We start from the raw sequence: 243,793 nt of genomic DNA, 5'->3' as shown, positions 1-243,793 counted from the left end.
ACTTCTCTCTTTTTTCCCATACACGCTGAATCTTGCGATGCAGTACTATACGCACGTACTAGACGACGAGGAAATTCGCTTCGACCGACACCCACATACCAGAGTATAGCAGATAGGCATCATCGCGGAGCTTTGTCGCGGAAACTGCCGCGCGTGCCTGACCTCATCAGAGAACCTCTTGGCGGCACTTGGTCGTTATATATATTGTCTGTGCGTGTGTGCGTGCGTGCGTGTGTGTGTATCTCCCTCTCTCTCTCTCCCACTCCCGCGGCACTCGGCGTCGCCCAGCTCCACCCCTGTAAAATCCAGGCCCGCTCGCTCACGCTCTCTTTATTTCATGCTTTAAACACTTTATGCACGGCTTTTTTCCTAAAACGCCGCCCGCGCGCAACGACGACGACACGACCTCTTCCTGCGCGACGCTCGCTCTTCGCATGTGTGTGTATCTTATAATGTACATAGGCATATATACCGAAATCACGAGCTGCTGAATCATTGGGACTGCGTAGGCCATAGCCGAGTGTAAATATTTCAAAAGTGCGCAGCTGCCCGAAACGTATGCGTCAAAATTTATGGGAAGACGTATATAGCGCACGCTGCACGCGCTAGCAACTGTGTGTGTGTGTGTATATATATAAAAAAAAGCGGCTTTTCCTTTCGAATGCGTTTGTACTTCATACATACGCGCACAGTGTCTGTATTTATTTTGTTTTCAAGCCCATGGCGAGTAAAGCTCTGCTTCGGGGTTTCTCTATAACGAACGTATACATATGGAGCGTCTGATTTAAATACAGGAGGAAGCACATTTTGTTCAATTTCTAATGCTTGAGCATTACATCACTCAGCAACCTGTACTAATCTTTGCTGCAAGCTCCCAATTGTTTGTTCGTTGCACCAGAATTATTTGTTGTTGGTGTCGAGTTTGAATTTCAAAGCGCGATAACTACTTCGAACTTGCCATTTTGTTACTGCATGGCCTGATACCGAAGCCACCTTGACGCTGCTGACACCTAGTGCTCGAGTCTCGAACTGCGCCGAACTCGCTCGATAAAACTATAAAAGCAACGTATTCGAATTCAAAGTCGCAAAACGTTACAGACCATGCGTAAGTTTGCAAATGATTATGAATTTTGAAAGCAGATGAATATGCGGAACTTTTTTCGTTTATTAAAAAATTAAATAAATACACTGATGGGACAGTACACAATCACCTTCAAAATCCTCAACTACTGTAGATAATTTGGCTTAATATTAAAAATCACATGCAATGTCGATCGATCCGAAACCCGTCGAATCATCGTGTATAACCTCCGAATGCCACTAAAAGTATGATTGCTTACAAAAGTCTCGACTTAAAATATAGTCAAACTGGTCCTACTTCGTCATTTCACTCGGTTCATTTTTCATTTTTCTCGTGTCATTCGACGAGTCATTGGTATTCAAGCTCAGCCACTGGTCTCAATTCAATTCGGCGGAACGTCGTGACGCTTTCCGCATCTCTACGGGTGTACACGCGTCCAAAGGATATTTCTTTAGTATCAAGTCCGCAGTGTCACGTACAGCGTTCCGATAACGAAATACATTTCCACGTACTTTTCTACCGAGACCAGACAGTGCGCAGCGTCTCCGCGACTGCTTAAAAACCTTACACAATGCTAGTATACGATATACGAAATGTTACGATACGCGATTATCAATAAGTTAATAACGCTCTCTTCTCGTGTAGAGAATGGAAGAAAACACACAGCGATCGGATGAAATCACCCCGATCGATAGAGAGAGAGAGAGAGAGAGAGAGAGAGAGAGAGAGAGAGAGAGAGAGAGAGAGAGAGAGAGAGAGAGAAGCGTTGGTAAGTGGGGACTTTTCTGCCAGAAACATATTCGTGAGAAACTAATAACTACTTTTCTCCCGGCTGGCCGCTGGCAGCGAAAGAAAATGACGAATTCAATGGCGGAAATGAGCGTGCCATACAGCAAATAGGCATAGAGGCTTCGCGCTGCAGGCTCTACGTTTCAGTAATCCAGCGTGACCTGACACATGCAGCCGTGTGGAAACCAGAATACGTCGGTGTAGAGACGATTGCCACTCCCCTCCAGGGCTACCAATCTCTTCTGCACGTACTGCTGCTGGCATTTGCTCGTGTAGCCCAGCGGCAGGGAGCACAGCCCGTCGCATGTTTGGCTCCTTCGAGAAAAAAAACGAGAAAAAAGCGAAAATAATTCCTGAAATCCATCAGCGCAGTAGCGTGTCTGCGTACATACGAGAGAAGAGAAATCCCGCTTACATGCAAACTTCGCTCTTGACAAGCTGCGAGTGCTTGTTCTGGTCCTCCAGGTTGACGACGTACATCCAGTTCCCCTGATTGTTCAGGGCAGCCTTGGGGGTGACGAACTGCGAGCGCGTCGGGCATAACGAGACGTCGGCCGATTCCGATTGTCTCTTGGCCCGATTTCTCGTACGCGAGGCAAATTCGAGCAGCGGATTTTGAAAGCGCGTGCGACCCCCTTGCTGCTGCTGATGGTAGCCCGACTCGACTCCTCGGGAATTTCTAAAGAGACAGCGCCGGCGATGAGAACGGAATACAGATAAAAGGAAAATCGATGAGTTATACGAGAGAACTTTATAGGTTCTGCTGCTTTACCTGAGGGGCCAGGCTCCCTGATTCGGAAACTGAATTAAATGCGGCTGGACGCCGTGCTGATATCCGAAACTCTGATGAGCACTTATCGAGGCGCTTTGCGAAACGAACGAATTCACGCTCTGCGAAGGTAGGTATCTGCAAGATCAAAACGATTGCGCGTATCGTTTATCTTCTATTCGGAATTTTATCGAATTAGTCCTTACGTACCTGTTGCGGCTCGCGTTTAATGGCACGTCGTAGTGTAACATCGCGGCTTGATGCGCGTGCAGCGAAGTCTGCGGGTAAAGATCCAGAGGAACCTTAGGCTTCGGATAGTCGTATCCGTAATCGTACTCGGGTCTTTTCCTGCGGGCGAAGGAGAAAAAAGTACGGATGTATAATTGTTAATTATGGAGGACCGTTAATATAATCATTCGTCGTACCTGTACGCATTGAAGTCTTCCGGGGATTCGTCTCGGAGAAATTTCTCAAAGTCCAAAGTGCGCTTGCCAATTAGGAACTTGATAAGTTGCCTGGAAGAGAAAAGTAATGAATGGTTGTGCCATATTTGCTCTACTGATGATACTCGTTTGAGAGTTAATGCTTTCGTTCGAGGTGTAAAATGATGGATAGTTTGAATTTTTTGCCATTTGCTACTGCCAAGGTACCAATTTGAGATGCTAATTTATAAGAGCTGCCAGCTTCGGTGGCCTCTTTAAAAAAGGCTTATGGTTAAGCTCTTCGTTGCTGAAGACGCGAATCTGTCACGATTAGATGTATAACTTTCAGAGAATTTAAAAAAAACGGTTAATGACGCTTAAAGATGGACTACTGGAAAAGCCAAGCATTAGCGGAGGTCTAAAGTTAGAATTAGAGACGAATTTATACAATATACATCCAAAGTCGATTTAGCCATTATAGAACGCCTGCTCATCGGTAATTCATTAAAGCGTATAGTGGCACGATAAAATTAAGAGGTACCAGCATTTCCGCAAGTCCCGAATTGATTCCTAAACTTTCACCGATGTGAGCGACGACGGGCAAACGTACGATCGATGTTTAATTCAAAAGAGCAAGCGTGTATAGAACATCGTTCTCATCTTCTATAGATTTTGGACAATATTCATCCGAGTAACTCTTGATTAAGATTTCTGCGGGAATCGAATTCTCTATACAACTCGAACTAGCTCGACACGCATACATGTCTTCATTTATACGTTGATTGAATGCACGTCAACTTTATCCCAAATAGGATCTCCTAATATTTGCACTGAGGCTTGATTTTATCTGCGATTTTTTTCTTCCGAGAGGCATGCATGACGAGTACCGAATATATTGAATTCGTATAATAGAGAAATTAACCGTGATTGATCGAAGTCGCACATTTCCGACAGTCACATTATTGGCTCCGCTTCATATTTACCAGACAGCAGTGATAAATATCTTGGAAGCAAGGTATGCGCGACCAGTGTACAAGGCCACGGTCACGGCAGACTGATCAACGAATGTCTTGATACGTTTTACGTAATTGCTCTCTAAGCTCGTACATTTTATGACTCTCGAGCGCTTCTGTTCTTGCTCGGCTAAACGCGCATCTGCGACGCGAGTTTTTGCGTTATTTTATAGAATTTTTCGGCAACAACAAAAACCGCGTACTGTTCCATTATTGCGTCGTGGAAAAACTGGGGATTCCGGATGTCATCAGCTCGGTGAAGCGACGTGCACGTCTCGTATTCATGAATTTTTTTCCTCCTCGAGTACGCGAACTGGTCTAGATGTTTTGGAACTGTCATTTTAGATCAATCTGGATAAGACTTCCTTGGCGGCGCAAGGTCTTTTTGATAAACATCGTACACGCGTCATATATACGTTGTTAGAACCGTTTCTTTTAGAAACTTAATCGGCGATTAGAAGGTATGGCGCAAAAAAAATTTCCAAAACCCACGCTTTTACGGCTCGCTGACGAGAATGTGTCATATTAAACCGAAATTTATTGCTCTTTTGAATATGGCAGGACAAAGTTAAGAGTATTCTTTTAATACCGGTTTCGGCAACGTTTGTATTTTGCGAAAGACTTTCTAGAATTCATCAATTATTCTAGCAAAAATAAACCACGTTGCGCATGATGCGCAGTACAGCATCTCTTATGTACTGTTGCATTGGATCGGCGCAACGTTTTTAAGCTATATACTCGTGATTAAATGCACATAAATCGAAATCTCACTGCGGATATCGCTCCAAAGATTCGCAGAAGGTCAGTCCTGGCTTGGCGCATTTCGGTGTGTGTCCCGGTGGCGCAGGCACGAACGGCTCGTGAATCGGCGGTGCAAGAGGACATCCGTACTTGGAACACGGCTCGTTGTGATGATAGCCGTTCGCCGATACCTGGAAATAGAAATTCGCGATGCGTCAGCTTGATCGATCGTTTCGCGCAATTATACATCCCCACGCAATATTTGGACACTCGATCAAAGAACTTTCGACTCGCGAGTATGTATTCATTAGAAGAGATAATGAGCGAAATCTATCGAAAAGAACAATAGCTTGACCTATATGCCTGTTTCGAGGCGCTTTCTTTTTTTTTTTTTTTTTTTTTTTGCTACAGCCAGGGGGTTTCCAGGATGATAACTCGGATTTGGGCTTTTATCGAGGCTTTAAAAGAGAAATTTGGCTGCTGGGCGAGAAATTACGAGTTCTCCCGCGGCGGCGGCGGCGGCAAGTGCATGACACATTTAGGATCCTCTAATGAATGGCCGGCGCTCGATCCTTTGTGCGTTCGCGCGCGCGCGATAAAATAATCCCGGCGACAGAAGACACACGCGGAGCGAAGAGAAAAAAGAAGGAGGAATAAGGCACCGCGAGAAAGTCGACGCGGCATGTCAACTGGTCGGATTGAGCTCATTAAGCCTCCGCAGCTTCTTCTCCTCCTCCGTGCTTTTGCCATAGATGTGCGCGCTTTGATGACAGAAAAGAACGAACGAGAACGAGTTCCCTCGCGGAGACGAACATAATTTATGGCCAGCGAGCTCTTTCTCTTTCTTTCACTCGGCACATAAAATTGTGTGCTGTTCCTTTATTCGAAAACGATGGGCCCTACTCTCGTGCGTGCTTTTTTCTCTTTTTTCTCCTTTTTCTCGAAGCAGCCCGCGCGTATGCTCACTTTCACGCGCGTGCGACGCGATTTGAAATTCGTAGTGCGTCTCCCGAAGCGCGCGCTCGCGTGAGTGCGATCATTCGTCATTCGTCATTCGAGCGAGGATATTATAACGGATGGGAAGAGCTGTAAGCGCTATGTATGGGCTTTCGGACAATTTTCCAGAACGAGCGTAACACGCATAGCTCGTGTCGCTTGGTCATTTGCATGGGTAAAGGTAAAAGCGCTGCACAGAAGAATGGAGAGAAAAGATACTTACGCGACTGGAGATCAGCGTTGAGAGCAGCAGCAGCGGCAAGCACTTCCACATAACGAGGCGCGCGAAGTATTGACAAATAAACAAAGAGTATACACTCCCCTCGAGTCCGCGAGAGCGAAGCATAAAATTCGGATTTTCGAAAGAGAGCCGCCGATGTTGCATTAGCGAGTTTCACCAGGGACAGGCACGCGGGACTTCATCGTTGCGCTTATACCGCCATCGGTGACTCAACTCCGGGCGCACTTTGATACAACGCGTACGAGTACACGCGAAGAGAGAGAGAAAGAGAGAGAGAGAGAGAGAGAAAAAACAAGTCCCCGTCAAACTTTTAACGTTTACTCGCTAAAGCACACAAAAGGAGTCCGCGCGGTGCACTGTTACAGCACGGCAGCACATGGCACATCGTACGGATCGAATCGAGACGTCAAAGGCGCACGTGTAGTGTGCCGGTGATGCTCCGCGCTGACGATACGAGTATACACACGGAGCGATGTCTCTCCTCCGGGTCGAGCGGCGCGAGACTACCACGAGGAGCCCGCGCGCGAACAAGTGCACGCGAGCATATACTTAGAGCTGGCCCCCGATCCGCGCGAGCTGCCCAGGGTGGGGTTAAGAGATAGACACTTTCACTAGACGTCCCTCTTCTCTCTCTCTCTCTCTCTCTCTCTCTCTCTCTCTCTCTCTCTCTCTCTCTCTCTCTTTCTTCATCTCTACGTTGCTCTCTCGCTCGCTCGCGCGCACATAATATACATACGGAATGAGGGCCGCCGCCGGCGCTCTCTGAATACGCTTATTACGCGCGTCGTCTCTTTCTCTGCAGTGATACTCGCGCCGAGCCGCGACCGCCGAGTACAACAATTACGCGCGATCGCGCAGGGGAAGCTACTGCAGCGATGCGCCGCGCGGCATTTCCTCTTGGCTCGCGGCTGCGTGTACGTGGCTCTCTGCGTTACATACCAGCGTTTCCGCTATTATATGCTGCGATAATCTCTCTCCCCCCCCCCTCTCTCGCTCTGTGTGCGGCGCGCTAATGCGTCCATATACTTATGTATGGATATGGTTATAGCTATTATGTGTCGCGTGAACAGCTGTAGAATGAGTCCACCGCGAGAGCCGATTTGCATATTTATATAAAAGCTTGCAAAAGACAGCTCGCTCTCCGCTGACGATGGGTATACCCCGAGGAGAGTTTTGCCATTACCTGTGCACGCGACGACACCCTCTCGGCAACGCTTATACCGATATGCGCGAATTTTTACCATGCGACGTGAAAAGCCACGTTTTTCCCCTTTTATGACACGGGCTATTTGCATGCATTACAAATTGCAGATCGAAGAGAAAAATGTCCTGCAACGGCCTTACGATGCCTGGATATGCGACGCGTGCTTATGCACGCACGACGACGGAAAACGAAAGCAACATTCGAACCGCGTTTAAATATCCCCGGCTATCTCGTAGAGATTTATTGTTACACATACGAGTCATTCGAACGATTCAATATGCATATGGTTCGACTCGCGTGTCGCGAAACGACTATACAAACTGAGACGTTATACGGCCGCGTCGAGAGAGAGAGACAATGAGTCGCGCACTGAATCGAGCAGCAACGAGTTAATTAATCCGTCTACTCTTAAGTAGTTCGACTATGCCTATACAATACATTGTTGTAAGAATGTTACGTAAAACGGAAACGGTCAATGCTGCCGTTAAGCGGAGTGGCATAACGGCCGGAGGCCTGTACGAAGCTCAGCCGCATGAGTATAATGAATTTTTTCACCTCGGCTTTTTCTGCCGCATTGTGCGCATATACTATTATACTCGCGAACCGATTCTCATAACGATCGCATAAGCGCGCGCGCGCGCTCCTTTTACATAATTGTACATTGTAATAATAAATTCAGAATTGCATCCATAATGAATGCCGGCTCGTTTTGCGCTACGATGAGTATCAGCCAAAGTCTCAATCGACTTACCTATAGGATAGGCTACTATACAGTCGCGCACCGCACTGGTGGTGAGGAAACTCGACAGCAGGTGGCGACACGGCTCTCAGTGTTTATACTTTAGGAACCTCGCGATCATCGCTGCTGCAGCAAATAGGTGACTGGCTCGCGCGAGTAGCCCCCGTCAATGGCCCTGCAACTGGCGGCCCGAAACAAGTATCAAGCCACCGCTTCGGAGCGGATCCGCGCCGTCAAGTTCAAGAGCAGCTGTATCGTCCAAGTCTCCCCCGCGCGCAATATGTGACGACGCAAAATACGCAACTCGCGCGAGCATCGTAGTATCCCGCGTACACGCATTGCCAAGAGAGGTTAGGTCGCGACGGCCGCATACAACAACGCTGCACCGATACGGCAACGTCATTACAAGGCTGCCCGCTGCCACCGAAGAAAGAGAGAGAGAGAGAGTCGGCCGAGTGCAATGGCGAGCGGTAAACTGTGCCTGTCGCCGCGCGGCGACGAGCTCGTCCAGAGTGTGAGTCTGCACAACCCGCGCAAGCTCCTCTTCAACGGCTACGTGCTGCCGTTCGTCCTGACCGAGCTCGTCTGGATCTACGCCTGGATCTTCGTCTACGGGCTGCACGACTACTACGAGCCCGGCCTCGTCGGTATCGCCGTCATCGGTGTACTCCAGATCTTCGTCTGCCTCTGCTGTCAGTGGTCCGTGCACGTGCACACCTTCCTCAACTGCAGTTCCGTGAGTTTCACCACAACGCAGCGCAATATGCTCGCGATGGCTCCTCTCACGGCGACGTCTGCTTCGTGGCACTCGCCGTGCGGGTCACGTGGCTCGCTCGAATTCTCGAATGCTGATGCACGCTTGCTTTTCTCGACAGCTGATCGCTCTCTCTTATTCAACTCCTTTGCTCTCGTTTTGTTGACAATTTTTAGTAGTTAGCTAATGATTGATCCTTGCGACTTTCAGGCCAGCGATCCTTACAGGGCATCCATCGCCAAAGTGGTCCCAACTCCCAACAATGGCAGTACCGAGCTGGTCAAGTTGCACCAAAACAAGAGTCAGGAGCCCTGGTTCATCTTTCAGAAGACCAAGTACGTCTGGGATCCTTCGACCAAAGAGTTTCGGGGACTTGAATTTCCTGTCAGTTATTCCGTCAAACATTACAGTCAATGGAAGGGCTATGCTGATGACAATGAAATCAAAGAAGCCGAAGAGAAATATGGCCAGAATAAGTATGCTATTGAATCTAGTCTTGCTGATAGAATTTCAGACAATCTCTCTAATAGCTGCATTGATTGTTTTTCAGCCTGGACATGGTGGTGCCAGAATTTTGGGAGCTCTTCAAAGAACGAGCCATTGCGCCATTCTTTGTATTCCAAGTCTTTTGTATGGCTCTGTGGTGTTTAGATCGATACTGGTATTACAGTTTTTTTACACTTTTTATGCTGGTCATGTTCGAATGTACATTGGTACAGCAGCAGCTTAGAAATATGGCTGAAATAAGGAAAATGGGAAGCAGGCCATACATGATAATGGTTTATAGAAATCGACGCTGGAGATTAATATTTACTGACCAACTTGTTCCTGGTGATATTGTTTCAATAACAAGATCTCAAAATGACAATCTTGTGCCGTGTGATATGCTTCTCTTACGAGGACCTTGCGTTGTAGATGAAAGCATGCTAACAGGTTAATAATATTCTCATTGATATCTTTGAACAATTTAGTTATCCCGCTAACTTTCTCTAATGTGCTTCGTTACAGGAGAATCTGTTCCTCAGATGAAAGAACCTATTGAGGATCTTGATGGAAGTAGGATTATCAATATTGAAGAGGATGACAAGCTTCATGTGTTATACGGAGGTACAAAAGTAGTTCAACATACACCGCCATCGAAGAACTCTGCTGGTTTAAGAGGTATATTAAGTAACTATTGCAATAGATTCATGCAGTCATTTATGCTGTACCTACATTGATCTTTCATTATTGACTTTCAGCAACAGACAATGGCTGTGTGGCATATGTATTAAGAACTGGATTCTCTACATCTCAGGGAAAACTTTTGAGAACTATTCTCTTTGGCGTGAAACGTGTAACAGCTAATAATTTAGAAACTTTCGGGTTTATTTTGTTCCTCCTTATCTTTGCCATTGCTGCTGCAGCATATGTCTGGGTCAAAGGTTAGTTTCTATGATACAAGTAAAATTTTACACGCAAAAATAATCTATATCAAACAATTTTTTTCAGGAAGCGAAGATCCCGAAAGGAATAAGTACAAATTATTCCTGGAGTGTACATTAATTTTAACATCTGTTGTGCCACCAGAGTTGCCAATAGAGTTATCATTAGCAGTAAATACTTCTCTTTTAGCGTTATCTAAATTAGGTAATGGGTTCAGTTGATTTCTCGTCAACTCAAGTTTAATATGCATAAATTTATCGTTGTATCATAATTACAGGTGTTTACTGCACGGAACCATTTAGGATTCCTTTTGCAGGAAAAGTTGAGATTTGTTGTTTCGATAAGACTGGCACCTTAACTAGTGATAATTTAGTCGTCGAAGGCGTAGCGGGAGTTAAGTAAGTGTGTTTATATTAACGCTATCCATCATATCCAAAGAAATGATACATTTAAAAATTTTAGTGGTAACTCTGAAGTAGTTCAAATATCAGATGCACCTATGGAAAGTGTTCAAGTATTGGCAACTTGTCATTCTTTGGTGCAATTAGATAATAGTATTGTAGGAGATCCTCTGGAGAAAGCAACATTGAAAGCAGTTAATTGGAACCTCACCAAAGGTACGGAGAAAAACGTTTTTTATCACGGCGCACTGTACCATTACGATTGCATGTAAACCTTTTTCTTTGCCTGCAGGTGAAGCTGTCATTCCCGTGAAAGGAAAATCACCAGGTCTGAAGATTTTCCAAAGACATCATTTTTCATCTTCCTTGAAGAGAATGTGTGTTGTTGCTGGATATACATCTGGCACATCATCAGATGCCACCTATATCATTACCGTGAAAGGTGCCCCAGAAACACTTAAAAAGATGGTAAAATATTTGAATTTATTATTTGATCCAATGTAATGAGCGTTACAGCAACGAGAATGTGAATCTTTTTTTGCAGTACTCTTCAGTGCCGGATAATTACGATGATATATATTTATCATTATCTCGACGAGGTGCGCGGGTTCTCGCATTAGGTTACCGAAAACTTCCTAGTTCAACGACACTTTCAGATTTACGCAACTATTCTCGCGATGATCTGGAAAGTGAACTTACTTTCGTTGGATTCGTCATCATTAGCTGCCCTCTGAAAGCAGATTCTAAGAGCGTCATAAAAGAAATTTTAAATGCCTCCCACTCGGTAATTATTATTATTTATACACATATCGAATTGTGAAAAAGTAGAGCGCGTATTTATGTAAAAATATTTTACAGGTCGTTATGATTACTGGCGATAATCCGCTCACAGCTTGCCACGTTGCACGTGAATTACACTTCACAAAGAAGCCAGTCACATTAATTTTGACGAGTTTAAAAAATGCATCCTGGTGTTGGGAAAGCGTCGATGGTAAAATTCAATTGCCCATTGAAGACGATTCAGAGAAGACCAATGTTTGGGAACAATACGCTTTATGCATAACGGGAGAGGGCTTGACTTATCTTAAAGACTCTAAAAAGGATTACCTCTACAAGCTTTTGCCACATGTTGTTGTTTTCGCTCGTTGCGCACCAAAGCAAAAGGAATACATCATTACCATGCTGCAAGAAATAGGATTTACTACGCTTATGTGTGGCGATGGAACTAACGACGTAGGAGCACTCAAGCATGCTCAAGTTGGTGAGTATCTGAATAATGAGAGCTGTTTGTTCTATTTTTTTTAAATAACGATTGTTAATTCGTGAAATGGTATTGTAGGAGTTGCCATACTGTCCAGTCCACCAAAACGTGAAAATACGCCAAAATCAACGCCTGTGGCAGGCGATGCACCGCCACCTGCGATTAATGGTCCAAGATTAAATCCTCGACAGCAACAACTGAATAATACTAAGAGCAAGATTGAAAAACTAATGAAAGATCTGGAAGAACAAGAGCAGTCTGTTGTTGTAAAGCTCGGAGATGCATCCATTGCTGCTCCGTTTACGAGCAGATTTTCATCAATTCAATGCAGTAATTAACACTCTTTTTATTTAAATCTATAGGTTTCTAAACAACAACTAAACTGACTGCTTTATTTTCAGTTTGTCATGTAATAAAACAAGGCCGTTGTACACTTGTAACTACACTTCAGATGTTTAAAATTTTGGCCTTGAACGCTTTAATTTTAGCGTACAGTCAATCAGTTCTTTATTTGGATGGAATCAAGTTGAGCGATGCACAGGCTACCCTTCAAGGAGTGTTGCTTGCTATTTGCTTTTTATTCATATCTCGTTCTAAACCGTTAAAGACCTTATCAAAACAACGACCATTGCCAAACATTTTCAACCTGTACACCATTTTAACGGTACTGCTCCAATTTGCGGTCCACTTTTGCTGCCTAGTCTATCTTGTCAGAGAAGCTGCGATTCGTTCACCCAAGTAAATTATCCTACTCATTCAATTATGTGCTTCATGTGACAGAAAGTAATAATACATTGCTTGCTTTTCTGACGTTTCAGGGATGACAAGTTATCAACAATTTTAGGAACAAATACAAATTCGACAGCTACTTCTAGCACGGATGAGAAAGAAGAACCATTCGAAATGAATTTGATAAACAGTACCGTTTATATTGTATCTATGACTCTGCAGGTGTCGACATTTGCTGTCAACTATAGAGTCAGTACAGATTTCGTTACTATGAAAAAATCTACAATCTAAGAACCAAACTAAAAAAAAATAATTAAATTTTACAGGGTCAGCCATTCATGGAGGGTCTAATAGAAAATAAGCTACTTATGTACAGCCTGCTAGGTAGTACTGCAGCTATTTTTGCATTAGCTCTTGGGATAGTACCTGACATTGCCTTGCAGTTTGAAATTGTCGACTTCCCGAGTGATGTAAGTATAATGAAAGTACTGAAAATTACAGAGAGGGTGAACACAATAAATATTAATTAAAATATTTGTTTGCAGTTCCGAAAAATTCTTGTCCTAGGACTAGTCGCTAACTTCGTGCTGGCATTTTTGGTGGATAGGGTATGTCGATGGTTATTTGGCGAAGGAAAATATCGTAAACTGTGATGAAACAATCATTGACGCATTTAAGAATAGAAGTGTGTTTTGTATTCAGTATAAGTGCAAATACGTTTTATGACGGTTGTCTTGCATAGGTAGTTACCAAATGGTGTCATAACACCGGTGCGTACAAGTGATCTAATGTGCCGACATATTTGTTGAAGAAATTTGTTTTGTGTCAAAGCAATAGTGTAGGAATGTATGCCCATTTCGTTTACGAGTGAATCTTTATTCAAAATTGTACAATCCACCTAACATAATCAAGTTTCTTTATTTGTTTCAACACTTCACATGTAATATGGTGATTAGAGTCGACAAACAGACATGTCTACGAACTTGAAATGGCAATTTTTCTTTAAAAACGTCACGTGTTCAAATAATATCTATATGAAAATTTTGTGTTAAATTATCGAAACACAGTTCAATTGTGTACCTTGTTCATTATTTTACATTAAATACGGCAAGAGTATGTGAACGAATGATCATTGTGTGAGACATTTATGCACTTTATCTATGTTTCACAACTGCGTGTATCTTTTTCATTATATTCACTGATAAACTTTGACTCTTTATTTCGTTAAAAACCTGTTAGTTGATGTCACAGTGCATACCATACCATAAGTGTAAATATCGTCCTCACTACTTTTCTTCAAATTTTGTCTGCGTCAAGAATGAAAAAAATTGTCTATTTTCGAATGGAATCAATCGATGTATAAGTTCATTTAATAATAATATGAAATAACGTATTCTAGTTTGCATTTTTCATAGTTTGTAAGACAATTTATAAATAAATATTTGCGATGAGATCTATGTATTATATATTACATAAAAATAATCTGCACGATTGAAAGAAAATGTCGCGAGAGATGTACCGCGAAAGACTCATTACACAAAGTTTAATTGTAAGCTACTGTACTGTACGTATACGCACTTTTGAGCTGTATCGGACATGTGAGAAATACTTTTTGAATACTATATACTTATATAAATGTATGGTACATAGAGCAAACGATGAGTTTTTCAACTTGATTTAAAAGAATAAAACTGATGAAACGCAACGGGCAGGCACTTTATTTATGCAGTCAATAAAATGTAGCCGCAGCGCAGCGGAGTGAATCACGCTAAAACGCGAATTGTAAAAAAAAATATATCGCTCTATTCAACACTCCGTAGAGCAAACAATTTTATCGCCTGCATGTCTTATGGACTCGATTTACGTAAAAGCATCGGTGCATGTATGAATTGCCGTGTGGCTTTCGCGCCATCGAGCACGAACTCGTTGTATATAAATGAAAATTGAATTTAATCAAGGCAAAAATTCGTGTATCAGAGGACATCACGAAAAACTTAATATCGTCGACGACTGCTGTAACGCAGGTTTTCATCGCTTTCGCGTCAACTGATCGATGATGTGTTTGCGAGTAGCTGATGAAAGCAGAGGTACCGCAGCCTGATCGAAAAAGGCCTCACAGCCGAGCGCAGTCCTTCTTTCTCCACGAGAGACCGTTTTCGACAAATGAGAACCGGTCAGGCCCGCGCGCGGACGGTGGAGAACGGCTCTGCAGCATTACGTACCCACAGACGTCGGCGCACACAAGCCTGTCGCGCTACCGCTGATTAGACTCGGACTCGCGTGCGGGATAAACTATCTCGCGTGTGCGCTCCTCAAGAATTCGAAACGTCTCCTCTATATTAGCTGCCTTCTTGAGTGTCGCCGGAAAAAACGTCAGTCGTCGTGCAATCGCTGCTCGCGAGTGAACGTGACTACTTGTGTCTCTCTCGTCCCCCACCAACTCGCCGAAGAATAATGTAGCATCTTGTTATGTTTACGGTCGACGTCAACAACAACGCGTCGTGCACCAGCAGCCAGCGCAGCAGGAAGCAGCTACCGGCATTCGAAAGTGCGTCCACGGCGGAAAGCGGAGCAGAAGGTAAAGTCGACGTTTCAACGATGCACTGTGTCGACGAACACGTGCGTAAACAGAAGCTGTTCCTAGTGTGCGTGTGTGTGTGTGTGAGCGAGAGAGAGAGGGATCGAGAAAAAAAGGGATCGCTGCGGAGATAAAACGCTCGAGGTTTTCCAAGTGTATAATAGCCGCGACGATCAAGGCCGAAGCCTTCGCTGCACGCACGAGTTTTGCGCGATTCTTTATTTCTCGCGGTCGAGTCGAGGCCGAAATTTTCGGAGCGACCGAGAGGATTGCGCGAGAGCACTGTGTCACGTGGTACACGCGCGCAACTTGTCTGCAGAGCGAAAGAGCGCTCGTAACGAATAGACTAAATATAAAAGGTAACCGACTATTAATAACGACCGCGTGCTCGATCGCCGGCTCGCTGTATATACGTATTATAATGAGAGTCTTCTGCCGCAAGTATGTGCACACACGTCCGCGCGGATATATCATCTCGCGTTATCGCAGAGACGCTGGGATCATCACACTGGGCTTTTAATCGCGCTGTAACCCCCTTGTGGCGAGAAGATATATATAGCAGTCGAAACGCTGTATACATGTATGTGTGCGTGCGTGTTTGTTCCAGTGCCCTCCCGCGCGCTCTAATTCGCGTCCGTTTAAACAAATATATACCTTGCGCTGCTGATGCTGCTGCTGCTGCATCTCGAATAAAAAAGTCGATCAAGTATATGGCCGACCGATCGAAGCTCTCCGCGCACGTGTTTCTAATTCCGCTTCGTTGACAGAAGCACTCTCTTCGCTGGGTTCAATTAACGAGCCGCTCGTATGTGTGTATGTACGCGGCGCATTCCTCATCCTCGGCGCGGACGCGCTTTTGTGCGTGTATTCTCTCCGCCTCTCTCTCTCTCTCTCTCTCTCTCTCTCTCCCGCTTAATTCGTTCTCGCTGTATATCTCGCGATCTATGCCTTATATACACAAATAACAGAAATGCCAGTAGTATCAGTTATCCGAGAGCGCGCGACACACTCCCTGCTGGTCCGGCGGATAATGTGCACTTTGACTGTATTTTTTACTCTGCATTCACAGTGGACGTTCGTTATTATAAGTGCGACAGGGACATTGAAGAATGTCGACTAACGTGGAGAGATGGTACTTCCACTGGATCGACTGGCTGATCTTCGCCCTGATGCTGATGATGTCAGCTGGAGCCGGTCTCTGGCATTACAGGAAACATCGAAATGCAAATACCGACGAGTATTTGCTGGGCGGCAAAGACCTCAAACTCTTTCCCGTTTCTGCTTCCTTAGTGGCGAGGTAACGTCTATACAAAAGCGCGACTCAATAGATGGAATTCGGACGGCTCATTTTTTCTCCCTCCACAGTTTCATATCCGGAATAACGATTCTCGGAACGCCTTCGGAAATTTACAATTTCGGAACGCAGTACTGGATCACGATCATATCATTGGTCTTCTCGGGAATCGTCGTCGCCAATGTCTACCTTCCGGTCTTCACCACTCTCAAGCTGCACTCGGCTTACGAGGTTGTTCTTTCATAATGTATAGCGCGCACAAATTATGCATTAGTCGAATCGAAATTGAATGTGTAATCGTTTTGTTTTTCAGTACCTCGAACTGCGATTCAACCGAGGCGTGAGAATACTGATATCCCTCATCTTCGTTATTGACGTGGTAATGTATATAAAAATGCGAAGCTTCTTACAATGCAATGAAAAATGAAATTTAAAACAATGTTTACGATGACTCGCGCTACTGTCGAATGCAAATTAGCTGTCGCTCGCTCACTTTACATGCATAGTCGTTTTGCATGTGATTAAACGAGTCGAAGATTTTCTCGCATGAATGTTAAATAAACGCGCTTTCGGAAATAATTGTTTCCGTTGAGAAATCGAAGTCAACGAATGTGATCAAGTATGATAAACAGCTGTTTTGCGAGCAAATATTTTTCTTTGTCCATAGGTAATGTACCAGTCGATAGTCGTGTACGTTCCTGCTTTAGCTCTTAGTCAAGGTAAAGTTGACGTCTGAATCATTTTAAGTATTGGTGGTAGTCCACATTGATAATTTATTCATAACGTTTCTCAGAATTCGAAACAATTAGTCATTGCGTTTTTTCTAACGGATTAAAAGCGGTCGTTTTTTTTTTTCAAATTGGCCACTCGGCTATTTGCATGCAAACAAATACTTTTAGCATCAGCAATCACCCTTGAAAACTTTGCACACAATTCAAAGCTATTTACGACGAATATTTCCCTGTATTTCAGTTAGCGGTATCAATATCCATCTGATCGGATGTATTGTGTGCGTGACGTGCGTTTTCTACACAGTCATGGTGAGTATATCAGAGCCATCCGCCCCATCGATCGAAACAATCGTCGACGGAATGAATAACGCAGTCCCTTGATTCACCTCATAATAAAATAATTGTCCAACGTACAGGGCGGTCTAAGAGCAGTCGTCTGGACGGATGCTCTGCAAGTTGGAGTAATGGTAGCGGCTGTGGTGGTAGTGACCGCTCTGGGCACTTATCAAGTGGGCGGCCCATCTATCATCTGGCAAAAGGCTACCGACGCGAATCGAATTGTATTTTTAAAGTTAGTATGGCGCGTCGCAAACTGCAGCGCACAATGACGCAAATTATACAACTACGGTTCTTTACGATACGCGATGTAAATTGATCGTTTTACTCGACTAACAATGTCTATGCATCGCAGCTTCGACTCCTCTCCGTACACCAGACACACAGTATGGACCGTTTTGATTGGATCCTTTCTCTATTCCACTGCCTACATAGCCGTCAATCAGACGATGGTACAACGATATCAGTCGCTGTCGAGCACTAAAGTTTGCAAACAGTAAGTCGTCGATCAAATTATATTGGCCATGAGATAGCTCGCTTTGATTGACGAGATTTTTTATTGATGCTTCATCCGCCTCTAATCGTTCTGCCATTATTATAGAGCAGTGGGCTTGTTTACCATCGGCACTATCGTCTTCATTTCGCTGTGCTGCTGGTGTGGATTGGTTCTACTGGCGTACTGGTCGTCGCCCAATTGCGACCCGAGGGCCTCTGGTCTCATAGTGGCCGATGATCAGTTCTTGCCGGCTTTCGTCATGGAAATAGCCGGAAAGCTACACGGCATTCCTGGACTATTCATCGCTGGCATTTTTGGAGCCGCCCTTAGGTAATATTTTCCTACATCAGTATATGCGTATAACGATGAACTTTATAGATATGGATGCTACGACTTTTACATTATGCTTTCCAGTTCCTTGTCGGTCGGTCTCAACTCCACGTCAGTTGTGCTGCTGGAAGACTTCGTCAAAGGATGCTTCAAATTGAAACCCAATGAGAAGTGGGCGAATATATTTGTCAAGAGCGTCGTCGTGATCCTGGGCTTGGTTGCTCTAGCTCTAGTATTTCTCGTGGAAAAACTGGGAGGCGTTCTATCCGTAATTCATTCAACTTTATATCAGACTCGTTGATATTGTACAGCAACGGATAAAAAAAGTAATGCAATTTCAGGTGACAAACAGTTTAGCTGCTATCGCTGCCGGAGTGTCCTTTGGAGTCTTCACTCTCGGCATGCTCTTTCCTTGGACAAACTCTAAGGTAGTTACAAGTAGTTGATACTTCATTTTGCTATGGCCATTCTAGTGCCTTCATTCGTTGTAAAGAGCAGCAAAAAACGCTATTTATTAATAAGAGCGCGCTCACACAAGGGTGACGGGATCTCATAAAAATTAAAAAGACGTCGTCATTAAATTCCTTTCAGATTCCTCGTCGCTTATCGAGACATTGCGACAGGCAGTCTGTGAAAAATTAAAAGTATGCGAATTTTCTCTGTTACCGGATAGGGTGCATTTGTGGGTGCCGTTGTAGGATTTGTGATAGCCGGATGGGCGAGTCTCGGCGCTAACGCGGCGATCGGAGCAGGATACATAGTTCCAAAAAAGCTTCCTGTTTCGTTGGACCATTGTCCTGTCAACATCTCCGAGAGCTTTTTGAAGCAGTTTGTGCATTCCAAGTAAATATTTTCAAATTTCGCTTTCTTTATTATGTAGGTTGACAAATTGACAATTCAATGCGAGCTATTTTGTTGTTGACTCTGCAGCGAGGATGACATCTTCCCACTTTACCGGTTATCCTACCACTGGTTTGCTGGCCTCGGTACCATCATTGTCATTCTCGTCGGAGGCGCGGTTACTTGGATGACTGGACCAATCGATCCTTCGTCTATAAACAAGGATCTGCTATCTCCTGTGATACATAGGTACGATTTTGAAAGATGACGAGCCTGCATGATTCTATCAATTATTATTGATATTTCAAAATTACGTCGATTAAAGGTGGCTTCCGGAACCCACCATCTACAACGAAGTTCATCTCAGGCGACCCAACGGCTCGTTCAACCGAACAGCATTGAACTCAAGAAATAGGCATTCGAGAAATAGTATTCCACTTTCTAGAGCAAGTTCTTCACTCCATATCATGAAAATTCGATTGGCCGATTAGACAGTGTTAATAATTTTGTTTATCATTTGCAGGTAGATCCAGATTTACCATCCGAGAGAACGGAACTAAGGACACGGAATTCAGACTCTTGAATTTGAGCTTATAAGTAACACGTTGGAGCGTCTTGAAATCTCTAGGAAAATCGCCAAATGTAAAAGAGAGCTCTCTATTTTCGTATACCTTCCACTCGGTTTTTATTTATAAACTAGTACTTAAAGCGGCGTCGAAATGGTTTAGCAGGTTAGCCGATATCGTATTCCAATGTAATTTAGCGAAAGTATGGGTGTATATACCAATTGTTTGCTAACTCATCGAACGCAAAGACTGAAATTTGAAACTTCAGTTATTTTTTATATGATGTACGTGAATATTTTATAATGATGTGGAAAGTATTGCACTATGTTTTGTATACTATACTATGATAAGCTAGTATTACTCTACAGATGATTTGTACACGCCCTGAACCCAATAAATCTAATATCCTGTATACAAAATTGAAATACGTTTGCGGAGAAATAAATGGTCGAGTCGCCGCGGAGTATATAGTAAAAATTGGAAAGAAAAAAGAATCCGAGTTCCGGTGCATAATTAATCTTTCGGTATCTTGGTCCATTTGTCAAAGACACGAGCTGTCGTAGTAGCGGTAAATTTGTTCCCGTAGCCTCCTTCTGTTGGATACGAGCTGCAAAATAGTCGCAGAGAGCCCGTAGAATATACAAAGAGAAAGCTTCCACTACACAGTCCGCGAGCAGAGAGGCGAGGATATTGAAGCCGGCAAGGCTCGAGAGTGGGAGTGAGAGAGAGAGAGAGAGAGAGAGAGAGAGAGAGAGAGAGAGAGAGAGAGAGAGAGAGAGAGAGAGAAGACAGTTCTCTAACTGAGTTTGTTCGGTTTTCAAGCTTTGATCATTCCCCTGTTTTGTGTGTAGATGCCCGTCGGAAGCGCCGAGGATGAGATGTGCGCGCATGCGACCTCTGGCCCTCAGGATATTAACCGGTTTGTTAACGCCGAGCAGCTCAGTCAAACGCTCTTATTAACACGGAGCGGCATATTGGATTTTCGCCCTCCACAACGACGCTGCGTGCGTACCACTGGGTATACTTCTTCTCGCGACAGTTTATACTTTCTTTTGAGCGATTTTACGCATCTCTCGGCTGCGGCTGTAATGGTTACAAAAATGTCGAGAGCCGCGGCTATATGTATGCTAATTGCGGCTAATGAACGACGGGTGTAAACGCGATGCATCGGGCGACGACGACGTACGTGCATCGCAGCAGCCCCGTCGCTCTATATGTGTACATATAGCACAGCACGAGGCAAGCGTGTGGGTGTGGAGAGAGTGAGGGGACATGGGGGGGGGGGGGAGGATAGGTCGCGGTTTGAATGGGGTTAGTTTGAGATAGTTAGCGGGCCTTCAGGGCTACAATCGGCCGCGATTGCCGTGCCTACAATCACAGGACGGATTATACGTCTATTACCTGTGTTGGCGCGCGTCTTGCGCTCCCGCGCGCACCGCTTAAATGAAGCGTGCTGCTGCTGCTGCGAGCAATTTCATTTTTCCGAAGCTCGCACACTCGTTTGGCCGGCTTTCAGCGGCGTTTACACAGGCTGCGTGTGTACACGCGAGCTTTTTATACGTGTATATATAGCAGCAGCCGCGCGAAAATCGACGGATTTACGTAGGCCTTAATGGCCACGGCGCGCGACAACAAAGCGCCGCTATCGACTAATGGACTATTGTATACGCGCGCGGGGCTCTCATTTTTACGAGGCAAATTGCCTGTACATTGTCGCTTATATATTACATCGTGGCTGGATGAAAAGCTCTACAGCTGTGCTCCTTCCAAGAGGCATCGAGTACACGCACGTCTTGCAGGAATCACCGAGATTTGTTCGTCCAATTTTAAAAGAGCATCCGATATCACGCCAGCTCGGGCGCGAGGAGCCGTTGCAAATAGAGGCAGAAAGTCAAAGCTCGCAGCGACAAACGGACAGCGGGAGGAGCCATTCCCGCGGTCCTGCTACAGATCAAATACATCCTTGAGAGTATTGGCGGAGAAGCAGCAGTGTGACGACTGACGGAATAACTAATTTATCAATTCTTCGCTTCGGTTGACTTCGATATCCGACTATTTGCGCGAGAGTCGTATGCAAACACGCGCCCTTCGACTGCCTATAGCTACAGCTCGCTTCGTCTCTCTATCTCCCCGGAGGTATCGGCTGCACGGCCCCTTCCTTGGCTAATTCAACGAGCTTCATCCTATGTACTCGTACGTAGCTCTCTCTACCCACCAATAGCGGCTACGTCTCTTTCGTTTCCCTTGAAAACACTCGGGGGCGCCGCGGACGCCGCGGACGCCGCTGACACTCGTTGGCTTTGGAAAATATGCGGATGAACGGGCTGGTACGCTTCCCGTGAACGGAACGCCTGACCAGTCGCTACCCTTTCTACTTCGGTGCCCTCGTGTGGTTTTACTCGACTCTGCGATCCCTTATAGACGTATGTAATTTGTCGAGATCGATATCGTCGTCGCGCAACCGCGGGATGAAATTTTCGAAATTTTTCAACAAATTGCTCGGCGAAACAACTATGCGCGATGATAAGATTTTCAGCGTTATTTGCTTATTGAAAATGCAACTTTCGCGGGATAATTGCACGGTATTTGTTATTTTATGGCCTGTACGAGTGGAGCCGAATATCGAGCGTATTGTTGTTTGAATAACTAAAAGAGAAATTGCATAAACTCGAGTGAAAATACAGAATGTATAAAAGTTTTAATTTCAGTCAAAAAATACACAGACACTTGCAATATGTTTTCAGAAGATAGCTGTGTTTTGTTTTTTCTTTCCCGGTTGAGGGATAAAAACGTGTTCTTTTATTCATCGATCCCATCCTCTCAAAACCTCTATTGTGCAGTTAAATTTGTGCAGTTTTAAATTTTATTCATATTATTCGTTTAAAAATAATCTCGAATCAAGGAGGTATCAAGCGGCAAGCGCACGTATGTCTAAGGAAACAAGATCTTCCTAAGCATTAATATTTATATTAGAGCAATGAAATCTCCGCACCTCCCTCCCTCCCTCTTTCTCTCTCTCTCTCTCTCTCTCTCTCTCTCTCTCTCTCTCTCTCTCTCTCTCTCTCTCTCTCTCTCTCTGTGGCTGCGCTAAAGCGATAGGCAAACATCGGATGTAGTCTGTCGGAAGTACACGTACGCACCTAGATCGCGCGTGAGAGAGCTGCACAGTACACACAGCATGGCAAATCTTACGCGAGAGATGCTCCTTTATGGAAACTCGCTGCGCGCGCGGGCGTCGAAATTCGTTGGGCCGCCGGCAGAATTTACATTGGCCCCGTAACCGCAGTAGCTCCGCGCGCAGTTCCTCTCTCGCTGCGTCAGAGTGTGCGAAAAGACCGAGAATTAAGGACTCGCACTTGCCAGCCCCCCATTGTTATATAAGCCCGCGACACGACGAGGCTACGCTGCCTCCCTCGCGGCGATGTATTACGAGACGGAAGTAAGACTGCCGCAGTAAGACGCGGGACAAATGTGATACTGTGGGTAAATAAAGTCGCTACGCTATTCCGCCGATGAATCTTCAGGCCACACTTGTATTATGCAGGCTTATGGCCCTGCTGCAGACTGTTTTGCCGTAATATACACCGCAGGGTCGCGGAGGAATTTGTGCATCGTTTATGAGTATAAAAAGATGGCGCCGGATCTAAATATACTTGCAACATTTGTACTCACCGTTCGGTGTTGAGAGAGTTTAGGCGATATAGATACGTCTTATAAGAACGGCGTTGCTCGCGAGGCCCGCTTTGCATATCCAAAGCTCGAATTAAGTGTCAGCTCGCAGGAAGCACCTTCACATGCACTCCGCGCACTGCATAGGATCTTGCTGTTTCATTCGACAAATGCAGTCAGTCGAGCCACATGAACACACGAATCACGAGAGCACGTCGCAGGTTAGAATTTGCGCGAACGATTCCTTCTCCGGTCGGTTGGAGGTTTACGCGATCGCTGTCACGCAGTACTTGTTGAGTGTATAAAAAAGAACTAGAGAGTAGAGACTGGCCGTTGCTAGTTGTAGAAGGACGAAAAAAATGTGGTTCGAGGACCAACGGACGTGGACCGCGGAAAATTCGCGACTGCAGAGTGCAGAGCTAAGGTGGCGCCATCTGCCTACAGCAGCGAGGCGTCGGGCGGCGACGCCGTAACGGTTTTTTCAATTTTCGCCGAGTTCGGACCGGCCGCCCCGAGGTGTTTTTATTGCGCGGAGTGTATTAGCGATCGGGACTTTGGAACAACACCGTGTGTAGTTGTTCACAAGTGCAGAATAGAGACAGCCATCGCCTGCAGGAAGCCGAAGGACGGCGTCAGCGGCGAGAAGGCATACGGATCAAAAACAAGGTTGGGACGCTCGTGGACTCTCTCCTGCCCAGAGAGGTACGTGTTTGTAAATACTGTAAAAAGTGGGATAGGGTCTACATTCCCGTTCGCGAGAGGTTGGAGGCATCGAAGCGTGTTAACCTCTAGGTATTAGGTACAGGCCTATAGGTTACGTAAGATGCCGCTACGAGAGAAGGAGACGTTTGTCGTGTACTTGGTATTAAATCGAACTTATTAATTAATCGCTGTATGAGGACCTTTTATCTCGTTCGAACATTGGCATTTCCACCGCCGATATCAGGCAAACTCTCGCCGCACATACACCGCGTATCGCGTGTTTATGTGGAAACACTCTCGTCTTTCAATTTTTCAACACACGCCGCAACATCGCGCAGCCCCGCGGCAATCTCGCAATCTAGCAAAGTAGCAAGCCCGTCATAAGTGCATTATACGCGATTATAACAACAAGAGTCCGGTGCGCATCATGATTCAACAATGTGTATATTTTACGAGCTCTCTCGCGCGCGCAGCGACCAGCAACAAGCAGCAACAGCGTAGCAGCACACCGGGGCTACATAATCGATTATCGCGAAGCTTAACGAGTATACCTATGTCAATATATAAATATAATTCGCTTAATCGCCTCCTAACGCAGACAACGGATAATAACAGCTGGTTGCACCTGCGAATTCTATTAATGCTGCAGCGCTGCTGCGTAAACGAGCGGCCCTCTCTCTACTACTCTACATTATTTCAAACACAATTAGCGCCGTTCTTTGTAAACCTGCAGTGAGCTTAATGCGTCATCGCGGCGGCTAAAACCGCTTGCATATACTAATATACACCCAGAACTAGAGCTATTCGGCAATTCGGATACAGAGGGGGAAATAAAAGCGCTCGTAAAGCAGAGTGCATAACGATATAGATATGCGTCTAGGCGCGCACATTATGCACGGCGCGCCGCGGAGGAGAGAATAAGAAGGGCTCTGCGCCGAGGGCGATAAGTACGCTTGTAAGCAAATTGCCCGCGAGTGTAATGTGCCGTTGCTGCTGCTGGGCAGTCCCCCGCCGCGCGCACGCACCGCCCGATGGAATCGACGACGACGGCTGAGTGAAGGCTCTCGCTCTCGCACTTCTCTTATCGGCCCGCCGCGATCTTCAGTCCAGGCTGCACTGCACGTAAAGGTGAGCTGCGCATGTTTTTTTCCTACCATAGGCAGGGCGCATTATGCAAATTCCGCCAAATTGCCGCCGCTCGAACAGTGCAAACACAGCGCAGGGAAAACGGACAATTATCGAACTTTCCGATGCAGCCAAGAGCTACTTTCGATGCGTATTCTGCAGACGTTATTATATAGGATATACGCGCGGCGAAAGGGTAATATTTCCTTTTCGAAATTGGCTTTGTCAGCATGATATCCGCGCCGGCGAGGGAGGCTGGCCATAGCTCATCAATATACCCACGCGGCCGCAGCTCGCGCGCCGGGAATTCGCGATTGATCGAACGCCTCTAATTAGCGTAAAGTGAATTATCAATGTAGCCGACTCGTTTAACCCTTTCTGAATCTGAAAGATATCCCCGCTTGACGCTATGCACGCGTTGTACAGGATTCCCCAGCGGCGCGGAGGACGATCATGAGCTAGACAGTCGCAATTAACGGTAACGATTCCCTCGAGGGCTGCCGCTGTACCGCGACGCTGCTGGTGGCTCCGGTGGCGGCGGCGGCGGCGGCGGCGCGCACCGCTAATTAATATGACCAGCGACGATTTGTTCGCGATTGACAGGAAAACGTCGAGCTGCTGCAGCTGCTATATCTTGCTCTGATGCTCCGCTGTATAACGCTGCTGCAGCGCGGGGCTTCGCAATTTGTCGGATGACGCTGGCGGAAATAAACGGACAATTACACAAATACAAATGTTTGAACGTTTGACGTCACTTCAATGACGCTCGGGAGACGCGCGTGATTGATTGTTAATTGCCACGGTTTGTTAGTCGCGCGGACCGCGAGGGAGAACCCCGACGAGCGCCGCTCGCTCTCGGAAATTATTTTATTCTGCAGTGCGGTGAATTTGGAACGGCGAAGACTCGCGGTTTGGTTTTTTTTCTGCTAATTTGGGTACGTTTTTAACACGCGAGCTCGCGATGTAATCTAATCATTCGCGCAATTGTTGCATGTTTCCAACTGCGTTGCACCGATGCATCATCCATTTGCGCGCGTGAGCTTAAATGCGTGCTGGTAAGCGCGCACTGATAGCGCGTCAACGTGTTAATGGAGCTATCAGTCAACACACGCGGCTGACTGACGTCTCAATCAAACACCAGTGCGCGTCCGAGCGCGTAATCGCGCGCACGAGAGCGAGTACCTCTTGCGCCCCAGCACTCTGTGCTCTGCATATAGCTGCGGTGTATTTGTACACGCGTTCGACCCCCTATTACTTTCTCTCCTTTTTTTCGTTGATTGCTTGATCTCCTCTCGATTGCATAATTCCAAGAGAAGCAGCCAAGAATTAGGGGACTCTGTCCTGCCGGCGGAGGATGATTTTCGCGCCGGAAACAATTGCTCGCGTCGAAGTTGTTCCGCATGCAAATTCGTTTTATTGTCAGTGAGGGGATATGTACCTCGCTCTCTATTATAGATATATATTAGGGAAGGCCAAGAGACGCTGGCTTTGCGCGAGAGTTAGAGGGAAGAAAGGGAAAACGGGAGAGAGGAGACACGAGAGGCACACGAGGGACGACGGGCTACACATACGCGTATACAAGTGGACCCGTGTGATATGCGTAAACGCTCGCTTTCCTGGTCCACATAGCCGGACGAGTCAACTTAATTTTCCTCTTGCTCCGTCAAGCCCCCCTCCTCTTTAATTACCACCCAATTGTCCGGCCGCGCACGCGAATTATGTTATTTCGCGCGCAGGCCGCTGTCGAGAATTCGGCAAAATTCCCCGGTGGATAAGGGCTGGCAACGGGACTGACGTTTGCTTATTCAAGATGTAGATTTGATGCCTCGCTGTGCTCTCTCGTGCGCGCGCGAGAAAGACTTCGCTACTCTCTTTTTCGCCTTTTAGGAACGATGAGGCTGAAAAATAGATGAGAGAGCTCCGCAGGATGTGCGTGTCGCTTTTTTTCTTCTTCCCTCTATTTGACATGAGAGTATATGCGTCACGTATAGATTATAGTGAAATGATTCGGGGTACTTTGAATTTTTCAATAGATGCGTACGTTGCGTGTGTGCCGCGAGTATATAGGGGTCGGAGAGCCCGTCGGCTCGGAATAATAGCGCTGACCGCTGCAGCCCTCATCGATACAAGGCGGCGCCCACCGCAGGAGTGAAGCGCGCGCGCGTGGTGAGCAAATTCAATCATCCGCGCGTACATGGAATTTCGTATGCGCGCGCGCGTCCGAACGTCGAAGAGCGCGAAGAATATAAGCCAAAAGCGACGGAGCTTCTTGGCTTATTCATCGGCACCGCGGCTTTTCTCCTCCTCGCTCGCCAGGATAAAAAATCTCTCGCGCGGACCTTCAACTTGTACTTCTCACTTTGTTACTTACTTACTTACGTTCTTACTCCACTTAGTTTAATCGCGCTCGGCCTCCTTCGCCGCCCCCTACATCCACTTGTTTTTCCGTCTTATCCCCCGAGGCTAATTCATTACTTAATTTCGTTAGCTTTCTCTCTCGCTCTCGCTCGCTCCTTATTCTCGGCGCGTGTTTCACTATCCCCCCCCCCCCCCCATCTCTCAACCCCTTCTAACGTACACCTAGACCAACCTCATTAAGCTCGACTACTTGCTAATTAAAGTAATTGCTAAATAAATTGCAATTACACTAATGGCCCGCCGGAGCCATCGTCGCTCGCTTTAACTCGCGCTTTCTTTCTCTCGCAGCCCTATACATATTTCTTCCCTATTTCTCTCTCTCTCTCTCTCTCTCTCTCTCTCTCTCTCTCTCTCTCTCTCTCTCTCTCTCTCGCTCGCTCGCTCGCGCTAAACGACTAATTGATTTTTTTGATTTATTTCCAATCGCGCCGAGTAGCTGCCTATGTACGGCCGATCGAAAAAATAGCCTTAAAGCGCCTTGGAAAATAAAAAATATCGCGCGGGTCGGGTGCGGACATAAATCTCCGCGCAGTGTGTCGGCCTTTACCGAAAAAAAAGGGACGATTCCGGGCGTGAAATATGATGGCCGAAATAAAACGTTACGGAGTAATATCGCTTTATTGACTGTAAGTTTTTAAATGCGCTCGGCGGTCAACGACGACGCAAAGTCGGCTTCCCGCCGCACGAGCTCCGTATATTTTTTATGCTCAAATCGAGTTGTTTTTTAACAATATTTTTTAATACTTTGGCAAACGCAATCGTGAAACTAGTCCGATGCACCTGGTCACACATAGCGCAGGCAGAGCGAGCGCAACGCTTTGTGCTCTTGTATGCGTACGCGGCGCGAGGCAAAAAGGAAATTCAATGTTTCCGATATTTTTTGGCATAATCGCGCGGGGGAATATCTGTGAAATCGAACGTGCAGTGCGCAGTTTTGCGCTTGGCCACGCGCACGGGACGCGTAATGGGCTCGATTGGTTTTTAATTATTGCGCGGAAAAATATTCGAAGGATCGCGCGCCGAGTCTTTGATCAGACTGTTCATATCTCTCTGTATAACACACGGTGGTTCATATATTGAGCCGTCGAGCGATTCGTTTGTTGACCGAAAAAAAAACCGCTATGCCATTAACGCGGTGAACTGTGTGCTGGTGCGCTCTTTGATTGAGCATAATTTTAATCGCATTCGTTCGTTTGTGTTTCGCATGCTTGTCCTCTGCTTTTTTTTTTGATAATTTTTTATTTTCTGCTAGTGTATAATATACAATAAAAATATTCACGCAATTCCGCGCTTGCTCAATTTCGGGCAAGGTAACGAAATTTTTGTTTTAATAACGGTGAGATTGTTTTTACGGCTTCTGAATTTTCCCATTATATTATTATCCCATTATGTATAGCATATAGATCATTCCTATAACACACATTCTTCCGCATACAAGAGTGTAGCTTATTGAACATTTTACGATACAAATACATCGGGAGAGCGCAGGCTCAGCTCGTATACCATTTTAATTAGTTTTGCTGCTCCTAAAAGCAATACCGCTCTCTGCTTTTGTTGAATATCAAAATATTATATTTGCTGTAATTAAATTTCCCTTCATTTTTGGTTGAAGCACAGTATAGCGCATCGTATATGGCGTGGAAATTCCGAGAAATAAACGCTCGTGCAGCATTTAAAATTAATTATAAAATACATAATATAACACGCGCGCGCGCGCGCGATGCGGATCGCGCGCATAGTTTGATGAATTCGCTGGAAATGAATTTAATTTTCATCGTTCTCGAAGGGCCGTCTGTATTGCTCTGCCGCGTCGCGTCGCGCGTTTTTCAATAAATGAAAATTCATGCCACGAGCTATATGATATTACGCTCTAACTACATCTGTATAGCGTCGCCAAGATTCGAACGCACCAGGTGTGTGCAAAATAAGTGTATTACGGCGGCGCATCGCCCGGCTGCCTTTGAAATTAAATCGAGCCCTATCTCCGCAAGCGAAAATGCTCCTCGCTCGGGTTGTAAATCGATTGCAGATAGACACCAGAGAGAGAGAGAGAGAGAGAGAGAGAGAGAGAGAGAGAGAGAGAGAGCGCGGCGGCGTTTGATCGCGTCGCGGGCCCACTCGAGCGAGCTAAGCCTATACCTGCGGGGACGTGGCGGATCGTCTCTGTGAATAGCAGAAGCGTCTGCGAGACTCGAGTGTGTATACACGTTCGTCGATGTACAGCTATATATAGCCGTATAGCCGACGAGGCGCCGGTATAGCTGTCGGAAGTTGGAATCGGGGGCGCTCGAAATGAATCGGACAAACGGACAGACGTGACGGGCATAATTCCGCGCTAAGCAGTACTCTGGGGGCCCGTCCTGCTCGCGATCCCCCTCCTCTCTTTTGCTCTCATTGCTTGCTCGGACACCTGTCAATTCGCCCGCGGAAAATATTATCGGACGCTGGAGCGATATCGGCGTCATCATCAATTCGACCTTTATCGTCGTTGCCCATATAATTGTTTACGCAAGGTACATATAGCGCAGCTTTCGGTAAAAAAATGATCATAAACAGAGTGCATAAGCCCGTAATCGAGAATCGCGTTATATCGTTGCGGCGAGATTATGCTTGCGAGAGGGATCCGAGCGCGCGGATGATACTTTAAATAAACTCGGAATATGCTTATCGGGTGCGCGACTCTCGCCTGCAACTTTCCTTATACACACACACACACACTTGCAAATGATATCTCTCTCTCCGTGTTCTTGCGAGGAATATTATATGTCAATACGCCGGCGCTAAGCGGCTTACGTACAGCGCGCGGAGAAGGCGGCGAATTGTCCCCTAGATAGATAGATAGATAGAGAGAGAGAGAGAGAGAGAGAGAGAGAGAGAGAGAGAGAGAGAGAGAGAGAGAGAGAGAGAGAGAGAGAGAGAGAGAGAGAGAGTGAGACGCGCGCGCGACGACGGGAAGGAGAGAAAGAGTATATACAGAGTCGTCGTCGCGCGGGGATTACCTTCGGCGCATTTCCGCAAGCTTACACGCCCGTGTGAAAAGGAAACGTTCTTCATTGCGATTGTCAACGCCTGCGCGTGACGCAGTGTTCGAACATCGCCGGGCGCGAACTTTTGGAGCCTCGAAAGTTAAAAGGATGCAGTCGCGCGCACAGAAAGGGGTATCGCAAACTCTTTCTCGACACCGGATCCGCTCTCTCTCTCTCTCTCTCTCTCTCTCTCTCTCTCTCTCTCTCTCTCTCTCTATCTCTATTGCGCCGTATTTACCGCTGCTTAACATTTTCGGCAAACAAGTCAAGTGCCTCTGAGTGGTGGGCTTAAAGAAAGATATGACGATCAGCTTTTTTCTTTGCAAAAAACATTTGACGCTAAAGAATCGATGTGTATGCACCCGAGCGCAATAATTTATTGTACGCGTGAAATGGCGCGGTCGACCGGTGTGTGTGTGTCTGTGTATTTTGAACTATTTCAACGATTTCCATGCCGATGGTCTTTCCAGGGAAATACATGCAGCGGGGCTCCCTTGGATAAACTTTCGCTCTTATCGCGCGAGCTATACGGGCTAATGGAACGTTGGAGATCCCGCGTAAATGATTGCGTCGTGTCAATGTTTGCTCTCCCTTACGTATAGAGAGTCGCTGTACTGCGGCCGCAGGGCGTTTAAAATAATCTTTCTTCCTTTTTCAATTTCCTTTCTTTCTCTCTCTCTCCCGAGAGAGCGTGTGCGTGTATATGTGCGCAAGCCATACATAGATATATGTATATGTATACACACACAGCAGCTCGTCGCGCTGACAAAAAGGAACCCTTTTCCAATTGCGAGCGGACTATTTGCCCTGTGCCCCGCGCGCTCGCCACCACTACTGCTCCAACCTCAAATATCGGGCTTTGACATTTGTAACTCTTTCTCTGCCGTTCTATTTGACCTAGGACCGTTTTCAATGTTTATCCGTCCTGCGCAGCGCGCGCAGTTGGACTAAGAGACTGCATAACTTTTTATAGCGCTCGATATAAACTTGGCTCCTTTGCTACTGCCGCTACTGCTGCAAGGGAATGATAATGACACGTGTAGTGCGCGCACGAGAACGAAATTTGCACGTCGTTCGGGAGAGAAACTAGTCGTGTCGCGTTTATAAGGGGGAAAAAAGGAGGAAAATGTTTGCCCTGCTGCTCTCAACGCGGGGCCTGCACATCCGCGCAAGGTTATAAATAAATATCGCGTACAACGAGCATTATCGTGCGAGCGGACACGGATAATTTAATTTAAGGTAATGAGAGGCCGGTACGAAATTGTGGCGGGGCTCTCTCTCGCTCGCTCGCTCGTATACATATATACACGAAAAACGGCTCCATCATTATTTTGTAATTGGGCCATTATTCGTTAAACGAGAGAGAGAGATAGAGAGAGAGAGAGAGAGAGAGAGAGAGAGAGAGAGAGAGAGAGAGAGAGAGAGAAGGCGCTGCAGGTGCTTCGCCGCCGCTGCGCAATTAGTACTATTCCGCGGTGTGTAATTCGCGCCTAGTCCTGCAGCTCATCCGCAAATTGTTCTCGTAAATTCAATTACACCGATGCTTATTTTCAAAAGACTATAATGTACAAACTCCATAGTATACCGGCCTGCACATGCATACGTTAAGGGAGCGATGAATACGTCAAACTCGATACATCGTATTATACGCACTGTGCACGACGAATATGTATAAGGTATACATGCACACATTCGATGATGGCGAAAGAGATCACTCGAGCGATACATACGTTTAGCACGGCAGAGAGCACCGTCTGCTCCCTCGACTATATATGTATATATCTATATATACAGGTACACGTTTACGCGAGCTTAGCGCTCTCCTTCTCCTAATGCACGCCCCCGCGCTTTTTTTCAATTAATAATTCATAAGCCCGCTGTGCCCACGCTCTCTCTTGTATTTTTATGCGCATGTACTCACGCAGAGAGTCCCGGCGACACCTAATGACGCTCTTTCCTCCGCACACAATACTCGAGCGCCAGCCCAGAGCCCTCGTCGCATTTGCATGAACGAATACACTCGAATCGGGCGGATTACAATATTAACGCTTTGCGACGCGATTAATCATTAGCATCGCGAGTCACGTCCGTTAAGTCTTATTAAACAAACGCAGCTGCACGTGTACGCGATTGCCCACGTCGAGGCGAGAGCACTTCGACGATGGACTAGGCAGTGCAGGGCAACCGCGGAACTATAGACAGAGAAAGAGAGCGAGCCATATTGAATAGAGAGAGAGAGAGAGAGAGAGAGAGAGAGAGAGAGAGAGAGAGAGAGAGAGAGAGAGAGCGCGGCACACACACAGACATGAAACGCAGATATCAAATTGTTCGATCAGCGAGTGCGACAAAGAGAGAGAACGAGAAAGAGAGGGGGAATTCGCCAGTGGAAAATTGATTTTAGCGCGAAGCTTTGTGAAATGAAACCTGGCTGAGCCGCGGCGGCGCGCTGCCATTAACAACAATAAAAATAATCCAATCCGACGTTTGTTTGATCTATCAGCGACTATATTGCTTCCTCAAAGAGGCCCCGGCTTTGTATCGCTGGTACACACGCACACACACACACACATTTTTCGCCGAATTTTCGATGCCCCCTACTGCGTGCGCGCTGGCTTCACCGCCGCCGCTGCGCATATCGAGGCCGTAATTTTTTAGAAAATATCTCTGCCGCCGAATTCTACGTATGGATGCAGTGTTTCCGCTGTGAACGAAAATGAGAAATGGTCGTCGCTGGGGAAATAATAACTCGATATAGCGTAACACGAAAGCGCGCTCTGTTATTTCTGCCAAGGTTGTTTCGCCCAGCTGTTTAGTTGCAATATTTTTCGAATATAATTTGTTTGTTCAAGCTGGTGGCGAATAAACCGCGCGTATCATAATTAATTTTCGATAAACGCACGCGATGTATGTACGCGGCCAAGTTTTCATCGGTAAAAAAGATGTTCAGACGAGCTGCGAGAAGGCGCGTAAATTGAAGCCGTAGTAGTAGTAGCAGACGCGCAGAACGAGGTAGGAAAAATCGTGGGCTCGCAGAGCTCTCACGGCAGTGGCGGCGGTGGGATCTCCGCAGCGCGTTTTAACGACGTAACATCGCGCGCGCGGTATTTCGCGTTACTTGTCGAGAGTAGCTTCGCGTTCAGCCTAGCCGGGCGTCTAATCGGAAGTTTATTGCCCGAATAAAACGGAGAGAAATTGGCCGGCCGTTTTGCTCCTCTTTGTGTTTTGTACATATTCCGGGCGCGTATACACATAGCTCCGCAGGCGTCGACGAGAGGACCACGGAACATTTAACGCCAATGTTTTAACGTCCCTCTAGCAGCAACAGACTTTTGCGCGCATTCCATATTCGCGCGCGGCAGCGGGCAATCTCCTTTCGAGCCCCTCCCGTAAAAGGACGATGAGTCGTATTTTCGCCTCTGCGCGTATACACTCGTCTACGCGTTCGCCGTTTCTTCGAGTACGAGCGTGTCTTTCTCTCTCTCTCTCTCTCTCTCTCTCTCTCTCTCTCTCTCAATTTTTCGCGAGGAAAACGGCATAATGCGCGCGGTATAACCCAGCTTGGTCCTCAAATTTTATTTTCCCGAGGCTCTGTACAACGCCCGCGCAAGCGCGAGTGAGAGCGTTCTGTTATTCCCCTGACGTTTCTGCAGCACACGATCATACGAGTTTTGCCAGATTTCGCTTTTTTTTTGCTCCGCTCTCGTCGTGTCCGCTTTTTCGTGCGCGCGAGCGAGGAAATAAAGCACAGAGAGATAGAGAGAGAGAGAGAGAGAGAGAGAGAGAGAGAGAGAGAGAGAGAGAGAGAGAGAGAGAGAGAGAGAGAGAGAGAGAGAAAAAGAGTACAGCACGGGCTAACTACCGCGGGATTTACACACGAGTAGAGCAGCAGCAGCAGCAGCAGCGCGAGCTGAAGAATTTTTCTATAAAACGCTCGAAATTCCGAGGAATTACGAAGGATTACACGTGCAGAGATTACTCTGCCGCTGCTGCTGCTGCGCACCGTAAATCGCGAGTGTATGTGTCGCCGCGTGCGTTGGTTTTTTTTTTTTTGCCCGAAGAGAAGTTCGACCGGGACTGGATAATTCAGCGCTTCCGCTGTTCCGCATCTGGATTATGCGATAATACGCGTGATAATTTTGCCGAAGCAAAGATAAAGCCCCTGAGAAAAGCCGCTGCTCAGCTCGACACAGAGTATATTGCCGCAAATAGACTGAGAGAATTCATCAGTAATTCATAGGCTCCGCGCTGTTCCTGCTCTGTATACGTGTACGGTCGGGCCTATGCGCGCGCTTCCGCCCCCCCCCCCCCCCCGCAAACCGCGTCTATACCTGCGCCGTCAAAACTTCTGCGGATATCCGAGGCTCGTTCTGTCAACTTTCGCGTTGCACGTCAAGTTGTTCATGGAGCAGCTCTCCGGCTTTTACCACGTATCGCGAATAATAAAACTCGAAGCCCGTCACACGCATACGCGCGGGCTGAACTTTACAGTTGCGCGAGCTTAAATTATTCTCAAAGAACGAATCGGTCGCGCAGAGCCCAGCGCAGCGCATCGATAAGCTTCGAGAGGAGGTCCTGCGCGCATGCAGGTGTGTCGTGTTATATACAGCATCGGAGACTCCTCGAGGCGACTCGTGTCCTCGTCGTTTTCTTCTTGTTGCATTGTTCGTCGCGCATCAGGACCTGCCCCCTTGGCGCGCATACTCACACACGCGCGCGCAACCTATACTGGCGCTTATTCTTGCTCCTCGACTCTCTTTTTCAGAGCCGAAGAACTGCGCGCGCGAGGAGGGAGAGCTCGATGCGCGCCCGAAAAGCCCAAGGCGCGAGCGTCCCTCAGTTCGCGCTCTCTACTTACCTCGAAATGAATCAAGTCTCTGCTTTGCGAGACTGCGGGCAGGTGCTTATTACCTGCGCAGGAGAGCGAGCAAAGCCTCCTCCGCGCCGTACCGAGACGCATCAATTCCTGCGCACGTATGTGTGTAAGCTAGCCTCGGGACATCCCGGAGAGAGGGGAGGGGGGAGCGCTCTTTTATCGCTACGTGCAAATCCGACTTTGCGCCGGCTGCGGCGAAAGTCTCCGCCGATATCTGAGCGGGATATCTGCGCGCGAACGTTGCCGGCGGTGCTGGTGCCGCTCTGGACTTGGCGTGGCTTTGCCGATTAGACGCGAACTTTGAGCCAAAGCCCCGGGAGCTGCGCGATTATACGTCTCTGCGGCTTTTTCTACTACGACGAGCGCGTTTAGCGGTATATCACGCTGAGTTTGCGTCCCTCGGAAATTAGTGCCGCCCGCGCTCTTTTTCTACGCGTAAGTCTTCTAGGATGGCCCGTCGCCATGTTTCCTATCCTGTTCTCAGCGTGGAGTAGTTTCTGCAACAAACTTAGTTCGGATCCCAATTTTGTAGACTGTTGAACCAATGTTTGAATAAATTCATTCTGTGATGCGTGAAAACACTTACTAATATGAACCATGCTGATCGTACCTCCAGATTATTAAGTCTGAATTATGGTTCACATCATAGAATAATAATCCATCGTTTTATGATTATTACCGCACTTTTAATTCATTTTAAGATAGAAAAAAATCTTCCCCAACCAGCCGACGCTTGTCGAACCTAAAAATAATATTTTGTGCATTTTTTATGCGGCTTATATCTCAAATCAAAGAAAAGTCGATATTATATACAGATATAGAAACTCAACTCTGCGGGAAAATTCAAAGAACGTTTATCGGCTGCGTCGTTAATTTGCACGTGCACCTAAATCCTGAACAGCGATTTGCAAAGATATGTACGTAGAAATGAAGACCGAGAGAGAGAGAGAGAGAGAGAGAGAGAGAGAGAGAGAGAGAGAGTGTCTAAAGCTTCTATTGTCTTGAGCGAGGGTATTATAGTTGCGTGCGGTAGCGGACGCATACCGATCTCCCTATCTCGAGTGAGAGAAAGAGAGAGAGAGAGAGATAGAGATAGAGAGAGAGAGAGAGAGAGAGAGAGGGAGAGAGAGAGAGAGAGACAGAGAGAAAGCCCAGACGCTGCGTTGTCTTCTCCGACGAGCGAGCTGCACATAAACATGTACAACGGCTGACATTAATGGCCGTGTCTTCGGAAATGCCTCTTGCGGATTTTACTGTGCGAGCTATGCTAATTTACCCTTGCAAATTATATTGCTGCCGCTGCTGCTGCGCGGATTTTGCATTTTATCGCGCGAAAGCCTACGACTTCCAAACTATCTGGAATAGCAGCCTCTACGGGCTTACATTTTTTACTCAACCTTCTTCATCGACTCGTTTCGCTTGATTATTAGAAAGCATAAATTTCGCGGACGATGTTCATCCTCCGGGAAGACGCCAATAAAATTGTGCGTCATAATTCAGTGTGAAAATATTTACTGGATGCATTCACAGTCGCGCGTCCATCACCTTCCGGCAGATTTCGACGGCGTCCACGAAGGCAAAGACAATTGGCTGCGGGTAATTACGAGGGCTTTCTGAAGCCGCTGCGCGCCTCGAACTATTAGCGCGTCGATACGAGCTTGCAGGACAAGAGCAGTTGCGGACGCGAAACTACAATCCGCCTAGAGCGGCGACGATTATTCTCGCGTGTGCGATAATGCCAAGAATCGAGACAGCCCCGAGAGTTGGGAACAAGAGCGTATAACTCGGATGTATAATAGCCGGCGAACGTACTTCCTTCCCTTCATTTCGCGTTCATCAGATTAGCATAGTTGGCTTCGCCGAATCCCACACGCTGCCGCCGAGCTACTCGAACGTTATTCGCGCGTGACTACATTCTCGAGCGTTGCAGCAGCGCGCTTCAGATGTTATACCCGCGATAATTCGATGAAAAGCTGCAGATTCACAGAAAGAGCGGAAAATTCCCGCAGAACACATCGTAAAAACTGCGGGCGTAAAACTTGCTCCAAAAGGCTTTAACATCCTCATCACGCCTCCAGCGCGTGTATAAAACGGACAATTGTACATAAGTAACGCGGGCTAAAGCGGGCTTTTTCTCCCGAGGACTACGCGAAAGAACAATGGCCAGTAGATTTCGTGCGCACGCGAAGCTCCCCGGGAATATATAAATGAAATAAAAGCGTCCACTTATCCCGAGTCTCTCTCTTGCCGCTCGCGATATTAGCGTCGTCGTATACGCGCGGAGGACGTGCGGAATTATAATGGCGCGCATAATGCTTGCGCCCGCTCGAGAGGCTTTACTCGCGATACTGTCTGAGCTTTTCTAGACTGAATAGCCGAGATTTTAGCCGGATTTTCTGTTTGCACGAGGGCCCTTCAGTGCACGGACGGACGCTCGTTACGCTATTTTGCCTGTGCGTACGTTGCAAATCGCGTTATTCTACTTCCTAATTCTGTAATAGCGGCCAGCTCTGTAACCTAGATCGTCCGGGAAAAATTTAATCGTTTCAACTATGAGCAACGGCCGCTTTTCCTCCCAGCTTTTTTGCGTTTGTTTAAACAACGCTCGCGAGCATATTCCGGGCCAACACACGCCCGCTTGGAAATAAAATGATTACCCGCGGGCGCTCCGTTCCGTGCCCCAAGCGACGGAAATAATCCCCGGTAGATACGTATACCGGTCGGTAGTAGTCGAGAGGGTAGCTAGCGCGCGCATCTTGCCTCGCTGCGGATTTTTCGTTTTAAGCTTTGGACTTTCGAGTCCATTATCCTCCTCGAGTCCATTCCGGAGAGCAGAGTCCAGTCGCACGGCTCTCCCCCATTCGAGCTCGCGCACTCGAGAGAGAGAGAGAGAGAGAGAGAGAGAGAGAGAGAGAGAGAGAGAGAGAGAGCAACTTGCCCGGCCCGGCTGCGCGATTTTATACAGCTCTCTCTCTCTCTCTTTCTCTCTCTCTCTCTCTCTCTCTCTCGATACATTTATACACGCGTACGCGCTCGCGATAGTTCGCGACGTTAATCCCTCCCACCCCCGGATCGGCGAGCGAATTAAATGTAGAAAATGTTCGCTCTCCGCTTGGCTTTTGAGCTTTTCCTCCCCCCAACTGTCCCGGCGTTGTTTAACTCGTCGACCGGAGCACGAATTTCGCGAATATTATTTCTCCTTTTTTTCTGTTCGTCCCTGGCTTTTCGAGCGGTGCAGCAGTTTTTTTCTCGAGTCCTCTTTTTACTATTAGGTGTATACACGAGGAGGAGGCTGCGCGCTCGGTTAGACGATTTCGAGCTCTCTCTCTCTCTCTCTCTCTCTCTCTCTCTCTCTCTCTCTCTCTCTCTCCGGTGTGCGTTTATTCGTCCTCCGTTTCGCCGGTAAGGATTATTCGCGTTTCTTTAGCACTCGCTCCTCGTTGTTTGGCAGGCACTCAATCGGAGATTTCGTAGCCCCCCGACGAGGCCAATGAGCGTGTCTCCCGTTGTCGCATTTCCGGTCGCGCATAAAGCCTGAAAAGTTTGTCCGCGTGCGCGCTTGCGGGAAGAACGCGGCTGTGCAAAAATACACGGGAAAATAGCGTCGACGTCGTCGTTCACGTTGTTGTTCTCGACTAGCCAAGCTGAAATGCCCTCTGCTGATGATGTGCACGCATGCAGCAGTTTTCTTTGGAATACAGGCCTTTGCGCGCGATACGTTCGATGCTGCTGCTTCTGCTGCTGATGTGCGCATCGCGGCGGAACTTTTTTTCCTCTTTTTTTTCGAAAGCCGAAGCGGAAATTTCGTCGGCCGGATCGGCAATTAAGTGGCTTAAACGGCGCTCGCGTAAGAGGTATTTCATAATATCTGATGCGTAAAATCCGCTTGCGAGTCGAGAGGTGCTAGATTATCGCTCGAGTGGCCGCTCCTTTCTCGATGATTTCGTTTATCCGTCTATTTCCACTCGGACTACTGATATCGAACGGTATTCCATAACTATTATACTAGCTACACGAAAATAGTATTTACGGACCGTAAAAATTTTTATAAATAAAATTCTCATTGCAATGTTTTTACACAGGATAATTATTCGCTAAGTGCGCGTAATCAAATAGCATGGGCTATGTACCCCCTTTCACACACATGATTTGAACGCCCGTCAAATCTTTAGAAAACCGAGCTAAAATTTCCTTCGAGACGACACAAAAGCTATTTTCGGGATTTTCTCCTCGTACTCGGTCGCAAATCACGGCGTCGCGGATTTTTCAGCCTCGCCGCGTATTATCATACGTCCGAGTCGGCTCGTATAGGTGCGGCAATTGTTTGAGGAATGATTTTTTCATTCATTCTTATGCAAATCTTGACCAAGTCCCCGGCCGACGGCCAGCGAATATTTGAGCAGGGTAATTATTTTCCCGCTGACTTGGAAGGAATCCCGCTGGAATTTCCCGCCGCGCGTCGTTTAGCTCTCTCTCTCTCTCTCTCTCTCTCTCTCTCTCTCTCTCTCTCTCTCTCTCTCTCTCTCTCTCTCTCTCTCTCTCTTTCTCTCTCCTCTCGCCGTCCGAGCGAGCGAGCGAGTCCAGCCTTATCTCGTTATGAATGCCATTGTTCTTTTTCCTACTTGAATTCTCTCTCGCGGAGAGAGCTTCGCTCCCGCTCGCGTATACTTATGAAAAAATGTTCGAAGCTCGCGGGGAATAAATTTCGCAGGTGTGCTTCTTGCGCGCGCCGAAAAGCTGCTCAGCTTGAACGAGCCGGAGAAAAAAATCACTGCAGCCACACACTAGTCCCGGGGCATTTTTTTGCGGATTAAAAAAATATTTTTCCAACTCCGGCGCATAATCCGCACTCCTCTAGTTCTCGCCGCGAGAGGGAGCAGCGCGAGCATGACGGAGCCTGCAGCACGGGCTTTCCCTCGTAATTTCGAGGCTACTCGCGCGTTCACAGCTGCTGCTGCTGCAGATTCCTGGAATTTGTGAAAAAATGGAGCCGCTGGTATAATAGTTGGCTAGTCCTCCTCTCGTCGTACTCGTTGTAGCTTTTGTCGCGGCGGGACTTTTCCGTGACATCGCGAGCTTAGCATTTCCGTGGAGCGAAAGCTGTAGGTATATAGGTTTATATATATATATATGCCTACGCGTGCGCTGCTAGGATTTCCCGCTGCTCGCCGGAAGCCAAGCGATGCGCAAGCGAGCCCTTTTGTTTTCGAACAAAAGCATCCGGCAACGTGTTTTACACTTTTAAGCGGGACGTCGCACGAGCAGATCGGCTACATAAAGACACTGCCTCCTTTCTGTCAAACCCCTTTTATTAGACTCTAGCAGGCTTACAAGCACGAGTTGGCTTCCCAACTTTTACATTCGAATAAAGATCGCAAATCCACATCTCTGTGCCGAGGGTCCTGGATGAATTTCAGTAGGATATAAGGGCCAATTAACTTGTGCTATTGCACTGAGAGAAATAGTGCGTAAATTTTATTATATGTTCATGATAATTTACTGGAAAGTTTGGTAATCTCGTCACAGACTGACAAAACTGACCTTTTTACTAGATTTATATCAATTTTTACTAAACTTCCATATAAAATTTACCATACTCAATAGGAAAGATTAACAGAAACTATAGTGAAAATCGCCAATGTATGAATTTTTACCTGACAGTATAGTAATTTTTAAAAGAATGTATAGTACTTTTCATCTGAAAATCGGAACTGATACGCGTATTGACGCGTTATGCGCATGCGCGTTTAGCAAACATGGCGGCCGCGAGAAGAAGCACCTGAAAATAAGCATCATGGCAAGACTCGACTTCAGAGCAGTAGTTTGAAGACGGTGCTGTTTCAAATAAAGTCAAACTGTTTTGTGTGCTGCCGCTAGGGGGTGCACGGGAAATAAAACCCGCAAGCGGTAAGAGGTTAGCTCAGTTAGTATATAAGTCCGTTTAGCAACCCTGTTGTAACAATTGCGAGCGTATAAACATATGTACTGCGAATTGCGAATATGTATAATAATTAAGCGTTTAGTTGTAGGAAATGTATCTAGGTTAGATTAATGTCTCTAAAAATCAATTGTGGCGAGTGAATCGATAATGTTCTCTGAATGAAGTGCGTTAGAAGAGTAACCCTCCATAACCATAAAAATTTAGAGCCATATAATAATTGAAAATAATTTTTCCACTATGTGCATTTTTATATTTAATTTAGTCAGGGTAAAAATTACTACTCAGTATAGTAAAATTTATAGTTTTATAAAATTTACTATACAGTTTAGTAAAAATTACTAGACTGTCAGTCTGTGAGTGGATTACCAAACTTTTTATTAAAATTTCCTATCCAGTATAGTAAAATTTACTATAAATTTCTCTCAGTGTGGATTTCGTTAGGTTTTTCGTCATTGCAGCTGGCGGTTTTAACACGAGAGGCGCAATTGTATAGCCAAATTCACTAGTTACCTGATAGGAGAGGATGGGGTATTGTCGGTCACCTTAGCAAATTTTTATTCGCGTTCTATAATCACCGTTTTTCTCAAAAATCATCGAGATTCTCGACTCGTCCATGAGACGTACAGTTCACTACCGATCTATATTATAAGTTACACATTCCCCAGTACAGAACCCGCTGGCTGCACACCATGCAACATCGGTATACCGATGCCGTTGCTTGCACTCTGTTACGTCTCTATGAAGCTCTATACCAGTAGTCACTCTTATCGGCCGATCGTCGTCCAGTCAGTTTTCCTATACACTATACCTTCGCCACGTAAAGCCGTATTATTCCGCAAATACCGGCGGACCCTTGCGTGTTCCAGTCGCTTACGTGCTTCGTCGATTTTGTGCGAGCACTGGACTGCGGTAAACACAAGGCTCAAACCGAGCGGTATTTATTTTATTGATTTCGAAACCGACAAACAATGGGCGCGTTCTCGTCCTCGCGAGCTCGCCAGCGTCCATATCATTACCTTATCTCCATCTACACTTCTCGTCCGCGCATCAGGCCTTTTTTCTTCCTCTATACCCTACTGCGATTAACATCGCGCGCTTACAACTCTGTCCCGCGGCGAACCATCAATCATTTCCTTTCCTCTGAAAATACATAACGAGATAGAGCGAGGAAAGGAGGGGACTTTGGAAGTTGCTATTTTTTTAACGCTCCTTTTCCCCTTAATTTAAAATCCAGCTCCATCTCGATAACATCAACCAATCAGTTTATCAGTGACGAGAAGCTTCGGAGGAACAAATCCGACTATACGCAACAACGCGCGCAGGAACTTCTTACTCGATCGAGTACGTATAACACAACTCTATAATACAAGACTCCAGCCATAGTGAAGAGGGAACAAAGTCGATTAGCTCGGACCTTACATGCAGCGTCGGCGTATAGGTGCAGCACAGCCGGAAGCCCGGCGAACATCAAAGAGCTCCGCGCGAGCTACAGGCTTCCTCTCTCGCTCTCTAAGCGCGGCTAATTAATTCCTCCCATCAGCACAACACACACTGTACGATGGCCGGGGATGAGAGACGCGAAAACTCTTCCGGTACGAGCAAGACGGCGATCGCTTTTTCCCCCTCGAAGCTTGCGGCAGTCCTGCTGCGACAGCGCGCGTTTGCCAGTAGAATAACATTTTCGAATATTATTTTGGCGACCCGGCCGTGACGAGTAAATGCGAGGAGATACGATATTGTTGCGTAGAGTACAGGCTCGCGGGTACCGATCTTCGCAGCTATGCGCGAAGCTCGGCATAGGCTACGGCGAGAGCATGTGCGTATATGCTACGCGCATATGTGCATCGGCAGCAGGGATATGCGGGGGTGGGGTGGGGGGAGTCGTATCAGTGACGTCACGCAGGTGCATAAATAGAGGGTGGGGGAGCTCGCTCGCGCAGGTGAAAGAGTCTCCAATGGCGAGGGACTTTCCGACCGGTCCCGCGGCTCGCTCCTCCTCGCGAAAGCTTGCGAGGGCGTGGCGTACGACAAGTGCGCCTGCGCCTTTCCCTAGCCCTCCTTTCCCTCCCGTTTAACTGAGAGAGAGAGACTCCTCTTTCTCTTTCTCTCTCTCTCTCTCTCTCTCTCTTTTCCTCTCTCGTCGTCTCGCGTCATCAGTGCTGCCGCTGCCGATGCTGCAGGAAGTGCTGCTGCACGCGGATGCCACGAGGTCAGACTCGCCGCGCCTCGTTTCTCTCCTCTTCTCTCGGAGAGACGGACCCTTGCACGCGCGGTATACAGCGATGCTCGTACATCGAATCGTTGATTTTGCGCTCTGTTTGCTCGTTAAATAGATATGAATACCTGGCGAGAGGTCGCAGCTGTATGCGCACACGAGAGCTGGCTCGAGATTATTTGAATGCCCGGTGATCGATTAACGATTTTTAATTCGCAACGGTCGCAGGTAGCCGCGAGCGCATGGTGCCATTGAAGGTTGCGCGCACTTGCTCCGCCGCAGCACTTACGTATTCGGCTCTCGGGCGCAGATCACACATTCAGCTAGCGCTTCGAGCGCCTTCGCTAGATGGCGGCTGGATCTCGCTTAGTAAGGCCTTTGCCTCTCTTGGCGCGCATTCGTTCTCCGCGAACACTCTGATTTTTCAAAGCGAAGCTGAGAGTCTCTAAAAGTCATCGTTACCCCGTCGATTCATCGTAGAAAAAAAATCGAACGATTCGAAGCGTGTACGTTTCGCCTGAAAACCAACAGGAGGCGTGTTCGCCAAAATTATTGCCTCCCTCCCGCGTGTGTTGTACCAAAAAAAAAAAAAAAAACGATGATTCGTCGGCGCACAAAAGCACGAATATACATAGGCATACAGGTATACGGCTAAAAGGTTGCCGCGCACTCGGGAGGAATTCGGGAGGAAAGAGGAACGTGCGCGCGCGCCGCTGGGTATATAGCATATAAGGGGAAAGCCAGAGGACCGCTCTGGTAGGGCCGGAGGGAGTAGGAACGAGTTGGCGCGCGCTCTGTTGCTGCTGCAACCCTCACCCCCGCGCGCGCCAACTTTCGTGGCCCAGCCGCCAGCGGCTCTTCAGACTCCGGAGTCCAGTCTGCCGCCGGCAAGCGTCGCGCATCCACCTTCGTAGCCGCGCGTTATCGCGTATTCCCGCATGCACTTCGCGCGCTCGAGATATCGTCGCTGCTCTCACTTTCGTTGACGCGACGGGTCGAAAATTGTTTCGTTGAGTCGTTATTCCGCGTGCGTTGTCGTGATAGATGTTTTTTTGTTTTCTCGAGGACTGGTGCTGAGTAGTCGCGATCAGTGTACTTCAACGCGGACGAGTGCAAAAGACACTGCAGCATAGGAGCTTCGCCAGTATAGGAGAAACCAGCGGCCGAAAGCAGTGAGTACACAAACACTTACAGCGCTAGCGACGAGAATGAATTCAAAAGCTCGCGGGAGATGATGATTATAATTAACGCGAGACTCCCCGTCGATCCGAACGGCAGAATAGACGAGAGCATGGCTTATACGCACACGTGGTCGCGGATCTCGAGGCTGTCGTTTGCATTGGATGACTCGAGCCGAACAATGTTGTGCGGAGCAGTGGCTCGTCGCAAGCTCTCTCGCGCAAGTTTAGGCTGCGTTTAAACGACTTAAGCGCGGACAATCTGCCCATTAACGTGCGTCCATACGGCCGTTAATGGAAGCCTATTGTTCGCGGAAGCTATCTCGTCGGTAATAGACGTCAGAGCAGCGCGGCAGCGAGCCACGTGTGTGCGAGCGCGCGCGCGGCCGAAACACGTGTAGTAGCCGGGAGAGAGAAAGCTTGTCGCGCGTATAGTCCCTCTCGGCTATATCTATACTCGCTGCAGCCCCGAGACGAGAGCGAGAGAGAGAGAGAGAGAGAGAGAGAGAGAGGGAATAGTAGTAGGGGGAGAGAACGAGCTGCTTGTATTGTGACTCAAGATGAGATCCTATTAGGATTACGTTAATTAATCTAATAAGTCGCGCCTGCGAGAGGGCCCTCGTAAAACTCCCCGCCGCCGCGTTATAGTGTTCTCCACCCCCTCGAGGCGCCGAGAAAGGATTCAACTCGTCGCGCTCGCGCGAGGAAGCTCTGCTTTCCGCCTCGCCGCGTTTCTGCTGCGGATCGATTATATTTCCTGCTCCTTTGCCTCGACGAAAATTGAATAGAAAAAAAATTGAAAAATTTATCACTACAAAATAATAATAATCCCACGAACGAGAGCGCTCGACGCGCCGCGAGTGTCCGCGAATTTCGTTGTGCCGAAGAGAGAGAGAGAGAGAGAGAGAGAGAGAGAGAGAGAGAGAGAGAGAGAGAGAGAGAGAGAGAGAGAGAGAGAGAGAGAGTTCCGAAATTCCGACGCGCTGCTCGGTGTGTTATACACAGCGGCGGCGGCGGCGAGTCGAGGGGCAAGAGCCGCGTCCTGGCGCGATTAGGCGCGCAGCCCGGCCGAGAAGGTGGCACAGGACTAAACACGCGCGGCGCAGAAAGTCCGCCTTGGCGAATAGAGGAAGGAAGGAGAGCAGGAGCGCCGCTGCGTTGCCTCTCACTATATACAAGCGCGTATATCGCGAATCTCGTCTGCCCGAAGGACATTGCACGGCCAGTGACCGGCTCTCTCTCTCTCTCTCTCTCTCTCTCTCTGCCGCACTGACTCACTGTATATATTCAACGTTTCCCTCTCTCTGCTACACTCTGCACTCCCTCACCTTCGGCGAGCCGGGACGCTCTCGAGCTCTCAAGGAAACGCAGCCTCCTCTCTCCGCTTATCCTCAGTGTCATTACCCTCTCGCGAGGAGGCGATATTCGCGAACACCAACGCGCGGAGATCGATGTATTTTCGTCTCTCATCGATCGCTCGCCGAGAGAGAGAGAGAGAGAGAGAGAGAGAGAGAGAGAGAGAGAGAGAGAGAGAGAGAGAGAGACAAGGCCGGCATACATTACACAGTCTTCGCTCTCACGTGCGCTCGAATTTTCGGAGACTATATGGCGAAATCGAGAGGCAGCCGTGCGTGGCACCAAAGTTGAAAGTTGATTAACGCAATACGTCACGGGCGCGAGACTTGTTTTCTAGTCGGTTAGACGCGCTCTCTCATATTACATCGGGTCCGCCAACGCGCGCCGGAATTAATATTAAATTTTACACGATGAGTGCAATTTCATTACGCCATTCCAGGCTCTCGCCTCGTCGAGCTATCATCCTCGCAAAAAATTGCCTTTCAAATTGCCATAGTGGCCCGGGCGAAGCACCTCTCTCTCACTCTTTTCACGATGCAGCCCGGCAGATAAGAGCCGGCTCCGAGAGATGACGACAGCTCCAAATTAAAAAGGCCTTCCCTTAATTAATTACCTCTCCGAAACGACTTTGATTGCATTTTTATCTCGCGCGACTCTCTCTCTCTCTCTCTCTCTCTCTCTCTCTCTCTCTCGCTAAATTTATAACTCGCTCTCGGAATTACATACACCGGATCCTCGCGCGAACTTTGCCCTTTCGCTGATGCAGTATAAAATCTCGCCTCGGAGAAAAGACAAAGACGCGTAATCGCGTTGCCGACGCCGCAAACATTCGCATGTAGTTGCGTATGACGAACGACGAGCGCAAAGTGGCTCCTGCACTTTTACGCGCGCTGCCGCCTGTTTATACAGAGGCGCAGGCTCTTACTGGCACGCGCTCACTCTTTCTCTCTCTCTTCGAGTCGATCAATAACAACACGGTGAATGCATGCCTATATGTACACACACACACACGCACACAGGCACGCAGGCAAGCGACGACTTACCCATTGCTATGCCGCCCCCGAACGCCACTTTATATTTTAGTGGAAATGTTCTACAGCCCTCTTCTAAAGACGCAGCTCGCGCGCCGCGCTCTGCTCTCTATGCGTGCGCGCAATCGTCGAGCCTCTACTCCTTTGCCCCTTCGCACTTTGCCGCGTAATCCTCTTTTTCATATGTATGTATAATATTGCTTTTCGCTCGTCTCTCGCCGCGGTCTATGGATGTATTTTTTGATTGACGAGCGCGTTACGTTCGCGCGCAAGATTAATCCGCGACGAGCCACGAAAGTAGGGCTGAGGAAACGAGGCTGTGTCTATAGAAAGAAAGAAGGATAACGACGCGTGCTGGAGGGATGAAAAAAAAGAAGTTATTGTCTCGGAGGAATACACAGGCGATAGTTTCCGGACTCGCGTATTTTTTCTTTATATCTCGGGCATTGTTGCGCTTCCTTTTTCTTCGCGACGACCGCCGAAACTTTTCTTCGACTTGGCCTCCTTCGTCTCGCTGGGACGGAATAGTTTTCTGCATTCATCCTTCGCGCATCGTCATGGCCCGACCGCAGTAGTGTCACTTTTTTCGCTCTTCTCGAGCAATTAAAGAAAACGTTTCTCGGGCGGTATACGCGACTATATGAAATATATATACGTATAGTTTGACTCAATTTCCATCCGGTCGCGCGTTAGGATTTCCTCGGCGTGGATCTCTCTTCTCTGTGCATGTGTATATAGGTATAGAGAGCGACTGTACGCCTCCCGCTTCTTCCGCACCTCGCTCGAGCTCTCCGCGCGCTTCTCGTCACCTTGGGATTTGATTGAATTTTTTTTCACACAGCCGAGAAATGTTTCCACCAAATGAATCCGTCGAAATATTGCATTCCGACAACAGCGTTTCCAATTTTTCGTTTAATAAAAGAAATTTCCCCGCGTCTATATACATACGCGTCTTCTTCGCAGCTATAGTACTTATATACACGCGGGCACGACGTCGTTCTCATTCCTCGCCGGCGTCTCGTCGCTCATCTCTTTCTTCCTCGGCGTAAAATCGCTTCTCTATGGTTTCTCGATTTAAATCATCGGCGTATACGATTGTCCGCGCAGCGATCGTTAGCGGTGCGGCTGCAATTTTTTCGGACGATTTCACACATGTATTACGCGGGAGTACACACACTGAGAAAAATTTGATAGTAGAAATTACTATTTGGGATAGTATATTTTACTGATTTTCATAATAAATTGGCAACAGACTTTTAAGATATTAGATTTTACTATCCAAAGATAGTAATTTTTGATGAAATTGAATTTTTAAAAATTTAATTTCAATTTCGCTCTGTTCTCTATATTTTACACCTCTTAGGTACTACGCGCTATTATTACTTTATTATTTATTATTTTTATTGATTATTATTATGCTGTTTGGAAGAACGAAAGAGATTAAATTTTTTTTTCGGCGACGGGAATCGTACCTGGAGCTCCGGCATGAGAGTCGAGTGCGCTGACCATTTACCTATCAATAGACACAGAAACTCATTATAATAAAATAAACGTAAAATGTCAACTAAAATACTGGTATACCGCAGAAAAAAAATTAAATTCAAACCTTCCCTGGTAGAAACATTAACGGTTAATAAGCTAAGTTTTGGGCCACTTAGCTAAGTTGTGGTTAACAATTTAAATAAATAAGAGTTTAAACATTATAAATGCATAGATATACACATTAACTCAAGATAAAACAGAACATTTGCTTGAAATTTGTCAAATGACTGTTACAATCCAGAAATTATAGAAAAATATCTTGCAATTGTGAAAAATCCAAATATTTGTAATAAAACATGCAAACGTTTTAATGCAAGAAAAAAAGGACTTAAAAATAATACTGTGTTGGTATAATAGACACGCATCATTAAAATATTAGCAACATTTTGCTTTATTTTTTTACATTCAAATTTGATAATAATGGTCAACTAAACTTAACTTTTTAACGGTTTTCACTCGTTAATTTTCTACCAGGGTTACCGACTGAGAATATTATAATTTTTCCCAAATTTTATAGTACATTTTACCATCTCAGATAGCACAAATTAATATCTGGTATAGTGAATTCTACTATAAAAGATAGTAAACATTACTAGCTTCCAAGTCTGTTACCAAATTATTGTCCGAGATAGTAATTTTTACTGTCCAATTTTTCTCAGTGCAGGGGCGCGCGGCATTTTTTCCACTTTTTTTTATTTTAATAAAGCTCGGCAGCGCTTTGTGTGTGCACAGGCAAAAAGGAGAATTTTCCGGGCGCCGTGTCAAATAACGCGAATCGCGTCATGCGCGAATTTTAATAGCGCCCGGAAATCGACGCGCTTCTGCTGTGCGTATGTGTATTCCGCGAAATTAATAACCTGTAACGGAGCCGCCGCCGCCGTCGCCGCGGGCTACATTAATCCGCCTTGTCAAGCGCGCACGTGAATCGTCATAATCCTTCTCTGGACTCGAGCTGATATATATATTCAAAAAATCTCGACGCGATTATTATAAATCGACAAACAGGCCTGTGTCCCGTTATGTATAGGTATGCGTGTACGTGTGGGTGCGCCTGTTCTAGTGTATAATTAGAGAAGCGAAAAGCAGGATCGAGTGTAGACGCAGTGACACAGCTCGCCAAGCGTATAGGTATCAGAAATTAGGAAACGGCTCTTCCTCCGTTTCGTGGCTTGATCCGCCTCTCTCTCTCTCTCTCTCTCTCTCTCTCTCTCTCTCTCTCTCTCTCATTTAGCAGAGTTGCAATAAGAGTACTGTCCAGTTTCCCAGGCCGTTCGCTCGCGGCGAACTTTGCGCGTTGCTCCCTCTCTCTTTGCTCGGGTATTCGCAATTCCAAGCCTGAGTGAGAGGAAGGGGGGAGGTGGTAGGGGCCTCGGATTCAATTATCCGATATTAAACTGCCCCTAACCACGTCCGTGTCGGTCCGGCTCTCTGTGAGTGTGTGTATTTGTGGCTGTGGGTGTGCGTGGGTTCAAATGGCTGGCCCTCGCCTATACTGCCCTCTGGCAGCTACCACCGCGCCTCTGCTACTAGTATTAGATTGAATGGACTTGCTGTTGTAGTTGCTGCTCTGATGTGTCCAGATACGTTTGGAGGAGCTCACTACGTCTAGTTGGATTCTCACTTCCCACGAGTTTTCTTCGGAGTATAAAAGGCAGGACAAGACAGCGTGAATCTGTACAGCTACAACGGCGCTGTATTATGGGTTTACTAGAATATATTAAACGACAGCTTGATTTTGCGACGCGATCATCGATTCGCGCGCACCTTGTTCTTTCCTCGAGACAGGGAGGGAGCGAGCTAAATTACATAATAGTCGCTTAATTGTCGTATACATGCGCATAATACGCGCGGTACATATATAAAGAGGCGGCGTCAAACATGGCTCGATGATGATTAAATTGACGCACGCCTGGGTGCACTGACTAAACAGTCATTATAACGACTAGGTCATAATTGCGTGGACCGGTAACAAACACGTCAGCAGATAATCGCGCTTGCTCTCCCCGCCGACGCTCTCCGCTACACATACGCATACTGCTCGGTCTATATACATTACGAACACACCGTTGCAGCTCGCGTGTGTGTACACGGCGTTTCGTCCTTCACGCGTTGCGCATCTATATACTACAGCCCACGCTATAGCGTATGTACACCTATATATACACGCCTAGGGCCTCCGTTAATTTAGCATTATAATTGATTTGCATATAGATTGAATCAGATAAATCCAAGGCGACGCGCGCGATTATCACAGCCTGGACAGACGCCGCTTCTATATTATATAGGTACGTGTAGCAGTGTGTCGGCTGCATACCAGCTCTGCGCCGTGTGTGTGTGTGTCGTATTGATTCGAAGAAAAGTTCCTCAGGCGCATACATCTACACACTCTCGCGCGCGGAGATTAGGATCGCTGGCGATACCGTGTTTATGCGCTCGCTATATAGTCGCGACGCGAAAGTTCATTAAAGCAGCCCGGGCTGATGGACACGTGCATGCATTAATCAAGATTTTAATTACTGCGACGTGTAAGCGCGGGGGCAGCGGCTAAAAACTAAACATAGCTTCTCCGGCTTCATTTCCCCGCGACTCTCTCGCTCCTCTTTCCTTGTCTGCAGCAGCAGCAGCAGCAGAGAGAGAAAGAGAGAGAGAGAGAGAGAGAGAGAGAGAGAGAGAGGGAGAGAGAGAGGGAGTCTAATTAGAGCCCTCTCTCTCTCTCTCTCTCTCTCTCTCTCTCTCGCGAGAAGCTCGAAGATTAAAAGCTGACTCTAAGTGCCGGGGCGAGCGAGCGCAGTGAGCTCTTGTCTGCGCAGCGGAGCAGTTTCTCCTGTCTCGTTTAATAGCGATCAGCAGCCATTCGCGAAGCAACAACGAAACTGAGAATGCATCGAGAAAATGAAAGTGGGCTTATGTTTGCATAAGCGCGCGCGCGCGATGTGAGAGAGGGAGCCGTATCGATTCGCGGACGATTGCAGCGCTGCGATACACGTAGTGGTACACGCGTCAGGTGTACTTTTAACGGCGGGGGCTGCGCTCTTATATATAGCCGATAGTCCTCAAAAGTGGGTTAAGTAAGAGGCCGTGTAGCGTCTTTGACATCGGTGCTATAGACAGACGCGCGTGCATACTCTCTTGGCCCTAACCCTGCGCGGAATATCCGAATGTATATGCAGTATACCCCGGCTGACTTTCACTCGGGAAGACACTAAAAGCTTTGCCGGTGTATCGCCGAGATTTTGCTTTTAGCACATGCGGGATAAAACACGAAGACGACGTAATACCGGGCTCTATGCTATATACGCATACACTATGTAAAAGCCCACTTGTGCCGGAACTTGAACGAGCGGTGCTGCTCGTCGCTCGTCGTCGTTGCTGTGTTGTTGTTGTTACTCAGCGGCGTCATTAAATCACGCGCAACGGCCCCTGCTATTGACTCCGCGGACAAATTTATCGTCGCGCGCTTCGCGCACGCGAACACACAACCCTTGCTCTCTCTCTCTCTCTCTCTCGCTCCCTGTTTTCCGCTCCCTGCTACGCGCCGCGCGCGCGCGTCATTGTTCTGCTTTATTCGCTGATTTGTGGATTTTACTGACCCCCTCGCTCTCCCTCTACATAGCTATATCTATCTTAATCCGCCTGTATACTCGAGGGGCAGAGAGAGAGAGAGAGAGAGAGAGAGAGAGAGAGAGAGAGAGAGAGAGGGGGAGGGAGCTGCACCTTCTTCTGCCGCCGCCGCCGCTGCACTCGTGTACCGGCGTTTTATGGCTCTCCGTGTCTGGCCTGCCGCAGATATCTTAATGTCTCGCTATATTCCCCTCGGCCTCACAACTGTGTGTATAGGAGGATTTCTCTTTTTCAAACTTGATAAAAAAACGAACGGCGGGATGTGCATTACGTAAAATCCGCTGCAGCGCAGGATCGGCAAATGGAGCGCGCAAATTGCAGATTGCCGGCGAAGCAAAACTTGGACTTTGGAGGAATAGTTAGGCACTCGGGTCGGCGGGCTCGCCTCTCTCTCTCTCTCTCTCTCTCTCTCTCTCTCTCTCTCACTCTCTCTTGGTATTTTGTGCAGACGCCGCAGCTATTTCACGCTTCCTTACCCTTTCCATCCCGCTCTCTTGTCTATGGCGTTCATTAGCCGGGCTAAATCTCCCAAATTGAATCAATTATTATGCTAATACACGCGCGGAGGGGGGGGGGGGAGGCCCCAAAAAGCCTCTCGCCGCTCCGAACTTTGAATCTCGCGATGAAATTACTCTCTCGCGTCAAGTCGAGCTCGTTTTTGTTTACGGAGTATATTATGGAACGGCATCGGCGTCTTCTCCGAATCCCCCTGCGACACACCGGGTTGATTGTTTCCTCGTAACTCATCTCATTAGCATACTCGACGAATGATCGTACACCGATCGGTTGATTGGCTCGTTTGAATTTTACATGGCACGCTGCCGCGAAAAAGATCGGACATAGTCACACAGCGTCCGCATATAGGCGTGTATTGTATACCCACACTTTTGTATACTTTTAATACGCGCTATCCGTATACATACTCGCACGACTTGTACGCGGCGCGCGACTATTGGCTGAGGCTTCGGTCTTATCTGCCGCAGATAAGGACCTGCCAACCCTTATAAATGCTTCCATTATGCGTAGCCCCTCTCGCCTGCGCTATACGGCGGCCGGTATCTCGTTTCCCCCTTTTCCACCTTCGACGTACACACACAAACACACGCACGTACACAGCGTGATAGCGCAGAGCGGCGCATCGTTGTCGCGTCTCTACTCCGCCGACTGCGGCGTATCTGATGAGAACACCGCGCGAAATTAATGTAACGGTTCCTCAAATAACCGCCTCTTCTGCCTCGGCTGATAAACGAAGGCCGAACAGCGCGCAACTTTGTCATATACACCCGCGCGCTCATTATTTTTAATAGTCCTTGTATTCCTCCGCTCGCATGCGTGTGTGCGCGTAATACGCGTGTAAACGTGAATCGTAGCGGGCGACGGTATAATTGCCGCTCGTTCGGAGCACACAGCATATACAGGTAGATATACGCGACTGCTGCGGCTGGCCGGACCTATTGTTATTCCGTGTCAAATTTCGAGCTTTACCGTCCGACTCATCCTCTCTCTCTCTCTCTCTCTCTCTCTCTCTCTCTCTCTCTCTCTCTCTGTCTCTCGTTATTGTACCGCGCGCGCGAGCCTTTGATTTTTCGCGCGAACGCGACGAGCATAATGGCGTTGTACTTAGCGCCGACGCAGTGTGTATCGCGGATCTTTTTACGTTTGGATGGAGAGTGAGAGAAATGAGATAAATAGGACTGCGCTGGCCATTAAAGACACACGGCATTATGTCGGCGGGCTGCTTCAGCTCTGTATCGGAATATAATCTGGAGCGTATAGTCTCACGCACGATTGGTATCGTCCGCATGCAGCCCCGTGCATGTGCCGCTGACGTCTTATCGGACGAAACCGCGCCTATAATTGGTCCATTGTTAGACCCGATGCTCCTGCAGCTGTTGGTCGCGCTCGCGCTAGGCTCCCATAATACCCCTGCAGCTCTTATTTTCTCACACCTTCTTTATTCCGATACGCGCGTAATTCTTCCTCACATTCGCGCAGGCGCATATAATGTACATCCCCGCACGGAGAAGTCCTCGCTCGACTGCAGCGGGCTGCAATTTTAGTAAAATACACACGAATAACAATAGTGGCGGATCGTCGCGCGCGATAGCCGCTCGTCGACTTCCGATCGGGATATTGAATTCGTGACATTTGCGCGCGGGCTTTTGATACGCGTACACACACACACACACACACACACACACACACAGAGCTATATGTGGATAGGATTCGCGCGCGCGCGGCCGCCGTTTATACTCGGCGAAAGGTGGAGAGGAAGTGATTTTTTACTCTGTATACAGCAAGCGCAGGCTTTTGCGGCTTGGCGCGTCCATTTCGAGCGAGTCGTGTGCCAGATGCGACAAAGCCCAACGGGCCGCGAGGAGTGCCGAAAATTATCTCCCGGCGATCGTCGTCTATTTTTCATGTGCGTGCAGGCTCTGCAGTAATGGAACTTGAACCGTATACACTGCAGGCAATAAGCGATAATCGGCGCGAATATGGGCGACCGTGCGGTTATACTAGATATACTATGGACTCTCTGGCACTGGGCAATTTTCATCGGTACTGTTCCGAATACGCGGGCTTCGCAGCCTGCACTTCCAGCACCGCCAGATGAACGCCGACTGGTGCGCGGGAACTCGCGTCGGCCTGGAAATTACAGGGGAAATTCGAAAGTTTGCGTCATAGCCCTCACTATATCCTGATGGCGCGAATTCGAAATGTTCGATCCGCTATATACGGTTGATGCGACTATTGCAGCCGCTTATCTTCCGCCGCGCATTTTTTTTCCAACTCGAATAAACGCAATCCGAGCTCGGCCGAACTTTGCAGAGGACGCGGGCGTGTCGGAGATACTTTATGCGACGGGCAGTCGATATAATTTCTCGGTCGCTGGGCGAAAACAAGGCTTGATTATTCGCAGGCAGAGAGGAGAGAGAGAGAGAGAGAGAGAGAGAGAGAGAGAGAGAGAGAGAGAGAGAGCGTGGGCGAGCGATCGACTCGCTCGTACACACACTCGCGCTCGTCGCGGAGAATTAAGTGGTCGAGATAAAATGCTCACGGGCCGTGTCGCTGCTGCAGCTGCTCGAGAGATCGAACCGGTAAAAACTTAATTATGTGCATTGACTCTCTTGCGAATGTTTTTCTCGCGGTATACCTATACTTCCTGTCCGTCAAACATCGGCGGACATTGACGTAGCGGTACGTGTGTGTACGCGGGAGTGCGATACGCGCGATTTCAAAAGTACAAAAAACAATTAAACACGGGTCGATGCAGTTATTTCCCTGGAGGCTGAGCGGGCGGTACACCGAGAGTGAGAGACTGATGCTTCGATCCTGCATGCGCGCGTATGTGCGAAGAGGCATTAAAGCGATAGAACGGCGACAGGGCGCGGAAAAATAAAGCGCGGCAATGAGATTACAGAAAGGCTGCTGCTGTGTACTATAATCGAAGGGGAAATTCGCGTGCGCGAGTGAATGAGCCGATGCCGCGGGGTCGGCGTGCATCAACGAAGAGCCGAACTGAGAGGCCGCAATGTTCGTTAATGGAAAGGACCTCCGGTACACAGAGAGGCAGAGAGACAGCGAGAGCTCTGGTGCAGGCAGCGATCGATTTATCGATAGACAGATAGACACACTCTTGCTTTACAGGGGTGGCTAATTACGTTTATTACCCCCTGCCGGTTATGTGTTTGCATCGCACACATTTACCGCTTGAATCCCCGGGAGACGGGCTTGCGCGCAGGCCGGGCCTCTACTCCCGCCTATATACATATAGCTGTCTCGCTTCCTCAAGCCGAGCGTGCAAAGCAACTGCCACTGTGCGGCTACTAAAGCGCTTCCGATCGTCTCGTTATTTTCATTTCTTTCTGCTCTCGATGCTGCATACGCAATGTATACTTACGACAGTCGAAAAGGAATGTGATCGCGCCAGCGTAATCAAGCTCGGAAACCTTGCAGTTCGATATCGCGCTGATGTAGGTATTATACGCGAGACACGACGCGACGCTGGTACACGAGAGAGCTGTGGGGGAAATGAGAATGAATGTAATAATATATTTAATATTCGCCGGCTCTCCCGGTGGCTCCTCTTCACTCTCGGTATTACAAGCCAACCAATATTCTCGCCCCCGCGTTCTCCTCCCGCCTCCCCGCAAGCCCGCAGACTCGCGCCAGCCTTCTATCTCGCATCCTTTTTCCCCCGCGCACGGCACACGTGCTCCTCTCTCTCTCTCTCTCTCTCTCTCTCTCTCTCTCTCTCTCTCTCTCTCTCTCTCTCTCTCTCTTCCTCCGTATCCACAGTTTCTATACCGTGCATAATATACATGCGTATATGCGCTAACGTTCAAAGTACACCGACATTATTTCCGCTCTAACCGACAGGCTCGTCGTTTCTCCCTCGCGAAAAATTCCTACGATTTTCAGCCATTCTATGCCCCATACGCGGGTGTAATCGGTCCCAATTTCGCTGCAGCGCCTTAACGTGTCGTTAGAACTTCCGCCGAGGATGTATACGATATTCTTTCTCATAAGCTAATATCGCGCGCTGAACCTACAAAAATTTCATTCTCTCTTCGCGGGGGCGGCTGTCTTGAAAATTCCTCGCGGCGCAGAAGCAATCGCTTTAAGTGCGCCTCTCTCGGCTCCTGCACAATCCTCGCGGCTCCGTATATACACTGATACACGATGCACCCTTCTCTCTCTCTCTCTCTCTCTCTCTCTCTCTCTCTCTCTCTCTCTCTCTCTCACTCAGCCTTTCTTCAATGATTTTCCCGAAGCTGCCTCTCTGCTCCTCTGGGAGACTGATGCCATTATACTCAGCGCGCCAGCAAATTATACAAGTTTAAAGCGCCGCAAGCCCCGGTTTCGTGTGCACGTTGAGTATATTGTGCTAGTAGAAAAGGTCGAGATGGGCGAGACACTCGAAGATTCGCGTTTAGAGATCGATATTAGCGGCGTGCAGCCACCTCGGAATAGATAAAGCAAACTCGGCGAGGCGAGAGGAAGAGGCGAGAAAAAAGCTAAAGGGATACAGGAACGAGAGCCGTAAAAGAAGAGAAAAATTACTTCCTGCCGAGTTATTGGGTTATCGTGTGTATGATTAGCGCAAAAACGTGGCTAACACGTGTGGCGTGCAAAAAGCGCGCTCCGCCGCCGCTGCCACCGTTGAAAAAGGAGGAACGCGTGCAGTGCATATATGTATACATGTATATAGTCGCGCGGGAGCACGTGAGAGGACGCCCGGCTCTATATAGCGACGACGGCAGTAGCGGCGAGTCTTGATTTACGCGAGGTGGGCGTGCCCGCACGGAAGCTACAATTAGTTTATTAATCCCCGCGTCGGACTGACAGAGAACCGTCGCGGCTCTGATCCGGCATTACTCCTCTCGCTTCGCGCGCACTCTCTCTCTCTCTCTTTCTCTCTCTCTCTCTCTCTCTCTCTCTCTCTCTCTCTCTCTCGCTCCCTAAATATAACAATCAAATAAACGTGGGGCCCGCAACTTTTATACGGCCAATTAATTTGAACCTCATTAAATCAATAAAACTTCGCGGACTATCCCTGCTCGTAAAGCATCGTTCCTGGAAGCTGTATTGCAGCTGCTGCATGCTTCAGAAAGATAACTTTATTATTGCACTCTGATGATACTTTTATACTTTTAATTATAATTACATGCAGCATGTATAACATCGGTGCAGAATTACACCGAGTGCTGTATAATTGCATGCTTTCTACGAAATTTTCATTTTCAAAATTAATGTTTATTAAGCTACTTATTTTGATTACATTCCCTATGATTTTGAGAACTTGCCAGAATTGCGAACACTATACCAAAAGAGTCCTACAATAGCAACTGACGATTTCTCATTTTGTATATCATATCAGCTTGTTAGTAGAAAAACTGCGTTTCGCGGAGGTAGCATGGCTGGGCTGTAAATCTTGTAAAATCATAGATCGACGATGAATTTTACTATTGAAATCTCGTACGCAAAAAGATTCAATACAAAATTCTTTCTCGCATAAGCGCAAAACTTTCTAGGATCAAATTGCGAATTCCTGGATATTTCCTCAAAATAAAAATCCGGGAGAATTTCCCGAGTCCGTATAAACCCGGTTTATAGCATGTTTCTATTATATAATTTTATACCGCCATCGATGAGCCACATGTCGCGTGAGCAAAGTGTCGCGGGAAAAAATTATTCCGCACGTTGCGAGGATAAAGAAGAGTAAGAGACCGCGCGAGCTCTTTTCTGCACCGCGAAACTTCTCGTCGGGCGGCGCGTGCGTTACACATGTGTGTGCGTGATGCTCGTCTCTCTCTCTCTCTCGCTCTCTCAGCCTCCTCTCTTTTACGAGCTTTATTCATAGCGTCGCCTCGCTAATAAAAAGTGCGGCTGCGCGCAGAGACATTAAACTCCTCATAGAAAGCTAGTCGTCTGTATACACCTGCACTCGTTAACAAAGTATACATTATATTGCGTAAAAAAAGGGCGGAGGAAGAGACTGAACGAGCGCGCGCGCGCGAGAGAGAGAGAGAGAGAGAGAGAGAGAGAGAGAGAGAGAGAGAGAGAGAGAGAGAGAGAGAGAGAGATACGTGAGTCGGCGGCGGCGCGATCGTAAAAAGCCGACAGCGGCTTTTTTCGTCTGTGTTTTCGCAGAGTCGAACACGTACGCGCGCGCAGCTCGAGGGACGCGCGGCTGCAGCAAAAGTGCTGCGGATGGATATACAACCGGGCAAATCGGCCCGTAGCACCCCGCGATGCAGCAACAGCAGCCGCAGCTGAGGAGGCGCGTGCGAGAAAAGTATACGCTGATATCCTCCGCTCCTGCAGCCTCTTGAATCCTAACCGCCGAGAAGGAGAAAGAGCGAGAGAAGGAGGTAGAGGGAGGATAGTAGTGGACTGTTTTACGATCGGCTCGATTTTTCCCCTTTCGCTTCGATTTATGATACGCCAAAGAGAAATTATTGATCGCGGCCCCTCCTCTCTTGCCTCTTATTTGACTAACGCGTCTCTTTTTATGTCCCAGCCCTGTCCCACTCCTCTGCCTCTTCTCGATTCTCATTGGCCGAACGACGAATTCGAGTTTCAAAAGACCTGCAATGGGTCGCTTCTTAATGCGCGCACAATCGGCGCAATCGCTCGAGCCTTCATTTCGATGCGTTGCTGCCATGGAAGAGAGAGAGAGAGAGAGAGATAGAGAGAGAGAGAGAGAGAGAGAGAGAGAGAGAGAAGAAATATTTGCCTTTGCGTAACGCGCGAAGCTCTGATGACGGGATCACAATAATGCCGTAAACGCATTCACACAGATCCGCTACGCAGCAGTCGCGCCTTCTTTCCACGCGAGCCAGAAGCGTTGACCCCATGATCATTTATCGCGGCGTCTCCATACACACACACACACACACACACGCACACAACCGTCGACCTCTCCCCCAAGCAATTGCCGAGTCATGGCTATGCTAATGAGCCGGATAAATAATTCACCGACTACCGCGCTCGATATACTCGATCATTCTTATTGCGAGTCAATGGAATCAAGATTTTTCCCCGAGATAGCTTGGATTTCGCTTGAAATACGCTCTTTACATGTATACCGAGAACTTTTTTTTGGCTCGGAGGATACAAAGAGCCAACTTTCTTGGTTTTATTTTCGTGCCATACTGCTGACGTTGACCCTACAAGAGTTCTATTTCTTTTCGTTTGTCCAGAATTATAGCTGAAAACAAGTTGGCATTTAACGAGTAAATTTTTATTTACGATTGCCTGATGTGTTGAAGCATCGGTAATCAGAGTAAATAACTCATCAGGTCTACCAGATAGATGTGGCGCGCTATTAATTCCACGAGAATTCAGACTTTAAAGCCACGCTGTAGAACGCTTTCTTCGGAATAGAATTAGCTCCGATCGGATCAATAGATACTAATCAATAGATAATAATACGCCGGGCTGTGCCGTCATTCCGATGAGGCTTATAATACCGAGTTACTCGTCTTCAGCGATCTTCATCTGTACTGGGAATTTCATTTCATACATAAACTATACAAAGCAACGGTATTTTGGTGCCGCCTGTACGACACGAATATTGGAATTGCTTCGAAACCTGGTCTGCTTCATCCAACATTTTCACCTTAAATCTGATGATAAAGAAAATTTAAGTAGATTTTATATTTCTGGCATCACTAAATGAAATAGTACACTTGCCGGTTTGAGCATTTCGATGCGGAAATTCAAAATAGTCTCAATTAGAGCTAGTGATAATTTTTACGTTTACTTATACATAATTTCATTATTGATTTTATTTTCTCAAATTAGAGAAAGCTTTCTGTCCTGAATATATTTCTGTTACAGTTGTTGCAAATAGACTATTTAATTCTACATAGCTTAAAGTATGATTGCAAAAGACAAAAATTACTTGAATGCTTAATATATTGATATTTTTTAATTAGAAAGAAAGACCAAGTTGGCGAGTTGTTCATGCAAAGCGTAGGCGATTATCGTTCCAAACTCCCATTAGAAGTCGTTAAGGTAGTATTGGGTCGATGTATTTTCGCGGATTGCTTTGCGCTTCTAACTTTCTTTACTTTTTCTCGAAAATTGTCTATTTCAAGTTGGCTCTTTAAAAAAAAAACACGAGCATAACGCATGACTCTGAATTAAACTTCAGAATGATGTTCGCTATTTTATTTTCGATTCCGACAAGAGCCAATAAAGTTCTGCCGATCAATATCGCATAAAAAGCTTTTGCTCACTGTATTCGGCTTGGATTGCTATACGGAAGTGCTATACATTATTTGCACGGATAAAATTCTATAACAATCCAAGCAAGAACTAATTGCTCCCGAAAAAAACAAACAAAAAGAGATGGCTCGATTGTCTTTTTTTTTAATTTTCAGCCGGCTAACAAGATTGAAATGGACGCGGTGTATACCCGTAGCATTACAATTAATCGGAATAGAAAACAATGTAAAAGAATGACTTACAGCATCGTAGTGTCTGATCGATGTATATATCAAAGTTAACAAAGTTAAATTGATTATTGTTGATTAGAGCATCAGATATACAGCTTCGTATCTCTTTTTATCTCCTCTCTCTCTCTCTCTCTCTCTCTCTCTCTCTCTCTCTCTCTATTGCACTTGCAGGGGCTTTAATAGAATATCGAGCAATAGCGCCTCTTCGGTTCTGTCGCGCTTGCGCGAAAAAAGGGAAATTAACGGCTATAAATAAAAGTTGTAAATGACTTGTTTTTTTTCCTTCTTTTTTTCGTTCCCCTATACTGCTCCTATCAAATTGTTTGCGATCCATCGAAGCCCTGGCGAATCTGTACATTTGAAAAATGAAAAAAGCATAAAACCTCAGTCATAAATTGGCTGATCGGGCGCGAGTTCTGGGGCGGAGTATATGGCGCGCTCGGGCGACGCGCGATGATAAAAATCCGGTGGTGCTAAAGCTGCAGGGAAAGAGAGAGAGAGAGAGAGAGAGAGAGAGAGAGAGAGAGAGAGAGAGAGAGAGAGAAAGAGCGCTCGCTCGTTATCCGGCCCCATCCCCGAAACTTTCTGTAAAACTTGCGCGCGTGTCCACAGAAATAAAACTATATACGTCTCTTTTCCGCTGATCGATGCGGCATTAGACCGACAATGCTTCTCTCCGTGAAATCGCGTCTTTTTCAAAACTGCAGCACTGGTGTGTACGGCGGCGCACACGGACGAACCTCTCGGGTGTGTGTTCGTGTGCGGCGGCGACACCGGAGATACGCCGTTCTCGAATTTCCATACACGCTCGGACAAACCGAGCCAGACAAATGCGCACACATCCAGGCCAGAGTCGCGCGGAATATATTCACTTCCGGCAATAGATTTGCCTGACCTCTCCCCCTTCTGCGCGCGCGAGTGCGACGCATAGTTAGTTAGGGGTTAGGATCCCGCTCGCGCTTGTTTGTCCACGCGACAGAGAGGGAGATACTTGAGTCCGCGCCGCACAATCGGCCCATTGTGCCCCGTGATTTGTGAGGACGATTTTTTGACTTCCGCGCGCGGGGGGCGACGGCGCTGCAGCTTCTATATACTATGCGTGAGAGAGAGAGAGAGAGAGAGAGAGAGAGAGAGAGCCGGAGGTTCTATACCGGTTAAGGGTTGATCGATTTATGGCTCGGTGACGAAAGTTCGGGACACACGCGCGAAAAACTTACGAGGTCGACTGAATCTTCTTATATTCCCCACGGTTCCAACTTCCCTATTTTTTTCCTCGTGCATTGTTCATTAAAGCTGGCAAATCACTGAATACCAGCTGTATATTATACGCTCGTATATAGTCGCGACAACGCTACCATAAATTACCTGCCACCTTAGCGCGATATCGCAGGCCGATTAGCTGATACGTCCACCTATAAGCTTTCCACGGCGATCGGTTAACGATCGTTAAGTCGCGCGCGGGCTTCGTTCCAGACTTATAACGGGTTATTACGGAGGAGGGAAAAAATTCAATAATTATTCATCTCGCTTAAAGAGCTATGCAACTCGAGAAGAGAAGAAACGGTCGTTCATTATGTGTCACACGCTCGCGCTCATTAACGACACACACACGCACGCACGCACGCACACACACACACACACACACAAACACAGACGTATTATGTGTACAAGCGAGCAAGCGCGCGAGCTTTTACTTTCCGTCTAATTGGCTTTCGAATCCGCTACTTTTGCCTCGCGTTCCAGCCTTTTTGGATTTACCTCTGTACGTGTGCATAAGTCCGCCGCTAATTGGATGCAAGCGAGAATACCTCTCTCGTCACCGTAGGTATATCACTTGAGAAAAATGGTAAAGTCTGCTTTGTTGGACGGATGGAAAACGCGCGTGCTATCTTTCGGACTCATTCGATATTCGAAGCCGGATTTCGAGTTCGACCCCTATTTATTCAAGAGCATTTCGACACCTCGAAGGCACTTAAGAGGCTCTCTCGCGAGCCTCGAAAAGTCAATAGATCCCTTGGGAGTGCCAACGAGCGTCTTTCGCGTATACACATTCAGCCGGAGATCAAACAACAGTTATGCAGCGGTCTCCTCGCTCTCGACGACCAGTGCTACATCTTGCCTCGCTGCCTTATTATCCATATCTTACATACTGCACCGCGAGAATTTCGTTTTTTTCAATTCGAAAATACACGGCGGGCTAATCACGCAAGGGGATTAACGGAGTTGGGCCGGATTAAAAAAAAGCATCGTTCGTCGAGAGTTTAAATAGATTACTCCGAAATTCCCTCGCGTACGCGCGCGTGATTAGCTTTTTATTGCTAGGACAAACTAGTCCCGTGCGAGCGCGCGCGCGCGTGAGAGAGGCAGAAATAAAAATCAGAGCTGCGCCGCTGAAAAAACAAAACATCGAGCGAAGAGAAAAAATCCGGCTCCCGAAAAAGGGTATTTCCGCGCGCGCAACAGCGTCGGCATCAGGCTTTAGTTCCCGCCTCGTAAATTCGCGTGCCGGTGCATAGAGCGCAAAAATAATTAGCCGCGCGCGAGGTCTTCCCCTTATAATGGCGGGGACTACTGCGTTAGCGCAATCCAAACCGAGAGCGTTACCGCGCTGTTTTGTAATTTAAATTAATTGAAAAATATGCACTGTGTGCGTTGTGTACGTTCGATTGCGCGTGGGCTACAACAGCAGCGGCAGCGGAATATAACGGGACACACGTACACGCGCCGTACAGCCGCCGGCCAATCATTCGCGCCAGCCGGCAATAGCTTATTGGTTTTTCGCGCTGATTTGATTCATTATCATTCTTGTTATTTATATTTGCACGCTCGATTGCACCTCGCGGCGCGGCACAGCTGGCAGTCTAGCGAGGGGAAAAAAAAGAATTCCGCGGATTACGTCCGCGGCTATAGCAACGCCTGTCAAAATCTCGCTCTGGCTTCCCGCACGTATAACTTCTAATTCCAAGCGCCGGCGGACGGCCTATTATTGTCCCCTTTTCTCTCACGCGCGCGCGCGTCAACGAGATTTTACGTTTAATATTTTTGCGATGGTGACGTAACATAAAAAATGCTTTAGCGGGACATACAGCCACTGATATGCACCGGACGCTTTTAATGAGATGTACAAATATTTCTAAATTAACGCGACAAACGAGGATTGAAGGTCGGGAGCTACAGGGTGTTTTGTTTTTTGTACAGGTAGGAAGAACGTTTTTTTTTTGTTTTTTTCCCATTTTTTTTGCGCAGTGCGCGCGTACGCTCGTTAAAACGTTTGAAGCGTGAATAGCAATCATTATACCATACGCACGAGGCCCGAGTGCGTTGTTGCGTCTAAAGGCTTTGTGTAAACAACGATAATTCACCTAGTTGCTCAGGCAGGCCCAAGCGGTCGGAGGTGGCTGATTGTTTTCGAAGCTCTCGCGCGACTGCATCGCCTCTGTCTTTTTGTGATTTGTCGATTCTGAGACCGAGAGAGAAAGTGGACTCCTTTTTACTAGGTGAATTACTTCGACTTCGTTTTTAGAGTGGAAGAAAACGCTGTAATCATATTACAATGTTAGAATCGTATTTACAAAGAGCGATTTTGTGTACCCCAAAAATTTGATTTTGTCCTTTTAATTTCACACCGTGCGCGTACACACTGCAAATTTTAGCAGCCGATGCCAGGAGAAGAAGAGCTGCGCGTGTGTGTACGTATACGCGGGAGATGGAGACCGCAAGGCTGTCGAATAAGTCCGTAGCACACGCGAAGAGTGGACAGCGGCGCCGCGATAGGATGCGAAAAAGCAGAGAGAGAGAGAGAGAGAGAGAGAGAGAGAGAGAGAGAGAGAGAGAGAGCCGATCGGGAATTGGCGCGTCCGGTTCTTTGCGACTCCGCGCGCGCAGGGTAGTTTTCAGGCGAGAAAGGAAAGGAAAAGAGATAGAGCGGCAGCAAGATGCGTCTTTAATCATTCACGAGGGCCTGTCGGCGCGCGTTCTCGCGAGCGGCGGTCGAGCCTTTAAACGGTCCTGCTGAAATTCGTCTGGACGTCGTCACGCCGAAGGAAATTTAAATCCTCTTAAATATTGAAAGAGCCTTGGCTGCTGCTGCTGCTGCTGCTGCTGCCGCTTCTGCAGAGCGACGTCTATATGCGCTCTGGCTTGTGCACTACTGTCATGCCTAATTCATTCCTCGACTCGATCCTCTTTTCGCTATGACTTGTCGCCTCCTGAATGAAACATACGACTTATTTTCCAACTGCTCCTCGTGCGTTTCTCTCTTACTCTCCTCTCTCACTCTTACCGGTCTGCCTCGCTCGACTTTTACGTCGTCGGTTGCTTAGAAAAATTCAATTCAATCCTCTCACACGGCACACACTACAGACCAGCTAGACAACTTTATTATTGATGCGCCGCAGTCGTGCGCAGTGGAGCAGTGTGCGCCACTGTCCGTTGAATTAAATCCGCGTTTATTTTATTCAAATTCAGCCTGCGAGAGATCGAATGGCTCTAGTAAAAAATCTGCGAAATCCCACGAGGGAGTACATCATACGAACACTCAAGGAAGATTGTCTCTGCAGGCTGTGTGCGTTATACACTCGTACGCGCGCAAAAATAGGCCCGAGTAAGAGGTGAGACTGCGTCGAGCCGTAAGAAAGAAAAAGGAGAAACACGTTCGAGTAAAACGATTCAATGGCATTCCAACGAGAGCAAAACGCTCTCGGAACATTATACCGGCGCCGCGTGTGATACCGAAGTGTCTGAGTAGCTGTGTTCCGCGTAGGCTGGGCGAAAATTTGCATACGTTGTGCATAGGCGAACGAGGCTGAAAAAATGATTCCGTTCGGAAGAGTTCATTCTCCAGTTTGCAGTTCGCGCGCCAACGAGGCATTGTCGTAGACGTCAACCTCGCTCTTTCACTCTCGCGCGCAAGCTCTGAAATTTAATTAAATAATTTCACGGTTTTTCTCTCGCTATTAAGGAGTGCGGCGTTATAGACTGTATACGAAAGTGGCTCTTTCTATGCACACTTGCCGAGCTGCCGTCTCGAGATAATTAATTTCTCGGCTATCAAAGCTTTAAACGCGGCGATTTCGGTATCTCGTGAACAACAAAACGCGCGCGGACGTACATAGTCAGAGGACGGAGATTATTATCCGTACGTACGTACGTTCTACACGACGCGTATCAGACACAGCTGCAGCTCCGGGTGATGATTAGTTGCCGGCAGCTAAGAGGTTTCTCTTGCCGGGGGAGAGAAGAAGCCGCCCCGACTAGCTATCAAAGGACGCGCGTGGGTCTGATTAACCTCTCCCTCTGTGCGCGGGTCGAGTGCGGCTTTCTTTCTTACGTCCTGCGCAATCTCCATTGTCGATGCAGCAACGGATTCGATGCTACGCGGGAGGAAAGGTTTAATTAGATAGAGCCTGCCAAGTATTTCATTAGGTTAGCCCCGTTTTCAGGAAATTCATTAGAGCTGCGCTTTTCGATTTCTCCTTGATCGCGCGGCTCGGTCCGGTCGAGGTGATGGAGCTGCCGAGAGAAGATGAAGGCGGCAGAGGCTTTGTGTCGCTCACGTGCGCAGCGCGCGGCTCCTCTTTTCTTTTTTCTCACGTAGCTAATCGACAAGTCCAATCGAAAAGCGCGCCCGGCAAAGGACGCCGCTTGGCTTGCTTGCTTACTCTCTCTCTCTCTCTCTTCGTACGTGGGCATCTATTTTGCAGTCGTCGCCCGCTTCAAAGGACTCGCCCTTAGACGATCGCAATTAATTCGCGACTGAAGGGGGTTAATGGATTTCCATGACGCCATTGCGAGTTGAGCTGATCCCTGCCAGGCACCGCGAGCTCGTCAAGGGCTCCATAATGCAGCGCTGCGTGCAATTTTAAGCAAGCCTTTATTCCGCCACCTCCCTCCCGGCGAGTGTTCCTCCCCTCCGGGCCGGCACTCCACGAAATCCCGCCGCCGCCAGCACCTCGCACACGTATATAAGACTCCGGTCCAATTACCTCCTTGCTACGCCGGCTGCTGTTGGAAAGGGGTTGCATGATAGTTAATTACACCCCCTGCTCGCTCTCTCTCTCTCTCTCTCTCTCTCTCTCTCTCTCTCTCTCTCTCTCTCTCTTTCTCTTCGAGTCTTCCCCTATATAGGCAGCTCCTCTCTCTCTCTCTCTCTCTCTCTCTCTCTCTCTCTCTCTCGTTCCCCCCTTGTACCCGCTCGCACACCGCCACTGCTAATTACTATTTTTAAAACATTAAAAGTAAAGTTTGTTAAATGAGTGGGAGTTAATTATGAAGCTACCGGGTTGGAGGTAATTGGAGCGAACGACAAACAAAGGCTCGTACCTGCAGTTCTCTCTTTCTTCCTCTTTCCCTCTCGTAGCTGCCGCCGCCTCCGCCGCCGCTGCTCCCCTGTCTTTGTCGTTATTTCTCTTTGGCCTCTCTTTTCAGCCGAGGCGGCACTTTATTTTCACGGAAAATTTCTGATCCATCCCGCCGCCGCCACCAGTGCCGCCGTTAATCCCTAGCCACGCGGCCACTCGTTGTCCAGCTTTTTCATTCAACTTTGCCAATTAACTTGAAAGAACGCCGAGAGCTTTTTTGCCTTCTTCTTCTTCGACAACCCCCTCCTTCCCCTACAAGTGCAGCAGCAGCGGCTGCAGCGGGACTTTTTGCAGCGCCGCTTTTCCCAAGCAGGAATGCGACGCGTTAACGAGCCCCGTACGCGTTCACCTCCTTTCCGCAGCGATATTCCCGAAATAGGCCACGACTTTTCGTTATTTCCGCCGCGGCCCCATCAGTCTGCAGACTCGCGCGCACGCCCCGCGAGCAGGCGTGCAATGTCTCTTCTTCCTCCTCCTCCTCCTCGCACCGGCTACTCCGAGTTATGCCTCTAAAGAGCTTTCTATTTACGCTCATCTCTCGCCGGCTCTGTGCGCTGTGTGACGATTCAATTCGAAAAAGACAAATTTGTCTTTCGTGCGCTCTCTCTCTCTCTCTCTCTCTCTCTCTCTCTCTCTCTCTCTCGATGCCTTCGATTCCGACCTCTCTCGCTCTTCCTCTGCACTCTGCAGCGACTCTGTCGTGTGGCATGCGGCCGTAGTCACGTCGCGGCGGCGGCGGCGGCAAGAGGACAAAAGCTGCAGAAAATTAGAGGGAAAAGAGACCGGTGCGCCGAGAGTGGGACTGCGTATACGCGGAATGAAAAAGGTCGAGCGCGTGCTTTTCTGAGAAGCCCGCGCCACAAAGATGGAACTTGACGTATGTCCCGGCTCTCCCATTCCTTGTCCTCGTGTTTAGTTAATAGCCAATATTCCTCCTCCTCCTCCTCCTCCTCCTTCTTCTTCTTCTCCTTATCTCCCTCTTCCTTCTTCTCGCGCTCTTTCATTCCCAAAGCCTCCATACTCGGCTCGCCCAAAGAGCCTCTCTTATAATGCCTTTTAATTCGGAGGGCATTTCTCAGCTCGTGCGTCGTGAATCCATCATCCGTTTGTTTCGCCTCGCACGCATACGTGAGCACCAACTGTCCCCCAAAAAGCATTTTAAATTACGATTACCGGACTATTACCGAGCGCTGCACTCTTTCGAAGCTGCTTTAGCTCGTCGGCTTAATCGCCGCATAAAATTAAACGAGCGCCTTCTTCATTCGGCTACTTCGCATGATTTCTTTTCCCTCCCCTTCTCGCACGCGATTTGCATAATTGATGACTGAGTAATAAGTATCGTGACAATGGAATGCACCGCGTAAAAATCGTCGACTCGAAAAAAATTACGTGCCCTCGATTATCACAGCGAAAAGTGCGCGGAACCCGCCCGTTATAGCTACCGGTCATTACAGCCGTGCGCTCTCGAGTATCAGTTAATGGTACGCCATTATTGTTATTATTATTATTATTATTATTATCATTATTATCATTATTATCATTATTATTATCACCGTCATCGGCCGTTTGGGGTCATTTGAGCGCTCGCGATTATGCGAACGTCTTTGCACAAGCGTCCATTATCGCGGGCCCGTATTATCGTCATAAGTGGGCAAAAATTGCTTATCTCCCGAAAACGTTGCTCTTAATATGCAAACGGAAGCTTCTGTTTGCGATGTCCGCCTTGCCGTACCTGCAACACATCTACTTACACGTATACTTCTGCAATTTTACGTACATCGAGAGTGGCTCTGAATAATTGACGCTAAATCGTTAATTTCGATCGCGGTGCATTATGCAAAAGAGTACAAACGTAAAAGCTGCACGAAGCACGGAGTGCGCGGCATTAGTATATAGAGAGCCAGGCGGTTTCTCTTTCGTTAGCTTTTATTTGTCGGAGTAGTCGCGGGGGGCAGCTATATACACTATACACAGCAAAGAAAGAGACGACGCGAAAGCAGAGCGATTCTGAAAGAGTAGAGGAAGACGCGGCGGCGGCGGTGGCGGCGGCGGTGGCGACGACGACACTCGTTCCGCGATTGGCTTTGCCTAGCGAATTTATCGAGATCGACGTCGAGTCGAGTACAATTTGTTGGAAAGCTTACGTGCTTCCCCTCTCTGCGTGTACTATACCACACAGCTGAATGAGTTTCCTCGCTCGAGAGTGTGTCGTATACGTGTATACGTACACAGGCTTAGAAAGGCTCGCGTCGATACGCGAGAGTGTATAATGCATTAGATGCGAGAGAACGAGTGGGGGGGTATATCTACAGTACAGTCGTGTAGATTATACTCGGCTGGTATACGTACGCGTGGGGGGAGAAACGCTTTCTTAACGCCGCACTTTACTTTGGCACAAATTAATTGGCAATCTCCGGAGAGCGCGCGAGGGCTTAAGTGGCTTTTTTCCCCGGCGGGGCCCGCGCTGCGTATTATACCGATATGCATTATATTACGCGACACTCGAATGCGTGAGTGCGCGTGTGTGGCGGAAGAATATAATACGCATCGAGAGGAGAAGTGCAGTTAAAACTCGCTTTCGAGCCGCAACGAGCCTCGAGTCAGCTGCAGCGCCAAAGTGAAAGTTTATTACTCGGCATGAAATTATCCGAACGAGCCTTGTATGAGTGAGTTTCATCCGTCGTCAGTATTACTCGCCGCGCGCAAAGATACACAGCTGTATGTATAGGAATGCTCAAAAGAGAGAGAGAGAGAGAGAGAGAGAGAGAGAGAGAGAGAGAGAGGTGAGTGATGAGGTCGGAGATTAAAGCTGCAGTAGAATATCGTGTTGATTTATCATTAGCGCGGCATTGAGGCGGAGCAGGAGCTGGCACAATAGGCCCCATTGGCCCCCTACCGTCTATACGTGTGTGTGCGAGCGCGAGTATCCCTCTCACTCTCTTGTCTCGGCGTCTCGCCCCCGCTCGCGGACGGCAAGCTCGTCCAAGGATGAATGCCCCAGGTATAGCCGGGGAGCTGAGGCAACAGCGACGGGCCTCGATAAGCATTCAGATTAGTGTGACGCCTCGAACGTGTTTACGTTTAATTACGCTAAGAGTCTCCGTTAGGCTGGACCGCTGCCAGCCTCGCGCCAGTCGCCGCGGCCTTTCACGCTGCTGCGGCTGTATAACGTATTCTTTTATTTTCGGATTTTCCCCGTCCTTCCGCGGCAACCCTGATGATTATGTCCCATCGTCATCGGTCGCTGCTGTATTAACAAGGTAGCTTCCAGGGTGCGAAAACAGCGCTTGTTACGTGGCAGAGGTACATGGTCGGGGATGAATATTTAAGACGCTCAACAAGTTGCGGATTTTTCTTTAATCAGAGCCCGAGCACCTTCGCTGCAGCTGCCGCCGCATCGAGCTCGTTTTCAGTGGAGCGCTGTACTACTCCGCCCTCTAAACTGCTGCTTATGCCGCAATAGCTCCTCTTATACAGCGGCTAACTCTCCCGTCGTCCTCGTCCTCGTTGTCGCGTTGCGGTTTTAAATTTATCCCTGTTTTTCGCCTAATTGAATAGCAGGAATATTTTTTAGTTATCCAATCAATTAACTTGGCTCCGCAGACGCTCGGCGCGGATTCCCGTATAAAATAAATCCACAGCGCGCCGGTCTACGATCTATTTAATTTCGCGCTTTTTTGCCTCCGATCCACTCACGGCTGCATGTGCTTTTTTCTTTTTATTTTATTAGCGGGATTGCAATCGGCGAAAATGGCGAGAGCTTTATTTGTGCCGCGTCGGCTGTAAATCCAGAAGGTATAAACACTCTTTTTCCCACCAGCCGATATACTCTCTAAATTTGAAGCAGCGAAAGCTCGCTGTTGTATGCACTGTTCGCAATACCTATATGTTGCAAAGAGATTAGAAACCGAGTTTTCGCTCTCATACAAATCGAGGGATTCCTTACAAACGCTTTGTGTGCACATCTGCTTACACGTATAAGCGCAGTCTACTAGCTCTCTTATGCTCTTGCCGCTACACCACTTTCACTTTTACTCTTCTTACGCGTCTACGTCCCGTTCATTTCCTCCGCCGTTGCGCCGACTACTATACCACTACTTCTTACTCTTCTTCTTTTGGCAAAGAGAGAAAGAGACGCGATCGCTTACAGCACGTGAAAAGGTGCCGCGGCGCGTTTGTTTGCGCGAGGAAAGCTCGGCCCGCCGCGGGCTACTGCTAAAGTGAAGCGAGAGCTTTTAGCGGAGTGGCTGATTTATCAATGTATTTATTCCGAGATATTGAATTCATTTAGTTAAGTAGTGCGCGAAGCCGGAGATCTCGGCTACGGCTGCTCCACTTAGCGGCCGGCAATCTCACTCTCCCGCAGCAGCTCTTAGCCGAAATTCCGAAGGAACGGCGCTTTATTTCATCCGAGCAAGCACAGAGCGCGAGCCTTGAATAGAAGAGCAGTGGCGGAGAGTACGTTATCGAGCGGACTCCACTCCGGCGAGTTGCATTCGGAGAAACTCGCACGACGTTTTGTTTTAATTAGAAGGAAAATCGAGATGTATAAGCGCAGTGTAAAGCGCGCTCTCCGGAACGTTAATTGACCGGTCGGGATCGCGATCGGCGCGAGTTTACACGCGCGCGGCAGCGTTCCGGGACCACAGCTTCAAAATAAATATCGCACTCGGCTCTTTCTCGCGCTCGCCTGCAAAGAGAGCGACGCGAATAAACCAGACGAGGGAGAAAGAGAAAAAGCTATACACAGCTCTCTTTTATTTACCCTATCCACGTCGTGCGCGCGCGGTTTATAACCGGGAGCGATCGCGCGTCTGCCTCCGTTATTTATTTATTTTTCTAGAGATTTTTCGGGGAAAATTCAATTATGAGATAACACGTGCGCCCGCGCGCGCCAGGGAGAGAGCACGCGGGCTTTTGTATAATCGCTGAAAAATTGGTCGACGGGGCTCGCGCTAGTAGCTGTGTGTGTGTGTGTGTGGGTGTAGGCGAGAAGCCCCTTTTAAAGCTTTTTCGGCCCGACGGCGGCGACGGCGTCGCACCCCTCTTAGCCGGACTGCACTTTCTCTCTACCTCCCGCGCTCACTGGCGAGCGCCTCTCGCTCTGTTTAATGCAGTCCATTAGAGTGCATTTAGATCGGGGGATAGTTAAAGCGCTGCGATGCGCCTATACCGCCCGGCAGCGCGTCCATGGAAAATTGTATATTATACAACCTTCCCTGGTAGAGAAATAACCTAACGAGTTAGCTAGCTTAATAACGTTAAGCTACTATCAGTAAGTAAAAATAAGTTTAACGTTAAAAAATTGTAAGCTTACAATAAGTTTACGGTACCTTAAACGTAGGGCTATAATACGAACATAACCTTTTTTGTACTTATAATAAGATTTATAATAATAAATAAAACTACTTCATTACTTTGTCTCCTACGAAATTTTATGCTAACTACTTAGTGCGTGAACTAGAAAAAATAAAGTTTCATTACTACAGTGCAAGTGAGAAAGATAAATATAGTAAGAGAGAATGGTAGGGAGAGAGAGAAAGGAAGTGTATACATGAGCACACAGCACACACACAAGCATAATATGGTTTAACCGTCGGTCATCGTCGCGATCATGTGGCATGCTGTTCCAAAATTCGGAAATTGTTTCTATAGCGCAGTTTGAAACAATAAAAGTATAATTAATAGTGAGTGAATAGTTAGTAAATAAAGTTTTTGAAAGTGTTTGTAATCGACTGCGATAACAAAAGTTTTTATTAAGTTTGGAGCAAATGACTCCATAACCTAAAACTTTGAATATATTGTACTCTTTTTTCAAGACATTAATAAGATAAGATGAGCCCAAAAAGAAAATTGAGTAGCAAGATCTATCGTCAAAAAAAAGAGAAAATAATGGATAATTTATTAGAAGAATATAATGCAATAATAGAACTAGCAAGTGTAAGTGATACATTAGACACAAACCAGACTTTACACAGTGAATCATCAAGTCATTAAGGTTGTCCTCGAGAAGAGAATAATAGTTTTTCAGATGAGTCTGAAGAAGAGTTACTAGAGGATCAAGATTCGCAATCAATTATGGCTCTACAATTACAGCGCTGGATTGTGGACACGAAGACACCTCAGGCACATTCCGACAAACTCTTAAAGATTATGAGAGAGAGAGAGAGAGAGAGAGAGAGAGAGAGAGAGAGAGAGAGAGCGAGAGAGTGCTATCTTGACATTGCCAAAATGCACAAAAACTTTTTTAAAAAGTGATGTCAAGTTTAATGTGGAAGAAATGGAAGTGGCTGATGGTACAAGTGGTGAATTTTTTCACTTTGGATTAAAAAAGAAATTAGAAGATTCTGTGATAGTTGAACTGCACGAGTCTAATGTTATAGAATTGATTGTCAACATTGATGGCTTTTCGCCATTTAAATCTAGTAATCTTTCTGTTTGGCCAATTCTCGTTAAAGTATATACAAAAGGTGATCAGTGTTATAAACCTTTCAGTGCTTCGGTGTATGCTGGCAATGGTAAACCCAAAAGCTCGGCTGAGTACTTGAAAGAATTTGTTTATGAAATTCAAGATTTAATGGCTGATGGACTTACAATTAAGAACAAGCATTTAAAAGTGAAAATTAAATTCGTCTGTGATACGCCTGCAAGATCATTCATAAAGTGCATAGTTAGCCACGTAGCACTTCATGCATGTGAGAGATGCAGAGTAGTTGGTGTACAAGTGAATAGTGTCACAGTATTTTTAGGCGTTGACCGTCCAAGAAAAACAGATGATGATTTTCGAAATTTTGTTGACCCACAATGCCATACCGGAGTGTCATTACTCAATAATTTAAATCCACCACTAGGTTTGGTATCCCAGTTTGTTCTGGATCCAATGCATCTTCTCTACCTCGGGTGTGTTAAAAGGATTCTGGAATATTTTATGCAGCCTTCCAAACACAAAGTTCGACTAAGTGGATTGGAGAAAAATGAATTGGAACGACGGAGTGTTCAAATTCATCCAAATATACCAAAAGAATTTCCAAGAAAATTAAGACCAACAAAAGACTGGACCAAATATAAAGCAGTAGAGTACAAATTTTTTATACTCTATGCGGCACCAGTGATTTAAAAAAAAATTATTGTCCGTTGAACTGTATGAACATTTGATGCTGTTCGTTGTAGCACGCAGACTGATGTCCAGTGAGAACCCACTTGTGCACATTCCTCTAGCTCGACAATATTTGAAGTGCTTTGTTGAGAAGTCTGTTGACTTTTTTGGAGTGACATTTATGTCACTAAATATTCATAATCTTATTCATGTATGTGATGATATACAGAATATGAATATGAGTTTTAACGAATTGCATTTTCTTTTGAGTCGTACCTAGGAAAAATGAGTAGTGCTTTACGGCCACCAACACATATAGTGTCTCAGTACAGCAGAAGACTTCAAGAACATGAAATGTTTGATGAAGAGACGCCCAGTAACAGTTCAGAAATTTTAATTCTACAAGAAAGAAATAAGGAGATTATAAAAATAAAATATGGTGGAATGATTTTATCACCTCAAAATCCAAATAGTACAGTTTTGTTAGATGACAGAAGTATAGCAGAGATTATAAGACTATATAAAAATGGTGACAATATTCGCATGATAATTAAAAGATATTTGAAAAAGGAAACAATTTTTAACTCTCCTTGCGAGTCCAGTATCCTCAATATGTGGGAAGTCAGTCGGCTTTCATCTACAATAATAGATTTACCGTTGAATTCAGTTATTAAAAAATTTGTGAAACTACAGATCAACTACTGGATCACAGAAGAGACGAGAACATTTGTAATGCCACTCCTTCACCAAAACAGTTTCAAATAAATACATATAGTTGTGCAAAAATAAAGTGCATTTTGGCTTACTATAAAATACTGTTTTTAAAGAGTATTTTTTGCACCACGTAGGTAAGTCAAAAAACAATTTCTTAATTATATATATTTTGTTTAAATTTTATAGCATGATCAATTAGTATGCACAATTCAATAGTTTCAGTTAATAAAAATCAATGAAAGATAAGGCTTTAACAAACTAACCTCAATTCCGCAATTCAAATTTACCCGCGTTTAATTCTAGCAGAAAATATACAAAGTCGATTTAACACCTCTTCAAAAGTTTTCTTTTATAGTTGTGCAACACACGTGATTCTTGTTTGAATATTGTGCACACATTTTATTTTGTTCATTTCAAATAAATATAGCAGCTAGATAATAATGTTACTTAAATATTAATTTGTATATACAGAGAGAGAGAGAGAGAGAGAGAGAGAGAGAGAGAGAGAGAGAGAGAGAGAGTGCGTGTGTAGTGTATAACTGTGACCATAACCCCAAAATTTTGTTTATTTACAGGATGTCTGATAAGGAGTATGATGAACATTCAAGTGACAATTTGCAAGACTTCAGTTTTGTTCAATTTATTCATAGAGGGAGAAAGAAGAAAGTGGAAGCTATTGACATTGTGCCTAGCAAGTGGCTAGATTATAATAAGAAGAACAACCGGATGTTTACCAAGTTCCTCGATAGCCCATATACTGATGAAGATATTACAATGCTGCACAATTTGGTGAGAGATAATGTTGATGCACCTGAGGATTGGCCAACGTATCCAGTCAAAGTGTTGGGACGAGCGACTACTTATGCTCTTGCTATGATAAAAATCAAGAGATTGGAGACAGAAGAAAATGTTTTTACGGCAGATTCTGATGAAAGCGCTTCTGGAATACAGGATAAAGTCTGCTGTTCACCAGAATGCAGCAAACGATAGTAAGTTAAAAAAAATCTTATATTATTTTTGAAGTGTCATTTAACAAAATTATTGCACTTTCTTGCAGAATCAATCACATCAGAGATTTCATGTGCTTCAGTTGCTAACAGTCATTCAAATCAGAAAAATCCAAACGATGAAACGGTGGAGGATGAAGCCTCTGCAACTAATTCACCTGCTGCTGCTGCAACAAACACGATGGAACCAAGTGAGCCAGACAATGGATCTGCTGTGTCATTGCCTCATTCAGATTTTGCCGTTGAAGATGGAAATATCATCCATACAGAAGATGGAACTGCTATGGAAGAATTACAATTCCCTGTGGTTGAAGTGGAACATTATAAAACAAAATCAGGTTTGACTTCCGTTTATAATCAGTTACATTAAGAGTCGCTGCTATATTGTAGCATATAATTTTCATTATCTTTATTAAGAGTCGCTGCTATATTGTAGCATATAATTTTCATTATTTTTATTAATAGTATATTGTGCAACTGGGGGGGGGGGGCGATTTCTAACCAGGGTGAGATTTGAGCACGAATTGGAGTCGGGGCGCCGAAAGCGCCCGAGACAGAGACGAGTGCTCAAATTTCACCCGACGTAGAAATTGCCCCCCCCCCTTGTTGCACACTGTACTTTTTTTGACAAGTGCCTGTAAAGACCCGTTTTCATGCATATAGAGTGAATGGTAAGTTGCGCATTTTGAGTCGTAAACCACTCTCTTTAAAAAAATATCAATATTTTTCAAAAATTTTCAAAAATTTTTTTATTTTTGAGTGTTTTTGAGTTATTATGAGTAGCGGGAGGGAATAGCCATTCTCTCCCGCATGCTCGAAATGAGCAGCTTGCCTTTCACTTTAGTGTTGAGAAAAATGTTTTATAGACTTTGAGACGATAGTGTTGGCTCGGCTAAATAATATTACCAATGAAATTCAAGAGCTAAGAACCACTGTGGAAAGCTTAGTAATGAAGCAAAATGAAATTACAGAGTATTTATTGGACAAAAAAGTTGTCCAAAACAAAAATTCAGCAATCGATTTCTTCAAAAAATATAATTTGTCACTACCGATTGAGGATATGGATAAATTTCATGCATTCGATGATGAACTGAGGAAGAATGCATTCCTTAAAATAGATGTGGTGAGTACGAGTGATAAAATTGATTTCTAGCTATTTATTTGTTTCTATTAATAATTGGATTTTTATCGATTGCAGTATTTAGAATTGACATCGCTGGTTGATCCTACAGGCTGTATCCCAAAAAGCTTCAATGCGATACTAAAAAAATTTATAGCAAATAGCATTGCTCTGCAACTGACAGCAGTTAGGAAGGCTCATGACCCAACTAAGGAGCAAAGTCATACCAAATTCAAGGATACTGAGTTATATCAATATATGTGTGGTACGTTCTTTTTATTATTAATAAATATCATTTGTTTTCTTTATAGATGTATAGATATGTATATTTATATATGTATTTATTACTTTTCAGTTGTAATGACTGCAGCGATGAAAAAAAGAAATCTTGTTCCTTCGGATAAACTGATGATCTCTGGACTGAGTTCCGTATTGTGTAATGCAAAAAGATGGGACTAGGATTATTACATTTTTGCTATTGTTCAACTATGTGATTTCGGAAAGTACGCGTATGCTAATGATCAAAAACCAAATATTACAATTTTAAGTTTATGTACTTATATCTAAGATTATAAGAATAATATATAATTTATTAACTTATTGTAGTAAAATTATACTTGTAATAAAGTAAAACATATAATATAATTTAAAAACTGTCTTTTCATTTTATAATTTATTTTATCATGTCATTTGTAATGAATACAAAAAATATTTTGAGGTTATATTTACTTTTCAATTGCCCAATTAAATAATAAACTGCAGGGGTTGCAGCTTTACTTCTTTTTATTATTGATTATTATAAAACTAAGTTTTTAGGACAATTTTTTTTTTAATTTAAATCAAATAATCTGTTTATTGATAGGGTTGTATTTCATATTAAGCTTCTGTTACCTACTATGTGCCTTAAAACGGTGACGCTAGTAGTTCGTCGTAAGCTATTTTTCGAAGCTTCGGAGAGCTAATTCTGCAACTATTAGGTAATTCGAACCTTATAAGTAGTTGCGTTCTCTACCAGGGTTGATATATAGCCAGAGCGTTTGTATAAGAGTGTGCAGACGTTGATTTTTTTAATTGCGATAGAAGTCGCTTAAATTCGCGTATACCTGTAGTAAAGTATGATATCGAGCGGCGCGAGCTCAGTGAATTAAGGCTCCGCACAGCTAGCTGCGGACTGGGCAGAATTCGGCATGTTCTATTCATTATAAGCGCGCGCGAAACTTATAGAGCCGGACGCTTAGGAGCTAGCCGCTCTGCCTATGCCGCCGCTGCCGCTTCCAGCTAGTAGAATATTAAAGCGATTTCGCCGCGATTAATGCTCGCGAGGGAGAATTAGGAAAATGTGACCGAAAACGAAGAGACACGTTAACCTTCACTTATTTACCGAATTCGCAATGCTAATCTGAATTTCCGAGTCGCGACAAAGAAAGCTTGCAATCTAGAGCCGCGTTACACGCGCGCAAAAAGCTCCAGGCACACGCATAGACAAACGAGTGTGTGTATACTATATAAGACGCGCTGAAGGAACATTTGCGCGCGCCAGGCGGATTTAATCCTAGCAAATTAATTCCATTTTCTCAGAGCATCGCGCATTCTCTCTGTGTTTCGTCCTTCATCAGCTCAGCTATGTGCGCGGGCTGTGCAGCTCTATGCCTCCCCCCTGCGCCTTTCCGCTCCACTACCTTTTCCATCCGCGCCTTGTCGCTTGGCTCTTTCTCTCTCTCTCTCTCTCCCTCTACAAGGAATTGTTAATTGCTCGTGCGCAGCACCAATTTGCATTGATCAATTTTAAATCAAGAGCTCGACGTGTATCTAGCCGAGCTATATATACGCGCGAAAAGTGCGCGCAGCTTCGATCCAAAGACGCGAGCGCGCGCGCGTTACGACATAGTCGATTGAGTTACTCTGCCGCGGCGAAGAAGAAAGTATATATAGTAGACGATGTGCGCGCAAGAGCGACATCCTCGCGAGCGGAATTATTGCGCTGCAGCCGATGAATATGGAGGCGAATTTTAATTACATAAGCGCCTGCAGCTTCATTACTCAAATCACTCGCTTCCTTTATTCATAATTCTCGACGCAGCGCGCGCTGTTATTTGCGCCGAACGGAGAGAATCCGCGGGCCTGATGGTACCACGACTATAGTACAATGTAATAGGGAGCCGATAATCGAATGTCTCCGCAGTCGATGTGATCGAATCCAGCGCGCGCGCGGATATGTATAACGCTACTCCCGAAGCTTCGCCAAGACTGTTTAATGAAACATAGCGCGAGCTTGAGCGCTCTGTTTTAATTATACAGCGCATCCTTCGCGCTCAGACAGACTTAAGCGGTAAATCTTCGGGATGATTAGACGCAGCCGTTACGAAATCAGCGCTCGCTGCAGCCGACGAAATTAACGAACGTATATCCTATAGCGCGCGTGGCCGATCCCATGTGCGCGCATAATTATAACGAAATTCTCTCACTGCTGGCCGTACACCGAGACGCGCTCTTGATAAAAAGTCGACCTGCAACGCGGCTGTGATCGATGCACACGCAACTCTCGGGAAATTCCACGCGTCAGCAAATTCAGTCGCTCTCACCGAGGAGGCGCAAAGACAAGGGAGGAAGAAAGCTCCTCCGTAGGAATGTAATAGCGAACCAATTACTCTCTCTCTCTCTCTCTCTCTCTCTCTCTCTCAAAGAACGCTATTTATTTTCTGAGTACCCTCTCACATAGCTCCCTGCCTCGCGCGCGCGCGCGCGACACAAATCAATCATCTTTACACACAGCCCCGCATATAAACTTTTTCATCCGCGCGCGTCCCAAACAAGAGATTATTTACGTAGCGGCACGCGTCTGCTTGACATAAGGAATGTGCTAATGAGATCATTTAACGAGCTGCCCCCCCCCCCCCCAACCCTCTTCGATGTCCTAAGTCTGCGCGTCGCCGTTAGGATATTTACCATCCCGTTGATTTACGCTTTCTCCGCTTCGCTCTCAACGCGAGAGAGGAGCTGCTTCGGTGGCTGATGCTCCGTCACCGAACTATACGTCGCGTGCGCGGGGTTATTCTTGGGCTGCTGCTGCGGATTTCGTTGTTTTTCGCTCATATCCCGCGACGTACAGGGCGCACATTATGCACTCGTCGTCACGTAAACGAGACGCGGAAGTCGCGCGTCGATTATTCGCGCAAACTTCTGCTTTAATTATTGCACGAGATACATACACACGCGGCGCGTAAATCAAATCTATATACGTGTATAATATCTATAAATACAGATGTTTATTGGAAGGTAAATTTGAGAGGCTCGCTCGTAAAACGCTAGAGCGAGAGCCGGGCGCGTCTCGGAAGATTTCGTTCAATTAAGGTATCTCGTTAATTAATATCTCGGCTGCGCGGCGGCGGGCATATATGAGAAATTCGGGCCCGAGGAGCTTAATTCCCCCCCGCGGCCCCTGCTCCCCGCGAAAATCTCATTGGCCTCGTGATTTACGCGCGGGGCGAGCTTCTTCTTCTTCTTACGAGACTCTCCCCCCCCCCCTCCCCCCAGTCTCTCAGGCTCGTTAGCATAGAGGGACAAGTACTCGCGAGAGGGAGAGAGATAATCGTTTCCTGGGCTTCTTTTCTCTACTCTCCTTCTGTGCGAGCTCGTGCCCCTCCCGCGGCGCGTCGCGCGCATAAATAAAGCCGCAGAATTTATAATGACAATTACCATAAAAATTGTCACACAATAAAATATTTGCCGAAATTTACGACACAGGCGCAAGCCAGCAGAGCGACTCCTCGAACAAGGGACGACTAAGCGGTTATGGCCTCTCCGCCCCCACCACACCGGCAGCAGCTACACGCGGCTCCGGAACTTTACAGCCAATTATTTTATACGTCGTTTTATTGCGCGTCTCATCTGTCGCGGCCGCGAGTAGTCTCTCCAGCTCTTTCTCTCGCGCTGCACTTCTTGCAAAATGGAAATCTGCTGCTATTCGCTTATTGTCCGTCGAATTTGGAGCCTCGTATTTTAGAGCGGTTTATCGGGGCTAGGGCAGCTTACTCTCTATACTCCTTCTCACCTGTGGAATCTATAGATGTTTGCATTCTTTTTCAGCTGCTGCAGGCTCGTTCTTTTTTTCTCGCGTTTCCTCGAGCCTGGCGCAGCCAACAATCCATGCCACGGCGTCGTGCACGAAAGGTCTTGAAATGCGCATACATTAGGGGCACGCGATCCCCCGAATAGGTAGCGAAAATTACAATTTAAATGCGACCGACTGCACGCGTGTCCCTATACCTGTATACACTGTGCCCTCGGCTCTCGCTCTCTCACCTCTGTATCTCTCTCTTTTCATCTAAACATCTCATTTTTATGCGCCGCTCGAATTCCGCGCCGGGCATTCTTATTGTGCCACTGCTGCTGCTGCTGCTGCTGCTGCTGCTGCACGGGGACGAGTCGAGCTCTCTCGAATACGGTCACGCGATATTTGTGCATCCGAGTGACCGCGCTGAGATTGCGTATACTACATCGTGTACACACGCCGCTCATAATTACCCCGCGCGCGCGCAGTAGTTCTCGTGATTGGAATATCCAGCGGTACATATACGCACCTATATACACATAAAGGGGGTGTAAGTTGCGGGCGCGGCGGGATATATAGGGCTTAGCAGAATTTCTTCGAATCAGGCGAAAGCCAATTACAAGTTTAACTCTCGCACACGCGTACTTGCACAGTATAGTCGTCGAGGCGAGAACTAACTGGCTGCGGATTGAATTTACTTTCTATTCGTTTCAAAACAATCGTGCGCGCTCTCGGGGAGTTTCAGCGGCTGTGTGCCGCCAAAATCGCGAAAGCTACACACGTAAAGTATAAATTACACACGCCCGCGCACACTGCACCGACAACGTCATAATTGTTACACTCGCGCGTTTTAACGCTGTAAATGCGCGGGGCTGATGTTGCCGTGGGCGCTGGCCGTTGTTGCTCGCATTTTCGATTAACCGCGCGCCGGAAAAGCGGACATTAATATAATACGTAAGCGGCGATAAACATTCAATCGGCCGAGCTCGTAAATACTTTCTATTTGTACACACGCGTGTGTGCTGCGGCTCGTGCATCTCATTATTGCACGTTGCCCGCATATACTTTCGACTCCGCGGCCTTATTGCGCCAAGCTTGAAAGTTATATCTTTGGAAAGATCGATTGGAAAGTTATATCTCTGAGACAACCGGTCGACTAACAAATCAATCGATGCGCTGTCCCGGAGCCGGATGCGACGCTGCTCTCCGAATTTCCGTGTACTAATTCAGAAGAAAAGAGAACGGAGACGAGTAGTAGTAGGCGTTGCGCGCAATCTCCCGGTAATTAACCGCTTCCTCGGAGCAAGGCGTTGTATCAGGCCCCGTCCATCTGCGCGCGCTCGGGCCCGAACAAAGAGCCATTTTCCTCCGTGCGGCGATCGCAACTTGTTGCACTATACCGCGCTTGACTGTGATGCTTTTCCTATAACACGCTCCGTTTTGAGTGATCAGTACTACTGCTGCTAGTGCAACATGCGATTGAGAGCAGCGAAAAGAAGGCACATCGGAACTAGCGCGAATGGAAGCAATTTACCTCTGTAATTTAGGCATTAAAACGTAGTCGCTCGACGAGCGAGAGATAGAGAGTGAGGCGCAGAGCGTTAAAGCGTTCGCGCATCCGTGAAGTTGGCCGACGACGTCACAGGACACGTCGCTCAAAGCAGAGGCGGCGGCGGCGGCGTAAGCGCGCGAGAATGGCCGGAAGTCGTGAAATGGGATTAACGTACGTTACATACTTACTTGCCGGCGCATGCACGCGACCGTGCCAAGGTGATAATTGAATAGATAGTCCGACACTTGTTATATGCGCCCTATCCCGCCTCCACTTATTCCACTCGACTTTCCTCCGCTTTTTTTGCACACGTGCGCCCGCGTTTTATATGGCCTATCGTTTCTATTATGCTAGTATTATTATTATTATAGATTTATTTTGCACTAGTCAAAAAAATACATATCACAATTATATTATGCTTTGTCATATCACAGATTTTTCACACAACGTAATCTATAAAGTCAATACAATATACAATAAAATTAGTATGCATGGGTTACAATTTTTTTGACAATCCATTTACTTGGCTCCTATCTCGGGGAGATTATAGAAAATGATTGTTACGAACATTTTTCGAGGTAATAAAGTACGCAAACCTCGCTTTTTATTCAATGACCTGCTGTCCAAGCTCGCCCGCTATCATGCGGAAATTCATAATCCAGCATACGAAAGCCCGCTCGGCTTCTTTTCCACAACGGTCAGCTTTGTCGCGTATCGCGCCAGTGTTTCTCTGTGAGCATCCGCAGAGAAGCCGCTGCATTTTCATCCTCTTATACGCCATCGTATCTCAGAGTCTTTAATGCTCCGCCTCGTTACTGCCCGGATATACGCGGCGGCGGCGGCGGCGGCGGCGGGGACCGGACTTTCCTCGCTGACCGTCATCGATATTTTCTCTTTGCCTTATATTCTCTCCCCGTTAAAACGGACCTCTCCCGGGCGCGGCCCTCATTTGTATGGCTCTCGAGGACAAGCTCGGCCGCTTCGATATTCCGGCATTTCTTTCTTCTTTCGTCGTCCCATGCGAAGCTCTCGTCTTTTCAAGCGCGCGCTGCAGCATCCTTCCCGTATACAGCGGCTCCTATATATACACACTGCGCGCGGCCCTTTATTGCCGGCGCGGTCTCTTCTTTTCCTCCAACTGCGCGCGATGCCGCTGTTATTCTGTCTCGAAGCTTTTGAGCTCATCCAGTTATAGCCCCCGCACATACAGCCATTCCGTCCAATTTATTAAGTGCCGGACTCGCCGCCGCGTAATAATGATATCGTCGTTGACGAAGCACCGAATCATAGTCGCTGCTTATTCCAGAGCCGAGAAGCTCATTGTGAGTAGCCGCTGCGATGCCAATGCTCAGTCCGCTTTGTGTCCTTAAATAACGAAGCCTCTTGTGTGTGTACACAGCGAGCGTACATCCATACTGTTCTACACGGCGGTCTTGAAAGGTTTCTCCGGTTTTCTCCGGCCGCCGCTCCTATGCACTCCGAGAGCTCAGCCTAAAGGATCGATCACCACCGTGCGGCTGCTGCTAACTGCTAATGAATTCTCGCCTTTTTTCGTCTCACCTGCTCATTAGCGTCTCTCTCTCTCTCTCTCTCTCTCTCTCTCTCTCTCTCTCTCTCTCTCTCTCTCTCTCTCTCTCTCTCCTCTGCGTAGTCCCGTTCTTCTCGCGCCTCTTCGACACTCCCACGAGCCGCGCGTGCGACTGAAAATTCGTAGTGCGCATCGCTCGGGCTTCGGCGTTGAAGAAGAGCGCGTTTATCGGCGTATCTCGCTTCTCCTCGAGTCGTTCACCTTTAAGGGACTCCTATTCTTCTCGATGGCGTCGCTCCTCTCTTGAATATTGAGAATACCAGGAGATAGCTCTGTAATCGCCTCTAACATCGCGTTAAACACAGCTGTAAAGAAACGCGGAGTATCTCGATTGTATACTTAGCGCGAGTCTAGATGTACGTACAATTAATATACGGCATATACTGCACACAGTGTGATTCTCATTTAGATAGAAACGTCGTCAACGTAATAATTAATCTTGCGAGAGGTGCTGGAGGACGGGCCCTTTGTGCATACACAAGCGACGGTCGATGATTGCAGACTTCGCGGCATACCGCTCTCGGCCGTGTGCATTATACCAAGAGAATGAGGCAGATTAATTGATTGATACAGTGTTTATTAAAAGCAGCGGCCTGTATTTTTGCCGCAATTAAGCCGCGAGATCGTATAGCTTTTGAACTGGAACGGATGTAAATACGTGATGTGCGCGGGTAAAACGAGCGCAGCAGTCGATCTTCGGCTTTCAGGTGTGTCTAAATAAAAGGAAGCCTCGGCGCGCAGGGCGAAATGTGTTTTTAATGATTCTCAGTCGCATCACTCGAAACTCCCCGCTAAAATCACGGTTTCAGAGTCTCATTTGCGATGTCGTTTAAAGCGTGCGTGTATACGTAAAAAAAAACAGCTGCGGAAGTCTGAAAAACACGAATGTTGACGACGAGGGATATGGAAGCATCTGCTCGTGGTTGGAACGTGCTCGTGGCCGCATACATACCGTACGATAATCGAAATTCATCAGCGAGATAAAGCGAGATAACACTCTATAACGGGCTGCAAACAAAGCTCGCGTCCTCAATGAGTAATATATGTGTATAAATACGCCGGAAGAAGTGAGAGCGTCGCGGCGGTGGATATTAACGATCGCTCCTCGTTTATTCCTTCTTATTTCCTTATACGTTTATTACTTATTAGACACACTGCAGCGCGGATGCTTTCTCCCCGCGAGCTATATAGTGTGCCCGGCTGTAATTACTCGGCTGTCGTAAGCGCGTATCTCTGGGCGCTTCTCCTCCGCGTACATACACGCGTATATCTGTATACATACAGACGCTAGCACGTAGAGTCACCTACTCGCTTGTATAAACGGGATACGAATGAGCAGCGACGCGGTTATATTATCCGGCGAAAAGTTTCGCAATTTATCGAGGATCGTCCGCGGCTAATTCGACGCAGTAGATATTCCTGTTCTATGTACGGGGAAATGTCGCGTATCTTCGCTTAGCGCGTTATTTCCAGCCCAGCTATTGCTGGGAAAAATGGAATCTCATCGTTCGAGTCGACTGTAGTTGCGGTGTGCTGCAGTATTTTCGCAAAGCGATTTCTGAGAGTATGGGGCGTATGCAGATACATCCGAGATTTCGATCGAACTTATTATCACATATATTAGAAGTAGAGAGGGGGGGGGGGGCGAAATCCCTTTCGTGGCAGAGTGAGAGAGCTCCTTATGCTCGAGGAGTTTCCTCTCTCTCCCTCTCTCTCTCTCTCTCTCTCTCTCTCTCTCTCGACCATCGGTCGGCAATATTCCCGGCGAATCGAGCGCTCGAGAAACCTTTATTGTTGCATATTGTTTCCGGAGCCCAGCCTTTATTATACGGCTCTCCTCTCGCTCTCTGGGCGCGCTCGAGCGCGAGGCATCGAAATAAAATTGCCCGAGAGCCGTCGAACTGTGAATGCTGCGGGTAGTCGGACGTATTTCTCGAAGACGCTTATTTATGCAAACAAGCTTTGTTGCACCTCGAGCAGTTAGAGAGAAAGCATATAGTGAGCTGGTATATATTCGACCTTCCTTCTTTGCACAGAATATTATACGGCTGCGCTACTGATTGATCAATCACGAGTCGAATCACCGAAATGCAGGCGCGAAAAGCGAAATCGATCGCGAGATGCAAATTGCTATTGGGGTATGATCGCCGCGCCGCCGAATTTCGTATTTGCATTATGCGGTTCCGATGCGAGATCTTATTTAAATACAAATTACACCAGCTTATCTCGATTCGCCCCTCGTTAACTGTGTGTATTATATAGGTATACGTGCAGTAAGAGGCGCGCCGCGAAGGTGAGGGAATACGAAAAAACGGTTAGGACACACCGACTGGCACGAAGAACATCGCAAGCTGCTAATGCACGGCTGAAGAGCCTTTGTATACTAGCTCACAGCTCACAATCGTAACGCGATCGCATCAATGGCGCGAGATTGTCGGTCACCTTAGGGGTCGCGCTCAGGTCCTTTGACATATCCACCTGAAGCTCAAACGCGCGCCGCTATGCTGTGCGCCGCAGTTTACCTCCTTTCATCCCCGTCTCGGCGCCGAGAATCGATGAATATTAATTGGCCCTTAATCGCCGCACGGCGCGTCTTGTAATATACATCCCGTATACCCGCATCAAAGTATATATATCAATACACTGGATCTTTCGCGCGCCTTCTTCGATTTGGAAAATATCGCGCTGAGAGATCCTTTCGATCGCGGCCAGGTTTAATTCGCGCTGCTTCGCGCTTATGTTATATACATGTATACAGGGTACAATAGAGCCGAGACCGGCTTTCGAGCGCGCGATGCAGGCCTCCGCCGCCGGTGTGCTAGAGCAAAAAGTTAATTCATTTCCAGCGTTTTTACCTCGATGTCGGAATATTACAGTCCAGTGCTTCTCAACCTATCTCCTCCGACGCGCTCGGCTCACACTCCGTCTGTATATAGAGGTATAATGCGCAAGACACGGCCGTTTGTCACGGGCTATCGCGCGCCCGTGCGGAGCACATATTTATCTCCATCTCTCTTTCGAGAGTTGTTCCTTCGAATTTTCACGATAACCGCGACGTGTCCTCTGGCATATGCACGTTATATTTATACACGAGAGCTACTCTTATCTCCGGAGATGATAATGCCCCCCCCCCCCTCCGCTCTCTTGGCGCAGCTTGATGTATAAATTGTCTCGCGAGAATCGCCAGGAGAGCGGCAAAAACTCTTCTCCCGAGCAGGTGAGAGAGTGCGCGGGATTTTACGAAATTTCGAGCGCGTCGAATCGGAAATTCGCCGCTTCATCTTACGGCGGCAGCGCGATAGTTCGCCCCTAAAACTCGCTTTCTCTCTCTCACTCCGCAGCTGCACGCACGGCTAGGCCCGCGAGGATCGATGCAGCTTAGGTATATTGTGCGGTCTGATCAGGGCAATAAAAACCGGGAGTGATTTCTCAATTTCGAGCCGACGTCTTGATCGACTTCTTTGCGGCCGATGCTTTTAATTAAAAATGGAAAAGTGGATCGTCGGCCCGACCGCTAGCTGCATATAGATGTATACACGTGGTGAAAGTCCGCGCGAGCAGTTTTTCCTCGATTTTCGTTTTGACTTTTCTCGGTGTATTAAATTTCGTTCTCTTTATCCGCTCTGCTTCCTCTCGTGGGCGCTTTTCTCTTTTATGACGCCGGCTCTCCCTCCAGCGGCAACGGCAGCTCGCATTCCCTTCCTTCATCCCCTTTGTTTTCCGACTGCAAATGAGTGGTCTCTTCCCCCTCTGTCTCTCTCTCTCTCTCTCTCTCTCTCTCTCTCTCTCTCTCTCTCTCTCTCTCTCTCTCTCTCCCCGACCTTCACATACAACGAAATCCTCGGCAGCAGCACAGCAGCAACGAGCATGCATATTCATATGTGGGTGTGTGTGCACACGAGAGGTTATTAATTAACCGAAAGCCTAATCAAGGTTCGTAGTCGAACTCGGGGAGGGGTGTGGGTGGCCTGAGTGCCGCAACACCCTCGCCAGCTCTGCTGCCGCCGCTCATGCTACTAGCTGTACTATACTGGCCCCTCTTTCTCTCTTGCAACTTTGTATACACGAGTCGGCTCTATCTATATATTGTATACCTATACTCTCTCGCGTGCGTCATTCTTCATTTTGCGTTCGACTATGTAACTATATACAGCCCTAGTGCAGGTAGCGCAGTAGTGTGAGAGCTGGGGAAAAAACTGAAACTCAACTCAATAACTGAATCGTTGCGAGACGAGTTATTCCGCGGTGTACAAACAACCTGTGTCTGGTCGAAATAGTGCTGCACGCACGGGGTATATACACTAGAGAGAGAGAGAGAGAGAGAGAGAGAGAGAGAGAGAGAGAGAGAGAGAGAGAGAGAGAATGGTCGAGGGCGACGATGAGAAGCTGCAGGCAGTGTGGGAGAGCAAAAACCAAATGAACAAGAGCTTTTGTATTTGGGATTTCTGAGGAGAGAGTAGGACGCGAATTCGCAGCGGAATCAACGCGCGAACCAATGAGTAAAGAGCGAGAGGGGGGCAACTGCAATTTGTACCTCTTACTGTCCGCGGGAAGAATGGCTATTGTCTTGCAGGAGAGAGACAGAGAGAAAAACGAATCGAGCCTCTATGAAAGCCCGGGCGAGCGAACGGGAACCGATATTTTTAATTTCAGTAGAAGCCAAACATCTACGAGCAGTCGAGCGTTTAACCTTGCTGTACATCCATATGCAGCGAAGATGATACAACTGACCGCTCGCCTCTTGGGAGATTATATTATTTTTTCATCAGGCGCGGAGACGGATGGTCCGAGAAATTGCATCCCCAAAGCGAATACCCTCTCGCCGTTTCTTCACTATTCTCTCTATCCCTCGCACTGCGGCGTACCTACACGCCGGGTATATACGTGAGTGGCCTCTCTCCCTCCGCCGAAACTCCCGTTCAAGCCGAATATATACGATCGGTCGAATTGAAAACCGGCGATCGCCGAACCGGCTGAATAAAATATCGCTTGGATTTATTGTAACACCTGGTATATCGAGCCGACGGCGGCGGGTCACGACCCTTAAGTGCACATACGCTCGAGCTTGTAGCACCGCTGCTGCTGCTCAAAAATACAATTACCCGCTGCTTGACGATTCGATTGTGCTCTCGCGGATGATTTATTAACGATCTTAATGAAATCCCGCGCGCCGCCTGAAATTCCATCGGCGCGCGCGAGAGCGAATAATATCGGCCGCATTAATATCGGCCTTACACGCGTAACGGACGAAGGGGAGCGAAATTAAATTTTCTATTTTGCAACCTATAGCCGTTACACCGCTGACCTCTCGGGGGAGCGAGGGTTCTCGAATCTCTTTCTCGGACGCAAGCCGCGTGCCAAAAACGAGACACGTAACACGCGGCCGAGTGCGCGCGTAATTAAAGCAAATAATAAGTTGAATTGAAAGCCGCTCGCTACGTGTACCGCGCCGGCGACGAGTGAGTGAGAAAAGTTTCGACTCGCCTTATTTATTTAAGGCAAATAATTCGCAGAAGCCAAGTTGGCTACCGGCAGCGTCAGCGGAGATATATTGGGTGTACGCTTTGGAGGGAGGTTATTTTAATTACTGTCCGGCGGCTCTAAATTAAAGAGCCGGGTTATTCCGACGCTAACCGTCCACTCTCTCTCTCTCTCTCTCTCTCTCTCTCTCTCTCTCTCTCTCTCTCGGACTGCAAGCCCCTCGCGCGCTCTCTATATGATGTTTGACGCTAACCGGCTTGACCCCGCTAAATCGGCCGAAACTGGCGGATTAAGGAGTCCGGAAAATTAAGCGCCGCTACATTTCCAGCGCACGGCCAGAGAGGGGCACGCGGCCAAGAATTTTATCGTTTCATTACGCGCGCGCGCGCGCGCGAGAGAGAGAGAGAGAGAGAGAGAGTAGCCCATACTCTCCGCTTGTTTAACATACACACACGTATACATGTATAAGCTGCGCGCAGCATTAGAGCAGCCGAGCGCCGAGAGATCGATTTCGAGAGAAAGAAGGAGGAGTATCTCCGTGACAGGGTGCGAAGTCGCGGAGCGCCCTCCTGGCGGGACGGCACTCAACCAGGGAAGTGTTGTCGGCTCGGGCTTTTCAGGAGCTTTCAAGTGCTTTCGCAGTTGCCTCGAGTGCCATAAGAGGCTTTCAGAAACGAAGGCGGAAACGGCCTTTTTAATAGGGTCGAGGAGTTGGCCTCCTCCCGATACTCTCTCTCTCTCTCTCTCTCTCTTGCTGCTTCTTTTTCCTCTTCTTATAGGTATGCTACTCCTTCTCGCGCCGCTTTCTAACTCCATCCATCAGTATTCGGCGTATAGCGATAGAGAATCAATTTCCGCGTATCGTCTCCTGTAAAATTTTCATACACTGGTATGTCCGCGCGTGTGTGTCTGTGTGCACAAAAATAGCCGAAAGTTCCCAACTCCCTCCTCTCAGCTCGACGTGCTCCATAATCCCGAATTCATGGCCGCGAAAAAGTTGGATTTTTTCGGAAGACTCTTCGGCGAGACACACGCCGCATGTGCGTCGGCCACGTGGCGAGCTAGAGTCCGCGGATAAAGTTAGGGCTTAAGCCTCGGCCAAATCCAAATGCGAGTTTAAAATGTTGCCGCGCGAATTCCGTCCCCTAATACTCTCCGCTCGGCGGGCGCAAGAACGTGAGCGTAACTTTATTCAAATTTTCTAGGAATTAAAAGAGAGTTTGCAGTTTCGCTCCGCAAACCTGCGCCTAATGCGAGGATCCGCTTCTGCTGCTGCTGCTGCTGCTGCTGCTGCTGCTGCTGCTGCTGCTGCTGGCCACTGCTGCCGCCGTCGTTCTTTCTACGCTAAGCCTCGGCTCTTCGAGACTAGGGATTACGCCGCGCGAATACTTTATTTTCCGCGCGCGAGACTCTACTGCGTACTGTATTACATTGTATGGGCGAGTACGTTGGTCGGTTGATTTGTGCGTCGCGAAACTCACTCGATTGAGCCAAAGTCGGCAGGTGTAAACGCGCTTATATAGCCTTGCGGACTTATCGAGGAGCAGAGGGAGGGAGAGGGCATCAGAACGAAACCGAAAAGCTTTCGAGTGTCCGAACTGATAGGCGCTTAAGTGGGATGGCAGGAGAACGCTTGTAGCGCTAATTGCCTTAATTCGATAAACTGCTAACCCCTTCCCGCGCGCCTCTCGGCCGGGCTTCATTATCCGCCGGCGCATTCATCCTCGCCCGCCTGCGTGCTTACGCGTATGCGTATCCAATTTAACCTTTTTCTCGCAATGGATTTATTAAAATACTCGGTGGGAATCTCGTAAAACGACTTATCGGAAATGTGTCGCATCTCGAAGCTCTCGTTCGAGACGCTCATTTGTGTAATTGAGGCGGCGCCGCCTCTCGCGCTCCGTCGCACGGGCGGAAGTAGCAAAAAACAATCGCGGCTAATTTCCGAGTCCAAAAGGCGCAATATCTCGCGGAAAGCGCGCGTGGCCGGAGTATACGCGCAGCGTTTTCAATTACACAGCGAAATCATCACCTAATGGTTTCTCGCTTTTTGAGAGGGTCTGCCCCGCCGTCGTCGCGATTACAAAACGTGTACGTGTGTATAGGTGCAGCTCGAGCTGACGAAGAACCTGCTGCTGTCTCTCCCTGCACTGGTGTGGCAGTGTATAGGTGAAACACAAGAAGAGACGAGGAAACTAGCGCTCACTCAAAAATTGCGTATTTAAAGGGCTCGCGCGCGTCTGGGAGTAGGCTAGACAAAGGGAAATAAGAAAAACTGCTGCACGCACGCATGTCTTTTGAAAACTCGCGCGACGCATTGATGCGTTTGAAAGAGGGGGGATGCATTTAATACAAGGGGGAGAAAAAGGATTCGCTCTGTGTGTGTGTGTGTGTGTGTGTGTGTGTGTGTGTGTGTGTGTGTCTGTGTGTATAGCTGACGCGCAGTCGAGGGGATGGAAAAAGGAAGTTTAAAAGCATCCGCGAAGAAGAGGCGAGCAATAAGAGTGTAGGGAGGGAGAGAGATAAAGGGCAAGCGATATTCGATTCATGTTTGTTGCAGTGAGGCCGCGCGCTCTTGGGTCCCTCTCTCTCTCTCTCTCTCTCTCTCTCTCTCTCTCTCTCTCTCTCTCTCTCTTTCTCTCAGCGCGCGGCGCGGTAATAAAGGTGTTATTAAATAGATTGAGATTAATTGCGTGATTAGTACTTTACGTGTAATTGGATAGCCCGCGCTGCAGTGAGAGAGAAGTAAATTGCACACCCTGTACTATACGTGTGTGTGCATACAGACTCTACGCGTTTGTATCGGCGGGAGAGCTCTCCTTTTCTCTTTTCTCTCCATTCTTTCTCGTTCGCTTCGCTCTCGGCGGTGCAGCTCGTGCGCGTGTCTCTGTGCAGTCTACGTACACACAGAGGCCTTTTCACGAGCTGTATCGTTTGCGCACAGCTCTCCGACACGCGAGCGCTCTGTTTTCCCTCTCTCTCTCTATCTCTCTCTGCGTTCGATCGTGGTCGTTATCCGCGAGTCGCTTTGATATATTATTCCTTTCGTAACTACACGCTTCAAGGATGATTTACGCGGAGGAGTATACGCGAGGCCCCATGTGCAAGATCTCGCGCGCATCGCACCGAATTCCCTCGAATCGCTTCGGCTGTATATGCTGCGCGGAGGTACTTTTTCTTTTCGTTTACGATCCATACACAGTGTATTATACTAATCACGCCAAATTGCAGAGCCGCGCTCGAGAGTCGTCTCGAACCGGTCGCTGATATAGCGCTATATAAATATACAGAATCGCTGCCCAAATTTTTTCCAATAATATTCATACGCAGATGCTTTTCCCTTAAAACTCAGCATTATGGCTTCGGAGGATCTCCTGCGAGGACCACCCGCGACGATCTTTGCACGGCTCTTCTGTATTTCCCACACGCCCCGCACACCTTTGCGCGGGAGATTTCACGTCGCGATACTATCATACAGCGTCTGCAGAAAACTAACAACTCTTTTTCGGTTTCAGGAGAGGCCTCTGATCGAGGCTATTGGGCACACCATCAGGACACACGTTCACAAATAGAGGTAAGCAACTATATGTTTCGTATAAAATTTTATCTCTCTGCGCACGTGACATCGGCATGATATCATCAGAGCACATCGGTGGCCTTGGCCCGCGGGCAGCCACCTCGCCATATCCTGAATTTTGATCGGCCATTATATCTCTGGTGCACTATCATGCGCGAGCCTCGCCAGCCGAAGAAGCTATTAACGCGTTATATGTATAATATACTGCACACGCAGACACATTCACACACACACATCAGTTGTAGAGAGACAGTGCGCGCTCGCGCGTGAACTCGGAAATGCACTTAAAATCCGAAATCCCTCTTTTCCATTAATGAAAGCCCGGCGCGAGGCCCACTCATATAAACGAGCGTTCTCGCGTATCGCGCGCACCGTAACCTCCGCGGCGACCGAGGGCGGACAAAGTATATTATATACAGCGATTCTCTCTCTCCCTCACTCTAAATATAATATCGTCGGTGGGCGGAAGCGGGCGAGGAGATGCGACGCTAGGCGCACATGTGAGAGAAAGAGAGAGAGAGAGAGGGGGGGGAGAGCTGCCTAAAGGAGGAGGAACTCGCGAGCGGGACATATCAGGACGACTATCTATCGCTGCCTTTTACGCTAATTGATAAATCGTGTTGCGTTAATGAATGGAGCCGAGCGCGCGAGCGAGAGGGGCAGAGAGCGAGTGAGAGAGAGAGAGAGAGAGAGAGAGAGAGAGCGTGAGAGACTGCACGGACGAGAAAAAGACTCGCGATGTTATAGCTATACACACATATAGTAAGCTGCGGCCGGAAGAGAGCGGATGAAGGAGTGTATAGGAGAATCGGCGTTGCAGCGAGCCTCTCAAGGATGACGAGGAAATTGAAAATCCCATATATGCGCGAGAGCCGCTTCTTTCGTATGTGCTATCTCTTCCGTCCGGTCTATTTGCCTCGGTCCTTCTGACTCCCCGGCACCGAGGCTTTGAGACCAACATCTTATTCTATTCGGACTTGCGTCGCTTCGATAACGCGGCTATGATCCATTATATCGAAGGAGGATATCGGGATTAGATAATAGCAGGACTCTCGGTGTGCTTTATAATCAACGACTTCAGTCGAGCGATCGTGCTCTCCTGCAAACAGTTGTTGATTTTAATTTTTGTTTTGCGTGATAGATTTTAATTTCTTCATTAAATCGTTTTTGTCGGATGGTCCATATACCTCTGAGGAAAAGACTTGAGGACGATAAAGCACGAAAACAGGTTTACTTGTACGAAAAAAAGAGCTACAATTCATCTCATTTCTATTGAATTTCAGCAATATTAATCAATTTAACAATATATCAAATACTCGACAAATTTAATCAAATTGATTAATTTTATCAAATCGAAGCGAAATCACCATATAAATTTATCAACGTACCTAAAGAGATGGGAACATGGAATAATAAGCGAAAATAGAGTTTACGAGAATCAAGGGCTTTAGCGCAATTCAAATTTTCATTGTCAAAATTTACGCGCTCTTAGCTTGTAATAGTGTCAAATTAACATAATTAATTCCCCCCTATAAGATAGATTAACTGTTTTACGCTGCGTTCTCGCTGTGTGGGTCAATTTAATTACGGTAATAAAATGAAGAATTCCTTCCGCATCATTACATAAATACAAGATATTTTCCAAGTTAAATCATTTGCGTTTCATTTTCAATCATTCTTGATACTTGTTAAGTGCTCCTGCATAATTTATCAATAGCAAAGGTACAAACAGTAAATTTCCACGATTCACACGATCGCGTTAACGAAACTCTGTAGTCCGATGGGAGTGATCCGCTTTGAACAATAGAAAACGGCGAAGCAAATCTTCAAGTAGAGCGAGGCCTGCTCCGGCAAGACACGCCGCAGAATCGTCCGATGTAGTCGTCGATAATCTTGATTCATGGCAGTATAATACAGACGTATTACGTCTATCCTGCGAATGGACGAAAGTGTCCGGGCGTACAATCCTCGTAAGAATAAGCGAAAGAAGAGCGCGCACATAACAGAGAGGACCGCAAAAGAATGTCGGCTTCCGCTGGCCATGCAAAGAGAGAGAGAGGGGGAGAAAGAGAGAGAGAGAGAGAGAGAGAGAGAGAGAGAGAGAGAGAGAGAGAGGAAAGAGAAGGAGACCATAGATCAAGCTCGTTGTCGGGGCGGCGTGTACCTCTCCCTCTCTCTTTCTCTCTCAGCGGGGGAGAGTTAACTCGCAGCAAGGGCGCTGCCCTGTGAACCCGAGGAGATTCTTCAAGCCGCGCGCGAGTAAATCGCCCGATTCCACACTCCTCCCCCCGTCTCCCGCCTGATCGCGCGACAATCGACTGCACAACGACCGGTCTCTTCTTTGATTTGTCGGCAACGAATCCCATCAGCGCCATCTCTTTCTCTCCCTTCTTCTTCTTTCCTATCTCTTACAGAGATGTTTATCATTTTTAGTGTCCTGATCCCACAGCGCGCGCGCGCGCGCGTCTGTGTCGCACCGACTCGTTAGTCAAATGCCCCTCTATAACATTGTCTTTGCAAACTTCCATCTCTCCGCGGCGTGTCTTTTATTTGTCTCGCCGAGGAGAAGAAAGAGAAAACGACGGGAGACCGAGCGAGAGAGGGAGAGATTGACCTTCGTTATGCGGCGGCGAACGTCACCGCAAGCGTGTATATGGCGTCGCTGATTGCCCATTGTCCGGTTAATAAGATATTCCGCGATTTCACCTACGGACTGATGGCGGAGAGCTGAAAAAGGAACGCGCGCCAGCTGTTTTTTTTTCTTTGCTAGTATACGCTTGGTGCCTTTCGACGACAACTGCCGGACACGTCGCGACGAGAACGTCGTCTCTCTCATATTTTTAGACGGGAATTAACGAGACAGCTGGCGGAGGCGGTTCGAAAACGTCCGACGCGCGGATTAAGCGGATCACACTCGCGGGAATCGATCGATGTCCGATAAAAAAATATCATCACGTGCCCCTGCCCTCGCTGCTGCTGCTGCTGTACAAATAAATTGTCGACGAGGAGAAGAGAAAGTATTAGCGTGTCGATCGAGTTTGAATAATTTATTTTTCCGGCACTCGTTGATTCAACGAGACCGTATAAGAATAATCTTTCGTCATTATTATTCCGCGGCCCTCGTGTATTTTCAACGCGAGCTTTTCACTTCATCTAAAAGCGTTGTTCTTTTAAAAGCTTACGGCGATTACGAATTTAATTCTGCTATACATGCCGAATTTAAATTCGTCATAGTATTGTCCCTTCTAGATCGCAAGTGGCTGCCAATCAAGAAGGGGTACGCCGTACCAAAAATATCAGTCTTACTCTCTTGTAGCTTCATTCACGCTCCGAGGGACTATGTTATATACTATACGTGTGTGTGTGCGTTATACGCATTCATCAGAGCCTTTTTCCCCAACATTCCCGTATATAGGTGCAGTGTATATGTGTATACAGAGACGGCGCACAGGGACTAAGCGAGAACCACTTTAGATAGGAGGGCTCGCGTCGCAGATAAGACTGCAGTCGGCTCTCTCTCTCTCTCTCTCTCTCTCTCTCTCTCTCTCTCTCCCACTCTCCGCTGCACTGATGGATTCCGAACACGAGGGAATTAGCGGTTCTCCGAGATAGCGCTATAGAGGCTTTATGGGGCCCTCGGCCGCTTGATTAAAAGAATTTGTGTCGATAGTTTCGAGCATTGTCGGCCGTTTCAATTAAGTCCGGCAGATATGTAAAACGGCGAGATGGAGATGTCACGACTGACTTAGGTACATAGCCCGAAGCAAGAAGTATGTATACTCACGCACGCGCGTGAAATGTGTAGCATCGGGCGGAGAATGAGCGAGAGAGAGAGAGAGAGAGAGAGAGAGAGAGAGAGAGAGAGAGAGAGAGAGAGAGAGAGAGCAACTTGCATACGGCATATACGCGCGCAGAGTGTGCGGTGAATTGGGTCCTAGGACGACTTGGTATGTATGTCTGGGCCGACACTACTACTTACAGTCCTACTCTCTGCTTCGGAGCAGGAACGAGAGGGTGTATACATGTAGAGAGGCCGCCGCCGCGCGTCGAGGAGAGAAACAGCGAGAGAGGGAGAGAGATCGAGCGTGGGTTGCGGTCCAGGCTAATGCGAATATGCTGTCGTCCAGATAGAAAGAGATAGCCGATAGCGAATCTGTGTCCGACATGGATGTCGAATTAGCTTGGATTTAGCTTGCCCGGACGAGCTGCTGACAAATAGTTATTGCTTGATTAGGATGGACGCCGACGCGACACCCAACTAACTCTTTCTCTCTCTCGCTCTCGCTCGTCGTGTACGCTCTTTTTTTACGCGCCCGTGCACCTATACGACGCCGTCCAAAAAAGCACACGCCGCGCGCGGGTTTATTTTTCGTTCAGCCTCGCTCTATACTGGACGATCAAAATCAGCCGCGCATTCCAGCTTTTTCGGGGGGGCCGGTTAGAAACTTTTTTTATCAGATCGCTGTTTATTACGTCATATTCCGCATACCTATTTCATTTGAGCTTTTCGTCCGCGAAATGCGGCCTTTGTCACGCTGAAATCGAACATAGTTCGAGTTCTGCACACGCGCACACACACATGGATCGCGAGGACGAGGACGAGGAGGGGGAGGTGGATATGGAGGGGGAGAGAGAGAGGCCAGTTTCGATTTTATTGCGAGAGCCCGATTTAACGACCACGTTCATAAATCCAAGCTCTCGAGCTTACCATCCTGCAGGCGCTTGCGCCTGTGCTATTAATTCCTCCATTGTCTGCCACGTGTATATATATTTTCCGCGGAGTGCGGAGAAAAAAATTTGCTATTTCATTGATAATGGCCGCGGAGTGTGTTGTGGTCTCGGGCCTACTCTCGCTCTCTCTCTCTCTCTCTCTCTCTCTCTCTCTCTCTCTCTCTCTCTCTCTCTCTCTCTCTCTCTCTCTCTCTCCTGGGTACACGGTAAGAAAGTGCATGTAGCTACACGCTAAAGGATGAAACCATAAAGCCCAAGATATATGGAGGGGGCATGGAACGAAGGAAAAAGGCGCGATAAATGCCTTCTCGGAATCGCTTTCTCCGCGTGATAAATCATACTTTTGTCAAATCGAAGTTATGACTTTATTATGAAGTGTATATAAGAAAAGCGCACGCGTTTTTTAGCCTCTCGCCTTATAGCTCGCGCTCGAGCGATACGCATAACAAAAAAAGAGAGATGGCCCGCGAGTTTTTGATGGCTCGTCGTCTCGAGCTTGTTCCCAATGAAAAATATGTTCGCGAAATAGTCTCGGGCGCCCAATATAAGTTAGCAAGTTTACGGCCTCGCGAAAGCTGCCCGCGCGAGCGAGCGAGCGACGATCGATCGAGAGAGAGAGAGAGAGAGAGAGAGAGAGAGGTCGTTTCGTATAATTGAAAATATTTCAAGTAGTAGAATCGAGTTAGCTCTCTCGCACTCGCGAGCTTTTTCCCGCTGTTATACCGGCGGTGGCGGCCAGCTTGGCCTAATTTATATGTTAATTCCCTGGGCAAGCTATACGAGCCCTTCCTATATTCCTCTGCCTCGCCGATTCGATTCTATGCTCCCTCTCTCTCTGCGCGATCTGGAAAACCTCGAGCGAGAAAACTTTGGCCAGGGTCTGTAGGGCGATGGCTATTACTGTCCTCTCTCTCCGACTCTCGCTCAGCCGCGGTAATCGCCACTTTCTCCCCCATAGTCTCACGGCGCTATTATTGCGCTTCGTGGGATCGTTTCGCCGCGGATATTACCCTTTACCGAACACCTTATCTCTTTCTCCATCTCGAGGAATCACTGCTTATACACTCTCGGCACCATCGAACGCGTTCTCCGAGATAGGTTAACGAAATCACGTTGACGCGTTATTCGGTTTCGCTCTGCATCTCGACAATTCGAAGAGATGTCTCAGCCGAAGAATCAAGACGTCAGGCTAATGCAGTCGAGGTTGAACGTCGGCTTAATGTTGTGTCTCCCGAATGGTAAATCTTAATTGCCCTGTCAGGAGTATCTAAATTGTCGAGATAGCGACGCATCGCGTCACACCGCGCTAAGCCAGATAAAAGACTCGAATAGAAAGCACGCACGCAATGTACCGGAATACATGTAGGGAGGCCCGTGTGTGTGTGTGTGTGTGTGTTCCTTGTACGTCGCGCGGCGGTCGAACCTCTCACGAGCCATTAATCGCGCTAGATTTTTGAAAAGGTCGGCCAGAGCATACAACTGCGCGCGTCCGTGATGGAGCGTTTAATCGTCGCCCTGCAGAGCCCGCGTCAGCGGCCAATTAGTCAGCCGATGATTAGCGCCGTGTAAACCGAAACGCCGAACGTCACTGGCCAACGCACAACAAGCTCAAAGGTGTGCGATTTTTTTTTCAACGCAACGTCGATGCAACGCCGACATTCGATGAATTCATTTTTTCAAGTGTATTTAATAATGCGTCGTTTAATAAACATAACCACGTATGAGCACACACAGTCGACAGTCCGTCGCGAGGGAAAGACTGCGACGCAGATTAGGATGAGAGAAGAGCGCCTGCACTAATGGAATTGATTAAAATGTGTTCGATCAACCGAATCACGCGGAGGGCATTGGACGACGCCCTACTGCACCGTACAGTCGCGCGCGGCAATCGAATATTTGCGTTTAGGTACATCGACGCGGAAAATTCTATCTTTGTCAATTAATTCAACCTGTTGTCGAGCGTCGTCCCCGGCATACGTGAGTTTGTGTGTATGTGTGTGTGTGTGTGTGTGTGTACGCGCGGCCGGCCGTGTTCCGAGCTAACCAAGCGCGAGCGCTGCGCTGCAGCCTTTCGATCGGGAAAATTGGTGGTTTCGCGACAAATCGCCGACGCGACCGTGGTAGGGGCTCTTTTCCAAATTCGTTTTCCCAGAGTACACAGAGACTAGTCTCCTCTCTATTCGCTGCTTTTTCCATTTATTTTCTCTCCATCGCGCTGCTGCTGGCCAAACTCGATTTTGTCTCTATAATGGGCTTTATTTTTCTCTTTCGAAATGAACGCGTCGAAGTCGACGCGCGTACAAGAGGCCCGTTCATTTGGGTACAGAGTCGCGGAGAGTGTATATCGAATTGATTCCTGTCTAGTCATAGTCTCACGCTCGGAGGAGAGAACGCTTCGATGGCTCCTTATCTCAATCTTGTCACACAGGCTTCCCGCGGGTTCCGAACGTGAGAAAAATTTCCGAGCCTTCGATTGCAAGCCGATCTCACGTGTACGCACGTAGCCGTCGAGTTATTCGAACGAACTTACGCGAGCCACAAGCGCGACGAGTACATAAGGTATTAAAATCGAGGTCCACGCGGCTAAATTCGACATCGATCCGCCGCAGCACGGCTTCCGAGGCTGTCGCGGCAAGCGCTCTCTAATATCAGAGAGAAAGAGACCCGCGCGTGTTTGACGAGGTGCTCGAGTTAGTAGTTCGATTCGGAAAAGCTATCGGTCCCGGATTTCAATCCGCTGCGGGTGCGGCTTCCTCGTCCGGCTTGCGAACTAGTGGCAGCACATACGCAGTACACGTACACACACACACAGAGCGAGCGAGGTAGCGGCGCCGAAAGTTACAGAGCTCGTATAGCAAAGAGAATGCCTGCTGATTGGAGAGAGAGTGAAGTAGCGCGTAATCAAATTGCAGAAGCGACCCACTAATGAATCCACAGCTTCATTCCGCCCACTCCTTTATCCACGCTCTTTTTTCGCGCGCTCCAGCCCTTCCGCTAATTGCGTCTGCCCAGGCTATTTTAAGGCGATACGGAACGCCGGGATTTTTTCGGCATACTAATTTTTCTCTCTCGCTCGGCTTTCGTATAGAAATTTCGCGCGCAGAGATCGTTAATTCGATTCCGGTTTGACAATTTTTAGCGCGGACATTCAATTTGCCGCGCGATAAAGTTTTAAACACGAGCTATTTATAAGTTGTCGCGTGTATTGCACTGCGGCGCAAAAAGCCACTGCGCGAGGAGCGCCGCGGTTAAATTGCTTTTCTTCGCGAAATTCCCTGTCCAATAAAACGATTTCTGGATTTCCGAGATAATTACGAAAACGGAATTTTCATCCAGAAAAGGAGGATCGCCGTTTTATATAGAGCGCGACGTCCTAATTAACTTTTCCTTTTTTTCTCTTACCTCCCCCCTCCCTCTCGCTCTTTTCTCGCCGGCGACGCGCGCGCGACCCTTAAAAAGCGACGTGTGCGCGCGGTCGAGCTACAATCCTGAGGTATTACAAGGCACGCGGATTACAAATCCTCGCAAAGTACCTATCCAGTTACGACCTGTTTTACGGCCTCTGAAAAATTCTCTCACGCAGATACAGACCGAGTGAGAGAGAAAGAGAGGAAGGACTGGACGAGCCGAGGAGGAGAGAAGGGGGAAAGAGCCGCGATGGAATTTCCTATCAATTAGGGACAGGTTTCCCTGCAGCTCGGCGACGCCGTGTGGCTCACGGGACTTTTTTACCACCGCCCCCTCTTGTATCTTCGAAAAATTTCGTTCTTGCGTTGCTTCAGGCTTATACCGCGCTCAAGGACTTATGGAGCTGCGGCGAGGAGATCGTTATTTTCACACCAGAAATAATTTCCTCTATTCGCTGTAAGAATCTTGTTGTGAAAATAATTGTGAACAATTTTAAAACGAGCGAAATGAGCTTTTGGACAACTGCTTCTAGGTTCTGTTCCTAGGTTGAAACCCGCTATTCTAATTTGACACACATGAACAAGGATTGAAAATACACCCGTTATCAAAGATGTGTTGTATGTTTTACTTTCATTCTTATCCTCTAAAGAGGTAGTTCATGCCATTGCCTGTTGAATACGATTAGTGATGTCGAACTGTAGCATAATCTCATCTAATATTTCAGCTCAGAAATCCGGTCTAGTATAGGCATACCATTAGAAGGCGCTTTCGTATTTTCCATTTCCAGAAACCGAGAAGTTTCCCGATAGCCATGTTAACGAAATAGTCAGTCTGTCCAAATTAGCTTGAGATATTTTGCACAGTGGCGTTATCTCAACGAGACGCGAGCCCGACGGCGAAAGTTAACGAACGTTATAATAATCCAGCTCGCGAGTTACTAGACTCGCGCGCGCAGAACTCGGTCTATCAAATCAATTATTGTTAACGGAGTCGACTCGATTTCACCATGAACGTCATTTGCAATCTCTGGTGGAGCGAGAAAACTCGTTGTCGCTGCGACGGAGAGAGGGGAGACTTGACCGTCCTGTAGCGGGTTGTACTCCCACTGAAATCTTGTCGCCACCTGCGATACACGTGCTTCGTGACTAATTTAAATGGAGATTAGAGTTATTAGTAATTTATTGGCCGTATAAACGAGCTCTCTGCCCACTTTTTTGCTGCTCGTCGCATACGTACAGCGTATCGCTCAAACTGCAGCGCTCTCGGCATATTTGCATGCGCCGTAAATCACTTTTCGTTAGCCAGGCCCCGAGACAATATTTTTTCCAGCAAAATTAATCGGAATAAAGTTCGTGTAGGTACAAGCGCACTCGATTAAACTGGAAATCTTTACAGTATTGCACATTGGAAATCGAAATACTCTCACGTGAATCCACACGGTAGTTTAAAGAATAATTATAGTCTCATCAGAAGCAAACGTATTCGGTCCGCAAATAAAGTCGGAGAACACGGTCGAATACCCTCACCACCATCAGCGACACAACTCGCTATATGCCTGACGACATCTACACATACAAGGCTACCAGCTCTCGCCGCAGAAGAATCAGCCGTCATCGGCGTCGGCCGCGCTCATTTTCATAAATTATATTAATTCTCTACGGACGGTCTGAGCGGCTGATTGGGTGACACGAGACTCTCTCTCTCTCTCTCTCTCTCTCTCTCTCTCTCTCTCTCTCTCTCTCTCAAGTCGTCGTCGCTACGCTGTTCCTTTTGCTCTTTCTCATCTCTTCCTCCTTCGCCGCCGCCTCTCCGCGAAAATCGCCTGCATTTCATTTTAAATGAGGCGATCGTTAAACTCTCGAGTTCTAAATCGATGTGTGCGCGCGTTAATTAAAAAGAGCGCGCGTCTCCGCGGCGGCATGCTCCGCACATCACGCTGCACTCTGAAATCAATTCCGTTATTAAAATTAAATAATGCACACGCGCGAGGACGTATTTCCGTTAATTAAAGCTGTGCGCATAATACACACCCCTCGTCGGCCCCCCGCGCGCCGTCGTCATTTTTGCGCGCATAATTACACGAATTTTGAGCGCGGACACTTTGTTTTCGTTGACTTTATGCGCTGTGCGCGTTCGATGAAACGTAAATATAATTCAGCGTAATTACTCGGCCCGTGCGCGAGTTGCTCAAAGAAGAAACAAAGCAAATACGCGCGCGGTGTATATTATACACGTGAGAATCGTTGCGGCGGCGGCCGTCGACAGTTTCTCGGGAATAGAATAAGCGGTTCGCAGCCCATAAAACTAGGCGAGGGTTTTTCGGGGAACGTGCGAAGTGATTTGCCTCTTTTTACCTTCTCTCGGCTTTTCGTTCGTTTGTGGCGAGGAGAGAGCGGCGTGTTATAAGTTCCAACGGCGGCGGTGCGCGCATTTCTAAGCCCTAATGCTGCAGTAGAGCCTCTCTCTCTCTCTCTCTCTCTCTCTCTCTCTCTCTCTCTCTCTCTCTCTTCTTATCTTCCTTTCATGCGCGGCTGCTGAATACGTTATCATGCTTAAGTAGCCACTGTTTGCAAAGCAGCAGTGTGTGTGCGCGCCGTCGCGATACTCGAAAAATCCTGCTCTTTGTCTCAAAACATCTTCTGCGATAATTCTCCTTCGGTTTACTAATCGTCTGCGAATTTCACCAGTTAGACCATAATACAACAGAGGACACTTCTATCGGTACAGTACGGGCGCGCGTGATCAAATCAAGAAGAGATTAATTTTAACCAATTCGATACACGGGAGAGCGTAAAATCAACGGATGTAAATGTACAGGCACACACGGCGATACGACGAATAAGTTGATCAAATAATGAGCAATATTTTCAGCGAGTCATTAATTATTCATGAAATGCAGCCGTGCGCGTAGTGGCGCATTATTCCGGCATAAACATTGTGTAGAGAGAGAAAGGCGAAGGGGAAAGGTTGCGCCGGCGGGGCAAGGGAAAACGAATTCAATCGCGACGCCGGGAGAAAATAAACGAAGCGTTGTATACTTATGCGCTGAAGGAGTATAACGGGACGCACGCAGGCACACTTTGTCCGGCAAAACACACATGCTCGTCCTTCGGATCTTCTTTATAATACTCTCGGACGACGAAGGTGGCGCGGGCCGCAGCTCCGCGCCCGTGGATTTTTATTTCGCGTCGGGAGCTGAAACCAGTTTGTATAAATAATATGCAAATCCGCGCACTGCGCTGCAGAGGAAGCGGCCGAGTCGCTGGGCGTGTATACTCCGACGAGGAAAGAGGGCTCCGCGATTTTCCAGGATTTTCATCGAGACGCCGTGGCAAAAGTCGATCCTCGCGATGGATGATCAAGAGTGACGTGCACGCGTGAGGATTTCGAGAGCGATCGGATTGTTAAGTCTCGCTATCCGGTCTTGTTGCGCGAGCTAATGCGGCCGATGGGAGGAGTTCTTTCGCGAGATTTACAATCGGCGGCGCGCCAAAAACGTAATTTATAGCAGCAGCGGCAGCGCGACTGAATTCGTTCCGTTTGTCGATTAGCGTTTCGCCGCCGCCACCGAGAGGTAGAGAGAAGAAGCCGCGCGCGCTGGTCCCCGCTATAAATTGCAATTTGCCACCGTGCGCTCGAAGTATTATAAGTCTCGGGGCATCAGTGTCATTGCTCGTTTCGAAGACACGTTAATTAAATCGCCATTCATTGCCCAACTCCGTCCGTCCGTCCGTCCGCCCCCCCCCCCTCTTGCTCTTTTTCCTCCTTTTATCGGCGACCACTACCAAGATCGCGTTTTATTTATAGAACACTCGCGCGCTCTCTCTCGCAATTTGCACAAAGTCCGAGAGACTCGGGAGTTATTAATCGGAGAGTGCGTTATAGGCGCGTCGCTATACGAAGGGGAGAAAAAGGAAGGCGAAAAGTGGAGCGACGATCGCGGCGGCGGGCACGTATAACGCGACTGTAATAACACGAGGACGCGCAGCGAGCGGTGGGGTAGTAGGCTCATCGCGAGGAAATAATGTGAGAACGATTTCTCGGACGAGCAGCGCCGCATCATTACGGCGCGATCTCTTTGCGCTGAGCATTATCATGCCACGCTCTCTCAGCGTCTTTCTCACTCTTTCGCGCGCAACGGTGATCGATCTGTCGAGAGTGAGAGAGAGAGGCCGCAGCTCTCTTCTCTCTGTGTGGCGCAACCCTGCAATTACTATCTATTATATCGTGCGCTCGGCGTGTGGGTGTAGCTGTATAATCTCGCGATCGTGTCGAGGATCCCTCTCGCAGCTCTCTATAGCTCTATCTGCCTCGTCCCACAGGTACACACACACACACACGCACACGTAAGCGCGCGCGATCGAATCCAAATTGACTCTTGGGATTGTTGTAAGCACACAAGGCGTTTTGCCGATTAGCCTCGTCGATCGCGCGACATGGCTCTCGCTCTGCGATTCCGTGTTTTTGTTCTCCCTTTCTTTCTCTCTCTCTCTCTCTCTCTCTCTCTCTCTCTCTCTCTCTCTCTCTCTCTCTCTCTCTCTTTGTGCGTATGCAAAGCCCGACGAGGTTTTGAAAAACGCGAGACTAGAGCCGGTCATGGGAAAAAAGTTAGACCGTGCCGCTAGCTACCATGGAATTCAGAGCGAGAGACAGAGAGAGCATCATCGTTATAGGTTTCGGCCCTTTTGTCTCAGCGCTCGCTCGCGTTTTGTCAGCGGCGCTTTTGTCGCTGGCGCTTTTTTTTAGCCAGTACAGCGTCATGTGTGCTCACGCGCGCGCTCATTTTTCCGCGATTGCGGTCTGGCGCATTTTTCGAATTTATCGGACTATAACCATGGCTCCGCGGCGGATTTTGTTGTCCTCGTGCGGCGTCGTATACAATATCTCGCGCCTAGCGCCGGCGGTTGGAAAAAGGCATATTATCCCGATAAACGGGCTCCGCTGGCTCTTTGTTGTTGGCTCTCGTTCGTACAGTGTGCGCGTGTGTCTGATGCGCATTGTGGCGGCGCCGCCGACGTTTCACGCCGCGGTTAAGCAGGGGGCAGCAGAACGGAAATAACGACGAGGAGCACTCGCGGCTGGAATAAAAGTAAACGGCGGAGATAGAACTTTTCGGCAGAGCGACTCTTTGGAAGCGCCCCAACCGATCGTAATAATCAAATTAGGAATTTTTCCAGCTGGAAAAACCGAGTCCATTGCGCTGCACGCGGTTCTCTGATGCTAATTGCTTCGAAGCTTCCGTCTCGTCTCACACTGTACTCGCGGGAAAGTTTGTCGCTCGTTTTATCTCGTCGGCGGGAATCGGACGGGTTTGTTGCGCGGTTCGTGTGTTTGAGTTCATGTGGTGTGACGATCATATAGGATGCATAATGAGTCCAGATGCTAGGCAGTAATTACTTGTCCGAGATTCGTCGATTCGCGTGAAAACTAACTCATGTCAGATATATAGTCAGTTAGTCACATATATATTGGTACATTACACAACATAAGAAAGATAAGCTTCCCGTTCTGTGTATATTGATTCACAGGTAGTGCGCGTACGTGTATAGTCCGTTTACTTTCCCGAAAGATACCGATAAGAGTATATACATACGCATGTACACACAGAGGCGCACAAGCGACGGCTAAGTCAGTTTTACGTAATCGTCCACTTCCTCGCCATAAACCCGGCGTATATGTACAGCAGAGTCTCGCACGATAAAAAAGCGCGTTTTGACGATCAGCGGCTCTACGCGAGCTTCGCTTCTCGGCTGCCTCGTGTGCACACACGGTCCAACCAGTTCGGATAATAAATCGCGAGAGTCTCTTCGCTGCGACTGTGTGTGTGTGAGCGCGAGAGCGCGCAGATTACGAGGCAAACATAATTCTTGTTTGTAGTAGATAAGATAGCCGAGAGTCTAGAGTCGAGAAAGAAGACGGCGCAGGACGAGCGAGAGAGAGGGACGGGGGGGGGGGATAGTAGATATACGTTGGGGGAGGGGAAGGAGACAAGGGGCTTACGCCTCTATCGGCACGGCTTATCTCAGGAAGTTGTCGGGCAAGACGTCGGGACAGTCCGTTTAAGACTCCAAGGCCTGTGTTTAGTCCTTTTGTCTCGGGATATATACTTTTTCCGCGCTGGGCTCGGTGTGGGAGAAGACGCGGAAAATCACACCTCCACTCTCGCTTTATCTGCTTATACACGTGCTCTCGCTTTTTCTCCGGATTTTATATGCAGACTTACTTCGCGCAAGCTATATACAAATAGCGTTAATTTAATTGACACCGAGAGTCCTTGCAGGCCGCGAGTCAAAGTTGGGAGTTGTAAAGAATATAGGCTATAAGAGACCGATATCCCTCATTAGGGAAAAGAGAGATGGATGGAGGGGGGTGAACACGCTGCGCAGCGTCGGCATCGGCAGCTCAAAGAGCGAATGATTTTCGAAAAGGACGAATGTCTCGCGGCGGCGGTGCGCAAGAGTGAGCAAGGACTAATAATCCTTAATAAGCCATCCGGAGATAAAGAAGCGGCTGCGGCAATTAGGGCCTTCGCAGATCCGAGCGGAGATACGAGTATTAGAGTCAGTGCACGCGCTCAGCTCGTCCCCTATCGAATTTGACTTACACGCGGACTCCTCGATGCGTGCACGGCTCAGTCTTATTATGTGCCGCGAAGAAACGCGCTGCGTCCGCAAGGAGCCGTTCTCCACGCACATACGCATATATAGCACGTAGCGCATAATACATACACAAGGGCTGTAGCCTCTGCAGAGCGCACTTGGCCGGACAAGTCCATTGACTCGAAGCGCAGTAGACTGACGTAAGCAATTAGTGCGCTGTTTTGTTTGCACGACTTGTTTGAGCTGCGGCGCTCGAGTGTACAGGCTCGTGTGCGCGACCGTACAGTCATAAGCTTGGAATTTTGTCGAGACTCCGCGAGTATAGTATAGAAGTGTACGTATATAGGTATACACGTATTATGCGAGGACGATCGGAAATTAATCGAAGCAATTGTTTCTACGACTATATATTCTGTATATAGAGATAGTTTATGTATATAGATCGAGCAGGAAGTGCGTCTCGGTGCTCGGGGGGAACAAGCCCTCGGCTATTGGCGCCGCAATCAACGACGACTAATATCTTAGATCGAAGCGAGTTCAATTACCAGCGTTAATAATTAATCTCAGCTATATATATATATATATATATATATATATATATATATATATATATATATATATATATATATATATATATATATATATATATATATCGCGGTTATCCTCTCAATGCAGTTCTCTCCGTTCCGCTCTGATTGTCGCTCTCGCTTATACACCATATACTTGCGCACGCTATTACTGATCTACAATGTATGTAGGTAGCACTTTCAACACCAGCGTGTTTTTCTGGTATATACCGGCGGATCGTTTACCGCTCTCGCTCTCTATTACAGATTTTTTTCCCGAAAAATCGGCTCTACTCCGAGCACATCGACGTCGATGCTTTTTTTTTTGCCGGAGGATACACAGTCACAGTCGATTAGCCACGCGCGCGCGGCTCTCTATATACTTTCTTCGAGGCTACATAACATTGATTTCGCAGAGCGAGCGGTCGCGCCGCACCGCTTCATTAAAAACTTTCGGCCCTTTGCAATTGAATCGCGCGCAAGAAGAAATAAGCGAGCGAGAGTTTTTTCCCTCCTGACGGCCGGCTGCTGTTTTTGCCGATGAATCGCTCGCTCCGGATTGGATCGGGGAGGAGAGAGAGAGAGGGGGAGAAGCGATCGAGAAAGAGTAAGTCAAAGGGCCCTGCATGCTGTCAGTCAATTATGCCTTAACAATAGGGTTACGTTTCAATTACAGCGAGAGCAGCTCGACTATCGCTCGGCGTGACTTCGTTGAAAAGCCCGGCTGCTCCTCTCTATACATCACATCCTCTCTCTCCCTCTCTCACACACACACACACACACACACACACACACACACACAAACGCGCGCGCGCGGAGTCTCTTCGGGCGTACTGCACGCTTCGACGCGCCGAAGAATGTCTTTTTCTTCGTCCTTCTCCGAGATCGCATGCTGCATCCTCGGTTCGCGACGATGCAGTGTGTGTTACGCTCTAGTGTTCGCTTTCTCAAATGAAAAACTTAATTGAATAGTAATGGACCGCCATTATCCAAACAAATAAACTCCCTGTACAGCCTGAGTAGCATCTTATATCGTGCTATCGATTCCGAGGCTCGCGATGTACTTATAAACACGGAATCGACGTGGTAATTACTGGGAGTATATTAAAATCTGTGAGCTCGAAACGTTGTGTGTATAGTATATTTTTAAGGAATAGTTATAGCACTTGCGCGATTTCGAGGCCGCAAGTTTCGGTTTCTTCGCCGCAGCGGCGAAACAAGAATAGAGAAAAAGCGAAACGAAAGAGAAGGGAAAAAACACGAGAGGCTGGGAGGAGAGGAGATCGGGTCCTCTAGAATGTCCTTTGTCGCAGTCTCTCGAAACCGGCCCGGGCATCGGTAGGTCCGAAAACCGGGCTCTGAATAGTTCTCTTTCTCTCTCCTCACCTGCGCGCAGTCGCTGGAATGCGGCGGGGCAATACTTTGGCCCCTCTTCTGGCTTCTCGAATTTCGCCGATTTTTTCATTGTCTCTTTCAATTACGCTGCGATTGAGCGATTAGCCGTACATACGTGGGAAAGAAAAAGTATAAAAATAAAGTTTCGCGCGTCTATACCTATAATGGTATACATATCCTGCTGGGCAAATCGAGAGTATAAGCCTCTCGTTTGTGCCTCGGTATAAAATATTAAATCATCGTTTGACTGCCGGGCGCAGCGGGCAGTTTTATCCGAACAATCCGGGGAGAATTAAAATTCATCGAGAGGACCCGCAACGAAACCCACATCCACGGCTGGGTGCCATCGTAAATACCTCCTGACTATCCATAAAAATTATTCCTGGCGCGCTGTACGTGTACCTGCACGGATATTTCGTCGGCTGCAGCAGCAGGAGACACTCTCATTGTGTCCTCTTCTCTCTCTCTCTCTCTCTCTCTCTCTCTCTCTCTCTCTCTCTCTCTCTCTTTCTCGATCTCCTCTTCTTTTTGCCCGGCTATTCTTCCCCTGGCAGCTCGATGCAGCTGTATTTTTATTATTTATGCACGCGACGATCAAGAGATATCGCAGCGCGGCTAAAGTATCAGCTTCCGAGAGCCCTGCTGCCGAGATTTACACAAGAGCCGATTACACGCGCGTTCTCCGCCCGGACAAAGAAATAAATATAACGGAATTCTTCCGAAACGACGGATCGCGCGTGCGTCTGCGCGCAGAGAGCCGAGAGCTTTGCATTATTGTACCCGCGCGCGCGGTGCTTTGCAGGCCACCTTTCGTCCGGCTCTCTTTCTCTTTCGTGCACTCGTGTCGATACGATCTTCGAACGACCTAAGTGTAACTGGTTTGCGTTCGCCGCGGAGATTTTCATCTGTTTTCTCGGAAACTTACTGCTGCTGCTTTTGCAAACGAGTCCTCTCTGACGCCGAAGACGAGCGTTATGTTCTTGGAGGCGGGCTCCGCTTTGCGCAACCTTATCAGGTCCTTATCTCGTTAAATTTCTTTAATTAATCGCAGCTCGCCAGTGTAAATACATCACACCGCGTACGTATTTTCAAGTGCCAGCTATACTCGCGAATCGAGTGCCCCACCTAATAACCGCATTGTAATGCCGCGGAAAAGCTTTTGAAGACGCGACGCGTTAAGATAGCACTACGGCCTGAAGGATGAGGAAATTTCTGCATGGCATGCATTTTTTGCGACAAGCTTACAGAGCGGATGAGTACACCTGTTGATAGACATTAGCATGCGAATGGGACACTTGAGACGCTCTCCCCCAGTTCTCTTTCTCGCAGCTCCCTCCGTTTTGCTCATCGCACAAAGACGTCGTCGCGATTCTACAGAGATTGCAATATTTTGCAAGCCACTCGATTTCTCGTCGCCCTGACTTGGATCATTTGTTTGATTGAAGAGCAGCCGTAACAGCTAATAGACATGAAAGGTCACAGTGACAATTGGAGACGAGCTATGAATACACGGCGGTGTACAAGAAGAACGAACAGCAAAACGCGCGATGATTCCTCGATAGCGTCGCTCGTTCTCAGAGCGACGAATCTACATGCATCGGGTACAATACGGGAAGGCCGGCTGTAGAGCCGTTTCAATCAGCTAGTGCAGCGCGCGGCGAGAGCTATTGCTTTACGTCTGGATTGATGACGGGACGGCTGCATTGTTAATTTCACGAGGACTACCTCCCTATCGCATCGCGTCGGTCCGCGCAACGAGCCGGCTATAATAACGCGAATTCTGTAGCAGCAGCAACTCAAAGCCGCGCGCTGCTATACTCTTCCTTCCATCATCCACGACCACTATTGCCTTTTCATTATTGGCAACACTCGCATTGCTGTGTACGGGAACGCGTCGATCGGGAGCGAAATTAACCTCCATTAAGATCGTTAACGCTGGCCATTGTCTCGTTAAAGAAAATTCCCGCTCATTATGACGAGGAATATATAAGCGAGAGAAGCTGGGATAAAAATTAAAGGACCATTGAATCAAAGCGAGACGAGCGTACAGGCATGTATACGAGTAATTTGACGGCTGAAATTCACGAGCTCTCCGAAATTAGACGTCTTTGTGTGTGTGTGTGTGAGAGCTCGCGCGCGGCTCTCTGAAGAATAAATAATGCGCGAGAGGATGAAGAGGGAGCCCCAGCTCTCTGGTAATGCACACGACGAGCTTCTTTAATTTTCCCTCTTGTCCAGGCGAAAAAAAGCAGCAGCAGCAGCTCTATAAGGGTCGCTCGGCCGCGGCTAAAAGCAATTAAAAGCCATTTATACGCCGACTGGCAAGTAATTCGTGATCACCATTCACGAGGGGATTCGTGTCAGTTGGCCGGCTGAATGGAGACCGGATGACGTATTAACGCATATTTGTCTTGACTCACAATGCCCGGCTAAACTACGCGCTCTCTCTCTCTCTCTCTCTCTCTCTCTCTCTCTCTCTCTCTCTCTCTCTCTCTCGTGAGCCAGGTGTGCGCGCGCGTATTTTTCAGCTCTTCTATATCTCGTCGTATGTATACAAATTGTCCGCGATGCTTTCGGACTTGAGAGACAATATAGAGGATCGGAATTTTTCGGCCTCTCTCGGCTATCAAACGCGCTTTATCGCGTCGGATCTCGGTCGGAGTGCGTGCGTATAGCGTATAGAAGGAAACGCGCCGCGAGCTGAGAAACGAAATTGAATTCCGCCACGCAGCTGGACTATTATTCCCTAACGAAGCAGACACACACGCACACCGGCATACTTCGCCAATAGTCGTATAATCTATTTGCCCTCGTGTTTAATTATCAGCGGAATGTCGGCCGAATTAATGAATGATTATGCTATTCTCAACTGCGCTCGCCCCGATACGATCAACCTCTCACTGCGCGCGAGGAAATTTAAGAATCGACGAAACAAAAACAAAGAGCCGACTGCAGCGGGGAGAGAGAGAGAGAGAGAGAGAGAGAGAGAGAGAGAGAGAGAGAGAGAGAGAGAGAGAGAGAGAGAGAGAGAGAAACAGAGATAGATATTAAAAATCACCCCCCTACGAAATACTGCGCGCGAGTTATCCCGTGCGCGCCACACAGTTCCACATTCCTCGTGCTCGACGGGTGGCGGCTCTCTTGGCTAGCTCTCGTGCCGTGGGCGCAATAGTCCTCTTTCCTCCCTCCCGTCCCTCTCTCTCTAGCCATCTCCCTTTCTCCCACGTGTGTGTCAGCGTGTGTGTGTTTTTGTGATTGATCACGTGACCTCGTCATTCGGTATAATAAGATTGCTTTTAATCTGCCCGGCCGGGAGATGGAATATACCGTGTGTCTCGGATGCGGGATTGCCTCTCTCGATCTTGACATTCCACGCATACCTGATTGCGTCTAACGTTCTACCACTTTCTCTCTCTCTCTCTCTCTCTCTCTCTCTCTCTCTTTCTCCGAGAGATGAGAGAGCCTTGTGATTCTGCATCTCTCGATGTGACGTCCAGCTCTCTGTCGAATGAGAGATGACGCGAGTCCTTTGTCGATGCCTATCTCATTAATTAACTGTGTTCCAGACCATGTCCCGACCGGCAGATTCACTGGCGACCGACGTCAAGAGCAGTCTTACATAAGGTGAGCTATTATACGTCTATATACCTTATCATCGACTGACGAATTTCCGGCTTCGAGCGCCCTGAAAAAAAGCTGCGTGTAAATTCAGACATCGTTAAGCGCTCGGAATTCCGTATTCCCGGCCGCGACCGCCGCGGGTAGTCGACCTCTGACAATACCGCCTAAATGACGACGAGCTCTGCGCGCGAAAGCGTATATACATACATACCATCAACTATATGTATACATGTATGAGTATAGGAAAATATAAGCAAATTATTTATTTGCTGCGAAAATCCGCATATCAAAAATCAGGTATAAAAAGAGCCGGCAGCTATCGCTGCCTTCACTTCATCAAGGCGCATTCGCGCGCGCGCGCGCGAGTTTTGAATATGTAAGCGCTATCAGCGCGTGTATCTATATACGTTCATATACGTTTATACAAAATTTAATGAAGAAGACGCGGTCGCGAAACAACAAACGCGCGTGTATCAGTGCTAATGAACGAGATATGGATGGGCGAGAGCGAAAAAGCAACCTATATAGGTATATGCATAGAAGCGGGATAGGGAAGAATTTTTGAGCGTGTACGTATGTAATGCAGCGGAGTTTTGAACCGAAGGCAAATGAAGAATTGTCCGCCAAATCCGGGAGGAAAAGGCCGTACTATGTATACATATGTACATATAGGATCGGAGCGCGCGATAAGGGGACAGCCCGCGCGCGCGCGCGCATGAATGGAGTGTAATGCCGGGCTGTAGCTTGATTGTCGCCGCGACTCCCCTTCTCCCCACCCCACGCGAGATCCATCGGTATTTCCAGGACGAATCTCCGGTTACCTTTACTATATATATATACATACACGCCGCTGCATATATATATATATATATATATAGTCGCGCGTCATCGCACTTCCGCTGCGCATCGTCGGACAATCATAAATCGCTCATTCTCTCGTCTTACATTATGGTATAATCCAATTACTCGTCGGCTGCGGCGCACACGGTGCAGTAAGTATATCGCGTGAGCGAGCATCAAGGGTCGCGCGCGTCTGTGGGAAAAATTCGAATTAGTGCGATTTCCGGGAACATTCTCTCGCGGGCCACAAAAAGCTGGTCCCTGCTCAAAATGCTGCAGCGATCTTTGAAATAGCAGCGCGTGTATACACGCGATGAAGCACGTATGTTCGAATGCGTATGTAAGCTGACCTTTCCTATAACATTACCTGTCCAATTATACGCGGATATATATACTATTATGTATCGTTTGCTTACAAGAGATGTTTCATTAGAGACACACTGCAGTCGGAAATCGCATTTATTCGACTATGCGGTGCTTGGCTTTATATATATATATATATATATATATATATATATATATATATATATATATATTCATACGAACAATACGGGTAGAATAGGTCCGATAAAAATTCTACGCTCCTGTGTACATGGCCATTATTATGTCGGCCAACGTAAACTGCGGGGAAAAGCCGCTTTTTGTCCGAGCGGCGCTGTGTGCATGTATATTGTATACATATACGCGCAGTGTATAATAGAATCGAAATTAATCGGATAAATAATGAAAAAGCGCGAGTTGTGGGCGCAATAGCGAAATTGCATGAAACATTCAAGCTGCCGCGCGCGGCTTCTCTGTGCTTCAAGAGTCGGCCGGCATTTCATTAGCGTCATATACTGCGGAAAATTAAAGAACGGCCACTACTGTATGGCAGCTCACAGAGAGGCTATTCATGCGGCTGCGAAAAGTGTATTATACACGCGCCCGTGTGTGTGTGTGTGTGCATACACGCACTGCTGCTGGGGTCAAATTACGGCCAAGTGCGAGAGGGCCCAGGCGGGCGCGCAGTTCCTTCTCTGCCTTATTCGAGTCTGTATACATGCCCCATAAATAATAAAAGCGCAAAGGTAAATATAATTACCAGTGCCGCTCTGTACGCTATGTACGAGGCACACGCGTGTTTGCGAGAGCTCAGGCCCAGTTGCGCCGCGCACAACAATTGCGCCGGTAATATAGAGCTTTGGAAAAAGCCCCCTTTCCGGTACCAAGCGCGACGCTCAATCTTTTAACCATATAAGATTGCCGTGATTTCATTTGCGCCCCAGCGAGGGACCAAAGTTTAGGGCCGATCATAATGCCGATTTATCCGCTGCAGCTCGCGAATGAAGCGCATATATGTAAGACGGAAAGTATATAAAGTGCTAGAGACGAGAATTCGAGGAAAACTCGCGCCGCGGTTTCTCCTTCAGAAATAATAATATATACACTCCACTCCACTGGCGCACGGACCTAACGAACGCGTGTGCGTTTCGATATTTCGTTCTATATCCCCGGCGTACGCGTGTGTGTATATATATATAAGTCGAGGGGGAGGGCCGCCACTACTCCCAAGTCTTTCGAGTGGCTTCGTTTGAGCATTCGCGTATGCGCGGGGAAAAGACGAACGCGTATGTGCGCGCTCTCGTGCAGCCGAAGAAAGGAGCGTGTATACGTAATTGGCCCTCTTGATCGCTCTGGTTATATTCGTGCTATATGGTACACGCGCTTACACACGTGTGCAGCATGCGCTAGTCGACTGGCGCAGTAAGGAGAGGACGGCTGCAGCCAGTACAGCTTTTCAATATTTTTATATCGCATCAGTGGCCCGGCTCTTCCAGCCTCCGCGTAGCCGCTGCATGTGGGATTCGCTCTTTTTTATATGCGTCGTTAGTCAACGAATCGCCGCGGCTGCGAAATTTTAGAATCGCGTATAGGCGAATATTCGCTGGAAAACTCTATTGTGGGAAAATTCGATTTTTCAGCGAATATTCACTCGTTATCGGTTTATTGAAATTGAAAACCGTGACGGTGTACGCAGTGGTGGCTCGCGACCTTGCAGCTTGTATACATAAACGAAACGCTTAATGTCTGTAACACTCGACCCGATTTTTAAGAGAGATATAGTAGGAAAAAATGTATCTTCAGACGCGCACACAAACATGAAAATTTATCGCCATGTACTTTTCTCTATAACAGGATTAGGCCGCACTGGCTGAATGGCCTCTTAATTTGATCCCGCGCGTATTTCAAGTTTCCAAATTATGAATAACCGCGCGCGACACACGCCGATAAATTAGTCTTTGTATAAAATAAATAAAACAGTCGTACAATATAAGCCAGTCGGAAATGGTCAAATCTTCGAGAGGCTTATAAAGCTGCGTCGGGGCGTATGAAAGAGGATTATTATTATATACGCGTATACGCAGTCGGCAAGAAGCAGAAGCTGCGCGCGCCTAGGCATCCGCCGCGGGATTCCCGCTGTGTCTTTGGTAAATGAGCCGTAATTGGAGGGATTGCATGCGTTAAGAAGGTGCAGCAGCAGCAGATGGGAGAAGGAGTGGAGGAGGAAGAGAGGAACGAGAATCAAACCCAAGCGCGGCGGCGGCCACTTGTTTGCTTTTCACCTCTCGGTTTCAAATTAGGGATGCTTTTCATTTGGCCGACATCTGCCCCGCCCTCGGCGAGCTCCCGTATATAAAGTAGCCGCCAGCCAGCCAGTTCGTATATAAACTCTCGCTCCTCTAGCCCTAAACCGATCTCTCTCTCTCTCTCTCTCTCTCTCTCTCTCTCTCTCTCTCTCTCTCTCTCTCTCTCTCTCTCTCTCTCTCTCTTTCTCTTATTCTCCATCTTCTTCTGTACTATACATGCATTTGAGCTCGGACTGCACGCAGGCCCCCGGGTAGATATGGTATTTGCCCTTTCGCTCGATTTTCGTCGATGAAATTTCATTCCCGCGAATACGATATCACATCGGCAGGGTATTTTGCGCGCCGATATAATTAATTTTAGATTTACGGCTTCGCGAAATCGTCGGTATTAATTTTGTCGGCCAATCAAACCTTACATTTTATATTACCGTACAATAATGATCGGGAATACGCTTTTGTTGTTTCCCGGACTGCAATAATTCTCGTTTCATGCATCGCCAATGGGTAATTAAAAAAGTTTCCGCTCCGAACACCGGGCTCAACGATGAATTTCAAACAAAGCGCATAATGTTTATCCGGCTAAAATTAAAGCCAATTTCATTAATTAAGTTCCATTGTATTCGGGAATCTGATCGGCAAGAGCCGGACCGCGAACTCCTGAAACGGCGTCTCATCGATTTTTCCAATGAGCAGCGATCGGTAAGGTAATACGCCGTGACAGGTCGGCCTCTTTTTCAGCTGTCATCGGTCATTATCCGACAAACTCGTGAACTCGACGAGCCTTTGTTTTTCTTCAAGTGCTTCTGGTCGCGAAGGCGCAGGTAAATGTCGTCGCCGATTCCCTTACTGCTCGCACAGCCAATGTCCTTGTTCCCTAGGATCGGGAGGCTGTGGTTCGAATAGAATGAAAGTTTTGACAAGCACGACCAGAAGATCTGCCGGCGTCAGGCTCAAATACTCGGACCAAATTCCTCCGCAGGGCTTTTCGGATTCTTTGCCCACACGCCAGAGATGATAACGCGCAGTGAAATAAAGCTAGTTCGTTACGTTATAGCCAGTAGTATGAGGTAGGCTTCGGCCAGACGGGCCGATGTGTTTTCTATTTTCAACAAAATGACAATTGCGCACACAGAACGATCAGTGGAATCGCATATCGCTTATTGTGTCAACCATATAATGCAGACAACGAATGCGGAGAATAGCTGCAGCTGAACGCGTTATATCGACGTATTTGTCATTTCCACGCGGACGCGCAGAGCTGAATGTAAAATCGACGTGTAGAGCAGCATAAGCGCCGAGCAATTAATTAAGCGATCAAATTACAAATACACCCGCGGCAGGATTTTCCGCGAAGCGAGCATGAATCTCACGCATCATTAGAGTCCGCTTTATTCTTGATGAATCACAGTGCTCTCCGGCAAAAAGCTTGGAAATGAATTTCAACCAGCGCGAGTAGTGGGGGAGGAGGAAGGGAAGGGGAGGGGGAGCATCTATATACACGGCGAGACTCTGTTGGTGTAACGAGGCTACGATTTGCAAGTGGCAACGCAATCAATGGACAGTTTCTAATGGAGTGCCTCGTCGAGATAAACGGCGCCGACGAGGAGGCGGAGGAGAAGGGGCAGAGAGTACGAGGCTATACGCGCGCGCGATATCCGACAATGCTCGCAGCTGAGGAGGAGAGGAAGTAGGTGAGAGGGAGAACGGAGCGGCTGGCCTGGCAGGCGGAGCATAATAAAAATAGGTAATTACTCGAAGTAATCCCACGATTGCCCCCAGCCAGCCAGCTCCTTTCCTCCCCCTCCCCCTCCCCCTCCCTCGACCGTCCCTCCCGTCCCTCCCGTGTGCGCGCTTCGTGATATAACGCACACGCAGCTGGCGCTCCGCGCCTTATATACCCGCGCGCACAAATCGAGCGGGCGCGAATCGTTCAATTAACGGAATATCCCCGTCGCAGCTAGCCCCACTACCGCAGCTCTCGCCCGAGTCCGCGCCGTCGCCGCCGCCGACTGCGGAGCCGGAATATAAGGGGCACGGAGACAGTCTCCCCGGGCCACCCGCGAAACCCGCGAACTGTTAGCCGTGTGCGTGTCCGTCGGTGTGGGAGCAGTGCGAGCACAGCGACGGGCGCGCGAGAGATGCCCCTCCCCCCCGAGCGTCGGCCGCCCCGCCGTCGCCGATTCCCCTCTCGCGCGCTCTCGTGCGCCGACTCGCGGCCTCTCTCGCTCTCGCTCGCACTCAGCCGCGCTGATACGGCGCGCGCGGCGGCTCGGCGCTGGCGGCCAGCGAGGTGGGGATGCGCCTGCCGGAGCAACACACTCGCTCGACCGCCGCCGCACCGAGCGCACAGTCCGTGCTCCGAGTTTTTTGCGCTCGATTATATTCGTCGCCGCTGTCGTCGCGTCTCTCTCTCTCTCTCTCTCTCCTCGTCTTCGAGCCCGTCCTCCTCGTCGTCGTCGCCGTCGGCTGGCGGCAGCCGCTGCAGCGGCCGCGCGTTACAGCTCTGTGTCTGTGTGCAGTGTGCCTCGACGCCAACGCCATCGCTCTGCTCATATGGAGCCTAAGCTCGAAGCTCGTCCGCTGCTCCGCCAGCCTGCACTAGTCGCCGCCGACGCCGCTCTCAGTCACTCCGGAGTCTGACCGCGAGAGCACACGTCAGTGTGTAGTGTCGCTGCAGTTCCGTCGTCGCCACACGGCCACGTGACGCCCCGAGGATTATCGCGCTGTGCGAGGATGTGCCGCCGCTGCTCTAGGTCGCTGTGAACATGCCAGCGGCCGCTGCAGCGTCTCCCAGCGCACCGCCGATGCAACACCAGCTCGAGGATCGCCTCGTCGCCGACGTCGTCGTACTTCACTGCCGGAGGGCCGCACGGCGATTGCGCAACGGCCGACTGTAATACACACTCGAAGAGATAGATTCCATGTCCTCTCTCGCGCGCATTCGTGTGCACCCGATGTGTCTCGGTGCGTCGCGTACGAGGCACGAGGAGAAATTCGAGAGGTTACGGGCATAAACTGCCCGCGTGTATCGACTTTTGCCGCAAGCAGCCCCGTCGACCGAAGCAGCAATATATCCAGAATCAGTATTATAAGTCGCAATTACACACACCAGCACTGCAGGCGCGAGAGAGTCCAAGTGCTCGCTCTATTAATAGACAGGCCCGCAACACTACCTGTGCTCGTCGCTCCGCCGCCGCCGCAGTGATATTATTATTGTAATCGTCATAGTGAGAAAAGTGTTTTGCAAAGTTGTCGTTCGTCGCAAGCTCGCTCGGCGAGAAGGAGCAGTCCAACGCACACGCGGACACGCAGAGAAGCAGAGCGGTCCACGACAGTCACGCATGTCTTGGATCCTGGTGAGTGTGGAGCCTTCGATAATATAACGCGAGTATACAGCGCACTTTCGGCCGGTGTTATTTCCTGCGCGCTCCGACAACAGCACGAGGGAGAGCTTGCGAGCTTGCGGGCTCGGGAGGGGGTGGGGGCCGCCGAGAGAGAGAGAGAGAGAGACAGAGAGAGAGAGCAGGACGGAGCCAGTGCGGAGGCACGCAGGCGCTTCGTCGCCACGTGCTCCCTCGCACTGTGTGTGGCTGTGTGTGTATCTGGGGTGTGTACGTGTGCGCGTAAACGCGCTTATGTATCCCAGCAGCTCTTTATATACTTTGCGCGAGCGAAAACGGCGCCGCCGAGAGAGCGCATTGTGGAAACAAGTAGGCTAGGGGAGCTGGCGAGGGGCCAGCGCGCGTCTCGAAATATTAGCGAAGGGAAAGTGGGCTGCCCTCGCGTGCACATTGTGCAGACGTGCTCTCCTTGCTAGCGCGTTCTCTCAGCGTGTGTGTGTGTCTGTGAGTGTGTGTGTTTGTGCGCGCGCGCGGAGTGAGCGGCCCGTCCAATTAGCTTAGGCTCTCTCGGTGTATCGCGCGCGCACTCGCGATAAGATCTTCTCCGCGTACACATAATTAGGCCCTTATCGGGAGAGAGAGAGAGAGAGAGAGAGAGAGAGAGAGAGAGAGAGAGAGAGAGAGCGGCGGCGGCGGCACACGTGGCGACCGCGGCCGTCGCCACCAGCGAGTCTCGATGCTGCGGCTCCGATCGAATTACGCCGCATCGAGGTGCAAGGAGCCAGCCTGCACACGTCGATCTCGGCTGTGTTCGGCGGTTAAATCCCGGACGAAATCTATCCCGCGTGTGCAGCGCACTCTTTCCCGGATGAACGCTCTTCTCTGTAAGTAATTAAAGCACGTTTTCGCAGGGTTACGTAAGAGCGGCCCCGCGGTATGTATATACGTTTCACCGAGCCGAGAATCGAGTCCATCGTATATAGATACTCGCTATGTGCACGAGGAAGCACACCTTCGACCTCTCCTCCACCACGGCTCGAGGTGAATTTTTAAAACTTGTTAAACTCGCGCGTTTTATTGTTCTCCAGCAGCGCTCCTCTGGGCTCTCGGCGAGTAAGCACATAAAAGGCCCGGCAATTCGCACGTGGAAAATGAAATTCAGCGCTCTATATAACGGCCTCGGTAGCAGCGGCAAGTGTAACAAGGGCCTGATGAAAATTAGACTGCCGGCCCTTTACGGCCGACTATACGGCAGTTTGCAATTAAATGACGAGTCCGCGCGGCCATACACGCGCATACGGAGCAACACCGGTGGAGGGATGAAAAAAAAGAAGCCGTGTGCGCGGGAGTAGGCGGCACGCGCGTATATGGGCGCTGAATTAAAATGTAAATATTTGATTAAACTTAATCCTGAGAGCAGGTGGACGAAGCGATAAAGAGCGGGAGAGAGGGAGGCGGCGTAGTAGCTCTATATACAGAGAGGAGCTCGCGTCGGAGCGCTGGACTTGAGGGGCGGTTTTTATTGCCAGTTTTTATTAACCTTGTAGGCTACTCTATATAGCGCACGGTCTTTCTCGTTTTCCTTTTTTTCCAGCGCCGCCGCCGCTTTCTTCTCGCTTCGGCCGTCGAGACTCGTCTGGGGGGCGCGGAGCACGAGAGGGTTGATTAAAACTAACGTTGTGCGCAGCAGCAGCTCTCGAGAATTAGCCCGTGAGATTGAAAATTAAATTAATATACAAAAGGCCGCTCGCTCGCCGCGACGAGAGCTAATTAGCTATATAATATTAATTAAAGCCCCCAAAGTGTCAGGAGGCGGCGGAAACCCGGCGCTGCACTTATTTGTCTGCACGCGCAAACGCGCAAGCTCTATAAGAGCCAAGATTAAACGCTATACTCTTTCGTGCATTAGCGACTTTTTTATTTCCCATACGCTCTCGAACCCTCCCGGCGGCTCATGCAACACACGCTCCGCAGAGATAAGCTCGTTCTCGAAGGTAAAAATGAGACTGCCGGCATCGATTACGATGTGTATACTCGAATCACTTGCGCGCAATTGCCGCTATATATACAGCGCACACAGGGGAGATAAAGCGGCCGCAGGATACATGGAAATTCGCTTATAAGAATGTATTTATTAAGGCCCGAACGGGGAGTTTCGTCCTATATAGCATAGCAGAGCACGCAGCGCGGCGACGGCGAGGATCGACGATGATAAATCGGCCGGCTGTTTGTTTTGCACGCGTGTATTTTGCTTTTCAAAGTCGCGCGGCTCATTTTTACCTCTTTACATCTACTTTTAGCTTCCTCTCTCTCTCTCTCTCTCTCTCTTATATATTTCTGCGCGGCGGTGGCGGCGGCAGAGGCACTATCTGGAAGCCGATCCGCTATAGATAGGCTGGCTTTCAGCTGGGCGATGCGCGCCTATCCGCGATTACTCCGACGGGCGCCTTGATGCATTAGCTTGCATGCACTCATGAATATTATACTGTACTTTGGTATAGAGCAAAGCGAAAGAGCGAGGGAGAGTGGAAGGGCGATAGCTGCCGCGCTGTCCATGCCCGAGCCTGTCTGCGCCCATATATCTATGTATATAGAGAAAGAGGCTAGCCAGAGGGATGCTGCTGCTGCTGTGCTGTTGGTAAGAGGACGGCGGGGCCGGTGTATAAGGTATAAGGCAGTCCATTAGCGTTAATGTTATAAACGTTAGCTGCCCTCTGGCCATTCTCGTATTCACATCTATACGCGCTCATTTGCGTACGTGGCCGTGTATTCGTGCAGCAGCAGCAGCACCGGCAGCGCCGAGCGTATATACACATATACACCTAATACCACTGCCATACTCCGGCTCACTCTGCGTCTATGTGTGTACGTCTATATACCTTCAGCCGCATACACAATCTCTCTCTCGCTCTCACGGAGAGGGTTTTGCCAGGCGCGCTCCTCTCTCGGACAGCGATCCTCTTACTCTTAGCTTTTCCGTATTCCGTTACCCAATCCTACTATGCGCGCCGCCGCTAGCTGCTTTCTCTCGCTCTATGCCGGCGCTCTCCATAAAGCGGCTCTCGAGAGGTGAATGCATCTGGCTATAATCCTTGTCGCTGCGTCCTATACGGCCACGCCGATTCGATCGCGGCTCTATATGCGCTCGCACTTCCTGTATAGCTCGAAAGTATAACCTTGCATACGCAGCTTGTGTGTGTGTGTGTGTGTATTATCATTTCGTACACTTAACTACGTAGAAATCGAACCTTTTTCTCGAGTCGCGGTCGAGTACATCTGCACATTCGTATAGCAGCGAAGTAGAGAGAGGTAGGACGGTAAGACGGTGGCGGCGCGTTCCACCCCAAGCAATAACGTTAATTGCTCCGAGCTCAATCACAACGAGCGCCAGTTATCAAATGACGAGGGGTAGAACAGAGAGAGAGAGAGAGAGAGAGAGAGAGAGAGAGAGAGAGAGAGAGAGAGAGAGCTGCTCTAGCGAGCAAACCTTCCAACTAATGGCGACGTGAAATTATAATGCGTTTGCCGGGCGCATTGATTTTTTCCTCCGTCGCCGCGGGTATCCCGTTGTTTTCGATACTAATGCACGCGTATACACGTATATAAGCAGCGGGGCAACGACACCGCGCGGTAATCGCGTCTATATAGAGGGAGAAGGAGAGAGAGAGAGAGAGAGAGAGAGAGGCACACGTGGGGGGCGAAACTGGGCGAACTCCCGGCGCCGCATCGATTTTCCTCAATGGGCCGGGCCGGCTTTGTGCAGTGCTGCTGCTGCTGCTGCAATGACATTGAGGCGCGGCGGCGGCGACTTATTGAGAACCCCTGCCTCGTCGTCGTCGTCGTCGCGTAAAACCCTCGAGCTCTCTTCCCGCGCGCACACTTCGCCTAATTAATTACTATCCGCGGTTTTAATTAGCTGGCTTTCCTGCCTCCCTACATCTGCGCAATGCTTTTACAGAGCCCGATAAGCTCGCGCAGATACCAATACGCATATCGGGCTCTTATACATTTATCGACCTATCATCGATCTCCGAAGCTGATTGATTTTTCGAGTTGTTTTTTTGCACGCCGCATCCGCGTTTCGCTTTCGAGTGCCGTTTCGCAACTTCATCGTGTGCGCCGAGTCGTGCACGAGAGCCTGATCGATTGTGCAAATTATTCGCTCGAGTTTTCATTTGGTTTATTTTGAATTTACTTGAATCAGGCCGATAAAACCAACATTTACATTGTACTCCACGGCTTAAAGAATCGGGTCCATACGCACGAACAGTGCGTATGGATTCGACGCGTTGATTTGCGAACGACGAATACCTACGCGGCACATCAAGCTCCGCAATGACTTTTGACAAGCCAGTCATTTACATCCTCGCCATGTCTCTCTCCTAACTCCCTCTCGGCTCGCGCGCGCACGAGCTTTGATATTAATGAAATTGCAATTTAATTAATTATAATGCTCCCCCATCGTTCCTCTCTCCGACGGCGGCGGCGGCGGCTGCGGCGTCCTCCCCCGCACGTCCCTCATTCTGTCAGCGCAGCCCCCTCCTCTCTTTCTCTCACTCTCTCTCTTCCTCCCTGGCCCGTCCTAAAATAATTACAGAGCCACGATCAGGTGCTTCGCGTGTAATGCGCGATGACGTGCTCGGCTTGTGCAAGTGAGTCCTCCCCCCACCCCCCTCCCTCCTACTCTCTTTCGCAGCAGCTCCCCAGCACGCGTGCTTCTGCACCTATATAAACGATGGCGCGTCCCGCGGCAAATATACTTGTTACACGCGTATTCTACTCTCGCGAGCTGTGCGGAGTCGAGTATTTAGTTGCAGTGAGATAATGCGAAAGCACTTAAGAAAGCAAAAAACGAATCGCCGTAAATCTTGGCAGCGGCGGCAGCCTTTCTTACTCTCCCGGGCATCTCTCTCTCTCTCTCTCTCTCTCTCTCTCTCTCTCTCTCTCTCTCTCTCTCTCTCTCTCTCTCTCTCTCTCTCGGCCGCTCGCGCACCCGTTCATCCTGCAGCCACAACACGTATACACACACACACACCTATTTACACAAACTAAGCGCTGATATTAGAGCGCGAGTAAGAGGGAGATAGAAAAGGAACAAACGCGCACTGCTACTCTCCGTCCTCCGATTCTTCTCAGCTGTGTGTGTGTGTGTGTGTGTGTGTGTGTGTGTGTGTGTGAGTGAGTGTATGGAGTAAACGCCGCCGTAAAAACAAAACCCTGATTTACACTCGGCCCGCAGCCGCAAGCTTCGTCTTTCCGCTAATTGACAAGCAACACATTGTTTCTTCCTTTATATCTCCATCTCTTACATACTACGTACATAGCACCGCTCTCTCATTTGTCCGACTGCACTTTCGCCGCGTCGCTCGCCATATTCCTCTTTATCTTATCAAGCAAGGGCCGGCCCCGCCTGTAAACTCGATACTTTTCTTCTTCTAATTACCAGCATCTTGTACACAGCGAATCGATTCAGATCGCTAATTTTCTCTCTTCGAATCATAATGTGCGGCCGCTTTAATTTTCGCATTAGCAGCAGCAGCAGCAGCACAAAAGCTCCCGACGTCGCCTCTTGGTCTCTCTCTCTCTCTCTCTCTCTCTCTCTCTCTCTCTCTCTCTCTCTCTCTCTCTCCGGAGGCAGGCATTGTGTGTCGTACCGCCGCCGCTGAAGAGGCAGGAGGGAGAGAGAGAGAGAGAGAGGCCAAAAATTTAATTAGCAAAACCGGGAGAATTAATTGCGAGGGCCATCTTATTGTGTCGAGCTCCGGGAACATCCGACGGCTATGCGCGGCTCCCTCTCCGCCCTGTGTGTGTGTGTGTATATGTATATATAAGGGGAATGTAATATTCACAACAGCCTATATCCTGGCGGCCGTCTCGCCACTCTTCATCTCGCGTGGAATGGAACTTCGGAGCGTGCGTGTGTGTGTACCTACGTATATTATACACAGACGCAACAGCACATGGGTCCTTACTCTCGCAATATAGCGTTTATCCCCTCGCCCGCAGTCTGTACAGTTTATAGAAATATGTATAGGCGATATATAATATTCGCACCTTCTGATGCCCGCAGTTTATCGTAAAATTAGGCAAAATGTTTGTCCTTGTCTTTTCGGCACCAATGTCATATACGTTAGGATATAATATACGCGCGCGAGAGTAGTTTCATTAAATTCGCAAAATCTCGCGTATACATAAAGCCGCGCGCGCATGAAAACGCGCCGCGAGATTGAAAAAGCGCAGAGGGGCCGAAACAGCGCGGGGACGTGTAATACGCGCGCATGGGAGGGACTTTGACGAAGATGTACGAGGCTGCTATGCGGAGCTTGTATTTTTCTTCATTATGAGCTTGAGCCGCGAGCGTGCATGCGTATGTGTACTGTGTACAGTATAGCTGGCGCGCGCGGCTAGTTAGTTCGAAAGGGAAAAAAAGAGACCGGTCCGCCCCGACGACTACGAGAAATAGGAGAAAAGCGAGAGCGAGACTACGCCGGGGAAAAATTAATAAGGGTAAATATAGAATAGCTAGCCGAAGCTGTGAGGAAAAAGGAAGAGAGAGAGAGGGAGAGATGCTGTAAGTGGAGGAAACTGAAGGTAACCGACACTCTTTTGCAAAACGTAATTGGTTAATGCCTTGGAAATGAGTTTAGTTTCCTTTTGCCCCGCAGCTGGCTGCCGCTGCTATACATTTTTTCCCCCGCGAGCTTAGTTTCTCCCTTTTCCTCGCGGTCAAACCACGCGCTTTCTCTCCCTCTCTCCCTCTAGCTCTTTTCCGCCGCGGGAATTCACTTTCGCACCCCTCATCTCGTCTGTATGTACACTACATCGATGCGATAGCATTCCGAGAGAGACGAGTTATATAAATAATGTTGCGCAGGCGAATCACGGAAAGGATTATTTGCTTTGAAGTCATTAGGCCGAAACGAGGTGGACGAGAGCCGCGTATAGGATCGAGAGAAAGAGAGAGAGACGGAGAGACTCCGCATCGATGTAGGATATAAAAGCGAGCTGTGGGCGAGTGAGCGAGAAGAGGAGTGGCGGTGAGAGGGGGGGGGGGAGACTGCAGAGCCGACGAGAAGGAGTTGGAAGGAAAAGAGAAAGAAGCGGCGTGTTAATTTCGGTCACGACCCCTCGAACTCTCGGGATGATTTGCCTCGCCTCGCAATTATCGCCTGCCGGCGAGATTGTTAGCCTCTTATGAACGAACGAGCGGACCGACGAGTCGAGGCGAAGAATCTCCCTCTCTCTCTCTCTCTCTCTTTCTCGCTCGCTCGCTCGCTCTTTCATTGCACACCGTGCAGCCTCGGTAATACGGGCAAAAGGTTCCTTCGGCAGAATGCGCTCGAGAGAGAGAGAGAGAGAGAGAGAGAGAGAGAGAGAGAGAGAGAGAAAAGAGAAAATTATCACGACGGCGTTAAACGCTATACAGCTCTTTAATTTTGCCGTTTGTTGCGAACCTGCCTCTTTTATTTCTCTCTTTCTCTCTCCGCGCGCGCTTTTTCTATTTCCTCTTTCGCGAATGATTAATAGCGCAGCCGAGAGTAATTGAAGGGTATAGCTGCCGCTATCTCGGTGGCGCGCTCCGAAAACAAAATGCATTTAAATGGCCCGCCGCAACGGCGCATATAGCGCATGCGCGTAATCAAGAAAACAATGCAGCCGAGCGCGGAGAGGAGTCGACTGAGATAAAGTGCGCGTGTGCACTATAGAGGAGAAACAAAGCCGCTTAGAATAAATGAATAGCAATATTATACTTTACTTACCGCGCGCGGAATCGCGCATATACGAATTACGCGGATAAATTATTCAGTCGACAACTTTGCGCGGTACTTTCTTGGCTTTCGCCCCGAGCGGATGCATGGCACGCATTAACAGCGTGCTCTCCTTCTGATATCGTCGGATCGAATCGTTGCCACGAAACGCGCGCGGCGTGATTCATATCGTGCGCCATTATTTCGGAAAGCAGCTCCGAACCCTCTCGAGCACGGCCTGCTATATAATATATCCAAATACAGCAGTCGACGCACAGAAGAATCGGAAAGCAGAGAGAGGGTCCGTACAGCTCCCGAGACTCCGGCGGCGTAATTTCGTTTACACCGGAAGTAGCCGGTAAATCAGCGACTTAATGAATTCAGCTCGGAGCCACGCGAGCCTCGCGCGCGCCGGCCCGAGGGAGGGGAGTCGGGTGGGGGGAACACAGTGGAGATAGCAGCTCTACGCGAGGGAGAGCCAGAGCGAGAGAGAGAAAAGGACAGACAATAAGACACGCGCAGTCTCTCTCTCTCTCTCTCTCTCTCTCTCTCTCTCTCTCTAACTCTGGTTATCTTTACGAGTTAAACAGATATAGGCTCTTAATTCCCCTCGGCGAGCGCGTACACACCCCTCTCCCAAAGCAAAGGGTGCCTGTACACACCGACACACAGAGACGCGATAGAGAGACGGTGCAACTAGGCGAACGCAAGGACGGAGGAAATAAACGTTAAATCTTTCCCTGCCAGCAGCGACACAGCGACTGCGGAACGATGAGGAATCCAGCTCTTGTAAATCACGTCGACGAGCTCCTGCCTTCGAGTCTTGCATATATATAAATATACGCGCGCACCAGCTCTGGCATAACATTAGCATCGCGCAGCGGGCTGTATACAGTACATCGAAGCAGGGAAAATATTTTCATCAGCCGCGGGTGACAAGGAGGATTTTCCATCCGCAGGAAATATTCGTCGAGCTGGAGAGGACCGCGAAACAATGTTTTATTCGAACTGCTGCCGCCGTCGCTGCTGCTTATGGAAGGCAGCCGCCGCCGCCGCTTTCCAAAAGACCGTTACACAAAGGGAGGACTTAAAAGGTGTTGTTAAATCTTCCCCTCCCGAGCGCCCGCGCGCATAAGACACTATACGCCCGGGACGGCAGCAGCAGCAGCACACCTCGTTTAATTAAAGCCATAAATCAATGTCAATTAGCGAACGCGCTCTCTCCCTCCCCCGCATCGCGGTACCCTCTCCGCCTCTCTCTCTCTCTCTCTCTCTCTCTCTCTCTTTCTCTCTCTTTGTCCAGCTATCTCGCCCCCGCGCGTTGTCTCCTGTCGCAATTAATTATTATCAACAAAACAATAATAAAACAATTAGCGAGGTGAAAGAGTCCGCGCTCTCTGTCGTCTGCTCGTGTGTAAACGTCGCTTCGATCGTATAGCACAGCGGAGAGAGAGAGCTGATTAATTATGCGCGAGAGGAGCCCATCTGGGGAATTCGTGGGAATTCGCACGAATACTTATGTATCAACGCCGCAGAGCAGAGAGAGTATAGGCAGATCGGAGTTAAAAAGCGCCAAGATAATTGATGAAAGACGAGCCATTTTCATTAATGAAATGGCTGGAATACGTCATTATCCGAGATAAGCGGTCGAGCTGTGTGCCGATTTTTGTGAGCCGGACGCTATAATCGAATTCCTGGCTCGCGCGTTCTCACGGAAATGAGAGAGAGAGAGAGAGAGAGAGAGAGAGAGAGAGAGAGAGAGAGAGAGGCAGGCGTGAATTCTGGATAAACTCGATGGGATTCGTATGAATTTAATGGCACGGCCAGCTCGTCGCCGTCGTTGTCGTAGTCCTCTCCCCTCTCATACTCTCGCAAGAAGAAGGCAGAGAAAGAGAGAGAGAGAGAGAGAGAGAGAGACAGAGAGAGAGAGAGAGAGAGAGAGAGAGAGAGAGAGAGAGCAGGTGTCCCGCGCGGGAGGTCAGGAGAGGGACCAGACCGACCGGTTTACATGGCGGGTCTCTCTCTCTCTCTCTCTCTCCCTCGATACACTCGCTGCAGAATCAACCTAACCGCTCTCGCTTCTGCGGATATAAGCCGCCGGAGAGACGCTCGAGAGAGAAGGGAGAGCAGCCTGTGTACGCGTGCATCAGTGCAGTGATGTTACGGGAAACCGAAGGACGATCTCGAGAATCCTCGGTATAGATGTGTATTATAAAATGCATCTGCAGTACAGGCACCGTCGAAAGTTACTACAGCCAACGGAAGTTGACAAGCCGTTAGCCCATTGTGCTTCGCGCCTGTAAATCGTGTCCCGCACAAACGAAATCCAATAACACGCGATCCGCGTCGGTATTAATAATGCAGTCCTCGGCGATGAATGATGACTCAAAGAAGCGAGAAGAGGCAGCGATTAGCCGACAAGTAACACAGTCGCTTAGCAGCGAGAGGAGAAAGGAGAAGAAGACGTCGATTTTGAATCTGCTATCCCACGGCAGGAATATACATGTATAAGAGAAATAAATAAACGGCTCTATAGCGAATGCCTGGCACTGAGAGGCGAAAGCGAAGAGCGCGTGAGAGAGGCAGATCGAGTAAGTGAGTGAGAGAGGAGAAGGAGGCAGCGGCGGCTTGCTCAAGTAGTGAGGATTGAGCTTAAGAATAGGCGAGCGACTCTCGTCGAGTGTTGCGCGAGCGAGAGAGAGAGAGAGAGAGAGAGAGAGAGAGAGAGAGAGAGAGAGAGAGAGAGAGAGAGAGAAAGGAAAGGCGGGGAAGGGGGAGAGAGAAATGCGACGCGGGGATGGAAAAGAACGAAGCAGCGAAATGGACGAGTCTTGTTGGGGGTTGAAAGGGCCGAGCGAGAGGGTAAATCTTAAATAAAGTGATATGGAGTGCTTTCGTATAAAAGCTCCATTTCCACTGCTTCTTCTTCGGCGAATGCTCTCGCGATGCGTGCGAATGCTTTCTCTCTTTCTCCCTCAACCTATACCGCGCGCACCTTCTTCTTTACGCCCGCGTATATTTCACCTCGCGCGACAGAATACGTGCTCCCGTGCATTAGATTCGTCTATTTTCAAATTAGCTGATTTCGTTGCTGCACTCGCGCGCTATCGATTCCACTTTTGAGTGCTAGCCTGAGAGAGAGAGAGAGAGAGAGAGAGAGAGAGAGAGAGAGGAAGCGCGCGAACCATCCACTTCTCATTCTAATTTTAGCGCCCGACAGCAGCTTGAACGACTAATTCCGCGAGGGGAAATAACTTTTGGCAATTTGCGTACGCTTGTTTCTATATACTTGCATAACTGCAAGACAACGCTAATCGCCGAGTAATAACGAGATAACGCGGCCTGCGTATTGCGAGTCTTGGGGATGTAAATATCTGCGCATAGTCGTTGCTAAAAACGACCTTTTGAGAAAATGACGTTTACGAGCGCGAGGAACAGACCGCGCGAATTTCTTTTGCGTCGTCGTTTTCTGCCAATACTCGCGCAAATGGAAAAACGTCTTTCTCACTCTCTCTCTCTCTCTCTCTCTCTCTCTTTCTCTCTCTCTCTCTCTCTCTCTCTCTCTCTCGCTCGCGTGTATACGCTGCACATAATACACACACACACACACACGAGGACTGCTTCTTACTATTGGAAAATCATTTCGAGCGCGCAGTGATTAACAAACTGCGCGCGCATTCGACGTCTTCGATTTTGTATTAAAATTGTATACACTCTTGCAAAATGCATTTATGCATATTGAGCTTTGAAAGAAAATCTGCCATTGCTCAAGAGCCTATTACGCCGGACAAAGAATTTCAAATTAACCTTTTATTTCTATAAGATTCTCATTTGCCGAGAGCTGAATTTATTATGCCCGCACTCGCGTCTCAAGTCCCCACATTTGCATCTGAAGAGTAAACAATTTTTTCTCGATTCGCTGTGTTGTACATGAGCTGCTTGTATAATGCGCGACTTGTCAATGCTCGCGCGCAAATAGAATCGCGGAAAATAAACCGGTATCTTTATATGTATAGGATCATGCCGCGTAACGCTATCTATATTTTCGCTGATAAAAATAGAGGCGATCTTTCGAATCCACACTCGATCTGAGGATTCGCGCAGGTGCACCGACCTTCCGGCTTTAAAGATTTCGGCGAAAGCTCGTCGGAACATAAAAGAAAAGGAATCGGCGAAGACGCTTTAAACGAAATCTCGTTATACAAGCAGCAGCGGCGGCGGTCTCGAGCCCTGCATTTTTCCAATTAAGAGCGATAAAATATGAACGAGGGGGGATGGGCGGGCACGTCGCGCAAGGGCAGAATTTATACCCGCAGTACCCTTGACGAGCGACACCGCTGCCGCTGCTGCTGCTGCTGGATGGACTCCCGGCGTATATGCTATATAAATGGAGCTTGCTTTTAATTAGCAGTAAACAGGCTCTATTAAGCCGGGAGCCAGTAAATCAGTCATACTTACCCCTATATATAGCGCCTGTCTCCGACGCGGGCAACTCTCTGCCCTCTGCACCTATATCTCAATGTGTGTATTATATACGGATACATGCCGGCGAATCTGAAGGCGCAGACACACTGGTAGAAGTGGTATATCGGTATCGATTGCGCGTCTCTAAATTCAACGTCATTCTATAAAAAAAAAAGCTTTCATATTAGACAAAATCATCGATTAAATGTGCTGTAACTACTTTTCACAGACTTGATAGTAAGCACATTAACAATGCTCAATAATTTCCGATTAAGCATTGTGACTGCAATATTCGAAGTCGAGGCATTGTGCGAACGATTGGAAGTATTCCGATTGAAAATTACGTTTGCACTGCGGCAAGTTATGCGCGTATTAATATCAGAGGGTGTAGGAAGAAGAAGGAGAGCAGGAGAGAGAGCTCAGATCGAAACTAGCACGTACAAAGAGGGAGAGAGCTTGGGACTATGGTCCTCGGGTAATAATCGCGGCGTTTCTCCTGGCATTCAATTCCCGTCTAATTGTGCTTATTAATGGGACCTCCCCGGCTGTACGGGTATTTGTCTTTCTCTCCCTCTCTCTCTCTCTTGCGCGCGCGCAATATAGCCCTTCCATTCCGTAATGTTGATTCGCCTCAATAGATAATGTATTAATCAAAGCCAAGCTCTGCGCGATATGCGCCTTCAGTTCTATGGCTCCACTCTCTAATGGCTCTCCCCATTCTGCATTATTATTATATACAGCCATATAGGTACATACACACGCGCGAAGAATGGAGACATCGAACGTAAATTTCAATGCTGAAGTGTCTGCGTACAATCGTCGATAATAAAATCATACACACACAGTGCGCGTCGAGATGCGTATTATATACATAGCGACGTGCTCACCGCGATTTCAAAGAGATAATGATCTTCGGATCAGAACGCGCGCACAGGCTAACCTTTGTGCGTCTCTCCGTATACACTGTGCTCGATTCATCGAGCATTTGAAAAGAAAAAATACCGGGCAACCTCTTGCCAGCCGACGTCGTCGATGCAGCCCGACAATCGTCGCGATTGTTCGCGGCCGCGGGTAAATCTGTGCGGGTAGTTATTTCAACGATCTTGGCTGTTTATTCATCGACCGCAGTAGCTGCGCGCGGGGAAAATGTTTATCGCGAGAGGCTTGTTGTTTCTCGCGAGCCGATAAGTAATCCCTTTCGGCTGTTTTCTCCTAAGCGCCGCTACTCGTCGGCCTCGCGGTCGGCATCGCGCCAAAGAGCACGCGCAGAGAATAAAGCGGAGGCGGTGCTGGTCCCCTGCAAGCTCCAAAGCACGACGTGGTTTTATCGGGTGTCGCCGCGGGTTATCGCCGTGACTGCTGCTGCTGTGACAGCGCGCGGCGCGAGATAGCCGAGGGAAAACTCCTTGCGAGAGAGAGAGAGAGAGAGAGAGAGAGAGAGAGAGAGGATGCTGCCACCTGTTGGCGGAACAACGTCTTAACCCCCCCCCCCCTCCATTCCGCTCCGCGGCTTTTCCTTTTTTCCGCTCTTTTCTCCTCTCTATCATAGTCGCGACGGGGCAACGCTCATTGTTTGCAGCTCTCCTTTCGCGTGATCGTTTAGGGATAAACATTACGATGATAGACGCTATCTGTATTGCCGCCTCTGCCTATTTCGTGTTGAGACACGTCTTTGCCGCGAACTGACTTTCTAAAGCAGATGTTTCAGTAAATGCACAGCGAACGTATAAAAAGGCCGCCGGCCGTGTCGATTTCTAATGAATGATGGACTTCGATTAATTAGCCCTTATTCATCGGATCTTCTCGTCTCTCTGTTTCGCCGAGCTGGAAGTTGAGGCGAGAGCGAAAAGGGAATTATTATTATTCAAAAGCGAGAGCGAGCGAGTGAGAAAGAGAGCTAAGAATGCTTTGTTAATTTTTCTATACGAGGGATGCCGGACTCGGTCGCCGCGTTAACGGACTATTCAGGATCAGCCGTCTGGAAGTCCCGTTCCTTGTATACATGAGAGAGACATCGTCGGAGAGTCGGACTCGAAGAAAGAGCTCTTTTTTCCCAGCTTCGACGGTAATCCGATCCCCCAGGACCTTTGGGCCTTCGGCACGAACGAGGCCCACGATTCGCGTAGGCGCTGACGATCTGATATCTGCGAGGCTAGTTAAAATCGACGTGTATCGATAATTAACACGAGATTACCGGACACGCGGACTCCTTCTCGATTCCGATGATTGCGAATTACGTTTTCGATGAGATCTCCTCGAGCCGTAAGCTCGTTATCAGCGATTTTATATATAAATATTTAGCTCACTCGCTTATGAATCAGTCGGATCGATTTCTCTCTCTGAAGTCATCTACTTTTATTAGAGATTGTAATATAACGCGGTCCAATATGAGTTAGCACGCCTGTACGCGGAAATCGGTCAAGGTCGGCTCGCGCGCACTCTGCCATTCTTATACCCTATAGCTATAACTGTATGGAAGTGCGAAAAGGGTGATTTACGATGCCGGAGCCGAGAGGGACGACTCTCGAACGCGCAATAATACTATACAACGCGCAGGTGTCGCTCCCAAGTCCTGAGGGTCTTCGGAATAGAGTCGCGATTGCACGAGAGTGCAGAGAGAGAGAGAGAGAGAGAGAGAGAAAGAGAGAGACAACCAGCTGGGCAGGAATCCCCTAATTTCGAGTAATTTCTTAGCAAACACGCGCGTCGCTCAAGTGCTAGCGATAATATGATGCAATATTCAGCTCGATTAATTCATAGGGGACACTCGATGTTTTGCTAATTTCTGGTTATCCTTGACCAGCTAGAGCATCGAATTAGTTTATACTATAACAGATAAACAAAATCCACACTATAATAACCATAACCACATACATAATACTTCGGCTCTCGAAGTGGAAAGGAGTGATCAACTCCTTAAGAACACCTGAGCACCCCAGTGCCTATCATATGTAGCTACATACATAAAATAATTTACATACAATAAATATTGAACTGATCACCAGTCTTGCCAGGGGCCCTTGTCAACTGAGCACGTGATCAGAGGTAACTCAGTCCAAGACCACCCTGACTGCACCTGGTCCAGCCTCCGCCTTGATACTCAGTTACCGTATAATTCTGACCAAAAATTATACTCGAGTATTTAGACTTGGTGACTATTTTCCCGGCTTACATAGCATCTAAAAGATGATGCTATCATTGTCCGATGCAATTTCCAAGCAATCTCCTGGACCTCAGCCATAGTTCTCCATTGGACTCAATTTTCCAATGTTGCCTAGTTATCTACGAACTCAAACTGTACAATGAGTGTAACTGTCAGATTTAACCTAAACCTCGAAAAATCTGCCCTCAGTGATGTCAAACTGCATCAAGGAAAAATTCTGGTCGGCACAATTCAGCAACACAAAACTGCTGTACATTGCCATGCCAATTCTCTTAGCTGACAAGATGCGCATACATTACTGCATCCAATTGCCAATTTTCCGTACCTGAACACACATTTTATATTACATTAAATTCTTATCAATTTACGTTATTATAAGCTTCCTTAAAAGCTAAGCGCTTAACACAAAGAAACCCTTGTTTTCAAGCTGTACTTGCTTGCTCTTGATGCAAAAGCGTATCTCATTTTATCTGAATATCACTGATTCGAATTTTATCTACCGACATATCAGTCTATTTAAATTTATCAATCAATTATTCTTTCACTTTATTTGAAATTTGACATTCAAAAATCCATTTGAAAATCTTCGTTGCATTTAAAATATTTTCAATCGTAAACATTGAAAATATTAAAAATTTCTGTTCATAATCACTGTTATCTTCTTCGCGGTGCTCATGTTATTCCAAGTACTTGCGATCTTTTTGCTCAACGTTAACTGTATGTTACTGAACCGTGTAGTAAGCTCTAAATAACATAAAAAACGGAACTTCAAGTTCGACCTTCCTCCAAGTACAACAGAGCCAAGAAATAAGATTAACCCGTAATTTTACTGTTTTATCCAATTCCTATTTGTTATTAATATAACTTTCTCCTTTATTGCAATCTACATTTCGATACTCGTGCTTATGGTTCTATCAGAACATCCGATTTATACAACAAACTATAATACACAAATCTTGACCCTGATTACCACCATACATCTCAACCGCAAATCAAATTTTACCGTAATCTTGATTCTACCTTTTCTGTGTTAGAATAAGAATGCCTTTATCCATGCTATTTGATCAATGAAATAAATTCACACTTTCATTTTCACTTTTCAAAAACCTATTTAAATTATGAAGAATTTCCTAATTTTCCTAATAATCAGTAACAAAAATTCAAATTCTAGCTTATTCGTCGCCATAGTACGTAACAAAGCACCGAATTCTCAATCTATAAGCAATTTTGTATTCGTAACTTTAATAGCTTTATTTTATCAATCCATAAACAACAAACAGACCTTAAAACTCAAATTTTGTATCAAACTTTTCAAACCTTACTAATTATACAATTTTTGTATAAAGCAAAATCTTTGATATTCAATTAAAATGTTCAACCACTATTGATATTTTCTTTCAATTTCTATGCTATGCATTCGTTTTTATCGTCCTTGATTTCTGTTCACATAGTGACATACAATTACCTTGCAAAAATGCATTTTGTAATTTTAAAATGAAATTTTATCACCGCAAATCTCCTGATTTTGTAATTTCTTGTTTTATAAGAACATAACTTTTAGCTATACCATCAAACTTAACTCTGATAAAAGTTATTTCTACTTAAGCGTATAAGAAAACCTTACTGAAACTATAATTTAGCTTTTCTGTACTTTGATAATAAGCCCTTATCAACAACTCAATCTTTTCAACAAATTTAAAAAATTTCAATTCAACTCGGAATAATCATTTTAAACTATAATAAAATATAAAATTTTCACAGCAATGATCCACAAGAAACAAAAAATTTCAGTTTGTCCAATTACAGCAGCACGTAACAAAGAACTGAATTCACGACATATAAGTACCACAGAATTCGTAACTTAATACTTTCTTTTTATCTTTCCGTAAACATCGAACGCGTTCTTTTTACCTCAACTTAATATCGTTACCACGATTTTCTTAGCATCAAAGTTCATAATTTTATACGTAATAACACAATAAATAACTCGCGATCTGGTCGCCACGATTTTTGTAAAAATGCGTTTCGCTATTTTATCCAAGTAATAAAAGCTCGCGAATTGCAATCCCACTTCTGATCTGTAGGAGGTCTTATTAAACTATTAATAAACTTAAGACACAACCCATTAAATTAATAATTATAATATAAGATTTATTCAGCTAATCAATATATAAGACTCGCACTCAATGCGAATACTCAGTTACTCGGTCGGGACCAGACTGGCGTTCCCTCTTGTTCTTACTGGTAAGGGCCAGTGCCAGTCTAATCAGATGTTTATAGTATTTCATAAACATCTCTCCATTGGATCGATGATTCTTTCTTCTATAGACTTTCTTATAGTATAGGCTCTGCATATGAAATATTGCCCACACGATTCTCATTGATTGGGAAGCGCAGATGATAACAATCGATTAGACGATTTGCTCATTGACGCGCACGCGTTACATAATAATCTTGTATCTTGGAATATGAACGTTATTTCCACGGCGTTTTCTCTATTACACCTATACCTGCAATGACTGACGCTGAATAACATTTTTAGAACGTCGCGAACAGCACAATACAGACTCTCGAAGTCTAAAGAAAGAATCGATGGGCTGGGCTATACACGGAATGCTTAGAATGCCAAAGGTTATATCGACACATCTCCGATCGAGATACCGCATGTGCATGCATAATAGTCTCGGCATGTAATCGCGCACGTCTTATACGATTTTGCGCGATAATATAATTCGTCTCTGATGAGCGAAGCTCTCGAATTTGCGCAGCGCATCGGATATACACTTATAGTTTCTTTTCCCCGGGCCGTCGTTCACTCTATACTACTGCTGCACTTGCCGCTCAATGGCTTAAGTGCTCCGCCGTCGGGTCGAGCTCTCTAATACACAGAGAGGCTCTTTCAGCCCGAGCGCTCGAATCGTTCATTTTCTTTAATTTTGCAAGCGCCTTTCATTTTATCGCACATACACATTCTCGCTCGCTTAAACGACGACCGTGCGCAGCCTGCTATACTTAGCCAATTAAAATGTTTATCCCGCTCCGCGATAAATTCAAATTAACATCGGCGGCTCGCGCATAACACCCCGATGCGGTCGTCGTTTTTTTCTTCTGCGTACTGTATACATAATTCAACCTATTTGCTTCTTTTGTGGGTTTCGGCGTGTACGCGTATATTTTATACTTATGGGCATCGTAAGTAAAACGAAGCTAATTCGAAAATTCGAGCGCAGTCAATCGGGCGAGTCTCGCGCGCTAATTGGATATCGAAGGATAATTGTGTTATGCGAGAAAACGTTGTCGTCAACGCCAGATAGATAGACGGATGGAGTGAAAAGAAAAGGGCCGAGTCATTGTATAAACGCTATCGGCGATGTTTATCCTGGCAACCAGGCGTATCTTGGACTATAATATGGAATGACTGTTCGTTACACGCACACATGCACAGATCGTCGAGAGAGAAAGTAGAATGCATCCGCAGGTATAATTGATTTGGCGCGTTTAAGAAACGAGAGAGTCTCCGGTATAAAGGGAAAATTCATCCGTGCGCGTGTATACACGCACAGGTCGCGTAAGAAAAGAGAAAAAATCAGGAAAAAGACGCGTCCAGTCTCGTCGAGATTGAGAGTTTCGTGTGTTTTCTTAGGCGTCGGACATGCGTCCTGCCCGTTCTCTCTCTCTCTCTCTCTCTCTCTCTCTCTCTCTCTCTCTCTCTTTCTCCGTGTTTGCACAATGACTCTCGGAGAATTCAAGGGGTTTTCTACGATTTCCGTGGTTAAAAAAATACAAGCTAGCGCGAGCGCTTGAGATTCAAAGACAACATCCGCTGAATCGAATCGCGCGGGCTTGTTTACCCGCGCCGCGCGATGCACTATGATATTCATTCGCGTACGGAGATTTGGATGAGAGTGCTTTCGATCGTTAAAGGAGCAGAAGTAGCTACTACATCAGCTGCTATGTATATAGGTGTGCATGCGAAAGCGCGAATCGATCCGCAGCGCGCGAGGGCAATCGAGCACATAAACGCGCGCATACATACGCACACGCGTATAACGTCGCTGTGCGGCGTTAAAACGCTTGCGCCTCGTTAGCAGGAGAACGTAATGATTATTCGGTTTGCGTATAATTTAATAACGATCCTGCGCGGTTAGGCGGAACAGTGTGCAGCGTCAGCATATCTTTCTCTCTGTCGGGCTTTAGCGGCGGCGAGTTAACGTAATCGGTCGTTACGCGCGATGACGTGCGTTTTGCGTGCGCGTGAGACTGTATATATGCGCGGGGTTCGCTCGCGAGTGTCGGCTAACTTTGTTAACGTTCCAACGAGATTCCCGTTGCGTTAACGCGATGCGGCAGTCGCTTCCTCGTTAACCCCGCGCTGGGGGACTGCATTCCGTTTCGAAGGTCATCATCATTCAAAATGTCCCACGACCGCAGACAGCCTCCCGCTCTCATTCCCCAGCTGAGCCGAACTTGGAAATTGCCTCAGTGCTCTCTCTCTCTCTCTCTCTCTCTCTCTCTCTCTTGCTATCTTGGCACTATTAATCCGTTCGCTATTTTGTCCTTCTGCGTGTGTTATACACTGAGAAAAATTTGACAGTAAAAATTACTATCTCGGATAATAATTTGGTAACAGACTCGGCAGCTAGTAATTTTTTCTATCTTTTATAGTAAAATTCACCATAAGACATATTAATTTTTACTACCTAAGATGGTAAAATGTACTATAAACTGTGGGAAAAATTATAATATTCTCAGTCGGTAAGGTTTGAATTTAATTTTTTCTTCTGCGGTAATCAGTATTTTAGTTGACATTTTACGTTTATTTTATTGTAATGAGTTTCTGTGTCTATTGATTTAACTTTATTATTTATTAATCGTCGTTAATTTTTATTAACTTTAGTTCGTATGTCAATACATACATCAGCTAGACCTAAATTTTGTACGTAACAGATCTGTTTAGGTAAATGGTCAGCGCACTCAACTCTCATGCCGGAGCTCCAGGTTCGATTCCCGTTCCCGCAAAAAAAATTAATCTCTTTCTTTCTTCCAAACATCATAATAATAATCAATAAAAATAATAAATAATAAAGTAATAACAGCGCGAAGTACCTAAGAGGTGTAAAATATAGAACTAAACGAAATTGAAATTAAATTTTTAAAAATTCGATTTCATCAAAAATTACTATCTTTGGATAGTAAAATCTAATATCTTAAAAGTCTGTTACCAATTTATTATGAAAAGCAGTAAAAATTACTATCCCAAATAGTAATTTCTACTATCAAATTTTTCTCAGTGTACACACGCGATCGTGTAGTGTAGCGCGGCGGACGGTCGCGGGGAACGGATTCTACCAACGGCGAGACCGAGAGAAAAGAGGAGTGAATCGAAACTATTGTTGCTCTTATAATACACGCAGAAAGGCTGCGCGGCCTTGCTCTTACGTAACTCACTCGCCGCCGCGTGATTCATCGCTCTCTATCGTGCTGGCCAGCGCGTGCTCTATGCGTACGATCGATCGATAAAGCCGCAGCCACGATACGAGGAAGAGAGATAGAGAGAGAGAGAGAGAGAGAGAGAGAGAGAGAGGGAGAGTGTCAATCGATAAGCCGCTCGTAATCACCCATTAAATTCTTCGAGTGATTGTTGATACACACGCTCGAACGCGAGAGTATCGTACCGCTGCAGAAGCATCCTTTGCCATATCATAGAGAGAGAGAGAGAGAGAGAGAGAGAGAGAGAGAAAGAGAGAGAGAGAGAGAGAGAGAGAGAGAGAGAGAGAGAGAGAGAGAGAGAGTGAAATAGGAGCGTTAAAAGCGTCACCCGCGCTTCAGGTAAAAAGCGATATTCCCTCCCGCTGCGGCTTTGGCTGCAGAGTATTATAGGAAGAGAGGGAGAGGAAAGGGAAAAAAGATAATGGAAACGCGCCCGCGCGCGCAACAAGTGCACCGAGCCGATGTAATCTGGTATACCTTCGACCCGAGGTCCGACGCGCGTATTAAGGTCGCGCGCTCAGCCGCCGGATTAAAATACTCGAATTCACTTTGCCACGCTTACGAAGGGAAAAATAAAGGGACGCCATATCAGCACATTATTCGCACTGCACTGAGAGAACTATATATTAAAATTTATTACATATGTAGGAAAAATTACTATATTAGATAGTAACGGCAGGTCATCGAAATAACGGTAAAAGAGGCCGCGAACAAAGTACTGGGTAAAAAGAAAAAGCCAAAGAGCAAACCATGGTTTGACGAAGAGTGCGAACTCTGGTTTGAAAGGCGCAAAAAGGCTAAATTAGATAGCTTACAAAATAGAAGCGATAGGACCGTAGAAGAGTATTCTAACGTAAGGAAACAGATGAGCGCGATCTACAGAAATAAGAAGCGGGACTATCAAAAGAATCTTATTAGGAGAATAGAAACTAACAGTAAGGAAAATAACCCGCGCGAAATGTACAGAGGGATTAACGCCATCAGAAAGGGTTTTAGGAGTAGAGCGCAATTGATGAAGGACGAAAACGGGGACCTCGTAACAAATGACAACGAATTACTGTCGCTGTGGAAAAATTATTTCGATAAATTATTAAACGTACACGAAAATAGCGAAGAATTAGGGTACGAATTCACACTGCTGAACCCCACGTGGAGGAACCGAGCTACCAAGAAGTAGAGGCCGTGATTAAAAAACTAAAAAACAATAAAGCCGCGGGAAATGACTCTATACCAGCTGAGTTACTCAAATATGGGGGCGTCGAGCTCACTTTCAAAATCTATAAACTAGTATGTGCCATCTGGAAAAATGAAACAATACCCGAAAATTGGAAGGAATCTATCATTATACAAAGTTCTGTCAAACGTAATACAAGCTAGACTCACTCCATTCGCGGAAGATATAGTAGGAGATTATCAGTGCGGATTTCGGCGCAACAGATCGACGAGCGATCAAATGTTTACCATAAGACAGTTGTTAGAGAAAAAGTGGGAATTTTGCGAAACCATACACCAACTATTTATAGATTTTAAAAAAGCGTACGACTCTATTAAGCGAAGCAAAATGTATCAAATTCTAGTACTTCTCGGTGTACCGAAAAAACTCGTGAGATTAATTCAAATATGTCTGAACGGAAGCACGGGTAAGGTCCGAGTAGGCGGTAATGTATCAGAACCCTTCATGATACGCGATGGTTTAAAACAAGGGGATGGGCTCTCTACGGTGCTGTTCAACTTAACGTTAGAGTATGCCGTTAGAAAAATGCAGGTTACCCAGCTGGGCGCAACGCTTAATGGAACAACGCAGATATTAGGCTACGCAGATGATTTGGATATACTGGGGGATTGTAGGGAAACGGTAGCAAGAAACGCGGAAATCCTCATAAGAGCGGTGGAGTATACAAGGTTAGAAGTGAGTGAATCAAAAACAAAGTACATGATTGTGGATAAGCTAGGCATCTGCAGAGGGGAGGAAGATCTCAGAGTTGGGAATTTTACTTTTGAAAAGGTTAGCGAATTCAGGTATCTGGGTACGACCATAAATGATAGAAACGAGATTAATGTCGAAATAAATAAGAGACTCCATTCGGGTAATGCTTGCTTCTACGCCGTGAGTAATTTACTTAAGTCGAGGCTGTTGTCTAAAAACGTTAAAATAAGAATATACAGGACAATAATACTGCCGGTGGTTCTGTACGGGTGCGAAACGTGGGCTCTCACTAAGCAGGCGGACAACCGTTTTAGGGTATTTGAAAATAAAGTCTTGCGAAAAATATACGGGCCGAAGAAAGACGAGGAAACCGGGGAATGGAGGAGACTACACAATGATGAGTTACACAATCTGTACGCGTCACCAAATATTAACAGAATAATAAAATCGCGCAGATTGGGATGGGCAGGGCACGTAGCGAGAATGGGAAACGACCGTACGGCAGCGCGTGTCATGAAGGGCAGGCCGATGGTAACGCGACCTCTAGGTAGACCTAGACGTAGATGGGAGGACAACGTAAAAGCGGATCTAGTAGAAATAGGACGGGTGGGTGTCGATCGGAGAGGTGCATCTTGGGTGGGGTTGACACAAGATAGGGCAGCGTGGAAGGCTTGCGTAGATGAGGCGATGAACTTTCGAGTTCCAAATGCCATGTAAAAAAAAACGGCAGGTCATACTCGCTCCATGACGATTTTTACTATATTCATAGTAAAAATTGTTAAACTTATATTAAAATGTGTTACGTGTTTACTAGAAATTACTACATTATATAGTAAAAATTATTTTAAGAATTTCTCCGTGTGTCAGAATTTGAGGTTATAAAGATGATTTATGCTGTAATCAGAGACCGAAATCTATAATTTTTTGTTTATCTGGTATTATTAAGTGATAAAATATCATTCGCTGTTATTATTTATTAATTTTGGTCAATTTATTATTAATATTAACTCATGAGTAAATGTGATTAATATATCAGATTTGAAATATTGTACGTAACAATACTGTTTGGGTAAGTGGTAAGCGCGCTCGACTCCCATGCCAGAGATCCAGGTTCCATTCCCGTCGCCGCAAAACAATTTCTTTCTTTCATTTATTTCTTTCACTTAACAACATTAAATATCCTCTCTTAAAAAAATGATGGCCTTTGTTGTGAAGCATTTAATACGTGATTCTGATTGGTTGCTGGTTGGTTGCCTAGGCAACGAGATCAGAACCGCGCTTTAAATTCATAACCCTCAAAACAGTCATAACTCATAACCCTGGTAGAAATGTTTAAGGTGTTTAAAATGAAATGTGGAAACCTTGATAACAGATAAAATATATGTAATATAACTAGCAAACGATTTTATTAAAAATTAATCATTACCAAGAGTGTGTAGTATTACAACGTGTGTATTGAAAAGTGGCACCCTAACCCTGTTTGAAGTAGTAATAAAGTGTGTGAATATTATTTAGTTTTTTTTTAATGTCAGTGAGAAGTTCAATTAAAAGAATAAAGAGTTTGAAGATATACTGTGTCTCTATGCCCAAAGTCGCCCTCGGTGAGGTTTGAGAGGTGAATTTAAAGAAATGTTCACTATCCGAGTCAGTAAGTTTAAGTCAATAATTATACAATGCTCTTTGAATTGTAAAAAGGCTACTAGACATGTTACCTAGAAATATGTAACCTAGATGATTGTGATTTAACTGTTTTCGTTGATATTTTCACATCCAGGCTCATGCGAATTTTTTAATTGAGCAGGTCAAATTTTACTTATAGCCAGTTACGCAGAAACTACTATCTCTAGCACACTGTATTTCTGGCTTCTAGCATATTTTTACATGGAGAAAGTGATAAATGTTTTGGCTTTTTTGTCAAGGTTTTAGGTAATTAGAATTTAGACTTTTAACAGTTGTGAGAGATTTTGAGACCGATACCTGTTTCTCCATTTTTGCATTTTTTCTCATTCGAAAACTAACAGGTCTAGAGAGCTCATATTTTGTATATAGATTTCTTTTGAGATTGTGAAAAAATATTTAAAGTAGAATTAACCTTAACTGAAAAACTTCTGATTTCGACTCCGACACTCATGTGAATGCAAACTTATACTGTACGACTAAATAATTATCATGGGTGTTGTAATCGCACACAAAAGTATTTCAGTTAACGTTGATTCAACTTTAAATATCTTTCCATAATCACAAAAGAAATCTATATGCAAAATATGAGCTCTCTAGACCTGTTAGTTTTCGAATGAGAAAAAATGCAAAAATGGAGAAACAGGTATCGGTCTCAAAATCTCTCACAACTGTTAAAAGTCAAAATTCTAATTAATGCCTTGACAAAAAAGCTAAAATACTTATAATAATAATAATAATAATAATAATAATAATAATAATAATAATATAATAATAATAATAATAATAATAATAATAATAATAATAATAATAATAATAATAATAATAATAATAATAATAATAATAATAATAATAATAATAATAATAATAATAATAATAATAATAATAATAATAATAATAATAATAATAATAATAATAATAATAATAATAATCGAATAAGCGCGTAAAATTGGCCAGCAAAAAAAATTAAATTTAAAAAAATTTCATTTCAGTACAGAAATTACTATCTGAGATAGTACAATTTAATCCAAAGCAAGTATAACCGTCCGTTACTATATAATATAGTAATTTTTCCTGCATATGTAGTCAATTTTAATATCTAATTTTCTCAGTGTGCGGGCTGTCTCTTGTTTGCGTTATTTATTTCAACGCATACGCAGCGAAACTTCTTCGTTTTTCAATTAATTGTGCAGAGTGAATTTCGAGCACCTTGGGGGCGAATTAAATCTGTGGAAATTATTTACATTTGCTCGAGTGGGCCGAGCCTATCGTAACTGCTCAACATCATCATCGCTCGCGTCCAGAGAAGATTTGAAATGCATGAAGCAACAGTCAACCGCATTACTATGCGGTATTGTGTCATTTATTAATTAATAATCGGCGAGAGCCCCGAAGAGAGGGACGTGTCGGATAGAGAGAAAGAGAAAGGCTTGCGTATGTACACGTACACACTGCAGTATACACACTCGGCTCGCGAGTGAGTGAGAGCTAGAGATCCGCAGCGAGACCATCTCCATTGCAATCTCCATTTATCTCCGGTCTGTCTACCTCCCTCTCTCTCTCTCCCTCTCCCTCTCGCTTCAGCCCACACATCTACTCAACGTATTCTCGTAACTCTTGCTCGCACGTCCATTAGAATATTAATGCGAATTGATGCACACGTGTCATTACTGTAATGAGTCGTTGGACCTGTCCACGAGTAGAGACCCGCTCGCTCGCTCTACAATTTCCTAATACCCACTGCGCAGACAGGTAGGCACAAAGTGTGCCCTGCACTATCAAAAGCAATCACGAAATTGCGGCTGTCTTTCCGAATTTAAATACCGCCCCGCGCGCGCGCGCACCAGCGAAACGCGAGAGCACTTTATACGCATTGTCGTGCGCGCCGCCTCTACAGTCTGCGGCTCCATTAATACTCGTTATTATTATGTACACGTGTATCGCGTACCTTACGCAGCCAATTTCTTCTTCGAGACACTTGTCGACGAAAAAAACGCTAGGAATTCGGGATTATTTACGACCCCGAGGATAATCCTAGCGGCTTTGTCTACGGTCACGTTCCTGTACACTTTGCTGAACAGGTGCTTGCCGCCGCCGTGTTTTTAGCCGCGGAACTGAAAGAGCTGTCTATGGGCTGCTGGAGAGGAAAACACTGGCGGACCGGTAAAGCGATTGCAGTCGTTCCCGGAAAGGAATTTCTTTTTCTTAAATCAACCCTCCCGCCCCCACATAGGCTCATCCCGGATTCAGAATATTTTTCTTCTCGCGCTGCATCAGTACTATATACGTCCGCGTGTACTCCCGTAAAAATAGCGTCGTTCTACGGCGCAACAAGGCGAACGGGGCAATTTAATTGTTGCAGCGCGAGCGAGAGCGCGGGAGAGGGAAAAAATTGAATTACAAGCTGCGCAATCGAATCGCGAGCTGTGCTGCATATGCGCTGCTGGTTGTAGGCGCGTATATATAACAAAAGCGCGCGGCGCGATGTGAGGGAAAAGTCGAGCCTCGAGGCAGTTTGACACGGCTGGAAATGCGAAGCAGCGCAGATGAAATCGGCGCGATAGCGGCGATAAAAACGCCTATTCCGAAGACCATGAAAATTTGCATCAGTTTGCGCTCGCATGCTGCTGCTGGGACGAGAGAGATCTTCTCTTGATCTGCTCCGCCATGCCTGGGCCGCTGTATACTTGCGCAACGGTGATGCGATTCTCGCGCGCGCGCGCGCGAGAGAGAGAGAGAGAGAGAGAGAGAGAGAGAGAGAGAGAGAAAAATGAGCGAGAGCGCTTTTCACTGCGCGAGCTTCAATCCAATCCTTTTTATAGACCTTTCGATATTTATAGAGCGCTGCTCGTCATTTTTAAATCTGCTCACGCCTGTTGATATATCGTCGCGGCGATAAATTATTCAATGAAAAATGTAAACTTTTTATGTGCGCGCGGGTTAGCTTCGCTTCTTTCTCTCTCTCTCTCTCTCTCTCTCGCGCGCGCTCTCGGGAGATGGACAATGTTCGTATATCTGGTAGGACGAGAACGATTATTTCCTTATCGACGTATTTCTCGCCGGTATCGAGTTGATCGATTATAGTTTTAACGAGTTTCGACTGCCTTCGCATATTTGCTATCAGTTATTTGTTCTACAACAGTTGAAATTAATTAGTGCGCATATCCGGAAGGCATCAGTGATCGTCCACTCGACTAACGATGCTATACGACTCTACTCGCGCGGCTACGGTCTATCTCACGAGTTATTTTTCATTAAGATTTTCGCGCGATTACACAAAGGGGAGAGAAGAAATTCCCCCTGTCGGACGATAAGCGCGATGCAATTCCACACGGAGAAGAAGTCGTACATAGAGCCGAGAGAGAAACAATGGGCATCCACTTAGAGCGTACGAGTAAAAATTGATATTTCATTAGCCTCGACTTGAGAGTTAGCGCGCAAGTCATCGCGAGCGTAATGTAGTCGAGAAAATTGTATTGCCGCGCACTCGCGGGACGCGTGTATGTGTGTATAGCCGCGATGCTATAGAAATCGCCGCCGATGAAACGCGGGCGCGCGCGATAATAGATCGCCATAGTAGAGAGAGAGAGAGAGAGAGAGAGAGAGAGAGAGAGAGAGAGAGAGAGAGAGAGAGAGAGAGAGAGAGAGAGAGAGAGAGAGAGAGAGAGGAGGGTCGGCCGAACGATCGTATCTGCGGCTAATGGGACACACAATTAACGCGCCGTATATCTCCAATTGGATCATCGTCAAACGCCGATAAATTAAGTTAATTAGCTCGTTACACGTATACGCGCTTGCGCGCAGCCGCGCGACGACGCAGCATAGCCGGCAGAGAGTTTTGACGAATGTGCGACGCTCGTTAATCGAGAGCTGCATTCCTCCTCCTCCTCTTTTTCGTCCCGCGCAGCCAAGGCGAGACACAGCCTTGTACATCGCGCACACGATCTTTATTTCGCCTCGTTAGCTCGTAGGTGCGTATAACTCTTCTGCGAATCGATCTCTGCAGCAGCGAGCGACAAACACGTCCTGTATACCTGTCTCTCTCTCTCTCTCTCTCTCTCTCTCTCTCTCTCTCTCTCGCTCGGTACCTCATTATCTCGTCTTCTCGTTTTACCGCTCCGGGACACGGCTTTTAATTATTCGCGAGATTTCCTGCTAAGCGCGATATAATTATGCGTAAAAAATCGGCAACTTTTCGCATCAGCGCGAGCTGCCGCGACGCGACACTGCGAAGCTCTATCTCCCTCCGCGTTTAATGCACAAACCGCTTCTCATCTCGCTCTCCTCATCCGACAAATGTTCCGACGAGCCCCTTCCGGCTTTGGGTTTCACCCCTTGTTCCTCACTCTCTCTCTCTCTCTCTCTCTCTCTCTCTCTCTCTCTCTCACTCTCCACCTCGGGCTGATTAGAAATTACTTTATGAGATTTTCAATCCCTTTCGAGTTTGTTAATAAGCTCTCAGAATTAATTAAAATTTCCTCTCCTCCTCCCAGCGTAACTTCCGCTATACTCCGTCTAATTTCGCGATGTTACTCGAAATGAAATTTCACTGCGCAGCATGAACAAAGTGTACAACTTACTTGTACCGGGAGGTAATTAATTCTCATTTACAATTCATTTCAATGCGCGCGCTCTCTCACGTCGCCACCACTTGTATGCATTGTTTTTGCGGCTGGAAGACCCTCCGAGAAGCTATTCGCCGCACATACATCATATTCTACTCCCGATTTTATTAGTCATCCTATACCGAGACAGCAGCTGAATTCTCCGCTACACCGATGTCCCGCCGCAGTATCGAATTCGGGATTCACCGTCGTCCCCTCCGATGCGAGCGTTATGTAACATATATTATGCGTGTAGTCTCCTTTGCCGTGTTGCGTTGGTCACTGTTCACGAGTCATCTAACTCGAGTCGAGTGCCCCTCCCCTGTGCCCCGAAACCGCCAGCTTTTCACGCTATGACAAATCTGAACAATTAACAGGCCGTCGGGAGAGCGTTATTTTCAGCCACCATCGCGCAGTGTAGATACAGTCGAGCGAGCTGTCTATTGTACGGCTTTATTTATTGTTACTGTTTATTTGCTGCGAGAGACATTTAGCGTGAAACGTTATACGGCTGCACTAGCACGCGTGTGATATCTGCATCGCTTTTATTCGGGTTGGAAATGATATTCTGCAACAAAAAAATAAAATCTAAATCGGGAGCTCCCCTGGTAGCAAATGGCCGATAAGTTCTGGCCCGTTCCCTAGCGACTCGGTAGAAATGAAACCCAGAATCCGTCGAGAAATATAGTAGTGTAGTTTCTACGCTGAAACCCGAGTAGCAGAAGTTCTCTTAATTTTTTGCGCATGCGCGTACGGTTCAGGCCAGGCACAGGCGTACTAGAAGTATTGTAGAGGCTGTCTGCTATGTTATACAGCAGAATAGCATAGCAGACAGAACTACAGTTTTCACAGTTTCAGTCAATGTTGAATGATGAATATTAGTCTATTAATTCATCTAGAATGATTTAGAAGGGAAAATGTAATTTTCAAGTCACAGTTTTATTTTGGCAATGAGAGCCAAAATAAAATTGTGAAAAAAGTAATCGAAATCAATAAAATTTTATTTTGGCTCTCACTTGAAAACTATCATACTTAGAGAGTTGACATTTTGCAACTTAATTTTTGTTGGCATGTTGTAACAATATATTGAGTTGAATTTATTCTAGCTGATATGAATTCGACTTCCATGTACAGAGCTACCTGCATTTTTTGACGCCCAAGCCATAGGGTTCAGGGTGAAAAGCCGAACCAAAACTGTTAAGTAAAAACTAATATGGCAGTCTGTTTCTAAATAATTGAACAAGTCTTAACGCAAAAGAACAGACATCCACCTTTAATATCATGGATTTACCATGATTATGAGAGATTTGGTGGTTGAGCGTAACTGGCTCGCATACTGATGAGATTGAAATACCTGTGCAAACCTCATCATTGGTGACTTTGGGTGCATTGATGACACTTTTTACACAGTAATTATACTTGAATAATACAAAGTCAGTCAGTACACAATGCTGTACATACTGTCATGTATGAGAGCATGCATGTGTAGGGTTAGGTTTTCACTATTAATGTGCACCTTAAAAATCATGTTTCCCCTTTAAAAGACATTGTAGATAAATTTATAGGGTATATATATTCATCAATTTATGAATATTTTCAAACAATGTCAATGAAGAGCAGGATCATTGGTGTGAGAAGTAAGGTTATATGAACAAATCATAGTGGAGAAAAAATTCTACCGAGATTTCTTCCAGAAATCATGTCTGATTTATCGGGATTTTCATCTAGATTCTACTCTGGAAACCTGCTATATTTGAAAAATCTCGGTAGTTTCCAGGTACTTTCTCGGGAATGCTGCTACCAGGGTCATGTAATCGGAGAACAATCAGAACAGATCTTCTATTAACGTTTCCAGAGCGCCTGGCTCGAATTGCACTCACTTATATAGTGCGGCATTAGGTAAGGCGAAGAGGGAGAAAGAGAAATCGCGTAGCAATAAGAAGGACAGCTATATACGGCGGATTGCACTCGGTGAAAAGGGCTCTTTGCCTGCGATCTATAACTTTCGCATTACACCTCTCTCTGTCTCTTGGAGTTTTTCCCAAGCTCGCGGCGAACCTTTGTCGCTGCTCGAGACGCGACGCAAATTAATCGGATCGGCACATCAAGTATAAGTACGAGAAGTAGAGCCGCCGCGCGCGGTTGCACAATGTGCGAGACGTTACGTAGCTCGAATTGTGTTTTGAACTTTGCTATTCCACGGCAGAGAGAGAGAGAGAGAGAGAGAGAGAGAGAGAGAGAGAGAGAGAGAAAGAGAGAGAGAGAGATGGTGCTTTCTTGCTGCACGCCCATACCTAAGCCTTCCATTCACGTCGTTGAACTAATCATCGAAAGCAGCTCTCGTCCCTTTTATAACGTACGCACCTGAACGTTCATCCGAGCGCTATATACGACTGTGCAAACTCGTCCATTGCGCGGTGTATACACGCGTGCACATAACGTCGCGTCAACAATCGTCGCGGAGATACACGGAAAGGCTTTCAGCTAAATTGATATTGTAATTTCGAGAAGATTTTACTCTCTTTCGCGCGCGTACCAACAGAGAGGCTTTATTGGACTCATTCATCTCTCTCTCTCTCTCTCTCTCTCTCTCTCTCTCTCTCTCTCTCTACTCTCGTCGTGGAAATCGAGAGCGGCAAAGCCGCGATGCATCATTATTTTTCGGGGCTAGCGCTGGCCACTTTTATTTCCTCTCGATATTAATCCGCAAGCTGCCAAAGTGAAAATGCGCACGCGGCCATTCGCGCTTGCAAAAACAAAGACTCGGAGGAGAGCCGCCGGCACAATGGGGCGGGAAAATTAAATTGGATTCGATCCCCCGCGCGTCTCTCGAGAAGCCAAAAATAAATCTGAAAAAATATGTGTTTGACAGATATTGGCTAGCGCGATCGGAGCCCCTAAGCTCCTTTGCCTTTTTTCTCATTTTCTCGCTCTGTTTTCTCTCCCTCCCTCTCTCGCCAAAATTACCATAGCGCTACGCGACGGCGGCGGCGGCGGCGGGTAACAGCTGCTAGGCGTCGGTGGCGTCGGCGGGCCCCTCTTAGCATCTGATAAACTGATAAAACCGAGCTGCCCGCGTATATAGTCGACGGCAAATGTAGCGCGTAGCATATATAGTGGTATATAGCGAGCGGACAGCCAGCTCGCTCGGCCCTTTTCCCATGCGCATAAATACGCCCCCGAGAACTCATATGCGCCGCCGCTCGCGCGCGGCTTTCTCATGGCGTAAAATAGAATTTGATTATGGCGGTCCTGGAATTTTTACCCGACCACGCGAAGCATAATACATGCTATTTTCGACGCGCGCGGGACTTAATTTGCTGCCGCTGCTATACGTTTTACTTTTTCGAGGAACAACCCGCTGTTTGTCGGGGGCCGTGTAAAATTTCACGCCTAACCGACGCTATATCGCTCTCGTTGACGACTCTACGGATTACTCGGCTGTGCGCTTTTTTCCCTCCCTTTTTTCGAGCGGTCCATATAGTCGACGCGTTTTTTCCAATATCGGCGCGCCATATTCTTTGATGTTGAAACTTGTTCGATTATACGGATCCAAAGAATGGCGACGAGAGCGAATTAATTGAAATATGTTCATTCGTATCACGCAAAAGTATTTCATCGGGCAGACTTGTTATTGCCGTATGAATCGAATCAATTCCGCACGAGCTTTTATCATCATACAGTACAAGAACCGCCGGCCGTACTATGCAGCGGCGAGGGCCAATATACCCAATGATAATTCGGTATAGTCGCGCAAGAACAGCAATGTCAAAGGTCGTCGAACTATATGCGCGAGAAAGTCAAGCATAAGGGGGGGGGGAGCAGCGGTCGATCCGCGGAATCCGCGCTTTACAGCCCAAATTAAGGTAAAGTGGCAGTCAGTAATTTTATACGGCCATCTCAGCTACTGATATTGAATTTCCTCAGTCGCTTAATCCGAATCCCCCCGCGCGCTGGGCGAACTCTCGTCGTTTGAGCAAGCGCGGGCGGGACGGGTGGAGCTCGCAGCCGCCGCGATCTCGCAAAATTGAAGGCATTGTTTTATGGCTCGCCGGGAAATTGCAGCTCGAGTCGACTCGGTCTTAAAAAATACTCGGCTGCTACTCTGTATACCTATATGCCGATGGGAAAAGGGGCGGACTCGCAGTAATTGAAAATTCGAGACTGTCGCGGGGAATTAAAAAATTAGCCGCGAGCTGTATGTACTGCCGTGTATGCGGCATCGGTTATGGTCGTCAAGTCGAAATTGGAAAGCGAGACTCGCGGACTTTACTCTGTATAGGTGAGAGAGTATGTATATTGTGTATAGCGAGAAAGCTAAATCGCCGCGCAATTTTCCTCTCTCTCTCTCTCTCTCTCTCTCTCTCTCTCTCTCTCTCTCTCTCTCTCGCGCGCAGTCTTTCCTCCGGCGCTCGTCGCCGCCATGATTGCTCGTAAAGACCGAAAATATGCGCCGCCGATTGGTCGAACCGACGGCTTTACGGCTGTCTCCCTCTCACTCGCTGCAAGAGAAGCGTCCGCCGGTTTTATGGTTAATTTTTGCAATTTCGTAATTGCCTTCTCGACGGGCTGTATTCTCACGCTGTGTCCGCGCCTTTGTCTCTGCGCATCTCTCGATATTTATTATATTGTTGTACCCTCGAGAAAAGTGGGTATATATTGTGTATAGACCGGGTATACTAGGTACGCGAAAATTAGAGCTAGCCATAATTCACGGGATTATGTACAAGCGCAAAGTTCGGGCTTCCATAATGCTCGGGCGTAGTAAATGAAAAAGCCATATCCCGCCGGGGCACAAGTATTATACAGCGGCCGTACAGCATCTCTGCGCTGCGCGTACGCGCGCCGGGGGAAAATGGAAATTTGTGTATGAGTCGTACACTCCGTATAAAGGGCGGCAATCTCGGTTTCACTCTCTCTTCGACACAATAAATTTACGGCGCGGTATAAAGCCGCCGCTCCCGTCGGGCTGTGGGCCGGTGCAGGGTATAACAGTGACTATTTATTCGTTTATGTACGAGCGCGCGCGCGCGAGAGAGAGAGAGAGAGAGAGAGAGAGAGAGAGAGAGAGCGCATATAACGCGAACGGGGACAATAAGTCTGCGGCCTGTTTAATAGAATAATTAAGGCTCGCCTCGTGCGGCAGCTGATGCCTCCTGCATACGCGTGCGTTCGCTTTTGCTTGCCCGTATTAAATTTGCGAGCGATAGTCCGGATTGCGACGACGGGTCCAGGCATGCGGTATGGCCGAGAGGTGCAAACGGTCGTATCATATACCTGTGGTCTTCGATTCGCAATTCGCAATCTGTGCATGCGGATATTAAGAGCCGACAGGCACACACTGGGGGTGGCGCGGGGCTTGCTTATACAGCTCGGAAAATCGACGGAGCCGAGAGCGAGAGAGGGAGAGAGAGGGCCAGTCAAGTGGAGCTAGCCGGGCAAACTCTCCTAATGACTAAACTTGCTAATTTCGAGCAATTAGAGCCTCTCTCGCGCGCGCAGAGGGGCCGCGCACGCTTCTCTCTCTCTCTCTCTCTCTCTCTCTCTCTCTCTCTCTCTCTCTCTCTCTCTCTCTCTCTCTCTCTCTCTCGCTCTAATGCGCTCTGCACTTAGCTTGACCGATATAGACAGTGCGCGGCGGTCCGAAATTCTCGCTCTTGGTCGCCCTGGCGACGCGTTAATGACCGCGCGCAGCGAGCCTGCGGAAACAAAGAGTTAACTCGCGCGCGGCAAAAATAAGCGGCAGAAACTGCTGCAGCGAAGTATTTATACACGCGGACGCGTTGTGCGCGCGTATAATACCTACACACGTAGTTGCTGCTGCGCTAGCTAAGCCTGCCAGTGATATTGAGTGTTGTGGTCGGTTTGAAGTTCGCGTGGTGTGCGGAGTAACAAGCTGCCACGGCCGGATATTTATGGGGGCCGCCAGGGGTCGAAAGAGCCCTCCTCCCTCTCGGCAACACGGCTCGCAATCACATGTGCCACCAGTCTCTCTCTCTCTCTCTCTCTCTCTCTCTCTCTCTCTCTCTCTCTCTCTCTCTCTCTCTCTCTCTACGGCTCTTACACGCAGCTTATACGTATTCCTGTGTGCCTGTGTGTGTGTGTACAAGTAAGCGCACTCTTTTTTCATCGGAGAGAGCATCTCTCTTTCCGCGCGGCTCATTAGATTGCGCGCGTGCGCTGCGGTAGATAAGTGCGAGCGCATTAAGACTCGCGTCCGTTAAGGCATTAATGCGGCGCAGATTTATGTCGTCGGCCGCGCGCGCCGAGGCTGAAATTCCATCGGACGGGCCGCCGCCGCCGCCGGTGTAGGAAGCTCGCGAGACTTATGGACACTCGTACTGATATCTACTACCCTGCGCTGTGTATATGCATGCTACATACCTACGGTCGCGCAGCAGCACGGCTTATGTATTCCTCCTCCCTTTATCTCATCATTTATCTCGCTTCTCCGCTCCCTCTCTCTCTCTCTCTCTCTCTCTCTCTCTCTCTCTCTCTCTCTCTCTCTCTCTCTCTCCCTGATATGCGCAACGCGCGTGTCCGTGCGTATTCTTCTAAAGTACGACGAGTCGCGCGCGCGATCTATCTAAGTACCACAATTTTACCGACGCCTTTGTTCCCGCGATCAATCATACGCAGCCTTACGTAACCGCGTGTATTAATACGCTGAATAAGTGTCTCTCCGAACATCGTTTCGAGCTTTCGATCCGAGTGTAAAGGAGCTTTTTCTTCCCAACTGCTGCTGCTGTGTTTCCCCCGTGTTTCTATCCGCAGGGTGATGCTGTGCTCCGCCGCTGCGGGCCGCACGTTGGCCCATAACCCCGCGCGCACTTAATTAAGCACGCATTAAGGTCTTGAGTGTGTTCCAATGTTCCACGAGGTTATACAGCCGCCTTCTCTCTCTCTCTCTCTCTCTCTCTCTCTCTCTCTCTCTCTCTCTCTCTCTCTCTCTCTCTCTCTCTCTCTCTCTCTCTCTCTCTCTCTCTCTCTCTTATGCACGTGCGCTAATACACATTTGGAGAAGAGCGCACCGCCTGCACTTGCAATCGAACCGCGTTTTCCTCTGGCCTCTATTCAATTCTAATAAATGATGTAAAAGTCTCTGCGTCGCCATTTGTATACACATCTCAGAGGCACAGAAAATATTAGAAAGACTTCGATGGATCCGCAGCGTGCAGGGCAATGCTATTCCCGCTGTGCTCCTCCTTCTCTCTCACGCGCCCTCTCCCGCGCGGCGCATTCCAGCGCAACTGCCCGGCAACAATAAAATAAAGCATTTGTATCTTGTAATAACGGCTCGCTCGGCCCCTCGCACTTGTGCGGCGGGAGCGCCGGCCGAACATTTGCTTTTCGCAATAAATGCCCTGCTCGAGAAAGCCGGCGTAGCTCGCTCTTTCCCTCTCACTCCTGCGCGCACGCAGAAAAGGAGTGAGCGAGCGAGAAAGAAAGAAACTGTACACGCGCGCTCTCCTTCGGAATAAAAAAGCCGAGATAATCGACCGGCTCGCGCTTGGTAATGATAACTTGGGCGAGATATAATGACCGAGTTCGAGAGGGAAAGCTCGAGGGGTAAAAAAAGGGGGGGGATTCCTCTCTTTCTCTCTCTTTCCCTCCCTCTGCGCGAGAGTCGAAGAGAAGAAAGAAACGAGCTCCGAAGAGCGCCCGGGGGACAAGAATGAAAATAATCTAATTATTGGTGAAAACGATTATAGTAATTAGATGCGAGAGGGCTCTCTCTCTCTTTCAGTCTGTTTGTTGCGATATATGCCCTACTCTCTCTCTCTCTCTCTCTCTCTCTCTCTCTCTCTCTCTCTCTCTCTCTCTCTCTCTCTCTCTCTCTGCCTCCCCGTCTATAATGCTCCGCAGACGAGAGCCAAATGAAAAGGTGCGTGTGCATTATATATCTGTCTCCCCCCTCCCTCTTTCTCTTTTGCGTGGGGGACCTTTTCGAGGAATCGCCAACAGAGGGACGGGCCTTCAGGAACGTAATTGCTCTGGGATTTTTGAGGCGCCTCTCTCTCTCTCTCTCTCTCTCTCTCTCTCTCTCTCTCGCGCGGAATGTTTCCTTCTCGCGCGCGTGCGCGCCCCCTTACAATGTGTGTACGTCTTCTTCTTCTACCTCCGCTACTTCTCCAGCCTGCTCGCCTCGCTGCGGCAGCGCATTTAATCTGCCTCGATAAAAACACGCTCCGTGTAAGTGGATAATTACCTTGGAAAGGCACGGCAAGAAGCGCAACGCTGATCCTTTCCGCGGGGAATGCAAATGGAAGGCGGTAAAAGGATGTACACGTACACTCGTTTGATTTATTGCTCGAAAGAGAGAGAGAGAGAGAGAGAGAGAGAGAGAGAGCGAGAGAGATTGCAAAATCGACAGACATAATACAGCGCACGCGCGAGAAAAGTGTCTCTCAGATTTGCAGAATGAGTATCGAAACAGCGGCAGCGAGTTACGCCGGCTCTGCAAAGGCGATCGCAATCGTTATCGCTCGATATCGACGAAACGCTCTCGTTATCGCGCTGCTTATCGCTAATAAGATCGCTGGACCGCTCGTTACCCTAGTCTTCGGCCCTGCTCTCTCCCTCTCGCTTTGGCGGCGCTTGCCGCCCTTTCTCCGTGGTACTCCTCATTTTCGTACGATTGCGATCGTTAATTATCGCTATCTCGTCCGATCGTCCTCATCACCAGCCGGCCACCACTGACGCGTCATCCTCCCCCTCCTTCTCCTCTTCCTCGTCCACCGCGTCGTCTGAGTTGGGCAGCGGCACCTCCTACTGCAGCTCCCTCTCGTCATTATCATTCTGGCAATTACCAGTATAGTCCCACGTTATCATCTCGTTATCTCCGAGCCATCGGTTCCGCGAGTCCAGTCCTGCAGTAGTCGTAGACTTCCACTCCGGATAGATCTACTCTCTATGTCGTCTAATTTATTACAAGGGCCGGATCCCGTTGTCGACGCGTTTGCTCTCCTCCACGCGGAGCGCTTCTGGAGTGGATGTGCTAAAAGCCGATTCTTCGTTCAACTACGCCACGGCTGCTGTGTACCTATAGCTCGGGACCGAGCGCTCCGGGTCCTTGTATATTTGGAAATCGAGTTGAGCCTTGTATACATATAGGCCCATTGTACAACGGCCGCTTTTCGGCAGAGAGGGAGGGAGAGAGCGGCGCAGAAGAAAAGAATATCGCTAACCTCGCGCGCAGGCGCAGGTATACTGCTGTGCCCGGGATGACCGCTCTCGGGGCCTATAATACTTACACAACTGCGACGCGAGCACACAATAACAGAGAAAGATACTTACCTGGCGTAAGGGATCGCCCGCGTTCGTCTCTCTGTCTCTTTCTCGCTACGCATACGTACACACTTACACGGTTACTCACAGTGCACACGTACAGCGAGGATGAAAGAACCTGACACTTATGTCTCCCGACGACTGCTGTACGAGTCACCCGCTGGGCCTTACCGAGAAAGGTCGAACGCTCATATTAATTAAAATCGGCCGTTTTTCGGCGTGTCGCCACAAGCACCAGCAGGTATACACCCGATGCGTATTCACGGAGATAAGGAAATATATTTTAACTCCGGGGAATAACAATATCAGCCGGATCTCTCGTGGACTGTTCCGGGAATCGGCTGCGGCGGCGGCGGCGCTCTGGACACGAGAGCGAGAATGATGATGATTAAAAAACGAGCGCCGGGAGAAAGAGAGAGAGAGAGAGAGAGAGAGAGAGAGCTGTGTAATTTGGATTTCTAAATTGAAGGTTTTGTGTTTTTACCGCGCTGACGCGGCTGATGCATTTCAGCCGGTGAGTTACGGCCGCTCATTAATCTCCTTTTCACTCGACGACTGCCAACGAAATATTTAAGGAAACCGAAATTAATATTACGCATTCGACTGCGCGCACCGGTACGTGTATACGCATTATACAGGTATAATTACGCCTGCTTCGAAGCGCATCGCATTGATAATCCATCTGTATTTAGTGCGACCGGCACCTAATTATTCACCGCTTTCCCCCGCTTGATTATACCTGTAATCTTCTCAAAGTTAGGCGTTTCTATTATTATGTATAGCTGTATACACAATTGGGCCAAACAAAAGAGCGTTCGCACAGACAAGTCTCGTTTCGCGTTCACAGCCACAGCGAAGTTATACGCGGGGACGTTCGTGCGCCTAATTGAAATAAAGTTTGGCTCGTAAAAATCTTAGATATTTGCTGAAACTTGCTGCTCGTAACTCTCGAAGAATTCATGTAAACAGCGGAGAAACAGAGCGGCGCGCCTGAATGCGAGCGAGAGAGAGAAAGAGAGAAAAGTATACATTATAGAACGGAAAGAGAGAGAAAGAGAGAGAGAGAGAGAGAGAGGGGGGGGGGGAGAAGGGTTGGACGCGGCGCGGTAGCGAGTTAATGAGACTACTTTCCAGAGGGTCCAGGGAAATGAGGAAATCTGATTGGACGACGGAAAAGATCATAAAGAGAGTAATTAGAGCGAGCTTTGTCCGGGCAGCAGCAGCCCCGCGCCGGCTTTACAATGCACGCCCTGACGCAGCCTGTCGACTTAGTCGCGTATCGCCGTATATACGTATAGCTACAGGTACATACGGAGATTGCAGGCGAGCGAGAGTTAACGTCCGGCCGATTGGACGAATCGATCGCGCCGATTTCTCGCGAGCTATCGACGACGCACGCGATTGGCCGCGCTGCACTCTCGAAAAATTAAAAGCCAAACTTTTTCGAACTCTCGCTACTTCGGTCTGACGCCGCCTGCAAGCTTCGAAATCCCGTGGAAAAGCCGCGGGAATTACACTTTCTCCTCCGGAAATAGGATTTGAAGACGAGAAAAAAAACACCAAACAAAAACGCCGCTCGCCGAAGGAGCGATGTGTCAACGAAAAAGCGTGGAATTCGGCGATGGCACTCTTTGTATAACCGGCGAATCATAAATTCATAACACGCTGTTTCAGTTTCCGCGAATCCTGCGCCCGATGAGACGCGCGAAGGGAATTTCCGAGCCGAGAGCCGCGTGACCATATCATATTATAACCATGGCAGCGACTAAATTTTTGGCCGTGTTGCTTGTTGCAGGACGTCTCGATCGTCGACACAGCCGAGCCGCAGCAGCGGGAAGTGGACACATCGCGCTGGTACTCGAGGACGGCGTGAACAGGGAAGCTGGTGAGCCCGGGCTAGCTGGTCGCTGATTTTTCGGACTCGAGGCGCGCGGTGGGTCTCCCGGCCCGCCCCCTCCCATCGGCCAAGCTGGCGAGCGCCCTAGCCGCTGGTATGAACCCCTACCCCCACCACCCGTCTCTGGCGGGCAGCCCTCACCACGGGGCCCCGGAGTCCCACCACGGCTACGGCTCCTCGACGAGCGGCAACGGCACGGCGACGACGCCCGACCCGAGCCCCCATTCGCCGGCCTACGGCGCCGGGCCCCAGGACGGGCCCCAGGGCTACGGCTCGCACCAGCAGCAGGCCCAGCAGATGCCGAGCAACGGCCACCACCACGCGGCGGCCCAGGCCATGATGCAGCAGGCCCAGGACCAGCCCCACCTCAGGCCCTACCAACACCCCCACCTGCCGCCCCACATGGCCGGCTACCAACCCGTCAACCACAACAACAACTGCACGCTCAAGGTTGGTCGAGCTCCGAACGCACCGGCTATACCTATGCTATAGTATATTATACGCATAACACATCTCGGCACACTATATACCCATAACTAAAAGTAACGAGTTGTTTGCTCGTAATCGAGCCGCGGCTATTAATTACCCGCTGCGGAGCACGCTTTCATTTTCAATATAAGCACACGAGGCAAGTAAATTTTATTATACACGTCACGCGACGGCTCATGAATCCGATGCGCGAGGATAAAGCGCCGGCAATAAAAATTTCGCCCTCTATACGCTTTCGCGCCTCCGAGCAAATTGATTTCTTAACCCGATAGGGTCCCGAGAAAAGGAGAAAGACGCGCGGGGGGAGGTGGGGAGACCGAGCACGTTGCACCTCGGCCGAGCGCTTATACAGGTATACCGCGCATGTACTGTGTACTCTGCCGAGCGAATCGCTCGAGTATGTCGGAAAAGCAGCATCGCTTTCGCCTCGGCATGCAGCCACTACTCGCGCTCTCATTGCGGCTTGTATACACTATATACGTGTATGCGGCCTCGAACGGCACTGCATTTTTTACGGAATACCAACTTCGTTATAATAACTTGTCGGGTTACGTTGCCGCGTTCGCTTTATAATAACATTTATTACATAAGCTGTACTTTGAGAGTGCATTCATTTCGCGGCGCGCGCAACGACAGCATTAACGTACGCATCGTTGCGTAAAATTCAGCGTTACAAACTTTTTAACGATAGCTCGCTGCGTGTATACCGCCGACTTGTATCCCGCGTATAAACCGTCAAACTATCGAATGATTCGATTTAATTACCCGCGTTAGCAGCTGCGACGATAGCTCGGCGATCTCGTATGCATCGCAGAAAACGGCGAGAAAGATAAAAATAAAACGACGGAGGAATCGTTCAGCCAACCGCCGGCTACACGCACACACACGCGCGCACACACACACACACACACACACACATGACGCTTGCGAAACTCGGCGCAAAAAAATCGCACGCATATGAAGCACATGTGCGGCGCGCGGAGAGGGGCACGCGGAAAAAAGGAGGCGAAGGGTGCATAGAATTTGGCCGACATTATCCGGCTACGCGAGCCTCACTTAGCCAAGCATTGATAAACGTAACAATATGGGCATTTACCGTGGAGAAATATAATTGAATAAGAGAGACGTGTGGGGAACGGGGAGTGCGGCGAGAGAGGAGAAGGGAGGCGAGAGAGAGAGAGAGAGAGAGAGAGAGAGCTCCCCTCTTCCAGCGCTGCTCCCCTCTCCGGGCTCCTTGCCCCTTTCGACGGGATCCTTTCCATCCTCTGCTTTTTATTTTCCCCTCTGCGTTCGGCACCGCTCGACTATGCGAGCAACGTCGCAGAGGTGGGGGCGGCGAGGGGAGCCCGCTTATACCTGTGGGCCCGAGAGAGGGGCCCCTACTCGCAACAGCAGCCGCCGCCGCCGCCGCCACCACCGCCGCAGGAGAGAGAGAGAGAGGGAACAGCAGTCAGTTGGGCCCTGACTTCGGTCGGGACAGGTTCGCTATCCTCGAGAACTCGGTCCGTTTTTTCGCTCCTCTCGCGCCCCTCTCCAGCTGCAGCCCTGCTTCCCCACCCTTCTCTCTCTTTCTCTTCAGGCGTAACACCTCGGTCTCGCGTGTGTCCGATGCTGCTGCTCTGCTGTGCTCTCTTGTTCGCTTTATTCAGATATCAAACGTACAAACGCTCTGTGAAATCGTTTTGTCAGCCGCGAGTGAGTGCGTAAATAGCTGTGGAATCTCTCCGACCTCTTAGCGTCGGACGATTTATCGGGCCCCGTTTCAGTGCGTGCAGTGTGTACTGTGCGGTGCCTCCTGTATACAAGCTCTTGTGTATCGGCGTCTTCTCCCAAACCTGCTGACGACGCTGTGAAATATCCTGTGTACATACACGACTCATTGTTCACCTGACCAGAAGAGTGTACACATACGGCGCACGAGGCACAGAGAGAGCGAGAGAGAGAGAGAGAGAGAGAGAGAGAGAGACTGCGGGAATCGCACGCTGGATTGCGCTGCTCCTTTCTCGTGTGCGCGGATAATACGGCGTCGCTGATGCTCTGCTTTTTCCTCTCAGCGAGCGAGCGAGCGCGAGTCTAGTTAACGGTACATAAAGAAGTGCGAAAAAGAGCAAGCGGAACGGAGCTGGGAGAGAAGAGAGATCGGCCTGTTCTCTTGCTACTTTCAATTGCGTCGCGCGATCTCACTGCGGCGGTGACGGTGCTAGACCGTGAACGCTCTACATACACACGCACACAGAGCAAGTTCGATTTTCACAATGGAACTGCACCACCACTTCGGCAGCATCAACTCGCGCATGCACCAGATGAAGTGCTTTCCCGGCGACAGAATTGTAAGAATCGTAAGAATCGTGCCGCTTTTCTTTCAATCCATAACCTTCTTTCCAGTCGTACAGTATCTCCACGCAACGCTCTCGTACGTTGTAAACTGCGACTCTTGTTCGTAGACGTTTCACGAAAAAAAAAATCTAACGAACCACACTCAGTGAAAAGATATCGTTAATGCAACTTTCTTCGGGAAAGATCATCCGGGAGATAAGCGCATTCGCCCGGGCTGGATATACTTTCATTCGTATACATGAATATGAATTTCATAAATAAACAGGCTAATTGCATCAGCTGCCGCACGAGGCGAGCCTTAATTATTCTATTAAACGAGGCCGCAGACTTATTGTCCCCGTTCGCGTTATATGCGCTCTCTCTCTCTCTCTCTCTCTCTCTCTCTCTTCTCTGGCGCCCGTACATAAACGAATAAATAGTCACTGTTATGTTCTGCACCGGCCCACACAGCCCGACGGAGCGGCGGCCGACCGCGCCGTAAATTTATTGTGTCGAAGAGAGTGAAACCGAGATTGCCCTTATACGGAGCGTACGACTATACACACAATTTCCATTTTTCCCTGGCGCGTACGCGCAGCGCAGAGATGCTGTACGGCCGCGATAATACGAAAGTTCCGGCGGGATATGGCTTTTTCTTGATTTACTACGCCCGAGCATTATGGAAGGCCCGAACTTTGCGCTTTCGGTACATAATCCCGTGAATTATGGCTAGCTCTAATTTCGCGCACCTAGTATACCCGGTCTATACACAGACATACCCACTTTCTCGGAGGGTACAACAATATAATAAATATCGAGAGATGCGCAGAGACAAAGGCGCGACACAGCGAGAATACAGCCCGTCGAGAAGGCAATTACGAAATTGCAAAATTAACCATAAAACCGGCGGACGCTTCTTTGCAGCGAGTGAGGGAGACAGCCGGTGCCGTCGGTTCGAATTCAATCGGCGGCGCATATTTTCGGCTCCATGAGCAATCATGGCGGCGACGAGCGCCGGAGGAAAGACTGCGCGCGAGAGAGAGAGAGAGAGAGAGAGAGAGAGAGAGAGAGAGAGAGAGAGAGGAAAATTGCGCGCGATTTAGCTTTCTCTGCCATAATACTACCATACATACTCTCTCACCTATACAGAGAAGTCCGCGAGTCTCGCCTTAACCTCGGACTTGACGACTGATAACCGATGCCGTATTTTGCCAATTTGGGTGAAAGTACATACAGCTCGCGGCTAATTTTAATTCCCCGCGACAGTCTCGAATTTTCAATTACCGCGAGTCCGCCCCTTCCCATCGGCATATAGGCATACAGAGCAGCAGCCGAGCATTTTTAAGACCGAGTCGACTCGAGCTGCACTTCCGAGCCATAAACAATGCCTTCAATTTTATGAGATCGCGGCGGCTGCGAGCTCCACCTGTCCCGCCCGCGCTTGCTCAAACGACGAGTTCGCCCAGCGCGCGGGGATTCCGGATTAAGCGACTGGAGGTACCAAATATCAGTAGCTGAGATGGCCGTATAAAATTACTGACTGCCACTTTACCTTAATTTCATTGTAGCGCGGATTCCGCGGATCGACCGCCGCTCCCCTTATGCTTGACTTTCTCGCGCATATAGCTCGACGACCTTGATTGCTGTTCTTGCGCTACTATACCGAATTATCATTGGGTATATTGGCCCTCGCCGCTGCATAGTACGGCCGGCGGTTCTGTACCGTATGATGATAAAAAGCTCGTGCGGAATTGATTCTGATTCATACGGCAATAACAAGTCTGCCCGATGAAATACTTTGCGTGATACGAATGAACATATTTCACCCACCTGCTCGTCGCTATCTCTTGATCCGTATAATCGGAACAAGTTTCAACATCGTTAAATATGGCGCGCCGATATTGGAAAACGCGCCGACTATATGGACCGCTCGAAAAAGGGAGGGAAAAAGCGCACAGCCGAGTAATCCGCAGAGTCGTCAACGAGATGATATAGCGTCGGTTAGCGTGAAATTTTACACGGCCCCCGACAAACAGCGGGTTGTCTTCGAAAAAGTAAAACGTATAGCAGCGGCAGCAAATTAAGTCCCGCGCGTCGAAAAATAGCATGTATTATGCTTCGCGTGGTCGGGTAAAAATTCCAGGACCGCCATAATCAAATCTCTATTTTTACGCCATGAGAAGACATGAAAGCGGCGGCGCATATGAGTTCTCGGGGGCGTATTTATGCGCATGGGGAAAGGGCCGAGCGATTGGCTGTCCTCGCTCGCTATATACCACTATATATGCTACGCCATTCTGCTCGTCGACTATATACGCGGGCAGCTCGGTTTTATCAGTTTATCAGATGCTAAGAGGGCCCGCCGACGCCACCGACGCCTAAAGCAGTTGTTACCCGCCGCCGCCGCCGCCGTCGCGTAGCGCTATGGTAATTTTGGCGAGAGGGAGGAGAGAAAACAGAGCGAGAAAATGAGAAAAGGCAAAGGAGCTTTAGGGGTCTGATCGCCGCTAGCTAACATTCGTCGTAAAACACATATTTTTTCAGATTTATTTTTGGCTTCCTCGAGAGACGCGCGCGGGGATCGAATCCAATTTAATTCTTCTGCCCCATTGTGCCGGCGGCTCTCCTCCGAGTCTTTGTTTTTGCAAGGAAATGGCCGCGTGCGCATTTTCACTTTGGCAGCTTGCGGATTAATATCGAGAGTGAAATAAAAGTGGCCAGCGCTAGCCCCGAAAAATAATGATGCATCGCGGCTTGCTGCTCGATTTCCAATACGACGAGAGTAGAGAGAGAGAGAGAGAGAGAGAGAGAGAGAGATGAATGAGTCCACAAAGCCTCTCTGTTGGCAGCGCGAAAGAGAGTAAAATCTTCTCGAAATTACAATATCAATTTAGCTGAAAGCCTTTCCGTGTATCTCCGCGACGATTGTTGACGCGACGTTATGTGCACGCGTATACACCGCGCAATGGACGAGTTTGCACAGTCGTATATAGCGCTCTGATGAACGTTCAGGTGCGTACGTTATAAAAGGGACGAGAGCTGCTTCGATGATTAGTTCAACGACGTGAATGGAAGGCTTAGGTATGGGCGTGCAGCAAGAAAGCACTATCTCTCTCTCTTTCTCTCTCTCTCTCTCTCTCTCTCTCTCTCTCTCTCTGCCGTGGAATAGCGCGAAAGTTCAAAACACAATTCGAGTTTCTACGTAACGTCTCGCACATTGTGCAAACCGAGCGCGGCGGCTCTACTTCTCGTACTTATACCTCTGATGCCGATCCGATTTAATTTTATGCGTCTCGAGTAGCGACAAAGGTTCGCCGCGAGCTTGGGAAAACTCCAAGAGACAGAGAGAGGTGTAATGCGAAAGTTATAGATCGCAGGCAAAGAGCCCTTTTCACCGAGTGCAATCCGCCGTATATAGCTGTCCTTCTTATTGCTACGCTGATTTCTCTTTTCCCTCTTCGCCTTACCTAATGCCGCACTATATAAGTGAGTGCAATTCGAGCCAGGCGCTCTGGAAACGTTAATAGAAGATCTGTTCTGATTGTTCTCCGATCATACGACCCTGGTAGCAGCATTCGAGAAAGTACCTGGAAACTACCGAGATTTTTCAAATATAGCAGGTTTCCAGAGTAGAATCTAGATGAAAATCCCGGATAACCTAGACATGATTTCTGGAAGAAATCTCGGTAGAATTTTTCCACTATGATTTGTTCATATAACCTTTACTTCTCACACCAATGATCCTGCTCTTCATTGACATTACTTGAAAATATTCATATAAATTGATGAATATATATACCCTATAAATTTATCTAAAATGCTCCTTTAAAGGGAAACATGATTTTTAAGGTGCACATTAATAGTGAAAACCTAACTCCCTACACATGCATGCTCTCATACATGACAGTATGTACAGTACCAGGTAATTGACTGGACTTTTGTATTATTCCATAATTACTGTGTAAAAGTGTCATCAATGCACCCAAGTCACCAATGATGAGGTTTGCACAGGTATTTCAACTTCATCAGTATGCGAGCCAGTTACGCTCAACCACCACCTCTCATAATCATGGTAAATCCATGATATTAAAGGTGGATGTCTGTTCTTTGCGTTAAGACTTGTTCAATTATTTAGAAAACAGACTGCCATATTAGTTTTTACTAACAGTTTTGGTTCGGCTTTTCAATCTCCTGAACCCTATGGCTTGGGCGTCAAAAATGCAGGTAGCTCTGTTACGGAAGTCGAATTCATATCAGCTAGAATAACTAACCCAATATATTGTTACAACATGCCAACAAAAATTAAGCTGCAAAACGTCAACTCTAAGCATGATAGCGTTTTCAAGTGAGAGCCAAAATGTTTTATTGATTTCGATTATTTTTTCATTAATTCTGCCTTGGCCTCATTGCCAAAATAAACTGTGACTTTGAAAATACATTTTCCCTTCTAAATCATTCTAGATGAATTAATAGACTAACATTCATCATTCAACATTGACTGAAATCAGGAAACTGTAGTTCTGTCTGCTATGCTATTCTGCTGTGTATAACATAGCAGACAGCCTCTACAATACTTCTAGTACGCCTGTGCCTGGCCTGAACTCGTACGCGCGCATGCGCAAAAAATTAAGAGAACTTCTGCTACTCGGGTTTCAGCGTAGAAACTACACTCATATTTCGACGGATTCTGGGTTTCATTTCTACCGAGTCGCTAGGGAACGGGCCAGAACTTATCGGCCATTTGCTACCAGGAGCCCTGATTTAGATTTTATTTTTTGTTGCAGAATATCATTTCCAACCCGAATAAAAGCGATGCAGATATCACACGCGTGCTAGTGCAGCCGTATAATCGCTCTCATCACGCCAAATGTCTCTCGCAGCAAATAAACAGTAACAATAAATAAAGCTGTACAATAGACAGCTTCCGCTCGATCGTATCTACACCTTCGCATGATGGTGGCTGAAAATAACGCCTCCCGACGGCCATTCGTTAATTGTTCAGATTTGTCATAGCGTGAAAAGCTGGCGGTTCTCGGGGCAGCCAGGGAGGGCACTCGACTCGGTTAGATGACTCGAACAGTGACCAACGCAACACGGCAAAGGAGACTACACGCATAATATATGTTACATAACGCTCGCATCGGAGGGGACGACGGCGAATCCTGACCTGATAATGCGCGGACATCGGTGTAGCGGAGAATTCAGCCGCTGTCTCGGTATAGGATGACTAATAAAATCGGGAGTAGAATATGATGTATGTGCGGCGAATAGCTTCGGAGGTCTTCCAGCCGCAAAACAATGCATACAAGTGGTGGCGACGGGAGCGCGCGCATTGAAATGAATTGTAAATTATGAATTAATTACCTCCCGGTACAAGTGTTGTACACTTTGTTCATGCTGCGCAGTGAAATACCTACTTCGAGTAACATCGCGAAATTAGACGGAGTATAGCGGAAGTTACGCTGGGAGGAGGAGAGAAATTTTACCAATTCTGAGCTTATTAACAAACCTCGAAAGGGATTTCGAAAATCTCATAAAGTAATTTCTAATCAGCCCGAGGTGGAGAGCGAGAGAGAGAGAGAGAGAGAGAGAGAGAGAGAGAGGAGAACAAGGGGTGAAACCCAAAGCCGGAAGGCTCGTCGGAACATTTGTCGGATGAGGAGAGCGAGATGAGAAGCGGTTTGTGCATTAAACGCGGAGGGAGATAGAGCTTGCAGTGTCGCGTCAGTGGCAGCCTCGCGCTGATGCGAAAAGTTGCCGATTTTTTACGCATAATTATATCGTTTAGCAGGAAATCTCGCGAATAATTGCCGTGTCCCGGAGCGGTAAAACGAGAAGACGAGATAATGAGGTACCGAGCGAGAGAGAGAGAGAGAGAGAGAGAGAGAGAGAGAGAGACAGGTATACAGGACGTGTTTGTCGCTCGCCGCTGCAGAGATCGATTCGCAGAAGAGTTATACGCACCTACGAGCTAACGAGGCGAAATAAAGATCGTGTGCGCGATGTACATTGTGTCTCGCCTTGGCTGCGCGGGACGAAAAAGAGGAGGAGGAGGAATGCAGCCTCGATTAACGAGCGTCGCACATTCGTCAAAACTCGCTGGCTATGCTGCGTCGTCATATGGCTGCGCGCAAGCGCGTATACGTGTAACGAGCTAATTAACTTAATTCTATCGGCGTTTGACGATGATCCAATTGAGATATACGGCGCGTTAATTGTGTGTCCCATTAGCCGCAGATACGATCGTTCGGCCGACCCTCCTCTCTCTCTCTCTCTCTCTCTCTCTCTCTCTCTCTCTCTCTCTCTCTCTCTCTCTCTAATTTCATGGCGATTCATTATCGCGCGCGCCGCGTTTCCATCGGCGGCGATTTCTATAGCATCGCGGCTATACACACATACATCGCGTCCCGCGAGTGCGCGCACATAATTTTCGACTACATTACGCCCGCGATGACTTGCGCGCTAACTCTCTCAAGTCGAGGCTAATGGAACATCAATTCCCTTTACTCAGCTCTTAAGTGGATGCCCATTGTTTCCTCTCTCGGCTCTATGTACGACTTTCTCCGTGCGGAATTGCATCGCGCTTTACGTCCGACAGGGGAAACTTTCCTTTATGTAATCGCGCCGAAAATCTTGTCACGAAAAATAACTCGTGAGATAGACCGTAGCCGCGCGAGTAGAGTCGTATAGCATCGTTAGTCGAGTGGACGATCACCGATGCCTTCCCGGATATGCGCACCAATTAATTTCAACTGTTGTAGAACAAATAACTGATAGCAAAATATGCGAAGGCAGTCGAACTCGTTAAAACTATAATCGATCAACTCGATACCGGCGAGAAAATACGTCGATAAGGAAATAATCGTTCTCGTCCTACCAGATATACGAACATTGTCCATCTCCTGAGAGCGCGCGCGAGAGAGAGAGAGAGAGAGAGAGAAAGAAGGAAGCTAACCTGCGCGCAATACATAAAAGTTTGGCATTTTTCATTGAATAATTTATCGCCGCGACGATATATCAACAGGCGTGTGGAGCAGATTTAAAATGACGAGCAGCGCTCTATAAATATCGAAAGGTCTATAAAAAGGATTGGATTGAAGCTCGCGCAGTGAAAAAGCGCTCTCGCTCATTTTTCTCTCTCTCTCTCTCTCTCTCTTCAGGCGCGCGCGCGCGAGAATCGCATCACCGTTGCGCAAGTATACAGCGGCCCAGGCATGGCGGAGCAGATCAAGAGAAGATCTCTTCTCGTCCCAGCAGGTATGCGAGCGCAAAACTGATGGCAAATTTCACGTCTTCGGAAGTGCTTTTATCGCCGCTATCGCGCCGATTTCATCTGCGCGTTTCGCATTTCCAGCCGTAGTCAAACTGCCTCGAGGCTCGACTTTTCCCTCACATCGCGCCGCGCGCTTTGTTATATATACGCGCCTACAACCAGCAGCGCATATGCAGCACAGCTCGCGATTCACGTGCGCAGCTTTGTAATTCAATTTTTCCCTCTCCCGCGCCTCGCTTCCGCGCCGCTGCAACAATTAAATTGCCCTGTTCGCCTTGTTGCGCCGTAGAACGACGCCATTTTACGGGAGTACACGCGGACGTATATAGTACTGATGCAGCGCGAGAAGAAAATATTCTGAACTGGGATGAGCCTATGTGGGGCGGAGGGTTGATTTAAGCAAAAAGAAATTCTTTTCCTGAACGACTGCAATCAAGCTTTACCGGTCCGCCAGTGTTTTCCTCTCCAGCAGCCCATAGACAGCTCTTTCCAGTTCCGCGGCTAAAAACACGGCGGCGGCAAGCACCTGTTCAGCAAAGTACAGGAACGTGACCGTAGACAGCCGCTAGGATTATCCCCGGGCCGTAAATAATCCCGAATTCTAGCGTTTTTTCGTCGACAAGTGTCTCGAAGAAGAAATTGGCTGCGTAAGGTAATACGCGATACACGTGTACATAATAATAACGAGTATTAATGGAGCCGCAGACTGTAGAGGCGGCGCGCACGACAATGCGTATAAAGTGCTCTCGCGTTTCGCTGGTATGTATGCGCGCGGGCGGTATTTAAATTCGGAAAAGACAGCCGCAATTTCCGTGATTGCTTTTGATAGTGCAGGGCATACTCTTTAGCTCACCTGTCTGCGCAGGGTATTAGGAAATTGTGAGCGAGCGAGCGGGTCTCACCGTGGACAGGTCCAACGACTCCATTACAGTAATGACACGTGCATCAATTCGCATTAATATTCTAATGGACGTGCGAGCAAGAGTTACGAGAATACGTTGAGTAGATGTGTGGGCCAGCGAGAGGGAGAGGGGAGAGAGAGAGGGAGGTAGCCAGACCGGAGATAAATGGAGATTGCAAATGGAGATGGTCTCGCTGCGGATCTCTAGCCTCACTCACCGCGAGCCGAGTGTATACCTGCAGTGTGTACGTGTACATACGCAAGCCTTTCTCTTTCTCTATCCGACACGGGCCCTCTCGGGGCTGGGCTCTCGCCGATTATTAACACAATGACAATACCGCATAGTAATGCGGCTTTCGACTGTTGCTTCATGCATTTCAAATCTTCTCTGGACGCGAGCGATGATGATGTTGAGCAGTTACGATAGGCTAGCTCCGCTGGCCCACTCGAGCAAATGTAAATAATTTCCACAGATTTAATTCGGCCCTCAAGGTGCCTGAAATTCACTCTGCACACCACTGAAAACGAAGAAGTTTCGCTGCGTGATGCGCTGAAATAAATAACGCAAACAAGCAAGAGACAGCCCGCACACTGAGAAATTAGATATTAAAATTGACTACATATGCAGGAAAAAATTACTATATTATATAGTAACGGACGGTTATACTTGCTTTGATTAAATTGTACCATCTCAGATAGTAATTTCGTACTGGAATGAAATTTTTTAAATTTAATTTTTTGTCAATAATTTTACGCTTATTCGATTATTATTATTATTATTATTATTATTATTATTATTATTATTATTATTATTATTATTATTATTATTATTATTATTATTATTATTATTATTATTATTACTATTATTATTATTATTATTATTATTATTATTATTATTATTGCCATTATTATTACATACATATTATTATTATTATTATTATTATTATTATTATAGAGAGTTTAGCTTTTTGTCATAGATAATAATTTTTGATTTTTTAATAAAGTTGTAGATGGAGATTGATGTTTTTTTTATTATTCGAGGTCTGAAATGAGAGCCTATATTTGCAGATTTCTTTGTGATTATGGAAAGATATTTAAAGTTGACCAACGTTAACTGAAATATTTCTTTTTGTGTGCGATTACAACACCCATGATACAATTATTTAGTCAAAAGGTGCATAAGTTTGCATTCACATGAGTGTCGCAGTCGAAATCAGAAGTTTTTCAGTTAAGGTTAATTTACTTTTAAATATTTTTTCACAATCTCAAAAAGAAATCTATATACGTAAATATGAGCTCTCTAGACCTGTTAGTTTTCGAATGAGAAAAAAAATGCAAAATGGAGAAAGCAGGTATCTGGGTCTCAAAATCTCTCACAACTGTTAAAAGTCTAAATTTAATTACCTAAAACCTTGACAAAAGCCAAAACATTTATCACTTTCTCCATGTAAAATATGCTGTGAAGCCGTAGAAATACAGTGTGCTAGAGATAGTGCTCTGCGTAACTGGCTATAAGTAAAATTTGACCTGCTCAATTAAAAAATTCCTGCATGAGCCTGATGTGAAATATCAACGAAAACAAAGTTAAATCACAATCATCTAGGTTACATATTTCTAGGTAACATGTCTAGTAGCCTTTTTACAATTCAAAGAGCATTGTATAATTATTGACTTAAACTTATACTGGGATTCCGGATAGTGAACAACATTTCTTTAAATTCACCTCTCAAACCTCACCGAGGGCGACTTTCTTTGGGCATAGAGACACAGTATATCTTCAAACTCTCTTTATTCTTTAATTGAACTTCTCACTGACATTAAAAAAAAAACTAAATAATATTCACACACTCTATTACTACTTCAAACAGGGTTAGGTGCCACTTTTCAATACACACGTTGTAATACTACACCTTTGGTAATGATTAATTTTTACCAAAATCGTTTGCTAGTTATATTACATATATTTTATCTGTTATCAAGGTTTCCACATTTCATTTTAAAACACCTTTAAACATTTCACCAGGGTTATGAGTTATGACTGTTTCGAGGGTTGCGTGAATTTAAAGTTGTTCGATCTCGTTGCCTAGGCAACCAACCAGCAACCAATCAGAATCACGTATTAAATGCTTCACAACAAAGGCCATCATTTTTAAGAGAGGATATTTAATGGTTGTTAAGGAAAGAAATAAATGAAAGAAAGAAATTGTTTTGCGGCGACGGAATGGAACCTGATCTCTGGCATGGGAGTCGAGCGCTTACCACTTACCCAAACAGTATTGTTACGTACAATATTTCAAATCTGATATATTAATCACATTTACTCATGAGTTAATATTAATAATAACACCAAACACAAATAATAACAGCGAATGATATTTTATCACTTAATAATACCAGATAAACAAAAATTATAGATTTCGGTCTCTGATTACAGCATAAATCATCTTTATAACCTCAAATTCTGACACACGGAGAAATTCTTAAAATAATTTTTACTATATAATGTAGTAATTTCTAGTAAAACACGTAACACATTTTTATCAGTTTAACAATTTTACTATGAATATAGTAAAATCGTCATGGAGCCGAGTATGACCTGCCGTTTTTTACATGGCATTTGGAACTCGAAAGTTCATCAGTCTTCATCTACGCAAGCCTTCCACGCTGCCTCCCATCTTGTGTCAACTCCCAATCTAAGATGCACCTCCGATCGACACCCACCCGTCCTATTTCTACTTCAGATCCGCTTTTACGTTGTCCTCCCCATCTACGTCTAGGTCTACCTAGGAGGTCATGTTACCATCGGCCTGCCCTTCATGACACGCGCTGCCGTACGGTCGTTTCCCCATTCTCAAGCATGTGCCCTGCCCATCCCAAATCTGCGCTGATTTTATTATTCTGTTAATATTTGGTGACGCGTACAGATTGTGTAACTCATCATTGTGTAGTCTCCTCCATCTCCCCGGTTTCGTCTTCTTCTTCGGCCCGTATATATTTTTCTGCAAGATCTTATTTTCAAATACCCTAAACGGTTGTCCGCCCGCTTAGTGAGGAGTTCACGTTTCGCAACTGCACAGAACCACCGGCAGTATTATTGTCCTTGTATATTCTTATTTTTAACGTTTTTAGACAACAGCCTCGACTTAAGTAAATTACCACGGCGTAGAAGCAAGCATTAATTCGAATGGAGTCTCTATTTATTTCGACATTAATCTCGTTTCTATCATTTATGGTCGTACCCAGATACCTGAATTCAAGCACCTTTTCAAAAGTAAAATTCTAACTCGAGATCTTCCTCCCTCTGCAGATGCCTAGCTTATCCACAATCATGTACTTGTTTTGATTCACTCACTTCTAACCTTGTATACTCCACCGCCTTATGAGGATTTCCGCGTTTCTTGCTACCGTGTACGCATGCGCGAGAGAGTATCGTCAAGGATGGAGGGAGAGCGAGCGAGGCAAGCAGAAGGAGCGACTTTGAGTAAAAGAAGCGCGAGCTGCCGGCGACATTGCGCTGCAAATTGCAATTTTCTTGCGAGATCATTATAAAATACATAATGCTTTCTCGAGACCGGTGGGGGGGGGGGGGCAGAAGTAGATACTGTATATATAGAGGGAGAGCCGCCGCGAGGAGAGGGTGGCTGCAGCGGCAGCAGCCGTCTCGTTAAAAGTTTCTAGCGACACGTATTCTTAATAGTCTGCGCGCGCGCGGACACGCCGTCATTAAAATTATAACCGAGAGAGAGATAGAGAGAGAGAGAGAGAGAGAGAGATCCCTCCCCCGCTTCCTTTCTCCCTGCACCGTCGTCGTCGTCGTCGTTGCCGCTTCCGCCGGCGGCCTGTTTTTTCCACCCCCTTTCACTCACCCGCGCGTGCGTATAACCCTACGGCGCGAATAATAAGAGAGCGTTTTCTGTCTGACCGCTTAACCAAGCGCGTTGATGAGGTCAGGGAATCCGTCCCAGTAGTCGCGCGCGCGCAGTGGCGGCCTTGTGTCGTTACACTCGCGCGCCGAGAGAAAAATTAAATGAGCGCGCGCGTCTGGATGTCGTTAGCGAGAAAAGTATGCCGTGAGTGTGTCGGCGGAGATCGGTTAATCGTGAAAAGCGGCGTCGCAGCCTATATGTCCTCGCTAGTTCCGAATAACCCCCTCTCTCACTCCGATGCTGCTTTCGCTAAATATGCAAATGCGGTTATATTAGAAATATACGTATAAGTGAATACGCTCTGTGTACGCAGGGATTCGCTGCGAGCGAGAATATCTAATTGCGTGTGTGTGTAGAATACAAGCAGCGACCGAGGAGAAAAGTATCGCGGGTCCGACGTATTTAAGTAGCGAGTTCAGCCGCACGAGCGCGAGAGCGTATATTTAAACGCTCTTATTATCATATAAATACAAGTTGGACGTTCAATTTACGCGACGGCTACAGCGCGCTTCTCTCCTCCGCCGCCTCCGGGCCGCGCGGCGAGTTACAAAAGTTATTATTGTTATTACTGCGCGCAGCGCTTAGAAACTTTTGTTGTGTAGATACACGTAGACACACGCGCGCGCACGTGGAAGCCAGAGAGTAGCCGAACACAAGCAGCACGTGGGAGGGAGAGCAATTTCGCCAAATCAATTATCCGCGAGTATTAGCTCCGTAAACTGAAGCCTTGGGCTATTCAACCCTTTTTTTACACGGTGAATGACATTATATCCAACGAAATATCGCGCACCTCGAGTAACATTGAGAGTCGATCGAAGAACAGTAGTGTACCAGCTGTTATTGCACAACGTGAGCCGGAGAGACGGATGGATGGATATGCCGTGTACAGCCGCGCGTTTCGCAAAGGAAAATGATAGAGGCCGCCGAGGAGAGACGATCGCGCAATTTCGCCGGGCGACAATTAATGAGTGAAACTAACCAACTCTCTCAAAGCGACCCGGCCGCGCTGTGGACACACAAATTGATGGCTTGATAATGAAGGAAAAGCCGCGCCGGCGTTTCGCAATTAAGATTCACTCGCGAGAAAATCGCTGTGCTACGGTGTATACTCTACTCCCTCTCTTTCTCTATAACAGGCGCGCGATAAAGGTCTCTCCGGTGCGTTTTTTCTCCTCCAGCAGTAGTTCCATTTACAAGAGTGCTGCTGCTGGACCCGCGGCCGAGCGCACTCCAGAGCGTAATTTTTCCCCGGCCTCGAAATTTCCTCCTCCGGCGATCCCGTGCGATTTCGGCCCTGGCAATTTACCGCGAAATCCCAGAAACAATTCACTTTACGGCTAACACGCGACAAATATCCCGAGCGCTCAGGAAAATTGCCGCACGAAACACGCGCGCACACGTACACGCAGAGAAGAGAGAATAAGGCTCGCCCCCTCTTTCGTGAGATTGCAAAGCGGCCAAGTTTTAATTTGTTCTCGCGTGACGTGGATTATGTCTATGCTCGCGAAGGTCTCGCATATTGACTTGTCCCGGGGACAGGATCCCCTTTATTTCCTTCTTTCCCTCGTTTCTTCGTGCCGTCGGCAAAAAGCCACAGCAATTCCAGCTCTTTTTACGAGACGAGAAAAAATAACCTTCAGCCCGCGCTTATTGCCTCGTCTCGTTTTTCTTTCTCCGGCTATCGGTATCTCCAGCTATATAGCTCCTGGACTTATCCGGCCGATTAGCCAAATTTATTCCGATTCCCGACGCCCTGATTTTCAGAGAAAACGATGATCGCGAGCGTCCGATACTACGTGTTGTGCTGCATTCCTCGCTAATTCGCCCATTCAATAGAGATGCGCAGCTGATTCGCTCCCCCCGGGGCCAGTGCGCTGCGCAGAGAGCGCCGACTGGAAAAGCGCATTGGTAATCTCTCGTGCAACTATTCAGCGCCGCGAGCTTCGTTCTTTTTAAGGCTCGCCCGATAAGTCATTGATTGTGCGAGCTCTACGAGCTGCGGCGCAGCACCGCGCTCTCGACTCTCGCTCGGCTAATCAATCACGCGCTCGATACATGACTCGAGAAATGATGCGAACTTTTTGCGAGGCTACAGGCATGCGAAACAACAGGTGGAGACAACGACGCTACGGTCGCAGCGTCAATCTCGATTATTACAACGAGTCGCATAATCGCGGCCGATGGCTCGCACATCCGCAGCGCCGTTGAAGCTTCGCGCAACAGTTTCGAGTTATTAAGCCGAAAAGAGAGCTGCCTTGGCGCTCTATATTCGCTGTCCTTTGCGCTCTCGCAGGCCATTTAATCAAGACTCTCCGACGAGGGGAATTAAAAGTAATTACATCGCTCTGCTTTTCTTGCGCGATCGAGCGCTTCTTCGATACAATAATTAACGATCCTCTCTTGGACTCGTTAATTATTGTAGGAAACTCGTATTGCATGGGTCTCGCGAGAACGCGAGTGTGTGAACGATTTTTTAATCAGTTCTCGCCGCCTTTTTCCGGCTCAATTTCTCTGATTAGCTAGCCGCGCGCTTTCAGCGGAGAGAAGACAACGCGCGCGGGAGGGAGACACCGTACTATCTTGTTCTCCGAGCGCAATAACTAAATAGAAGTACGGACGAGGCGAGGAAGTAACGCGCGAGAGAGTATAAGATAGGAGAAACAAAAAAGAACGCGCGTGCGCGCGCTCTTGAAAACTAATCAAGACATATTAATTGCAGTAGTAGACTTCACTTACGTGTATTGCCTTGCCCGACTGCTGTGCAGCACAGAGTGGTACAGCGCGGCGAGGTTAAACGAGACGTTATTGCAAATCACTTTATGAGATTGTTCCGTCCCAAAGGCTTTTGTTCGAATTGCTCTCTCTCTCTCCCCCCCCCCCCCTAATTCCTTCCATCGCTCTTTCTCTCGCTCCTCTATTATTTACTCGACTCGTCGTCGAATCTTTTGGACAAAACGGAGCACTGTGTACATGCGACGTGAATCGCTCGATTCGAGGAAATCAGTCCGAGAGAGCGCTAGCTGGGGGGCAAAAAAGAATGTTTAATTAACCTTAATTAATCCATTCAAATTAGACGCGCCTGCGCTTTCTCGATTCTCAGTTATACACGCGCACTACATATATAGGTACTCCATACACTCGCTCGGCCGTCTTTCTCTCTGCTCAAACACATGCGCGAGACTCGCTGTGTTTACGTCCGTATACCTATATAAGATTGGCTCTGCGTGTGTGTGTGTGTGTGTGTGCGCCGCCGCCAGTCCTGCTGATCGATGTTCTCTCTCTCTCTCTCTCTCTCTCTCTCTCTCTCTCTCTCACACACACACACACACACATACACACACACACAGAGCTCGGCTTATTACAGGGCGAAGGCGCAGTGCACGGGCGGTACATAGGAGAGGACAGGGAAACAAAGCACGCATTCAAAACGTTAATTACATTAAAATGAGTCGAAGATCGCTCCGATCGGACTAGAGCCGCGAGAGAGAATAAATTGCCGCGTCGCGTTTATTGCGCAATACGCTGAAGTTCGTCGAAAACTCGCGAAGGCGTTCGGAATTTTAATTGGATGCGCGCGTCAGACGCCGGAAAATGAAATTGGCTCGGAGAATGAGAGCTACTTCGACGCTGCGCGACGCTGTGCGTATGCGGCATCGAGTGCTAAAAGCTGGGTCATAGCTCTCTGGGCAATAAATGACGGCGCTCAACTTTTCTCACGAGAAGAGATCGCGCAGCGCTGAAAAATAATTACCGAGTCCGCTGCATCAGCGCGATGTGGCGCTTGTTCGAAAGCCGTAGCCAGACAGCACGCGGCTGGTGTTCGTTGTATAGGTACAGCCATCCTCTCTCTCTCTCTCTCTCTCTCTCTCTCTCTCTCTCATGCCGCACTCGCGCGTCTCGTCCAATATCTCGCAGGGCAAGTTGTAATACAGCCGAGCTCTCTCTCCTCTCTCTCTCTCTCTCTCTCTCTCTCTCTCTCTCTCTCTCTCTTGCGAGAGGGACGGGTCAGAGAGAGAGGGCGGAGGGTTTATATATAGAGCCTCGCCGGCGAAATTACACTCGCGGGCTAATAGGAATTTTGATTGACCGAATTAAATGGATATTGGAAACACGGCTTCTTAAATCGATTAGCTTTATTAGCTCTGGCCTTGGCACACGGAGCTGCGCCCGCTCTATAACACACACACCCACACACACACACTGCCGGGGCTATCTCCTCCCCCCCGCCAAGAACAAAGGCAGCAGCGCGCTCGAGAATGTACACTATACAGTATTCGAGGGCAATTTTGAAAAGCCTCCTGCGTCTGCCATTCTATATACAGTTCCTCGATCCTTGCGCGATGAAAATACACGCGCGCGCGTAAAATTACAACCGCGAGCCCGCCGCCGAGGAGGGCTGCTTCGCGTATGTACGAGTATGCTTATAGTCTCACAACGCGGTAATTAGTCGCAAGCCGTCGCTCGCGCGCGGCCCATTTTAATTGTCCCGAGCGAGCGCTGGCGAATTCATCGCGTGCTATACATAACGGCGGCACTGTATACTCTAATTATCCTAATTATTCGCTTCGCTTTGGCCCTTCGCGCTTGAATCATTCATTCACGCTCTCTGCCACGTAACACGCGCCGCGAGAGGACGACGGCAATTAACGCGCAGATTTTTCGAGCGCGAGGAAAGATTTATCTTTCGCAGCTCACGTATACGCGCAGTGGCGGCGGCGGCTATCACCACGAGGTCATCTCTGCCCGATACGGATGCGAAATAACAGCAGTTCCTTGTTAACGAGCGATCCGGCATTAGAGCGAAACTGCGCTATGCGATCGTAACTGCATCAGCGCTAGCTGCAACACTGCCGGTAGACACTCGCATCTCGTTATTTTCCCGAGGCATGTATATGTGTGTAGTCGTTCTAAATGCCACTTTTTTGCCTAAACAAATTAATGAGCGGACGATCCGTTGAGACGGAAAAATTATACGAGTCTCCGTTCTATTCTCGATTTCTATATGCCAGGATTGCTCATTATACGCAGGCAGAACTGATGTGCGCACACAAGCGAAGGCAAACTCGCGCGATAAATCGCTCGGCGATGCGTCCGTACCCCCGTCGATATCGCGCGTGTTAATTAGGTATCCTCCAGCTCGTTATACATCTCTGCCGATGCGCTGCTCTCGGCTATTAATTAACCCTCGAGCAAACTTTTTTCTCCGAAGATTTTTAATTCGAGCCGAGATATCTTGCAAGTTGGCCGGCAGCGTGGTGTAGTTTAACGAGGAACAGCTTGTTTATATACTCACTCAAATTGAAAGCTCATCTCGTTATTTTTCTTAATGCACCATAATACAAGCGCACTTTAGCCGATTTCCCGATGAACCCGTGCATGCGCGCGCGCGAGAGAGAGAGAGAGAGAGAGAGAGAGAGAGAGAGAGAGAGAGAGAGAGAGAGATGGAAGAACAAGAGGAGGATTGATAGTCCGCAGAGGACTATGGGACACAGCGGAGAGACTAGAGAGGCAAACAGGGAGCATGCGTGGCACCAGGCATCGCGTGTGCGTCGTCCGCGTATACGTATATAGCTAATTGGTGCATAAACATCGAGCTTTATACGAGCTGCCGACGACGACGACGACGACAACGACGAAGCCGAGGACGAGCGAGCGTGCTGCCACTTGGCAAACATTGACTGTCATTAACGTGGATATGCATGGCCGTGGCGTGTACGCCCTGTAAATACGACTGCTGCGCTGCGGCTCCCCTAATCACGCACTCGAGGTCTACTCGCGGCCGCATACGCGTGCGTGCATACCACACGCCGTACCTGTATAAGCTGCGCCGAAAAACCCGGCCGCGAAATCATTATCGTGCTTATACGCGCCGCGATCGAACAATGCAGGCGAGCGTAATTATTTTCTTAGCTCCGCGCGGCCGTTACTTCGTAGCGCTTGTAGCTATCGAGATGTAGGGGGGATTTATCTGCTCGAGCGAGCTGCCAATTAAAAGAGCCGCGCGCTTGCAACACCTATGCTCGTTTGGACGTGCATAGTCGTGACCGCGTGCTTGCTCTCTCTCTCCCTCTCTCTCTCACTTTGGGGCTTCTTTTTTCCACACCGTCCTCTCCATATCGCATTATCACACCGATGGTTATACTAAACAACGCCCCCTCGCTCTTCTCTGTTGCAGGATGTTCGGCAGCACAGGTGCCTGCGCAGCTTGTGGCCAGACGATAGCCGCGACCGAGCTCGTCACGAGGGCGGGCGGCAACGTCTTTCACCCCAAGTGCTTTACCTGCACCAAGTGCGGCACGCAGCTCACGCAAGGCGACAGGTGAGTGCGGTTTCCCCGTTATACATGTATAGAGCAGCAGCAGCGACAGCTGTTGTCGATCCTCGCGCGCACCGCGCCAACGGCGAATGACCATTCTCACGACCCGCCTGTGACGGCTCTGAATTGCAGGTACTACTTGCTGTCGGGCGCGGCCGTGTGCGAGACGGACTTCAACAAGATGATGAAGTCGTCGCCGGTGGCGGTGGCGGCGGCGGCCGCGGCAGCAGCGACGGGCAACGGTGGCATGCCCACGAGGAAGGGCAAGGTAGGCCGGCCTCGAAGGAGCCGCGAATGAGGCGGCAACCCGGTCGGCCGCCCGAAGAAGGTCCAGCCAACGGCACCGACGCTCCCCGTCGTCGTCGCAGCGGCTCTCCAGCCGCAGCTCGATCTCGTGGACGTGGCCGCCGGCGGCGAGGCCTATTCACCGCTGCCACCGGGTCACCACCACCACCACCACCACCACCACCAGCACTACCAGCAGCAGCATTCGGCTACGTCGTCCTCGTCTTCTTCTTCCACCGCCGCGACGATGGCCAGCATGATGCAGGGCCTCAATCCTCACCAGCAGCAGCAGCAACAACCGTCGCCCGGTGCCTCGCATCAGGACTGGGTCTGGACGTCTGAGCTCTGTGAATGAGGGACCTATGATGTGCAGTGCAGTGCTTGCCCTTCCTCCCCCCCCCCCCCCCCATCATCTATTAACTATACGCTATCCCTGTATTTCCTGATTTCCGAGCTTTCACCGACTCAACGAATCTCGTGATAATAATTACAGCTTCCCTTCCTCCCTACGAGTCCCGACGACTGAATAGCGAGACGAGCCCAGTCAATCGCATCGAGCTTCTTCTTCTCTCCCACGAAAGTTTTCCTTCATTTCCATTCTCTCTCCCCACAAGCGATGATCGCCTCTCGTCGTACAAGCAATAAAGAGTGAGACAGGCTGATGATGATGATGATGATGATGATGATGATGATGATGATGATAATACCCCTCGAAGCGGAATCGTATGATCGGAATCGTTTCATGTAAAATAAAAAATACACACACACCACTATATATTATGTACGCTATGCATCGAGAATCTATAGATGCGAAACTGAGTAACGAGACGTATGGAGGGGAGACTTTGCCGAATTCTCGCGCGTCCACGGTGAAAAAAATCATAACTCCGTACACTCGCACGCATACACGTACACACACACTCACACACACACTTGTATCTCATTGATATGATATCGTATAAAGCTCGTATTTTTCATATAATCCGAGAACTGATGTAAATTCCAAATGAATATTTTTCAACAGTAGCTCGTAAGCTTAAACTTTATATAGCAAGTAAGCTAGCTCTTCTTCCTTTCGTTTCTCGTGGACAAAACTTGTGTGTATATAATAATTAATAATTAATAATCGATAATCGATAATCGATAATGATAATACCGAAAGAAACACTCTACTGTCGAACCTGATACATGCCGGCTCGCGTGCTACCGAATTCCGTCAAGTTTCCCCCACCTGACAATCTCCAATATGAGCGTGGGCGTCTGCGTCTGCGCGCGTGTGTGTGTGTGTGTGTGTGTGTGTGGTGTGAAAGAATACTCGAAGAAGCTCGCGCGAGAATCAATTGTGAAAACGTAAGAGCTCATCCGCAATAAGTGTAAAATAAATGTATAATCTTAACTGGAAAACAATGAAAAAGTGTAAACTACCAATTCAAAGTTATAGGTAAACTGAAAAAAACATACAACAAAAGACGCGTTCGTGGCCAATACCGTGCGCAGACTATATCTATCGGTGAGTGTTTTTTTCCCAATAGCAATACTATAGAGGTCAATCAGTGAGTGAGCGCGCGCGCACTTGAAATAAATGAGAGAGAGAAAGACAAAAATAATAGCACAGTACTGGCCCGGACGATGAGATTCCGAGGCTCTCGATAAGGAGCCGCAAGCTTCAATGTAAACTGTACGATACAACTGGTCGCTGTTACTCGTTTACTCGTTCCGTTTAAAATAGCCAACTCTTTTGCATGCAGTTAAGTGCGGGGGTGTGCAGTTTCAAGCTCTTCAACAGAATGAGTGAGAGAGAATGGGAGAGGGAGAACGCGCGGAAGGGAGTCGAGGAGCCAAGTGTCTTAGCCAAGTCCACGAGTGAAGAATTCTCAACGAGTTGCCGCCGCTGCTACTGCTGGCCGTGAAAGCCTCGCTCGAGCTTATGCACAGAGCAAGAAAGAGCTGCCTCGAGGATCGCTTTTCCTTTACGTTTCTTCGGCGCAAGCTCGCCGTGCGCGCGGAGCCGAACAAGCAACGAACACACGCGGACAAATAATGGAGAGAACCGCCGCGCGCGAGCGATCAGTCGAACGGAGAAAGAGAGTGTGTGTGAACGAGAGATGACGACGATGATGTGTAATTTAAACTTGTATATAGATGAGTACATTTTGTATATTGTTAAAGATTTGTGTGATATAAATGGTTATTTACAGTCGACGAGTCAGACGCTCGTCGCGGGAAACGCATCGACTGGCTTTCGTGCGCGCCGACGCGAATCGAGTGTAGCGCTTTTGCCAAATCGTCTCGCCGAGATGACGATCATATTGTGCATCACACTAATACGCATCACGCATTTCCGGCAACGGTTTTTCGCGAAAGCGCTCTTCCCCGATCGAGCGACCGACGATCTAGAATATTGAGATAATGTTCGACGGAGCTGCGTTGGTTGGCTCGAAGAGTTTCGTCCTCTGCGTTTAGTTAATTTTGTTATTTCATTTATCTCGACTTTTAAAGCCAACCCGGCCCCGAGCAGCACGCGCCAGGTCGAAGAGAGAAAAAGGGAGGCCCTCTCGGGGCCGCGCCGGCGAGCTCTTGTAAAATAATACAACGCGATACACGACGCAAACACAAACACGTTTATTAATTAATAAAGATACAAGTTTTTAGAAAGTTCCTGTGTGTTATATATGTGTCTGCTCTTTATTTTCTTCCTCCGCATATACGACATCCGAAAGAGTGACGAAAGTCTCAACCTCACGCGGATGATACAGTTACGATACAATGTTCGTCAATCGAATTAGAGGCGCCAAAAAAGGTGCGACTAATGAAATGAAATAAGATATAAAAAATGAAATGATGCAAGCGAGAAAGCACGTGTACAGTCCGGTTCGGTGATTGACCTGCATAACCCGTTACGCTCGTTTGTAGCCGGGCGATAAAAGTAGTACTTTGTTCTTTATTGGATTCCTTGGCCGCTTTGCAGCGCCGCGCGCGCGCTTCTTTCTTTCTCTCCTTCTTTCTTTCTGGAGCCGCATTTCCACGGCGTCGACAAATTGCAGTATAGCTTCAATCTTCCGCGCCGCGTCAATCTCTTGCTTACACACGCGATCCTCGCGGCTCTCTTTTACGGGCCCGATGGGACGACACAGCGAGAAAGGAAATTCCGGCTTTTTCGAAAAAGCTGCTGAGAGGACACAGCTGACGCGTGGAATTTTCGGCGGAAGAAGTGCCGCTGCGGGCGTTTAATTGCTACACGCCGAGAGTCCCGGAGAGCCGGCTGCGGCTAATTGTCAGGCGTATAAATCGGCGAGCGACGCGCGAAGCGCAGCCATTTGGCAGCCGTTCTCGCTCAGCAACGTCGATGATGCACCGAAATATCTGCCGGACGCGTTCGAGGTAAGTGTTGGAAATGATACTCGAGGATTCTTATTGCGCCGATACTCTGCACGCTTATATCCTGTATATAGGTGCACACAGTCGCACGCAATCGTCGGGGATGTATATAGAGAGAGGAGAGCGTCAGCGGCAGGAGTTTCGCTAGCGCGCGGCCAATCAAAATGCTTGCTACATACATCGCCGTCAGGGCCGCTAATTAGACGCCACGTAAATCAGTCCTGAAACTCGGGGTTAATTAACACTGGGCTTTCCGCCGGCTATACGGCGCGTGAGCGGAGCGGGAGAGAGAGAGAGAGAGAGAGAGAGAGACTCGTCGCGCGCTTACCTCTGCGCGCTATATATACCTATTTATCGGACGAGAGGAGACAACTGCAGATGACGACGAGACTATATCTGTATGGCCTGCGCTCAGCTCTTTATATTAATTAACTCGTGCGCGCTCTATAGATCGCCGCGGATTATTGCCAGCTGCGCTGGCGTCCCATCGCGATGATGGATTACTCGTGTAGTGTATATAATACACCAGCGCCTTTCTTATCTGCGCCTGTCGAACGCCGATGAAAAATCAGCGCCTGTTTACCTATAGCCGTAGCTATATAAAAAAGCTCGAACGGGGAAAAAGGGGGCATTAATTGGCGTGTGTTCGGTGCTCGTCGTTAATACTGCGCGCGGTATCCCTCAGGAATGCGTTTTTTGCGCTGCGAGGGAGAGCAAACTTCTTCGCGGCTAATGAGGTATCGTCCGGCTATACACTGCACACAGGTTCGATCGAAGGGGACCAGCTGAAAATTATAAAACTACGCCGCGACGACGGACGAACGAAATCCGAATAACTGGCTATTAAGCGAACGAATGTAACGAGTCTCGCAGGTATACCCTCGGGGGAGAGAAAGAGAGAGGGAAGAATGGGCGAGTGGAAGAACGACGAAAACGATGGAGAAGGTTGCAGCAGCAGCATTAACGAGACGCACAAGCGCGCGCGTGTATCGTGTTTGGGAAATAACGACTCGAAAAAACACTCATTATTTGTACGTCCTATATAAGAGAGCGTGTACCCCCGAATAACGCCGCTCTCGGTGACAAAGTGTGTACGCACGGATTAGAAATCCATTATATTGTAAATCGCTCTCTCGGGCCGCTGCGGGAAGAGAAGCCGGAAAAGGACAGCTCCGCAGAGTACAGCGCCGAGCGAACAATGTCGACACCGGCGTAGCGCGCGCGCGAGAGAGAGAGAGAGAGAGAGAGCGAATGAGAGTTTGCCGGCGCAAAACTTCCGCGGCCGAAGGTAATTAACAACTGCTCAACATTGCGGACGTAAAGTGAATGTAATTAATCGCGCGCGTATAACGGCCGAGAGAGAGAGAGAGAGAGAGAGAGAGAGGGAGAGAGAGTGCCGCGGGAGGTTTCTAATCGGGGCTGCATATTGTTGCCCTCTCCGGATCCCCCTTTCTCCGATTCTCTCTCTGCGCGGAAATTAATTATGGCATTCCGTGCGCTCGCGCGCGCCTAAACTCCCGCGGGGAATTAATTACGTCGAAAAGTTGAAAGTGCAGCGGCTGACCTTCGACTTTTCAATTCGCGCGCAGTAAATAATTCGATCGTGATTCGACCTATAACGCACACGCGATCGTGCGCGCGGGGTATTACAGCCAGTCGTCGGATAGCTTATACACGGGTACTCGAAGGGAAATAATAATGAAAGGCCGATCGAGAACTCGAGAAGCGCCAATGGGACGTGCTCTGCGGCGCCGGTGTGTAATATGTATAACAAAAGTTGCGCAACTTCCATAACGATCGTCGAGTCGCGAGTTGGAAACAGCTCGGCTTTAACGAGCGATGACACGAGAGCTGTATGTAGTGGAAACCGTGGGTGTGCATCTTCATTGACTGCTTTTATTTCTCCGCTTTGATTTGCATTCCACAGTGAGACAGGCTGTACCGATATAGTTGTACGCGAATCTGCTGTTATATTTATACACACTCGACATCGCGCGCCGGGGCTTTAATCCCTCTTGCCATAGCCTGCAGCTCTCTTCGCTGATTCAACCTCTCTCTCTCTCTCTCTCTCTCTCTCTCTCTCTCTCTCTCTCTCTCTCTCTCTCCCTCTCTCTCACTCTTTCGCCCTCGGACCCATTGGCGGATTTAATTAAAGATGAGATCTCCGCGGCAGCACGCCGTGTTTTTTACGCAAATAATTAATATTGTAATGGCTTGCGCGCGCGCGGAAATAAAGGAAGAGAGAGAGAGAGAGAGAGAGAGGCGAGCAAGAGAATTAAACGGCCGCCCCTATGTACTCGAAATAGCTGCATCGACTCTCTCTCTCTCTCTCTCTCTCTCTCTCTCTCTCTCCGCGCGAGTTTAACGACGACTTTACGAGGATAATCGCGTGAAACGCGCGCACAAAAGAACGGGCGTAAAAAATCACGGGGGCGCGCTTGCGACGATTAGCGGCCGAGAGATCGAGCTTTTGTTTGTAAACGAGCTGCCTCGGGTTTCGCCTTATCCGAGTCCATCCAAGCCGCGTTTATTGAGCCTCCTGATTATTTCGGATGTAATCTAGACTCCGGCGAGCTTGATATTAACCTTCAGCGTTTCTATAGCGTGCGTGAGTCAGCGTATTTTCGGGAATTTCCACCTCCTCCTCACGCGATAGCGACTAGAACTTTATCGAGCAACCAACAAACTGCTTATATGGAAGATGTAGAATAAGTTTCTCACTCTCTCTTTCTTTTTCTGCGCTATTATACACTCGAGGCGCGCGGCGGACGCTCGTAACCGAGGCGTAAAAGGAAGAAGCGCAACAAGCTGCGAGCAAGTCGTTTCCTCGTTAACTTTAATCCGCAGTTAATTTAACTTAACGTCGCCATAATGCCGTGACGTACAGCGCCACCAGCGCGTCCTCCACTTATCTATCGCGCGCCGCCTCGCGCTAGTCGCTACGTCGTTTATCCCTCCCTACGTCGTATCTCCTTTCGCACCTTCCTCCTCTTTTATTCCGCGCGCAGTGGCCGATCGTTTGGGAATGCGACGAACAATGGCCCGACGAAGGGAAATTCCCGGGATTCCAGGTACGTGAAAAAGAAAAGGCCATAGAGAAAACAGCCCCTAAATCATAGTCGATTGTACAGCAGCTGTCGTAAAGTTTTCGTTTTCCAAACTTGATCGTTTTATTGCGGACGAGCCATGTGGACGACAGCGGGCGCAGTCTTGAAAGATGCCGGATTTCCTATACAAGCTACGCTGCGCGAGCGCGCGCATAGTTTTCAGTAGACCGAGCGGAACGGTTAATTATCGACGACGAGGCTGCAAACTCTCTCGTCGGGAAAGATCGTTTACGAAGAGCGAACGCTGCGCGCCTTGTCGATGGCATTGCGAATAAGGCGCTTGCGCGCGCAGTCTCGCGAGTTCAATTACGCGGTCGAGCTCGTGTCAGCATCCCCTCCCCCCTCCTCCCACTCACCCCCTTCTTCTCTCTGCAGCAGCAGCAGCTCTTCTGCCCCTATAGCTCGAGCTTGCTCGCTCGAGCTTCTTGTTGTGTTTGCCTTTCATAATTGCGCGCCTAATTAGCTGTCGGATAATTAAAACAACATAATTAATTATACCGGGAGAGAGAGAGCGAGAGAGAGGGCTGACGGCGGGGAAGAGCCCGCGCTGGCGTACGTGCGTGCGAGGGATGGAAATTGAAAGGGGGTAGAGAGTTCGGTATACGCACATCAGGCGCACGTCTGACAAGTTGCTGCTGTGCCTAACCAAAGTCTACTGCACTGTATGACGGATGACTCTTCTTCTTTTCACATCGTCCCGGAAAGATCGCCTCCGCCGCATGACCTGTATGAGAGCGAGATAGAAGGAAGGAAAAAGCTTCCGGGCATTTGGGTCTATTTTCTAATTATTCCGCGTGGCTGCCTCTAATTAGCGTAGCCATTACGCGAGAGCACATACGCTCAGGTACACGCGCCAAAATACACAGGCGCAAACGGACGTTAACTATTTCCCTCTCTCGTGCGGCCGTTTCCCTCCAGCTCTCCTATACATGGCAGAGCCTTGGCAAATGTATATACAAGCAGTGCCCACGTGTCAAAGTTTGCCGTACACGCTGCTGCAGTAACAGTATAATGTATAGGCCTACGCGGATAACAATGTACGACTAAATGCATGATCGAAAACGTTGCGCAACGCGGCGAAAGCTGCCGGATGTGCGGCTGACGGCTGGCTAATCAATCTGGATATCTTTTTCAATTTATTCGAACCTTTATTCAGCGGCAAAGAGTAATTGACGTATCCGTACGCGAAGCTAGTTGCTGTGAAAGAAGCTCTTGGCCCAAATACTTACGTACAAAAATCTTCAACTGTTTGTAGAAATGAAGGCAAATTTTGGCATCGATGGTTTTCGGAGTCTGGCTGATATAACACGGCTAGGACATTTCCATTACTATCCTTATTATTATTGTTATCATTGTTATTATTGTTATTATTTTAAGAGCTTGCGACGACGACGACGGGAGCTCGGATATATTTTATTCAAGACAGAATCGTCTAATAGCTCCGGGTAGACGCGAGAAAAGTATGGTATACGTGCGAGAGATGAGGGGGATCGCCGCGTCGGCATTGCGCATTACTAAATTCTCACATAACTGCGCAGCAGCAGACGTGCACCGCTGATTTCTTTGGAAATCGCAATATGCACCCATACTTGTGCGCGCGTATACGATGAAAACCGAGGTATATTTTTACATCGAAAGAGCAATTTTCGAAAATTTTCGAGAGCCCTCCCGAGTTATAATATCCACTCGGATTTCTTCGCACCGGTCACTCGGACTGCGAACCGCGCATATCGCGGGCTGAACTTCTATACGCAGTAATTATATACAGACAGAGTCGCTGGGCTTTGTTAATTAATCGGCGAAAGAACGAGGTCTTTCCGGAGGGGTGGGGCAGGGATTGAATCACAAATTAATTCAACGTCGTTGCTTGCGCGCTCTCGCGTTTTACCAGCAGAGCTACAAATCGCCGCGGCTAAATCCCCGAAAATTGAACAAACAGACTGGCAGTCCGTGCCAACTCTCTCTCTCTCTCTCTCTCTCTCTCTCTCTCTCTTTCTCTCTCTCTCTCTCTCTCTCTCTGACTGTTTCTAATTAGACGTCAGACCCCGTAATTAAGACGGGCTTTGCCTCCACGTTTGCCTCTCTTGCTCGCCAACGCGAACGCGCGCGCGCGTTTGAATTTGAATTTCGTTATAAAAGAAAGAGGATTCTGCTTCCGCTCTAGTAAAGAGTCTAATTAATTCACTCTTGTTTATTATTTTAGTCTCCCCCCTCCCCCTCTCGGGAGAAAGCGAAACGCGATTACCCCTGTAATTGTTCTGCGTGCATTATTCGGTTGAATTTTTCCCTGATAAATTGTTCCTCTTTTTCGAAGCGTATAGAGAAAAAGCAGCGCGGCGTGTATGTGCAGCAAAGTAAGGTCGTTTGCATAAATCATCCGGCGTCGCGTGTCGCGCTCGGCTGACTTGCTGAATTTGTCTACGGAATAGTGCGTTGCTCCCTTGCACTCGCCCCCCCCCCCCCCCTCTCTCTCTCTCCATATCTCGAGATCGTCCGAACGTTATTTATTCTCTATGCGTCTAAAACGCCGAGCATACGGATACGGAAAATTAACGCGTTTTCAATTACGGAGCCCGACACACGGGGGCCCACTCACCTGCCGAAAAACTCGACGTCCGCTGCTGTTGCTAATAACAACGCCGCTGTCGAATTTTACTTTCGGACGGGCCGGGAGTTTTGATTCGCGGAAAAAAACTTTCGACGTTCGAGACAGGGAGAGCGAAGTTTGGCCTCTGTCGACTATTGCTACATATAGTAGCTCACACCGAGCTACCTTATAGAATATGGAAATGTCGAGAGCTCGCGCGAAGAGGGAGAGGGAGAGAGAGAGAGAGAGAGAGAGAGAGAGAGAGAGAGAGAGAGATAAAGTTCAGCATGACATCCTCTGCCAGCCCAAGACGTAATGGCCAAGTTTTGGATGCGGTCGCCCGCTCTAAGTGCCCCCTATATACTCCCTCACTCCCGCGCAACCTTTTGCACAGCTCGATCGAATTCCAAAGAGACTCTCCCTCTCTCTGTTCGTCGCATCATCGTGGCCAACTCTCGACTAAACACAAAGGATAATCCACCCACGCATACGTACGAGCTCGCGTATTAGGGCTATTTATCACGCGCACGAGCTTGGAACTTGTCGGTCACTTGCCGGCAATTTTTCCGTGCAGCAACTTTTCATACGCATCTAGCGGCTTAATTCGCGAAATAATTAGCAACGCGCAATTATGCCGCGCCATATAGGTATATACAGCCGTGTACACACGGGCCGCGTAACGAATAGCTTCATCGGCCGGCATGACTCCGCGGAATACTTTACACTTCTCTCTTGTTTTCTCGCCCGATTAATTCGCCGTCTTCATCGCCGCGATCGATATGATTAGTTCGGAGAACAGCAGTGCGCGAAAGAAAACGGAAAAAATCATTTCGTTCCCTGCTCAACGCTGCGGCTGGACGAAAGCGCAAGTGGTGTACACACACGATTACACGCGCGACAGAGAATCGCGCGGCGCAGCGAATCGGAGCGAACAAGGGATTTCTCTCAGCGGCGCGTTCATTAATTCATCTCTCATTCGCGTGCGGCCGCAGCGGCGATCCGACTCTGTGCCGGTTATCCATTATACGAGCGGGCCATCGTGCGAAAGCCATTAGGACCGATCATATTTGTCAGCTTTTAGCTTGGATTAGCTATTTATCCCCTGTTATGTATAGCCGACTCGCCCTCCCCGACACTTTTGCTCTTCGCTGGAAATTGCCGATGGACGGCTATACTTATTACGTGTTTTCCTCTCGAAAGAAACACGCGTCGCCGGGGTCGATTATATTCCTCGGAAAATTAGGAATTCAAATTTAGTAGCCCCCCGTAGGTCGTGCACTCTTAAATACCGAGCCGGGAGAGAGAGCGTTTCTACTTCTCTCCCCCCGCGTCGGCAGTCGAGCGTCCGAAGAAGGCGTAACCTCGCGGTGATTACTCCGTTATTACAGAGTCAATTGCAGAGCAGCCGCTCGGCTCGGGAACACGCAACGGTGCTTTGCATTCATCCTCCCCCCCGCGCCGTTTCTCTCTCGCGCACGTGTAGATCTATAGATTTTCAAATTCACCGATACACCAAATCCAATTTTTAAATCATCCCCATACAAGAATTAGTAAACGTCCCTACAGGTCACCGCTGTACACACACACACACACACACAGCGAACCGCCTGAACTATTTAGAGCAGCTGCGGGCGAGCTATCGGCGAAAGTTGCCGCAGCCGAGCGCGACGGAGTGATTGAAAGCAATTCGGCTGCATTTTGGCGGCTGCTGGTATAGAGTCGCCATCAGTATTTTTCGGGCGCATAGATACACGCACACGGACAACGTGTGTGCACAGCGCGCGCGGACTCTCCTCGTTTTCCTCTATACCAGAGCTTTGTTTCTCTGCGGTGTATATAGAGATATAGATAGGGACTGGACTATCCGTTACACGCGCGCAGCGTCGCGGGCGCATTGTTCACAGCGAATTGCGCACACGCCGGGCTGCGGAAAAAAGAGAGCCCAATATGAATCAGTGGGCGCGAGCTGGAAAACCTTGGCGCGTGTGTGTATACCTACGGAATTCACTCGCTCGCGAAATTGATATCTAAGACCCGAGCGCGTCTAGGTATATTACAGCGATCAATTAATCGGGCGTATCGCGGATTCATTATTAATAATCTAGCCGAGAGGGGGTTATATTCGCCGAGCAATCAGCGGGTATGGGTACATGTATACGTGTATACATAAGCGTCCCCGTCTGCACGTATGCGGCATATACAGCGACCGCCGGGTTCATAATAAGCCAAGCTTGCTCTTTTCTCTCGCGCTCTAGCTCGGCTGTCGCTGCAATAAAGCCATGCCTCTCGTTCGCGAGGGCTTATTAAATCTCAAACTTTCGACCGGGCTTCAACGGTTCCGATCTCCTGGCTCGAGCGCCAACTAGGGTATAGCTTTACTGAGCTCGCTCTAGTCAGAAATGAACTTTTGATAGCGGCGCAGCTCTATACTGATTAGCCTACTTGCCGCTCGATCAAATCCAATCGATGCATCTCCCGCGGCGCTCTGCGCACTCTCACTACGTACCAGCACTACGAGCAGGCGCCTATCGCCCGGCAACCAGTCGGACTCGTCGCGGCACGCGCGCGGCTTTTTCGCTCTAGTGCTGCTGGCTCGGCCCATAAATCGCCTCCTCGGACTACTACTACGCGCTATTTCACTCTCCCTCTCTCGGCGGCTGTCCCGTGTACCAAACCACCGGCTGATTTCGTCTAATTAGCCGGACGCGCAAACACGCGCACGTCCCGCTAATGGCTACAAATAACAACACGCGTGTAGAGAGTGGCGCGCTGTGTCAGAGAGCCGCGGAAAACTCGCTTGTCTCCGGAAGAGGCATCAGCGAGTTTCAGGTATGTTATACCCGATGAACGGAAGCGCGGATCGAAGGAACGCGTGCGCGCGGGATGGCAGCGTTATATAACGGCGGCAGTTATGTATATATAATCGGCGAAAGAGAGAGCCGCAAGATAGAGAGGACGGCGAGGTACGTTAAGCTGAGTAATTCAGGAAAAGTTGCTCGGCTGCTGCTCTCGGCGATCCGCGCACTAATTGGAAGCGGCCTTTTACGCGCGAGAAGGGGTCTACATTTCGATCGGAGCATATGTATATATATGTATACAGTTCGAACCGCTCTCGCGCGCGCTCTCGCCTGGGCCAAAGGGGGAGCGCGGGTGTCGGCTCTGCATGGCTATATAGGTATACGCGCGCCGGGGGTGACTGGCTGCGACGGCTCGGCTCGCACAAAGGCAGCTTTTTTAATTGGATAACGTCATATCGATGCGCGTTCACACGCGCGCGCCTCAACTTTACCCATCGGCTAACGCATCGACGAGAGAGTAAAAAAAACGGCGGGAAAAACAGCGAGAAAGGAGAGCAGCACAGAGAGAGAGAGAGAGAGAGAGAGAGAGAGAGAGAGCCCGGGAAAATAAATGCTGGAATAACCAACTGCACGGCGGCGGCACAGCCGCATCGGTATCGATAGACGCTCGCCGCACAAAAGAGCTCTGTGCACGGCCGATTCTTCCGCAACTCGCGCGGACCACGCATCCGAATGTTCTACAATATGCTCTTACTTCTGGGGGTCCAAACTTCCGAGAATCCAAAACTATACTCGTCCCTCTTCGAAATGAACTCAGCTCTCCTCCCATAAATGCACAACGGGCATCAGCGTGGAGCAATAATTAGCGAGGCAGACGATCAACCGCGTATGCGCGTAAGTAACCGCACGAGGAACTGTGCGTTGATGCGCCAATCAGCGGCTGCAGGTAAGGCCGAAGCTGCTGCTGCTGCTCTATTTGTCTTCCATTAGGCGCGAGTCTAAAGCAGATCATTGTCTGCCAGCCGAAATCCACTGTATACAGCACACTATAATATACTCCGTCCGTATTACACAGCTATTGTACGTTAGCTTCGGCCTGTAGCACCTTTTGTGCGCGTGTACACAGAGCCTACACACACACACACACACACACACATCGTTCTATTAATTTAGATTAGTCCTCGCGAATCATTCAGCGCGCAGCTTTGTCGGCTCGATATTATATTATCAGGCGCGCAAGCTCGCCATATTGCAGCGCTCGAAAGTTCAATCGGCGAAATTTAATTCCGATCCCCCTATATACTGCATACACCGCGCGTTTGAAATATCATTTTTATTATTCCGTGAAAAACATATGCAGGCGGGCGATTTTTCCGGCGCGAAGCGCGATTATGTCATTCGGGGGCTTTGCAGCCGGAGGGGGATTAAACGGGATTTTATTAATTCGAATATGATTCGCGCTGTTTGACTCGACGCTAAAATTCAATTCGCCGGCGCTTACCCGAGCCAAAGGCTTTTGTGTAATACCGACGGTTATCATCTCCCAATCGCGCGCTTCTGGTATATGTTTAATTCGACACGCATAACCGATGTGTTCCGAGAGAAGAGGAAGCGAGAAAAATGCTGTGCTGCATCCTCTTCATTGAAACGTCAACCGAGCTTTGTGCGTCGTTTGATGCTTCTCCCCTCTTTGACACACACGCACACACACACACACACACACGGGTTACCGGATTCCGAATCAGGGGAGCAGTCTTATGCGGTCGTTCTCGAATAACCGGGGAAAAGCGTTCTTTTTTTTCAAATATTTTCGCACGCGAGTTTGAACTTGCTTCCCGCATACAACTGCCGGCAGACGCAGCTCCGAGATGATTATCCATCCAAGCTCATTACTAATTAGTTGAGCTATATTGAATGCGCATAATGTGCTTGCGAGTAGCGCTTGAGAGCGTGCCTTCGTCATCGTATTCACGAGTTTTTTTTTTGGAACGTTGTAATGTTAATTGATAACGGATCTACCGCGAACTCCGCAAGCTATTATATAAAAATATTCAATCCATTCAAGCTGCCGGGGTAATTAGAAAAACATGGATACGCGCCCGAGACGCATCTCTCGTGGGTGCACGACGCGTATACACGAGAAGCGGGAAGCCGCAACTTTCGCGGAGACGTGCGGCGCTGATGCGGAAGATCCGAGCTCGCGGCTGCGTCGATATTTTCCCAAATTCGGCTATACTTTCGGACTGAATAATTGAGGCCGGCCACGCGCCGAGAGCTTGCGGCTTCTTCCTCGTCGGAGCTTTCGAGCTTGCATCCGCGAGCATAGGTTATATGCATAACACGCATAATACAACGGAGCGAGAGACAATCGCGCGTATATTATAGACTATAATATAGGGTTGCGCGCGTGTGCGAGTATGTACAAAGCTCTGCGCGGCTACATCGATCGGCCGGCGTTTTCCATCCGGTTGACCGAGTAATCGCGCGGCGTGCATTATCGAACGACAAGCGAAACTCCTGCAGAAAGCGGCAGCGCTGCTGGCCCAGGCAGTGTGTACACTCGCGGCAGCTCATTGAGTTTGCATTATTAATTAGCATGCTAATTGCAACTGCTCCGAGCGCATAGGATGTGTGCTGGCGCGCGCGCTCTTACCTTATTCGAATAAAATATTTACCTATGCGCCTGATGATTGTCCTCTCGAAAAAGCGAGTACAGCTGCAATTACTAGCGAATCTAATCCAAGCGGGAGAGCGGCCAACTACGCGCGGGAAGTATTCTCGCTATACCCCCGAGGAGGAGGGAGGAAGGTTTAAAGGAGGAGTACACGCGGCAACGCAGCCCGGGGCGAACGAGTCCCGGCTCTACGCTGCCTCCCGACTATATACCGGCCGCACTAGTCCAGGGTAGCCAAATCATTAGCGCGGAATTAATTAGGTTCTCTGGGTCACAAAGGCCCAAAACGCACGCCCGGACGAGCCGCACCTACGCGGCCTGTGTATGCATAAGCTAATACCTACGCACGGCGCCGGCGCCTCGAGAGAAAGCTCCATCGCACGCAATCTGCCCAGCTCTCTCCGGCTGGCTTATGACACGCACACACACGCACACACACGCCCACACACACACACACACACACACATATACCGAACTTCGCCATTAGCTCGCAGCTAACGCCGTTTTCGCGCCGACGACCCTAACTCAATCGCTTTTATGCCGAGCGCTCCTCCTCGAGAATGTATATACAATTTCGTTTCTTCGAGTCGATTATCGTTCTACCCTCTGCTTTTCAAAGTGGAAGCTCAGTTTCTCATTGTGATGTGCGAGCTTTATAATCCTGGATACGTAAAAGCACTTCGCCCCTGTTGCGCACCGAGCTTTTTTTAAATTAAGGTGGATTGGAAAGTCGATGGGAAATCGAGAATTCGATTTAATAATAGCCCGCCGCATTTCCAAGGCTGCGGAGCGAAGTAGTATCTTTCGATTCCAGTTCGATACTGATATCCGCAAGTTTTGCGCGCGTAATATTTGTAGCTGGTGTTTAGAAACGCGCACAGAGGAAAACACAAATCAAGAAGGTTTTAAGTGTTTTTATTGCACAAAATTATCTGATGACACATTTGCACTCTTCGAGAGTTCGCAAAAATCGGCTCGTTACATTTTCACGCGCTCACTCAATTGTTTTAATCCAAACATTTTTTCTTGTATTGCTAAGCAACCCGATTTTCAATCTTTATCCGACCTCGAACTTCCAGTGTTCCAATGGCTCACGTCCGTGAAAAGCCTCTACGCTTTTTCACCCCGTGCCCTCCTTTAATTTTCAAAGAATTTTTTGCACGATAATCGTGTCGCCTTACCGAAGGACGAAAGCGGCCCCGGACGATTCTTTACGAACGCCGTGCACGCAGCCTACGAAATGGTATCAACTATCACCATTCATTCGAAACACTTGATCTTTTTAAATAAACGAATAGACATAATAAACAATTAAGTGAATACAATATTTATTAACATTGAAACGGTAACAATATTGATAACCGTATTTTCGATTCAGGCTACCTGGATTGCAGCTTTTTTAAAAATAAATACGAATATATGTAAAAATGTAATACATATAAATATTAATGGCATAAACTATAATCTGACCATGGTTTTTTTGTGGTAAAATGTAAGCGGATTGTTTATGTGATTCGAGAGCAAGGCCTAGCCGAAAAGCGATAGCGATGCAAAAGTGACAGAGTGGGCTCGAAAAAGGAGGATATTTCCGAGCTGGATTAAAAAGTGTACATGGATGTTTATGGGATGTAGATAGTACACGTCCATATGCTACCGCGGCCACGAGTCACCATAGCACAGGTAATAGTTGCCGGAACGCGTCGAGGCGCTGCGCGTAAATCTAACCTCGCAGCAAGGATTAAACTTTATTGGATTGAATATTTCGCGTTGGCGCATCGCACGGGTAATCTGTAAATATGGTATAGAACCAATATGTCCATATAGCTGTGTAAGCCAGCTTTCTCTCTCTCTCTCTCTCTCTCTCTCTCTCTCTCTCTCTCTCTCTCTCTCTCTCTCGCTCGCTCTCGTACGCGCACTCCGACGGCTAAACCTATTAAAGTACAGAGTATTAATGGCAGCACTCCACACGCAGCCGCCGACGCTCCTACGCTGCAGCTGCACTTTTACCTGATGAAAGAGAATTCAATCGAATTGACTGGATCAGCCCGCGAAGATTTAATCACATAAGTTAACCATATTTATATGTACACAAGACAAACTTTATTTGCTCGCAGTGTACTTATTGGAACTCTTTTGGATTATTGCGATCACCGGAAATATCATTGGCTTGAGTAATTTTCGATGAATATTTTTACCTACATTTTGGAACAGCGCGTTTTCAGATATCCAAGGCGAATATCGATCAAACGGAAAGTAATAATGCGCGAATAACTAAAAACTTGCCCCTCAGGATGGCTATAAACATTTGCAGTCGAGTCGAAGTAAACGTATTCCGGTATACAGCAGGGGTAAAATCAAGAGGGAGGAAAGCGAGCGAGTGAACCAGCATATAACGGCAAGCGTAGCTGCTTAAGCTGTCGCTTGCAGAGTTAAGCCCCGAACCGGAAAATGATTGATACCACCGGCTGAGCATGATTACTTTATTAATCGTTTCCCCGCTTGACCGTACGTCTACAAGGTACACAGCGTCAGTGGTATGTGGCCAACAAGAGGCCACCCAGTCAGAAACACGCCTAGACGACCTGCTTTTCCCCTTTGCTGGCTCGAAAAATACTTAGCCTATTGAAATATTGTAATACGACGCCATCGATCTTGCTTCAGCCTGCTCGCGTGGAAAAAGTTACAAATTATTTATCTGTCTTGACTGTATCACGAGAAAGAAAGCCAAGTGGTTATTATTAGGCTGTATTTACGAACGTTTCATATAGACAGCTTGAGAGAGCTTTTGTGCTCGTTTTTAGGAAACTGTTTTGGTTTGAGCCATTGTGCAGAAAATTAGAACATTTTTCAAGACATGCCTCTTCGTTTGCTCTCGTAACAATTCTAAACTTGATACGCTGTTCAAACCAGCCGACGATGTATCTTTGATAACGCAGTGTGCCAAATCATCTAACAGCGTTGTTGTATACGATAATACTCCTGCGGAATCCGAAGCGTTGAAAATCATCGGCTATTCGTCCTCTCGATAGCTGACGAAACAGATGACTCCCCCCCCCCCCCCCCCGCAATAGGGTCTAAAGTTACACATCAAGCTGCGCGTAAAAAAAGCTCTTGGGAAATTAGGCAATTTTTCATAGCTCGCAGCCGTACACTTTGAAGAAAAGTCGAGCTTGAGGGAAAAGAAAAGCAAACGTCGTCGCCCAAAGAAGCCAACATTGTACGTAGCCGCAAAGTCCTTTCGTCTCTCTTTCCATTAATCCTGATATCCGGAATCCCGCGCTCGCAACGTCTCCTTCTGCGGCGGACGCGCGACTGTGCGAGCGAGAGAGACGGATTCGATTAGGCGACGAGCTGGCTAAGAATAGATCGATATCATACGTGTGCATGCCTCGTATAAACGACTCTGTCGCACGCTATACGCTGGGAGAGAGAGAGAGAGAGAGAGAGAACAGCCCGTTTGACAAATCGTCCGAGGCGACCAACCTCTCGAGACGACGAAGCTTTCGCTCAAAGCTGCACGTATACAGCCGGTGTGTGGGGGGAAGAATAATCGAAGCCGTGTTAATTATTTTTTACATCGAGAGCTGATGAGGAACGAGATTGGCCCGGGGATTCGGGGGCCGTGTGCGATTTATCACCGCGGGCGGTTGTTTAAAAAAATCTAGTCGTGGGCGACGAGTATACGAGACGAGAAAGCTCGGCGAAGAAAAATGCCGTTCGGAGATTGTTGCTACGAGCGGAGGAGGGAAAGAGGGGCTAATAGAAGTAAAATACTTTGGCGCGACGTTAAGTGCGTGGCAAAAGGTAGCAACAAGGGAACCGCCAAGGCGATTGGGTAAATAATGAAACGAATGCAAATGCAGTCGCTCTCTCGTGCGAGCGAGCGAAGAGCGCGCAGAAAGGCGGGCTTACGCCGAGAGAAAAGCCGAGTCGCTTCGCGGCAGAGAGACAGAGAGAGAGAGAGGGGGGAGATGCACTTAGGATTTAAATAAGCCCGCTAAAAGTGTGATAATTGAAATGGCTCGGCTGATGGTGCGCAGGAAGAGCTTGCGGACTCGGAGCTTTTCTCCCCTCTGCATACCCGAATGCTTGGCGGACAGGAGTCGCTACCTTCTTGCGAATCACACCTACGACGAGAGAACATTTTAACGCGCGCAGGTAAAAGGTCTTAATTATCGCGGACCTTTCATGCAATCACGACGAAAGCTCCGATCGCCGTAGTGCTGATGTGTATATATGCGGGGCGATATGCAGTTGGCGATTGAATAGGTATTTGGGGCTATTGTACCGCAGGCACTATGCCAATATCCGCCATTCAATAAATATCATCTTAATGAACTCATGTATATTTGATTGGCGCGCGCGCGAGCGTGCGCTCCCCTCGTCTCCGACTGCGAGTTCTATATTCTTCTTTTCCTTCGGTCGTCCTTTACCGTCCTTCTCTCTCCCCATCCCACCCCGCCCCCTCGGCCGCTGCTTACAATTCCGCAGTATCGTCGTTCGAACGGCTCTTCATTCTCTCTTTTTCTTTTCAGACCCTCATCAAGTAATCAACTATTATTTCTAACGCGTGTTTTGAATTTCGCGCGCGCAACTTCCCCGCGGAGTTATCATTTCCCCCGGCTTTTATTCCAACGCGGAAGCGCAGACTTGGCCGATGCTCTGCGAGGCGCTTTGAAGAAAAGCCCCTGATAAAAAGCGCGCGCTCCTGCGGATACGTCCCTCAAAGCGGCGCGACGAAATGAGCATACTATGTATAATCGAAAACAGCGCTATTTTTAGCAAACGCGAGTGCAACAACTACCGCAAAGGTGTGAATGGGAAGAAAAACAGACCGCTACCGCGTATTCGAAAATCTCACGAGGTATACTTGCTACTTTGCGCATCAGCGAGAAAGCTGTGCACTTTACCAGCTTCGTCTTCTGCTGGGAAATTAAAAGCGCCAAAATAAACAGTAACAATGTAATAATACGTATACTATCCCTGTATACGGAATCGTCGAATGTGTGCGGGGCAAAGTCAGTTGCAGGAATAGTGGTTCGGGAAAGGGCTCCGCGAGGCTACATTAGCAAGATTGCCCCCTGCCAGAGAGTACCCTTACCTCTCCCTCTTTCTCTTTCTGTCCCTCGATTCTTCCTTCTCTCGTGCAGTGCGTCATCGTTGCGCCTCGTACTGGCACTACAGCTATACTCGTTTCTTAGCGCCCTCCCGGCAAAGATTCTAAAAGATTCACGTTCTCGCGCCGCGCACGCGGCAACGTCACCTGTCGCTCTCTCTCTCTCTCTCTCTCTCTCACTCCCGACGTACCGAAACGTAATACGAGAATGCTCCCTCCCCCCCACCCCTCCAGGACGCTTTTACGCTTATCGCTTATTATCGCCGATGCGGCATCGCGTGTACACCCGATTTATTATTTATACTTCCTCATCGTTCTCCTGAGCCGGAGAATAGAGAGACGAGGTTGCTCCGCTTTCGCATATGATTATAAGGCTATCGAATAGGACATCGCGGGGTGTGCATACAGGGAGTCGGCCAATTTCGCCTCGCAGAGCTCGCAGTCGCACACATAAACATGCTTATTTAATTTATAAGGAGAGGACGCCACGGCGGCGGCAGTAAAAGCCGTATACGCGAGAGAGGCCTGAAAAATATAGCCGAGGAGCAGCGAGACTTTTACCTTACGTCACGATCTGCAGCCAGGGTATAATGCACGTGCCTCAGCATTTACGAGCGAAAAGTCCAAGTTGCGGCGCCGGGCCGCGACGTCACCCTCGCGAGTTTATGCAGTCATACTCGAACGAGTGTGTGTGTGTGTGTGTCGTACGTGCGAACTGTTTTTGAAAAAAACATGACGCTTCTTCTAGCTGCGTTGCTCCCGCACGATAATATAATCCCGAGAAAGTGGGCGAAAACGCTTCTCTCTCTCTCTCTCTCTCTCTCTCTCTCTCGACTCGAGAAAACAAATATAACTCGCGACGGCACGCTTAATTCACCTGTACGTCTCCACCTGTAACATCCATACAACGCACGCGCGTTTAACGAGCGCGAGCTTTCGAGTGTCTCATTATTTTTCGAATCGACGCGCGCAAAAGTCGCCGAGGAAAATTAAACTGTGTCATTATATGCGCGATGACGACGACGACGGCAGGACAACAAACAAGGACGGCAGGATAATCAAAAGCAGCAACTTCTTTTGTCCGAACTCGCGCGCAGTCTCGGCACTGTATTTTCATTCTTTCTTTCGTTTCAATTAAAATTACAAAAAAAAAAACGCAAGGAAATCCGCCGGCGTAATTGTGTCAAAGATAGGTCGCCGCGACAGGCCTCGTATTCGCGCGCCCGGAGTATTTACGCGATATACGTTATGCGGCAGAGGGAAAAAGTGTTGCCGCCTCCTTAACTCTTTCTCTCTCTCTCTCTCTCTCTCTCTCTCTCTCTCTCTCTCTCTCTCCTTCGCGAGCGGGCTCTACTCGGCTACATAAGATGGCAGCGGTGCGTTAATTGGCAGTTCCTGCCAATTGACACTCATTAGAGCGTAAGATTAATTACGGAGCCGCCGACGCCGCGGAGTCCTCTCCAATTAATGAAAGTTATGTCCGACGCTAACAAACCTTCCCCCTAGCAGTCGCCCTCGACGTACAGTCGAGCTTAGCCCGGATACGCGTATACCGTCATCCTCTCGCCGGCGTTTTCGAACTATTACACGCAGCCCAGCGTGTATGCGCGCGTATTTAAGATCGTCCCTTTCTTCAAAAGCGCCGGTGTGCTTACACAGTCGGCACACAAGCCACGCATTTGTAGAGAACGAGATAATAGCCCGTCACGAACGCGAGAGAGTTGCAGATTGGGCCGCGTGAAAAAATAAAAGTTTAACAGGATGCTCGAGAGCTTGTTTATACGAAGCAGCGTGTACGTAGCTATAAAGAGGCGAAAAAGACGCTAAGACGACATATCGCGGCGGCTGCAGTTGAGCCGTGTGCTGCAGTAAACAGCGGCGTTTTAAGCGAGCGCGGCCGCACGTTTTAGGACGCCGCCGCGCGGCATGAATATTTAAGCCGCGCTACATTTGCATTCGGCCGATGCGACGCCGGCGCTTTTTATTTCGGCCGAATATCTCGAGCTACTCCGTGTATACACGTGCGATATCGCCTTGTTCTTAATGCCCGTATCCATCGGACAGATAAATGCGCGATTTGTTAATTCGCCGATATTCCGATACGTACAAATTACGTTTAGCAGAGAATGGATAACTCCGCGCGGAGACGAATTATTAGAAGCCGATAAGTCGCGGAGTTTCATTGGAAATTATCCGCAAGAGCTGAGATATGTACTAGACTATTTGCATCGCTCGTCGACATCGGGCGTCGCTCGATGATTCAACGATAGATAATAGAGCATACTTTATTTTCGTCATTGTTACAGCCCGAGATCTGCGAAAATCGGGCCCGGAGTCAAATAAAGCAGCAACACTGCCTATACGCACATGCGAATTTTCGGACGCTGTCGCGGAGCTGCGAGTAATGCACTGGCAAAGCGCCAATCGCAGACCCCCCCCCCCTCTCTCTCTCTCTCTCTCTTTGCAGACTCAAATCTACGACTGATTCAATAAACGTCAGTCAGGCTCCGCCGGCCCGTCCAGCGCGACTGACGGCTCGTCTATGACTTAATAAGAAATAAAATCATTGTTCCTTTTCCAGCATTCGGCGCACATCGCGAGCTCTTTTTATCTCGTCCGCGTCGCCGGTGTCGATACCGTCCTGGGAATAATTGATCAGGCAGAAGGGGATAACGATCGGGAGCGGGGGCGCTTTTGATATAACGAGAGAGTGGAGAGGAGAGAATGAGAGTGACAATTTCCAACGTCATTATCGGCTGATTACTCCCCGGCCGGCGAGAATTCCAAGGTCAGATTTAACGAGAAATCCGCGAGGCGTATAAATTACAGAATGACACGCGCGGGATAAACGAGTGAAGCGCGTATATGGCGCTGCGGGGGAAGGATGAAGAAAGGCAGAAGCTAGGTTCCGCCGTCTCGGAGCTTTAATGAGATTTTATTCGCGAGATAATTAGTGCGTCTTATGAGTCTCTATTTCTCCAGCTCTCTCTCGCTCGCGCGCTCGTTTCAGCTGCTTTATGTAATTACTGCTACAATTAGCGCGTTCCTTGTCTCGCACCTCCCCCGAGAGAGAGAGAGAGAGAGGGGGGGGGGGAGAGCGTGTTGCTACCGCCACCTTCTTTCTTCTGCCTCGCACGACAGCTTGTTTTCTCTGCAGTCAACATCCCCGAGAGAATAAAGGGAGAACGGCTTGCTTTCGCCTTTTTCAAAGCTCGCGCGCATTTGCGCGTTTACGCGCTCTAATGATCCGCGTCCGACTACAGTTATGGAACTCATCTATATACGCGTATGCGTTTCTGATCACACGGAGGATATACTTAGCATTCAGGGGTTCTCATCAGGAGAGCGACTCGAAGTCTTTCCTCAATTTACGGCGTTCGCAAGCTATTTTTCAATTGCGCCGATCGGGCGACAAATAAATCGGTTAAATCGAAGCCGATGTCTCGCGCGACGATGAGAATGAATTATTTAACGGCAAATTGGCCTTCTCATTGGCTAAAAGGGTTAAATGGCTTGATAATACAATTAAAGCGCGATAATTCCCGGGACGATTTATCCGGAGCGAGCGAGCGAGTGAGTTAGCTCTACGGGGACACTATATACGCGCCGGTGTAAGAAATATAAGCGAAAGCTCAGCCTGAGTGGCAGAGGGCGGACTACGCGTATACTCGCTCGCAGCAGGGGTTTGGGTAATCAGTAAATGCGTCCATCAGCGGATTATGTGCTCTCCCTCTTTCTCTTCCGCTGCCAGCCGCGGCACTCTCCTGATGCGGCCCCTCTCGTCTCATCCCTTTGCCCACTGCGCGTTATATGCGCGCGCGCTACTTAGTGAATAAAAACAAATTGAATAATCGAGTGTCTTTTGGAGGGAGGGAGAGTGGCTCGCGCAACGAGATGAGTCGAGGTTATAAAACAAATTGAATTGTAAATATAAAGCATTTAAAAACGGGCCGTTGCAAACGGATTCTCTAATGAGTGCCGAGAGAGAGAGTGAGAGAGAGAGAGAGAGAGAGAGGAGGGAGCAGGAATAACAATAGCGGAATACATTAACCGCGCTTGAAATAGCGCGAGTTGCCGCTGGTCCGAATAAGCAGTAAAAGAGATAAAGGAGAGAAATGCAGATATCGCTCTTTCTTCCCTCCGCTTGGCTCGCGCTGCGCGCAGCGATCGCATAATTGACCCGGAATTAGCTCTGCTTGCAATAATGAAATATATAGCTAAGTAGCAACGACGTTTTTCCTTCTCTTATTTCTTTTTTTTTTTTTTTTTCATATCTTTCTCGTTCTCGCGACTCGATCCATTAACCGCGTGTAATTGGACTCGCTGTACAGCGTCATTCTGTTTATTTCTGATTTGAAAAGTGCTCGCGCTCGATCGAGAATCCGTTTACGCGAAGCGCTTCGTCTCGTGAGTCTATCGTTTCCGCGTGTATAGGCTCTCAGTGTCTCGTCGCCTATACTGTGGATACCTGCGTATATTTACTTATAATGCCGCGCAAATTGCACGTGTATCGAGTGTCAAAGAAAGCCCCGATAATTGGCGTGGCTGAAGAGGAGATCGAATTCTGAGCCGGAAGAGGAAGCGGAATAAAGGCCAATTCAACAAGTATACACACGGGCACATTCAGCGATTCGAAGCTACATCGGCCGCTGTATAGGTGTGTATAGGTACACCCGACGTGTATATAAACAAGATGCATCGGGGGTGAATTCCGCTCTCGTGCACAAGCGAGTTGCCGCAGTCGCTCTTAGAATGAATGGCATCGGCGAGCAAAGGGTTAAGAAGCGGGCGGCTCTCTGTGCGTGTATACGTGTAAACACGTATAAATACAAACGTATGAGAGAGAGAGAGAGAGAGAGAGAGAGAGAGAGAGCCCGGGCTGCGCGAATACGTACACGCATGCACAGGGAGCAATCCTCCATTTGAGCTCTTTTCGCTAAGCCTCCTCTGTATGTATATACACTCTCTCCTTTCGACGTTGCGGCGAGAGAGAGAGAGAGAGAGAGGGAGCAAAGCAGAGGGAAAAAGATGCCGAGAGCAGGAGGGAGGCTGCAGGGAGGGAGAGAGGCGGCCTTTAATTAACAGAAAGTGGTTCATTAGAGCTTATTCATTAGAGAGAGAGAGAGAGAGAGAGAGAGAGAGAGAGAGAGCGAGAGAGAGCGAGCGCGCGCGTAATTAGCAAACTCTACCCTTTCTCCCGAGCTCCTTTTGCGCGTTTCACCCTCGACGCGCGAGCGCGCGCGCGCACACACACACACACACACACACGTACACCCAGCAACACGTCCGTGTGTGCGCGGAGGGCGGGGGTGGAGAAAGAGCGACCCCACCCGTCCACCGTCTCCGCGCCAGGAGGAGACCAGCCGACAGGAGCTTTTACCCCTAAGCTCCTTTTACCTCCTCCTGTACACCTACATACGTCTGCGCTCACGATTACGCTCGTGCGCTTATAAGATATTCACGCATACGCCGTGCGCCGGTATATCGAACTCTCCTTAACAGGCTTCCTGCTTTGGCCCGCATCGATAGCTACGCTTATACCCGCTTCTTCTTTGCGCCTATGTATACTTACAGACAGAAGCGATCATACAATAGGCAGATCTCGCTGATCCACGCGGCTGTGCGTAGCTTTACTTTTTGGCTCGGCTACATCATTACCTCGAGCTCGCGCGCGCGCGTTAACGGCCAAACCGCGCCGAGGCTGAAAGGGCCGAGCTGCAGAGAGCGGAGGGAGAGCGCGCTGGGAAAGAGGAGCAGGAGGAGGGCTAAAACTTCTAATTACCGTCGCACCGTGGCGATCTAATGAGCAGTCCCTTGGCAAAAACAAAGTTTCTCGCTAACGAGACCGATTTATTATATAACGTGAGGGGGGGGGGGGGAGTACTCTCTTTCGCTCTCTGCTCGTCGCTGTCCGTCGCTGTGTGTATAATATACGTAGCCGCGCGCTTTCCTCAAAAGCTATAACCCAGTGCGATTCTTTAACGATGTAAGTCAACCGCGATATCGCCTTGAAATAATGCAAACGCCGCAGCCGAGGATGACTCTCGCGTTTCGGAGAAAAAGCTAAAAGAGCCGGACGAAAAACTAGAGCGACGTGTCGTTCGCCGCTAAATTAAGTGGAAAGAATTCCATCGTTTTTACTCATTCACCTCATGCAGGGATGCAGGAGCGTGTGTCCGCGCGGGTACACACAGTGCAGAGAGAGGGACGCGCGCGGAGACGAAAGAGAGATAAAAAACGGGAAGGAAACGAGGAGAGTAGGCGACGCTAATTAGCGCCGGCCAAAGTACAGCGCTCGGCCAGACATGCATGTCCAATTAAAGTGTCGTAACTTTGCATCGCGTCGCTCTTATTCCTCTGCCTCCCTTTCCCCCGGACCTTTCTGTCCGTCACCCCCCCCCCCCTCCCTCCCGCACACACACACACACACACACTGGAAATCTCGATCCTCGCAGCCGAAATTTCTCTATTTCGCAGAAGTGGCCGCGGAGAGAAGAGACTCGCGATCGTATCGCACCGGTGTGTATATGCACGAGACGGAGAGCGAGGGGCGGCTTTTTTGCGAGCCAATCAAAATTCTTCCGGAGCTATAGCTCGCGCTGATGTACTCGCCGACTCTTGTATTGCGTTGATCGTTTGCATTCTTTCCTCTCTTCTACTGCATTCGAAGCTATGATAACTTTACCGTATTTTCCCGAGAACGTATAGTATCTATAATAAAGGCAGCTTCGTAATCGGGCCAATTAAAATGCGAGTGATTCAGCGCAGGCTCTTCGAGAAATTCTTGCGCCCTCGTTATACGCTCGATTAAATATTTATCCCCTCGTGAGCTCTGCAATTAACGCAACTTCCAATTTTCAGTAAACGTTATATCGCGTTATTTCGTTTCGATTGATTCAATTTTACATAAGTGCATGGACTTTTATTTCTTATATCTCACCGATAATTTACTCTCACCGAGAAAATAAGTTTTCCTTTCCCCGACGATTGGATCGACTGCGTCGAGTGAAATTACAGATAAAGAAAGTTCCTTCCGGAAAGTGAAAGTTTTTAAACGGGACAATTTTAGAAATATCGCCAAAGACACAAAGTACAGGAGCTGGACTTAATTAAATGTCGGCAACTAAGGCCAGCAATCTATATATACATTGGCATTGGGATATAGATATACTTATATAGCTATATAACGCACTCCCCTTGGTCCCACTGAGAGAGCTAGCGTTTTTTTCCTCTTCCGATTCTTCGCTTTCACTTTCTTGCGGCGACCGCCAAATAAGATTGACGTGTCCCCCGCTGCTCTCTCGTTTTTAATTAACTGCACACACATACACACACTCGCGGCCACATAATGCCGGGCCCAAATTGGCAGGGCAGCATTCTAATGCGGCGGCGACTGCAAAAAGCCTTTCCCTTTCTCTCAAAATACGCGCACTCGCGCATAGGCTTCTTCTTCGATTTTCTCGAAGCTCGCGCGCCTGGCCATTCATCTCTGGCCCTTAATTGGCCGAAAAAGCGGAGCTGCAGCTGATGCAGTCGAACGAGAGGGAGAGAGGAGAAAAAAGAAAAATCGGATCATGCGTGTACGCCCGTAAAAATCGAGATGGACTATACGCCGCAGCGGCGGCGATCTTGGAGGGAGAGAGAGAGAGAGAGAGAGAGAGAAATGAGGCGATTTATGGCTAGCTGCGGCGAGTAATGGGTAATAGCCCCGCCACACCGGGTGTCGGGATTAATTAAGTGTAGCTCGGGACGTCGGCGGACCATTAGCGAAGCGGGCTCGTTTATTCTCCGCCGCGCGAGGAGTAGCTCTGCGCACGTATGTACGTGTACATATACCTACATATGCAGCGCGCGCGTCATACTAAGCCGGATGCGCTGCTGCAGGGCGCGGATTGGGGCATATTTGCGATGCTTTATGCCCGGGGCAGGCCGCGCCGCGCGCGTTATCACTCGACAATGCATTTCTCTGTTTTCAGCCGATGCTTTCAGAGCTTCCGCTCTCGGACGGACGAAAAAAAAATGCCGCACCGACGTCCACGACGACGACGACGAGGACGACCCCTAACGAGTGCGTGCAAACAGGCTGCGCGCCCGGCTTCGAAAAAAAAGCCGCGAGGAGCTGATACGCGCGCGTGCGAAAAAGTAACGCGATGGACGTCCGATGAGTGCAGTAGTTTCGAGCTCTCTCTCTCTCTCTCTCTCTCTCTCTCTCTCTCTCTCTCTCTCTCTGCACTGTCCTGGAATTTATGTTTGCGGGATATAGAGAGTCGCGTGCGCGTATGACTCCGCAATGGATGTACGTAGAGCCGATTTTTTTCTGAAATTTGATAAGGTGATGCTCTGGATTCGCGAGGGTATTATTGCGAGATTTGCGCGAAAATATAAAATGGGAAATGAAGATAAAATGAAGCAGCGTGTGCCGTTGCACTGCGCGAAACATCGTATTTCCATTATTCATATACATTAGCGTGGTGAAGTGAAAGGGGGAGCAGAGTGGAATCGAGAGATAGAGAGAAAAAAGTACGAGAGGTAGGTAATATAACGTTAGTAGAAAGGAGAGCGGGGGCTTGCGGTGTTTAAATACCCCGCGCGTTGGCTAATGCGACGGAGCTTTCAAGAGATCAGCCATAAGGACAACAAGATATTACCGGGCAGCGATAGTAGCCCTGCAATCCCGGATCCAAGAGCGAGAGGGCCGTAGACTCGTGCGGAGCGTCGTCGTCGTCGTCGTCGCCGCCACACCAGCACCGCGGCGCTAATGGATCGTCGCCTGGCCCGCACACCAGCTTTACCGAATGCTCTCTAATGCATTACTCTTTTACCTCGTCCCGCGTCCCACTCCACCACGACTCTCTCGCTCCCTCTCTCTCAGCTCCGGCTATTTTATTTACTCAATTTGGCCCTGCCCAACTTGGCTTCGCGAGAGACTCTTGGCTGGAAAATTGCGCGCTGCCGCCGAATGGAAGGAAAGCGTGTAATAGAGTAGCTCCGTTCGCGCAATTAATTATCTCGCGAATCTCCTCGTCAACGCACTGTACACAGATACACACGCATACGATACAGGGATCGTTTCGGTTATGTAGACTCTGGAGATTGCGAGAGAGCTTGCGCGCTCCAATCAAAGTGCGAAGCCCCACGAGCGCGCCGCGGCGATCGCGGCTCAAGCTTTTTCATTTGTTTTCAATTCGCGGACTCCAATCCAGCGCTCGGATGCTTCGATTGCAGATCGAGCTTTGATACGCCGTGCCTGTCTGTATATTTCTGTGTGTGTGTGTGTGTGTTTACGTGCGCGCAGCTGTGTGCGCTACTCGCGTGTCAAATCGATCGAACCAGTGGCTCGGCCTCCCTGAACACCCCCCCCCTCCCCCGCCCTTCCCGCGAACCGCTACACTACGCTCAATTTGCTCCGCGTGCAGTGCACAAACGCCGATGGACTATATACGTATTCACGATAGAGAGAGGGAGAGGGACCGAAAATGCTAATCGATAACATTATTCCGCATCATCGCAGACACAGGCGCGCGACAGCTTTTTTTCGAATATTTTAGCTTTATTAAAATTCCCCGCACACGTGCTCGCGCGAATCAAAATGAAAAACGTCGAGAAATATGCCGGGAATTTTTCAGTCCCAAACGAGCCGTCGCTGCTGTATACGCGCAGGGGGGAGAAACGAATCGCTCTCTCGTGCACGACGACACATGCCGAATCGATCTCACGTGTGTGCATAAGTAATGCGGCTCTGCGCAGTGTGTACGCCAGGAGAGCTAGTCTGAAAGAGAAAGAGACGCGGATAAGAATCAAAGTGAGCTCTCGCCGATGGAAGCAATCCCGCTAATGACACCTGTGGGGGAGGCCAGGGCTATCGCGTGTTTATCGCTAAAGGGACGCCAACGCCGCCGCCGCCGCCGCCGCCGCCGCCGCCGCCACCGCCGCCATGGCCCGTTTGAATGAAGAGGCGAGAGCGAATTCGAGATGCCGAAAGTTTAGCCGGCGCTGCAGCTTTTCACGAGAGAAAGAGAGAGGACTATGTTCTGCGTTTGAGGAATGCTGTGAAATAAACCGCAATTTCCAATACCAGCCCAGTGCTAACCCTCTTTCTCGCGTGGCGGCTCGACGCTATTCGCCGAATGAAAAGCTCCCGCCGGCGCACGATAAGTAGTGCAGCAGCAGTCTGAAGCTTCTTTCGAAAAGCTCGCTCTGCTGTGCTGCACACCTGATGCGGATATTCTTTTTATGCAAACATTATACCCATTGACGTGTGTGTGTGTGTGTGTGTGTGCGTGTGTGCGTGTGTGCGTGTGTGTGTGTAGCCCCCTCGCTCTCATTCTACATGTATAAAACATGCGCGCGTTTCTTTAATCAGGTGAGCTGCGCATCAATCCGTAATTAAAAAAAAAGTTTCCTCGGCGCGAAGCGAAAAGTCGACGAATAAAAGCATTGGTCGATACAAAATAGCAGCAGCGGAAAAGTCGCGGGAGTAATTAATTCGCGTCGCGCGTTCCCAAGTCACTTTTGAATTTCGCGCCGAATATAATGACTGCTTTTTTCATTTGACGGAGCGACTCGCATGTCTCGTCTGTGTGTGGACGCGCGCGACGCATTAGACAATATTACTTTTGGGACGCGTCTGCCCGACAATAAAAGCTTCCTTCCTTCCTATACCTTCTTCCTTTCTTTCTCTCTTTCCGAGCTTCCTCTACGGATCCCCTCTTCGTGTACGACGAGCTTTTTTCCTACTCGCGGTCGACCCCTTCGGTGTACACTGCAGCCTCCGAGCTCGTAATTCCCCGCGTTCTCTCGCTTTACAAAGCAATTTAACACGCTAACCTTCGCTGTCTGCATTATACCGCTGCAGCTATGCGCTACGCAGCTTTTTAATCTCTCCTAGCCGTATATCGCGTGCTCGAGTGATTGGCGAATCGGTGCGCGGCAATCGATACCAAACTCCAATTACAACACGGATATGTAGGGGCGAGAGAGGCTGGTATAGAGAGAAGGAAAGACGAGCAGTAAAATTGAAGCACGTATCGGATAGGTCGTGGGAACACATTTTATGAACTGAATAAAGTATCGCGATGCTTCTCTCGTTTAGCTTTAGTTATCGCTCGCCATTGCCGGGAATTGGCCACAAGTCGAGCTTTTGAAGTTGACCAAGTCGTACGACGATGCGGAAAAAAGCAATATGTTAATCAAAGGCGAAGCGATGGTCCGCGACTTGGCAAAGTGCTCTAATACAATACGCGAACACGAGGCTTGTTCACGCGCGAGCTTGCGGAAGGCAGGGGGATAGGGCGAGGGGGTCGGCTCTGCAGTGCTTGATGCTGCTGCTGCTGCCTCTCGATATCGGCCCGCGCGAGCGCCCGCCAGTAGTAAGTGGATTACCAGTCTCTGCTTCCCGGGCCGGATTTCCTCTTACATCCGAGTCATCTACTTTCCTCTGCTCTTCCAAGCCGCAAAACCCCTCTTCGTATACCTCGAGCCTGTCTATGTGTGCGTACGTGTAGACAGCGCACACAGTACACGCGGATTCAAGCGACTAATGCTCGACGGCCGATCTTTCGCGCGAGTGCTTTTACCGGCGCATTAGGCCTATTAAAACTTGAAAGCGAAGAAAGCGCGTCGATTGACAATCGAGTTTGTTCCTTACCCGCGCATATAATACGCAGTGTATGTACATAGGTGTATACTTTTATCGTTTTATGGAACGCCGCCATAAAGGCCTAAAACAACGTTTACCAATTTCCTCTTCGCGTTTGTGCGCGCATACGGCACTGCGCGAATTAATTAGATTATTTTCTCTTTTTGCTCGTGGCTCTCTCGGCCCAATCTACTTGCGCCTCTCTCTCTCTCTCTTTCTCTATACACGTATACACGCAAACGCTTCTCGTATCAGGCTCTTTCACCCCTTGATGTTTTTAATTATTTCTGGCAATAGCTACACACCTCTGATCTGGTCGTCGAGGCGATACAGCAAGCAGTCGAATCGTTCCCAGCGCGCGCTTTATCGATTGGAAATATACGTGGAATTGCTATATAGATCGGTCCGAACGTTTGAAAAGAGAAACACCTGCGCGCGTTCATCAGGCGCGTCGCGCGCTAAAATGAAAAAGAAATCGAATTTTTGATAATTTATCCGCTTGGCGGTTTTGCTCGGACAGCGCGCAATGTGCGGTATGCTCGCGCGCATATAAAAGAGAGAAAGAGAGATATACACACACTGCACTCTGCGCGCGGAAAATCAGATACGCCAGTGCATAAAACATGAGCTCGCGGGAATAAAATGAAAATCCGAATGAAAATAACGAAATGAAAAAGGCCGGATATGCGCGGGAGGGATAGCGCGCAAGGGGAAACGAAAAGGATATATATATATATATATATATATATATATATATATATATATATATATATATATATATATATAGGTATACATAAGGCTGTGTGATGCAGGTGTGTGTGAGTGGCTCGAGGATCAAGAGCGAGGTAAAACTAGAATTTCCGTGCGATGATGTATAAATATAGAATTAGCGTAGATTATTCGGAGCGTTGTATGGATCTGATTATGACGTCGGCGGCGCGATTCGAACTCCAGAAGTGTAAAAACAATGCAGCCTTTCCTCTCGGTTATATTTTAATGACGATTATTAATGCGTCATCCTCCCCCCCCCCCTCTCTCTGCTTTTATAAAATCGAGGCATTTATTTATGCACGATTCGCAAATTGAACGAGATATTTGTACCTATACATAATGAATGCGCATGCGTCGACGAATATTTGACGATCCGTACGTATTTATACACGCGCGTATAACAATAATAACAATTAACGGCCCGCCGCCGAGGCTCCTGTGTATAAATTGCTGAAAGGATTAAAATTTCAGCAGCCAGGAATGCAGCTTTATTTTCCATTTATATATTATATATATATTCGTATGAATGTGCAATTGTGTGCGCTCACATACACGCATGCCACGCCACCGACGGGGTATTTACAATAGCGTTTCGATGTATATAAATGCGCTGTTTGAAACAAGCGCAAACGTAGAGAGTGCCTCGAATTAACGAAAAACGTGGCCGCCAAAACTATTCTCTCTCGATATAAGCTACTAAAGCGCAGAAAGCGGGCTGCGTGCGTGCGCGAGTCTGTAAACTCGATTTTCATGAAAAAATACGAGCTGAAAGCTGCAGTCCTCGCTCGCACGTGTGCGACGCCGCCGTATATACCTACTTCTCGATCGCAGGAATGCAAATCGTATAATACCCTCGCTCCCCCGTCTCTGCATATATTTACAGCAGAGCCGAAACTTTACGAGGCGCGAGCCCGAAGAAATTAAAAACATTTTTACAGCTCTGTAAAAGAGGAGTTTCGAGATCGATGTGTGCATACGCGTAGCCGCAGCGCGATCGAACAAAAGGAGTATAGGGCTTGGATATCCGCACACTTGGAACGAGCTGCTTTTACTACTCGCGCGGGCGTCTGCGGTAAACCTCATCTCTGCGTCTCCCCGTCGAATTGTCGTCGGCTCTCGGGCTATACTTACTCGCGCACGCACTTGTTCATGCTCGTTTTCACCGAAATTCGACTGCAGATTTGCGATTTTTTTCCGCGCCGGAGACTCCCCGATCGCCGTACGATACTGCGGACTTACTCGTCCGTGAATACCTAGATTTTTACGACACGAGTCGTCGCTTGTGGTTCCAGTCGGTCTGCAGCTACATCCTATATACATGTTTACCATACGTTGAACCACAATGTTTACGGTCCGCAGAAAATCGCGACCAAACGAAGCTCGTTCGCGCGTCTATCGCGAAGAGTATACTGAGGGGGACTGTCGCGCACGTGTTCTCGCGTATTCGCGCATCTTCGAAGGAAAAATAGAGATGCGGGCTGTCTTGTCAATTACCAGCGAGCGCGCAAGCCGAGTGTGCCTCCTCGTCACAATCACTGTCAATTGCGTCTCCAATTTTAACGAGCGCGCTCCCGCGCTCTCCTCGTCTCCGCTGATGCGCTGCGCGGCGCGCGAAATCGCGCGAAATCGCGCGTAAGTGCGCAAAAATGTACGTAACGCGCGTATCTTTCGGCTTTCGGCATTCGACTTTCTCCGAAGCGAGTCTGACAAATTAACAATCGTATAGTACGTCGAGATTACAGAGGCGTGCATAAATTCTCTTTTTTGTCAAGCTCGATGTGTATAAGGAGAAGTAATAGCTCTCGGGTTTTCCGGGCGGAAGAAGAAATCGCGGTAAGGATACAGGCCTGCTTTATAAAGGTGTTTCCGGGGGACTGCCCCCGCCGCGCTCGTGTACACTTTTGCGCAGACGGGCCGGGGCAATGCGTCATCCGCTCCATAAAAATGTGTAATAGCCCCTTAAATAACCATGCGCGCGCGTTCGGCGTATTTATGTCGCCCGCGCCTCTGCACATAATGCACGCATGCGACTGCGGTTTCGCGCGTAATTCGCGCCAATAGCTCTTTTCGTCCGTTCCTCGGACGAACTAATAACGGGCGAATAAGTCAAGCGCGATTTCGCGTTTAAGAGCCTCTCTCGATCCTTCTGCATAAATAGCGGAGCTATGCGCGCCATTGGCAGAGGATGTGTGTATAAGTTTTGGAGAAAGCCGGAGCCAGTCGTGCGCGAGCGCAAAGTGTCCAGAGCCGGTTCTCTCTCTCTCTCTCTCTCTCTCTCTCTCTCTCTCTCGCTCTATACTGCGCACATGGTCGCGTGCGTGCGCATATACTTTCGAGGTCAGTTTGACACGCGCGCTTGTGTATACGTGTAATAGAAAGCGGCTCACTCGCTGCAATTATATGCGCGACTATGGCGAACGTGACGTTGTACACCGGCGCAATTGACGCGACTCCATGCAAATTATCTCTCTCGCTCTCGCTGCTGCTGCCGATTCTTTCGACGTTTGCTTTTTCAATGCTAATGCAGTGGGATGTGCTTGTGGATTTTTCGTACTATATATAAGAGTATTATTGTACGAAAAGCTCGTGGGTGATCGATAGTGTAACGTAATTAATGGTTTATTCATTGAAGAAAGAAGTGCGTGCGTACGATCGAATGGTAAATTAATCTACATGACATCTATATTTAACATTATTAAAATAAAAACAAAAATGTCAACGATTCACGACGTCGAGTAAGTCAAGGAGTTGGTGATGTGAGGCTTGTTGTCGTGCGGCTGGGGACAGTCTTCCTCCTCCGGATGGAAGAGCGCGTCGTTGATGCGCCTTATCTTCTTAAGCAAGGTTGATAACAAAGTGGACTTGTTGTCTTTGGCCGGCGGTTGGTATAAGACAATTTGCTGGCGCAATGGAACCTGAAGTAAAATGCCCGGAGGTTTAGCCTCTTTATAAGCGTGATCCTTCTCTAGCGAAAACAACGGACACACATAAGAGAGAGAGAACTTGAACATGTTGCTTTGGTTTTGCGATACATATAATAGGCTAATTGGCTTTCGGGCTGATTATTTTGCGGCCTCGAGTACGACCTGATGGCCTTATCAGGCAGAGACATTACACACCATTATCCATTGTAGCGTTACTTTCGTACGCGCGTTTACGAGCTGCGCGGATCCAATCGAAGCTTTTGTTCAGCTTTCACTTCCATCGCCACTGGAACGATTTTCCGAGGACAAAATAAGCAGCCGAAAAGTAGCGATAGCCAAAAAGTGTACATAAACAGCCATGACTCACCGAGGATCTCGTTGTTCTCCCAGCCCCAAGACTTCCGGCCGGTGGTGTCGGGCCAGGCTTCGGGAAGCGGCGAGACCCAGGGCGCCTCCGAGTGCGCCGAGGCCCAGGGCGTCTCCGAGGGTATGACGATTTCAGGCTCGTAGATTTTCCCGTAGTCCTGGCTCGACCAGCCGAGCGAACGCAGCGAGTCGTGACCGCTGCAAATGTCGCGCACCGTAAATGTATAATACATATACTTTCGACGCGCGGATGACGTACCTGTGCAGCGACGTCAAGTCGATCTCGATCTTTGGCGGCGGAGCCGGCTTGGGCAGGAGCACGGTCAACGGGACCGGATAGTAGTGCCGGTGGATGTGATGAATCGGCGGTGGCTGCTTCTTGCCGCCCAACGATTCGAGGAAGTTCATCACCGCTCTCTTCGGGCTTCAAGATAAATCGCTCTTGGTTTTCAAACAATCCCGAACGAAGTTTATTTATAAATACTCCAACACCAGACTGCATAAGCTCTTGCATATCCTTGTCAAAAATATCGCGTCAAAAATATCGCGTCAAAAATATCGGGTTGCAATATTCAAGCAGAACCAAAATTAACGTTCAGAACATCGCACGGTCCGTAACAAAAATCACGTTATCCGCGTCCGAGTCTTGAATAATTCAGCCCATCGCGCGAAACGTGTATAGGCAAACAGCAACAATGTATAAGCGTTGCATAAGGCGAGTGCAGGAAACGCGTTCATCTGCAATCTGCCCGGCGCGCCTGTATTCCGGGGGATTAGTGGATGGCGCCCACTCAGTCAGCCTCACTTAGCGAGTTGCGTGATTTAATCCGTCGATAAATGGCGTGGTAAACCAGCGGGCGGTCAGAGCCGGCGCGCCGTTCCAAAATTAATTCCCCATTAGCGGCAACAAAATCGGCACCAGCGCCGCGCTCTCCCTCGCGCGTTGTAGAACAAATAATTTATAATCCGCGCTACCCGGAACATAATTCCCAGTCAATTATCGAGCGCGCGGCGCGCGGTTATTGCGCGCATTGTCTCCCGCTCACCTCGATCCCCCTTCATTCGCTGTGCTATACGTGAATTATGTAGGTATACCGATGCGTGCGTTTGGACTTACAACTGAAAGAATATGCCCTCGGCGGCGGGAGCGAAGAGCAGGAGCACGAGGAGGAGGCCGCCCAGAAGCTGCAACACAGAAAGGCATATTCGCACTGCGTTATTTACGGCGAGAGCTCGAGGGCGAAACGTAAGCACAGAACACACTGAAGCTCGATCATTACACTCTGTCGAAGCATGACGAGGAGGACGACAACGACGGCGGCAGCAGCGGCGGCGGCGAGGAGCTCGCCACAGTTCTCTGCAGGGCGTCCAACGGCCTCGTGAAATTCATAACAAACTGAGAATGGCCAGGATACCGGCTCGCCTTATAACCGCTCGCTCTCGGTTTTCCTCTCCGGCGAGCTATCCCCCCCGCCTGCGAAGCTGCTCCCCCCGCCATCGGAACCGCTAATATACCGTTATTTTCCGCGGGTGCAGTGTGAGATGTACACATACGCGGCATGCAGCAGCTTCTACCCGCACTTGCACGATTGCTGTAAATTATTGTTCCAACTTTTATTTCTTTCCTGGTAATATTCATCGTTCGCCTATTCTTATTCCCATCGAAGCGCGACGCTTTCCTTCGCCGTTTAAAAATGCGATTTTTGCGCGAATATTCAATTTGCTCGAGGGGCATTTTTAGGCCGTCTTACAACGCGCTCCACGACGGATCAGACAAGTCAATCTCGGCGTCTATCCTTTCATGCGGTCAATATTATTGCACGTCAGCGCGCGGATTTCACGTGTACGCGTTGTAGCCCGCGACGGGTACCGCTGCGGCTCGGGTATACGTATGAGTGAACTCTTCCGCCGCGCGCTGTCATTCAAATGAGCCTCGCGCGAGAAAACGGTCTGGGACACGATTTTCCTCGACGACCTCTGTCTCTCTTTCGCTGGCCTTTCTGCCCCTCATTGTCCCAAGTAGTACATTTCTGTTTTACTAATCAAGGCGGTGTGTATGCGCGCGAAGATTTGTTTCGAAAGCCGCGCGGCTGACCGATTTCTTTGTCGCGGGGCTGAAATACGCCTGGCCATGAAAGTGTCGTCCCGAAGCTCCAGAGATTTATCTGCGTTACTAATGCGGACGCTTGTAACACACACACACACACACACACACACACACACACACACACTGAGTCTCGTGGATTGTAGCAAAGAAGAATATTGACGAGTGTACGCCGCTCGTGTGTACTTGCTGTAGCACATACGGATGAAAATCAATCTCAAGTTTCATTTGATCTTGACGCATGGGTTATAGAGGAGCAGCCATCAATTACAAAGTATCTAGTAGCTCGAGCGCGCGAAGGTATAATAAAACGAGCTAAAGGCAGCAGGCACTGAAGTTTCCATAATGACTGGCTGCTCCTTTCCAGACGCGCGCATTCATTAAGATTCCGCGGATTTTTCTCGATCAAAGTGCGCGTAATGATCGCAGCTTTTCGCCTGGCGATCGATGAATCAAAAGTATAGCCGATGACCTTTGGTCAATATGTGTTTGGGCAAGACCGTGAAAGAGCTGAAAGAGATAGTCGTGTGTGTCGCTCGTACTGCGAGGGATATATTATGCATGTCAGCGCGGCTGATATATTTATGTCTCTACTTAGCCTGACATACATGACGTTGATGCATACGAGCACAGTTCTTACACGAGCAGTGCAAATCTCCGATGGGTATATAGGTGCGCACTCGCGACTAATCGTTCGAGACCCGTTCCACTGGCACAGTGCACCCTAACGATTATGCGCTTGACGTATTGGGAACTTGTCTCGAGGAAAAAATTCGCCGCGGATGACTGATCGGCTTGAAAATTGAATAAACAAAGTACGCCGATATAAGCGATAGAAAAAGACGGCAGCGCGAAAACTTGGATAAAACGCCATGCTCGCGAGCACAGTATCAGCCATATAATATGCACGAGATCGCGGCGCCCGATAACTGGGGGCGCGAGAGCTTTCTCGCGCGCATTCCTAGAAATCCCCGTGAAAGTTGACATTGGCGGAGCGAAAAAAAAGCCCCGCTGCTTTATGGTTTGCCGACTAGGACTTTGAAAATATCAAGCGAGCAGGGTTCAGGAAAACTGTCTCCATATGCGTGCACGCGCGCGCGAGTGGCCTGATTCGATCTAATTCCAGCTTTCCAAAAAACGACCAGTCACTCAGCTCGATCTACTCGCTCGAGGCCGTATCATCGTGGGGACATGTCTCTTATCAGGCGCGAGCCGTCGCGTAATGAGCTCACCGCAGCTGCACATATCCGTACGCGCGAATCCTGCTCGATTCGGCATCGGTGAGAAAAAGGAAGCGGTAAACAGCGGCGGAGGCGCGAGGAGAGCGAAAGGGAAAAAACGAGGAGCACAATCAATTGCCGACGAGCAAGTCCATTGTCGAGTCGAAGGAGGGCTGGTAGCGAGCGAGAGAGAGAGAGAGAGAGATAATAGGATTAAGCTCGCTGGGCACGCGGATGAGAAAGCTACGTAGAATTTCACATAGCGCGAGCATAAGGTAGACTGCCGTCGCCGCCACCGCGAGAGCATTATTAAATAAGCGGTGGCGGCGGCTCCCTCTCTCTCCGGTCATTTGCGCCCTCGTCGCGGCACCGCAGAGCGCGCTGCGCTTATTTATTTTTCCCGCCGGCGGAGACTCTGCGGGGCTGCACAATGTGTGTGTGCGAGTGTGTGCTGCGGCAGCCGAAAGGAGCTTGCGGCCAATTAGCCCGGAGGATTTTAAAATAAACACTCGTTAACGGTACTTAAAACAAAAGTCCCCATCCCGGCCGTTTGATTAAATTAGCCTCTTGATGAGAGGTGCGCGTTTCCCTTTCCCTCTTGCGCTCTGGTTTCGCCCATTTTCAACGCCTCTGGTTTCTCTCTCCGGATTTTCGCCGCTTTCGCGTATAGGACATTATATTGACCAATTGAAGCCAAGGTATATACCGCATGGAACTATTACAGCCGCGTTAAATCAACGCGAGAGTGACGGCTGTATAGCTGTATGTCTCGCGTTTAAGTATTCTTCCCGCGAATCGGGAGAAGTATTATATATAGCCTGTCGCAATAAGTCGGCGGGGAAAGAAATGAGAAAGGCACAGCTCGTCGGCATTGTCATTAGCAGGGGAATACATTAACGAAATTATACCCAATTCGTATCTCTGCCTCAAACGGACATGGAATTATACACGCTTCTTCCCTCGAATAATCCCATTAGCAGAGGGAGGGAAAAAATAATTGCGCAAGCTAGAGTATACAAGTACGTAAACTCTGTATCCGCGCGCGCAGCTCTATACCCGCGGAATACGAAATCGCCTTGTCGAGTCGAAAACTTTTTCTTTCCTCGCGGCAAGAAAGAGCGACGAGGCACGTATTCGTTATCGGTCCAGCGTATACTTAAGGAATATGCTAATAATAATCGCGACGCCGGGGAGAATACGTACGACATACCGCGCGCTCAACTTTCTCCGCGCTCGACGTTTTCGGTAAATGACCCTGCGCTCGTATACTTAATCTGGAACTTGCGGATAAAATGCAATCCGGCCAAAAGTTACGAGAGTCTCGCTTATGCCTCGTATGCAGCTCGCGCGGTCCGTATCCGTTTTGAAGAAATTAAACCGGTCGGCTCTGATTAGATATCGTCGCAGCGCCTGCAGTGCTTAGCTTTCTATATGTCAGTCGGTCTATAGGTATCGTAGCTCGTTATACACACACTTACATTGCCACGCCGGCGCCGCGCGGATAATTAGACACGCGAACCTGTCTCTACATGGGCTGAAATCGAATTACGAACTCGAGCGTGTACAACACCGTTGGGCAAATTTATAGACGGCGACAGATTTTCCTTTTATTTTTGGAAGAAAAAAAAACGTCCTTTAGATATACGTTTCCTTTTAGCTTTTATATATACGCTGCATGCCTGAGAAAATGATAGTGCATATATTATATACATCAATGGCGATTTGTGGATGAAAGGATGACGCTTTTTTATTCGATTATTAGAGGCGATGTGGTTCGATGAGCTCTGAAACTCGCAGCGTTAGCTTTTACGATCTTGCTAAAGTATATCTATAATAGCTAATATAGACGAGCAAGAATATACATTTTTTCAGAGAGCGTATGATCAAAGTAGAGGAGGAGACAGCGAGATTATTTTCAATTTTGCTTGTAATATACACTCGGATTGAGAAAGAAAAATTTGCACGAATCGAAGGACGTAAAAAAGACTGCGATAGTGATTAATAAAGGTATCTATATAATACAGGCGTACAGGTGTATATACACACAGGCATGAAATAACGGACATTAGAAAGCGTTTGTGCGCGGGAAACTCCCTGCGAGCTTGATCGCGCCGTCTATCTACTTTTATCATGTGAAATAAAAACGCAGTTTATTAACCTATACCGAGCAAGAGATTTATAGCTCCTGCGCAGCCGACAGATATCGCAGCCGCGCGTATGCCGGAAATCGCAGCGTATAACTATATATATATATATATATATATATATATATATATATATATATATATATATATATATATATGTGCGTATAGAAAGTTATAATAAGCTCAGCGCACCCAATCAGCGCCAACGTGTTATGGCAATCGCGTAATATCCTCGAACTTGGGAGTTCTGATCTACCTATGCCTATAATATAGCAAGGTGAACATTCAAAGTTGGCCAAGGTAATGTTACAGGAACGAATTTGTAACTGCCAACTTTTTCACGGACGCGCGCGTGCAATCAAGGTCATACAAATGATGAGCGCGCGCGTCACTATATAACGATTATTTACGCCGGCGCCATGGACCATCAATCAATCGCGCGTCGCGTTCAAATAGGACAGCTGTGTAATGTGCATTCGACTTTTAGAAGCGGCTCATTGCTGCAGCGGCCAAAGCGTCGATCCTTATCTTTTATGAAAATCCTATTCGAACGTTTCGGATCCCGATCGCGATCTCGAGATGGATTTCGACGATATCTCGATAATCTAGCGAGTGGAGAGAGTCACGAGTTCCTCGCGAAAAAACCCACAGCCCGATTTATACTTTTCTCGAGACCGGCGATCCCTGATGCAAGAAAAATAAAACAATCAAAAGCAGAGGCATCAGCGCGCTTGCGTCTATCTTTCAACCCCTATATCCAGTATATGCAACTATAAACGACGTACGTATATGTTCAACTCGTCGAGGAGAAGAATCGAATAAATCGACGCGCGTTTTCGGCAACTCCCGCACATCGGGGAGAATAACTCGACTCGGCAGCAGCGCATCATTAGACCGAGTGCGTGGGCGCCCCCGGCTTTATTAGTAAAATCTCTTCTCGCGCTGGCGCTAAAGAAGGGATCGTGCGCGCGCAGCCGCGGAACAAGGACATCCGTCGCTCCCTCGCTCATCTCTCTCTCTCTCTCTCTCTCTCTCTCTCACTCTCATTAAGACGCTCGTTAGACGGACACTCAACCGAATGAGCAAGAGAGGGAGGGGGGAGGGGGTATACACACGCGAGTACGAAATATTCCGCCTTAACAAGTTTCCTGCTCCCTGCCTGCGGCGAGCGACTCACACACACACACACACACACACACACACACACACACACGCGCGCGAGGAGAAAGGAAGTATAGAGCGAGGTTGCCTGATGCGTATACGCCTGCTGTATGTTGCAGCTGCTGCGCGTGATCCCGTTACCTATCGCGAAGGAGATACTACTTAATACGTGCACGATATGGAATAGTTATGCAGTCGCGCGTATACGGCTGCAACTTCGACGTATATTACATATACATATATAGAAAGAAAAGGATACATCCGCGAGCTTGCGGGAGAGGAGCGACACGTAGGTATATATACAATCGTCGTTAGGGCCACGTCCTCGGCGGCGTGGGTGTTCCTTTATTGAACTAATTTTATAGCGGTGTATCTTCGCCGCAACTCTAGAGCGCGGTGTACAGCGGCTCGTGCCTCTTGGAGCGCGCGCGTCTCGCGTACATACGTATACATATATATCTAAGAGCGCCGCTTTGATACGCCTGCAGCAGCCCTATATATATAAGGTCCGCAACTTGCCCCATTACGCGCGTGCGCCGCGCAAATAGCACCGCTTATGCTAGGTGTGCCGCGAATGCATGCGCGGAATATATTACAAACAATAACGCGACAAAAATTGACTCTTAAACGTGTGCAGTGTGTGCGCATTTGAAGCTGACGGGGTCAGTAATGTATATAAAAGCTGCGATATTTGCGCGCTCGTCATCGTCATTGCGCTCCGGCGATGCATCAAGTCAAAAGGCAAATATAAGTGCGCGCGCCGGCTCTAATACTGGTAAAATATTTGCGCGGTCGAGATAACTGCACGTGGGATTCGGCGCCGGGCGACGAGGTCCGGCTAAACTCCGCTGCTGCCGCTGCTGCTGCAGCGGTCCCGTTGAGGCCTGTTACACGGTCAGCTAACAACCCCTTAGCTGCTCCCCCGAGGCTCTCTCTCCCCCTCTCTCTCTCTCTCTCTCTCTCTCTCTCTCTCTCTCGTCTGCTCTCTGCTGCGAAAACTGCGCGCTCCGAGAGAGAGAGAGAGAGAGAGAGAGAGAGAGAGAGAGAGAGAGAGAATCATATACATATATGCTATCAGGTAGATAACGATTGTTTGATCGCCGGTTAGCCCCGGTTTTTCGCCCCCTATATTCCATGCGTACAGCAATTATCGCTCGAGGATGCAGAGTAATTCGGTAAAAAAGTATACGCGAGGATGAAACTTTATATGCGACGCGCGAAGGCGCGAGTCGAAAATAATTGATTTCGCGCGCGCGCTCGCGAGCGATATAAGAGAGATATAGCGTTTTACGGCGTAGCCGCGCTGAATTATTCGAATCGAGTTAGTCAATTTTCGTTTTATGCCGCGCCCGTATTTTGTTACATGAAAAGTACTAAAATGCGCGATAAAAATTTAATTTACCTGCTGCCTGCCACTCGAGCTCCCGATGTTGTATATGACCCAGAGCCGTGTGCACATGTGCGATTTACACCGTGGTATACATCGATCATTGGACTATTTATAATAATGTGTGTAGGTCGCACCTAGGCTGCAATGATGCGGTTCGGGTATATATTTATAATACGATAATCCAAGGGGGCAAATCCAGCCGCGAAACTGATCTCGTGACGCTTATCAATAATTCAAGACGACGGCGGCGGCGACTACATTCGCATGACTAGGATAATTACACACACATATAGCGGCCGTCGACGTGTATACGAATAAGGAATAAATATACAGCCGAAAATTCACGCGCGACAGATTTCTCCGCTAATGCCTTTCGCATTGCCGCTTGGCGTGCGCCTAATGACCGCGAGCGCACTTGGCACTTTGATGGCTCCCTATTATATTTTCTTTCTTTTTTTTGCATCTCGTGTGTGTGCATGCAGCCCTAACGATATATATACCTATTGTGCATACAGTGGCGTTTGAGACTTTTTTCCCCATCGAATTAGCATCGCGCGAAAGTGTGCGCGTGTACATGCAAATGCGTATGTATATGTATAAGCGAATTTTTCGAAGACGCGTGACGTGCGAATATTAATTTCTAAGGTAAACGTGATATTTCATTGGTCAAACACGGGGATTTCAGATTCTCTTCGCATAGTATACACATAGTATAGAAAGCAGAAAGTGCGGAAAATCATTGGCGGTCAATGCTATACGGCTATACCATATATAGCTATATATGAGAAGTAAATATATAGAAGAAGCCGACGATGATCGACCAGATGTTGTACATAATTGTATACACGAGTTGCGTGTTCGCGGCCGTGAGAAAACGCGCGGGTTCATTACGCGAGTTCATTACGCCTGCAGAAATAATCGTAATCGTATCGCTCGAATATTTTATACAGGTATACATTAGTTGGAATATAGGTAAGATATGGCATATCGCGGGAGCATTATATACGAAAAAACGAGTATGGAGCTGGAAAAAAAATTATAAGAAAACCAAGACGCGAACGCATAGCCCGTTAGGACGCGCACACACACACACACACACACACACACACACACTTTGCAAAGAGGGGCTTTATACCGTTCCTCGGGTATTTTCTTAGCGACCGACCCGCAGCGCGAGCGTCTTGTCGCGCATACATACACAATGCATTTATGTATATATGTATACATCGGTTATACGAGGCAGCCATCCAAACAAATTATAACGGTGGACATTGTTTGAAAAATACTCGGCTCACCCAAGCTCTCGCGCATTCGGGAATATAACAAGGGCCGCGCCGGAAAAAGACTGGACATCGTTATTCTGGCCGGAGGAACTGCAGCCTCCGCCTGCGTGTATATATGTATATGTACATCCGAGGGGGTGGAAAAGGTCCGGGAGCTTTACATGCGCGGACTGCTTCTTGCGCTGTATGTCGCATCTCAGCTCGTCTCGTATACTAATAGTGCGATCGACGGAAATTCCTCGGGCACTACTTATATATGGTCATCGACTCTTAAATCGCGATGCAGCAGCATGAGCTGTCGGCTCCTCGCGTGGACGGCGAGATAATTACCGTCCGTGGCTTAACGAACTGGCATAACGTAATAATATGTCCCTTTGCGGGCCGCTTCCTCTACTCCTCCGCCCTTTCAGCCACATCCGCGCACACGTGTATACGTGTATATGCACTGCACACATACCATCACGAGAGGGAGCGGGAGGAGCGCGCGGCAATGTAATCAACATTACGCTTGTTAGTCCAGAGCGCATAAACGGACCGACGACGACGAAGCTTCTGAAAGTAAGGGCGTTTGTCGCCGTGGCGCTTCTCACTTGTCTCCTTATACATATGTACTCTTTTTCGGCGGATAATTGCGCGCGAGGACGGCTGCAGCTTCGACTAACGACACACACACACACACATGGTATCGCATTACCATGTTTGCCGCGATTGCGCCGCTGATCCATCGGCTCGTAATTATCGCGGCGCGATAAAGGCACGAGCTAGCTGTTGCAAAAAGACCGGCTGCGCTTGTCGGAGAGACAAACACTTATACGATGCAGCGTACAGACAGCTCGTGTAATTGGAGGCAAAGTGCTCGGGGAGAGAGAGCTCGCGGGATCGAAGGATGTCTATATATATATATATATATATATGTATATAGAGGCGGCCGGAAAGGGAAGCCTTCTCGGGGCGCATAAGGGCGCGCACTAGGGGTGATTATACGGCCCTCCGCGAGCCTTCCTTTCTCCGAATACATACTTGCCATTTTTCCCTCCATACTTCTTCCGCTTCTTCTTCGTTCTCCCCGCTCACGTTCGGAGCCCGCGGCGAGGACTCCTCGTTACCCACATGCTAATTCCTCGAGAGAGCTGCCTGTGTACGAGTGCATACGCGCTGGAGATGCGCGTGTTTGCGCTGTTGTCTGAATTGTTTTTGTTCAATTCAGTTCAATCAGATAAGCGACGTCTGACCAAGCGCGAACACTATCTACTTGTGGCGGTCAAGCTTTTATTCTCCTTTCTCATACATGATGATCGTTTGCGTATGTTTCTACAGATCAAGTAAAATTCGACGAGACATTCGCGCAAAATAACCGACCGTTATAAAACCGTATGGAAATTACCGCAGCCGGTTGATTATCAAACGCACCCGAGTTGTTTGTTACAACTTTCGTAAATTCGGCTTTTACCAAAGCGCATCCAACCCAATTTGTATTATATAAAATTAAGCATATAAAACATAGCTCGTGTAGTAAAAATTTATGAAACATCTCCAAGCCACCGAATTAATGCGAATTAATTTAATATTAACAATCGTGAGGGTGATTCGATATTTATAAATAATACTGTAATTGCTGGAGTGAAAAATTCTGTGCGGTAACGCGTTGTCTCTTTTTTTGTAGATGTTTTCAAACTTTCGAGGTGCAGTACAAGAAGATATCTTGGACCACAGAAGGATTTTCGTATTTACCCTTGCTCATAAGCCTATACGTGATACGTTGTAATACCGAGAAAAGGTGGCAAGGTATATCTTCAGGACGAGCTAAAGAGACGGGGAGATTCGCTATCTTTAGAGCCTTGATCCTCTGCATTAATACATTCCAATATTTGTACTCCAGGACGTTATCGTGACCACTATATGGAGGGAAGGCCTATATATGTGCGGGGTCGACGTCTAGGCGCGCACACGTATATATAGAGGGGTAACGAAAGCCCGGCGACCTCGCGCAGCCCTCGAGGCTCGCTCGCTCGCTCGCTCGCGATCGATTCTCACCAATTATTAGTTGCCTAACTGTTGCCGATTGGAAGAATAGGTTTGATAGAATTGCGGCTCTATGCGGAAAATTAAGCCAGGAGAAGCAGCCGGCGGCGGCGGCGGCGGCGGCGGGCTAGCTCGGCTCTGCTGCAGCGAATTTCGCGTCCGCCCGCGCAGTTTTCTGCTGTCGGGTACGGACGTCGGGGCATTTTTGTTCTACCTCCGCCGCTACTGCTAGACTGCTCCGATCAAACAATCATCGCACCCTGCCACTCGTGAAAACCTTCTCTGCAATAACGCTCTCATTTTTTTCTCCTGAAAAAACAAGTGTTTTTCTTCCCCGCTTCATGCGAGCTCTCGCAACGCGAGACATCTCTAGTCCTTCTATTTCTTCCGCGTATCATCGCAGTCGAGGCATGATTTTTTCTTCTCTTTTTTTTCCTTCCAAATAAGCACGTCGAGTCAGTCAAGGGGAAATCGGAAATATAAATTCGCCTGCACGTTCTCGCTCGTCGGCAGCTCCCTCCGCGCTCTTGTCTCGAGACTTTCGATGCCGCTGCCGAGAAAGAGCGAGGAAGGCTGGCTGCGGGTAGCAGGTACTCACAGTGAGTCACAGGAGTCGAGGGAGGAGCCCATACTGCCGGGGCACACGTACGTCGCTAATCCGTCACTAACGAGCCGGTCTCCCTCACTCTCTCTCTCTCTCTCTCTCTATATATATATATATATAACTACGCCGACATCGGCGTAAAGTGCCCGGCCGCCGCCGGAGGACGGCTGCTGCAGTCGCGCCTTTAACAAGCGGCGAGCTCGAGCCATCGAACGAGGCGCACTGTATACAGTTGATAATGTATGCACGCGTGAAGCGTTGCGGGAAAACGGGGAAACGCGATAGCGAGAAAAAATTAGAGCTTTGACGTATAAAGGACAATACAAAGCAATCCAGTCTACGTCGCTGATGCTGCGGCTCCGGGCTGATTGAGGCTTGCTTCGAGGGGGTTAGCGGATCCTAATTGGCAAATCCTCATCCCGACAGCCGGCTGCATCCTTCTCCTTGACTCCCTCCGTTCCCTCGTCCCGCTGCAGCAGAACACAGATAGGGCGCGCGGGCGCTATATAGTGCACCCGGGCTTTCCTCTACATGCGCGCAGTGAAGAAAAAAACTTTTCCCGGCTAATCAACGGCCAGTTTTGTGTAGATACACAGAGAGACCAGCCGCGGCGGAGGGAAAAAAGCACCGAGCGCGCGGTTATTTTGAATTCTGCCGCAGAATAAGAACAGAAGGACATATACTGAGGGGCCGCGAACGACTTGACTTTTCGCGCGCGGTATTTTCAATTAAATTCTTTCGAGCTCGGAGGAGCAGCCAGCCAAGCCGGCGAAATAAAAGCCAAGCGCGTCGCCCTCGAGGAGCCTGATACATAGAATCTAATGATTAACCCGCACACGCTCGACTATACTTCTTTCCTCGGACTATACACGTGTATATACGTATAGCGACTCGGCCTTCGCGGCTTTTGGCTTCTCCTCCGCGGGCGGACTAACGCGTCCCGAATTCATTAGAGCTGGAGCTTGAAAACTGCGAACGAAATTAAAAGCGCTCTGCGGTGTCGTGCGTTATCGCGACCGAATACCGCCGGCGCTTTTTATCCCCCGCGGTTCGCGTTATTTTTCCTATGCTAAGGAGCAAGCGTTATTCTTTTGGAAAACCTTCGAAAGCCGCACCCAGCGTATACAGCTGCGGCTTGAAAATTGGTATACGAGGCGCGAGTGTGTGCGTATCGTGCAGTATGCGTGCTGGGAGCACACCACGGCCTACGTTTGAATTATAAATGCGTAAGACAAGCTAGATAGTGAGCTTCGCTAATAATAATAATATGATACGGTCGATAATTCGGCGATGGGAATTCGTTTGCCGACGAGTATGCGCGTATAATGTATAGCGCACTTAATGTCACAAACACAGAATGGTTGATGTTTGTCGACGTTAAGGAAGATAAGGCTCGGTTGATGGGCGATAAATAATTAAGCGGCAGTAAGTATATAGGTATAAGCCCAGGTACGCCGCGAGACTCGCACTCTTTGGGCCTACAGGCATCGAAAACGCCCGGTAAGTGGATCCCGAGAAATACGCGATTTACATGAGCGCACGTCTACGTGAAATGATTATTCGGCCGGCGCATGTAGACGGGAGCCCGAGATTCATGAGGATGTCTCGGCCTACAGAAGCGACCGCGCGTATAATATATTTGCGTGTTTTTTCGTCCTCTTTATCCCAGGGCGATTACCGACACGCGAGCCCCCTCTATAATGTTTCTTTTTCCCAGGAACGAATCCCCGTCGTCGTCGATCGGTTGGTACGAACGTTATATATATACACACGCTCGGAATGATTACGCTTTCATCGAGTCGCTCGCAAGAAAAAGAGGCGGAGGAAGAAAGTGCAGGCTTGAATAGAAGGAAAATTAAGTAGCGCGTAATACCAGGACGACGATGCACGAGCAAGCCGCGAGAAGCTGTTATATATTATATATAGCATCGGCGGCTAATGGCAGCGGAAGAGAGATGCGGTGCAGTGAGAGAGAGAGAGAGAGTGTGCGAATCTGGTACAGGTTAAGGTGAAACATCAAGTTCGGAACACGGTATTGCACTCGACGATGTCAGGCCAAGAGGGATGAGGTCCTGCAGTAGTCGAAGCTCTCTCTCTCTCTCTCTCTCTCTCTCTCTCTCTTCGCCAGTGTGTACAGCGGGAGCTTGACAGTAAGGCGCAGCTGTGCTATACATATAGTATCAACAATATTTAAGCCCTTTTTACGAGCGCGATCGAAAGTTTACACCTTTACGACGAGGACGAGGACGAGCTGATATGCGGTAACACACAGCAGCGCAGCGGCGGCGATAAATCAAGGCGCGCGGCGGCTAGCCTTCTGAAAAAAATCGATTCGTCAATTACACACACCCCCCTATATATGCGTCGTCCGGATTTTTCCTCCGCGCGCGCACCTTCGCGCGGTGTATATATCTATATATATTTATTGTTTATCATGATTAGCGTCAAGCGATGCATCAATTAGAGCCGAAAGAGAGAGGGAGGCATCAGCAGCAGCAGCAGCAGCAGGTGCAGTGGCCGGTGTGCGGCTCCAAAGTCTGTGCACTCGCTCCCTATCCGCGTGTAAACATCCAGCTCCGTGTATACACGCATATAGACACACACGTACAGAGGGGCCGGCGGATATCAGACGCTCGGCTAAAAGCTAAAAGCTTTCCCATATTTCATTAGTTCCTCGCCGGTCTGCCAGAGTGAGAGAGAGAGAGAGAGGGGGGGGGGAGGGGGTATACGCAGGGGGTGTGTTCGCGCCCGTGTGTGTATACGAGGCCGCGGCGCGCTAAATCCTAGCGCGGCGGGGACCAAGAGCCAAGCGCAGCCGGGGCGGCTGTATTCGATCTGCGCGACGTCGCGCAGCAGAGCCACTCGAGCCGCTGCAGCAGTCGCTCTCTACGAGGCCTATCGTGTCCTACCGCTAATTACCCTCCGCGCGCGCGTACGTGCTGTATATATACATACGCAAGCTTCAACCCCCGCATCGGCTCTCCTTTTTTTCCTCCACCTCCTCCTCCTCGACAAGCGGCCGCGCAATTAAATCGTAATAAGCGCGAGAGCGCAATCCGAGAGCCGAGTATACGCAGTGCGTGCTCTGCGCAGGGCTAATTAATGAAGACTGCGAAAATGTATAAGCGCGGGGAAATGGCCTTATTCGGCTCGACGGTACAATGTGTGTGCGTGTGCGTGTGCGCGCGCGCGCGTATAGGTGTAGGTAGAGAGAGAACGCGTGCGACGCGCGAGCGCGCGCTGTATAATGGGCTCTGCCGCCTCCTCCGCCGCGCCGCTGGATAAAAAGATGGCTCGACCAGATTAGAATGTAATTCAATTTAGATTCAATTATTGATACGCGTTTTAATTAATATCATTAAACTCGGGACTTTATGTGAGCGCGAGCGCGCAGCTGGTCTATACATATGTGTATATAAAAGCTTTTTCAGCTCTCTCACGCAGCTCTTGAGGACGCGCGACGCAAATCAGGAGAAAGAAAGAGCGGCCGATGATATTTTTTCGATTCCGCGGGGCAAGAGATTAAAGCGTGTCGGGGCGGAGTAGCCTAATGAAAACGAGTCGGCGAGTCGAGCCCTCGAAAAGGTCCGGCTCGCGTGTATGGAAAAGCGATCTTTGTCGTCGAGGGCTATATAGACGTATACGTGGATATATATATATGTGTGTGTATATATATAGAGAGAGAGAGAGAGGGGGAGAGAGAGAGTGAGAGAGAGAGAGAGAGAGCGAGAGCTTGTAGAGACAGACACGAGTCCGACCCCAATTGTGTCGACATCGGGAGCGCCGCGATCGGTTTTGCAGACTGACGGCCCGCGCTGGCGCCGCGATCGACGATCAACGATTTCCTCAAAGCGCCTCTAGTTCCAGCAGAAGAGAAAACGCAAACACGGGCGGGTCGGGATTAAAGGGATCGGTGCTCCTTAATTATGCATCGCCAAGTGTCTACCCCCTGTGTTATACCTAAAGCTATATATATGTACTTTATCGAGAGAGTCTTATATCGGCGCGCGCAAAGTATTTCGCGATGAAAATGTTTTTTCTCACGGATAAGTATATGCATAGCCGTATCGCGCTCATCGGTCCGACGTCGCCGCGGGGTATAGAAAGGTCAGTTTGAAAATTAATTAACGCTTGCGAGAGCTCGCTGCCGCCGCCGCTGCTGCTGCTGCATTCTCCAGGCAGGTACTCGAGACTAATTAGACCGACCAAGAGGTATTGAAACATTGCAGAGCTTGCGGCGGCCGGCGTACAGCGCCCGGGCTGCATATAATCCATATGGGCGTCTGTACGGCCCCCCGGACATGTATGGCGGCCCGCGTGGTGACGGAAAATTCCCTGGATTTTCAAGGGAGAAGAGCCCGATAGCGAGTGCGCGCAGCCCTTATTAGCGCGTGTTCGACATACTCAATTCATGCCTGTCCTCGTTCATACACTCGCGCCGTGATAGTGCGTCTCCGTATGTACACCTATGTACGCTGGTGTGCGCGCGCGCGTGTGTCTGTGTGTGTGCGCGTGTGTGTGTGCATAGGTGTATATATGATGGACGAGGCGAACAATCCGATTAAATCGATGACTGCAGCCGCGGGTAAAAACAACGGCCCCTTTTTTCCTCAACATCGAAACGTCATTCGACGCTCGCCTATATAGCCTCGTGTTATATACCTACTGTATAGTACTTAATCTTCTTTGCTGCACGAGCATCGCCGAGTGATCTCGCGCTTTTTGTTCCGAACATTACCGTCCTTGCGTTGCATTTCCATCGATCGAATAAGCACCAGCTACATAGCTATATAGCCGCATTGTTCTTCTGCCTCTCCCGAAAGGCTAACCACGCGATTATAATTCTTTCGCTCGCGCAGCGCGCGGTAGAGTGTCGGGCCTAAAAAAGCTCGAAATTAATGATGCCCCTCCGCGCATTAGCGAAGTCGCCGCAAGAATTCCCCTTAGAACGCTCAGCTCCAGGCCGCGTGAAAAAGAGAGCCGCGACGACGACTCGAGCGAGCGAGATGAAAGGATGGTGAAACATTTTTTTTTAATAAATAAATAAAAGGAGAACTGCGCGCTCGCGAGAGCCTCGTTACTGCCGCACTCTTTCTAATCTTAATGATGTCTGAATTGTCATGCGCGAATATAAGGGACTGGAAATTAAAAGCACGCGGAGAGAAAAGGCGCGAGGAAGCGTTTTGCTATTCCTCGAGCCGCTCTGTTTCTCGCTGCGTATGCTCTGCGTAAATGTAACTTACGTGAGCTGCGTAAGCTCGAAGCTCGAGCAGGATCGACCGAAAATTCAGTTATTTTTGAAATCGCGAGAATTGTTCCTCAAGTCCCATCCGGGAGTACATCCCAGACATACGGGCACTGCATCGGTCACGGTTCCTCGTCCCAAAGAGACTGCACCCGCACCGAAAATGACAGGAAAAATCACACAGCGCAACCCTCGAACTTAGACCCTCAGGGCAACTGTTCTCCCTGCCTATAGAAAATGTAGTGTACCACAGCCATCAGCGAGGCGCTTGCATGTTTATCGCTCAAAGATACTGTATAGATATAAACGACGATGCCATAGAGATAGACGAGGAGGCCTTTACTCTACTCGAAGGCTGCGCATAGTTGGCCGAATAGCTCGGGCAGCCGCCGAGCAGCTATTCTGCGGCCGGTCTTTATATATTCGCGAATCGCGACTGCTTCTCGCAGTTTACAGTGCAGTAGGGGGTATACAAGAAGGAATTCGCGGCGAACTCGCCGATTTTGCGGGGATTATACAATAGACGGATAGACGTGCACCGAGCGCGAATTACTCGCCGGCCGGAAACTAGCCTGGAATTATGAGCCGACGAGATGCCGGACATTCAAGATCCTATATGAATATATAATCCCCCCTCTCCCTCCCTCACCGAGCTATTGTTAATAACTTCGAGAGATGCGTATAGACGCGCGAGGAAAAAGCTCCGATCGACGCTCTGAGAGCGTGCACAAGTCGCGGAAATTACTCGAATCAAGGTTCACAGTCGCGTTTCCTTTGTTCCGTCCTCAGCTCCGCGAGAGCTGCATAATGACTCGCGCGAGCAAAGGGCTCTGCTAATACGCGCGAAAAGAGTACAGAGTCGGTGCGTCACAAAAGCCGGGGCTGCAGTGCTGCAACCTCACTACCCCGTTAATTGGCACTAATTACGTCCTCTAATTATTGTACTCCGCCTCGAACCGCGAGAGGCTCACATTTACTCTCTCTCTCTCTCTCTCTCTCTCTCTCTTGCGAGCGCGCGAGAGCCGTTTCAGCTACTCCCACCGCACATCGGCGACGAGCGACGTCGGGGCAGGGAGGGAAAAAAATCATCGAGGATCATATTTGAGAACGTTCTTTTTGCGTGGCACATATATGTTTTGCATAACGTCGAAAGCGTCTATACTACACCGCGATGTATCGCTTTTCCACGGAGCCGCGTGTGTATTATATACGTTATCCCCGCAGAGGGACTGGAAATATAAAGGGGTCTTATAATGCACGCAGAGAGCAGCGCTCACTAGCACAGCAAGAGCGGCGGGCGGAATTCTCAGAAGTTCATTTAATTACCCGGAGAGAGCACGGCCACTTGTGATTATACCTCCTCGTTTTTTCTCGCTCAAGCCGCGCATTGAGATTATATTTATATAAAGCTCCGGTGCATTCGGTAAGCTTTGATGTTTGCTCTCTCTCTCTCTCTCTCTCCCTCTCGGTGCAGGTAGCTTGCGTTTCTCTCGAGAGCCCCCCCCCCCCCTCCTTTCTGGCATTAATTAATAAGTAGGCGCGCGATGCAGCGGCTTGGGCTAAATTTTTCAGCGCCACGACTGAGAGGAAGGCTCGAATTTGCAAATATAATTTCTGTGTCTCCGCTGCGCTATCTTTCTCTGAATTTTTCAGCTTCCGCGCGCTGTGAAGACGAAACTCGTCAACTATATAATTCATGCAAGATAGCGCAATTATAACAGCTGAGTCGCGCAGCTGCGGATCTCGATGAATTTGTCTGGAAAAAATTCAAATTATTGTTGTACGTCGAGCGAACCCCGAGAAAAAGGCTGCTTCGCGAAAGAGTTAAGGCAGAATAAGTAGGAACATTTATACGCAAATCCGCAGCAGCGCAGAGGACGATCGGACTTTCTACATAGCTCCCGTTATATAATACATCCCCCGCAGTCGGCCCTTTTGCCCGAATAAGCTCGCGCTCGTATAGCGAACTGCGAGTATGCTATTATATAGAGTCGTTGCACGTCATGCAGACGCGGGCATTTGAGCTGCTCCGGGAATAATAAGGCTTTTTTCTCTGTAGGTACAGTATACGTAGAGCGAAGGCAGACTGTTATTTTCCGAATTCCCGGAACCGGCCAGCGGGAACAAACTTGCCGAGGACGAGCGAGCCGAGCGGTATGACAATCCGAGCTGGCCGTACACCCTGTACACGTCCTTCGGCTATAATTCCTTTTTACATCTCTTGCCTCGAACCCCTCGCCGTGCGTTCATGTGGATGGGTGTGTATATACGTGTGTGTGTGTGTGTGTGTGTGTGTGTGTGTGTGTGTATACACACTGATGCGGACTGAACTGGCTCGTTTTTTCGCAGCATAAGTAGCCCTCGAAGTAATTGCGCCTCAGTAGTCCGCATCAGGACTTTTACCTTTCAGAGCGATATCGCTCGAATGAGACTGCACGCGCTCGTATGGACTGCCATATCTTTTTCGTGTAAAATTCGCGGGCGCGATAAAATTTAGTACAGATTATTAAGTGTAGCGAGTGTCGTTGAACGGACTTTATTGGGAAGAACACGCACGATGTATCAAAATCTAATACACTATAATAATATAATGAGCCAAAGTTTTTGCACACCGTAAAAAATTCGAAATTCTTCATTGCCCGCCCCGCGGTATACCTGCATAATAGAGCGTATAAAATTGGATACCCCACAGCAAAGTATTTCGATAATGTGCTGTAAAAAAAATGCGCGTGCATAAAAAAGACGAGTGTATAGCTCGTTCCTCCGTCCGATATATATATATATATATATATATATAGAGAGAGAGAGAGAGAGAGAGAGAGAGAGAGAGAGCAAGAGTCGACAAAGCTCAGGGTGGCTCGTATATAGCAGCCCCGCGATATATACACACAGCTCGGCCGCCCCCTACGACATAGTTGCAAACGGAGAGTTTAATTAAAAAAGTCTCAGGGCATAGACTTGCAGAGTGCGCGCGTGCGGGTAGAGAGAGCCGCTTAAAGTAGGTCCGAGGGAGTATACGGTATAGGCGCTCGGTTCCTCTCCTCCTCCACCTCCGCCTCCTATACATCCGCGCCGCACGGCAGCCCTTGTCTCAGCCGCGCGCGCGCACAAAGAACGCCGATGTATGGCCACGTGTATATGTGTGTATACGTGTATATAAGTGTGTGTGAGAGAGGAAAAAAGAGCGTTGCACACCGTGTGATTTTTTAATTACGGACTGTCCGGCCTTAATTAATCGGATTCTCCGAAGCCTCGACTATGCAGCCGGCATGTAAAGAAAACTTGTCATGCACTAATCGAAAGTCCGATAACTGAAGAATTTTACCCGCCCCGACGACGACGCCTCCTATCTATATCTATATATATATATATATATATATATATATATATATATATATATATATATATATATCCTATATTATATATCGTCAGCTCTCTAATGAAATATTCCGCCGTTTTTTGCTACAGCGGCTCCGCTATGCTGCTCTATATAAAAAAATCGTGATATTTTAATATATCTTCGATATAACTACATCATCCATTTCTAGAAATCACGGAAATCCCAAAGGTTCTTCTCCGAATCCGCAGTATAGAGAGGCAAAACCATAATCAATACAGCTAGGTATAAAGCCTTGATTGCAGAAAATTCACGCAGATCTATCGAGTCGCGCGACGCTAATTGCGCGGGAAAGCCTAATTCAATAAGCGCCGCTCGCGCGCTCACGTATATAGAGAAGAAAAAAGCGGCTCTGCGGTGCAGCTCTGCGCGCGCGCGCGGCTCGTCCAACTTGGATCATTCTGCTTCTCGTTCGTTTCCCGCACTCGCGCTCGTTTTCGGCCTTCCTTCCTTCCTTCCTTCCTCTCTCTCTCTCTCTCTCTCTCTCTCTCTCTTCCGTCCTCGACTATATGTACATCACAGTACCCTCTGTGCCGCCTTTATCGACCCTCCGACGTCGTCGTCGTCGACGGCAGCAGTACCGCGCCGCGCTCGGTTTACTAATGAGTAAGCATTGAGGTGGGACAATGCTCGGCAAGTTCGTTTTGTGCCTAATTAATGAAATAACGCGACGAGGCAGGAGAGGAACGCGAGCCGTCGCCAAAGAAGAATAAGAGGGGAGGAGAATGCACGCAAAACGCTTACGCGGCTGTGTATTATTATAGCGCGAGCAGCTCAGCCGACTTGTACTCTCGCTCCTGCAGCCGCGAACTGTATAATCAGGCTGTTCTTCTTTTCTCCCTCGTATAGCTAGCTTTCTACGGGTTCTATTTGCCGCTCGTTTGCTTTCTTCTATAGATACATATATCAAATGAATTAATCAAGCCGATATAGCGCCGACTGAACGCTCGCGATCGCGCGGTGGAGATATCGCGTGCGGAAAAGTAAATCACAAGTAAATCACCCAAGTCGAATCGACGATTCCTCCTCGATTATTAATCCGCGAGCCTATGATATAGACGCGCATTAGCCTACAGGTGAAATCGGTATAACGCACACGCACACACATATACGATTCTCGATGAGCTTTTGAAAAATTTCATTCATCGTCCGAGCTTGCAGAAGATTATAGCGCCGCCGCGAGTGCAGCAGCTGAGTGGCACTGAGGGCCACTAGTCTACACTCGGGAGCTGTGTGATCTTCCGCAAGCGCGCAGGGACGATGATCAAGTGGCCGGATATTTTATTCGCTCGAGCGATTATTCCGCGCTGCGCACTCTGCTATGATCTAATCTGCAAGGCCTCTTCAATTGGCCATTTTTTCTTTTTTTAATAAGATTCTTTTTCGGAAGCTTCCCACACGTGGCGCTAACTAACTCGCGGGGAAGGATATATATATATATATAAGCCCTTCGAGAGGTAGAGAGAAAACTGGTCGTTCAGAAGCCCATTCGCCTTCCTCTCTCTCTCTTTCTCTCTCTCTATATATATATAATCAAGCTCACTCTCTCTCTCTCTCTCTCTCTCTCTCTCTCTCTCTCTCTCTCTCTCTCTCTCTCTCTCTCGCGCGCGCGCGCGCGCGCTCTTTACGTGACCGCGCGACTCCCCAAAGCCGATAGTTCGTGCGCGCGAGAGCTTCGCTTTTCACCCCTATATCGCGCGCAATCAGTTCCCGTAATGCCACGATTCAGGCTTCATCAGGGCAGCCATTTTCCTGACACCCCTTATTACCGCCATTTTGTCGACGCTATCAACGCACACGAACTGTGCACGCGCGCGAAATCTGTAGTAGGCGCTACATCGCGCGCGGAACATTTGTGTGCGGAACTCGCGTACGTACATACCTATACACGCTAGCTGCTATATGTGCGTGCACTCTCTCTCTCTCTCTCTCTCTATATATATATATATATATATATATATATATATATATATATATATAGCGAGAGCTTTTTCATCGTCGAGCGAAACTCGCTAAAAAAACACGTCCGATGTATCGATGAGCTAGAAGCGCTTGAAAAAAATTGACGCGAATTTTTTCCGTGACTGCGGGGCGCACGCGTCGAGACTTGATATTGCTTGTTCGTAACACCGATATATGCGCGAGCGATGAAATTATGGTTTGAACTACACGTGCTTTTTTTCTTCAACTGTTTATTTTTTCGTTTATTCATGCATTACAAAACATTGGTAACATAAGGGAGTGCACCATCAGTAGTTGTTTTCACACCCAGTTGAAGAGTCTGTCCTTGTTGCGAACGATACACTTGACACTGACTCCACTGTGGCAACTGACGCGGAAGCACAGTCCCTCGCGGTCGGACGTCTCGAGGCTGCGGATTTCGTTTTCCGCGCAAACGTTGTGATCCAGCAGCTCGATTACATCGCTGACCTTTCCCTCCGCGTCGACTATTCGCATTCGTACGACGAGTGTGTCCTGATCGTACAACACTTGGTGCTCAGCCTTGCCGATCCAGAGAACGATCACACCACCCTTCGGTAGGTTGTGCAGTTGCAGACTACGTCTGTCTTCATCCACAGGCACGACGATGCTTTCGTCAACCAGATCTTTCAGGTCTGCATCCACGAGACTGCAAATCAGCGTTTGATTGGTCTCCTCCTTACAGAGACTGATCCTACCTGCACTTGTCGAGTAATGATCGATACCGGACCACTTGCTGCTGGCAAGGGACTTCAGGTCAGAGTCGAGCTTCTGAATCAAGATACTGCGGCCGTTTGGAAAAATTTGCGTGTAGATGAAGCCCGATGAAGGAACGTTCTTCGCCACCGAGCTGATGCTCCATACGTCGGATGCAACTGTCAGCTGGGTATCGTTGCTGAGGCTGACTGCCTTTCCCGTGTGGCCCTCGTAGCTACGTCTGCAGATCCTGCCTGGTCCGCAGTATCGATCATCTTTCAAAAAGACGTCGAAGGTATAGTGCTGAGCGACGAGAAAAACGGTCTTGTTCAAAACAACCTCGTCCAAGGCGATGTCCTTAATGATGCTTAAACTGCATTGATACCGTTCGTGAAAAGAATAGATACGAAAGTTTGTCTGCCGATTCGTGACGTCCTCTTCGACGAGCGCGACGACGGCGTTGCCGATCGCCGATCCCACCACCTGAAGCGGATCCTTGACTCTTTTGTGATCGACGAACGAGATTAGACAGTCGCTGGCTGTCGACTCCAAATGGATGGTCTGGCCGTCGTTGGAGAACCAGACGTGAATCAGCTGGCCGTTGATATCGGTGACGAGAGGCATGAAGGTCGAATCGCTTCTCTGAATTGTCCACTCTTCGGTAAGGTCATTTTTTGTCAGCTTCGTGAACAAAGAAGTTTGCCGACCAAACTGATAATAGAGACCGAAGCTTATCACGCCGAGACCACTTAGTAGCCCGAGAATCAATAGAGTCGATGCCAAGGGAGACATGTCGAATGTGTTTATCTGAAAAGAGTTAATAATTATGTGGAATTTTATTTTTATGTTCAATAGCCGTATATATTCAGTATATATTCAGTATATATTCAGTATATATTCAGTATATATTCTCAGAAAATGAATCGAAATGTCTTAATTAACCTCGATCAATGCTTTCCAAAACGAATGTATATATACATGTATAAAAATCTGAACCTACCGCAAAATATCGATGTTCTTTTAAACGATTGAAAACTACGAATGCTTCTACATAACCTATACAACACTACACTCTGCAACTCAACGTACACTGGTTATGAATAGTATTTTATCTCTCGTACATACTCGTCAGGTCAAGCTATATTGAACGTTGATACCACACTGAAAAAAAAGCTTATTGCATTTAAGTATGCATATTTTTTAAAAATTGGATTTTTTAAAAGTAAAAAATATTTATTTGTTTTCAATACCGAAATTTTAATATTAGTAAATATTTTCTTCAGTTTACTTGATTTTTCCGCCAAAAATAATGTATTGAAATCAAGCATAGATTTACTTAAGATAAATATACTTTTCTTAAATATAATAAATGACTTTTTAAAATCCATAAGACCAATTTACTAAAATGCATTCAATAACTACTTAGTAAATGATTTACTTAAATTGTATGGCGAATGTTTTGAATTTAATAAATATATTTTTAACATTGACAAATTTGTAATTAAAAAATAATTAGTAAAAATTAGTAAATTTTTTATTATAGTAAATATTTATTTTTTCTGTTGCAACAAAATATTTTTTAGGGCAAAGCATTTTAACTTTAAAATATGCATTTTTATAAATACTATTATGCAAATAAATATTTACTTGATCATAAGAAATATTTGTTATCGTAAAGAAAATAAATTTTTGAATAATTAAGATGTTACAGTCAAAATATTTATTTGTTTTTAACAAATATTCAACTTGATGTAAGTTAAAATTTATTGTTAACCAAACACAGTTATTTCTTTTTTTTCAACATTTTTTTATGAAATCTAATATTGGAATTTAAACAATATTTTTTTAATTTATCATTCGAAAGCACTTGATATACTTGGTAGAAGTAAATATTTATTTGCTTAATCATACTAATTAAATTAAAAAATTATTCTGTTTTAATAATCGGACACGGAATTTCTGTTATGTCACATTCGCGGAACTGTTATCACAACAACCGCAATCGTTCCATGCTCATCTCGCTTGCAAGGTATACATGTACCGGGTGGTACTTATGTAGGTACCTTTAACTTCGCACGCATGTATACATTCGCCGCTTATGTCTGACGACGAACGAGAAATATTGCTATTGGCTGCTGCAAATCTCGCCAGCCAATCACTGTCCGTGCCGTACTCGATGACGCAGCATGAGCGAGACACCGTAGCCGGATGAACAGTCGCTAGGTAGCAACCGCCAACGGCGCCGAACACGTTGCCGCGGATTCGCCTTATTCGCTCGGCTCGTCGAGACTTTACCGCCAACGTCGCCGAACACAAAGATGGTTACCGACCTGCTAGTTGCTCACGCGTGCA

At 48.0% G+C, this 243,793-nt stretch overlaps 10 protein-coding genes across 18 annotated transcripts in view; 7 read left to right on the top strand and 3 right to left on the bottom strand.

Annotated features, from left to right (window-relative positions):
* Positions 1-1,145: 1,145 nt before the first annotated feature.
* Positions 1,146-8,000, bottom strand: LOC100114513 (protein spaetzle 5). The gene is made up of 7 exons (XM_008205121.3): positions 6,035-8,000; positions 4,846-5,006; positions 3,065-3,154; positions 2,850-2,987; positions 2,643-2,777; positions 2,286-2,549; positions 1,146-2,185 (listed from the first exon to the last, which is right to left on the bottom strand). Exons 1-7 carry the CDS (start codon positions 6,194-6,196, stop codon positions 2,014-2,016), a joined length of 1,122 nt encoding a protein of 373 aa, XP_008203343.2. The 5' UTR covers positions 6,197-8,000; the 3' UTR covers positions 1,146-2,013.
* A 455-nt stretch (positions 8,001-8,455) lies between these two features.
* Positions 8,456-14,261, top strand: Atp13a1 (ATPase type 13A1). The gene is made up of 16 exons (NM_001141966.1): positions 8,456-8,731; positions 8,960-9,225; positions 9,300-9,682; positions 9,758-9,910; positions 9,991-10,173; positions 10,241-10,378; positions 10,452-10,572; positions 10,637-10,791; positions 10,868-11,043; positions 11,120-11,359; positions 11,434-11,836; positions 11,915-12,166; positions 12,238-12,574; positions 12,655-12,814; positions 12,892-13,035; positions 13,111-14,261. Exons 1-16 carry the CDS (start codon positions 8,456-8,458, stop codon positions 13,216-13,218), a joined length of 3,495 nt encoding a protein of 1,164 aa, NP_001135438.1. The 3' UTR covers positions 13,219-14,261.
* Positions 14,262-14,931: 670 nt separating this feature from the next.
* LOC100114583 (sodium-coupled monocarboxylate transporter 2) lies at positions 14,932-20,148 on the top strand. Of its 2 annotated transcripts, none has more exons than XM_001599498.6 (15): positions 14,932-15,143; positions 16,213-16,440; positions 16,509-16,668; positions 16,751-16,816; positions 17,105-17,156; positions 17,410-17,477; positions 17,585-17,739; positions 17,860-18,000; positions 18,106-18,330; positions 18,415-18,598; positions 18,672-18,758; positions 19,004-19,173; positions 19,261-19,419; positions 19,496-19,616; positions 19,694-20,148. In XM_001599498.6, exons 2-15 carry the CDS (start codon positions 16,253-16,255, stop codon positions 19,751-19,753), a joined length of 1,836 nt encoding a protein of 611 aa, XP_001599548.1. In that variant the 5' UTR covers positions 14,932-15,143; positions 16,213-16,252; the 3' UTR covers positions 19,754-20,148. The 2 variants fall into 2 exon arrangements, with proteins under 2 accessions (XP_001599548.1, XP_032455700.1); XM_032599809.1 differs by having other exon boundaries at positions 14,952-15,184; positions 19,694-20,091.
* Positions 20,149-23,412: 3,264 nt separating this feature from the next.
* LOC100114694 (ecdysone-induced protein 75B, isoforms C/D) lies at positions 23,413-161,837 on the top strand. 6 transcript variants are annotated; one of them, XM_031929763.1, is made up of 4 exons: positions 23,413-24,107; positions 93,883-93,941; positions 114,210-114,267; positions 161,229-161,837. In XM_031929763.1, the coding sequence occupies exon 4, from the start codon at positions 161,427-161,429 to the stop codon at positions 161,820-161,822; it is 396 nt and encodes a 131-aa protein (XP_031785623.1). In that variant the 5' UTR covers positions 23,413-24,107; positions 93,883-93,941; positions 114,210-114,267; positions 161,229-161,426; the 3' UTR covers positions 161,823-161,837. The 6 variants fall into 6 exon arrangements, with proteins under 6 accessions (XP_031785623.1, XP_031785626.1, XP_031785622.1 ...); XM_031929762.1 differs by lacking the exon at positions 23,413-24,107 and adding an exon at positions 44,469-44,877; XM_031929766.1 differs by lacking the exon at positions 114,210-114,267.
* LOC103315594 lies at positions 76,143-78,229 on the top strand. Its single transcript, XM_016984332.2, has 5 exons — positions 76,143-76,557; positions 76,626-76,913; positions 77,547-77,698; positions 77,774-77,960; positions 78,051-78,229. The coding sequence occupies exons 1-5, from the start codon at positions 76,476-76,478 to the stop codon at positions 78,152-78,154; spliced, it is 813 nt and encodes a 270-aa protein (XP_016839821.1). The 5' UTR covers positions 76,143-76,475; the 3' UTR covers positions 78,155-78,229.
* A 20,398-nt stretch (positions 161,838-182,235) lies between the features above and the next one.
* On the top strand, positions 182,236-185,494 carry LOC116417282 (LIM domain transcription factor LMO4.2). The gene is made up of 2 exons (XM_031929758.1): positions 182,236-182,554; positions 182,684-185,494. Exons 1-2 carry the CDS (start codon positions 182,412-182,414, stop codon positions 182,847-182,849), a joined length of 309 nt encoding a protein of 102 aa, XP_031785618.1. The 5' UTR covers positions 182,236-182,411; the 3' UTR covers positions 182,850-185,494.
* Positions 182,925-185,494, top strand: LOC116738560 (protein hunchback-like; the record flags this gene model as incomplete). The annotated part of the gene is made up of 1 exon (XM_032599076.1): positions 182,925-185,494. A coding segment is annotated over one exon (267 nt), but the record flags the coding sequence as incomplete, so codon positions are not given.
* Positions 185,495-217,508: 32,014 nt separating this feature from the next.
* On the bottom strand, positions 217,509-219,675 carry LOC100114735. Of its 2 annotated transcripts, none has more exons than XM_001599313.5 (5): positions 219,476-219,675; positions 219,313-219,380; positions 218,455-218,619; positions 218,197-218,393; positions 217,509-217,870 (listed from the first exon to the last, which is right to left on the bottom strand). In XM_001599313.5, the coding sequence occupies exons 1-5, from the start codon at positions 219,488-219,490 to the stop codon at positions 217,629-217,631; spliced, it is 687 nt and encodes a 228-aa protein (XP_001599363.2). In that variant the 5' UTR covers positions 219,491-219,675; the 3' UTR covers positions 217,509-217,628. The 2 variants fall into 2 exon arrangements, with proteins under 2 accessions (XP_001599363.2, XP_031784637.1); XM_031928777.1 differs by having other exon boundaries at positions 217,509-217,820; positions 219,476-219,674.
* A 21,265-nt stretch (positions 219,676-240,940) lies between these two features.
* On the bottom strand, positions 240,941-242,551 carry LOC100678496. 2 transcript variants are annotated; one of them, XM_003425614.4, is made up of 2 exons: positions 242,442-242,551; positions 240,941-242,248 (listed from the first exon to the last, which is right to left on the bottom strand). In XM_003425614.4, exon 2 carries the CDS (start codon positions 242,231-242,233, stop codon positions 241,028-241,030), a length of 1,206 nt encoding a protein of 401 aa, XP_003425662.1. In that variant the 5' UTR covers positions 242,234-242,248; positions 242,442-242,551; the 3' UTR covers positions 240,941-241,027. The 2 variants fall into 2 exon arrangements, with proteins under 2 accessions (XP_003425662.1, XP_008203344.1); XM_008205122.3 differs by having other exon boundaries at positions 242,384-242,543.
* Positions 242,552-243,282: 731 nt separating this feature from the next.
* Positions 243,283-243,793, top strand: part of LOC116417181 — a 6,058-nt gene continuing 5,547 nt past the window's right edge. The window contains exon 1 of the mRNA XM_031928972.1: positions 243,283-243,793. This exon is cut by the window's right edge and continues 165 nt beyond it. The gene's annotated coding sequence lies outside the window, so the exon portion shown is untranslated.

This window comes from Nasonia vitripennis, chromosome 4 (genome assembly GCF_009193385.2).
Source record: "Nasonia vitripennis strain AsymCx chromosome 4, Nvit_psr_1.1, whole genome shotgun sequence".
NCBI classification, from domain to species: domain Eukaryota; kingdom Metazoa; phylum Arthropoda; class Insecta; order Hymenoptera; family Pteromalidae; genus Nasonia; species Nasonia vitripennis.
This window is presented reverse-complemented; position numbering and strand designations above follow the sequence as displayed.

Coding starts and splice junctions, on each gene's coding strand:
- LOC100114735 (XM_001599313.5), bottom strand. Junction 218,620..219,312: donor GAGGGCATATTCTTTCAGTT/GTAAGTCCAAAC, acceptor TTTATCTTGAAG/CCCGAAGAGAGCGGTGATGA. Junction 217,871..218,196: donor GGAGAACAACGAGATCCTCG/GTGAGTCATGGC, acceptor TGTTTTCGCTAG/AGAAGGATCACGCTTATAAA.
- LOC103315594 (XM_016984332.2), top strand. CDS start 76,476: ATGTTTTTACGGCAGATTCTGATGAAAGCGCTTCTGGAATACAGGATA. Junction 76,558..76,625: donor CCAGAATGCAGCAAACGATA/GTAAGTTAAAAA, acceptor ACTTTCTTGCAG/AATCAATCACATCAGAGATT. Junction 77,699..77,773: donor CATTCCTTAAAATAGATGTG/GTGAGTACGAGT, acceptor TATCGATTGCAG/TATTTAGAATTGACATCGCT.
- LOC100678496 (XM_003425614.4), bottom strand. CDS start 242,233: ATGTCTCCCTTGGCATCGACTCTATTGATTCTCGGGCTACTAAGTGGT.
- LOC116417282 (XM_031929758.1), top strand. CDS start 182,412: ATGTTCGGCAGCACAGGTGCCTGCGCAGCTTGTGGCCAGACGATAGCC. Junction 182,555..182,683: donor CAGCTCACGCAAGGCGACAG/GTGAGTGCGGTT, acceptor TCTGAATTGCAG/GTACTACTTGCTGTCGGGCG.
- LOC100114583 (XM_001599498.6), top strand. CDS start 16,253: ATGTCGACTAACGTGGAGAGATGGTACTTCCACTGGATCGACTGGCTG. Junction 18,331..18,414: donor ATTTTTGGAGCCGCCCTTAG/GTAATATTTTCC, acceptor TATGCTTTCCAG/TTCCTTGTCGGTCGGTCTCA. Junction 18,759..19,003: donor TTCCTTGGACAAACTCTAAG/GTAGTTACAAGT, acceptor GTTACCGGATAG/GGTGCATTTGTGGGTGCCGT.
- Atp13a1 (NM_001141966.1), top strand. CDS start 8,456: ATGGCGAGCGGTAAACTGTGCCTGTCGCCGCGCGGCGACGAGCTCGTC. Junction 10,174..10,240: donor AGCATATGTCTGGGTCAAAG/GTTAGTTTCTAT, acceptor AATTTTTTTCAG/GAAGCGAAGATCCCGAAAGG. Junction 11,044..11,119: donor CAGAAACACTTAAAAAGATG/GTAAAATATTTG, acceptor CTTTTTTTGCAG/TACTCTTCAGTGCCGGATAA.
- LOC100114513 (XM_008205121.3), bottom strand. CDS start 6,196: ATGCAACATCGGCGGCTCTCTTTCGAAAATCCGAATTTTATGCTTCGC. Junction 5,007..6,034: donor CAACGCTGATCTCCAGTCGC/GTAAGTATCTTT, acceptor TTCTATTTCCAG/GTATCGGCGAACGGCTATCA. Junction 2,550..2,642: donor CAGGGAGCCTGGCCCCTCAG/GTAAAGCAGCAG, acceptor CTGTCTCTTTAG/AAATTCCCGAGGAGTCGAGT.
- LOC100114694 (XM_031929766.1), top strand. CDS start 161,427: ATGAACCCCTACCCCCACCACCCGTCTCTGGCGGGCAGCCCTCACCAC.